The sequence below is a fragment of the Apus apus genome, assembly GCF_020740795.1.
Source record: "Apus apus isolate bApuApu2 chromosome W unlocalized genomic scaffold, bApuApu2.pri.cur SUPER_W_unloc_1, whole genome shotgun sequence".
NCBI classification, from domain to species: domain Eukaryota; kingdom Metazoa; phylum Chordata; class Aves; order Apodiformes; family Apodidae; genus Apus; species Apus apus.
The window spans coordinates 96368-341176 of NW_026248896.1; the positions used below are offsets into that span (position 1 = coordinate 96368).

Here is a 244809-nt window from a genome sequence, read left to right on the forward strand (position 1 = left end):
ATTCCCAGCTAACGAACTAAAACATATTCGCTTCTCAAGGACAACTGAACCCAAAACAACAGCTGTGGTCCGGGACAGAAAGGATGGACGACAAGCCATCCTGTGCCCCTGGCAGTCACCGCCTTAAAGTGGGGCTCATGGACGCTCATTGGCTCTGGACAGTGACACTGACTGGACCGGTGGGTCAGGGGGTATAAAAGGTGGCGAGGGCAGCAGGTGGGCCCTTCCCTCCTCCCTGAGGCCCGTTCGGACGCTTTCTGCGTGGGACACCCCCTGCTGCGGACACTGCTGCTGGGACCCTGCCTGCCTGCCTGCCCTGGGTCCAGCCTGAGCCTCAGCGCCGAGCGTGCCGGGGTCCCGAGCCCTGGGGTCGGGGCCGGAGCCCCCTCCCCGCGTTGCTGCCGCTGGAGAGGAAACCAACGGGTGCTGCACCCGCTGCCGAGAGGCTGCCCCTCCGACACCACGGACCTGCCGTCCTGCCTTCCGGCCACCGACCGACGCTGGACAAGTCGCCGGAGGGTAACATCACCTCACACACACACACACACACACACACACACAATCCTTTCATCATACTTGCACACACAGCGCGACCTCTTAAGGAGGACCGGCGTGGGTTTCCTTCCCTCCTCCCCTCCTCCCGTTGGTCCTTAATCCTCTCCCTTAAAAGCACCTTTGCATTGCCTCCCTAAAGGACACTTTCTCACCACATACATATTGATATCCCTGGTAGCCATTCACACCTGCATTGTCCCTAAACATCATCCCCTCAGTTTGTGTTAACCCTTAATAAACCTATTAGTTTGTGGAGTAAATCTTGGCTTCAGAGGCAATTTCTGAGCGTGGTGGGGGGGGGGGGGGGGGGGTGCTTTCTAGCTACCACCCTGAAATACGGTTCCAGGGTGGCCGTTCCTCCGTGAGAGGCAGCGCCGCGTGTGACCCTCGGGCTCATTCACAAGCCCCTCCACATTGAGGGGGGGAGTCGCAAAAGCACCTGACAGCCGGTAGCCCCCCGGTACCGGCTTGCGACAGTGACATTCCTTACAATTTATTAGGAATGGATGTTCTCATGGACTGAGTGTGGAAAGATGAAAACAGCCATTATTGGAATTTCAGCATGCCCACACTAAAGGTTAGATTGTTACATTATGCTCCCCACCTGCCACAAAGCAGAATCACAAATGTGCAACAATATTCCATTCCTTTTGCTGCTAAGGAAGGCATTAAAGAAGTAATTTTTTACTTTAAAAAAAGGGCATTATTGTGCCCTGTCACTCTCCATTTAACTCCCCAATCTGGCCTGTAAGAAAACCAAATGGTAAATGGAGGATGACTGTTGATTACAGGAAATTGAATGCCAATACAGATGCACTCACAGCTGCTGTACCTAACATTGCTGATTTGGTGCTAGGAATCCAGGAGGCAGCACACCCAGTGCTGGCCTCATTGGATGTAAAGGATATGTTCTTCCAAATCCCTATTGATCCTGAGGACCAGAAGTATTTTGCCTTCACTTGGGATGGGGTGCAGTACACTTTCACAAGGTTGCCCCAGGGATATAAACACTCCCCCACACTGGCCCTCCACGCGCTTGCGTGTGAACTGGAAAACATTCCAGAAATCAAGAATAACACCAACGTTAAAGTCTATCAGTACATAGACGATGTTCTGATAGGGGGCCAGAGTGAGAAGGAGGTAAAAGAATTTTTTGATGCTATAATCAAGCATCTAACCGACATGCATGTAGAAATCCCTGAGGAAAAGAGGCAACCACCTTCCCAAGAGGCAAAATTTCTGGGAATAAAGTGGAAAGGGGGAACCTGGAATATTCCTTTTGATACTTTGTCCCACCTGAAGGGGATAAAAGTACCCTCTAATAAAAAAGAATTGCAGGAAATACTAGGAACCCTTCAGTACTGGAGGAAGCACATCCCAGATTTATCTATCATAGCACGTCCTCTTTTTGATTTACTGAAAAAGAATCGTCACTGGGAATGGGATAAATCTCATGAGGAGGCCCTTGAATTATTATTATTGGAGGCACAGACCTTCCAAACTCTGGGACCTCTCCACCCAGAAGATCCAATAATCATAGAATGGGGATTCTCAACCAGTGCCTTATCCTATCACTTTTGGCAACGAGGGCCTAATGGGAGTACCAATTGGCTTCTACTCTCAATCATTTAAGGATTCAGAAAAGCGATATTCCATTCTGGAGAAGGGATTGCTAACAGTGTGTACAGCACTGAAAGAAGTCAGCAAAATCATTAAAAAACAAAGGGTAATTCTTCAAGGCCCTTTCAAGGTAGTTAACCAAGTACTGTCTGGAAAGGCCCCTCCAGAAGGAATATCCCAAAAGGGGACAATCAGGAAGTGGTATAGCCAAATTGAGTACTATTCCAGCCTTTTCAAGCTTGAAGAAGGCCCAGATAAACAATTAAAAATTCAGGAACAAATTGGATGTACAGATGAGAAGGATTTGATAATGAAAAACCCCAGTCCAATTAAAGAGGCCCCGGAATACAAGAGTGAAATGGTTAATGCTTGGTTTACAGATGCTTCATCCCAAAGAGAAGGGAAAATCTGGTTGTTTAAATCTGCTGCAATTAAACCCTCCACAGGCAAACAAATAATAAAGCATGATAAGGGCAGCACCCAAGTGGGAGACCTGGACACTGTTCTTAATGTTTTTGTAAAAGAAAAAGCCTCTAAGGATGCTGTGTACATTTACACAAATTCCTTTGCAGTCTTCAAGGGCTGTGTGGAGTGGATAACTTTCTGGGAACAGAATAACTGGGAAATTAACAGGGTGCCTGTATGGCATAAGGAGAAATGGAAGTGAATGCTGAAGATTGCTAAAGAAAACCCTAACTTATATGTAGGGTGGATACCTTCTCACCAAACTTAAAAGATGAGGTTAGTAAGCGGAATAACTATGTTGATGAACTAGTTAGAATCAATGTGAGGGAAATCCGATCATCTATCACAGAAGGGGAAAATCAGGAATGGAAAAGATTGCTCGAATGGCTCCACTGTAAAAGAGATCATTCAGGAATCTGATTTATACAAAGAGGCACAAGCCCGAGGGTGGCCTGTCACCCGTGAGCAGTGCAAAACAGTCATTTCTTCATGTGATCTTTAAAAAATCAGACTTGGGGAACATCCCCAAACAGTTGACCATTTGCATATTAGGGAAGAAAAACCCTTGTGGTCCAGATGGCAGGTGGACTACACTGGTCCCTTCCGCAAATCAGGAAGCAAACAATACATCATTGTGATTGCGGAAGTGGTATCAGGATTAACCTGTGCTGAAGCTGTTTCTAAGGCAAATGGGGAAAACAGTTCGCTTTTTGGAATTTGGGGTTCTGCCTTAAACCCACAAATACTCAATCTGACAACGGAACCCACTTCACCTCACATCTTTTACAACAATGGGATAAAAAGGAAGGTGTTAAATGGACACTTCATGTCCCATACTACCCACAATCTAATGGGATAGTAGAGCGCACTAATGGATTAATTAAAAGTCTAATTCGCCCACAGGACTCAAAATTGAATGAAAGGTTGAGGTATGCAGTCACTACCATAAAGTATAGGTGGGGGGTAAATGGGTGCCCTCGCCTAAATGCTTTTTTCCCTGAGTCACCTACTCAAGATAACAGAGAGGATAAAAGATCTTATAGAAAATCCAAAACTCCTCTCCAGCTGGGACAAACTGTTCTGGCAAGCTTGCCAAATAATGGTAAGGTCAAGTTTACCTTACAAACACCAATGAATACAAATACATGGGTTGCATCTGATTTAAATTACAAACAACATAAAATCAGTACAAAATGGATAATTCATGTTGAGTAAATTAGTGTTTTCTTTTGGAAAAATCAGTTATTTCTGTGTACTCGTGTCTAGTGATGTTAGTTAATATATTGCAGGTCGTGACAACTTAAGGAGCCAGAGACATCCTGGCTGCTGTATCAAACCTGATCAACCTGATACTGAACTCCAGAGGAGTTACCTTGTGCCAGCTATGGGACTGATCACCCCTTAGCCTAAACAGGGTACTCTATAACATCATGTCTCCTGTGCTTGCGTTTAAGTTGTCTGCAATGTATTGCATTGGTGGTATTGTGTATTGTGTTGTATCCAGTGGTAAATTATGAAGACCTAAGGGCTATTATCCAGGTCAAGGAATAATACACGAAAGTTTGTTGTAAATAAAAGAAGTTTAATCATTGTCAAGAAGTAGTGGGATTTCAATAGATTAGATTGAATGGTTTATGATTTTGGTGCTTTCCAAAGTTTTATTACTGTTTCTGTATTATTTGCTTGTTGAAATGAAGATAACAGTCATGAAACTTTAATGATGCATTGAATTGTTGGGAATGTTACTGCATATACTGTTTGGGAATTGTTCCCTTGTTTGTTGTTATTAATAATTAAACAAAAAGTTTTATTAATGTTTCTACATTTGTTTCAACACCTGAGGAGGGGAAGGATTCAATGTTGAGGAAAAGGGTTTAGACAGGAGCCCGAATAAAACATGTATCAATGAACATAAAACACTCCAAATTACAACTTGCTGCCTTAAAAGCCATGGGGTGAGATGTGGTGAACGGCCCATCTTCTCCCCCTACATAAGACTAAATAAAATGGCCTTTAAGCCAGCAGAGGCGCCTTTTTGCTGATTACACAAGGACGGACAAGAACAGGCCTGCCTATTCTACTGATAAATCCAAAGGCAAGAAAAAAGACTACAAAGGTTGTCATACATAGGCAGCAAAATGGACAAAAGGTTATGGACTGCCTCTAATTGTTAACGCCCTGGCTCTGGACCCATGAATGCTAATTGGCTCTGGGCCTTATTAATATGTTAATAAGGAGAATGCATTGCGGCACTAACTTGAACAGTGACACTAAATTAAACGGGGGCCCCTGGAATATAAAAGGCAACAACTGGTACTGGTCTGGTGCAGCCTACTCTGGATGCCGCCCGCGAGGGCCTGCCGGCTGACAGAAGGGGGGACCACCCGCTGCCGAACCGCCGCTGCAGCCCGCGAAGACCTGCCTACCGCAGGGAGGGGGGCCACCCGCTGCTGGGATCACCGCTGCTGCCGGGAGGCGCCGCAGCCGGGGAAGGAGCCGCCGGGGACTGCATCGGGGAAGCAGCCGCTGCCGGCAGGGGGCTGTTCGCTGTCGAAGGAGCGCCCCCAACGAGCCTGCTCGCCAGGGACTGCATATTGCCAAGCCGCCGCCGGGAAAGCGGGAAGCTGCGCCGGAGAGGCTAGACGCTGATGCCTCAGGGAAGCAGCCCCCCACAAGCCTGCTCGCTGGAATAGGAGCCGTTTCACGGTCCGACGGCGTTAGTAACGGATCGGCAGAGGTAAGGATGCCTCCGTGACTGTCCTCCCTTATTGAGATTGAGAGGGCTTTTAAAAGGACCGAGGGTATACGCGGCCTTCGCCTCTCACATAGGATCGATCGCTGCTGGACCGAATCTTAGAACGGAGACTAGAAATACCGCCCTCACCACCGCCACAAATTGTTACTGAGACCAATGTTTAGTTTACGAATTAACCGGTTTATTAAGGGTTAACACAAACTGAGAGACCCAGGTTCAGGAGAGGTAGGCTAATATATATATATATATATCGGAAATAATTCAAAAGTAATATGCCCTTATTAAATGTACACTCCGAGGAAGAGGTGTAGAATCAATGGAGTGAAAGGGTAGGCGTTGAGCCCGGCAGGGAATTTAAGGGAGAGAGTGTGCGGCTTTGTTTACCCTTCTGTGGCGCGTGGCTCCTGGGATGCGGCTTCTTTTCCGGCTGGCAGGGCTTGGTAGCAGGTTCGTGGGGATGCCGGCTTCCCGTCAGCAGGGGCGACACCCCAGCAGCGTCCCGGTAGGCAGGCAGGCGGTCCGATCCTGGCGCGGCAGGCAGACGCGGCTCCTTCGTGAGCCGCGACGGGCTCCGGTACGAGGGCAGAGTAGGCGGGCAGACCGGGCAGGCAGGTGCGGGCTCCAGTCCGGCTTGGCTCCGGTGGTAAGCTCGGGCAGGCTTGAGCCAGGCAGGCACCGGCGAGCGGCGATCCCTCGGCCCGCCCTCCGCTTCTACGGGCAGCGGTTGTGGGGTAGCCTCACTTCCCCTCTCGGCTTCGGGCAGCGGTTGTGGAATTCCAGGCGGCTTTTGGTACTGCAGCAGGGTCCCCTCCAGGTTCCAGGCAGAGCGTGCAACAGCCTGCAAAACTTGCCCTCTTTTTAGAGATCAGAGATCGCCGTTCAAATTAGGTATCACTGTTCAAATTAGCCAGTTAGCATTGGCCAGGTACGTACTCTTTCAGAGGCAGTCTTTAACCTTTTGTCCATTTTGCTGCCGGTTATCATAACCCTTATGCTCTTTTCTTGTTTCGGATTTATCTGGTAGAACAGGGGGGCCTGTTTCAGTCCGTCCGTGGCTAAATCAGCAAAAAGACACCACTCTTGTTTTGCTGGCTTGAAAGACATTTTATTTAGTCTTATGTGGGGGGAGAGAAGATGGATCATTCCCCACAAGCTGCTACCTGGGGAACTGCGCGCCACAGCTCTCTATCACACCGAGACCTCACAGGAGGGTAATAAAACTGCTCATCCTAAATTCCTTAAATTCCTTGCTTCACCGTGATTCCGGTCCCCATACTTGCGACCTCTGAAAGAGGATTTTTTTTGTCGGGCTCGACCTCCTCCCTTTTACTCCTTTGATCCTTGCACCCCTCCCTTGGAGTGTAAATTTAATAAGGGCATATTACTTTTGAATTATTTCCCTGATATATCCCTTAGCCTACCTTTCCTGAACCCTGGTCCCTTAGTTTGGCTTTTTCCTTAATAAACCAGTTAATTCGTAAATTAAATATTGGTGTCAGTAACAATTTGTGAGTGTGGTGAGGGTGGCATTTTAGTTTCCACTCTAAGATACGGTCCCGAAGTGGCCCTTCCTGCGCACAACCCTTGGTCCCTTTTAAAAAACCCTCTCAATAAGAGAGGAAGTTGCAGAAGCATCCTGACTTCCAGTCGCCCGTTAGTGACGCTGTTGGACCGTGACAGCATAATATAACCTGAAGTCTGGCAATGCTTTTCAAGTTAACTTGAGCATAGAGCACCAGTTTTTGTGGCCAGCAGACCAGCATCTCATCGCCTTTTCTTGCCCAAGGACATATCCACAGGTGGATCAAATGGAGGCTACCTCCAGAAGTTCAAACTTGCATCCTGGGCACAAAATAAAAGGCCTAAACTGCTTTTTTGCATTGTCTAGGATTTTCGCTGTGTAAACTCATAGTTAACCTCTGAACATGGTGCTGAATCTTAACAGTTGGAAAGACCTTCATACAGAAGTGCAGTTTTAAGGGCAGCCATTAATTCCCAAACATTGCAGATGGTGTGTTAGTGGTTGGAGATCATTTGAACAGCCCTAAATGACTCTCTGGCTCTCAGAAACATCCCTGTTGCCTAGAGTGCAAACTGCTTTGATAGCTTAGGGGGTTTATGAGTGGCAGGACAAGGGCAAATGGACTAGTGACCCCAGGGTCATCCAGTTATCCTCTGGAGAACACCATACATATGCCCTTACTTGTGCCAGTCGAGGAGCGGGTATCTCCCATTTTCCTTAGGATTGGGTACATATAGGCAGAACTACTTCAGAGTGGGTGAAATGCCAAAAATGTACACTGTTGCTTAGTTTGTGGTGCTGTGTTCTTCTGCCTTAGTCTACAGTGACTTTGGGGTTGATTGAGAGTTAATGGTTATGGTGTTCATGGGGTTAATGGTTTGGTTAATGTTTGCAGGGGGAGGGCTGCTCCTCAGGCTTCCCATGTGTTAGCTACAACGGCAGCTCCTCTTGCAAGCCTGACTAGCAGGATTTGCAGCTGTGCAGTCCTCAAGCCTGTGAATGGTGCAGCTCCAGGTCAAAAGGACACAGCGAGGAAGACTTCAAGCCTTCCTCCAAAAGACTCCTGCCCACGACCACCAGAAGGCAGTGTGCATGTGGAAGTGGGAGGAACCATATGATAATGATTTCCAAGAAATACTTAGCATAGTCCTGCCCATATAATGCATATATATGACTTGGCTGTATAAAATTGTCACCATTTTAATCACTGTGCACACGTGTATGGAAAGAGCTATCCCCTACGTGCCCGGCGCTGCAATAAAATATACCTGCTTTATAGCTTCACGGGACTATAGAGTTTTCTTTCTGTGCATCAGGGTCATGACAAATAGAAGCTTCTGCAATGCTAACCTTACAAGGAATTTGCCTTCTTTTCTATTTAAAAACTTCCCTGTAATGTATGGCTCTGGAAATATGCACATCTTCTTTTATATGAAATATATTGATTTGGTATCCCAGATTGTGTGGCTTTTCTGCTGATGATCCAGGGAAGTACCCCTTGGCTTTCTCATTCTGGCGAGTTCACGAGCGGTGGAGGAAGGGGAGAAAGGTCTTGTGAAAGAATCAAATCTGATCTAGAAATGGTTGAGACCTGTTAAGCACAGAGCATTGCAAAGTAATTTTTAGATCTCTGCTTTTTAAATATAGTCCTTGCCACCAGCACATGCTCTACCAATAAAGTGTCATCTTCAACTCACTGTAACATACAGAAACAGGCCAAGCATTTGTCGAGCTGATTGTGTTCTCTAGAGGGAGGAGTACAGTTGTGGATTATATGACCTGGATAACATTTGACAGGATTATGCCTTCATACATGTTTGCTCAGCACCTTATGCGCTGAAGGTCCCCTGGTCTGGAGCCACAGGACATTACTGTAACCCAAGTATTATTTATGTTGGCAACTGAGAGATAGATTATGGGTGAGTGTCCTGGTTTGAGCCAGGATGAAGCCAATTTTCCTTTTACTGATTTTTTTTTTCCCTCAGTAAGCTTTCTTTTAACTAGCACCAGAGTGTTCCAACTAAGATTGATAAGAGTGGAATGTTTTTCTAACTGCTGGGTCTTCAAGGTTGCACCTTCACTCTGCCGGCTCAGACACTACGGGGAGATCTATGACCCCCCCGTAGGAGGCTGAATTAGACAGACAGCAAAACTGGCCAGATATTCCATTCCATATATCTACATAAGCTCAGAGGAAGGTCAGAGATCACAGAAGACAACTTCCTTCCTTCTTCTTCCCTTCTCTTCCGTCCATGGCCAGCGTCTGGGGAGGACTCTGTTCATCCATCACTGTCGACCCCTAGGCTCGCACTTTCTCTATGGAACTGGTAAGCTGCACGTTTGGAGACATCCTGGCTGGGATTTCTAATAACATGAGGATCTGAATGTCCCCTAGAACTGACAAGTTGCATATTTGATACCCAAACCTTTGAGTGTGGCCATGCTAGTTCAGGTGGTGAGCGGCTCGGCAGGTAGTGTGTGTCAGAGCACTGTGAGCAGCCATCAGTGCTGGACCGTCCTCGCGGCAGTTTGGCAGAACGGCAGAGCTCAGCATTTAGGGTTGTTTTCTTCCTGAATCCAGGATACACGTGGTGAGTGGAGCAACCCCCCTCACCAAGCCTGCCCATCTTGCAAGAGAGGCAGGCGAGGTGAGGGCAGAGCCGCATCCTCAGTGGGCTATTTAAATGCCCCATCAAGGTCAAAGAAAGGGGGTGTGGTGAGTTATCTGGGTGTGTCCCAGCAGTTTGCACAGTTAGTCACTCGCAGGTCCAGCTATGGTCTCAACCTGGCCAAAGGCTGTTGTCAAAAGAAATGTGGGGACCCAGACAGAGGTCCCATACAAATATGTAGGTATCCAGGCCCTCAGCTGCAGAGAGTGCCAGAGCCTGGCACTTGTAATGGAGCATATAGGAGACAACACCTATGTTAGATGCGAATGGGTGAATGATCTGCTCAGCATGGTGGCTGAATTGAAGGAGGAAGTTGAAAGACTAAGGACTATAAGAGAGTGTGAAAGGGAGATAGACCCTACCATCCCTGAGGGAAAGACAGCAGGTGCAGGCTCCATGAGAAGCAGAGGATCCCCTACCCTCTTGCCACCTGGAAAAAGAAGGGGACCTAAGAGACAGGGGGAAGGGAAACAGGTCCCTCTCCAGAGAGGCAGGCAAGTCCCCTCCCTACCTCTATCATCGTCCCACTTGCCCATACACAACAGGTATGGGGCTCTGGAAACTGAGGGCCAGGCAAATGAGGATAAAAATGAAGGTCCAATCTGGAATGGATATGAGGCCCTGCTGGAAGATGGCCAACCTGTCGTGGTTTGGGCCCAACATGACAACAAAGGAACAGCCACATGGCCACTCACTCAACTCCCCCCCACACACACACACTCTGGGATGAGGAAGACAAAGCTCATGGGTTGAGACAAAGGACAAGGAGGGTTCTTCACCAATTAAGGTCCTGGGCAAAACAAACTCAACTTGGGGAAAAAAAAATAAATTAATTTCACACTAATCAAACACACATAGGACACAGACAACACAAAAAGCAGTGCTTACATATGTTACCCCCACCCCTCCCTTCTTCCTCAGGCCCAAATTACTTTGTTCCTGGTTTCTCCTTCCCCCCAGCAGCACAGGGGGACAGGGGATGGGGTTTAGAGTCAGTTCACAGGCTGGTGGTTCTTGCTACACCATCCTTCTCAGGAAGAAGGATTCCTCACAGTCTTTCCCTGCTTTCCCATGGGAGAGAGTCCTCCACGAACCTCCCCTTCATGAGTCCTTCCCACGAGGGCTGGAGCAAGCTGCTCCAGTGTGGGCTTCCCACAGTGTCATGGGTTCCTTTGGGAACAGCCAACTCCCTTTGTGCCAGGGTCTTCCAAAGCTGCATAATAAGAGTCCACAGGCAGCAAATCCTCTGGCCACAAAATCCAAGTCCACTCGCTAAGTTCACCCCTCCTGGTGCCTCCAAGGAATGTTCCACCATGTTCCTCCACGAGTGCAGGGGGACAGCTGCCATCTCACCATGGGTTGCAGGGAAACATCTGCTAGGGCACCTTCTTCCCCTTCTTCCTCACCAACCACCAGCACTGCTCTCCCTCTCCACAACAGCTCTTCTCCCCTAGCACAGCTCTTCTCCCAAACCATAACACTGTTGTATTTTGTCCACACTATGATGGACCATTATCGAAGTTTTCAGTCCATTGTTCTTGGTCTCTTCTAGTATCCGTATCAAATCTTGATGATGTAATAATTTCTTTGTTAAAGTTAGGTTCATCCCAATGGGTACAGGTAACAACTTGTGGATTAATGTATAATTAGATTTTAAAATCTGATGGGCTGTAACTGGAGCTGAATAATTAAAGTCGCATCCAGTGATTTTAGTAAAAATACAAACACAAAGGTTTGAGTGATTCCTAGTGTCTACTTCTATGTCCTCTACATATACAAAATCACAAACAGTTCTCAAGCATACACAACCTTTGCCAATGTATATTAACACGGTTTTAGGGTCAAGGTCAGGATGAACTTCGAAATGACTAGTCTCACAAATGAACCCTTGTTCTTGCACAATGCAGGATTCTAGGTCTACTGTTTGCCATTCATCTTTCACTTTTCAGGCCCATGTCCTATGCTCAAAAGGATAGAGTATATTCCCGTTGTGGTTTCATCCTAATGCCAAAAGGGGATAAATCAAGTATACTGAAGCTTTATGAATGGTTAACACAAATGTTGTGGCTTTGTTTGTAGTAAGATCATAAGTAAAGTTTACCAAATTCCACCAGGATTGGAGTTTCTTTTCAAAGTCTGTAGCACTATCCCAGATTCTGTAGCACTATTCCCAGGATTTCAGTGGGAAAAATCCCTTCTTCACCTTCCCTTATGATTGAAGCTGTCACTGATTGCATCCATAACTGAGCCTGGATACAACTGAGAGCCAAAGAAATGTTACTTTGGATCCCACCAAGTGTGTTTATAATCAATTCGTGATCTTTTATGTTTACTTTTTCCCAACCTGGTAACACATTTGACAATAGCCACTGATTAGTTCCCAAAGCCAATAGGGAAGATCGCAAAGGCTGTTGCAATTTTGCCAAATTGGTAGTTGTGGTAGCCAATTTGTTCATTAGTACCTCTGAGTCAATGCTATTCAGAACCCCCAATCCTGTTCCTAAAATACCGATCAGGTTTCTTGGTATTTGTCTCTGGAAAGTTGTCCTTTTATGTAACCAGGTGGTCCATCCCTCATAAGAAGTTCGTAAGAAAGAACAGGCTGGTTGAATTTCTGAGACATTATTTTGCATCAACAACTCAACCTGTTTGAGAGGCCATTCTGGATTAAACAGCATTTGCTGTTGGCCTGTATTCCTTATTACATACGGACCAATTCCATAAATTTTGGGTTTGAGTTCTGGCGTAGGTTGTGTGGTGGACATAAGAGTATCTCTTTTGTGGTGTGTGACTGTTGTAACAGGCCTAGCTACAGCCTTTATTTTGAATTTGAATGGGAGTCCAATAAGATCACAGGCCCAGAGACAAACCACCTCAGTGGACTGTACTAATGTAAAATTATGCCGACAATTTAATTCCATGGTGGTACAGTCCTTTTTGTTCTTACTTGTAGGAGTTGAGATAGAAATTAGTGATGCCTTTTTATGGGCGGTTCCATTAACCATTTGGCATCCTACTTTGATTTTTTCTCCTACAGGCCCCTGAAGTTGATAGATTCTCTCGTTTATATCCCAGCTACATTCTTCTCTTATATACACTTGTTTTTTGTGCATAACCACGGTGGATAGATTTAAACCTTTTTGAGCAGAATATTTCCCCATGGATCCAGTATACCAAATATAAGCTTGAGACCAAGGCCACTCAGTATTATTTTGGCTAGAAGTGCTCTCCCATTCCTGAATTCTAATTATGATAGTGAGAAAAATAATTTTCCTGGTTGAACTTGTGTGACCTTCCATGGAGATTTGTGTGCCTTTTTCACTCTGGAGTGGTGGATCCAAGTGTTCTGCTCCTTAATTTTGATAGCTGTGAAGGAAGTCAACAGCACTTGAAATGGTCCCACTGTGGCTCTAGGGTTTTATCTACAAGAGACTTTACATATACATAATCTCCAGGTGATATATTATGTACTGGTCCATCAAGTCCCTTGCTTCTTGTGCTATACACGTGCTTCTAAAGTTTTCTGAGTTGTTTACTTAGCTCTATGAGATAATAATTTAATTGTTCTTCACCAATTTGTGATGATATTCCCAATCTTGTTACATATAGTCTTCCATAAAGAATTTCAAAGGGACTTAACCTCTCCTTAGCTCTGGGTCTAGTTCTGATTTGCAAGAGAGCCAGAGGTAAGGATTGTGGCCAGGCCAAATTTGTCTCCTGCCCCAATTTTATTATTTGTTGCTTAATTAAATGATTAATTTTCTCCACCTGACCACTTGACTGTGGTCTGTAAGGTGTATGCAGTTGCAAATCAACCCCCAATTGTGAACTCACTTGTTGTACTACTTTAGATATAAAATGTGGTCCCCTGGCTGAGGACATTACTGATGGTACACCAAACCTTGGAATAATTTCTTGGGGAAAGACTTTAGTGACTTCTCAAGCTTTTGCCATCCTACAGGGGAATACTTCTGGCCATCCTGAAAAGGTATCGGTTAATACCAACTGTCCTGGTTTGAGCCAGGATAAAGCCAGTTTTTCTTTTGCTGATTCCTTTTTTTCTTTTCAGTGAGCTTTCTTCAACTAGCAACTGCGTGTTCTGCTAGGTTGATAAGACACTGGAATGTTTTTATAATTGCTGGGCCCTCAAGGTCGTGCCTTTGCTCTGCCGGCTCAGACACTGCGGGGGGATTTGTGGCCCCCCGTGGGAGGCTGGGTTAGACGAACAGCAAAACTGGCCAGAGATATTCCATTCCATATATCTATGTAGGCTCGGGGGAAGGTCGGAGATGACAGAAGAAAACTAACTAACTTCCTTCCTGCTTCGCTCTCTCGCCGCTTCGCTTCGCCTCTCTGTCTGCCTTCCTTCTTCACTCTTTCTCTTTCTTTTGTTCGTGGCCGGTGTCTGGGAAAACACCATCTGCCCATCATCGTCGACCCATCGACCCCAAGCCCTCCTGACCCTCGTAACTCTCTGCCTTTCTCCAGGAGCAGCTTCGGGGTTCCTTGAAATTGTCTCGTCTGAGGGAAGTGCTGTGGGAGTTGCTGGGGGTGGGGGGAGGCGAGAGGCTTCTACCCACACCTTTGTATAATCACATATATATATATATATATATATATATATCCTCTCATATCATACATTAGTATTCTAATTAAAGCTGCACGGTTCAGTTTTCAATCTAGCCAAGTCTCTCTCTCTTTTTTTCTCTCTCTCCTTCCCTACCTGGGTGGGAGGGGGAAGGGATCGAGAGCATTGTTGTCAGAGTCAAACGTTGACAACAATTAATTGGCGCCCAACGTGGGGCACGATTTTAAGCCCAGATTACAAATTCCATCTCTGATGGGAGAAATCCCTCACATAGCAATGGCAGGCAATTTTGCTGAATTTCCTGATGGATTGAAAACTGAACAGACATTTGCTGCAATGAATCTACTGGATTTTCTTTCAAGCCTGCAGCTGTACATGTGGTATGCAGCCGAGAGCATTCTGCTTTTTGTGGCTGCTCTTGTGATCGTTTTATGGTTTATTGATAGAACTGTAGCCATTATCAACCATATAATCACTGGCTTGGTGATTTTAGGGATTATGATACTGTTCTTTATGGGGGCACTGTATGTGTACAGCCACAGTACAAGTCCTAGCTGGCTCAACTTTAAACCTCTATTTTCTTTCAAGCTGAATCTCCCAACTTTTGACTTGAATAGCATTGTCACAGTAGGGATGTTTTTGCTGAATGTTTATAATGTAATGTGGATGTGTAGGGCCAGATGCTGTTCTACTCACTGCCACTCCCCCACAGGCAATGTTGCTGCCACTGCTGCTGCCAACACCACTGCTGCCAATACCACCACTCCTACTGCTACAAAAACAACTGCTCCTACAGAGATAGAGTCCGATCCATCGCAAATCAGGCTAGTTGATCCTGTGACCAGGAGCAAGGCAAAGGCAAAACGCTCCACCCTTTTCACCCACTCCTGTCTGAGATATCCAGAGTTCCTTAAAGCAGCAGAAGGTGAGGGTGAGGAAGAAGAGGATTCTAATACAGTTGATGGAGCGGGTGCCTCTCAGACAGATAAAAAAACAGACCACTCTCAAACAGATAAAGAGACAGCAGGCCCTCCTCAATCAGATGACGACAACAATGACCTTTTCCATCCTTACTCTATGAAAGAACTGCGCCTCATGAGAAAGGACTTTACCCGCACTGAGGGCGAGGGAATTCTTCCATGGTTGCTCCGATGCTTTGATAGTGGTGCTGAAACCCACAACGTGGATGAGAGAGAAGCCAAGCAGTTGGGATCCCTGGCCAGAGATGCTGGTATTGACAGGGCACTTAGTAATAAGGTGGGAATTACCACCCTGTGGGACTGACTTCTTTCAGCTGTGAGAGAGAGATACCCCCACAAGGGTGACATCGAATGGCGCCGGAGCAAAACACCCACTCTTGAGAGAGCCATCACATACTTGAGAGAGATAGCTGTGCGAGAAGTTATCTATGATAAAGATGGACTTACAAATCCTGATGATGTTGAGTGTGACACACAGATGTTCTGGAGATTTGCTCAGGCTGTACCAGCAGCACATGCCCATATATTCTCCTTCATGGGATGCTTTGATGACGGTGTAAGACCAACTGTGCGTGAGGTGGTGTCGCAAGCCGGTACTGGGGGGCTACCGGCTGTCAGGTGCTTTTGCGACTCCCCCTCTCAATGTGGAGGGGTTTGTGAATGAGCCCGAGGGTCACACGCGGCGCTGCCTCTCACAGAGGAACGGCCACCGCGGGACCGTATTTCAGGGTGGTAGCTAGAAAGCACCCCCCCCCACCACCACGCTCAGAAATTGCCTCTGAAGCCAAGATTTACTCCACAAACTAATAGGTTTATTAAGGGTTAACACAAACCGAGGAGCACGCGGCAGCGCAGAGCAGAGAGCGGCAGCGGCATCGGCAGCGGTGGGAGCTGTTCCTTTAAATTGCTGAGGATTTGAGAAGGAGCCGGGCTTCCCGGAGACGGTGAAGCCGGGGCAGAGCCAGGAGACCCGAGTCTGAGCGGGAAGCCTGCGAGGAACAGGAAGGCTGACGTGGCGGGGGGTGTGGCTGTGAACGGCGGCAAGGTTTAAAAAGCGGCCATTTGGCAGCCTCCTCTGAGCACGCGGCAGCGCAGAGCAGAGAGCGGCAGCGACCTCCAGAGGGCAGGCAGTGAGCAGTGGTTGCTTTCTCATAGCAGGACAGGTAAACTAGCTAGATAGATAGATAGATCATGGTCACAACGCGCCCAAAAACCATAGTGAAAAAGAATGTGGGAACTCAGACGGAGCTTCCAAGCAGGCACGCAGCCGTGCAGGTCTCTGGCTGCAGTGAATGCCTGAGCCTGGCACTGGTACCAGAGGGAGTCAGTGACACCACATGTGTGCGGTGTGAGCAAGTAAATGATCTCCTCAGGCAGGTGGTTGAACTGACAGAGGAGGTTGAAAGATTAAGTACCATTAGAGAATGTGAGAGTGAAATAGATTGGTGGAGTCATACCCTGAGGCAGGGGCAGATGGAAGAGGTTGAGAAAGTGATGGATCCCCTCCCCTCCTGTCACCAGACAGAAGAAGAGGACTTAAGTGACATGAAGGAATGGAGGGAGGTCCAACCTCGGAGAGGCAAGAAAAAACCCTCCCAACCCCCTCCACCCTCCCAATTGCCCTTGAAGAATAGATATGAGGCCTTGGAAATTCAGGGAGAGGAAAATGAAGTAGGAGGGGTAGACTTACCTAGCGAAGCACCTAGGACTCGTCAGTCACCCCGAGTCCTTAGGACTTCTTCAATCAGGAAGAATAGGAAGGTAATTGTGGTGGGTGACTCCCTTCTGAGGGGAACAGAAGGGCCCATCTGTCGACCAGACCCATCCCACAGGGAGGTCTGTTGCCTCCCTGGGGCTCGGATTCGAGATGTTAAAACTCCCTAATCTAGTAGATTCCTCTGATTACTACCCGCTGCTGATTTTTCAGGTTGGCAGTGATGAAATCATTACACGAAACGTAAGGGCAATGAAGAGAGACTTCAGGGCCCTGGGACGGCTAGTTAGGGGGTCTGGAGCACAAGTAGTGTTTGCCTCCATACCTCCTGCAAGAATGGGTGGGGAGGTAAATAGGAAGAGTTTACAGGTCAACGAATGGCTAAGAGACTGGTGCCAAAGGCAGGGCTTTGGTTTTTTCAATCATGGGCTGCTGTATGAGACACCTGGCCTGATGGTAGCAGGTGAGATGCACCTGTCCCAGAGGGGGAAGAGGCTTTTGGGGCAGGATTTAGCAGGGCTCATTGAGAGAGCTTTAAACTAGATGTGAAGGGGGAAGGGGAGAAAACTGGGTCTGTTAGGGACAAGCCCAAGAGGAACACACCAGGGCCCGAAGGCAGGTGGTCTAAGGAGGTTTTGGTCCCACCAGTGTGCTCTGTTTGCTTCCTGAAATGCCTGTATGCTAATGCACGCAGTATGGGGAATAAGCAGGAAGAGTTAGAGGTCTGTGTACGGGCTAAGGGTTATGATCTGGTAGCAATAACAGAGACATGGTGGGACAGCTCACATGACTGGAATGTGGCCATGGATGGTTATGTGCTTTTTAGGAAAGATAGGGCGGGGAAGCGAGGTGGTGGAGTTGCTCTTTATGTGAGAGAGCAACTAGAATGTATTGAGTTTTGTGCAGGGGCTGATGAGGGGCAAGTTGAAAGTCTGTGGGTAAGAATTAAGGGGCAGGCTGGCATGGGTGATACAGTTGTGGGGGTCTACTACAGACCTCCAGATCAAGATGAGGAAGTTGATGAGGCTTTCTACAGGCAGCTGAAAGCAGCCTCACAACTACAGTCCCTAGTCCTTATGGGAGATTTTAACTACCCTGATATCTGCTGGAAGACTTACACAGCCAGCCTTTCACAGTCTAGGAGGTTCCTCCAGTGCATTGATGATAACTTCTTAATGCAAATGGTGGACAGGCCGACTAGAAGAGGAGCGCTGCTGGATCTTGTACTTACCAACAAGGAGGGCCTTGTTGAAGCAGTGGTGATCAATGGCAGCCTTGGCTGCAGTGATCATGAGATGGTGGAGTTCAGGATCCTGTGTGGAAGGAACAGAATACCCAGCAGGACCAGAACCCTGGACTTCCGAAGGGCAAACTTTGGCCTCCTCAATCAATTGTTAAGGGAAATCCCATGGGACAAGGTGGTAGAAGGTAAAGGGGCTCAAGATAGCTGGTCAACATTCAGGGACCACTTCTTGCAAGCACAGGATCAGAGCGTCCCAATGGTTAGGAAATCTAGTAAGGGAGCCAGGAGACCTGCATGGTTAAAAAAGGAACTGCTGGGCAAACTTAAGTAGAAAAAGAAAGTCTACAGATCATGGAAGGAGGGGCTGGTCACTTGGGAGGAATATAGGACTGTTGTCAGAGAATGTAGGGAGGCAATTAGGAAAGCTAAGGCCTCCTTGGAACTTAACCTTGCAAGCCAGGTTAAGGATAATAGAAAGAGCTTTTTCAAATACATAGCTAACAAAACTAACACTAGAGGCAATATTGGCCCACTGTTGAATGAGGTGGGAGCCCTGGTGACAGAGGATATAAAGAAGGCAGAGGTGCTGAATGCCTTCTTTGCCTCTGTCTTTACTCCTGCAGGATTTCCCCATGAGCCCCAGATTCATATAGCCCCAGAAGAAGTCAAGATATAGGAGGAGTTTGACATGGTAGATGAGGATTGGGTTAGGGATCAGTTGAGTAATCTGGACATACATAAATCGATGGGTCCGGATGGAATGCACCCAAGGGTGCTGAGGGAGCTGGCGGAGGTCATTGCTAGTCCACTCTCCATCATCTTTGGTAAGTCATGGGTAACAGGAGAGGTGCCTGAGGACTGGAGGATAGCAAATGTCACTCCAGTCTACAAGAAGGGCAAGAAGGAGGACCCGGGTAACTATAGACCGGTCAGCCTCACCTCCATCCCTGGAAAGGTGATGGAACAACTTGTTCTTGTCGCTATCTCCAGGCATATCAAGGACATGGGGGTCATCAGGAGCAGTCAGCATGGTTTTATTAAGGGTAAATCATGTTTGACTAACCTCATAGCCTTCTATGAGGAAATTACTAGGTGGATGGATGATGGTAGAGCGGTAGATGTGGTTTATCTTGATTTCAGTAAAGCATTTGACACCGTCTCCCACAGCATCCTTGTAGATAAGTTGATCAAGAATGGGTTTGGTGATCAGGTAGTGAGGTGGATCAAGAACTGGTTGAAAGGAAGGAGGCAGAGAGTTGTAGTCAATGGGGCGGAATCTGGTTGGAGGTGTGTGACTAGTGGAGTCCCTCAGGGGTCGGTACTGGGACTGGTGTTGTTCAACATCTTCATCAATGACCTGGATGAGGGTACAGAATGTACTCTCAGCAAGTTTGCTGATGACACAAAGCTGGGAGCAGTGGCTGACACACTGGAGGGCTGTGCTGCCATTCAGAGGGACTTGGACAGGCTGGAGAGTTGGGCGGGGAGAAATCTGATGAAGTTCAACAAGGGCAAGTGTAGAGTTTTGCATTTGGGGAAGAGAAACCCTATGTACCAGTACAGGTTGGGGGCTGACCTGCTGGAGAGCAGTGTAGGTGAAAGGCGCCGGCGGCGAGGGAAGCAAGCAGTCCAGAATCAATGTGATTGATAAAGCAAGCTTCGATTTATTGAATACACAGTGTTACTTTTATGCCCTTTTCCAAACCTACATGTAGTGAATTCATTGGATAGTAACCGGGCATAGTGAATTCATTGGATAGTAAGTACTTGTAGTGATTTCACTGGACGGCAACTACTTGCAATGATTTTACTGGATAGTAACACACATCTGAGTTCCAGGGTTCTTCCTTGTTTTCTATTATTCTACTTCTCTACCTTGTCCTTGAGTTAGTTTAAGCTAACAGAGATTGTTTATACTTGTGTTAGGCTAAAAAAAGAGATTGCTTGTACAGCTGCTATTTGTGTTACACTCTCAAGGCCTCTCGAGGAGATAGCAGGGGCCCATGGCCCTGCTGCTCAAGCCATTCTGCAACAATTCCCCCTTTTTCTTTTTGTACAAGCAATATCTTATCAGACAATCTTGTTACATTTTTCATAATACAATGGTAAGCTATCTTGATTACAAGCACAATAAGCAATAGCATAGTGACCCAACGCAATCCCTCTTTCATGATTGATACCAGCCAAGGAGAAATTCCTCCAAATATGGATGTCAGGCAGGAGTCAAATGGACTGTTACTGTATTCCTTAAACTGACTCCAGTCATAAGAGGGCATCCCTATTAAGCATGTACGAAATGGGTCAGCAGCTGATGCAAGAGATAAAAAAAAGCTGATTGTCCAGATGGTAATATGGACATATTTCAGTCGTCCAAACTCAAATGCGTGACATCCATCTGCCATACTCCATCCGGGCCTAGGCCCCAAGGGTTCACCCCAACGCCGAGACCTGGAGCATGATGGCTGCAGGTAGGACACGCCTTCACGATTCCTCTTGCTCCTTCCATCGTGATGTTGAACTGCTTGTGTAGACCTCGAGCATTTTGATGAAATGTTGCATGGGCCTCTCGAGCCTTGGTCAATTCATTAGTGAGCACCATCACTGACACTAACTGATCCGCCCATGCATTGCCTTCATGATCAACCGCTGATGGAAGGCCTGGAGGTGGAGGAGGACCAGGAGGGGGTGGAGGAGGAGGAGGTGGTGGAGGAACAGATGATCCACTTGCTGGTGGTGGCGGTGGGGGAGGTGGAGGCACCGTGGCACCAGGAAGTACAAATAGTCCTTTTAATCCCCTGGACGAACGTCCTAACAATAGTGCCCCATGTGTCTGTCTCTTAATCATCACCGGTCCTTTAACTCCAGTAGGAACCTTTTGAGGTTTGTTATCAATGAGAGTCACATCTATTGCGGTTGCCAAGTCCAAGCCGAGGCTTCTGGATGTTGCAGGCTGTAATGTGTCGGTAGTTTGCAATTGTCGTCGCAAGATAGAGCTGTTGCTACATGAACTGCTGTTGGTGTCCGCGCGCCGCAGTTCCTGGCGGTCTGCCTGAAGACCGATTTTGCGGAAGAGACGCAAGGGCTGCTAAGACTTGGCTCTGGGCTTGCACTAAATTGTTCCCTAAATCTTTCACTGCTTCTACCAACATTGCTTGCGGTCCGACCGGCACCTTACTCATCCGCTCTAACATTTCCTCTATAGAAGCATCCCCAGGCAGCGTCACAATAATAGCCCTAGTAGCGGCATTACAGTTCTCCATAATACACTGCCGTAGTAATGCTCCCTTCATCCACTCCTGCGCATCTGAACGATCAATTGCATCGGTAACTCTGTCCACAAAGCTAGCAAACGACTCTTCCCTGCCCTGTTTAATAGACATATAGGACGGGGTGGGTGGTGCTGTCTTAACCATTGTTATAACTACACGGGCTAACCGCATTGATTCCCTTAATACTGCCGGACCTAGCTGTACCTGCATATCTACAGTAGCAAAAGGACCTACACCCATCAAATGTTCCACCGTAACACCATGCAATGGGTCCTGCTGATCGCGGGGGATGTTAACTACCCTGTCACAAAGTCTATTCCAATGCGCTTGCCACAACATTAATTGCGACTGCATCATAATCATTCTCACAAGTGTCTTTACATCTTCTGGACAAAGAATTCCACTGCCCCAAATATAATTCAACATTTGCCTGGTAGGTTCACTGTGTAACCCAGATTCATTAACCGTAGCACGTAACTGTGACAACAGCTTCCAATCAAGAGGACTATACTCTCCTCTCGCCCCTTGATCTGTAACTTCAAAGAACACCGGAAAGGCACGAGATTCCTGCATAACACTTAACAAGTCATGATCACCCTTCTCAATAGCTGTTCGCGAGATCTCCTGCCAGTTGAAACGCAACACTCCCGCGGAACTTTTTCTGAGCTTCTCTTCCCGATTACTATCACTTTTTACTACCAGCTCGTTCTTATGAGTTTCTGCAGTCTCTCGTTTCAACTCCTCCTCGGCATTCTCTGGCAGTCTGCCTTCTCCATTATGTTCTTCTAACCGCGGAGCCGATGGCCCCCCTCCCCCAGAAGCACTAGCAATCAAAGGCTTCACTGACACTGGACACCCTGTGGGGATGTGGGCACGTAATCAACCCCTAACTGAAGCTTGCCTGCCCCTTTCTCCGTACCTACTCCTCTCAAGTGACTGGAAGCAACTGCTGCTACTTTTTCTACTGCCTGATACTGTTTAAGACAATTTATCACTGCCCGCCACGGCTTCATTAACTTTTTTGCACGCTTATCACCGTCTATTACCTTATTCCATAGCAAATCACCGCACTCTCGCCACGCCTCAACCTGAAACAACTCACCTGGATCCTTAAAACAACCTTGATCTTTCCCAAAAGCTACCAAGCCCGTTAACTCCTTTTTAAGGTCAATATCCTTTACTGCCCGCTTTTCTAAAAAGCGTAGTAATAAATCAAGGGCTACCTCACTTTCCATTTTCGGCCAGTATATCTATATATCCCTGACCCTCAATAATTTAGTGCAGCCTTTTACCTTATCTTAGAGCGCTCTCTTCATCAATCGTCATGAGTAGCCCAATAATCTGGACGGCGAACCTCTGCTATCAGGTCAGCTCAAGCACGGGCCAGTCTATAAATGCCTGCGTTCCGCGGCTGGCCTTCTGCTCCCCGGTCGCTGCTACCGGTGCTTCTCCAGGGCTCCCGCCGACTTCGGTGACAACAAGGAATGGGTGTCCCTGTTCGGGCGCCACTTGCCGGCGGCGAGGGAAGCAAGCAGTCCAGAATCAATGTGATTGATAAAGCAAGCTCCGATTTATTGAATACACAGTGTTACTTTTATACCCTTTTCCAAACCTACATGTAGTGAATTCATTGGATAGTAACCACGCATAGTGAATTCATTGGATAGTAAGTACTTGTAGTGATTTCACTGGACGGCAACTACTTGCAGTGATTTTACTGGATAGTAACACACATCTGAGTTCCAGGGTTCTTCCTTGTTTTCTATCATTCTACTTCTCTACCTTGTCCTTGAGTTAGTTTAAGCTAACAGAGATTTTTTATACTTGTGTTAGGCTAAAAAGAGAGATTGCTTGTACAGCTGCTATTTGTGCTACACTCTCAAGGCCTCTCGAGGAGATAGCAGGGGCCCATGGCCCTGCTGCTCAAGCCATTCTTCAACAGTTACTTCCTCATAGAAGGCTATAAGGTTGGTCAAACATGACTTCCCCTTGGTAAAACCATGTTGACTGCTCTTAATGACCCCCTCATCCTTGATATGCCTAGAGATAGTGCCAAGAACAAGTTGTTCCATCACCTTTCCAGGGATGGAGGTGATGCTGACTGGTCTATAGTTACCCGGGTCCTCCTTCTTGCCCTTCTTGTAGACTGGAGTGACATTTGCTTTCCTCCAGTCCTTAGGCACCTCTACTGTTGCCCATGACTTACCAAAGATGATGGTGAGCAACCTAGCAATGACCTCTGCCAGTTCCCTCAGCACCTGCCGGTGTATTCCATCCAGACCCATCAATTTCTGGATGTCCAGATTGCTTAATTGATCCCTAACCCAATCCTCATCTACCACAGCAAACTCCTCCTTCATCCTGACTTCTTCTGGGGCTTTAGGGATCTGGGGCTCCTGGGGAGAGTCTGCAGCAATAAAGACAGAGGCAAAGAAGACATTCAGTACCTCTGCCTTCTTTATATCTGTTGTGGGCTGCTATTGGGGCTACCGGCTGTCAGGATGCTTCCACGACTTCCCCCCCAATGTGGAGAGGTTTGTGAATAAGACCGAGGGTCACATGTGGCGTTCGCCTCTCACAGAGGAACGGCCACTGCAGGACCGTATCTTAGAGGGTAGATTAGAATACCCTCTCACCATACTCACAAATTGTTACTGAGACCAATGTTTAGTTTACGAATTAATCAGTTTATTAAGGGTCAACACAAACTAAGGGATCAAGGTTCAGGAGAGGTTGTCTAGGTGTATATCAGAAAGGTACTTCAAAGCTACTATGGTCTTATTAAATGCACACTCCGAGGGAGAGGTGTAGAATCAATGGAGTAAAAGGGTAGGAGTTGAGCCTGGCAGGAAAGTTAGAGTGTGTGTGCGCGCGCGCGTTTACCCTCCTTCCGTAGCGCGTGGTTCCCGGGATGCGGCTGGCAGGCTCAGCAGGAGGCCCGTGGGGGGGCCGGCTTCCCGGTAACCTGGGCGACCCCTCCCAGCAGCAGCAGATGCGGCAAACACAGCTCTAATCCTGAGGCAGGTGGCGAGCGCAGGCTGGGCAAGCTCCTACTCCGGTCCGGTTTGGTTTAGGCTCGGGCAGGCAGCAATCCCTCGGGAGAGGGCAGTCCTTGGCGGAATGGGCACAGGCGGCCCCCCCCCCCACTTTCCTCTCGGGCAGCGGTTGTCTGGCTGCGGTGTTGGCGTTGCAGGCAGTTTCGGGTACTGCAGCAAGGGTCTGGTAGATGAAGAGCCCCAGGCTTGCAGAGCTTGCTTTCTTTTATAGATGGGAATCACTTTTCGAGAAAGTACCACTGTTCAAATTAGCCAATTAGCACTGGCCAGGTACGTACTCTGTCAGAGGCAGTCTTTTAGCCTGTTGTCCATTTTTCTGCCAGTTATCATAACCCTTATGCTCTTTTCTTGTTGTGGACTTATCTGGGTCTGTTCCAGTCCATCCTTGGCTAAATCAGCAAAAAGGTGCCACTCTTGTTTTGCTGGCTTGAAAGGCATTTTGTTTAGTCTTATGTGGGGGGGAGAGAAAATGGACCATTCCCCACAATATCCTCTGTCACCAGGGCACCCACCTCATTCAGCAGTGGGCCTATATTGCCTCTAGTGTTAGTTCTATCTGCAATGTATTTGAAGAAACCCTTTCTATTGTCTTTGACCTCACTTGCAAGGTTTAGTTCCAAGGAGGTCTTAGTTTTCCTTATTGCCTCCCTACATCCTCTGACAACAGTCCTATATTCCTCCCAAGTGGCCAGCCCCTCCTTCCATGATCCATAGATTCTCTTTTTCCACTTGAGTTTGCCCAGCAGTTCCTTGTTTAACCATATGGGTCTCCTGGCTCCCTTACTTGATTTCCTACCCATTGGGACGCTCTGATCCTGAGCTTGCAAGAAGTGGTCCTTGAATGTTGACCAACTATCTTGAGCCCCTTTACCATCTAGTACCCTGTCCCATGGGACTTCTCTTAATAATTGATTGAAGAGGCCAAAGTTGGCCCTGCAGAAGTCCAGGGTTCTGGTCCTGCTAGGTATTCTGTTCCTCCCATACAGGATCCTGCACTCCACCATTTCATGATCACTGCAGCCAAGGCAGACATTGACCATCACCACTTCAACCAGACCCTCCTTATTGGTGAGCACAAGATCCAGCAGCACTCCTCTCCTAGTTGGTTTGTCCACCATTTGTATCAAGAAGTTATCGTCAATGCACTGGAGGAACCTCCTAGACTGTGAAAGGCTGGCTGTGTAGGCCTTCCAGCAAATATCTGAGTAGTTAAAATCCCCCATGAGGACCAAGGCCTGTAGTTGCAAGGCTGCTTTCAGCTGCCTGTAGAAAGCCTCATCAACTCCCTCATCCTTATCAGGAGGTCTGTAATAGACCCCCACAACTGTATCACCCATGCCAGCCTGCCCCTTAATTCGTACCCACAGACTTTCAACTTGCTCCTCATCAGCCCCTGGACAGAACTCAATACATTCTAGTTGCTCTCTCACATAAAGAGCAACTCCACCACCTTGCCTTGTTGACCTGTCTTTCCTAAAAAGGACATAGCCATCCATGACCACATTCCAGTCATGTGACCTGTCCCACCATGTCTCTGTAATTGCCACCAGATCATAACCCTTAGAGCACACACAGACTTCTAACTCCTCCTGTTTATTCCCCATGCTGCCTGCATTGATGTGCAGGCATTTCAGGGAGCGAGCTGAGCAGGCTGGTGGCACCCTTGGGAGGTGGGATGCCTTCTAGTCTTCATTAATACTAGAGCAATGCCCCACTAGTTCAAACCTAGCTACAACCAGAATCTATTTCAGAATACCCCTCCTCACCATTGTTACTGAGACCAATGTTTAGTTTACAAATCAACCGGTTTATTAAGGGTTAATACAAAACTAAGGGACAAAGGTTTAGGAGAGGTAGACTAGGTATATATAAGGAAAATAATTCAAAGTTACTATGGTCTTATTAAATGTACACTCCGAGGGAGAGGTGTGGAATCAATGGAGTAAAAGGGTAGGAGTTAAGCCCGGCAGGAAAGTTAATGTGTGTGTGTGCGTTTACCCTTCCGCAGCATGTGGTTCCTAGGATGCGACTGGCAGGGCTCGGCAGGAGGTCCGAAGGGGGCCGGCTTCCCAGCTGCAGGCAGGCAGGAAGGCAGGCAGGCAGGAAGGCAGGCAGGCAAACGCAGCTCCCCTGTGAGTTGCAGCGAGCTCCAATCATAGAATCATAGAATCATAGAATCATAGAATCATAGAATCATAGGGGTTGGAAGGGACCTTGAAAGATCATCTAGTCCAACCCCCCCGCCAGAGCAGGGTCACCTAGAGTACATCACACAAAAAGGCGTCCAGGCGGGTTTTGAATGTCTCCAGAGAAGGAGACTCCACAACCTCTCTGGGCAGCCTGTTCCAGTGCTCTGTCACTCTCACAGTAAAAAAATTTTTTCTGATATTGACCTTAAACCTCCTATGCTCCAATTTGTATCCATTACTCCTTGTCCTATCACTGGTCATCACTGAAAAAAGCTTAACTCCATCTTCTTGACACTCATCCCGGGGCAGAGGGCAGGCGCGGACCAGGCAGGCAGCTGCGGGTCCCGGTCCGGTTTGGCTCTGGTGTTAGGCTCGGGAAGGCTCCAGCCGGGCAGGCTCCGGCGGGCAACAGTCCCTCGGGAGCAGGCTGGCTCCCAGCGGAGCGGATACAGGTGCCCCCCCCCCCCTTTTCGGTTTCTCTGGGCAGCGGTTGCCGGGCAGCCCCCCTTCCCTCTCGGCTTCTCTGGACAGCGATGCTGGCGTTCCAGGCAGCTTCTGGCACTACAGCAGGGTCTCTTCCCAGGCAGGCAGAGAGCTCTGGGCCTGCAGAACTTGCTCTCTTTTATAGATCAGAAATCACTGTTCAAGTAAAGTGCCATTATTCAAATTAGCCAATTAGCATTGGCCAGGTACGTACTCTGTCAGAGGCAATCTTTAACTTATTGTCCATTTTTTCTGTCAGTTATCATAACCCTTTGTCCTGGTTTGAGCCAGGATAAAGCCATTTTTCCTTTTACTGATTTTTTTTTCCTTCAGTGAGCTTTCTTTTAACTAGCAGCAGAGCGTTCCAACTAAGACTGATAACAGTGGAATGTTTTTCTAACTGCTGGGTCTTCAAGGTCCCACCTTTACTCTGCCAGCTCAGACACTACAGGGAGATCTATGACCCCCCTGTAGGAGGCTGAGTTAGACAGCAAAATTGGCCAGAGATATTCCATTCCATATATCTACATAAGCTCAGAGGAAGGTCAGAGATCACAGAAGACAACTTCCTTCCGACTTCTTCTCCCCTTCCGTCCATGGCCAGCGTCCGGGGAGGTCCATCCATCACCGTTAACCCCCAGGCTCGAGCTCTCCTGACTCTCATAACTCTGCAATTTCTCCGGCAGCAGTCCGGGATTTTTCAAGACTGTTCGCAGCTAAGGAGAGTGCTGTGGGAGTTGCTGGGGCTGAGGGGAGGTGAGAGGCTTTTACACATATCTGAAGACATTTGTATATAATTGTATATATTTTCTTATATCATTGGTGTTTAATTAAAGCTGTGTAGTTTAGATTTCAATCCAGTAAATTTCTCTCCTAATTCTCTCTCTCCTTCCCTACCTGGGTGGGAGGGGGAGGGGATCGAGAGCATTGTTGTTGGACCTGAGTCAAATGGTGACAACAATCCATTGGCGCCCAACGTGGGGCTCGATTTTAAGCCCAGATTATAAATTTTCATTAATTGGGAGTGTTCCAAATTTCATCTCTGATGGGAGGAATCCCTCAGATAGCAATGGGCAATAGTTCTGCTGAATTTCATGATGGATTGAAAACTGAACAGACACTTTCTGCAATGTATCTGCTGGATCTTTTTCCCAATGTGCAATCGTACATGTGGTATGCAGCCAAGAGCATTCTGCTCTGTGTGAAGGAATTCTTCCTTGGTTGCTCTGATGCTTTGATAGTGGTGCTGAAACCTACAACATGGATGATAGAGAAGCCAAGCAGTTGGGATCTCTGGCCAGAGATGCTGGTATTGACAGAGCACTTAGTAGCAAGATGGGAACTACCACCCTGTGGGACCGACTTCTTTCAGCTGTGAGGGAGAGATACACCCACAAGGGTGACATCGAATGGCACAGCAGAACACACACTTGAGAAAGCCATCACATATTTGAGAAAATAGCTGTGCGAGAGGTGATCTATGATAGCAATGGACTTACAAATCCTGATGATGTTCTGTGTGACACGCAAATGTTCCGGAGGTTTGCTCAGGCTGTACCAGCAGCACATGCCCATATATTCTCCTTCATGGGATGCTTTGATGATGACGCAAGACCAGTTGTGCATGAGGTGGCTTTCAAAGCACAACAGTATGGAGACATAATCTCTGATTCCCATCAGTTCCACACCACAGCCATTGAACAAATGACTGACAGAAAGAATAAAATATTAAACAGATGGGGAGGTAAACCCCAGAATCTCCCTAGAGACAATTGGTCTTGTGTTGCAGCCATTAAGAAGAGACGTCCTGCTACAAGACAGCAGCGAGGAAGACAGGACTCACTGCGACGCCACCTGTGGTCTCTCTTGAAAAATTATTTTAAAGAGGACATGAGAGTCTGGGACAAGAAACCCACTGATATTCTCCAGTTGCGTGTGCAAGACCTACTAAACAGAACAAAACCAGGAGATGGTTCTTCCAAGAGGAAGGTTGCATCGGTCAATAATCAGGATGGTTCATCGAGTTCTAATGCTCAGCCCTAGAGATGCCCTGCCTCCAGCCAGGAGGAGGAGAGGGATAACCGAGTTTATTGGACTGTGTGGATTTGATGGCCTGGCACATCAGAACCACAAAGATATAAAGCTTTGGTGGACACAGGTGCACAGTGCACACTGGTGCCGTCAAATCATAAGGGAACAGACTCTGTCACTGTTTCTGGAGTGACAGGACAGAAGTGAGAGAGACAGGACCCACTGCGATGCCACCTGTGGGGTCTCTTGAAAAATTATTTTAAAGAGGACATGAGAATCTGGGACAAGAAAACCACTGATAAACTGCAAGAGCAGAGCAGAGCTACTAAACAGATCAAAGGCAGGAGATGGTTCTTCCAAGAAAAAGGCTGCACCAATCACCACCCAGGATGGTGCATCGATCTCTAATGCTCAATATTAGTGGTGCCCTGCCTTTAGCCAGGGGGAGGAGAGAGACAACCGAGTTTACTGGACTGTGTGGATTCAGTGGCCTGGCGCATTTGAACCACAAAGGTATAAAGCCCTGGTGGACACTGGTGCACAGTGCACCTTAATGCCATCAAATCATAAAGGGACAGACTCTGTCACTCTTTCTGGAGTGACAGGAGGTTCTCAACAACTGACTGTTGTGGAGGCCGATGTGAGCCTCACTGGTAAGGAGTGGCAAATGCACCCTATAGTGACTGGCCCAGATGTTCCGTGCATCTTTGGCATAGACTATCTCAAAAAAGGATATTTCCGCAACCCAAAAGGGTACCAGTGGGGCTTTGGTATAGCAGCTGTAGAGACTGAGGACACTGAACAGCTGCGTACTTTGTCTGGCCTTTTAGATGACCCTCCTCTAGTTGGGTTCCTGAAGGCTGAAGACCAACAGGTACCAATTGCCACTTCAACGGTTCATAGATGACAATATCACACCAACAGAGACTCTGATCCCCATTCACAAGGTGATCTGGCAACTAGAGAGCCAGGGAGTGATCAGCAGGACTCACTCACCCTTCAACAGTCCTATCTGGCCAGTGTGAAAGCCTGATGGCGAGTGGAGGCTGACAGTGGACTATCGTGGCCTGAATGAGGTGACACCACCGCTCAGTGCTGCTGTGCCGTACATGCTAGAACTTCAGTATGAGTTGGAGTCAAAAGCAGCCAGGTGGTGTGCCACTATGGACATTGCTCATGTCTTCTTCTCTATTTCTCTAGCACCAGAGTGCAGGCCACAGTTTGCTTTCACCTGGAGGAGAGTCCAGTACACCTGGAATCGACTGCCCCAGGGGTGGAAACACAGCTTAGCCATTTGTCATGGACTGATCCACACTGCACTGGAGAAGGGTGGAGCTCCAGAACACCTGCAGTACATCAATAACATCCTTGTGTGGGGTGACACACCAGAAGAAGTCTTTGAGAAAGGTAAAAAGATCATCTAAATTCTGGATGCTGGTTTTGCTGTAAAAATAAGCAAGGTCAAGGGACCTTCACGAGAGATCCAATTCCTCGGAATCAAGTGTCAAGATGGACATCACCAGATCCCAATGGACATGATTAACAAAATAACAGCTATGGCCCCACCATCTACTAAAAAGGACACTCACAACTTTTTAAGGACTCTTGGTTTCTGGAGAATGCATATTCCATGTTACAGTGAAATTGTGAAACCCCTCTATGAGGTGACCCGAAAGAAGAGTGACTTTAAATGGGGTCCTGACCAACAGAAAGCTTTTGAACAGATTAAAAAGGAGATTGTGCAGGCAATGACCCTTGGACCAGTTCCAACAGGACCAGACATCAAATATGTGCTCTACACTGCAGCCAGACACAACGGTCCTAACTGGAGCCTCTGGCAGAAAGCACCAGGGGAGACTCAAGGTTGACCCTTGGGATTCTGGAGCTGGAGCTACAGAGGTTCCGAGGCCAACTACATGACAACTGAGGAGGAGATAATTGCAGCATATGAAGGAGTTAGGGCCACTACGGAAGTGATCGGCACTGAAGTGCAGCTCCTCCTGTCCCCCAGATTACCAGTGCTGAGATTCATGTTCCAGAGTAACCTTTCTCCTATCCATCATGCCACCGATGTGACTTGGAGTAAATGGACTGCTTTAATTACCCAGCAAGCTCTAATAGGAAGCCCTAATCATCCAGCTATCGTAGAAGCAATTACAGACTGGCCAGAAGGAACACACTTTGGAATGTCACCACAAGAAGTGGTGAGACAGGCTCAAGAAGCTCCACCATATGATCATCTACCAGAAACTGAGAAACAATTTGCTCTTTTCTGCGGCGGACACACAGCTGACACACCATGATGGTCACAAGCATCAGCATCTGCAGTTTATTATGGGTTACATTGCATTTATACTTTTTTCTCCTGTCCACGCACCTTATGCTTCCTTCCCATCGGTCAACAACTTCTGTTCATGTGTTCTATCTTATTCTATGATAGGCTACAAGCTTCTTACATTTTCTTACAGGAATGTCAACACACATCCGTATCTCACATACCTCCTCTCCCTCAAACTTGTTTATCTCTAACCGTCAAGGGCAGAGCTGTGGTTTGTTGAGATCAAGGCTGCCTATGCCCATAGCTGATCGCCCACAATTCCCCCTTTTTGTTTTTCAACAACAAAGGCTGTGTTTACCATCCTCTGCAGAGCCCTTTGCAGAGAAGACAGCAAACACAGCACTACCAACAAAATGACAGCAATGATACACAATATTGACAATCCTATTTGCAACAAGCTCTTTACCCATCTCAATATATTCCATCATTCCAACCATTTATTCAGTCCAAAGAATTCATTATCTTCTGTGATCTTCTTGGTGGTGTCCATCAGTTCTTGGATGCATCTGTGGGCTGGTTTTGAGTTGTCTTTCAAGTCCATACAACACATTCCATCAAAGTCTTCACATCCATGTCCATAAGCCAACAATAGGAAATCAATAGCAGCACAATTCTGCAAAACAGCACGGTGAACACTATCCACATCAGTTGCTAAGGCACTCAATATTTTGGAAGTCTCATTGGTTCTTTTTTGCTACAAAGCATGCTAATTTATTCAATTCTATCAAAGCTTTTGCGGCTGCAAGCTGAAGCAAAAATAAACAGCAAAGTGCTCCCCAGCACTCCACAATTCTACTGTGTCAATAAATTCGACGTTATCTGTTGCAATCCTCTTTTTTGCCTGTGGTGATGGGTATGGTTAAATATCGTTTTCATGCTGGGGGTTAACATAGTTTCCCTAATGTATGTGGACCTACATAATGACACCATGCAGAGCTGCTCTGATATATTGGGATACCAGGAGTAACATTTTTGAACTTCAATGCCATTCCTGTCCCATTGATCATGGCCTGGTCTATAGCTTATATAGACACATCCTTCCCCTGACAAAGTTCCCAAAATATCTAATTCTTGTGGTTCCAGTGCCTGAACAGGTAGCCAATCGTCCCACATATCCCAACAATCAAGGCAGCTTCATGCAGTTTTACAATTTACCTGGGAGCTAAGCTTTCCTCTAGTTACATTCTGGATTATCAGAGTGCTTTCTGTGCCATTCAGAGGCACCCCTACCAAACATGTATGAAAAGGACGCTCAATCTGGACCATTGAAGTACAGAATTTTGTTTGATTCAGGGCATGTAACAATGATACCCATATATTTTTATTGTTCCATGGCATCAGGTGAGGTGCTGTTAGTTCTGCCATCCCTATGGTCAGTGTCCAGGACAGGGCGTACACACCAGGCAGGTGCCCAGCGTATCCCAGTATCTGTGGAAACACAAGCATAACCTCACCCCCAAGTGACAAGGTCCCAGGGGCCTTCCCAAACTCGAGTCTGAAGGTTGCGAATCCAAACAGGGTCACGCGATCGCACTAGGTCCCTGTCAGAATGCAAAGAAGAAAAATGAGTTATGAGAATAGGTACTGTGCTAGAAGGAGGAATATTTAAATGATTCATTGTATATACTGCTTTCCACACTTGCGCTTGTGGATTTTCACTCATCATTCCCCCTTTGTGTTTTTCAAGCAATGCCTTGAGGGACTGATGTGTGCGCTCAACAATAGCTTGACCTGTGGGAGAATGAGGAATGTCTGTAATATGCTGGACACCCCATAATTGCAAAAACTGTTGGGTCCGGTTAGCAGTGTAGCTGGGGCCATTGTCTATTTTTATGGTGGCCGGGATGCCTAGGGCAGCAAAAGTGCCATGCCAATGTGCTACAACATCCCTGGTTCTTTCTCCACTATGGGCAGAAGCCCAACAGGCTTTACAAAATGTATCTACAGAAACATGGACATACTTTAGGCAGCCAAATTCAGCAAGATGGGTCATGTCTGATTGCCAAATTTGCAAAGCTTGTAAACCACGGGGATTAACACCTTCAGTTGGGAGTATGATATGCTGCTGACAGTCTGAACAGGAGGCCACAATATCTCGTGTGGAAGAAATATTAAACTGATGTTGAAGGGCATGCGCACCTTGGTGAAAAAAGCTGTGTGATTGTACGGCTTGTTTCACGGTATCTGGTACAGGAGCTGCCCATGCTGGAGCAGTTAACATATCTGCTCAGATGTTTCCTTCCCAATGAATCCCGGTAAGTTAGTGTGGCTGCGAACATGCAAGATATAAAAGGGTGCAGTTCTGCACTGTAAAGCATACCATAAAGCTTTCAAAAGATGAAACAATGTTCTGTTATTTACTTCCTTCAGAACAGCACGGTCAAGCCATTGGACAATTTTGCACACATACTGAGAATCTGATACCACATTGAGATTTTCATGTGGCCAGGCTTCAAATGCCATGATAACTGCATGCAACTCCACTAGTTGTGGAGATCCATCTTGATGCCCTGAAATGTCATGACGTTGGCCATCCTCTTTCCAAGTAACAACTGCTTTCCCTGTTTTCCCTGATCCATCTGTAAATACAGTGTACCCTTTGAGGGGTGTTGGAGAATATAAGGACGGTTCTGATAAGGTCAACTCTAAGCTTATCTGGAGAAATTTATGTGCAGGAAGGTGCAACAAAACCTGACCAGGAAAATTTAACATGGCCATTTGCAACACAGCGCTATTGGCTAAACACCATTCTAAGTATTCAGAAGTGAGATGCAAAGTGAGAATTGCAGGATCTCGTCCAGACAGTTGGACGCAGCGTTGCCTGGCCTTACAAATTACCTGTGCAATTAGTTCAATCTGAGTGGTTACAGTTTTCTTTCTCTGATATGGTAAAAAAAACCCACTCCAAAAAGTGTAATGGATCTGCCCACTCTTCATGCCATTGAGCAATAAGCCCAACCGGATGATCATGAGACAACAATACATACAAACTAAGAGGAATATCAGTAACGACTCTCCATGCCTTCTTTTCTGAGATGACAATTTCCACTTGCTTAAGTGCTGTTTCAGCTTCTGGTGTGAGGCTCCGAGGAGATAATAGGTCAGTATCTCCTTTTAACAGTTCAAATAATGGAGCTAGCAAGGTGTTAGATAGCCCTAACAAAGGCCTTAGCCAGTTGATAGCTCCCAACAATTTCTGTAACTCATTCAAGGTTCGTATTGGCTGCTAGATGGCTACAGTTTGTGGCTGCACAGTTTGATCTAATATTTTCAAGTCGAGGTATTTCCATGGGGCCTGTTGCTGCACCTTTTCTGGTGCGATTTGCAACCCATATTTCTTCAGAGCCTCAATTACACCAGGCATTACAGTTGTCAACTTGTCAACAGTGGGTGTAGCAACCAAAATATCATCCATGTAATGGTAACAATATATGTTCTGAAATCGGTCTTGCACACCAGACGATGCCTGTGCCACATACGACTGACAAATAGTGGGACTATTTTTCATGCCCTGAGGTAGAACAGTCCAATGATATCTCTTCCCTGGCTCACTGTAATTAACTGCTGGCACTGTAAAGGCAAATTCTGGAGCATCATCAGGGTGCAATGGAATAGTAAAAAAGCAGTCTTTAAGATCTATTATACAGATGTCCCATTCTGCTGGAATCATAGAGGGGGAAGGCATTCCTGGTTGCGAAGACCCCATACTTTCTATAGCATCACTGACTTGCCTCAAATCATGTAAAAGTCGCCATTTCCCAGATTTCTTTTTAATTACAAATACAGGGGTATTCCAGGGGCTCTGTGATGGTTCAATATAGCCTTGGGCCAACTGTTCTGCTACCAAGTCTTTAAGCGCGTTTAGTTTTTCTTGCGTCAAGGGCCACTGGTCAACCCACACAGGCTGGGATGTCGACCATCTCAATGGGATGGTAGGCCTCCATTGGCCACTCTCCTCAATGGCCTGTAAGAAAAACCCTGATGATCTGTCCCAATAGTAACACCCCACTGACTTAAATAATCTCGGCCCCACAAATTGAGGGGGACTGTAACCACATAAGGGCAAATGGTTGCTGTTTGACCTTCTGGATTGACAATCTGGATTGGAAGTAGGCTCTGTTGACTGATGGTTGCTCCTCCCACTCCTGCTACTGCAGCGGAGGAGACCATGGGCCAGTTTGATGGCCATCGTTTTTCAGATATTATAGCAATGTCAGCTCCAGTATCAATCATTCCAATGATAGTTATTTTATGAAGAGGCCCGTGTGACAACTGGACACTACACTTCATGTTAGTCCTGGAGGCCGTAACAGCTTGTGTCCAAAAAACCTGGGCTTCACCTGTGGAGCCAAAACCTCCTGTCCCTCTTTCCACTTGATCTGCATTGCGCACTTGGGCTACAAACGGCACCAATTGAGCAATGCGGCTTTGGGCAGGTATGGTAATCGGTGGAGACGGAGTCTGTACCATGGCCTCAATTTGTCCTGTAAAATCCACATCAATAACCTCAGGTAACACAAACAATCCCTGCAAAGTGACACTAGACCGTCCTAACAATAAGGTGCTCAATCCATGTCCTAAAGACCCAAATGCCTCTAATGGTACCTTATGTACTTTATTGTCCTTTATGGTGACTGAGACGGCTGTGGTGACATCCACTCCGGTGCTTCCCTTTGTCCAGGCTCGTAGTTTACCGCATAGGCTTGGAAGGGACTGCGTGGATGTATTTGTGTCTGCGTGCACATCCCTGGCACGCTCCGCTTCCCATTTCCCGGAGATCCTCTAGGTAGAAGAGCTCGGCCCTGCTTGTTAAACTTAGATCAGCATAGTTTAGCAAAATGCCCTACTTTCCCACACCATGTACAAGAACCATTTGGCACTAATTTACCATTTTTTCTGGCTGTAAATGGACATGGCTTTTTAATGTGACCTGGTTGCCCACATTGAAAACAATTTTTCGCTACTCTTACTGCAGCAGCAAATGTCTTTGCCAATTCTGACATTTGATGTGCTATGGTACCAACTTTACTACAAGCTTCTATCATGTCTACCAGATTTGGATTTTGTAATGGTAACAGTACTTGTTTGCAATCTGCATTAGCATTATCTTTAGCCAGCTGCAGCAACAAGGCCTCTTGAGCTGGAACATTATTCACCTGCTTTTCAATTGCATCTCTAAGGCTGTCAATAAATCTTACATAAGATTCATCCGACCTCTGTTTTATAGAGGTCCATGGCTGTTGAAGGGTCCCTGTATCAGGGACGCGTTGCATAGCCAAGAGAGCCAAATTTTTTCCTTGTAAAATAGATGGATGCAGGCGGGCTTGCAGTTGTGGGGTATTTAAAGGAGGATCACCCATCAACTGCGTTGGCCCGGCCCCGAAGCGTGGATCGTCTTGAGAACGATTCAAATTGGCCAGAGCTGGTTCATTCACTAGTCGGCGCCATTGTGCTTCAAATAAAAGTAACTGCGTTGGTGTGAAGCAAATCTGTGCTATGTTATGACAGTCAAAGGGAGTTCGTTCATTAGAAAAAATCATTCGTAATAATGATTGAGCACACAGCGAGGTAAACCCATATTGCATAACCGTAGTTCTTAAATCACGTATAACACTCCAATGAAACGGATCCCAGTCATCTGGTTCCTCCCCAGTACCACGAATAACAGGGCAAGCCAAAATATCACTGGCCAGTTCCACTTCCCCTGCCTCTCCAGCTTGCTCATACAATTTCTTCCAAAATTTACCTAGGTCTGCGCCTTTAATTGCTACAGAAACAGGCTGTATAGTTAGCAAATTCTGAAGGGGGGGTGGAGGGCCGACACTGCACTCCGTCATCCCTCTGGGGCCTGAAATCACAGGCTGCAGAATTAGGGAATTCTGAAGGGGAGGGGCGGAGGGCAAACACTTCACTCCCCCATTCTCTCCGAGGACTGATAGATCTATTAAACACGAACTCACAGGTTCCCTTACTGCTACTTCCTTAAACTCATCGTCTGTCTCGGGGGTAACGGGGGTAACGAGCACACTTCAGGAAGTGGAGGGGGTGGGAGTGGCACGTCCATGCATGCAGGGGCCGTGGGAGCCGATTTAGAAGTCACTTGCACCGGGGCAGGCAATGCTGGTGCCGTGGCTGCAGCTGCCGCGGTTGCAGCTTCCCGATCCGCCTTAAGCTGTTTTAACGACTCCAGCACAAACCGCCAAGTTGTTAACGACTTTGTGGCCATTTCATTCCCCTTTGTAGCTGCATCCCAAAGCGTACGCCCCGCCTCCTCCCATGTCTATAAAAAAGGCTGTTTGCGCATCAGCCTGCACACCTTCTTGCACCAGACAAGCAAAGTACGTAGTGCATGCTCATCATATTTTATGCCCCTCTTTTCCAGTACTCGTAGCAGAATGGTTAATATAGACCTCTCTTCTGCTTACATCTGCGGCCCCATATTTCTGTTCCCAGCCACTCACCTTTTCTCCCCAAAGGTGTCTATTTCTTCTGTGTCTGGACTAGGCTCTCGATCCGCCTTTTTTTGCTTAGCTGGGCTCCGCCACCTACTGCTCTCAGGTCTGCAGCCACCGATCCCTATCACGTCGGGGTTACCATTTGCGGAGGACACACCAAGATGGTCACAAGCATCAGCATCTGCAGTTTATTATGGGTTACATTGCATTTATACTTTTTTCTCCTGTCCACGCGCCTTATGCTTCCTTCCCATCGGTCAACAACTTCTGTTCATGTGTTCTATCTTATTCTATGATAGGCTACAAGCTTCTTATATTTTCTTACAAGAATGTCAACACACATCCGTATCTCACATACCTTCTCTCCCTCAAACTTGTTTATCTCTAACGGTCAAGAGCACAGCTGTAGTTTGTTGAGATCAAGGCCGCCTGTGGCCCATAGCTGATCGCCCACACTTCATCGATGGCTCCTGTAGTCTTGTAGGGAACTACGAGAAGTGGAAAGATGCCGTGTGGAGTCCTACGTGACTAGTTGCACAAGTAGCTGAAGGAGAGGGTGAATCCAGTCAGTTTGCAGAGGTAAAAGCCATCTAGCTGGCTTTGGACATTGCTGAACGAGAGGGGTGGCTGAGACTCTATCTCTACACTGACTCGTGGATGGCAGCAAATGCCTTGTGGGGTTGGCTGAAGCAGTGGCAGCAGAACAACTGGCAGAGAAAGGGTAAACCTATTTGGGTTGCTGACCTCTGGAAGGACATTGCAGCTCGAATAGAGAAATTGGTGGTAAAAGTACGTCATGTAGATGCACACGTACCTCTGAGTCGAGCCACTGAGGAACATCGACACAACCAATTAGCAGATGAGGCTGCTCAAGTGTTCCAAGTAGACTTAGACTGGGAACATAAGGGTGAGCTCTTTCTGGCTTGATGGGCCCATGACACTTCAGGTCATCAGAGCAGAGATGCAACCTACAGATGGGCTCGTGACCGAGGGGTGGACTTAACCATGGACACTATTGCACAGGTGATCCACGATTGTGAGACGTGCAGGCAAAACAGTTGAAACCTTTGTGGTATGAGGGGAGGTGGTCAAAGTACAGGTATGGGGAGGCCTGGCAAATTGACTATATCACACTGCCTCAGAACCGCCAGGGTAAGCTCTATGTGCTTCCAATGGTGGAAAGAAGTACAGGATGGCTGGAAAAATATCCTGTGCCTCATGCCACAACCAGGAATACTATCCTGGGCCTCGAGAAGCAAATCTTGTGGAGACACGGTACTCCAGAAAGAACTGAGTCAAACAATGGGACTCATTTCCAAAACAGTCTTGTGACTGACTGGGCCAAAGAACATGGTATCCAATGGATATACCATACTATGCACAAGCCTCAGGGAAAGTTGAAAGATATAATAGTCTGTTAACAGCTACCCTGAAGGCGATGGGTGGTGGAACTTTCAAAAACTGGGACAAAGATTTGGCAAAGGCCACCTGGTTAGTAAATACCAGGGGATCTATCATTCGGTCTGTGTTGAAGAATGGCTTGAGCAGCAGGGCCATGGGCCCCTGCTATCTCCTCGAGAGGCCTTGAGAGTGTAGCACAAATAGCAGCTGTACAAGCAATCTCTCTTTTTAGCCTAACACAAGTATAAAAAATCTCTGTTAGCTTAAACTAACTCAAGGACAAGGTAGAGAAGTAGAATGATAGAAAACAAGGAAGAACCCTGGAACTCAGATGTGTGTTACTATCCAGTAAAATCACTGCAAGTAGTTGCCGTCCAGTGAAATCACTACAAGTACTTACTATCCAATGAATTCACTATGCGTGGTTACTATCCAATGAATTCACTACATGTAGGTTTGGAAAAGGGTATAAAAGTAACACTGTGTATTCAATAAATCGGAGCTTGCTTTATCAATCACATTGATTCTGGACTGCTTGCTTCCCTCGCCGCCGGCAAGTGGCGCCCGAACAGGGACACCCATTCCTTGTTGTCACCGAAGTCGGCGGGAGCCCCGGAGAAGCACCGGTAGCAGCGACCGGGGAGCAGAAGGCCAGCCGCGGAACGCAGGCATTTATAGACTGGCCCGTGCTTGAGCTGACCTGATAGCAGAGGTTCGCCGTCCAGATTATTGGGCTACTCATGACGATTGATGAAGAGAGCGCTCTAAGATAAGGTAAAAGGCTGCACTAAATTATTGAGGGTCAGGGATATATAGATATACTGGCCGAAAATGGAAAGTGAGGTAGCCCTTGATTTATTACTACGCTTTTTAGAAAAGCGGGCAGTAAAGGATATTGACCTTAAAAAGGAGTTAACGGGCTTGGTAGCTTTTGGGAAAGATCAAGGTTGTTTTAAGGATCCAGGTGAGTTGTTTCAGGTTGAGGCGTGGCGAGAGTGCGGTGATTTGCTATGGAATAAGGTAATAGACGGTGATAAGCGTGCAAAAAAGTTAATGAAGCCGTGGCGGGCAGTGATAAATTGTCTTAAACAGTATCAGGCAGTAGAAAAAGTAGCAGCAGTTGCTTCCAGTCACTTGAGAGGAGTAGGTACGGAGAAAGGGGCAGGCAAGCTTCAGTTAGGGGTTGATTACGTGCCCACATCCCCACAGGGTGTCCAGTGTCAGTGAAGCCTTTGATTGCTAGTGCTTCTGGGGGAGGGGGGCCATCGGCTCCGCGGTTAGAAGAACATAATGGAGAAGGCAGACTGCCAGAGAATGCCGAGGAGGAGTTGAAACGAGAGACTGCAGAAACTCATAAGAACGAGCTGGTAGTAAAAAGTGATAGTAATCGGGAAGAGAAGCTCAGAAAAAGTTCCGCGGGAGTGTTGCGTTTCAACTGGCAGGAGATCTCGCGAACAGCTATTGAGAAGGGTGATCATGACTTGTTAAGTGTTATGCAGGAATCTCGTGCCTTTCCGGTGTTCTTTGAAGTTACAGATCAAGGGGCGAGAGGAGAGTATAGTCCTCTTGATTGGAAGCTGTTGTCACAGTTACGTGCTACGGTTAATGAATCTGGGTTACACAGTGAACCTACCAGGCAAATGTTGAATTATATTTGGGGCAGTGGAATTCTTTGTCCAGAAGATGTAAAGACACTTGTGAGAATGATTATGATGCAGTCGCAATTAATGTTGTGGCAAGCGCATTGGAATAGACTTTGTGACAGGGTAGTTAACATCCCCCGCGATCAGCAGGACCCATTGCATGGTGTTACGGTGGAACATTTGATGGGTGTAGGTCCTTTTGCTACTGTAGATATGCAGGTACAACTAGGTCCGGCAGTATTAAGGGAATCAATGCGGTTAGCCCGTGTAGTTATAACAATGGTTAAGACAGCACCACCCACCCCGTCCTATATGTCTATTAAACAGGGCAGGGAAGAGTCGTTTGCTAGCTTTGTGGACAGAGTTACCGATGCAATTGATCGTTCAGATGCGCAGGAGTGGATGAAGGGAGCGTTACTACGGCAGTGTATTATGGAGAACTGTAATGCCGCTACTAGGGCTATTATTGTGACGCTGCCTGGGGATGCTTCTATAGAGGAAATGTTAGAGCGGATGAGTAAGGTGCCGGTCGGACCGCAAGCAATGTTGGTAGAAGCAGTGAAAGATTTAGGGAACAATTTAGTGCAAGCCCAGAGCCAAGTCTTAGCAGCCCTTGCGCCTCTTCCCAAACTCGGTCTTCAGGCAGACTTCCAAAAAATAAGGACTTAAAATGTTTCCGGTGTGGGCGCAGAGGACATTTGCCACGTCAATGCCAGGTGCAGCGGGTTTGGTGTGAAAACTGTGGAATGGATAACCATAATACAGAAGCCTGTCGCAGAGGATCGGGAAACGGGAGACGGAGCGCGAAGAACTGCGGCGCGCGGACACCAACAGCAGTTCATGTAGCAACATCGCCATCTTGCGACGACAACTGCGAACTACCGACGAATTACAGCCCGCAACATCCGGAAGCCTCGGCTTGGACTTGGCAACCGCAATAGATGTGACTCTCATTGATAACAAGCCTCAAAAGATTCCTACTGGAGTTAAAGGACCGGTGATGATTAATGGACAGACACACGGAGCACTATTGTTAGGACGTTCGTCCAGTGGACTAAAAGGACTGTTTATACTTCCTGGTATCATCGATCGAGACTATCATGGAGAAATTGAAGTAGTTATCCAGACACACTTTCCTCCTATGTTTATTCCAAAAGGAAGCAGGATTGCTCAACTCGTCCCTATGCAACAACTAACGGATGCAGTACAGACCCCTCAAGTTCCGGAGCGAGGTCGTGGAGGATTTGGTTCAACTGGGGGACTTACTTTGCTTACTATGCACATGGATCATCGCCCTCTAGTCCGCACAGTGTTAAAGCATGACAACGAATCATTACAGCTTATGGTTCTTTTGGACACAGGAGCTGACCTGACTATTGTTTCCAGCTCAGTTTGGCCCTCTCATTGGCCACTGCAGGGTGTGATGGACAGTGTACAGGGTGTGGGAGGAGCTGCTTCAGTGCAACGGAGCCAGAAGAGAATTCAAATCATCATAGATGGAAGAGCTGTATTTACACCAGTAACAGTAATGCCACTACCCTACAAGGTGAATGCCTTGATTGGTCGGGATGTTTTAAATCAGCTTGGGATTGTTTTGACCACTGATAGGCCTTTTTGATAGCGGTCACTGTGAGGACTTTCCCGATTCCATTACAGTGGTTGACTAGTGAACCTGTCTGGATCGAGCAGTGGCCGCTGAAGAAGGAAAGTCTACAGCAAATGCATGAGCTAGTGAATGAGCAGCTACAGCAAGGACATCTAATACCCTCTACTAGTCCCTGGAATACACCTATATTTATGCATAAAAAGAAATCTGGCAGATATCATCTATTACATGATTTATGTGCTGTTAATCAACAGATGCAATCTATGGGGGCTTTACAACCTGGCCTACCCAATCCAGCAATGCTGCCTGAACATTGGAACCTCTTGATTATAGACCTGAAGGACTGTTTTTTCACAATCAGACTTCATCCTGAGGATACACAATGTTTTGCCTTTACAGTACCTGCTATAAACCGGGAGGCCCCGGCCAACCGGTATGAATGGGTAGTGTTGCCTCAAGGAATGAAGAACAGTCCCACATTGTGCCAACTATTTGTTGATGCAGCGTTACAACCCGTTCGAGCAGCTTGGCCAGAGGCCTTGATTTTTCACTATATGGATGACATCCTGATCGCTCGAGAACCTCCATTTTCTCGAGACCACGAGATATTCTTGACTCAACAGCTTGAACAGCAGGGATTAATTATAGCTACTGACAAGATTCAACGGGAGGCTCCATGGAAATACCTGGGGTGGACTATTACAGAATCACATATTCAGCCGCAAAAACTGTCCATTCAGATAGAGATCAAAACCTTACATGATGCCCAAAGATTCATGGGAGATTTGCAGTGGCTACGTCCTGTGGTTGGAATTACCAACGATGAGTTAGAAATTTTACGGCCATTATTGAAAGGAACTGATCCTGCACAACCAGTGACACTCACAGCTGCACAACGCGACAGGATCAAGCAGATCACTACAACTGTAGCAGATCGTACAGTTGACCGCCTTGACCCGCTATTGGATATAGACTTGACTATTCTGTTAGGGGCATCACACTTTGTTGGTGCACTGACACAGTGCAAAAAGAAAAAGGGGGAGAAGGAGCCCAAGGTCCTGGAATGGTTATTCACTGGTGTACGGCCTAAGACAACAATTCAACAACAGGTGGATGATCTTGCTGAATTGATCAAAAAGGGCCGTACCCGAGTATTACAGATATCGGGGAAAGAACCAGGAACAATATATCTTCCTATAAAAAGAGCCAACTTGGAATGGTACTTGCAACACTCACAAGCATTACAATGTAGCATCCTAGGTGTTGCCCAAGAGATTAACATCAGCTCTCTAAAAATACCAGTGTTAAAGTGGATGAGCCAACATAAATGGCTTCCGCTACCAAAGCGAAGTGAGCAGCCCCTGAAAGAAGCCATTACAGTCTTTACGGATGCTGGGAAACGATCACGACGAGCAGCGGCAACGTGGTTTAAGGAAGACCAGTGGCGCCACATTATTCTGGAAGCAGAACCTGGTGATACACTGCAAACGCTGGAATTAACTGCCGTGGTCTGGGCATTCAAGCATTGGCCACAAGATCCATTGAACGTGATAACTGACTCACTATATGTGGCTGGAGTTGCCCAACGGATAGAGAGTGCTAGGATCAAAGATATCCAGAACCTTCGTCTGTTTGATCTTATGAGACAGTTACAAGCTGCTATACTCCAAAGGACAGAGCCATACGCAGTTCTGCATATTAGGAGTCATCAGTGGAGTGAAGGACTAGGTGAAGGCAATGCACGGGCGGATCAGTTAGTGTCAGTGACGGTGCCCATTAATGAATTCACCAAGGCTCGAGAGGCCCATGCGACGTTTCATCAAAATGCTCGAGGTCTACACAAGCAGTTCAACATCACGATGGAAGAAGCAAGAGGTATCGTGAAGGCGTGTCCTACCTGCAGCCACCATGGTCCAGGTCTCGGCGTTGGGGTGAATCCTTGGGGTCTAGGCCCGGATGAGGTATGGCAGATGGATGTCATGCATGTTCCTGAGTTTGGGCGACTGAAATATGTCCATGTTACCATCGACACCTTTAGCAGATTTGTGTGGGCTTCAGCCCAGACGGGTGAAAAAGCCTCTCATGTCATCCGTCACTTGACTAACTGTTTTACTGTGATGGGAGTTACAAGGCAGCTTAAGACAGATAATGGCCCGGCATATTCTAGTAAGCGAATGCGAAAGTTTTGCCAGCAATGGGGAGTACAACATATTACAGGGGTGCCTCACTCTCCTACAGGACAGGCCATAGTGGAGAGAGCTAATCAAACTCTGAAAATGTATATAGCAAAGTTTAGTGATATTTTAGATGTTCAGGAGAAGCTTTTTAAGGTGTTATTTGTCGTGATCTATCTTTGTATTTTTGCTGATCAGGAGGTCTCACCCACATATATTCACAGTGGGCTCGAGAAAAACCGACAACACAGGGGACAACCATTGTATGTGATGTACAGAGATCCTGCTACAGGTATTTGGAAGGGCCCTGCTGAGGTTCGGTATCTGGGTAGAGGTTATATGTGTGTTATTACTCTTACAGGACCGCTGTGGGTACCCAGTAAGTGGACACGTCCAGCAAAAAGAGAAGATACAGTGACTGTTGATTCGCACGGTGTCAACCACAACCCATAGAAGAGAAGCTGCCTAAAGGCCCTGAGATCATGGGACTGAGCGGTTGGACTGTTCTAAATTGTCTAGTGTTGGTAACTTGGGTAGCTAATGGAGGAAAGGCCATCCTCCTTGACTTTAGTCCTCGACAGAATCTGTGGGTTACCTGGGCGAATCAAACTGGTCAATCAGCTTTCTGTTTATCTCTTGCATCAGCTGCTGACCCATTTTGTACATGCTTAATAGGGGTGCCCTCCTATGACCGGAGTCAGTTTAAGAAATATAGTAATGGGAGCTGTGAGAATGAAACAACGGTTAGTGGCTGTAGTGCTAAGTTAACAAATGGGTTGAATGTTAGCCTACCTTGGGATCCTCAGGAGGTAGACTTATTGGGGTCCATGACAATAGGTAACACCTTAGAAAATTGGACCCAGACTTGTATAATGTTGGCAGGATCCCAAAGGGGGACAAACGTGACCACACCTACTGCTGGGTATGACTATCAGTCACAGGGAAGTTTCTGTGGAACTAACTCTTCAGCGAGTCAAGGGTTGGGAGCCCTGGGTGCAGAAACATCTAAAGGGAGCCAGTCAATTTGGGTGAATAATACTGCCAAGGCCTTACCACCGGGAATATTCTTAATTTGTGGTGATCGTGCCTGGCAGGGGATCCCCAAGAACGCCTTTGGTGGACCCTGTTATTTGGGAAAGTTAACGCTGCTCCACCTAGACCATACACAAATACGCAACATACTGACCAATGGCGGTAGGCGCACAAGAAGGTCCCTAAATACCTTGACTCCACACTGTAATGACAAAGTGGCATTATGGTCAACCACAGCATGAGTGTTTGCCTCAATGATACCTAGTATAGGTACTGCACACACATTGGCATCCCTTGGAAAACTGGCATGTTGGGCCGTTAAACAAGATAACGTAACCTCGGCCATCTTAAGTGCCATGGCCAAAGACATGAACAACCTACGGCATGCTGTCCTACAAAATAGAGCGGCCATTGATTTTTTACTCTTGGCCCAAGGACGTGGATGTGCAGAGTTTGAAGGGATGTGTTGCTTCAATCTATCAGATTATAGTGCCTCCATTCATAAGCAGCTCCAGTGGTTAAGGGAACACACTCAGCAAATCACAATTAACAACAATCCATTTGACTCCTGGTTGACATCCATATTTGGAGGGCTTTCTCCTTGGCTGGTATCAATCATTAAAGAGGGATTGCGTTGGGTCGCTATAGTATTGCTTATTGTGATTGTGATCAAGATAGCTTACCATCGTATTATGAAAAATGTAACAAGATTGTCTGATAAGATATTGCTTGTACAAAAAGAAAAAGGGGGAATTGTTGAAGAATGGCTTGAGCAGCAGGGCCATGGGCCCCTGCTATCTCCTCGAGAGGCCTTGAGAGTGTAACACAAATAGCAGCTGTACAAGCAATCTCTCTTTTTAGCCTAACACAAGTATAAACAATCTGTTAGCTTAAACTAACTCAAGGACAAGGTAGAGAAGTAGAATAATAGAAAACAAGGAAGAACCCTGGAACTCAGATGTGTGTTACTATCCAGTAAAATCATTGCAAGTAGTTGCCGTCCAGTGAAATCACTACAAGTAGTTACTATCCAATGAATTCACTACATGTAGGTTTGGAAAAGGGTATAAAAGTAACACTGTGTATTCAATAAATCGGAGCTTGCTTTATCAATCACATTGATTCTGGACTGCTTGCTTCCCTCGCCGCCGGCAAGTAACTAGGTGGATAGATGATGGTAGGGTGGTAGATGTGTTTTATCTTGATTTCAGTAAAGCATTTAACACTGTCTTCCACAGCATCCTTGTAGATAAACTGAGGAAGTGTGGTCTTGATGGTCAGGTAGTGAGGTGGATTGTGAACTGGTTGAAAGGAAGAAATCAGAGAGTTGTGGTCAATGGGGCAAAATCTAGTTGGAGGTCAGTGACTAGTGGAGTCCCTCAGGGGTCGGTACTGGGACCGGTACTATTAAATATTTTCATCAACGACCTGGATGAGGGAACAGAGTGTGTCCTCAGCAAGTTTGCTGATGACACTAAACTGGGAGGAGTGGCTGACACACCAGAAGGCTGTGCTGCCATTCAGTGAGACCTGGACAGGCTGGAGAGTTGGGCGGGGAGAAACTTGATGAAATTCAACAAGAGCAAGTGTAGAGTCTTGCATCTGGGGAAGAACAAGCCCGTGTACCAGTACAGGTTGGGGGCTGACCTGCTGGAGAGCAGTGTAGGGGAAAGGGACCTGGGGGTCCTGGTGGACAGGAGGATGACCATGAGCCAGCAATGTGCCCTTGTGGCCAAGAAGGCCAATGGCATCCTGGGGTGTATTAGAAAGGGGGTGGTTAGTAGGGCAAGGGAGGTTCTCCTCCCCCTCTATTCTGCCTTGGTGAGGCCGCATCTGGAATATTGTGTCCAGTTCTGGGCCCCTCAGTTCCAGAAGGACAAGGAACTGCTGGAAAGAGTCCAGGGCAGAGCCACAGAGATAATGAAGGGAGTGGAACATCTCCCTGATGAGGAAAGGCTGAGGGAGCTGGGTCTCTTGAGCTCGGAAGAGACTGGGGCGACCTCATCCATGTTTACAAATACGTTAAGGGCGAGTGTCAGGAGGACAGAGCCAGGCTTTTTTCAGTGATGTCTAATGATAGGACTAGGGGCAATGGGTACAAACTGGAACACAGGAGGTTCCATGTAAACATCAGAAAAACTTATTTACTGTGATAGTGACAGAGCACTGGAACAGGCTGCCCAGAGAGGTTGTGGAGTCTCCTTCTCTGGAGACATTCAAAACCCACCTGGACGTGTTCCTGTGTGATGCACTCTAGGTGATCCTGCTCTGGCAGGGGGGTTGGACTAGATGATCTTCCAAGGTCCCTCCCATCCCCTAAGATTCTGTGATTCTGTGAAATACTCTAAAATATGGTCCCGCAGCAGCCGTTCCTCTGTGAGAGGTGAATGTCACGTGTGAGCCCTTGGTTTCATTCACAAATCCCTCCACATTGGGGGGGGACATCGCAGAAGCATCCTGACAGCCGGTAGCCCCCCTGGCATCGGGTTGCAACATATGGTGTCAGAAGTGGGATACTGAGGGTCTTCTAGAGACCACCACACCATGCTCTCTATTGCTAAATTGCTAAATTAATATTTGAGGGGAAAAAACAAACAAAATAAAACCACAAACAAACAAACAAACCAAACAAGAAAAAAACCACAAAAAACCAAACCAAACAAAACAAAACAATCGGTATCAAAATGAGTACCAATGCTGAAACTGCTTGTGCAGAAGATACCACTTGTGTAGAAAATGCTACTCATCCAGCAAGTGCCACTTGTGCAGAAAATGCCAAGGTTTAGGAAAGGCTATCTTTATCATCCACTCAGATTGAGGAGACACTGCGTGATTCCAGGTTTGTGCGGCCCTTCTGGGAACACCTTAAAAATCATAAGTACACTCCAGCCAGTGATCAATATGTGTGGATTTACGATGCCTATAAGAAGGGTGACCTCTATAGCATTGCAGACAACCTCATGGCCTTGGATAAAGGTACCTTTTTAATTAAAGATGCTAAGAGCCAGATTAAAAAATATGGAGTTGATCATATTAATGCCTGCTGTTTCTTTATCCTGGCCACTGTTGCATGGCAGGATGGGGAAGAGCTGCAGTGAGAGAATAAAGGGCTGCAGCGAGAGAGTAAAGGGCTGCAGCAAGAAAATAAAAAGCTGCAAAAGCAGTTAAAACAGAAAAATACACCCCCTTTGAGGGAGGAGGAATCTGAGGATTCCTCGGACTCCTCAAATTCCTCAGATTCCAGTAGCCCTGACAATGAGCTCCAAGACTACCCTAAAACAAGAAAAAACGCAAGCCCACAAGCTCGAAGCAGGTGCCCTTCCCCAAGCAGTCAGTTAAGAAGCATGTCTTTTAATGACAAAATAGAAAAACTCCATCCTTCTATGTCAAAAACAAAGCAGCGGCCATCAGAGCAGAAAGCCCCCACGCAGCCGCTCTCTCTCCCCTCTCCAGCCGATAGTGAGCCGGAGGGCACAGCAGCTGTGATAAGGGTGCTGTGTGAGTTAGATCACTCAACAAGGGACCAATTTAACATTCTGGAAAAGAAATTAAACCAGCTTTCAACATGACAACCATGGATGTTGGTGCAAATACAAGTATGGAGAAGCCTGGCAGGTTGATTACATCACCCTCCCTCAGACTCGGAATGGCAAGCGATACGTGCTTACAATGGTAGAAGCAAGCAATGGGTGGCTGGAAATGTATCCTGTCCCTCATGCCACTGCTTGTAACACTATTTTGGGCCTCGAAAGACAGGTCTTATGGAGACATGGTACCCCTGAGAGGATTGAGTTGGACAATGGAAGTCGTTTCAGGAACAACTTAAGAGACAACTGGGCCAAAGAGCATGGTCTTGAATGGATATACCACATCCCTTACCGTGCATCAGCAGCTGGCAAAATTGAACGCTACAATGGCCTGCTGAAAACCACCCTGAAAGCAATGGGGGGTGGGTGCGGGAGATCATTATGGACAGACACACAGGGATCAATATGATCAGGTGAATGCCGTTTATTTTACGCGCCAACCTTTCTTATATAGCCCCTTGCTATGTACACGCACCCCAACCACTCTTGTCATTGGTCAATTGTCATAAACCCCACCACGACCTAAACAGTGATTGGTTCCTAGCCTTATAGCACGCGAATGCACAGTCATGATGCTCCGCCTTCACTTCCTGCTTTGGCACATCCGGAAGTTGTTTACTTCGCTGCTCACTTTCTCAGTTGGTGTCCTTGGAAACGTCCTTGCTTGGGGGCCCAGATGTTTTCAGTAAAGGCTGGATTGCTCACATGTCCATTGCTCGCTAAAAAACCCTCTACAGGTGGGATTTTTACAAATTGGGATAAACATTTGGCAGAAGCTACTTGGCTAGTTAACACTAGGGGATCTGTCAACCAAGCCAGGCCTGCCCAGTCAAACTTTTTACATACAGTGGACAAGGAGAAAGTCCCTGTTGTGTGTGAAAGGAATCTACTGGGAAAAACTGTTTGGGTGTACCCTGCTTTGGGCAGAAGCCAACCCATCTGCGGGGTTGTCTCTGCTCAAGGTCCTGGACATACTTGGTGGGTAGTGCAGGAGAATGGGGAAGTTCAGTGTGTACCACAGGGGAGCTTAACCCTGGCTGAGAGTATTTAGTTTGGGTTGTATAGTTTTAATTACTGAATGATAGTGATAAGTTGTTTTCAGTGTTTTGTCTCTAGGATAATGCAGTGGCTCCCAAAAAGAACCTACAGAACAAGCATGAACTCCAATGAACCCTGTGATACCTCCTCTGCCCTGAGAGACTGCCACGGTGGATGAAAATCCAGAGTCCAGACCCAATGAACTATATTGCATAAGGACAGTTCACAACCCAGTGAATTATTATGACAGGAAGTGGTTTGGAATAAGGGGTGGAATGTTATGGTTTGGGAGTTTCCACCTTTAAATCAGTGTATTTTCTGGCAGCTTCCTTTAATCTTTCCAGAAACGCTGCCACCGTTTGACTCGGGTTCGACAACAATGCTCTCGATCCCCTCCCCCTCCCACCCAGGTAGGGAAAGAGAGAGAGAAAAAGAGAGAGACTTGGCTGGATTGAAAACTAAACTACACAGCTTTAATTAAACACCAATGATATAAGAAAATATATATACAATTATATACAAATATGTTCAGGTATGTGCAAAAGCCTCTCGGCCCCCCCCCCCCCACCCCCAGCAACTCCCCCAGCACTCCCCTCAGCTGGAACAGTCCCGAGAAATCCCAGAACTGCTGCTGGAGAAAGCAGAGAGTGATGAGGGTCAGGAGAACTCGAGCCTAAGGGTCGACGGTGATGGATGGACAGAGTCCTCCCCGGACGCCGGCCATGGACGGGAGAGAAGGGAAGAAGAAGCAGGAAGGAAGTTGTCTTCTGTGATCTCTGACCTTCCTCTGAGCTTACGTAGCTCTATGGAATGGAATATCTCTGGCCAGTTTTGCTGTCTGTCTAACTCAGCCTCCTACGGGGGGGTCACAGATCTCCCCGTAGTGTCTGAGCCGGCAGAGTGAATGTGCGACCTTGAAGCCCCAGCAGTTACAAAAACATTCCACTGTCTTATCAGCTTTAGTTAGAACACACTGTTGCTAGTTAAAAGAAAGCTTACTGAAGGAAAAAAAAAAAATCAGTAAAAGGAAAATTGGCTTCATCCTGGCTCAAACCAGGACAAACGCAGAAGGAGATTAATTCTTATCCTGTCTCATTTCATACAGCTTTGACCAGTTTACAACTTTAGATATTGCATTTCTTGCTCCATACAAAATCCGCTTCTGATACCAATTTAGTCTCTGTCTATGCTCCACACTTTTTGGATCCCACTCAGGATCTCCAGAAGGAAAATTTTGCTCTAAAATTCCATCCACCATCACTGCTGGAGAGGAGAAGGTCCATCATATCTCCTGGGAAAGTGTACAGGAAGTCCGCTGATCAAAGATGGGACCAGGCTTATTGACACCAATGTGATGCAGATAAGCAGACACTTATTTATTAAAGTGCTGAGGATATGGGGGATAACTCCACCTAGCGTATCCTGCATTGCATTAAAATCAGCAGTTTTTTATGTGTCCAATTTCTTTTGTATCAATTATTTAGCGTAAAAATGCATATAGTGCTCACTTTTAATCACTCATTAAATGTAACCTTTGCATTGATTGGCCTCTTATGATCTTTTGAGTTACATAACTTCATGCATATTAATTTCTAACAAAAATAATTGGTCATCTATAGTCACCCTATTGATTGTCGTCCCTGATATTCAAACCAGAATGGGATGGGCAAGGGGATCTCCAAATAGCATAACTGGTTACTGTGACCCTGGCCACCGTGTGATAGTTTCAAGATTGTATTATTCTTTCCATGATAGCTGCTTAAACATAATATCCTATTCTTCATGACTTTACGGTTCCCAGTGAAATATAATACTTGACCTTAGCTACTTGTACCACTTGCTTATTTCGAGTGGTTTCTGTGACTACGGAAGTAAAAAAATGATCACAACCTCCCCCCCATATGATTCCTATGAGACCAATTTCTCCTAAAAGTTTTGTCTTGCCTAATCTAACCCAACCAGGCCTTATCACCCCCCCCCAAAATAATAAAAATCTAGTCAAATCCGTAATAGTAGGACAAGTGGAAATCGCCTCAAGTTGTGCCAGGGGAGGTTTAGATTGGATATTAGGCAAAATTTCTTCACTAAAAGGGTTGTCGAGCGTTGGAACAGGCTTCCCACATTCCTGGAGGTCTTTAAAAGATGTGTAGATATGGTGCTTAGGGACATGGTTTAGTGGTGGATTTGGCAGTATGCTATGTTAACAATTGAACTCAATGATCTTAAAGGTCTTTTCCAACGAAAACAATTCTATGATTTAAAACTTCACTTTTTGTTTATGAAAATTCCTGACACACAGAATTGCATGAGAAAACATATCTATAAACTGTTGTGTTCTTTTACATGCATTTCTTAAATTAAAAATCAAGTTAAAATATTTAGTCATTTTAATTTCTAGGTGTTGCTATTTACTATTTTTACTTTTTATTTGTTAACATTTTATTTGACCACATACAATTCTTAACATGACTCAGGGTTAACAAGTTGATTGTCATTGGTTGTATAAATAATTTGTTCCATTAACAAATGCCATGAGTCTTTCTGTGTGTGGTATATTTAATGCACTTTTAGTCATAAATCAGGCAAAAGAGAATGAGGATAGAGTTTCAGTATAAAGTATGCAAATACATGTCAAAGTCATGCTTGTAAAGTTTTCTCTTCAGTTTAATTATTTCCTTTTGCATTAAGATAATGTAACTTTTTTTTTAATATCCTTTACTGTACAGGAAATGCTAAGGAACAGATTTAAATTTTGGGCATTACCTTTAGCTTTCCTTTTTTTTTACTTCAGACCTAAAAGCTGCATCTACTTTTTGGTTTTCTTCTTTCCAAAATGGAAAAAACTCCAGCAAAGTTGATAGAAAATTTTCTATGTCATGCTGTTACTTCTTACAGCTAGAGAAATGGCAGGTGTGGAATCCTGCATTGCTGCAGAAGGTCCTGTAATGATACTGGGAAGGTGAACATCTGTTGAATAACTATTACTTAGGATAAGTATTTCAGCAAGGTGTCTCCCTCTTCCTCCCCATAGATGTCTTAATAAAAGGGTTACTTTTGATGCAATTACAGATATGAAGTGCCTTTTTCCAATGCATTTCACACATGGACAGGTTCTCCCCTAACAGCATAAACATCCTGAGAGAAGGTACTAATTTACAGTAGTACCTCAACATGAAACACAAACAATATAACTGTGTAGGGTAGAGCTTTCTCCGTTAAAGCACCATGAAGTTTGTCTGGTGTTTGGGGTTTTTTTGTTTTTTTCTTTAGAAGAGAGGACTGTGGTTGGTTATCCTTGGCTGGTTGCCAGGTGCCCACCAAGCTGCTCTCACTCCCCTCCCTCAGCAAGACAGGGTTGGAAAAAATTATGAAAAAGCTTGTGGGTTGATATAAGGACAGGGAGATCACTGATCATCATGGCAAGACAGACTGGGGGAAGATCAATTAAATGTATTGCCAATTAAAATTAGAGGATAGTGAGAAACACAAACAAAACTAAAAACACCTTCCCCCCACCCCCTTCTTCCTAGGCTCAACTTGACTCCCAACTCTTTTGCCTCCTCCCCCAACTCTGAGCAGCACAGGGGAGATGAGGACTTGTGGGCAGTTCATGTGTTGTCCTGCTGTTCCTTCCTCCTCATGCTTTCCCCCTGCTCCAGTATGGGGTTCCTCCCATGGAATACAGTCCTTCACAACATTTTCCAATGTGGGTCCTTTCCACAAGCTGCTGTACCTGCTAGGAACCTGCTCCTGTGTGGGGTCCTCTGGGCTGCAGGGTGGCTGCAGGGTGGCTGCAGGGCACCTGGAACATTTCCTCTCCTTCCTTCTTCGCTGACCTTGATGTGTGCATAGTTACTTGTCACATTTTTTCTCACTCTTCTCCCTCACAGCTACTGCATCATGGTTTTTACCCTTTCTTAAATATATTACAGAGGCACTACCTCAAATGGTTCAAAGCTGTGTCAGGGGATATTCAGACTTGACATTAGGCAGCATCTCTTTACCAAGAGGGTGGTTAAACACTGGAACAGGCTTTTGTTGCATAAAAGGGTATGAGTCTGCAAGGTGGCTGAAGAAGACCCTCCCATTGAGTCACGAGGTTCAGAAAGGACCCCTCTGCTTTCTAAACTTCTCAGAGAGGAGTCTAGGTACAACTTGATCTAGTCATAGTCCCAGACTTGGTCAGAGGTTTATGTCTAAAGGATTATATGTGTAACCACCAATTAGAGTCAATGTTTGCCTGTTTCAGAGCCGCACTAAGGACTTTGACTGAGACAGTTTCACAAAGTTGCAAAGATAGGTCATTTATTAAGGCTACACATATAACAAATTAGTATTTTCAACATTCATCCATGTTAGATCTTGTGTGAGTGTGTAATTTGTTTTCCATAACATAGATAATGCTTCCCCTAAATCAAGAGGGATTACCATAAAGGGAAGTCCCACTGATGGTGGTGTTGGCATCATTAAACAGGCAGTACCCTGACTCCAGTTCATAATTCTAAAAAATCCTTGTAATTGCTTGAAAGCTGTATTTTTCCCACAACATTTCTGTGGCTCTCTTCCACTGATAATCTCTATAGGTCACATAACTACTAACCCTAATACATATACACATATCAAACTTATGCATATCATCTTAAAACAACTCACACACAATAATAGACTCATATTAGTACTTCTTATCCTGGTTTGAGTCAGGATGAAGCCAATTTTCCTTTTACTGATTTTTTTTCTTCAGTGAGGCCTCTTTTAACTAGCAACAAGTTTTCCAGCTAGTGAACTGATAATGCTGGAATGTTTATGTTACTGCTGAGATGTCAAGGATGCTTTGCTCTGCTTCTTGAATCCGTGGCCTCAGATGCTAAAGGAGCAGAAGAGTTATATATGTAACTCCCCTGTAGAGAGAAGTGGACTAGATGGACAGCAAAATTGACCAAAGCATTCCATTCCATATATCTACTTAAGCTCGGTATAATGTCAGGGATCATGGAAGTCAACTTCCTTCCTGCCTCTTCTTCCTTCTCTTCCGTCCATGGCCAGCATCCAGGGAGGACTCAGTCTATCCATCACCATTGATCCCCAGGCTCGTGCATTCCTGACCCTCATAACTCTTCCCCTCAGCTCCTGTCTGCTCTGCCACTCTCTCTGGCAGCTCTGGGACATTTCAGAACTGCTCACAGACAAGGAAATGCCATAGGAGTTGCTGGGGGTTGGGGGAGGCAATAGGGGTTTGCATATTCCTGCACATACTTGTATATATTTGTACATATTATCTTTTATCATTAGTATTTAAAGCTGTCTAGTTTAGTTTTCAACCCGTAAAGTCTCTCTCTCTTTATTCTCTCTCCTTTCCCTACCCGGGTGGGAGGGGGAGGGGATTGAGAGCCTTGTTGCTGGTTTAATTGCCGATCCTGAGTCAAACCGTGACACTTGTATAACTACATACTTTTCTCAAAACTTCAATTGCCACTTAACAATCAATAGTACAAACAAAACCACTATAATGATAAACAGAACTACTCTTGGAGCACATTCCAAATCAACATAATTTTCCTAATCACTCCAGGTCTGGTTGGTACAATGACTTATCATCTTATTTCTGATAATCCATTTTGTGTTTTATCAAACAGTCTTTTTGGGTATTCTCAATCGGAATAGAGGAGTCTGTGATTTTTAGGTGCAATGGTCCGTTTTTCAAAGTGCCTGTACATGGAAAAGGAAACAGGTGCTCTGTCATTATTCAACCAGCATGTTATAAAAGTTAAGCACTATCCATCTATTACTGATTTGATGGATCTTTCCAGAACTATCTTTCACTTCCAAGTGTAACGATTCTTTGGGGTGGTCAGTATCATTTCCACTGTTCCAATTTTAGGCATTTTAACCATCACTGGTTGGCCTGTGTAAAATCCCATAGGATATTCCTCCAGGTTGGTATGCACTTTGGGGGTTATTATGCGGGCTGACACACAAAAAGCTTTCATCTTTGGGCAGCTATCACCACTCAACCAGTTGTTTAGCTGATAGGGGGCAGTAGGCAATTGTAGATGCTAATCTGGGCCATGGGTTTTTGCAAACCATTTGACTAACCTGTTAGTTTGCTATTAGTTCGGGGATAATATGGGGTGTGAAATACCCACCTGATTCCTTCTTTATAAGCCAGATCTTGTACTACTACAGCTGGGAAGTGTGATCCATTATATCACTATGGATTTCTTCAGAGATGGGGAACAGCCTAAACCATTCCTTTAAACGATGGACTGTATTTTATCCAGTGGCATCTGTAATGTCTGTAGCCATGGTTATTCCTGAAATTACTTCCACCCCCACCAATATGTATTTCTTACCCCCTGAGAGTTGCAGTGGGCCTATGTAGCTGTTGAAAGCCTCCTGTCACTCCAGAGATAGTGACGGAGTCTGTTCCCTTATGATTTGACGGCACCAGTGTGCACTGTGCACCTGTGTCCACCAAAGCTTTATATCTTTGTGGTTCTGATGTGCCAGGCCATCAAATCCACACAGTCCAATAAACTCGGTTGTCCCTCTCCTCCTCCTGGCTGGAGGCAGGGCATCTCTAGGGCTGAGCATTAGAACTCGATGAACCATCCTGATTATTGACCGATGCAACCTTCCTCTTGGAAGAACCATCTCCTGGTTTTGTTCTGGTTAGTAGCTCTTGCACACGCAACTGGAGAATATCAGTGGGTTTCTTGTCCCAGACTCTCATGTCCTCTTTAAAATGATTTTTCAAGACAGACCACAGGTGGCGTCGCAGTGAGTCCTGTCTTCCTCGCTGCTGTCTCGTAGCAGGACGTCTCTTATTAATGACTGCAACACGTGGCCCGTCGTCTCTAGGGAGAATCTGGGGTTTACTTCCCCATCCATTTGGCATCCTATTGTTTCTGTCAGTCACATTTTCAATGGCTGAGGTTTGCAACTGAAGGGAATCAGAGATGATGTCTCCATACTGTCGTGCTTTGAAAGCCACCTCACGCACAGTTGGTCTTGCGCCGTCATCAAAGCATCCCATGAAGGAGAATATATGGGCATGTGCTGCTGGTACAGCCTGAGCAAATCTCCGGAACATCGGTGTGTCACACTCAACATCATCAGGATTTGTAAGTCCATCTTTATCATAGATAACTTCTCGCACAGCTATCTCTCTCAAGTATGTGATGGCTTTCTCAAGAGTGGGTGTTCTGCTTCAGTGCCATTCGATGTCACCCTTGTGGGGGTATCTCTCTCTCACAGCTGAAAGGAGTCGGTCCCACAGGGTGGTAGTTCCCACCTTATTACTAAGTGCCCTGTCAATACCAGCATCTCTGGACAGGGATCCCAACTGCTTGGCTTCTCTCTCATCCACGTTGTGGGTTTCAGCCCCACTATCAAAGCATCGGAGCAACCACGGAAGAATTCCCTCACCCTCAATGCGGGTAAAGTCCTTTCTCATGAGGCGCAGTTCTTTCATAGAGTAAGGATGGAAAAGGTCATCGTCGTCGTCATCATTGTCATCTGATTGAGGAGGGCCTGCTGTCTCTTTATCTGTTTGAGAGTGGTCTTTATCTGTCTGAGAGGCACCCGCTCCATCAACTAATTTAGAATCCTCTTCTTCCTCACCCTCACCTTCTGCTGCTTTAAGGAACTCTGGATATCTCAGACAGGAGCGGGTGAAAAGGGTGGAGCGTTTTGCCTTTGCCTTGCTCTTGGTCACAGGATCAACTAGCCTGATTTGCGATCGGACTCTATCTCTGTAGGAGCACTTGATTTTGTAGCAGTAGGAGTGGTGGTATTGGCAGCAGTGGTGTTGGCAGCAGCAGTGGCAGCAACATTGCCTGTGGGGGAGTGGCAGTGAATAGAACAGCATCTGGCCCTACGCATCCACATTACATTATAAACATTCAGCAAAAACATCCCTACTGTGACAATGCTATTCAGATCAAAAGCTGGGAGATTCAGCTTGAAAGAAAATAGAGGTTTAAAGTTGGACCAGCTAGAACTTGTACTGTGGCTGTACACATACAGTGCCCCCATAAAGAACAGTATCATAATCCCTAAAATGACCAAGCCAGTGATTATACGGTTGATAATGGCTACAGTTCTATCAATAAACCATAAAACGATCACAAGAGCAGCCACAAAAAGCAGAATGCTCTCGGCTGCATACCACATGTACAGCTGCAGGCTTGAAAGAAAATCCAGTAGATTCATTGCAGCAAATGTCTGTTCAGTTTTTAATCCATCAGGAAATTCAGCAAAATTGCTTGCCATTGCTATGTGAGGGATTTCTCCCATCAGAGATGGAATTTGTAATCTTGGCTTAAAATTCGAGCCCCACGTTCGGCGCCAAATAATTGTCACCGTTTGACTCAGTTTGACAACAATGCACTCGATCCCCTCCCCCTCCCACCCAGGTAGGGAAGGAGAGAGAGAAAAAAAAAGAGAGAGACTTGGCTAGATTGAAAACTGAACCATGCAGCTTTAATTAGAATACTAATGTGTGATATGAGAGGATATATATATATATGTGATTATACAAAGGTGTGGGTAGAAGCCTCTCGCCTCCCCCCACCCCCAGCAACTCCCACAGCACTTCCCTCACACGAGACAATTTCGAGGAATCCCGAAGCTGCTCCTGGAGAAAGGCAGAGAGTTACGAGGGTCAGGAGGGCTTGAGGTCGACAGGTCGATGATGATGGGCAGATGGTGTTTTCCTGGACGCCGGCCATGAATGAAAGAAAAAGAGAGAGAGAGAGAAGAAGGAAGGGAGACAGAGAGGCGAAGCAAAGCGGTGAGAGAGCGAAGCAGGAACCAAGGAAGTTTTCTTCTGTCATCTCCGACCTTCCCCCGAGCCTACGTAGATATATGGGATGGAATATCTCTGGCCAGTTTTGCTGTTTGTCTAACCCAGCCTCCCACGGGGGGCCACAGATCCCCCCGCAGTGTCTGAGCCGGCAGAGCAAAGGCACGACCTTGAGGGCCCAGCAATTATAAAAACATTCCAGTGTCTTATCAACCTAGCAGAACACGCAGTTGCTAGTTGAAGAAAGCTCACTGAAAAGAAAAAAAGGAATCAGCAAAAGAAAAACTGGCTTTATCCTGGCTCAAACCAGGACAATCTGCCAGGTGTGCCTTAGTGTGTTCTTTTTTCTTGGATATTCAGGGGAGGAGCCTTACTCGGATGGTCTTTGTTAAGTCATAAATGACACTCTGAACAGGCAGTTACCTCTTGTTCACATAGCTTTCTTGATACAGGCCATCCTCAGGCTATACCTTCCCAATACAAATCAGCTCATATGGTGTGGCCTTGTTTTATGTGCATCCATTCAAGTAAGCATTCCTATTCATGATGTCACAGTTTGACTCAGGATCAGCAATTAAACCAATGAAAGTATGTTGCGTAAAAAGGACGACGTTTGCCTGTCTCAGAGTCCAAAAGAGGACTTTTGCTGAGACAGCTTTGCAAAGTTGCCACTTCAGAGTTCCACCAAAAGGACTTTCACTGAAGTACTTTGACCACCTCAGAGTCCTAACAAGGACTTTAACTGAAGTACTTTGACTACCTCAGCGTCCTAACAAGGACTTTCACTGAGACAGTTTAAAAGCAAAGGTAAGATGATTTATTGATGCGACAGTAATAAGTTCTGGATAGCCGTTATTTACATTTATTTTATTTATTTATAAATATTATTTATTTATATTCATTAGCTGCATAGATTTGAGGTGAAGATAGTAAAGACAAAATAAAAACATCCAACAGAATCAGAGGTGCAAGTCTTACCAAAAGGCATCCACTTTTGGAGGAGAAGAGAGGATTCAGGCCCATCGACCTGTCTGGATAGCTGTTGATCTCTTCCTCCAGAGAAACAGAGGATTCTAAGACTAATTCATACTAATCGACGAGCTTACAATTAATTACAGGAGCTGAGGGTAGAGTTATAAGGGTCAGGAATGCACGAGCCTAGGGGTCAAAGGTGATGGATAGATGGAGTCCTCCCTGGATGCCAGCCATGAAGAAGGGAAGAAGCAGCAGAAAGGGGCTTGACTTCTGTGATCCCTGACCTTACACTGAGCGTATGTAGATATATGGAATGGAATGCTTTGGTCAGTTTTGCTGTCCGTCTAGTCCACTTCTTCCTAAGGGAGGACTGCAAATATGACTCTTCTGCTCCTGTAGCATCTGAGGCTGCAGATTCAACAAGTAGAGCGAAGTGACATACAAGTCCCAGCAGTAACATAAACATTCCAGTGCTATCAGTCCACTAGCTGGAAAACTTGCTGCTAGTTAAAAGAGAGCTCAATGAAGGGAAAAAAAAATCAGTGAAAGGAAAATTGGCTTCATCTTGGCTCAAACCAGGACAGGGTGCACTCAATTCCACTGTCCATATCACCGATGAAGATCTTGCACCTGTCCAAGAACCGACCCTTGGGGAACACCACTCATCACAGATCTCCATCTGGACATCAAGCCATTGATCACCACTCTTTGAGTGCAACCATCCAGCCAGTTCCTTACCCAACGAGTGGTCCATCCATCGAATCTGTACTGTTCCAGTTTTGCGACCAGGATGTTGTGTGGGACAGTGTCGAAGGCTTTGCACAGGTCCAGGTAGATGATGTCACACACACAGAATCACACAGAATGTTAGGGGTTGGAAGGGACCTCCAAAGATCATTGAGTCCAACCCCCCTGCCAGAGCAGGACCAAAAACTAGGGCAGATCACTCAGAAAGGCATCCAGACAGGTCTGGAAAGTCTCCAGAATAGGAGACTCCACAACCTTTCTGGGGAGCCTGTTCCAGTGCTCTGTAACCCTCACAGTAAAGAAGTTCTTCCTCATGTTGAGGTATAACTCCTGTGCTTGAGTTTGAATCCATTGCCCCTCGTCCTATCACAGGGTACAAGTGAAAAGAGATTGTCCCTGCCTTCTTGACGCCCAGCCCTCATGTATTTATAGAGATTAATTAGATACCCCCTCAGTCTTCTCCTCTCTGTCGTGTGCTCTTCCTTTGTCCACCGATGTTGTGACCCCATTGTAGAAGGCCACCAAAATAGTCAGGCAGGATTTGCCCTTGGTGAAGCCATGTTGGCTGTCACCAATCATCCCTTTGTTTCCCATGTGCTTTAGCAGAGCCTTTAGGAGGATCTGCTCCATGATCTTGCTGGGCACAGAGGTGAGACTGACTGGCCTGTAGTTCTCTGGGTCTTCATTCATTCCCTTCTTGAAAATGGGGGTTATATTTCCCCTTTTCCAGTCAGTGGGGTTTTCTCCAGACTGCCAAGACATTTCAAATATGATGGACAGAGGCTTTACAACTTCGTCGGCCAGTTCCTTCAGGAGCTGTGGATGAATCTCATCAGGTCCCATAGACTTGTGCACCTTCAGGTCCTTCAGATGGTCATGAAACTGCTCTTCTCCTACAGTGGGGAGAGCTTCCTTTTTACAGTCCATGCCTTCTCCTTCTCTAACTTAGATGGTGTGACCAGAGCCTGGTCAGGTCCAACTCTATCTGTGCTTTGGCCTTCCTTACCCAATCCTTTGCTTTTCTGACAGCTTGTCCCCCCAGGATACCTGACCCTGCTTCCACTCTCTGTATACCTTGTTTTTGCTCATCCATACAGGCCTCCTGGCATTCTTGCCTGCCTTCCTCTTTGGTGGGACACATAGCTCCTGGGCATAAAGGAAGTGATCCTTGAATATGGACCAGCTTTCCCGGGCTTCCCTTCCCTCCAGGGCTTTTTCCCACAGTACCCTACCAAGCAGCTCCTTGAAGAGACCAAAATCTGCTCTCTTGAAGTCGAGGGTAGTGAGCTTGCTTTGCTCCTTCCTTGCTGCCCTAAGGATCCTGAATTCAACCATGTCATGGTCGCTATAGCCTAGTCTCCCACTAAGTCTTACATCTGTCATAGTTTGACTCAGGATCGGCTTCATCCTGGCTCAAACCAGGACATCATCAATCAGCCCATCTCTGTTGGTGAGAACAAGGTCCAGCAAAGCACCTCTACCATTTGGAGGAGGAAGTTGTCATCAGTGCACTCCAGGAACTTCCTGGATTGCCGGTGCTTTGCTGTGTTGTCCCTCCAGCAGATATCAGGGTGATTGAAATCCCTCATGAGGACCAGGGCCTGTGAGTGCAAGGCTGCTCCTATCTGCCTGTAGAGGGCCTCATTGACCCAGTCATCCTGGTCTGATGGCCTGTAGCAGACCCCCAGATCTCCTGTCCCTGTATTCCCTTTAACCCTGACTCATAAGGTTTCAGCGAACTCCTCCTCCATCCCCAGGTGGAGCTCCATGGACTCCAGCTGGTCATTGATGTAGAGGGCGACACTCCCTCCTTTTCTGCCCTGCCTGTCCTTCCTAAAGAGCTTATACCCAACCATCCTCACACTCCAGTCATAGGAGTAAAGTCCTTTCTCATGAGACACAACTCCTTTAGAGAGAAAGGTGGGACAAGAGCCTCGTCCTCATCTGCTTGATGTGGAGAATGGCCATGGAAAAAGAAAAAGGGCCTCCTCTATCTGTAAAGAAGTAGACAAAACCATATAAGACCAGCTAAGGGCCAGGGCTTGCTGTGAGCAGCACTGTGAATGTTGACAAAAATCAGAGCACTGCTTATCGTGTGCTCGGTGTGTGACTGGCTCCATCCTGGGAACCCGAGGTCTGTGTATGTGCCAAGGAGCAGATGTAAGTGCTGGTTACACTCTCTGTACCCCCGTTGCTTATTCCCAGTTCCCACTGTAAAAGTATATAAGGGAGCATTTTCTCATAATAAATTATTCTATTGCTTCTCACCCTGGAATCTGTGTCTTAACCGTCACAGACTCCTTTGTGAGAGCCCAAGAAGCAGGAGGGGGGCAAGCGGAGCAGTCTCAGGTATGAGCAGGAGGATGCCATGCTCACCATTGGGCTAACAGCAAATTCATTCTGGTAACATGGGGAAAACTGTCTGCCTCCTGTCTTCTCCCTGGGCAAAGGTCTGGAGAAGGAGCTGTGGCTGCCAAGTGTCAGGTAGATACTTCAAGGTCCATCTGCAGCGCAGGCTGCCCCAACCGCATGATTCCCCACTGGTGCAGGGAGTCCTTGCTGTCAGTCCCGTGACTTCGGAGAAAGTCTGTGGCTCTGGAAAAGGCAGAAGGCGAGTCTAACGGTCACCCATTCCCACAGGGCTGTCCTCGGGAAGGGGAAAGCAGTGAGAGGTGATGGAAGCAAAGGAGAGGGTTAAAGCTACATAGGTATGTAGGGATGATGGGATACATCATCCAATGCATTTGTCCAAGGAGTAGGGGCCTCTGCAAGGTGGAATAAGTCCTGCCATGTGCAGAAGGATGAAAAAAAAGCCAAGCAGAAATGGGTCAAGATATTTCAAACACCATGTGTCTGAAGAATCCCATTACTTTCTATGTGGTAATTGTGGTACTCTCTTTATTTTCTAAATAAATGACCTGCCCCTCTGAACATTGCTGAGTTGTTGGATGGAGTACAATCCCACAGCAGTGAGTCCCACAGTCTAATGAAATAAGTATTCCCCATTATTGGTTCCTACTTTCTGGACAGTCCCTGTTGACTCTCCCCTTGTTCTTGGTGTCTTTGACTGCTTTATTCATTTAATTAATCTGAAGTAAATACTCAGTCCCTCTCTGTACAGCAGCATCTCAGGGTCTTTCACCATTTCATCCCTGAACTCCATGTAATCCAATGCCACAGATTTATATTTCTGGATATTTCTCACACAGCTGGGTGGTCCTGTGTGCTGACAGGCAGATGCATGCATTAACATTTCCAGAAGTGAAACCCAGATTTGCACCACCTAGCTTTGTGCTACGCTGTTTGTCCTCCTGAATAACTGCTTTGTTATTTTAATTTACTTTTACAATTAATCATATTATTTGTTAAAGGCCAGTTAAGGAATAGGAGCTTGCGAGTACTGTCTGAGGTGCTTGTTCATGTTCACAGGTTGATGTGCCTTGCCACCTCTGCAAATGTTTTTCTCCCTTAAAAATGGGTCCCTTAAAAGGTCGGGGAATGGGAGGAAGGATCGAAACTGCATTTTCTGCCTATAGCACCTCACACATCTGTGGAGCCACGTGAAAATAACACCCGTGGCGGGGGGGGGAACTGCCTGTTCCTCTTCTGCTGCTTGAGGGTTGCTGCAGGATTTTTAAGGGGATGCTGGGTCATGCGAAGTCGCTCCTCAAAAAACATTCTTTGTACAAAAATGGCTCTTTTTTGACCGCGAGTGTATGTCAGCGTAGCAGCGTGGGCCGGCCGTGCCCCGCCGTACCCACCCGTGACCCTCGCACAACACTGCCTCCTCCATCTCACTCCTACTTGGAGCCCAGCGCCAGGCACCGTAGGTCCGGGCCTCGCCCACGGGGGCTGATGTAGCGCCAGGGACTACTCACACATACACCTAACAGGAAGTGTAGCGGGGAACGCTGCCCCTACAAGCGCGCCGGTAGGGGCGGGGCGTGCGGCGGGGCGCGGCGCGGCGCGCTGAGGTCAGCGGCGAGCGGGCGCCGTCACAAAAGGAAGTGGCGGCCGTAGCGGCCGTTACTGTGGGGGTGGGGCGGGCCCTGGCCCTGGCCCTGGCCTTGGCCTTGGCCTTGTCCTACCCGGCCCGGCCCGGCCCGGCCCGGCCCGCGGGCTAGTGAGGCGTAGTGGGAGCGGAGCGAGCCGCGCCATGGCGCAGCAACAGATGAGCAGTTCGCAGAAGGCGCTGATGCTGGAGCTTAAGTCACTGCAAGAGGAGCCGGTTGAGGGCTTCCGCATTACCTTGGTGGACGAGTCCGACCTCTACAACTGGGAGGTGGCGATCTTCGGGCCCCCCAACACTCTCTACGAGGGCGGGTACTTTAAGGTACGGCCTTCGCCCTGCCGACGGACCGGACCTCCCGCCACCGCAGTGGCCCTGGGGAGCCACCGCTGAGGCCTGCACCATCCCCCTCGCCGCTTGTAGGGCCTCTTTGTTGGGTTTAATGGGATGGCCGGAGCTTCGGTGGGGCAGCGGGCCTGCGGCCGTCGTCAGCCCCTTCGCCCCCCACCCGAGGGGGGGTCGAGGCCCACGGAAGGAGGGAGGGCAGAGAGCCTTGGCTCCCGTAGGTGGTACCTCGCGAACTGTTTTTTTCCTCCCGCTACCCGGTGGCGGGGACACGGGAACGGTCTGTAGGGCAGGCTGGCTGGGGCCTGCAGGACCTCTCCTCCCTTCTCCCTCGGGATTGTGCTCTGGGGAGAGGGGGCTTCGTTACAGCTGCCTCTATTATGTTATTTCTATATTTTAGCCCTAAAGAAAGGCAAGTACCTCATGGCAGGGTGCAAATTCTTTCTTTCCACCCCCACGTTGTCCTCTTGGCTCTGGTCTGTATATTTATTTCAAAGGGGCTTCCTAACCTTCCCTCGATCACTTTGCTTGTCGCTCAGGAGCGTCCTGGGTAGGATGATTAATTCAGGATAAAGGCTGTTTTCCTCAAAATTTAATGGGCTTCAGGGCTATTTTTCATTATTATTTCCCCTCCGTTTTTATTTTCTTCCTCTCTAAACTTGTAGAGGGCAGTCTTCAAAGGGCTATGACAACACATAATTGGTGAAGGTAGATAAATGCTTTCAATCTTCCTGTTAATAATAAAAACTTTTGTGGTTATTTCCCCTCATGTAAGTACAGAAAGCAAGAAATCCGGCACTGCTGTCTCAGAAAGGGAGCAGATTTAAAGTCTCAAAACTAGAGGAGGAATCGCACATTTTTCTTATAAGAAGCGATTAAAAAAAACTTGATGCCTGCAGAAGGCAGGGTTACATTGAGCATACTCCTTTGCACTTGATGTCCGCTAGGTCTCTAGCGAAATATTGCTCTATTCATCTTGCTTCTCCCAGGAGTTATTGTTTTAGTAGTGGCTTCTGCATCTCCCGTTTCATGCCCTTTTAGCTTTTGTCAAACTGAAAAAAATTTTGGATTATCTCTGCTTGGCTAATATGCATCTTCAGTGCGTCATGGTCTCTCTGGGTCAAGGTTTGAGAGCTTTGTTCCACAAAACCACACTAACCTGTAGCTTGGGGAATAATATATTTGAGTAATGTTCAGTTTGGCCTTATTGTTTGGAAGGAAGGGAAGGCTTTGGCACAAGGTTTGTCTTTTGAAACTAGTTGGCTGGCTTACTCATGTAGGTGTAATAGGTATATTCTTAGACTCGCTTCATTATTACTTAGGAAGTTGCTCTAGTCTTGGATTGGTAACTGGGTCATTTTTAGATCTGAATGGTTTGGCAACCTCTTCCTGCACTTAGATTACTCATCCATTTTTTCAAAGAAATCACAATGGCTCAAAATATTTCTGTTTGCTTGGAGACCTCTCTGGACTGTATGTCAGTAATTGTTCCTGGAAAGAAGCTGAAGCAGTCTGAAATAATCCAGGTATGTGCATTAACAAGTGTAGATTTAGGCAAGGTTGTCAGTTGCCTTACCCCTCAGTATTATGGATGTAATTTTTTTGGTGTTTTATGTCCTTGAACTGTTGCACCTTTCTTCTAAACTCTTCTGACTGATCCTGTGATACTTATTTTGAGAGTGGAAGTCTAAGGTGTCATGCAGAGAGGTTGGATCTAGAAGATCTTTAAGTACCCTTCCAACCCAAACCATTCTATGATTCTGTGATGTCCCGATGCTTTCACTCTTCTGCAGCAGAGGGATTCCCTTCAGGTGACATGGCTGGAGCCTGTCAAATGTCATTTTGATCTCATCTTTCCTCCATGAGGAGCTGTGCATTATGGTTTTTTGTTTTGATAGCATTTGATCTTTGGTTATGTATGCTAAGTTCTGAACCACTGAAAAAGGGGTCTTAGACCTTCATTCTGTCCCTTGAGAGGAGTCTTGTTGTCCTGAGAAGTAATGTTCTTAGCTTTCTTTAGGGCTTTTGGGCAAACCTCTAGACAGCTTAGAATTAGTTTACTGGATTGTTTAGAGATACGATTAGTATCCTAAACTTGATTTGGTGGAGTGACTTCTACGGTATATTTATAGTATATGCAAGGTGAGCACTAGTTCAGATCATCTAGCTTCATCTTACTTTGTCTTTGTTTCATAAGATTAGGTAAGCAGGATTAGAAATATGCAATTACAGGATGTAACTTTTTTAAAACGTTGTGATGATGAGAGTTTGGGATTTTTCTTCCACTTGAGGTGTGGCTTGAGGGTAGAACCTGCAAGGAAACTAAAAATGATTCTAGGTAAGCTCAAATAAATATTTTGAGGAAAACCTGTGATTAACATGTCCTTAATAAAGAGTGTTAGTGATGGTTGATTGGGAATACAAACACTTGATTTGTGCTCTTGGAGCTGGTAACATCAGCTTTTGGCACCTTGTTTACACTTGGAGAAATATGACCTTTCTCTCTGGGCTGTTGAACTAGCTGAATAAACTGAAATGAGGAAAGTGCTCTTTTTGCACCTCCTTGACAGGAGCTAATGTTAAAAGCTGATTCAACACTTCAACAGATTCTATTTTCTGTTGCTAATCCTGTAACTCTAGCATTTGATAAATTGAGGCAGAAAGCATGCCCCCTGAATGTATGTTTAAATGGTAGGTTATCAATACCTTAGTGCTGGCTATAATAAAGTCAGGGACTTACTAAAAATTCAAGCACAGCATCTAAGCATATTTTAGCAACCAATATAGCATGCTCGGATTTGCTGCTGTATTTCATAGTTCAGGACCTCCCAGCTAGATGGAAAGGGGAATAGCCTTCTGAGGTAACCACTTTGTGAAGAGCAGCTTGTATCGGCAAGGGATAGGAGCAATCCTGAACCAGAAGCCCCACCTATGCAATGAACTAAAGGTGTACATCAGTGGTGGAGGTTGTCAAGAGTTCAGGTGTTTCTGCATGGCTGACCTTATCCCTGACAATATTTGCCTTATTTAGTGACTTTACATAGCTATTCAGTATGACTGGGAATAATGTTTTGGGCAACCCTTAAGTTTCAGATGATCACCTTCAAGGAAGGAGTTGAGGTATTTCATGTACTGGTTACCTCATTCCTTGCTGGCAAGACAAAGGTAGCTTGGGGTCAGTGATGTTAAGTCCTCCAAAGAGGTCAGTGAGCAAATGTCTGTCCCTCAGCTGCTGTCGGCAAGAAATTGCCAGTTTGACTAAAGTTTCTGGCAGAATTGGTTGTGTTGGGCTACAGGTATCTGATTGCAATAGGTAAACTTGATTTTTGGTCCCTGACTTTTTCAGAGTTTAAGGGTGAAAGGTGGGTAGATCTTGTGTGTATAAAATGTTGGTTCGCTCACAGCTGATTCAGTTAAGTGTTTTTGAGTGACAAAGGGAAGATTTTTCTCAGAATGAAATGTTTCATATCCAGGTCATAGATAGTGCCAGTTGCTTCTTTCTTAGCTCAGCTGGGAAGGACATGGTATGATAAGACAGGTCGTGATCAGAGTTCACTGGGCTATGTGGTAGTTCTGAATTGCTCTGCGTGTTTGGTGCAAATGCACCTTAATATCAAAGCTCTTGATTTTTGTAAGAAAGGAAATTCTTCTCATTTTTATAGTTGAATGGTATTCTTGTGCTGGAAGCCAACCTTTCAGGGAAGGTGCAAGTGAGAAATAATACAAACAGACTTCATTATTAAACAGTGCTGCCCAGAAGCATGGTTTGACCAAGTATGCTGTGTCAAGAATAATGTTTAATGTATAGCAAGAGTCAATATTAAAAGCTCTTTTGATTTAGGCTGAGTAGATGAAAATAAATACACCGAACATGAAAGGAAACAAGAAAAAATAACTGCGATATTAGAGTTGCTATTCGATAGTTCTTAAGACAACTTATTTCTTAAGGTTTTTTTGCTGCTTGAAGGAGCAAGTCTTGACACAAGTTGGAGGGGTGGGGGGGGAAACCCCTGAGCATGATGCTTAGTTTTCTCAAGTAATTTGAGGGCTGAATACTTGTCAAAACATAGCTTTCCTTGCTTTTTGGTATTCATTAACTATGTGCTGTTTAGAGTTCTGTATTGTGGGAACTCAGCTTCTTCCAAGCGATTTGTTTTGATTTCAAAGCAATTTGCAATATGTGGGAATATTTTTTCTTTTTTTTTCAGAGCAGCAAATCAATATGGAAGTTAAAGATAACTGATAGCAAGTATGAGTACCAAGTTGAAAAGTTTGGTATTGTAGGCTACTTTGCAGAAAGCTTAAAATTAAGCAAATAGAAGTTTTTTAAGCACTTAAAATTATGTAACTGGTAGAACACTTAACTCCACAAAAAGATTCCTTGCTGCCAAGGAAAAAATCTGTGGTGTACTAAGCACAAAAGCTGCCTTCTGCAGGCTTCTGTGTTACAAGGTGCTACAGAACTTCTCTCTTAGAACCATAGAAGGGTTAAGGTTGGAAGGGACCTTAAAGATCATCAGGTTCCAACCTTCCTGCTATGAGCCAGGACACCTCCCCCTAGACCAGGCTGCACAAGCCTCATCCAGCCTGGCTTTGAATGCCTCCAGGGAGGGGGCTTCCATAACTTCCCTGGGCAACCTGTTCCAGCACCTTACTACCCTCATGGTGAAGGATTTCTTCCTGATGTCTAACTTAAATCTCCCCTTTTTCAGTTTAAAATCATTCCCTCCTTGTCCTGTCACTGCTGTCTCTGGTGAAAAGCCCCTCCCCAGCTTTCCCGTAGCCCCTTCAGGTACTGGAAGGTGCTCTAAGGTCTCCCCAGAGCCTTCTTTTCTCCAGGCTGAACAGCCCCAACTCCCTCAGCCTGTCTTAATAGCAGAGGTGCTCCAGGCCTTTGATCATCTTGGCAGCCCTTCTCTGGACCCTTTCCAACAGCTCCATGTCTTTCCTGTGCTGAGGGCTCCAGAGCTGTATGTAGTACTCCAGGTGCAGCCTCACCAGAGCAGAGAGGCAGAATCCCCTCCCTCGTCCTGCTGGCAATGCTTCTTTTGACGAAGCCCAGGATGCAGTTGGCCCTCTGGACTCCAGTGCACACTGCCGGCTCATATCAAGCTTCTCATGTATTACCATCTCCAAGTCCTTTTCCTCAGGACTGCTCTCTAGCCATTCTCCCCTCAGCCTTGCACTTGGCCTTGTTGAACTTCATGAGGTTGGCATTGGCCCACCTCCCCAGCCTGTCAAGGTCCCTCTGGATGGTTTCCCTTCCCTCTGGGGTGTCAACTACTCCACACAGCTTGGTATCATCAGCAAACTTGCTGAGGATACACCCAATCCCACTGTCCATGTCTCCAACAAAGATGTAAAACAGCACTGGTCCCAGTACTGACCCCTGAGGAATGCCACTTGTCACTTGCCTCCAATGGGACACTGAACCGTTGACTAGAACTCTGGGTGTAGCCATCCAGCCAATTACTTATCCACCGAGTGGTCCATCTGTCAAATCCATGCCTTGTCAGTTTGGAGACCAGGATGTTGTGTGGGACAGTGTCAAAAGCCTGGCACAAATCCAGGTAGATGACGTCAGTTGCTTTGCCATTATCCACTATCTCTGTAGCCTTGTCATAGAAGGCCACCAAATTGGTCAGGCATGACTTGCCCTTAGTGAAGCTATGTTGGCTGTCACCAATCACCTCCTTATTTTCCATGTGCCTTAGCAGATTTTCCAGGAGGATCTGTTTCATGATCTTGCTGGGCACAGAGGTGAGACTGACTGGCCTGTAGTTCCCTGGGTCTTCCTTTTTCCCCTTTTTAAAAACAGGGGCTATGTTACCTTTTTTCAAATTGGCAGGAACCTCCCCAGACCACCATGACCTCTCAAATATGATGGACAGAGGCTTAGCAACTGCATCTGTCAGCTCCCTCAGGACCTGTGGATGGACCCCATCAGGTCCTATAGACTTGTGCACCTTCAGGTTCTTTAGATGGTCACGAATCTGTTTTCCTACAGTGGGGGGTGCTTTGTACTCCCAGTCAAGGGACCCTCACGAGAGATCCAGTTCCTGGGAAGCAGGTGGCAAGATGGATGATGCCAGATCCCAATGGACATAATGAACAAAATAACAGCTATGGCCCCACCAACTAACAAAAAGGACACTCAAATCATTTTGGGAACTGTGGGTTTCTGAAGAATGCACATTCCTGGTTAGAATCAAATTGTGAAACCTCTCTATGAGGTGACCTGAAAGAAGAGCGACTTTAAATGGGGTCTTGACCCCAACAGAAAGCTTTTGAGCAGATCAAAAAGGGGTTTGTGCAGGGAGTGGGTCTTGGACCAGTTTGAACAGGGCCAGACATCAAAAATGTGTACTACACTGCAGCCAGGTACAGCGGTCCTACTTGGAGCCTCTGGCAGAAAGCACCAGGGGAGACTTGAGGTCAACCTCTAGGATTCTGGAGCTACAGAGGTTCTGAGGCCAACTACATGTTAACAGAAAAGGAGATACTTGCAGCATATGAAGGAGTTAGAGACACTTTGGAAGTGGTCGGCACTGAAGTGCAGCTCCTCCTGTCCCCCAGATTACCAGTACTGAGCTTCATGTTCCAGAGTAGCCTTTCTCCTATCCATCATGCCACCGATGTGACGTGGAGTAAATGGACTGCTTTAATTACCCAGCAAGCTCGAATAGGAAGCTCTAATCGTCCAGGTATCGTAGCAGCAATTACAGACTGGCCAGAAGGAACACACTTTGGAATGTCACCACAAGAATGGTGAATCCTTTGTGGTATGAGGGGAGGTGGTCAAAGTACAGGTATGGGGAGGCCTGGCAAGTTGACTACATCACACTGCCTCAGAGCCGCCAGGGTAAGCGCTATGTGCTTACAATGGTGGAAACAAGTACAGGATGGCTGGAAACATATCCTGTGCCTCATGCCACAGCCAGGAATACTATCCTGGGCCTTGAGAAGCAAATCTTGTGGAGATATGGTACTCCAGTGTCACGGTTTGACTCAGGATTGGCAATTGAACCAGCATCCAGTTCGGGAAGGAGAGAGAGACTTCCTGGATTGAAAGCTAAACCAAACATCTTTAATTAAATAATAATGATAAAAGAAACTATGTACAAATATATAAAAGTATGTGCAGGAATGTGCAAAACCCCTATCACCTCCCCCCACCCCCAGCAACTCCCACAGCACTCTCATGAGCTGTGAGCAGTCCTGAAATGTCCCAGAGCTGCCAGAGAGAGCGGCAGAGCAGACAGGAGCTGAGGGGAAAGTTACAAGGGTCAGGAATGCACGAGCCTGGGGATCAAAGGAGATGGATAGACTGAGTCCTCCCTGGATGCTGGCCATGGATGGAAGAGAAGGAAGAGGACAAATGGCTTGACTCTCTCACGGGTCGGTACTGGGACTGGTACTGTTCAATATTTTCATCAATGACCTGGATGAGGGAACAGAGTGTGCCCTCAGCAAGTTTGCTGATGACACTAAACTGGGAGGAGTGGCTGACACACCAGAAGGCTGTGCTGCCATTCAGTGAGACCTAGACAGGCTGGAGAGTTGGGCGGGGAGAAACTTGATGAAATTCAACAAGGGCAAGTGTAGAGTCTTGCATCTGGGGAAGAACAAGCCCATGTACCAGTACAGGTTGGGGGCTGACCTGCTGGAGAGCAGTGTAGGGGAAAGGGACCTGGGGGTCCTGGTGGACAGGAGGATGACCATGAGCCAGCAATGTGCCCTTGTGGCCAAGAAGGCCAATGGCATCCTGGGGTGTATTAGAAAGGGTGTGGTTAGTAGGGCAAGGGAGGTTCTCCTCCCCCTCTGTTCTGCCTTGGTGAGGCCGCATCTGGTATATTGTGTCCAGTTCTGGGCCCCTCAGTTCCAGAAGGACAGGCAACTGCTGGAAAGAGTCCAGGGCAGAGCCACAAAGATGATGGAGTGGAACATCTCCCTGATGAGGAAAGGCTGAGGGAGCTGGGTCTCCTGAGCTTGGAGCAGAGGAGACTGAGGGGCGACCTCATCCATGGTTACAAACGTGTTCAGGGCGAGTGTCAGGAGGACAGAACCAGGCTTTGTTCAGTGGTGTCCAGTGACAGGACACGGAGCAGTGGGTGCAAACTGGAACATAGGAAGTTCCACGTAAACATCAGAAAAAACTTCTTTACTGTGAGAGAGACAGAGCCCTGGGACAGGCTGCCCAGAGAGGTTGTGGAGTCTCCTTTGCTGGAGACATTCAAAACCCACCTGGACATGTTCCTGTGTGATGTGGTCTAGGTGACCCTGCTCTGGCAGGGGAGTTGGACTAGATGATCTTTTGAGGTCCCTTCCAACCCCTAAGATTCTGTGATTCCATGATCCCTGAATTTATACCTAGATCTACTTAGGTCTATAGATGGAATACTTTGGTTTGCTGATTTTGCTGTCTCTCTAGTCCCCTCCTCCCTATAGGAGGGGTGTAGATATTACTCTTCTGCTCCTTTAGTGTCTAAAGCTGTAGATTCAAGCAGAGCAAAGTGTCCTTGGTCTCTCAGCAGTATCTATAAACACAGTACTATCAGTCCACTAGCTGGAAAAACAGGTGTGCTCCTTAAAAAGAAAGTTCACTGAAGAAAAAAAATATATAACTAACAAGAATATTGGCTTCATCTTGGCTCAAACCAGGACAGTCATCAACCCATACCATTTCTGAAAATGTATGGGAACATTATGATGGTACACTGTTATGGTTTAACTGTGGGCCGCTAATTAAACAAATGACAGGTGCTCTCTATTAACCCCTCTCCCTTCCCAGTAAAGGAAAGGAAAGAGGATAAGGGAGAGAGGCTTCCAAGTTGGAAACTAAACTACACAGCTTTAATGAAACAGTAGGGATGAAAAGGAAAATAATGAAATATGTCCAAATATATAAAAAAAACACTATCATGCCCCCTCCCAGTAATGTTCACGTCACCCCTGAGGCTTCAGGGCAGGCCCTGGAAAAGTCCCAGACTTTGACTCCTGGAGTGAGCAGCAGATGGGACCTGGATGCAGGAATGCACAGATTCAGGAATGAACGGATCAGGATCAAAGGCAGATAAACAGACAGAGTCCTTCCAGGATGCTGGCCACAGACAAAGAGAGCTTGACCCTTGTGATCCCTCAGATTTATACTGAGTATGATGTGTATGGGATACTTTGGTCTACCTGTCTGGTCCTCTCCTCCCCCTAGGAGGTTCACAGGTGTTACCCCTTTACTCCCTTCTGGTTCTTGGGCATGAGATGTTTTTCAGAACCAAGGAGTGGCCTTGGTTCTGCATGCTATTCTCTAGCACTAACTATAAACATGGAGTGTTACCAGTCCTAGAAGCAGACACTGAAAAACATGCTATTAATTTCAGCAAGTGCAGCTACTTAGAAGGGACTTAACTGAAAAGTAAAATTACTAAAATAAAATTGGTTCTGTCCTGCCTCAAACTAGGGCATACACTGCACAAACTTCTGCAACATAGGCATAGGGCATGGTATTTCATCAGGATCTACAATCTGACCATCATCATAAATCATACTTCGCACAGCTGATTTTCTCAAATATTTGATAGCTCTTTTAAGCATGGCTGCTCTTACTGGGGGGTGGTCCATATCATCTTTATAGGGATACCAGTCCCTTACACCCAACAAGAATCAGCTCCATAGGCTTATAGTTCTGGCATTTTTCCCAAGTGCCCTATCAGTGTCTGCATCTCTGGCCAGGGATCCCAACTGCCGGGCTTCTCTCTCATCCAAACTCATGGTATCAGTCCCATCATCCTAGCATGAGAGTAATCAAGTGAGAATTAGTTCACCTTCACGATGGCCAAAGTCTTTTCTCAGAGTACACAAGTCCTTCATAGAGTAGGATTGAACAATTACTTCTGGTTCTGAATTCTCCTCCTCAGATGACTGTCTGAGAAGGACCTGCTCCCTTATCTGCTTGAGAAGGACTGGTCTTCTCTGTCAGAAGGATTCTCTCCCTGGTCTTGGCCCTCTGCTAGTAAAACCTTTGGAGATTTTGCACGGGGATAAGGGCTGGGACCTGACTTCCTCTTTTTCTTTGCTTTGCTCCTAGTCATAGGGTTGACTTATAGTGGTGTGGATTGAGTGGGATTGGCCGCAGTAGCTGCAGCAGTATCAGCGGGGCTCACTTCCTGAATTGGAATAGCAGCAGTGCCTGTTGCAGGGGGTGCAGCGACTGTGGCAGCTGCAGCAGCAGTGCCTGCTGTTCTGAGCCAGGGTCACAGTAGTGCCTATTGTGGGGGGGAAGGGGGGGCAGCAAAGGGGCAGGAGTAGCAGCAGTGCTTGCTGGCTGTGTTGGAGTTGCAGCAGCACCTGTCATGGGGGGTGCAGCAGCCATGGAGGCAGTGGCAGTGCTTGCTCTCAGAGTTGAGGTGATTGTCTTATGTCTCCAAAATACATAAGAAGCATTAATAACATTCAGCAGGACATTCAGAAAAATCCCTAATAACATAATACTATCTTGATCAAAATCTAGTGGAGTCAGCTTGAGAGAAAGCAGCAGTATAATTTCCCAAGGTAAAACCAAAAGTGCGGTTACCAACGAAGCTCACTCTGTTCACATGAAAAAAATCACTGCAGTGTAGATCAGTATTAAAGACCAGATCCCAACTACAGCTTTCAAGCAGCACTTACCATTGATAAGCCACAAAGCAACACTCAGACCAGCTAAACAGCAACATATTGCATACATATCACGTATTGTATATCATATAGAATGATGTGGAGCTGTTGGAGTGAGTCCAGAGGAGGGCCATGAAGATGATCAGAGGACTGGAGCACCTCTGCTCTGGAGACAGGCTGAGAGAGTTGGGGTTGCTCAGCCTGGAGAAAGCTCTGAGGAGACCTTAGAGCACCTTCCAGTACCTGAAGGGACTACAGGGAAGCTGGGGTAGGACTTTTTACAAGGGCATGTAACGATATGACAAGAGGCAACGGCTTTAAACTGGAAGAGGGGAGATTTAGGTTAGACAGTAGGAGGAATTTCTTTAGTGTGAGGGTGGTGAGACACTGGCCCAGGTTGCCCAGGGAAGTTGTGGCTGCCCCATCCCTGGAAGTGTTGAAGGGCAGGTTGGATGGGGCTTGGAGCAACCTGGTCTGGTGGGAGGTGTCCCTGCCCATGCAGGGGGGTTAGAACTAGATAATATTTAAGGTCCATTCCAACCCAGACCAGTCCGTGATTTTATGGTACCTAACATACTGCAGGTACAGCAGCATATCAGTAAATAACTCTAACAATGGCATGATGGGAATTTTCTGTTCAATTTCCAAACCAAAAGAAAATATTTGATACTCTCTCAACTAAGCTACTTGGATCTCCCCCCACCAGAGTCAGAATTCAAACTATTCAGGCAATTAGACAGAATTTGAGTCTGGGCTCAAGCTAATGAGCTGAGCCCCATGTTGGGTGCTAATAAATCTGTCACAATTTAACACTGGGCCAGAAATTAAAAGAATGACAGATGCTTTCTGTTAACCCCTCTCCCTTCCCAGAAATGGAAAGGAAAGAGAATAAGAGAGAGACTTAGCAGTTGGAAACTAAACTACACAGCTTTAATGAAACAATAGTGATGAAAAAAAGGAAATAATTAAATTTATACAAATAATACAAACCCACTATTGTGGTTCCCCCCCCCACTAACATGTTACTCCTGAGGCTGCAGGGCAGGTCCTGGGAAAGTCCTGCACTTGACTCCTGGAGTCAGCAGCAGATGGGAGCTGGATGCAGGAACACTGATCAGGATAAAAGGCAGATGAATGGACAGAATCCTCCCAGGACACTGGCCATGGATGAAGAGAGCGTGACCCTTTACTGCATACAGTTCTGGGCTCCCCAGTTCAAGAGAAATGGGGAACTACTAGAGAGAATCCAGCGGAGGGCAACAAAGATGATTGGGGGATTGGAGCATCTTCCTTATGAGGAAAGGCAGGGAGAGCTGGGACTCTGTAACCTGAAGAAGAAAATCATAGAATAGAATCATAGAATCATCAAGGTTGGAAAAGACCTTCAAGATCATCAAGTCCAACCATCTACCCTATAGCCCCTAACCACTAAACCATCTTATGAAACACCACGTCTACCCCTTTTTTGAACATCTCCAGGGATGGTTCCTCCACCACCTCCCCGGGCAGCCTGTTCCAATGCCTCACCACTATTTCTGTGAAGAATTTTTTTCTAATATCCAGCCTGAACCTCCCCTGGCGCAGCTTGACCCCATTTCCTCTTGTCCTATCGCTGGTTACCAGGGAGAAGAGGCCAACGCACACCTTGCTACAACCTCCTTTCAGGTAATCGTAGAGAGCAATGAGGTCTCCCCTCAGCCTCCTCTTCTCCAGGCTGAACAGCCCCAGCTCCCTCAGCCTCTTCTCCTAAGACCTGTTCTCCAGACCTCTCATCAGCCTCGTTGCCCTTCTCTGCACCCTCTCCAGCACCTCAATGTCTTTCTTATACTGTGGCGCCCAAAACTGCACGTGGTGCTCAAGGTGCAGCCTCATCAAGGCCGAGTAGAGGGGCAGGATCACCTCCCTGGTCCTACTGGTCACGCTATTCCTGATTATGTTGGCCTTCTTGGCCACCTGGGCACACTGCTGACTCATATTCAGTTGCTGTCAATCAGCACCCCCAGGTCCCTCTCTGCTGGGCAACTCTCCAGCCACTCCTCCCCAAGCCTGTAGCGCTGCCAGGGTTTGTTGTGGCCAAAGTGCAGGACCTGACATTCGGCCTTGGCCCAACGATCGAGCCTGCCTATATCCCTCTGCAGAGCCTCCCTGCCCTCAAGCAGATCAACGCTTCCACTCAGCTTGGTGTCATCTGCAAACTTACTGAGGGTGCACTCTATCCAAGTCATCAATAAAGATGTTAAATAGGAGTGGCCCCAGCACTGAGCCCTGGGGAACACCACTCATGACCAGCTGCCAACCAGATTTAACTCCATTCAACACAACTCTTTGGACCCGACCATCCAACCAGTTTTTTTATCTAGCAAAGGATGTGCACATCCAAGCCACGAGCAGCCAGCTTCTCTAGGAGAATGCTGTGGGAAACCTTGTCAAAGGCCTTGCTAAAGTCAAGGTAGACAACATCCACCGCCCTTCCCTCATCCAATAAGTGTGTTACCCTGTCATAGAAGGACATCAGGTTAGTCAAACAGGATCTGCCCTTCATGAACCCATGCTGACTGGGCCTGATCACCTGGTCGTTCTGCATGCACTGCATAATGGTACTCAGGATGATCTGCTCCATCAGTTTCCCTAGTACTGAAGTCAGACTAACAGGTCTGTAGTTTCCCAGATCATCCTTCCATCCCTTCTTGTATATGGGAGTAAAGTTGGCTGATTTCCAATCTGCTGGTACCTCTCCAGTCAGCCAGGACTGCTGGTAAATGATAGAAAGTGTCTTGGTGAGCACCCCTGCCAGCTCTTTCAGCACTCTTGAGTGCACCCCATCCAGCCCCATAGATCTGTGCACATCTATGTGGTGTAGCAAAGAAGACTGAGGAGAGACCTCATTAATGCCTACAAGTATCTAAAGGGTGGGTGCAAGAGGATGGAGCCAGACTCTTTTCAGTAGTTCCTAGTTACAGGACAAGGGGCAACGGGTACAAGCTAGAACATGGGAAGTTCCATTTAAATATGAGAAAATACTTCTTTACTATGAGGGTGAGCACTGGAACAGGCTGCCCAGGGAGGTTGTGGAGTCCCCTTCTCTGGAGATATTCAAAACCCATCTGGATGCAGCCCTGAGTAATGTGCTCTAGGTGATCCTGCTTTAGTGGGAATGTTGGACTAGATGATCTCTAGAGGTCCCTTCCAACTCTGACAATTCTGTGATTCAGTGACCCTTGTGATCCCTCAGATTTATACTGAGTATGATGTGTATGAGATGGAACACTGGTTAGTTTTGGTCACCTTTCTGGTCTGTTCCTCCCTGCAGGAAGATTGCAGGTGTGACCCCTTTACTCCCTTCTGGTTCATGAGCATAAGATGTCTTTCAGAACCAAGCAGTGGCCTTGGTTCTGCATACCATTCTCCAGCAGGTACTATAAATATAGAGTGTTACCAGTCCTAGAAGCAGACACTGACTGAAAAACATGCTGTTAATTTAAATAAGTGCAGTTACTTAGAAGAGACTTAACTGAAAAATAAAATTACTAAAATAAAATTGGTTCTATTCTTTCTCAAACCAGTACAATATGTTTGTGGTGATAATAATGAACTAGAAGTTAATAGACTTTAAATTCCTTCAGCAGCAGTGTGGCCAAGAGATGAGGAGTTTTAGCATCAAGAAATCTGTAGGGTACCCTGTTTGGGAGGGAGAAATCTTTGTTGAGCAACGTTTTTTCACTTCCTACAATTCTAAATCGAACTTGAAACAAAAGCATATATACATCAGTGTGGCTGCTTCATACACAGTTTGCAAGATTGGAGAAACTGCATAATAATACCTGCTCTCAGGCTTGCCAAATGGAGTGCAAACAGGCCTGCTTCCAGTTGATACTGTCAAAATTCATGCTCTGTAAAATATACTGGAAGATACTGCTCTAGCGTCTGTAAAATTGCTCAGAGGATGTTTCTGCAGTGCAGATCTTAAACATCCTTGCTTTCTGTGTACATAGACACTGTTTACTTTAAAATATTGGTCTATCTGTGTCAGCATGGAACTTGGTGCATAAATCAGGTACAAACACTGCTCCATGTTCTAGGAAGCTTTCAAAACTCTATTTGGTTTATGTGCTAAATGTTATCTACAAGCTTAAGAGGACAAGAAGCAAGCTGGTTCCCTTATTTGAGTCAAGGTAAGGTAAAAATTGTAGGTAGAGCACTATTTAAATAAACCTACTTGGTACTTTGGTACCTACTTGGTGTTTGTATGGCTTTCAGATGCTGATCACTGGTAACCTAACTAGGAGTAGTGTATCTGTAGGCTAGTGTGAATACCAGCAAGGCTGTTAGTTTATACTTGAACGTTCGGTCATAATCATATCTCCTTTATCACCACTAGAGGCTTCTCCAAGTCATGCTTTGGATATGTTTCTGTGTCAAAAAGTAGCTCATGCTTTAAGTAGCATGCAGATGTCTGAATCTGTCAGTGTAACACTGATACCCATGATACACATGAAGACCTATTGGAAGGTTATTTTCTTATTATCTGTTTCTCTAGCATTCAGTTAGTGTTCTTAAACTTCAAGACCTTAAAAAGGAGGGGTGAAGCTGAAAAATAAGTTATCCAAAATTCACCAGAAGATAGATACCAGAAGGATCTAAGTAGGAAGTGATGTCTCTCAGTAGAAAAACTGCTCTATCTTGAAGTTCTCTACTTTTTAAACTTTTTTTTTTCTTGAGGTATCTTCATTCACACTCCAGTTCTCACTAAAAGCAGACTGTTGATTTACCATAGATCTTGTCTTCTCTTCCCTGGTATGCCACTTAGGGGTAGTCTCTTATCTGTCACACAAATTTCTTCTTAAGTCAGATCTGCCTTTTCAAATCAAGAATAATATCTATGTTGTGTTTAAATACAGGAAGAAAAATTAAATTAGTTTTAATTCTCCCCACCAGTTCCTTTCTTGGTACTGGTAGGCAATACTACATAGTATTAGAGCCCTTTGGATGGTTGCACTCAAAGAGTTGTGGTCAATGGCTCAATGTCCAAGTGGAGATCAGCAATGAGTGGTGTTCCCCAAGGGTGGGTACTGAGACCAGTGCTGTTTAACATCTTTGTTGGTGACATGGACAGGGACTGAATGCAAATGCACCCTCAGCAAGTTTACTGACAGCACCAAACTGTGAGGTGAGGTCAACACACTTGTAGGAAGGGCTGCCATTCTAAGGGATCTTGACAGGGTGGAGAGGTGGGCCTGTGCAGACTGCATCAAGTTCAACAAGGCCAAGTGCAAGGACCTGCACCTGGGTTGGGGCAACCCCAAGCACAAATACAGGCTGGGGGGAGAATGGATTGAGAAAAGCCCTGAGAAGAAGGACTTGGGGATGTTGGTTGATGAGAAGCTCAACATGATCCAGCAATGTGCAATTGCAGCCCAGAAAGCCAACTGTGTCCTCGGCTGCATCACCAGCAGCGTGGCCAGCAGGTCAAGGGAGGTGATTCTCTACTCCATTCTGGTGAGGTGCCACCTGGATTACTGTGTCCAGTTCTGAAGCCCCCAACACAAGAAGGATATGGAGGTCTTGGAGCAAGTCCGGAAGAAGCCACGGGGATGATGAGAGCGCTGGAGCAGCTCTGCTCTGGAGACAGGCTGAGAGAGTTGGGGTTGTTCAGCCTGGAGAAGAGAATCACAGAATGTCTTTGGTTGGAAGAGACCTCCAAGATCATCTAGTCCAACCTTAGACCTAACACCGCAAGCTCACCACTAAACCATGTCCCTAAGTACCAGGTCCACATGCCATTTAAATGCCTCCAGAGATGGTGACTCCACCACTGCCCTGGGCAAACTATTCCAATGCCTGACAACCCTTTCGGTGAAGAAATGCTTCCTAATATCTAACCAAAACCTCCCCTGGCACATCTTGCATCCATTCCCTCTGGTCCCGTCACACATCACCAGGGAGAAGAGGCTGTCCCCCTCATCACTCCAGCCTCCTTTCAGGTACTTGTAAAGAGCAATGAGGTCTCCCTTCAGCTTCCTCCAGACTAAACAACCCCAGTTCCCTCAGCCGCTCCTCATAGGGCTTATGCTCTAGGCCCTTCACAATCCTCATTGCCCTTTTCTGGACATGCTCCAGCACTTCTATGTCCTTCTTATAGTGAGGGGCCCAGAACTGAACACAATATTCAAGGTGTGGCCTCACAAGTGCCGAGTACAGGGGGACGATCACCTCCCTATTCCTACTGGTCACAGTGTTCCTAATACAAGCCAGGATGCCACTGGCCTTCTTAGCCACCTGCACACACTGCTGACTCATATCTAGTTGACTGTCAATCAACACCCCCAGGTCCCTTTCCAACCACATATCACCAAGTCTGTAGCTTACCATGGGGTTGTTATGACCCAAGTGCAGGACCTGGCACTTGGCCTTGTTGAACCCCATACAATTAACCTTGGCTCACTGATCTAACCTGTCTAGGTCCCACTGTAGAGCTTCACTACCCTCTAGCAGATCAGCACACCCACCTAGCTTGGTGTCATCTGCAAACTTACTGAGGGTGCACTCAGTCCCCTCATCCAGATTGTTAACAAAGATATTAAAGAGAACAGACCACAGTATTGAACCCTGGGGAACACCACTTGTGACCGGACACTAGCCAGATTTAACTCTGTTAACTACCACTCTTTGAGCCTGGCCATCCAGCCAGGTTTTATCCAGCGCACAGTGTATTTATCCAAGCCCAATGCCACAAGTTTCTGAAGGAGAATGCTGTGGGAGACAATGTCAAAGGCTTTGCTCAAGTCCAAATAGACAATGTCCACAGCTTTTCCCTCATCCACTAGGTTGATCACCTTGTTGTAGGAGATCAGGCTCCTGGGAGACCTTAGAGCACCTTCCAGTACCTGAAGGGGCTACAGAAAACTTGGAGAGGGACTTTTTACAAGGGCATGGAGTGATAAGATGAGGGGTAATGGCTTCAAACTGGAAGAGAGGAGATTGGATGTTAGGAATAAATTATTTAGTGTAAGGGTGGTGAAACACTGGCCCAGGTTTCCTAGAGGAGTTGTGGCTGCCCCATCCCTGGAAGTGTTGAAGGGCAGGTTGGATGGGGCTTGGAGCAACCTGCTCTAGTTGGAGATGTCCCTGATCATGACAGAGAGGTTGGAACTAGATGATATTTAAGGTCCCTTCCAACCCAAACCATTCTATGATTCTATTTAAGGGTTACTTTTAGTCACACAATTGTACAAGTTTCCTCTGACTTTCCTACAAGATCCAACTTTCTCTGTTCAAATGATCAGGTCCCTTGCTTGTATTCTCATCTTATATTTGTTTCATTAAACTTCTCTCTTTACCTGCAGTAGTCTGAAGTGGTTCTTCCTGATGGCTACTCTTACCCTATATGCCTTTAAACTTAACATAAATGGTTACAATTAAGTAGATACAAGCTTGAATTTCAAGGATATACCAAGCTTAGCTCGATTGGACTGGTTCTGCTTTTATCAGAAGTATAAAGGGTATCTTAAATATCTGTGCTACACTGCAGAGGAATCAACCTGTTTTGAACCCTTTTGATGGCTCTTTCAGGAGATATTTCAGCAAACTGAGGATTCTGGTTTTATCTAGATGTCATATTAGTCATTGACATGGCAACTAATCGGAACAGGTGTCCCAAACAGGATGGGATGGCAGACAAGATGTATATGCACAGGTCAAAATTTATTGCATATAACACTGGGGTCTTAACTCCTTAAAGTAGAAGGCACAAGCACAGTCAAATTGTAGGGAAATTGGGAGATTGGAACAGAAGTTGAAGTTTGAATGCAAAAGGTATCTTAACAATAAAATTTACTACTTGTAGTTAGATCAAACAATAAAGGTTAACCATTTAAATAATAGCAACTTACTTATTATCAAGTTTTATACTAGGCCTAGAACATTAATTATCAATCTTAAAGGATTCTATAATCTTCAAACCTAATGATGAAAATTACTTATATTAAGTTTACTAATAAAGACAATAAAGGAGTTAATATATCTCACCCTTGCCTGGCTGCAGCTGGGTGTCTGGGTGGATCGTAATTCTTTAGAATTAGTCTCTCTGGCAGGCATCCTCACTGGAGAGGAGAAGGTCTAGCAACCTTCTGGGAAAGTGTACGGGAAGTCTGCTGATCAAAGATGGGACCAGCCAGGCTTTTATAGAATAAAGTGGATTGAATGCTGTCATTTAACTATTTAGCCGTACCTCAAAAATCTCTCATTGGAGAATAAAAGGAAAACATTAGAAAAACCACAAAGGTTCTGTTCTCACCAAGCAAACTCTTTTGTTTATCTGTTCGTTCTTACTTTGTTTCAGGCCTAGTTGTGGCTGGGCTGGGCTCTGTGTTCTTTAACACTGGAGAGGAGCTTATGTCAACTTGGCCTCTGTTTGTACCTTTCAAGGTTGTTACCAGCTCAGAGTTTGCTAGGCCTTTCCCTTTCTCATGGGAATCTTTCCACTCCAGGCCTGGGCCTGCAAAATTGAAAGACAGAAAGCAGTTGACTCATAGAGGGAAACTGAGGCAGGCATATTGAGAGATGGAGCATCCTGCTACAACAGGTAGAAATATCACTGCTAACTTTCATTTTGGTGTTATATTTTCTCTTGTATATCCATCTGGCCTGAAAGATGTCTTTTTAAGCATTTGTGTGTTAACAATGATCAAGAATAACCATTTTGTGTATTGTTCTTGTCTAGCCATGTGTAATTAGCTTTTTAAGTTGTTATAGCAGGGAGGTGACTTCATGTTGATCTGCAGGAGACGAGGACTCTATGTGAAGGGTTTTTTTCTTCAGTAGCTGTTGCCTTAGGTCCACGTTGGAAGCATAAGGTCTATATGGTACCTAATGCAAGGAAACCTGAGATGTGGTTCAAACAACCATAGTACTTTAGAGCCACTAAAAGCCAAAGCAGTTGAATATCTTGTCTTTGTAACTACAGCAGCAGTGCTGTCTTATCTGCTTTTTTTTAAGCAGATGTTTAGTGTTAGAGCTGGTCTTCTGCCTGGTTTAATGCAGCTGTTAAACATATATTTGCAGGAGCTGGTACTGTGGCAGATTTGGGCTGGCAGCTGCTGCTTTTGCCCCCCAGCCCAGTCAAGAGTGATGTAACCCTTGGGATATAAACATGGTAATGCTGGTACACTACTGACAGTATTTTTTTTGGTTGACTAGAAACTACCTGTGTAGAAGGCACATGTTCTGCTAAGAAATCTTGTAGCTAGCTCAGTCCTGAGTTTTGTTGCCTCTTGCATTTTTTATTTCAGTTCTTGGGCTGTTTTATGACTTAGATCTCACAAAACTACATGTAAGTACAGGAATGGACTTCCTTGGTAAAACCCCAGTGGTCCAGAGGAGTCTGCAGCAACATGATACAAGCACTTGAGCTGAAGTGAATCTGCTCTGCCCTGGGTAAATATCTCTTCTGCTCCCAGTGCAGGGTGGCATGTTGTAGAGCCAGGCATTTCCTTGCTGCAGCAGCCACTCTCCTTTGCGGTGGTGTGGTGACAAGAGGCATTTGCTTGCTCTTGAAGCAATGCCATTTGTGTAACTGACTTTAAATCGTGGGCTAGGATTATTTAAGTGGATCATAAATATTTTGGTTGTGAGTGTGCTGTGGCAAATGACTTCGAGGTGAGGACTTGGTGCAGCTGTAACATCCCCACATATAGTCAGTATTGCAAGAGGGCATGTGCAAAATGTAAAGCCATGTGAGCTGCTGAATTTGTTTCATAAAGGTGAACAGAAAACCTTATTTTCCTAGCTACCTGGCACTCTGGCCTCATAAAATTCGGGTTACAGGGCAAAAGCACATGCCAATCTAAGTAAAACTGTAGTCAGATACTTAATGGTTGTCTGTTCATGTTTCTGGAAATAAAACTTCCTGTAGCTTGTCCTGTTGAACAAGGTCAGCACCCTGCATCCAAGTGGCATGGTTAGATGCTTAAGTAGAAGAGGGTGACCCAGGATTCTGCTCTTGCTGTATGTGACCTGCTTTTCGGATCTCTTCTTGCATTCTCAGTTGCATGTGAGCCTTGCTGTGGTGCAGGTGCCAGGAGATGCTTCTCTGGAGATGCCATGCTAGACTGGTGGAGCTTTTTTGGTGGGTTGAGCAGTGCCAAGGGAAAGGTCTGTGCTCCACAGTGCAGAAAGTGGTGTGCAAGTCCTCCTTTCAGAGGGGAGCATTTTTGGCACTTAATCAGTCCAGATTCAGCCCTCTTTCCTACTGGCTGGCTTTTCTGACTGCTGTGAATGGCGGGACAGCACAAAGAAGTTGATATCCAGTGCTGGGATCTCTGCAGTCTTCCCACAACTGAGTGTCTCACCCCACAGCTGGCTGCTGACCTTACAGGCGCTGGAAGGTAATGTTTGCTGTCATCGCCCATCAATATTTAGTTCATCAAGTTGCACTGAATTATTAAACAGACACAGATGATATTCAGACTTGGGAAATGCTTGTGGTAGCAAGAAATGTAGTATTAGGAACACAGATGGATCAGTTTAACTCTCAAACAAGAAAGGCAAAAAAACCTTTGGATCTTAATTGAGCAAGTATTTAAATCCCCTCCTCCCCCCGCACAGAAAGAGTAATTAAAAATCTTTGCACTGGCAAATGCAAAACAGGTCTTTTCACCTTAGCAAATGTTTTCAGCCTGTATCTGACCTAGCAAGACAGCACAATATCTTAAGTTCTAGCTTTTCAAATCTATTATGCCCTGTTGAACAACAGTTGTTGGATAGTGCTGCTTGAATTAGGACTTGGTAAATGCCTTTTGGCTTGTTTTCTGATCATTACCAGCCCAGGTAAGGCCCGGTGTTTAGATTTTTCTTGCTCAGTGTCACCGTTTGACTCAGGTCCGACAACAATGCTCTCGATCCCCTCCCCCCCCCACCCAGTCAGGGAAGGAGAGAGAGAAAAGGAGAGAGACTTGGCTGGATTGAAAACTAAACTACACAGCTTTAATTAAAACACTAATGAATCACACAAGAAAATATATACAATTATATTCAGATATATTCAGATATGGGCAAAAGCCTCTCGCCTCCCCCCACCCCCAGCAACTCCCACAGCACTCCCCTGAACTGGGAAGAGTCCCGAGAAATCCCGGAGCCGCTGCTGGAGAAAGCGGAGAGTTATGAGGGTCAGGAGAGCTCGAGCCTAAGGGTCGGCGGTGATGGATGAGCAGAGTCCTCCCCGGATGCCGGCCATAGACGGAAGAGAGTGGCGAGAAGAAGGAGGAAGCTGTCTTCTAAGATCTCTGTCCTTCCTCTGAGCTTACGTAGATATATGGAATGGAATATCTTTGGCCAGTTTTGCTGTCTGTCTAACTCAGCCTCCCACGGGGGGGTCAGAGATCTACCCATAGTGTCTGAGCCGGCAGAGTGAAGGTGTAACCTTGAAACCTCAGTAGTTAGAAAAACATTCCACTGTCTTATCAGCCTAGCAGAACACACAGTTGCTAGCTAAAAGAAAGCTTACTGAAGGAAGAAAAAAATCAGTGAAAAGAAAAATTGGCTTAATCCTGGCTCAAACCAGGACATTCCACCCCTTATTCCGTACCATATATTACATACAGGCTCTATACTTTATCAGCTGTCAAATTAAGGATTCTCTCCCAAAGTCAGATTACCTTGAGGTACAAAGTGTACTTCACCATTCTCCATCATCACACACCAGGTATGTCCAGGCCCCTGAGCAAAAGCAATACCCCTGACAGGTTTACCTTTGCCTGAAGCAGGATAGACCCAAACACTCTTACCCAGCAGGTTTCTTTCACATACCACAGGGACTTTATCCCCATCTGTAGTATGCAAAAGGTCTGACTGGGCAGGACCAGCCCGATTGATGGATCCCCTGGTATTAACTAACCAGGTGGCCTTTGCCAAATTTTTATCCCAGTTTTTGAAAGTTCCACCACCCATTGCCTTTAGGGTAGCCTTCAACAGACCATTGTACCTTTCAACTTTCCCTGAGGCCTGTGCATAGTATGGGATATGGTAGATCCATTCAATGCCATGCTCTTTAGCCCAATCAGTAACAAGACTGTTTTTGAAATGAGTCCCATTGTCTGACTCAATTCTCTCTGGAGTACCGTGTCTCCACAAAATTTTCTTTTCAAGACCCAGAATAGTATTCCTTTCTGTGGCATGAGGCACAGGATATGTCTCCAACCATCCTGTACTTGTTTCCACCATTGTAAGTACATAGCGCTTACCCTGGCGGCTCTGAGGAAGTGTGATGTAGTCAATTTGCCAGGCCTCTCCAAATCTGTACTTTGACCACCTCCCCTCATACCACAAAGGTTTCAACCGTTTTGCCTGCTTAATTGCAGCACATGTCTCACAGTCATGGATCACCTGTGCAATAGTGTCCATGGTTACGTCCACCCCTCGGTCACGAGCCCATTTGTATGTTGCATCTCTGCCCTGATGACCTGAAGCATCATGGGCCCACCGAGCCAGAAAAAGCTCACCCTTGTGTTCCCAGTCTAAGTCTACTTGGAACACTTGGGCAGCCTCATCTGCTCGTTGGTTGTGTCGATGTTCCTCAGTGGCTCGACTCAGAGGCACGTGTGCATCCACATGACGCACTTTTACCTCCAGTTTCTCTATCCGAGCTGCAATGTCTTTCCACAGGTCAGCAACCCAAATAGGTTTACCCTTTCGCTGCCAGTTGTTCTGCTGCCACTGTTTTAGCCAACCCCACAAGGCATTTGCTGCCATCCACGAGTCAGTGTAGAGGTAGAGTCTCGGCCACCCCTCTCGCTCAGCAATGTCCAAAGCCAGCTGGATGGCTTTTACCTCTGCAAACTGACTTGATTCACCTTCTCCTTCAGCTGCTTGTGCAACCAGTCGTGTAGGACTCCACACGGCAGCTTTCCACTTCCGTCGGTTCCCTACAAGACGACAGGAGCCATCAGTGAAAAGAGCAAATTGTTTCTCAGTCTCTGGTAGATGATCATATGGTGGAGCTTCTTGAGCTCGTCTCACCATTTCTTGTGGTGGCATTCCATAGTGGATGCCTTCTGGCCAGTTTGTAATTGCTTCCACAATACCTGGACGATTAGGTTTCCCTATCCGGGCTCTTTGGGTGATCAAAGCAGTCCATTTACTCCAAGTCACATCGGTGGCATGATGGACAGGAGAAAGGTTATTCTGGAACATGAATCTCAGCACCGGTAGCCTGGGCGCCAGAAAGAGCTGTGCTTCAGTGCCAATCACTTCTGAAGCGGCTCTAACTCCTTCATATGCTGCAAGTATCTCCTTCTCAGTTGTTGTGTAGTTGGCCTCGGAACCTCTGTAGCTCCGGCTCCAGAATCCCAGGGGTCGACCTCGAGTCTCCCCTGGTGCTTTCTGCCAGAGGCTCCAGTTGGGACCATTGTGTCCGGCTGCAGTGTAGAGCACGTTCTTGATGTCTGGCCCTGTTCTAACTGGTCCAAGGGCCATTGCCTGCGCAATCTCCTTCTTGATCTGCTCAAAAGCTTTCTGTTGGTCAGGACCCCATTTGAAATCATTCTTCTTTCTGGTCACCTCATAGAGAGGTTTCACAATTTCACTGTAACATGGAATATGCATTCTCCAGAAACCAACAGTCCCTAAAAAGGTTTGAGTGTCCTTTTTAGTTGATGGTGGGGCCATAGCTGTTACTTTGTTAATCACATCCATTGGGATCTGGCGACGACCATCTTGCCACTTGATTCCCAGGAACTGGATCTCTCGCGAAGGTCCCTTGACCTTGCCTCTTTTTACAGCAAAACCAGCATCCAGAAGAATTTGGATGATCTTTTTACCTTTCTCAAAAACTTCTTCTGATGTGTCACCCCACACAATGATGTCATCAATATACTGCAGGTGTTCTGGAGCTCCACCCTTCTCCAGTGCAGCATGGATCAGTCCATGGCAAATGGTTGAGCTGTGTTTCCACCCCTGGGGCAGTCGATTCCAGGTGTACTGGACTCCCCTCCAGGTGAAAGCAAACTGTGGCCTGCACTCTGCTGCTATGGGAATAGAGAAGAATGCATGAGCAATGTCAATAGTGGCATACCACCTGGCTGCTTTTGACTCCAACTCATACTGAAGCTCTAGCATGTCCGGTACAGCAGCGCTAAGTGGTGGTGTCACCTCATTCAGGCCACGATAGTCCACTGTCAGCCTCCACTCGCCATCAGGCTTTCGCACTGGCCAGATAGGACTATTGAAGGGTGAATGAGTCCTGCTAATCACACCTTGGCTTTCCAATTGCCGAATCAGCTTATGAATGGGGATCACAGAGTCTCTGTTGGTGCGATACTGTCGTCTATGCACTGTTGAAGTGGCAATTGGCACCTGTTGGTCTTCAACCTCCAGCAACCCTACTACAGAAGGGTCATCTGAAAGGCCAGACAAAGTACGCAGCTGTTCAGTGTCCTCAGTCTCTACAGCTGCTATACCAAAGGCCCACCGGTACCCTTTCGGGTCACGGAAGTATCCTTTCCTGAGATAGTCTATGCCAAGGATGCACGGAGCACCTGGGCCAGTCACTATAGGGTGCATTTGCCACTCCTTACCAGTGAGGCTCACACCGGCCTCCACAACAGTCAGTTGTTGAGAACCTCCTGTCACTCCAGAGATAGTGACAGAGTCTGTTCCCTTATGATTTGACGGCACCAGTGTGCACTGTGCACCTGTGTCCACCAAAGCTTTATATCTTTGTGGTTCTGATGTGCCAGGCCACCGAATCCACACAGTCCAATAAACTCGGTTGTCCCTCTCCTCCTCCTGGCTGGAGGCAGGGCATCCCTAGGGTTGAGCACTAGAGCTCGATGAACCATCCTGGTTGTTGACTGGTGCAACCTTCTTCTTGGAAGAACCATCTCCTGGCTTTGTTCTGTTTAGAAGATCTTGCACACGCAACTGGAGCATATCAGTGGGTTTCTTGTCCCAGACTCTCATGTCCTCTCTAAAATGATTTTTCAAGAGAGACCACAGGTGGCGTCGCAGTGAGTCCTGTCTTCCTCGCTGCTGTCTCGTAGCAGGACGTCTCTTCTTAATGGCTGCAACACGTGACCAGTTGTCTCTAGGAAGAGTCTGGAGTTTACTTCCCCATCCATTTGGCATCTTATACTTCCTGTCAACCATTTTCTTAACGGCTGAGGTTTGGAAGTAAAGGGAATCAGAGAGGATGTCTCCATACTGTCGTGCTTTAACAGTTACCTCACGTACAGTTGGTCTTTCGTAACCTTCAAAACATCCCATGAAGGAGAATATATGGGCATGCGCTGCTGGTACAGCTTGAACAAACTTCCGGAACATTTGTGTGTCACACTCAACATCATCAGGATCTGTGATTCCATCGTTATTATAGATCACTTCTCGCACAGCAATCTCTCTCAAGTAGGTGATGGCTTTCTCGAGAGTGGGTGTTCTGCTTCGGCGCCATCCGATGTCACCCTTGTGGGGGTATCTCTCTCTCACAGCTGAAAGAAGTCGGTCCCACAGGGTAGTAGTTCCTGTCTTACTACTAAGTGCTCTGTCAATACCAGCATCTCTGGCCAGGGATCCCAACTGCTTGGCTTCTCTCTCATCCACATTGTAGGTCTCAGCACCACTATCAAAGCATCGGAGCAGCCAAGGAAGGATTCCCTCACCATCAATGCGGGTCAAGTCCTTTCTCATGAGGCGCAGTTCTTTCATAGAGAAAGGGTGGGCAAGGTCATCGTCGTCATCTGATTGAGGAGGACCTGCTGTTCTTTTATTTGCTTGAGAGTGGCTTGGTTTTTTATCTGTCTGAGAGTGGCCTGGTTTTTTATCTGTCTGAGAGGTACCTGCTCCATCATCTGATTTAGAATCCTTCCCTTCCTCACCATCAGCCTCTGTCTGAGAGGTACCTGCTCCATCAACTGTATTAGGATCCTCTTCTTCCTCACCCTCACTTTCTGCTGCTTTTGTCTTTGCCTTGCTCCTAGTCACAGGGTTAACTAGCTTGGTTCGCGATGGATCAGGCTTTTTCTTTGTAGAAGCAGTTGTTTTTGTAGCAGCAGGAGTGGTGGTATTGGCAGCAGTGGTGTTGGCAGCAGCAGTGGCAGCAACATTGCCTGTGGGGGAATGGCAGTGAGCAGAACAACATCTGGCCCTACGCATCCACAATATATTATAAACATTCAGCAAAAACATCCCCACTGCAACCATGCTATTCACGTCAAGAGCTGGGAGATTCAGCTTGAGAGAATATGGAGAGGTAAAATTGAACCAGCTATTGCTGTTACCAACATGGACCGTTCTATTCACTTTAGGAGTTGTACCAGTAGGACTAGCAGTGTAACTGTACATATACAGTGACCCCATAGAGAACAGTATCATCATCCCTAGGATCACTAGGCTGGTAATGATACGGTTGACTATGGCTACAGTTCTGTCAATAAACCACAAAAGAATCACAAGAGCAGCTACAAAGCGCAGAATGCCCTCAGCTACATACCACATGTACAATTGCAGGTTTGGAAAAAGATCCAATAGATTCATTGCAGCAAGTGTCTGTTCAGTTTTCAATCCGTCAGGACACTCAGCAGAATTATTGCTCATTGCTATCTGAGGGATTCCTCCCCTCAGAGATGGAATTTTGGACACTCCCAATTGATGAAAATGTGTAATCTGGGCTTAAAATCAAGCCCCACGTTGGGCGCCAATTAAATTGTTGTCATCGTTTGACTCAGGTCCGACAACAATGCTCTCGATCCCCTCCCCCCCCAACCAATCAGGGAAGGAGAGAGAGAAAAGGAGAGAGACTTGGCCGGATTGAAAACTAAACTACACAGCTTTAATTAAAACACTAATGAATCACACAAGAAAATATATACAATTATATACAGATATATTCAGATATGGGCAAAAGCCTCTCGCCTCCCCCCACCCCCAGCAACTCCCACAGCACTCCCCTGAACTGGGAAGAGTCCCGAGAAATCCCGGAGCCGCTGCTGGAGAAAGCGGAGAGTTATGAGGGTCAGGAGAGCTCGAGCCTAAGGGTCGGCGGTGATGGATGAGCAGAGTCCTCCCCGGACGCCGGCCATGGACGGAAGAGAGCGGCGAGAAGAAGGAGGAAGCTGTCTTCTAAGATCTCTGTCCTTCCTCTGAGCTTACATAGATATATGGAATGGAATATCTTTGGCCAGTTTTGCTGTCTGTCTAACTCAGCCTCCCACGGGGGGGTCAGAGATCTCCCCATAGTGTCTGAGCCGGCAGAGTGAAGGTGTAACCTTGAAACCTCAGTAGTTAGAAAAACATTCCACTGTCTTATCAGCCTAGCAGAACACACAGTTGCTAGCTAAAAGAAAGCTTACTGAAGGAAGAAAAAATCAGTGAAAAGAAAAATTGGCTTAATCCTGGCTCAAACCAGGACACTCAGTTAGTGTTTTGCTCATAAGAAATTTTGTAGAGTTATACTGTGTGTCCACATGGGCACTGATATATAAAATAAATTATTTAATGGAATTAATGGCAATTGTTTTTTCCAGGCTTTCACCATAATGGTTGCTTATTGATCTCTTTGTTTTGTTTCATTACTAAAATATTTTGCTTTTTTCCAGGCTCACATTAAATTTCCTATTGACTATCCGTATTCACCACCTACCTTCAGATTCCTGACCAAAATGTGGCACCCCAACATTTATGAGGTAAGGTGTTTTTTAAACTAATTCATATTTTTTTTCTCAAGCATGTGAGGTTTTCTATGTCCTTAAACTTCTGGAAGTATTGAAGGTACTAAATGTCTCTAGCCATAATTAAAGTTATGTCAATGTTTGACTCAGTTTGACAACAATGCTCTCGATCCCCTCCCCCTCCCACCCAGGTAGGGAAGGAGAGAGAGAAAAAAGAGAGAGAGACTTGGCTGGATTGAAAACTGAACCGTGCAACTTTATTTGTAATACTAATACGTGATATAAGAGTGTATATATATATATATATAGTGATTATACAAAGGTGTGGTAGAAGCCTCTTGCCTCCCCCCACCCCCAGCAACTCCCACAGCACTTCCCTCAGACGAGACAATTCCGAGGAATCCCGAAGCTGCTCCTGGAGAAAGGCAGAGAGTTACGAGGGTCAGGAGGGCTTGAGGTCGATGGGTCGACGATGATGGGCAGATGGTGTTTTCCCAGACGCCAGCCACGAACGGAAGAGGGAGAGAGAGAGAAGAAGGAAGGCAGACAGAGAGGCGAAGCGAAGCGGCGAGAGAGCGAAGCAGGAAGGAAGGAAGTTTTCTTCTGTCATCTCCGACCTTCCCCTGAGCCTACGTAGATATATGGAATGGAATATCTCTGGCCAGTTTTGCTGTTCCTCTAACCCAGCCTCCCACGGGGGGGGCCACAAATCCCCCTGTAGTGTCTGAGCCGGCAGAGCAAAGGCACAACCTTGAGAGCCCAGCAATTACAAAAACATTCCAGTGTCTTATCAACCTAGCAGAACACGCAGTTGCTAGTTGAAGAAAGCTCACTGAAATAAAAAAAAAGATCAGCAAAAGAAAAACTGGCTTCATCCTGGCTCAAACCAGGACAAGTTATTAGTTGTTTGTGTTTAAATATCAGCTTCATGGTTGCAGAGTTAAATCTAAATGTTGTAGGAAATGCTGTTCCTGTAGGTGGGGATGAAGCCTTTCTCTTACCTGCAAGTGTGGCAGGCAGCCCCAGCCAAAGCACTGTGCCATGAGCAATGGCAATTTTAGGGCTGGTGTGTGGGGTCTTGCCCTACTGTGATACTTAGGCAACTAATTGTTGTTTGTACACCTTTCAAGTAAATTTTTAGTTTGAGTATATCTTACAAAATTGTATGATAAGACAAGAAATAGTGGGAAACTGTCTTTCCCAGCAGTCAGCCTATGATGAAGGGGTTTGGACTTGGGGTGCTCTGACTGCAGAAAGAACCAGAGCTAGAGACCAGCTTCTGGGGGAGTCATGGGCAGCCCAGTCACCCTGGGATCAGAGCAAACAGTTGCCTTTGAGCTTAATGTCTGCTAGGCAATTTGAAATGGCCGTTAGTTCAGTGCATGTATGAGTCATATTCCGAGCATAACACTGCGCTATCAAGTCAATGATTGGATCGTGGTATAACTACATAGCATGTCCAGAAGGGGAATGATTTTATATCAATGCTTTTTAGAAAGCAGTACTCCCTAGTTTGAAAGCATTGTCTTAATGATGCTGAGCACAGGCTGTTTGGAGAGATTTAAGGTAAAGTCATCATGGATCAAAGTACAGGGGGAAGTGCATCTCAGCATGGTGTGGTGCTCTGCTGATGGACTAGTTCGGGGGTGACAGTGGCCCAGCTTTGTTAATATGGCAGTGCTCAGGCTAACCTCTGCTGTTGCTGGGGCATAGCGTATGTTGTCCTGCATCTGGTGTGAATGGACTATGTTGTGTTTCTTGCTGGGCTTTCATCTGTCAAGTGACCTTTAAGGTTTATCCTGGAGCCTGGTTGAGTTGAACTGTTGTGTTAGAGCTCATGGGAGCAGCAGCTTGAGACAGAGTTTAATAGTGCTCCTGCAAAGACTGTGAGAAGCAGCATTTAATTTCATACAATTGGTTCAAAATTTCTAAATTTCATAGAGCTGTATTTGAAAGTTGAAGGCCTGTTTTGGCTCAAAACTTGACTTAAGCTTTTAGTGGGGGACGGTCAAATCCTTGCTAAACTTTTGGATATCCTAGCTAAGTGTCAGCCTGCTAGGACTACTACTGGTTGAATGAATAGTTTGTGAGGAGCTGAAGGCCTTTAAAAAATGTTCCTGTTGGTGCAGCTCTGTCACCTTATCACAGGTCTTCCTATGAGAGGTTCTGCAGGCTTCCTTTGGGGCCTCTTCAAAACAGGACTGTCACTTCTCTTCCTTACTACAAACGATGGCTTCAGTTGATGCCTTGAGCTTGGAAGGCCCTTTTCTAACAAGTTGCTGCTGCTTAAATGCCCAACCTGAATGAGTGTGCTTCAAATGTCATGGTGAAAATGGCACTGATGGATTAATAATAATAATAATAATAATAATAATAATAATAACAATAATAACTATTATTATTACTACTACTTGATGCTAAGGAGGATTGCCCTAAGCCCAGGAACATCCTCAAATCAGTTATCTGACAGTCTTCTGACTTGAATTTTGGACTTGGCATTGAATCTTACATGTAGCCAAGGATTATTTTTCTCTTTAAGGCTCTGTTTCAGTTACATGGGTGTTTGATCTATAAATAAAGACAACTTTGAGACCTGCAGATTACTGCACATCCATACTGTGGATGTTGATTCTCAATCCAGAAATTCTCATGCGAGGTGAGTGGGAAATAGTTATTAAAATGGCACGTACAAAATCAATCTTGGAAAGGACCTCTCCCAATCCTGGTGGGAAAGATGAAAAAATTTGCTCTAGAAATAACTGAAGGTGGGAGGAGAAACTAATCCAAAACTTGATGGGTGTATTTTGGGGTTACTCTTCAAATACGCTCTCAGCTTTGTACTTTGTGTTTATAGTAGTATTTCTTGGAGCTGAGGGAATCTTAAGTAGCTTGAAAGATGTTTTGGAAACAATATTTAAGCAATGAAGATGAGGCACTAGGATAGCTCCAAATGAAACAAAGGACTTGAGGTTTGAGTGTTTGTCAGGAGAAGGGGAAAAATATTATTTCAGTGTAAGGAAGATAAAACAAAGTAGCAGTTTACAGAATCTGCTGGTGGGACCAGATGGAGAGGTTGGGGCTGACATTCCAGTTTTGAGCAATGAGACTTGAGTAACTTGTGTGTTTTTTCCATCTCCATTTTACTTGGGTCATCTAGTTGAATTCTGGTAAAACTGCATTCAAGACTTGGTTTTTATTTTTATGACATAAGTTCTCAGTCCTAATAGAAGTATAGGCTATTTCCCATTGTCAGATGTACATCCCATCCTCCTTGTTTATATACATATATATATGTATATATATACAAAAATGTATATATGGAAAGTCTCTCCCATTGACTGTAGTGATCCCTAAAACCTTGCACTGATTTAATCAGGCCCCATGACACTTTCCAGGCTATATAATTGTCACCGTTTGACTCAGGTCCGACAACAATGCTCTCGATCCCCTCCCCCCCCAACCAATCAGGGAAGGAGAGAGAGAAAAGGAGAGAGACTTGGCCGGATTGAAAACTAAACTACACAGCTTTAATTAAAACACTAATGAATCACACAAGAAAATATATACAATTATATACAGATATATTCAGATATGGGCAAAAGCCTCTCGCCTCCCCCCACCCCCAGCAACTCCCACAGCACTCCCCTGAACTGGGAAGAGTCCCGAGAAATCCCGGAGCCGCTGCTGGAGAAAGCGGAGAGTTATGAGGGTCAGGAGAGCTCGAGCCTAAGGGTCGGTGGTGACGAATGAGCAGAGTCCTCCCCGGACGCCGGCCATGGACGGAAGAGAGCAACGAGAAGAAGAAGGAAGCTGTCTTCTAAGATCTCTGTCCTTCCTCTGAGCTTACGTAGATATATGGAATGGAATATCTTTGGCCAATTTTGCTGTCTGTCTAACTCAGCCTCCCACGGGGGGGGTCAGAGATCTCCCCATAGTGTCTGAGCCGGTGGAGTGAAGGTGTAACCTTGAAGCCTCAGTAGTTAGAAAAACATTCCACTGTCTTATCAGCCTAGCAGAACACACAGTTGCTAGTTACAAGAAAGCTTACTGAGGGAAAAAAAAAATCAGTGAAAAGAAAAATTGGCTTAATCCTGGCTCAAGCCAGGACATTCCACCCCTTATTCCATACCATATATTACATACAGGCTCTATACATTACCAGCTGTCAAATTAAGGATTCTCTCCCAAAGTCAGATTACCTTGAGGTACATATTGTACTTCACCATCCTCCATCATCACACACCAGGTATGTCCAGGTCCCTGAGCAAAAGCAATACCCCTGACAGGTTTACCTTTGCCTGAAGCAGGATAGACCCAAACACTTTTACCCAGCAGGTTTCTTTCACATACCACAGGGACTTTATCCCCATCTGTAGTATGCAAAAGGTCTGACTGGGCAGGACCAGCCCGATTGATGGATCCCCTGGTATTAACCAACCAGGTGGCCTTTGCCAAATTTTTATCCCAGTTTTTGAAGGTTCCACCACCCATTGCCTTTAGGGTAGCCTTCAACAGACCATTGTACCTTTCAACTTTCCCTGAGGCCTGTGCATAGTATGGGATATGGTAGATCCATTCAATACCATGCTCTTTAGCCCAGTCAGTGACAAGACTGTTTTTGAAATGAGTCCCATTGTCTGACTCAATTCTCTCTGGAGTACCATGTCTCCACAAAATTTTCTTCTCAAGACCCAGAATAGTATTCCTGGCTGTGGCATGAGGCACAGGATATGTCTCCAACCATCCTGTACTTGTTTCCACCATTGTAAGCACATAGCGCTTACCCTGGCGGCTCTGAGGCAGTGTGATGTAGTCAATTTGCCAGGCCTCTCCAAATCTGTACTTTGACCACCTCCCCTCATACCACAAAGGTTTCAACCGTTTTGCCTGCTTAATTGCAGCACATGTCTCACAGTCATGGATCACCTGTGCAATAGTGTCCATGGTTACGTCCACCCCTCGGTCACGAGCCCATTTGTATGTTGCATCTCTGCCCTGATGACCTGAAGCATCATGGGCCCACCGAGCCAGAAAAAGCTCACCCTTGTGTTCCCAGTCTAAGTCTACTTGGAACACTTGAGCAGCCTCATCTGCTCGTTGGTTGTGTCGATGTTCCTCAGTGGCTCGACTCAGAGGCACGTGTGCATCCACATGACGCACTTTTACCTCCAGTTTCTCTATCCGAGCTGCAATGTCTTTCCACAGGTCAGCAACCCAAATAGGTTTACCCTTTCGCTGCCAGTTATTCTGCTGCCACTGTTTTAGCCAACCCCACAAGGCATTTGCTGCCATCCATGAGTCAGTGTAGAGGTAGAGTCTCGGCCACCCCTCTCGCTCAGCAATGTCCAAAGCCAGCTGGATGGCTTTTACCTCTGCAAACTGACTTGATTCACCTTCTCCTTCAGCTGCTTGTGCAACCAGTCGTGTAGGACTCCACACGGCAGCTTTCCACTTCCGGCGGTTCCCTACAAGACAACAGGAGCCATCGGTGAAAAGAGCAAATTGTTTCTCAGTCTCTGGTAGATGATCATATGGTGGAGCTTCTTGAGCTCGTCTCACCATTTCTTGTGGTGGCATTCCAAAGTGGGTGCCTTCTGGCCAGTTTGTAATTGCTTCCACAATACCTGGACGATTAGGTTTCCCTATCCGGGCTCTTTGGGTGATCAAAGCAGTCCATTTACTCCAAGTCACATCGGTGGCATGATGGACAGGAGAAAGGTTATTCTGGAACATGAATCTCAGCACTGGTAGCCTGGGCGCCAGAAAGAGCTGTGCTTCAGTGCCAATCACTTCTGAAGCGGCTCTAACTCCTTCATATGCTGCAAGTATCTCCTTCTCAGTTGTTGTGTAGTTGGCCTCGGAACCTCTGTAGCTCCGGCTCCAGAATCCCAGGGGTCGACCTCGAGTCTCCCCTGGTGCTTTCTGCCAGAGGCTCCAGTTGGGACCATTGTGTCCGGCTGCAGTGTAGAGCACGTTCTTGATGTCTGGCCCTGTTCTAACTGGTCCAAGGGCCATTGCCTGCGCAATCTCCTTCTTGATCTGCTCAAAAGCTTTCTGTTGGTCAGGACCCCATTTGAAATCATTCTTCTTTCTGGTCACCTCATAGAGAGGTTTCACAATTTCACTGTAACATGGAATATGCATTCTCCAGAAACCAACAGTCCCTAAAAAGGTTTGAGTGTCCTTTTTAGTTGATGGTGGGGCCATAGCTGTTACTTTGTTAATCACATCCATTGGGATCTGGCGACGACCATCTTGCCACTTGATTCCCAGGAACTGGATCTCTCGCGAAGGTCCCTTGACCTTGCTTCTTTTTACAGCAAAACCAGCATCCAGAAGAATTTGGATGATCTTTTTACCTTTCTCAAAAACTTCTTCTGATGTGTCACCCCACACAATGATGTCATCAATATACTGCAGGTGTTCTGGAGCTCCACCCTTCTCCAGTGCAGCATGGATCAGTCCATGGCAAATGGTTGAGCTGTGTTTCCACCCCTGGGGCAGTCGATTCCAGGTGTACTGGACTCCCCTCCAGGTGAAAGCAAACTGTGGCCTGCACTCTGGTGCTATGGGAATAGAGAAGAATGCATGAGCAATGTCAATAGTGGCATACCACCTGGCTGCTTTTGACTCCAACTCATACTGAAGCTCTAGCATGTCCGGTACAGCAGCGCTAAGTGGTGGTGTCACCTCATTCAGGCCACGATAGTCCACTGTCAGCCTCCACTCGCCATCAGGCTTTCGCACTGGCCAGATAGGACTATTGAAGGGTGAATGAGTCCTGCTAATCACACCTTGGCTTTCCAATTGCCGAATCAGCTTATGAATGGGGATCACAGAGTCTCTGTTGGTGCGATACTGTCGTCTATGCACTGTTGAAGTGGCAATTGGCACCTGTTGGTCTTCAACCTTCAGCAACCCTACTACAGAAGGGTCATCTGAAAGGCCAGACAAAGTACGCAGCTGTTCAGTGTCCTCAGTCTCTACAGCTGCTATACCAAAGGCCCACCGGTACCCTTTCGGGTCACGGAAGTATCCTTTCCTGAGATAGTCTATGCCAAGGATGCACGGAGCACCTGGGCCAGTCACTATAGGGTGCGTTTGCCACTCCTTACCAGTGAGGCTTACACCGGCCTCCACAACAGTCAGTTGTTGAGAACCTCCTGTCACTCCAGAGATAGTGACAGGGTTTGTCCCTTTATGATTCGATGGCATTAGAGTGCACTGTGCACCAGTGTCCACCAAAGCTTTATATCTTTGTGGTTCTAATGTGCCAGGCCACCGAATCCACACAGTCCAATAAACTCGGTTGTCCCTCTCCTCCTCCTGGCTGGAGGCAGGGCATCCCTAGGGTTGAGCACTAGAGCTCGATGAACCATCCTGGTTGTTGACTGGTGCAACCTTCCTCTTGGAAGAACCATCTCCTGGCTTTGTTCTGTTTAGAAGCTCTTGCACACGTAACTGGAGCATATCAGTGGGTTTCTTGTCCCAGACTCTCATGTCCTCTCTAAAATGATTTTTCAAGAGAGACCACAGGTGGCGTCGCAGTGAGTCCTGTCTTCCTTGCTGCTGTCTCGTAGCAGGACGTCTCTTCTTAATAGCTGCAACACGTGACCAGTTGTCTCTAGGAAGAGTCTGGGGTTTACTTCCCCATCCATTTGGCATCTTATACTTCCTGTCAACCATTTTCTTAACGGCTGAGGTTTGGAAGTAAAGGGAATCAGAGAGGATATCTCCGTACTGTCGTGCTTTAACAGTTACCTCACGTACAGTTGGTCTTTCGTAACCTTCAAAACATCCCATAAAGGAGAATATATGGGCATGCGCTGCTGGTACAGCCTGAACAAACTTCCGGAACATTTGTGTGTCACACTCAACATCATCAGGATCTGTGATTCCATCGTTATTATAGATCACCTCTCGCACAGCAATCTCTCTCAAGTAGGTGATGGCTTTCTCGAGAGTGGGTGTTCTGCTTCGGCGCCATCCAATGTCACCCTTGTGGGGATATCTCTCTCTCACAGCTGAAAGAAGTCGGTCCCACAGGGTAGTAGTTCCTGTCTTACTACTAAGTGCTCTGTCAATACCAGCATCTCTGGCCAGGGATCCCAACTGCTTGGCTTCTCTCTCATCCACATTGTAGGTCTCAGCACCACTATCAAAGCATCGGAGCAGCCAAGGAAGGATTCCCTCACCATCAATGCGGGTGAAGTCCTTTCTCATGAGGCGCAGTTCTTTCATAGAGAAAGGGTGGGCAAGGTCATCGTCGTCATCTGATTGAGGAGGACCTGCTGTTCTTTTATTTGCTTGAGAGTGGCTTGGTTTTTTATCTGTCTGAGAGTGGTCTGGTTTTTTATCTGTCTGAGAGGTACCTGCTCCATCATCTGTATTAGGATCCTCTTCTTCCTCACCCTCACTTTCTGCTGCTTTTGTCTTTGCCTTGCTCCTAGTCACAGGGTTAACTAGCTTGGTTCGCGATGGATCAGGCTTTTTCTTTGTAGAAGCAGTTGCTTTTGTAGCAGCAGGAGTGGTGGTATTGGCAGCAGTGGTGTTGGCAGCAGCAGTGGCAGCAACATTGCCTGTGGGGGAGTGGCAGTGAGCAGAACAACATCTGGTCCTACGCATCCACAATATATTATAAACATTCAGCAAAAACATCCCCACTGCAACCATGCTATTCACATCAAGAGCTGGGAGATTCAGCTTGAGAGAATATGGAGAGGTAAAATTGAACCAGCTATTGCTGTTATCAACATGGACCGTTCTATTCACTTTAGGAGTTGTACCAGTAGGACTAGCAGTGTAACTGTACACATACAGTGACCCCATAGAGAACAGTATCATCATCCCTAGGATCACTAGGCTGGTAATGATACGGTTGACTATGGCTACAGTTCTGTCAATAAACCACAAATGAATCACAAGAGCAGCTACAAAGTGCAGAATGCCCTCGGCTACATACCACATGTACAATTGCAGGTTTGGAAAAAGATCCAATAGATTCATTGCAGCAAGTGTCTGTTCAGTTTTCAATCCGTCAGAACACTCAGCAGAATTATTGCTCATTGCTCTCTGAGGGATTCCTCCCTTCAGAGATGGAATTTTGGACACTCCCAATTGAGGAAAATGTGTAATCTGGGCTTAAAATCAAGCCCCACGTTGGGCGCCAATTAAATTGTTGTCACCGTTTGACTCAGGTCCGACAACAATGCTCTCGATCCCCTCCCCCCCACACCCAGTCAGGGAAGGAGAGAGAGAAAAGGAGAGAGACTTGGCCGGATTGAAAACTAAACTACACAGCTTTAATTAAAACACTAATGAATCACACAAGAAAATATATACAATTATATACAGATATATTCAGATATGGGCAAAAGCCTCTCGCCTCCCCCCACCCCCAGCAACTCCCACAGCACTCCCCTGAACTGGGAAGAGTCCCGAGAAATCCCGGAGCCGCTGCTGGAGAAAGCGGAGAGTTATGAGGGTCAGGAGAGTTCGAGCCTAAGGGTCGGCGGTGACGAATGAGCAGAGTCCTCCCCGGACGCCGGCCATGGACGGAAGAGAGCAACGAGAAGAAGAAGGAAGCTGTCTTCTAAGATCTCTGTCCTTCCTCTGAGCTTACGTAGATATATGGAATGGAATATCTTTGGCCAATTTTGCTGTCTGTCTAACTCAGCCTCCCACGGGGGGGGTCAGAGATCTCCCCATAGTGTCTGAGCCGGCGGAGTGAAGGTGTAACCTTGAAGCCTCAGTAGTTAGAAAAACATTCCACTGTCTTATCAGCCTAGCAGAACACACAGTTGCTAGTTACAAGAAAGCTTACTGAGGGAAAAAAAAAATCAGTGAAAAGAAAAATTGGCTTAATCCTGGCTCAAGCCAGGACAATAATGCAGTGTGGCCTTGCTTGAATTCCTAAGCATGTAACATTGATTGTTGCAAGAAACTTCTCACATTCTTGCTTCCCTCTATATTTTCATATTGCCAAATATCTACTTGTCCACATGCTGCTTACTTGATCACATGAGGAACTTCCCCTGAGTGCAGTGATGTCTTCTCCTGGCCACCAACACTGTATTCTCCCAGGAGATGGTTAAAGGAGGTAAACTCCAGAATAGACTGTGAATATAATCTAACTTCGCCTTAAAATGATATTAAAAATATTTTCTAGATTGCACAAGCCTGTTGTAGTCCTAAAAAGGAAACTGCCTTTTAATGGCAAACTGTTCCAGCGATATAAGTGGGTGCTTAGGTATTCAGCAGCTCCAGGTGCTATGTTGCTGTTTTTCATTGTGTTCTTGGAAAAAAAAAATCTGTTTCAAAATGACAGGGGCTTGCTAAATTAGCATACCTGGCAGGTTTAGTGAGCTGCTGAAATCTGGATACTAATCACAAGCCTCCAACATTGAAGCAGGATCTCATTTGGTTATAAAATAGATGTCATTGTTAATCAAGGAGAGTTGAAATGTTTGAGAGGCCCTTCAGGTGAGCTGTAGCTCTGATCACTGGCTTGCGCTCTGTAACGGTTCAACTCAGGATTAGCAATTAAACCAATGACAACAATGCTCTCTATCCCCTCCTCCTCCCACCCATGTAGGGAAAGGAGCAAGAGAATAAGGAGAGAGGCTTCCAGATTGAAAACTAAACTAGACAGCTTTAATTAAATACTAATTATAAAAGAAATTATGTACAATTATATACAAATATGTATAAGAATGTACAAACCCCCTATCACCTCCCCCCACCCCCAGCATCTCCCAGTATACTCCCCTTAGCCAGGGCAGTCCCAAGAAGATCCCAGACCACTTCCAGACATAGTGGCAGAGCAGACATGAGCTGAGGGTAGAGATATGAGGGTCAGGAACACATGGGTGTAGGGATCAAAAGAGATGGATAGACAGAGTCCTCCCTGGATGCTGGCCTTGAATGAAAGAGAGTGAAGAAGAAGAAGGGCTTGACTTCTGTGATCCCTGAATTTATACCGGGATTTACATATATATGGGATGGAATGATTTGTTTGGCCAATTTTGCCATCTGTCTAGTCCGCTCCTCCCTATGGGAGGGTTGTAGATACGACCCTTCCACTCCTTTAGTGTCCAAAGCAGCAGATTCAACAAGCAGAGCAAAGTGTCCTTGGTCTCTCAGCAGTATTCGGGCCTTATCAGTCCACTAGCTGGAAAACTTGCTGTGCTACTTTCAGCAAGTGTACTGCTTAAAAGAGAGTTCACTGAAGAAAAAAATCAGTAAAAAGAATATTGGCTTCATCCTGGCTCAAACCAGGACATTCCACCCCTTATTCAGACCATATACATTAAACATAGGCTCTGTGATCTACCAACTGTCAAATTATGGATTTTCCCCCAGAGTTAGATTTCCTTGAGGTACATAAGGTACTTCACCATCCTCCATCATCACACACCAGGTATGTCCAGGTCCCTGAACAAAAGCAACACCCCAGACAGGTTTGCCTTTGCCTGAAGCAGGATAGACCCAAACACTTTTACCCAACAGATTCCTTTCACATACCACAGGGACTTTATCCCCATCTGCAGCATGTAGAAGGTCAGACTGAGCAGGATCAGCCTGATTGATGGATCCCCTGGTGTTAACTAACCAGGTGGCTTTTGCCAAATTTTTTCCCAATTGTTGAAAGTTCCACCACCCATTGCCTTCAGGGTAGCTTTTAACAGACCATTGAACCTTTCAACTTTCCCTGAGACTTGTGCATAGTACGGGATATGGTAGATCCACTCAATACCATGTTCTTTGGTCCAGTCAGTCGCAAGACTGTTTTGGAAATGAGTCCCATTGTCTGACTCAGTTCTTTCTGGAGTACTGTGTCTCCACAAGATTTGCTTCTCAAGGCCCAGGATAGTATTCCTGGTTGTGGCATGAGGCACAGGATATGTTTCCAGCCATCCTGTACTTGTTTCCACCATTGGAAGCACATAGCGCTTACCCTGGCGGCTCTGAGGCAGTGTGATGTAGTCAATTTGCCAGGCCTCCCCATACCTGTACTTTGACCACCTCCCCTCATACCACAAAGGTTTCAACCGTTTTGCCTGCTTAATTGCAGCACACGTCTCACAGTCGTGGATCACCTGTGCAATAGCGTCCATGGTTAAGTCCACCCCTCAGTCAAGAGCCCAATGGTATGTTGCATCTCTGCCCTCACAGAATCACAGAATGGTAGGGGTTGGAAGGGATCTGTGCAGATCATAGAATCAGAATAATTTAGGTTGGAAAAGACAGGAGCCATCAGTGAAAATATCAAATTGTTTCTCAGTCTCTGGTAGGTGATCATATGGTGGGGCTTCTTGAGCCCTTCTCACCACTTCTTGTGGTGGCATTCCAAAGTGGGTGCCTTCTGACCACTTTGTAAGTGCTTCTACGATACCTGGATGAATAGGGCTTCCTATTCGAGCTTGCTGGGTAATTAAAGCAGTCCATTTACTCCACGTCACATCGGTGGCATGATGGATAGGAGAAAGGCTACTCTGGAACATGAAGCTCAGTACTGGTAATCTGGGGGACAGGAGGAGCTGCGCTTCAGTGCCAATCACTTCCAAAGCAGCTCTAACTCCTTCATATGCTGCAAGTATCTCCTTTTCAGTTGATGTATAGTTGGCCTTGGAGCCTTTGTAGCTTTTACCCTAGAATCCTAGAGTCAACCTTGAGTCCTTCTAGTGCTTTCTACTGTTGGCTGTGGTGTAGGGCACATTTTTGATGTCTGGCCCTGTTCAAACTGGTCCAAAGCCCATTCCCTGCACAGTCTCCTTTTTGATCTGCTCAAAAGCTTTCTGTTGGAGTCAGGACCCCATTTAAAGTCACTCTTCTTTCGGGTCACCTCATAGAGAAGTTTCACAATTTCACTGTAACATGGAATATGCATTCTTCAGAAACCAACAGTTCCTAAAAGGGTTTGAGTGTTCTTTTTGTTAGTTGTTGGGGCCATAGCTGTTATTTTGTTCATCATGTCTGTTGGGATCTGGCAACGTCCATCTTGCCACTTGATTCCCAGGAACTGGATCTCTCGTGAAGGTCCCTTGACCTTGCTTCTTTTCACAGCAAAACCAGCATCCGGAAGATTTTGGATTATCTTTTTACCTTTCTTGAAGACTCCTTCTGATGTGTCACCCCACGCAATGATGTCGATGTACTGCAGGTGTTCTGGAGCTCCACCCTTCTCCAGTGCAGTGTGGATCAGTACATGGCAAATGGTTGAGCTGTGTTTCCACTCCTGGGGCAGTCGATTCCAGGTGTACTGGACTCCCCTCCAGGTGAAAGCAAACTGTTGCCTGCACTCTGGTGCTAGAGGAATAGAGAAGAAGGCATGAGCAATGTCCATAGTGGCACACCACCTGGCTGCTTTCAACTGCAGCTCATATTGAAGTTCTAGCATGTACGGCACAGCAGCACCGAGCGGTGGTGTCACCTCATTCAGGCCACGATAGTCCACTGTCAGCCTCCACTCGCCATCAAGCTTTCACACCGGCCATAATGGGATTGTTGAAGGGTGAGTGAGTCCTGCTGATCACTCCTCCAGAGTCTCTGTTGGTGCTATATTGTTGTCTATGCACTGTTGAAGTGGCAGTTGGCACCTGCTGGTCTTCAAACTTCAGCAACCCCACTAGAGAAGGGTCATCTGAAAGGCCAGGCAAGGTATGCAGCTATTCAGTGTCCTCAGTCTTTACAGCTGCTGTACCAAAGGCCCACCGGAACCCTTTCAGGTACTGGAATTATCCTCTCTTGATGCAGTCTATGCCAAAGATGCTGTCCTGGTTTGAGCCAGGATGAAGCCAATTTTCCTTTTTACTGATTTTTTTTTTCTTCAGTGAGCTTTCTTTTAACTAGCAACATTCTGTTCTAGCTAGGCTGGTAAGACTTTGAAATGTTTTTCTAACTGCTGGGTCTTCAAGGTCGCACCTTCACTCTGCCGGCTCAGACACTACGGGGAGATCTGTGACCCCCCCATAGGAGGCTGAGTTAGACAGACAGCAAAACTGGCCGGAGATGTTCCATTCCATAGAGCTACGTAAGCTCAGAGATCACAGAAGACAACTTCCTTCCTGCTTCTTCTTCCCTTCTCTCCCCTCCATGGCCGGCGTCCGGGGAAGACTCCGTCCATCCAGCACCGTTGACCCTTAGGCTCGAGCTCTCCTGACCCTCATCACTCTCCACTTCCTCCAGCAGCAGCTCCGGGATTTCTCGGGACTGTTCCAGCTGAGGGGAGTGTGGTGGGAGTTGCTGGGGGTGGGGGGAGATGAGAGGCTCTTGCACATACCTGAACATATTTGTATATAATTGTATATATGTTCTTATATCATTAGTGTTTAATTAAAGCTGTGTAGTTGAGTTTTCAATCCAGCCAAGTCTCTCTCTTTTTCTCTCTCTCCTTCCCTACCTGGGTGGGAGGGGGAGGGGATCGAGAGCATCGTTGTTGGACCTGAGTCAAACGGTGACAGATGCACGGAGCATCTGAGCCAGTCACAGTAGGGCGCATTTGCCACTTTTTACCAGTGAGGACAGATTCTGTCCCTTGATGATTTGATGGCATTAGGGTGCACTGTTGTCCTGGTTTAAATATTAAAGGTGAATCCCAAAAAAACAGAGGAGAGAATTGCTCTCTATTACCTCCCTCCCCTTCCACCCTCCCAAGGGAAGATAGAAGGGGAATAAGGAAGAGAGACTTAAACTTTGGAAATTGAAACTAGAAACAAATTTACTATAACACAAGGGAAAAGGGTAAAACGTGGGGAAAGAACAGATAAGTATTTATATACAAAACCGATCTCGATGATGGCAGGGATATGGGAAAGGCAGGGTCGCTCCAGGGGAGAGGTCCACGGCTCCTCACAGCACCCGATGCAGTTGGATTCTGGAGCAAGCACATGGGAAGCCGAAGGAACCAGCAGCAGCCCCAGCAGGGAAAAAGGAGCAGGAAGGGAGAAGGGACTGGCTTGCAGCTCTCCTGGCTTTTATAGATTGTGACAGGAAGTTGGCGGGAATACTGACCCCTTCCAGTCTTTCAGGGTCCTAAGGACCCTCTCTATAGGTATCCAACACCGTGCTGGGGTCTCCTAAACCATAACAACTGTGCATCAGTGTCCACCAAGGTTTTATACTTTTGTGGTTCTAATGTGCCAAGCCACCGAATCCACACAGTCTAATAAACTCGGTTGTTCCTCTCCTCCACCTGGCTGGAGGCAGAGCACCTCTAATTTTGGGCATTTGAGGTCGATGCACTGAGATCTAGAGTCCATCCATTCTGGTTGGAGGACTGGTCGCTGGAGATTGGAGCAGCCTTCTTCCTGGAAGGTCTGTCTCCTGCATTTTTTCTACCTAGCAGCTCACGTATGCAAATCTGGAGAATAGCAGTGGGTTTATTGTCCCAGATTCTCATGTCCTCTTCATAATGATCATGCAAGAGACCCCACAGGTGGTGTCCAAGTGGGTCCCATCTCTCTCACTGCTGTCTCGTAGCAGGGCATCTCTTCCTAATGGCTGCAACATGAGCCCAGTTCTCTCTAGGGAGATAATGGGGTTTACCTTCCCATCTGTTTGGCATCTTATTCTTTCTGTCAGTCATTTTTTTGAATGGCTGAGGTGTGGAACTGATGGGGATCAGAGATCATGTCTCCGTGCTGTCGTGTTTTCAAAGCCAATTCTCACACAGTTGGTTTTTTGTAGTCATCAATGCATCCCATGAAGGAGAATATATGGGCACGTGCTGCTGGTACAACCTGTGCAAACCTCTGGAACATGGGCATGTCGCACAGGACGTCGTCAGGATTTGTAATCCCATGGTTATCATAGATCACCTCTCGCACAGCTCATTCTCTCAAATATGTGATGGCTCTCTCAAGAGTGGATGTTCTGCTTTGGCACCATTCGATGTCACCCTTGTGGGGGTATCTCTCCCTCACAGCTGAAAGAAGTCGGTCCCATAGGGTGGTAGTTCCTGGACTTCTTCAATCGTTCTATCAATACCAGCATCTCTGGCCAGGGATCCCAACTGCCTGGCTTCACTTTCATCCACATCATAGGTATCAGGCCCACCATCAAAGCATTGGAGCAACCAACAAAGAAGTGGCACACCTTCATTGCAGGTAAAGTCCTTTCTCAGGAGATGCAAATCCTTTAGAGAGAAAGGTTGGACAAAATCCTCGTCCTCATCTGCTTGAGGGGGGCCTGCTCCTCCATCTGCTTGAGAAGGGCCTGGTCCTCCGATTAAGTCTTTTAACATTGCTTTTACGAGAGGGTCCTCTGCTGCTAAATGCAGATCTAGAAGAGGTCTTGCTCTTCTGGTTTTTGGTGGCTGTTTCTTTGCTTTACCCCTAGCCACAAGATTAACTTTTGTCCATTTGGATTAAGTGGGAGTGGCCGTAGTCTTTGCAGCAGCAGCATTGGTGGCAGCAACCTTGCCTGTGGAGCAGCAGATTATGATCACTCTATGCATCCACAGTACATGATAAACATTCAGCAGAAGCATCCCTGCTGAAACAATGCTATTTAGATCAAAAGCTGGGAGATTCAGCCTGAGAGAAAATGGAGAGGTAAGTGACCCTGCCATTACCTACATAAATGTTTCTATTCACATAAAAATCCTTACTATACAGTGCCACCCTATAGATCAGTATCAACCCCCCCCGTGATCACTAACCAGCTTATCACATCATAGAGTATGGCTTTGGCTATAGTCTTGTTGATAAACCATAAAACAGTAACAAGAGCAGCTCCACAGAGCAGTATTATCCCAGCTGCATATCACATGTACAATTGCTTGTTGGGAAAAAGGTCCCCCAGAAACATTGCAGAAAGTGTCTGTTCAGTTTTCAACCCATCAAAGTGTTGCCCATAGCTATCTGAGGGATTCCTCCCATCAGAGGTGGAATTCTGAACATTCAGCCAATTAGTCAGAATTTATAACCTGGGCTTTAAGATATTGCCTCACATTTGGGCGTTTGACTCAGGATCAGCAATTAAATGAGTGACAGCAGTGCTTTCAATCCCCTCCCCCACCCATCCAGGTAGGGAAAGGAGAGAGAATCAAGAGGGAGAGACTTTCTGGATTGAAAACTAAACTAGACACCTTTAATGAAATACTAATTATAAAAGAAATTATGTACAAAAATATACAAATATGTGCAGAACCGTATTGCCTCCCCCCACCCCCAGCAATTGCCAATATACTCCCCTTAGTCAGGGCAATCCCTAGAAGGTCCCAGGGTGCTGCTGGAGAGAGCAGCAGAGCAGACAGGAGCTGAGGGGAGAGTTATGAGGGTCAGGAATGCATGGGCCTAGGGATCAAAGGAGATGGATAAATGGAGTTCCAGCCTTGGACAGAAGAGAGAGAAGAGAAGGAGGGCTTGACTTATGTGATCCTTGAATTTATTCTGAGTTACATATATAGGGATGGAATAATTTGTTTGGCCAATTTTGCCATCTGTCTAGTCCACTCCTCCCTACAGGAGGCATCAGATTCAACAGGCAGAGCAAAGTGTCCATGGTCTCTCAGCAGTAACTATAAACATCCAGGCTTTATTAGTCCACTAGCTGGAAAACTTGCTGCTACTTTCAAGCAAGTGTGCTGCTTAAGAGTGTTCACTGAAGAAAAAAAAAATCAGTAAAAAGAATATTGGCTTCATCCTGGCTTAAACCAGGACAGGCTCAAAGGCACAGATCCTTTTGCTGTCAGCAGTGCTACTTTGTGCTTTGGCTCCTATGCATTGAGCAGTACTGGAGGGTCTTCAGGACATAGCTGAGGTGTGTGGGGAATTAGCAGCTTGCGATCTTGAACAGAACTCATCTGCAGCTTCTCTCTGGTTCTTATAATCAACCTGTATCTTGTGTCAGTGTGACAAGTGTGAGTGCTGCCCATCAGCTGAGGCTGTGCCACCTGAGGGTGTGGAGCTGGCTCTGGCAACTTGTCATTCCAGCAGCCATCGGCAAGAGGCAGTAAGCTAGCAGGGCCTGGAGAGGACATCTGCTGGCCACACTCAGGCCTCATCTACACCATCACCTCATTCTGCAGTAAGGCATTGGAACCTCACGAGCCCCTGGAGTTAACTTCAGTAGAGAATATCAGCTATGGTGAATACTGCTACAGCACTTCTACAAAATAATCATGTCAGAGTACTGTTGCTGATGGAGAACTGGTTTTACAGGTTTCTTAAACTGTTTATAAATGGTAGACATTACGGAGCTTTAAATCTATATTCAGGCTATAACACTGGTGACTAGAACACAGACTGAGGATTATGTGGCTGTATGGTTTCCATCTGCTGCCAAAATATTCTTCCATTTGCACGCTGGAAGGGATTTTCAGTGAAACTTTCAGAAAGCATCTCCTGCTTTTCCACCTGATATTTCAAACAGCTATGTCCTAGGGTAGCAATTTAAGCCTGCCACGCACCATCTGTTCAAACTCCTCGTGTCAGAGGAGAAGTGTTGTTTTGATACCTGAGCTACTAGAGAGTGCTGAACCCTTCAATTAAAAAATTTCCATAGTGAACTCAACTACCACTGAGAACAAAACTTTTTTTTTTAACCCTACTTTGGGTCTCCTGTGACTAAAGCTCATTTCTGTCACTGTGACAGTACTTGATATCTGGAGACTTCATCTAGTTTTATATTGCTTTATTTTTACTTGCTTTGCTATATTCTTAAAATCTCTTGACTTGAGATAGTTTTGTACCAATTTGCTGACTAATCCTGTTTAGCAAGGGAGACTTTTGAACATATAAATACAGTAGACCCAGGAAGAAATGAGAAATGTTTCCAGTTCTTGCATGTATTTTTATTGGTTCTTCAGGTGTTTGTATCAACAAGGTTAAACTGCTCAGAAGATAGCCAGTGTTGGAGACCTCTGCCTCAAGCCAGGCTATTCTCAATTTTTGTTTCTGTCTTGCAGAATGGAGATGTATGTATTTCAATTCTTCACCCACCTGTAGATGACCCACAAAGTGGAGAACTGCCATCTGAGAGGTGGAACCCTACCCAAAACGTCAGGTAACAGTGTGAATCTGTGATGTACAGTAATGACCTCAAAGGCCTGTTGTCTCTCTCCAAGACTAAGGCCTGTGTTTACAGGCTTGATCAATGGGCCAAGGCCAATTGTATGAGGTTCAATAAGGCCAAACGTCAAGCCCTGCACTTAGGCCACAACAACCCCCAGAAGCACTACAGGCTTGGAGAGGAGTGGCTGGAGAGCTGCCCAGCAGAGAGGGACCTGGGGGTGCTGATTGACAGCTGGCTGAACATGAGCCAACAGTGTGCGCAGCTGTGCAGTTCTGGGCCCCTCACTACAGAAAGGACATTGAGCTACTAGAGCATGTCCAGAGAAGGGCAACAAAGCTGATGAAGGGTCTGGAGCACAAGTCTTACAAAGAGCAGCTGAGGGAACTGGGATTCTTTAGCCTGGAGAAAAGGAGGCTGAGGGGAGACCACCTCGCTCTCTACAACTACCTTAAAGGATGTTGTAATGAGGTGGGGATCAATCAGTTCAATGAAATTACAACTGATAGGACAAGAGGAAATGGCCTCAAGTTGTGCCAGGGGAGGTTTAGATTGGATCTTAAGAAGAATTTCTTCACCAAAAGGGTTATCAGGCATTGGAACAGCCTTCCCAGGGCAGTGGTGGAGTCCCCATCTCTGGAGGGATTTAAGAGTCATATAGACAAAGTACTGAGGCATATGGTTTCGTTAAGGACTTGTCAGTGTTAGGTTAACGGTTGGACTCAATGATCTTGAAGGTCTTTTCCAACCAAGGTAATTCTGTGAGAAAGGAATGAAAGGGAATTTAAGATTTTGGGGGCTTTAGTTCTTGAATTGGGTGGGAACCAGACTTATCAAGTTGTCTGAAGTGCTGTGTCCTGATGCTGGGCTAACAATGTGGAGACTTCTGTCCTGTTCACAGGGTTTAATGCTCTTAAAGCAAATTATTGCAAATGTTCTAGCCTTTCCCAGTCCATGTTATCCTACACTTAGGGTTTTCAAACTCCTCCAAGATACCTGTAGTGGAAAAGAACATTTTTGAGTATTCAGGTCTAGTAGGAGAATACTACCTACTGTAGGTACTGCATAATCCTACCTACTGTTTGCCTTACAGCATTTATCTCCTGTTCTGCAGTGTGGTATCTCGAGCAGTTAGTCGGGTGGTTTTCTTCCTGCCAAAAAAAGGAAGGATCACTAAATACCAGAGGCATTCAAGGGTAATCTCTGTCCATTTTTTTTAAACACCAGCTGAATTTCATTCTCATTACAAGACACTGCCAAGAAAGAATGATAAGACTCATATCAAGAAGCAGCTGGAGTAGTGACTATTAAACTTTTTTTTCATCCATCTGATATGGTTCGGACTAGATGACAAGCCTCTACTCATAGTTAGGAAACAGCTTTGGGCATTAATTACTCATATCACACATACATTTTGAGTATTTCATTATATACAACCCTAAAGATTGACATGAAACCTCTCACAGTGCTAGTTCTCTGATTTCTGTTCTTCTTTACCATGGTGCAGTTTTGGTGCTTACTTTCTTGGAACATGTTGGGCTTAAGGGTGACATTTGGGGAGAAAACATTCCTCAGCTGTATCAGCAAGTGAAAATAAAATTTGTCCATAATTCGTAGCCTCTTGCCAGCATCATCTCCTGGGCTAAGTGCTGATAGAAATGCATCCTTCTGGGGTCTCATCTGGCTTTGCAAGGGCTGAAGGTGTGGGAGAGAAGCATGCTTGTTGTAATGAGCTGCTTCTCTTCAGCTGCTGAATTTTGTAAATCTTGCCGAGTATTGACTGTTTACTACAGATGACTGGCTGAAGTGTCTGTCCTTCTTCAACTTTGAGATCACCTGTGCTTCCACCTCTAAGTGTGTCACGGTTTGGCTCCAAGTTGGCAGTCAAACCAATAACAATAATGCTCTCGATCCCCCCTCCCCCCCAAGGTAGGGAAAGAGGGAGAAAAAAAAAGAGAGGCTTTCTGGGTTGAAAAGTGAAACAAATTGATTTTAATTATTAGTGATAGGGGAATATATATATATATATATATCAAGGGATGTGCAACACCCGATCCCCTCCCTCCTCCCCCAGCAACTCTCACAGCAACTCTTCTTTCTGGTGACTCCTGGCTGAAGGGGGGAGTGTCTGAGCGCATGGACGGGGTCCTCGGATGTCAGCTGTGAAGAAAAATGGAGAAAGAAATAGAGCCAAAGAGAGGGCGATAGAAGTGACAGTAAGCAGAAAAAGAGAGAGAAAAAGGAAACCAAAGGCTTGATTTCCGTGGTGTCTTAACCTATACCAAAAGCCAAATAGAGAAAATATTATGAGAAGGGAATATTCTGATTTGCTGATCCTGCCTTCAGTCTAGTCTGCTCCCCCATGGCGGGGGGGGAAACTGCAGACATGAGCTTCAGAAGTGTCTTTGGTTGTTATCAGTCCACTGGTGCTGCTAAAAAAAGTTCACTGAAAGGGAAAAAAAAAATCAGCAAAGAGAACATTTGCTCCACCCTGGCTCAAACCAGGACACAGTGTAAAGCATGCTCATTAATTTTTTTAAACAGTCAATCTGGACTTTCCCATCACCAAGAGCTAGATGAGACAGGCATAAGTAAATATGGCAAGCATCTAGCAAGATGTGAAGGAATGCACCTCTGATCTGTGTGGCAGAGAATACTGCTTTTCTTCTTGTGTCCCATAAAGCTGAGGAAATGGTGGCAGGGCTTAGGGGTTAAGGCTCTTTGATCACTTTAGTTGCTCTTCTCCATATCTCCCCCGGTCTTATTGTCCTTTTGAGGTGCACAGACTAGAACTGAGCACAGTATTCAAGATGTTGGTACATCTGTATTTGTGAAGATAGGCGATGCCCTGTCTTACTATTGATTTGTTTCCTGAGAATGCCCACTTTTGTTGGCTTTTTTGGCTGCTTTAATGCATTGAGCTGTTTGCAGAAACTGTCCAGATATAACATTGCTGTCACAAAAAAAAAAATCCTTTTCAACAAGGTATATAACAGGATGTGCTGGTTGGGAGACCTAGCCACTCTACATAATGTCTGTTTTAGTTTAGATTAAATTAATCCATGTCTGAGCCTTCTTTTAATACATGGAGAGAAAAAGGCACTTAACAGGCCTGATTCCTTGAGCCTCTACTGGCTTCTCTCCTCTGCTGATAAAGGGATATAGAGGGTCTCACTCTGAATGCAGCAGCCCAGTAAACACTTAAAATTAAATGGCATAGCAGCTGACAAGCACACTGTTTCCCAAAATGGGCTGGGGGGATGTAAGAAAGCATAAGGTGGGCTTGAAATCCCCACTCTTTGTGCAAACAACTTGCATGAAACAACATGCTAGAACAACCTTGCCTGAGGGAGAAACAGATCTGTGACAATACTGGAGAGGCTCAGTCTATATCCAGTCTAGTGCAGTTTGTATTTGATGCCAAGGATGTTTTCAGTCACATGTGGCTAAACTTTTTTGTGGTTTTGGTCCTGTCAGATCCCATGTGCTGGGATCCCTTCCTGTTCACCTTGCTTACTCGCAGCAGCAGGGTTTGAGTTGGAGGAGGCTGTCCAGCTCTTAAGGTATCAGCAGTGATGGAGCTGATCTAACACACTGGTCAGGAGTGCAGAGGGCCTCATCTTTAACAGACAGTTGCCTTGGTGTATTTAAGTAGTTTTGCACTGACTTTAGGGTCTGGGGCACCACAGTGGAAACTGGCTTCTCACTTTGTTGATGGAAGTGTGGTAGAGCAGATGCTAAATCCAGACATAAATTCCTGTCCTTAGCTTTCCCTAGACTTTGCTTGCTCTACAGTAAAACTGCTGCAGTGATGCTGGAGCTGACATACTGGCTTTACAGCCTGTTTGCTGAGAATCAAAGGCTTGAAAGGAAGTAGAAGATGGTCTCTCTTCTGCTTATCATTCCAGTCTGAACAGACAGTTTTTTCCAGAGCTGCAGTTCTTTTTCTTGCTGAATTCTATCACTTGGAAAGTAAATTGTGTAAGACTCTCCTGATAGCTGTGCTGAACAGTCTGGCCAGACACAAGTGTTTACTTTCAAAACCTTCTAAGAAATTTTGTATCCAAATGATCAAGCATTTCTTGGAATTGTATCCGAGATATATGATCTGGTAGATGTGCTCAGCACATGCTGCTCTGAATGTGCCCCTAAATCAATGGAAGTACAGCTGGGGTTGTAGTCTCCTTTAATCAAGTTCTGCAAAGCAGTTGCTACGTATTGCTGTATTTCAAGACTTATTCATTTTATCTTGTTCTTCCCTTCCATTTAAATTGAAAGCTGTGGCCAGCAGGACCACCTAGGACATAGAATCACAGAATGGTTTGGGTTGAAAGGGACCTTAAGGATCATCTAGTTCCAACCCCCCTCCCATGGGCAGGGACATCTCCCACCAGACCAGGTTGCTCCAAGCCCCATCCAACCTGCCCTTCAACACTGCCAGGGATGGGGCAGCCACAGCTGTCCTGGGCAACCTGTCTCACCACCCTCACAGGAAATAATTTATTCCTAATGTCTAATCTAAATGTCCCCTCTTTCATAGAATCATAGGGGTTGGAAGGAACCTCTGAAGATCATTGAGTTGGTTTGAAACTGTTCTCTCCACATCCTATCACTCCATGCCCTTGTCAGAAGTCCCTCCCTAGCTTTCCTGTAGCTCCTTCAAGTACTAGAAAGCTGCTCTAAGGTCTCCCTGGAGCCTTCTCTTCTCCAGGCTGAACACCCCCAACTCTCTCAGCCTATCTCCAGAGCAGAGCTGCTCCAGCCCTCGGATCACCTCCATGGCCTCCTCTGGACTTGCTCCAAGAGCTCCATGTTCTTCCTGTGTTGGGGGCTCCAGAACTGGGCACAGTACTCCATGTGGGGGTCTCATGAGAGCGGAGTAGGGGGAAGAACCACCTCCATTGACCTGCTGGCCCCTCTGCTGGAGATGCAGCCCAGGACACGGTTGGTTTCTGGGCTCCAATGCACATTGCTGGATCATGTTGAGCTTCTCATCAACCACTCCCAAGTTCTTCTCCTCAGGGCTGCTCTCAATCCATTCTCTGCCCAAACTGTATTTGTCCTTGGGATTGCCCTCACCCATGTGCAGGACCTTGCACATGGCCTTGCTAAACTTCATTAGGTTGGCATGGGCCCACCTCTCCAGCCTGTCAAGGTCCCTCTGGATGGCATCCCTTCCCTCCAACATGTCAACCACACCACACAGCTTGGTCGTGTGAAGCTATTGAGATGGTAGCTACAGCCAGGTGGCTGGGTGTGTAGAGCTGCCTGATGGGACTTGCTGTTGAGTTTTGTGCTGGTTGTGGCACTGTGTGAGCAGTGAAAGGCTGAATCTCTGAATCTCTGAAGTTGCAAAGGGTTGTAGGAAACGCAGGAGAAAGGTCTGGGTGATGGAGGTAGTGTTTGCCCCTGGTAAATCCTAGCAGAGTGGGGCAGCTAGCAGCTCTGTGCTGCTGCTAGAAATCCAGGAAGGCTGTCTGCCAGGGGTTACATAACCTGCTCATGCTGACTTTGCTGAGTGCCAGCAGCTGAATCCTGCTGGGCCCTTGGCAGCTTGCCTGGGTATTGGAAATCATCTGCACTGTCTTCCCCTTGCTTTGCTCACTTGCTGCTACAGCAGCCTTAGTGGTGCATGGGCTGAGGAGAGACCTGGCCACAGCTCTTAACGTGCTGTGGAGCAGGGAAGGCAGTGCATCCTCATCTGATGGCCTTGGGTCATAGTGGTCCTCCCTATACAGAGTTGGCAAAGAGCCTGGCTTTCTGCTGGGAGACTGAATGTCATCAGGAACAGGCTCACTAAGCGAGTTTCCAACCCTGCAACATCCATGGGTGGTGTGGACAAGCTGAATTCTGGTCTAATGTGAGCTTTGCTTGCTGCCCCATCACAAGCACATGCACAGATGTGATAGTCTGTTGTCAGGTTGTTGAGGTTTCTATTTTGTCACCTTCCCTATGCTGATGGCCAGGGTCTGAAGTTCATAAATAGCTGCTCTCACTTCAGTTATTATCCTTAGCTATCCTTAATTATCCTTAAGTTTTTACTTTAAACAACTTTCTGATGCATCACCTAAAAAAGTCATTGGAATCCAGAATCCATGAATGTGTTAGCTCTGACTCTGCTGTTGTGGTTACCTTTTTCAGGACTATCTTACTGAGTGTAATCTCTTTGCTTAATGAGCCCAACACATTCTCTCCTGCCAATGTGGATGCATCAGTCATGTTCAGGAAATGGAGGGACAGTAAAGGAAAAGACAAGGAGTATGCTGAAATCATAAGGTAAGCTTTGCCATATGTGATGCTGTGCTACCAGCCTCCTGCTTTGAATCCTATGGAATAGGTTGCTTGCAGAATTTGCTGAAACCAGCTTCTCACTGTGGTTGCTCCTTTGGAAAGGAATTTTACAGTCTTATTTCAAGTCCATGCTTCTGGTCCCTCTAGGATTTTCAGCACACAAGTAGTGCAAAATTCTGGAGCAGGAGAACCAGGCTGATCTGTCTTTGAATTGTTCTTTTTTAGACTAATCTGTCATGATACTCTGCAAAACCTATTGGCTGCTAGTAAATATCAAAGTCCCTGCTTGCCTTTGAGTGCTGCTGCATTGCTTGGGATTCAAACTGACTTAGTCCTACTGATTCTGTGCTTAATGCACTCATGAATCATAATCTTGTCCCTCCAATTCAAAGGAATATCAGTAGGATTTGGCAAATGCTTGCAAAGCTGGGTTTGATTAGCTGGAAGTACTGTTTGGTCTTGACTGTCATTTGAGAAGTTCATGGTTCATCAGGTGTTGTAGGGAGATGATGTAAACTTGAGCCAGGGTTGCTGTGGAGTGGCAGATGGGCAGCCCATACTGCAGTGGGACCACTGTCATGCTTGCCTGGAGCAAGACCACATCTGCATGGACTCCACTAGCTGGGTGTGCAGGATGTACCCCTGGTTGGAGCTATGTAGGGCAGTCAATCACTGGCCTGAGCAGTGTAAAGAGCCTTGCATTATCTTAGGTTAGCTTCAGTGGAGCTGGATGTACTCCATAAACAGAGTATGGCAGACTGATAAGCAGGTGGGTGGGGGTGAAGGGAAAGGCTCCTCTCCCTGCTGGCAGGCAACACAGGCCAGCAACAATTCACAGCCTGAGTGCTGCCAGGAGGCAGCAGCTAGAGCCTGTCCTGGGGTGATGGGAAACACTTGTTTCCTGCCATCCCCAGGCAGTGCCAGAGTTACAGCTGCATCTTTGGGTGCAGGCATGTGCTCAGACTGCTCTTACTCTCCAGTGGGAGCTCAGAGCTTGTGGGAATTGCAGTTTTGAGCATACTGGGATAGAGTCATCAGTGGTGGAGGGTGGCTGTGGATGGCATCTCTGAACCCATCTCAAGAAGTAATTTTGGGAAATTCCTGAACATCCCTTCTGTAACAAATGTAATGGAATTTACACTGAGCTCTGGCAGATCTTTAACGTGGAGTCCTGTAGAATAACCAAGTTCATATGTTGCTGAGTGTGTGTGTGCTGCAGCCCAGGGCTGTGGGAACTAAATCTGTTTCTAGTGCTGCTTGTGGTGCTTCAGCCAAACATCAGCTATCCTGAGCTGCCAGGAGGGCTGGTCTGGGGCTGGCTGGGAGGTGGGGAGTTGAGCCCTGCTCACGTTGGGTCTTCCTCCCTGCAGGAAACAGGTTTTGGCTACCAAAGCTGAGGCAGAGAAGGATGGTGTGAAGGTTCCTACTACACTGGCAGAGTACTGCATCAAAACTAAAGTGCCTTCCAATGACAACAGTTCAGATTTACTTTATGACGACTTGTATGATGATGACATTGATGACGAAGATGAAGAGGAGGAGGATGCTGACTGTTACGATGACGATGATTCTGGCAATGAGGAGTCCTGACCTGTTCCCTCTATGCCCGTGTACTGCCCTGCCGACTCAGGCCAGAAGGGAGCAGCTGTAACCTAGCAGCAGTCCAGAAAAAAAATGGGGGGGGGAACAAAAAAACTTTTTCTCCTGTTTGCTCCTTTTTAATGGACCTCTTAGAGACCCTCCATGGAATGTCTGAATTCTTGCATTCTTAACCCTTTCATCACTGTATTATGATTTATTTTTAAAAAAGAAACTCCTCTTTTCACTTCTCTACAAAATGTTCACAGCAAAACAGGTTTTCTCATGTTTAGATTCTTGAATTAAATACAATCTTGCATTGAGATGTTTAATGTATTTAAAGCTGGAACAAAACCATTGGAAGCTGGGTTTTTGGGAGCTCAAGTGCTGTGTTTTACAATGAGGGTGGTAAAACACCAGCACAGGTTGCCCAGAGAGGTGGGAGAAGCCCCATCCCTGGAAACATTCCAGGCCAGGTTGAACTGGGCTCTGAGCAACCTGATCTAGTTGCAGATGTCCCTGCTCACTGCAGGGGGGTGGGACTAGATGACCTTTAAAGGTTCATTCCAACCCAAACTATTCTGTGATTATAAAAAAATAGCCAACATTTAGCTGCTCCATTGACAATAATAGTGTGTGTACATTCTTTTAGCCTTGTGATGGTGGCTTTTCCTTTATAAGGTGTGGGGCGGAGGGTGTAAAGCTACTGTGTGTTGAGCTTGATGGGATGTTACTGAAAGGTACAGTATTCCTTTTCAGCCTGCTCAAGTTAGGAAATGGCTGGCCCCTGGAGCCTCCAGAGGTTACAGTCAGTTTTGTCTCTGAAAGATTTGCTATATGAACCCTAAAATAAACACTTAACACTTCATGTCTGTACATCTGAGCCCTGGGTTGCTTTTTTTTTTTTTTTTTCAGACTAGGTTGGGGTTGAAAAAGTTCAGTTTAGCTGTGCTGCTGAGATCTGCTGCTAGCTGTCCCTCTCTGGAGGAAAACAGATGTGCATCCCACTGCCCAGCAAGCCAGCATTAATTTGACAGTGGATAGACCAATAGCCTCCTCCCCCAGTGCTCGCTAGCAGCCCTTGCTTCCTGCAGCCCAAGTCCAGTGCTGGTCTGAGCCTTCTGTTTCTTATGTAGGTCATGTGTCGGTAAATGCAGCCCTGCTGCAGTTCTGCTGGGTTGGCAGAAGTCAGAGTTGCCTCTGGTGCCTACTTGGGGTGGCCAGGCTGTCCCTGTGCCTGCAGCAGCTGCTGTGGCTGGGGCATGGGGCAGAGGGGATGCTTGTGTGCTGGGCTCTCCTCTCTCTGTCTGGCTGCAGAGTGGGTGAGCATGTGTGGCCCCACAGGTGAGGGGGCTGCAGTGCTTTCAGGCTGGAAGAGGAGGCCAGCAGCAGGGTTTGACAGGTATTTAGCAGCATGCTTCAAGCTGGTGCACTGAGCTTGGCCTCCTGCATGTTTTTGGAAGCTCTTGGAAGAGCTTAGGGCCCTTTTGGGCAAGGGGCATCCTGCATGCTGGTCTCTGCAGAACCCTCTTCCTTGGTCCCTCAACACCCACATCCCGTTGCAGCATGCTCTTGTTGAGCTGTGGTGCAGTGGACTGAATTGACTTTTTGCATGATCAGCAGCCAGGTCTGCTTTCCTGTGCTGAGCCCTGGCACCTCCAGGAGCAGATCCGAGGTGCTGACCCTGCTTGGGTGAGACCCTCTGTTCCCCACAGGTACAGAGGCAGTTATCCTGATAAGAGCTATGGGTTTGGACGTGTTTACTCATCCCTTTCATATATCTCAGGGTTTTCAATGGTGTGGTCCATCGAGGGGTGCTTTGGTGGGAGTAAGCTTTGTTCTGTGACCAGCTGGGGGGGCGCTGTGTCCTGGGGTGAAGAGCAGGATGAGAGTGACCAAGCTCAAAGTGTGTTGCCTGGAGGGAGAGAAGGCGAAGGAAGGGAGGTGAGCAAGGCTAATGGGGCTCTGATGTGAACAAGGCAGATATGTCTCCCCGATTCTCTCCCCCAGAGTGTGCTGGTGATGCATCCCTCTGCCCCCTGCAGAGTAAAAGCAGCCCAAGTGATGATACCCTGTAATGGTCTGCCTTCCTGTTTGCATGTTACTTGGGGAGGCAGCTGGATACCCCCCCCGCCCCCGAACTGCTTCAGCTCAGCCTTCCAGCAAGGACTGATTCAGCCCTTGGTGCTTTTTTGGAGCCAGCAGTGGGGCTCCATTGTGTCTAGTGATAGTGTGGGACACCAACCCGCCCCGCCCCCCCACCCTCCAGCCCCCCCCCCCCCCCCCCCCCGACAGCTCTTGACTCACAACGCCAGTGTTGGCAAATGGACACCTGGCTGCAGGACTGGTCTTGGGGCCACACCAGGGACACCAACCTCCAGCTTCTGGGGGGCTGTTAGGGAGTGAAGGAGTATGGCAACACTGGCTGTGCTGATGACTTGGTTTGAAATGATACTGCATCTTTCAGGATTTCCCTTGTATTTTTTACCATCTTTACTATAACTTGTATTTTCAAGCTTGGTGTATTATCATGACTACTCTGTTACTTTTTTTTTTTTTTTTTTAAGATAAAGAGCACCCTTTTTGAGAGCTACTACATTAACCAGATGAATTTCTCTTTCCTACTGTCTTGTGCAGCTTGTTGACTTGCTGATTTCCTTTTTTGCAATACAAACTGAAGTATGAGGTTTTTTTTGAAACTATTTAAGAAATCACTAAAAATGTTTACCTGACCTGTGTGTTGTTTTTTTTTCCTTAACCTTTTTCTCCTGTGTCAGTCAATATTAGCACTTACATTTGCTACTGCAGTTTTCAACCATTCTGAAACCAGCAGGGTTCATGATATTCCGTAGTAGTTTTCTTAGCTGAAATCCCAGGTATTTTCCTTTTTTTTAAAGTATAATTTACCAGAAAGGATTCACCAATGCAATTTTGTGTTGACTTCCCCTTCAGAAGTTATATTTTTGTCTTTTCTGCACATCTGTCAACTAATAAAAAAAATTAAATTAAAATATCCTTGTACCATTACTTCCTTGTTAATTGAGCTGGTTTATTTGCATGGGTTTATTTAAAGCTTTGACTAACAGCTGTTCACACATTCAGTGCTGTTCCTGTCCAATGCCTATCCATAAATATAAGGTTACTGGAAAATAAAACTGCTGGTTGACAGCTGCCAGCCTGAATGGAAGACTAAAGAATGAACTGACTTAGAGAAGTACTTTGGCAAAAGGCCATGGGCTTTGCTGTTATATTTAGTTTTCCTAAGTCAGCAAAGGGGACACCAGTGAGAAGATGGTTCACTGTCTCATGTGACTGCAGACATGCAGGACTCAGGGCAAAGCTGCTGCTACCATGGGGCTGGAGTGCTGCTGGTTCCCTAGCAAGGCAGGAGCATAGCACTCCTGAAATGGTCATACAAGGCAGAGGAATTGAGTTCATCACTGTACCCTTCAGCGTGCTTGCCCTCTTTGGTCCATTCACTGCAAGATCAAGAGTGGAGAATGTTTTTGCAATGCCTTGCTGCTGCATTCAAGCAGGACTTAGCAGGACCAGTGTACAGGAGTTGCACTTGCTGCACTTGGCATTGCTTGAAGCACAGCAACTGCAGAGTCAAATGTAGCTGGCTTGAGTGCTTTGGCTTCACAGCTGTGCTGGAGGAATGGTGATGGCATTTCAGCACTGCATTCTCGGAGGAGTCTCCATATTGGAGAATGGGAGTGAGAGGGTGTGGAGAACATAGTCTGAATGTCTCTCATTGACTTAGTTGATTATACCTAAGAAGACATAAAGAGACTGTGTCCCGTTCTCAAGGACATCCTCAATGACATTACAGCTCGGTGATTGACAGTGTCTAGACATGAAAGTTGCAACTTTGTTGCTGGGGATGGTCTGAGGAGCAGTGATTGGACCATAACCGCGCAGAGACAGAAAATGATTGGTTAATAATAACCAATCACTGAGTGGATTGAAAATAGACCAATCCCGGAATAAGGTTCAGTCCTAAAATAATTATAAAAGACTGCAGGAACAGTCTTAGGCGTGGTTCGTCGGGGCAGCACGGCTAGGGAATGGAGCAGGGTTTTTGAAAAAGCTGATATCACGAAAGGAACTGAACTAAAATCACTTTTAAGTCCCTCCGTGTCTTGCTTGCTTGTTGCCTGCCGTCAGTTCACCACAGTCGGCTACCGCCCCGGCTGCCCGCCGCCCCAAGCTGGCTTGCTGAAGCCTGCTGCTTGCCTGCCTGCTGTGTGTCGCTTCCCGCCGGTGCTGCTTGCCTGCCCGCCTGACATGCGTCATCACCGCTAACCGTCGCAGCGTACTGCGTCACTACCCGCAGCCGGAGAACCTGGAACTAAGCTCTCGTCAGTCGCTGGATCTCGCGGACGTGTAAACGCGGCTAATCTCCCGGTTTCATACTTGCTTTCTGCGATATTCTATCCCCGGAGGAAAAAACGCGGTCCTCTCACAAACACGCACAGCGGCAATCCTTACTGAGGGTGCGTCGGGCATCAATTCCTCATCTCCTAAGTCGGTTCTTCGCTTTCTAACTTAAACCCTCTTCTATTCCGGGTAGCACCTCCGCCGGGAGTGTGCCGGTATAAACTAGATGTTTTCACAGATGCATTCTCAATTCCCCTCTTGTTTTAAACCCTTTATTTTGAGAATTTTTCCTTGTGTATTTTATTCCAAAATAAACCGTGTTCATTTGTTAAAATATATCACGGTATCTAGGCTTTGATTTCAGCGTTTGGTGTAATTAGAGTTGTCCCACAGTAATACCCAACACATCCACGTTAGCTCAAATTTGGAGTGGATCCACGTGAACGATTTGGTCGAATTGCTTTGTTTGTGTTACTGGGAGGCCAGTAATCACAACCAGGGCTGGTGTCAGAAATCCTGATAATTAAAGGGGCTTACGGCCACCCATTTTAGCTCCACCATGGCATGGTCTGGATAATTGGCTCTGCCCAGATCGTGACTGAGGCTTGGTGCAGCCTGGGCCGATTTGGATCAGGCTTGCGTGTATATTCTGTCTGATTCCTATAGTACCTGGGCTTCCCAGAGCTGCCAATAACTTTTTCATCCAGTAGGTGTGGTACAAAAGGCAGGACAAAATCTTCAGCCTGCCTTGTACTAGACAAACCTGGCTGCTATTTGGGCAGGAGGAAATTACTGTGACAGAGCCCTGCTAGAGCCAACAGCGTAGGGAAATGGAAAAAAAAAAAAACAAACCAACAAGCCCAAACAGAACATCCTCTTTAGTCTTGCCTGAAGAGGAGGACAGACAGTATGCGGCAGCATCCCAGAGCAGTTGGGAAGGTGCTAGAGCTGCCTTATGCTGGGGAAGAGGAGGGTGCTGGAGGACAGCACAGCCCAGGTGTGGAAGCACTGCCCTTATGTGCTGTGAGGATGAGCCTGGGGCACTAGCCCTCACCACTGACCTTCCTCCTGGTGGAGGCCATGGACCTCATCAGCAAAGCAAGGGAAGGCAGCGCTGCAGCTACGCTCCCTCTTTATGTATATCCCAGCTGCTCCACAGGGACTTGGAGCACAATGCCAGAGGACACCAAAAGCAGAGATGTAATGCTTATATCAGGAGTCAGAGTGCTGCCCAAGATCCTATCCCTGCTGTGGCTGCCTGTGAGCTCTCCACACTGAGGTGCACTCACCTTTGTCATGGTATTGAGCTTCCCCTGCTGGTCTTACCCTCCCAGCTCAGCTTTTGCTGCAGGAGCAGGTGGAAAGGGACAGGCTGTAAAAGCAAAACTGCTCCTGCAGCCTCTGAAAATGCAGACACACACCAGCGATACGTTTAGATCTTTATTAGGTGGAGGAAGGGCTAAAAAGAAACTAAAAGTCATAAAACATTCACTGCACTGGTGCAGGACAAGAAGGACCAGGAGTTGTCTCCAGGGTCTTTGTTTTTTAAAAAAACAGGGAGGAATAGGTGAAGTTTCCATCCAGTAGCTCTGGCTTTCCTGGTCAGGGTGGCTCAGGGCAAAAAGAGGTAAAAGACACAGCTCATACTTTTATTAAAAAAAAAAACAAACCTACATAATTTTTGCCTCTAATGATGCAAAAGAGGTGTTCCAGGACACATTCAGCCATCCAAAGTCTCTTGCTAGAGAAACAAAAAGAAAACCAAACAAAAAAAAAATCCCTTTATTATTATTATTATTATTATTATTATTATTATTATTATTATCATAAAATTGAAAAATAAAAAGGTGAGGCTGCAGCTCAGGGCCACAGTGACCAAACTGCCCACAAGAGTTCATCTTCCAGAGCAGGAAGGAAGGAAGAGATGAAAAAAAGGGGAAGGCACACAATACCTTTTTTTCTTCCTTTTTTTTTTTTTTTCCCTCTGTTTAAAGTAACTGCTATATTGGGGGCCAGGCAGAAATCAAACCAACAGGACACATCTTGATTCTTTTGGGGGAGGAAGGGCAAGGCTCCTTATTTGCCTGAATTTAGAACTGCATTAAATAAATGGGCTCCAAAAAAAAAAGTCACAGTCTTTGACAGAGTTACAAAGCTTAAAAAACCAAGGATGCCCTGATACAGATAGGAAACAAATATTTTTTTTTCCTACAAAGAAAATAAAACAGGCTGCAAGATGCAGAAAACCACATTTAGGCTCTGTTACATTTACAAATACATACATAAATATATTACATATAACAGCAAATCAAAGAGGAAGTGGGTGAGTCAGAGGATGTCTGGCTAGCTGCAGTTCTTCCTGCACAAATGTTTGGATGAGCAGTTACTTCCTCTCCTAATAAATCCAGAAATGGGCTTCGGGTTTTTTTTCTTTTTCTCTCTCTCTCTTTTTTTTCTGTTTCCTGCCCCCCCCCCCCCCCCCCCCCCCCCCCCCCCCCCCCCTCCTTTCATTTTCTCCTCCCTCCCTGGTTTTGGCTTTAGTTTGTCCAGTATGGAGAAGTGCCATAGGTGGTTTTGGTAGTCTGAGACTTTTGCTGCATGGTGCTGGGTTGGTTGCGTTGGCCAGATCCACCCTAGAAGTTGGAAAGGAAGGAGACATGGGCATCAGCTCCTATAGCACCAGCACTCCCAGGACGACAAGCCTGTCCGTACATCACCAGAAGAGCTGCCACCCCCAGGGACAGCCCTGGCATCTGCCAACACAGCAATGCTCCCCCCCAAACAGATCCGTTTCTGCTTTGCAACATCTCTGCATCTCACAATCCAGGACAAATGGCCACAGAGATATCAAGCAGGAGCACAGGGACACACCATCCCACCACATCTCACCCAAAACGGTCAAGGAAGGAGGAGCAGGACTGGGGATAGCAAAGGAGCTCTCAAGGTGAATGAAGGTGGTGCACCAGCCAAGCATGTCACGCATTTGGAGAGAGAAGTCATTTCCTGTTTCTGGACTCTTAAGGCAGAACACTGTTTTTTCAGGGAACATTTGTAGTAAGGAAAGTAAATGCATGGGCTGGTGAAACCAAATCAGAAATCAGAGCAGCACCTGACTTGGCTTCACACCTCACAGCCCATCTCTCCACTCCCCACATCAGGATGGCCTCTTCACAGAATCACAGGCTGGTTGAGGCTGACAGGGATCTTGAGGTATCTTGTCCAATCCCTCTGCTCAAGCAGGGTCACCTGAAGCCAGTTGCCCAGGACCGTATCCAGACAGTTCCAATGATGGAGACTCCACAACTTCCCTGGGCAACCTGTACCAGTGCTTGGTCACCATCTGTCGTGAACCGATGCCATCACAGAGGCTACTGGCTTGCAACACCATCCCAGTAAGAAAAGTGATTCCGGACGTTCAGAGGGAACCTCCTGTGTTTCAGTCTATGCCCATTGCCTCTGGTTCTGTCACTGGGCACCACTGAGGCTCCATTCCCCTTACACTCTCCCTTCAGGTATATTCATTGATGAGATTTCCCTGTACCCTTTTCTCCAGACCGAACAGTCCCAGATCTCTCAGCCTTTCCTCATAGGAGAGGTGATCCAGTCCCTTCATCATCCTTGTGGCCCTTTGTTGGACTCTCCACTACATCCATATCTCTCTTATACTGGGGAGCCCAGAACTGGACGTGTCCTGGTTTGAGCCAGGATTAAGCCAGTTTTTCTTTTGCTGATTTTTTTTTTCCTTTTTTTTTCCTTCAGTGGGCTTTCTTTTAACTAGCAACTGCATGTTCTGCTAGGTTGATAAGACACTGGAATGTTTTTGTAATTGCTGGGCCTTCAAGGCCGTGCCTTCGCTCTGCCGGCTCAGACACTGCGGGGAGATCTGTGGCCCCCCCATGGGAGGCTGAGTTAGACAGACAGCAAAATGGGCCAGAGATATTCCATTCCATATATCTACGTAGCCTCGGGGGAAGGTCAGAGATCACAGAAGACAACTTCCTTCCTTCTTCCCTTCCCTTCTCTTCCGTCCATGGCCGGCGTCCGGGGAGGACTCCGTCCATCCATCATTGTCGACCCCCGACCTCGAGCTCTCCTGACCCTCATCACTCTCCACTTCCTCCAGCAGCAGCTCCGGGATTTCTCGGGACTGTTCCAGCTGAGGGGACTGCGGTGGGAGTTGCTGGGGGTGGGGGGAGGCGAGAGGCTTTTGCACATACCTGAACATATTTGTATATCATTGTATATATTTTCTTATATCATTAGTGTTTAATTAAAGCTGTGTAGTTGAGTTTTCAATCCAGCCAAGTCTCTCTCTTTTTCTCTCTCTCCTTCCCTATCTGGGTGGGAGGGGGAGGGGATTGAGAGCATTGTTGTCGGACCTGAGTCAAATGGTGACTACAATTTATTGGCGCCCAACGTGGGGCTTGATTTTAAGCCCAGATTACACATTTTCTTCAATTGGGAGTGTCCAAAATTCCATCTCTGATGGGAGAAATCCCTCAGATAGCAATGGCAAGCAATTCTGCTGAATTTCCTGATGGATTGAAAACTGAACAGACATTTGCTGCAATGAATCTACTGGATTTTCTTTCAAGCCTGCAGCTGTACATGTGGTATGCAGCTGAGAGCATTCTGCTTTTTGTGGCTGCTCTTGTGATCGTTTTATGGTTTATTGCTAGAACTGTAGCCATTATCAACTGTATAATCACTGGCCTGGTGATCCTAGGGATTATCATACTGTTCTTTATGGGGGCACTGTATGTGTACAGTTAAAGTACAAGTCCTAGCTGGTTCAACTTTAAATCTCTATTTTCTTTCAAGCTGAATCTCCCAGCTTTTGATCTGAATAGCATTGTCACAGTAGGGATGTTTTTGCTGAATGTTTATAATGTAATGTGGATGCGTAGGGCCAGATGCTGTTCTACTCACTGCCACTCCCCCACAGGCAATGTTGCTGCCACTGCTGCTGCCAACACCACTGCTGCCAATACCACCACTCCTACTGCTACAAAAACAACTGCTCCTACAGAGATAGAGTCCGATCCATCGCAAATCAGGCTAGTTGATCCTGTGACCAGGAGCAAGGCAAAGGCAAAACGCTCCACCCTTTTCACCAGCTCCTGTCTGAAATATCCAGAGTTCCTTAAAGCAACAGGAGAGTGAGGAAGGAGAGGATTCTAAATCAGTTGATGGAGCAGGTACCTCTCAAACAGATAACAAATCAGGCCACTCTCAAGCAGATAAAGGGACAGCAGGCCCTCCTCAATCAGATGACGACGATGACCTTGTCCAGCCTTTCTCTATGAAAGAACTGTGCCTCATTAGAAAGGACTTCACCTGCATTGAGGGTGAGGGAATTCTTCCATGGTTGCTCTGATGCTTTGATAGTGGTGCTGAAACCTACAACGTGGATGAGAGAGAAGCCAAGCAGTTGGGATCCCTGGCCAGAGATGCTGGTATTGACAGGGCACTTAGTAATAAGGTGGGAATTACCACCCTGTGGGACCGACTCCTTTCAGCTGTGAGAGAGAGATACCCCCACAAGGGTGACATCGAATGGTGCCGGAGCAGAACACCCACTCTTGAGAGAGCCATCACATACTTGAGAGAGATAGCTGTGCGAGAAGTTATCTATGATAAAGATGGACTTACAAATCCTGATGATGTTGAGTGTGACACACAGATGTTCTGGAGATTTGCTCAGGCTGTACCAGCAGCACATGCCCATATATTCTCCTTCATGGGATGCTTTGATGACGGCGCAAGACCAACTGTGCGTGAGGTGGCTTTCAAAGCACGACAGTATGGAGACATCATCTCTGATTCCCTTCAGTTGCAAACCTCAGCCATTGAAAAAATGACTGACAGAAAGAATAAGATGCCAAATGGATGGGGAGGTAAACCCCAGATTCTCCCTAGAGACGACGGGCCACATGTTGCAGTCATTAATAAAACATGTCCTGCTACAAGACAGCAGCGAGGAAGACAGGACTCACTGCGACGCCACCTGTGGTCTCTCTTGAAAAATTATTTTAAAGAGGACATGAGAGTCTGGGACAAGAAACCCACTGATATTCTCCAGTTGCGTGTGCAAGAGCTACTAACCAGAACAAAGCCAGGAGATGGTTCTTCCAAGAGGAAGGTTGCATCTGTCAATAATCAGGATGGTTCATCGAGTTCTAATGCTCAGCCCTAGAGATGCCCTGCCTCCAGCCAGGAGGAGGAGAGGGATAACCGAGTTTATTGGACTGTGTGGATTCGGTGGCCTGGCACATCAGAACCACAAAGATATAGAGCTTTGGTGGACACGGGTGCACAGTGCACACTGGTGCCGTCGAATCATGAGGGAACAGACTCCGTCACTATCTCTGGAGTGACAGGAGGTTCTCAACAACTCACTGTTGTGGAGGCTGATGTGAGCCTCACTGGTAATGAGTGGCAAATGCACCCTATAGTGACTGGCCCAGATGCTCCGTTGTCCTGGTTTGAGCCAGGATGAAGCCAAATTTCCTTTTTACTGATTTTTTTTTTCCTTCAGTAAGCTTAAGTAGCAACATTCTGTTCTAGCTAGGTTGATAAGACATTGGAATGTTTTTCTAACTGCTGGGGCTTCAAGGTCGCACCTTCACTCTGCCGGCCCAGACACTACGGGGAGATCTGTGACCCCCCCATAGGAGGCTGAGTTAGACAGACAGCAAAACTGGCCAGAGATATTCCATTCCATAGATCTACGTAAGCTCAGAGGAAGGTCAGAGATCACAGAAGACACCTTCCTTCCTGCTTCTTCTTCCCTTCTCTCCCGTCCATGGCCGGCGTCCCGGGAGGACTCCGTCCATCCAGCACCACCAACCCTTAGGCTCGAGCTCTCCTGACCCTCATCACTCTGCGCTTTCTCCAGCAGCAGCTTTGGGATTTCTCAGGACTGTTCCAGCTCAGGGGAGTGTGGTGGGAGTTGCTGGGGGTGGGGGGAGGCGAGAGGCTCTTGCACATACCTGAACATATCTGTATACAATTGTATATATGTTCTTATATCATTAGTGTTTAATTAAAGCTGTGTAGTTGAGTTTTCAATCCAGCCAAGTCTCTCTCTTTTTCTCCCTCTCCTTCCCTATCTGGGTGGGAGGGGGAGGGAATCAAGAGCATTGTTGTCGGACCTGAGTCAAACTGTGACATCCGTGCATCCTTGGCATAGATTATCTTAAGAAAGGATACTTCCGTGACCCGAAAGGGTACCGGTGGGCCTTTGGTATAGCAGCTGTAGAGACTGAGGACACTGAACAGCTGCGTACTTTGTCTGGCCTTTCAGATGACCCTTCTGTAGTGGGGTTGCTGAAAGTTGAGGATCAACAGGTGCCAATTGTCACTTCAACAGTGCATAGACGACAATATCGCACCAACAGAGACTTGGTGATGCCCATTCACAAGCTGATCCGGCAATTGGAAAGCCAAGGTGTGATCAGCAGGACCCATTCACCCTTCAACAGTCCCATCTGGCCAGTGCGAAAGTCTGATGGCGAGTGGAGGCTGACAGTGGACTATCGTGGCCTGAATGAAGTGACACCACCGCTCAGTGCTGCTGTACCAGACATGCTAGAACTTCAGTACGAGCTGGAGTCGAAAGCAGCCAGGTGGTGTGCCACTATGGACATTGCACATGCATTCTTCTCTATTCCTATAGTACCAGAGTGCAGGCCACAGTTTGCTTTCACCTGGAGGGGAGTCCAGTACACCTGGAATCGACTGCCCCAGGGGTGGAAACACAGCTCAACCATTTGCCATGGACTGATTCATGCTGCACTGGAGAAGGGTGGAGCTCCAGAACACCTACAGTACATTGATGACATCATTGTGTGGGGTGACACACCAGAAGAAGTTTTTGCGAAAGGGAAAAAGATCATCCAAATTCTTCTGGATGCTGGTTTTGCTGTGAAAAGAAGTAAGGTCAAGGGACGTTCACGAGAGATCCAGTTCCTGGGAATCAAGTGGCAAGATGGTCGTCGCCAGATCCTAATGGATGTGTTTAATAAAATAACAGCTATGGCCTTGCCATCAACTAGAAAGGACACTCAAACCTTTCTAGGGACTGTTGGTTTCTGGAGAATGCATATTCCATGTTACAGGGAAATTGTGAAACCCCTCTATGAGGTGACCCAAAAGAAGAATGATTTTAAATGAGGTCCTGACCAACAGAAAGCTTTTGAGCAGATTAAAAAAGAGATTGTGCAGGCAATGGCCCTTGGACCGGTTCAAACGGGGCCAGACATCAAAAACGTGCTCTACACTGCAGCCGGACACAATGGTCCCAACTGGAGCCTCTGGCAGAAAGCACCAGGGGAAACTCGAGGTCGACCCCTGGGATTCTGGAGCCGGAGCTACAGAGGTTCCGAGGCCAACTACACAACAACTGAGAAGGAGATACTTGCAGCATATGAAGGAGTTAAAGCTGCTTCAGAAGTGATCGGCACTGAAGCGCAGCTTCTCCTGGCGCCCAGACTACCGGTGCTGAGATTCATGTTCCAGAATAACATCTCTCCTATCCATCATGCCACCGATGTGACTTGGAGTAAATGGACTGCTTTGATCACCCAGCGAGCTCGAATAGGGAAACCTAACCATCCAGGTATTGTGGAAGCAATTACAAACTGGCCAGAAGGCACCCACTTTGGAATGCCACCACAAGAAGTGGTGAGACGGGCTCAAGAAGCTCCACCATATGATCATCTACCAGAGACTGAGAAACAGTTTGCCCTTTTCACCGATGGCTCCTGTCGTCTTGTAGGGAACCGCCGGAAGTGGAAAGCTGCCCTGTGGAGTCCTACATGACTGGTTGCACAAGCAGCTGAAGGAGAAGGTGAATCAAGTCAGTTTGCAGAGGTCAAAGCCATCCAGCTGGCTTTGGATATTGCTGAGCAAGAGGGGTGGCCGAGACTTTATCTCTACACTGACTCATGGATGGCAGCAAATGCCTTGTGGGGTTGGCTGAAGCAGTGGCAGTAGAACAACTGGCAGAGAAAGGGTAAACCTATTTGGGTTGCTGACCTGTGGAAGGACATTGCAGCTCGAATAGAGAAACTGATGGTAAAAGTGCATCATGTAGATGCACACGTGCCTCTGAGTCGAGCCACTGAGGAACATCGACACAACCAACGAGCAGATGAGGCTGCTCAAGTGTTCCAAATAGACTTAGACTGGGGACATAAGGGTGAGCTCTTTCTGGCTTGATGGGCCCGTGATGCTTCAGGTCATCAGGGCAGAGACGCAACATATAAATGGGCTCGTGATCGAGGGGTGGACTTAACCATGAACACTATTGCACAGGTGATCCACGATTGTGAGACGTGTGCTGCAATTAAGCAGGCAAGACGGTTGAAACCTTTGTGGTATGAAGGGAGGTGGTCAAAGTACAGGTTTGGAGAGGCCTGGCAAATTGACTACATCACACTTCCTCAGAGCCGCCAGGGTAAGCGCTATGTGCTTACAATGGTGGAGACAAGTACAGGATGGTTGGAGGCATCTCCTGTGCCTCATGCCACAGCCAGGAATACTATCTTGGGTCTTGAAAGGCAAATTTTGTGGAGACATGGTACTCCAGAGAGAATTGAGTCAGACAATGGGACTCATTTCAAAAATAGTCTTGTTACTGATTGGGCTAAAGAGCATGGTATTGAATGGATCTACCATATCCCGTAATATGCACAAGCTTCAGGGAAAGTTGAAAGACATAATGGTTTGTTGAAAGCGATGGGTGGTTGAACTTTCAAAAATTGGGACAAAAATTTGGCAAAGGCCACCTGGTTAGTTAATACCAGGGGATCCACCAATCAGGCTGGGCCTGCTCAGTCAGACCTTCTACATACTACAGATGGGGATAAAGTCCCTGTGGTATGGGAAAGAAACCTGCTGTGTAAAAGTGTCTGGGTCTATCCTGCTTCAGGCAAAGGTAAACCTGTCCGGGGTATTGCTTTTGCTCAGGGACCTGGACATACTTGGTGTGTAATGATGGAGGATGGTGAAGTACAATGTGTACCTCAAGGTAATCTGACTTTGGGAGGGAATCCTTAATTTGACAGTTGGTAAGGTACAGAGTCTATATGTAATATATGGTATGGAATAAGGGGTGGAATGTCCTGGTTTGAGCCAGGATTAAGCCAGTTTTTCTTTTGCTCATTTTTTTTTTCTTTTTTTTCCTTCAGTGGACTTTCTTTTAACTAGCAACTGCGTGTTCTGCTAGGTTGATAAGACACTGGAATGTTTTTGTAATTGCTGGGCCTTCAAGGCCGCGCCTTCGCTCTGCTGGCTCAGACACTGCGGGGAGATCTGTGGCCCCCCCGTGGGAGGCTGGGTTAGACAGACAGCAAAATGGGCCAGAGGTATTCCATTCCATAGAGCTACGTAGCCTCGGGGGAAGGTCAGAGATCACAGAAGACAACTTCCTTCCTTCTTCCCTTCCCTTCTCTCCCGTCCATGGCCGGCATCCGGGGAGGACTCCGTCCATCCATCATCGTCGACCCCCGACCTCGAGCTCTCCTGACCCTCATCACTCTGCGCTTTCTCCAGCAGCAGCTCTGGGATTTCTCGGGACTGTTCCAGCTGAGGGGAGTGCTGGGGGAGTTGCTGGGGGTGGGGGGAGGCGAGAGGCTTTTGCCCACACCTGTATATAATTGTATATATTCTCTTATATCATTCATTAGTGTCTTAATTAAAGCTGTGTAGTTTAGTTTTCAATCCAGCCAAATCTCTCTCTTTTTCTCTCTCTCCTTCCCTACCTGGGTGGGAGGGGGAGGGGATTGAGAGCATTGTTGTCGGACCTGAGTCAAACGGTGACAACATGGTACTCCAGGTGTGGCCTCACCAGTGCTGAGTAGAAGGGAAGGATGCCCTCCCTCAACCTGCTGGCAATACTTTGCCTAATGCATCCCAGGATACCATTTGCCTTATTTGTGGCAAAGGCACATTGCTGGCTCATGTTCAACATGGTGACCACCAGGATGCCTAGGGCCTTTTCTACCAAGCTGCTTTGGCCCCCAACATATACTGGTACATAGGGTTGTTCCTCCCCAGGGGCAGGACTTTGCACTTCCCCTTGCTGAACTTCATGAGGTTCCCTCCCCAAGCTGGTCAATGGCATTGAGTCTGTCACTCAGCAATCATTGTCAAGGCCCTTTCCCAATGAATAAATAAAAAACCAGAAGGAAGGAAAAACCCCCAAGACCCTGCTGGGATGTGGGTGGGAGCAATCTGCTCTCAGGCATGTTGTAGATGTGGAAGGGGCCAACTCACCTGTCCATCTTGCTGAAGATGGTGATGTAGCATCTGGGAATGAGGCTGCTGATGTGCAGGCAGGATATGGAGAAATGGGGCTGGAGCGTAACCTGGGGCAGCACCAGGGTTCAGGGGCCCAGTCGATCCAAGAGCAGAGGGCAGGCTGAAAGGAGGTGGTGTGCCAGGATGGAATCCCTGCTTGTCAAATGTCTGCATGGGAGGCAAGGTGGACAGCATCAGACACTGGTGTGAGCAGCCCCACAGTGATCAGACAAGAACAAGAGTGGCCCAAACACACATCTCCTGAACCTTTCACCAACCCCACGAGAAAGCTAAGTCACACCTGTGAGCACTTCAGCAGATTTCGAGTTTCAGCTCCTGTTCTCACCCATACTTCTGCACTAATGCCTCCAACATTTTAATTCCAGTTACTGTACTCCTTTTTTCCCTGACCTCTTTTTACTCAGTGAGACATGGGATGGCAGCAGCTACCTGAAATCAGTCCTTCACACATTGTGGGGGCTGAGGCTCAAACTACCCAGGGAGGTAGAAGAACAAGAATAACTTGCAATAAGATTTTCCTCCCCTGGCCAAAGCTTGACCCCTAACGCTAAGGGTGTAGCTGAGAGCTCAAGATCTTCCTACCTGTAAGCATGGATTACAGCCAGATACCAATTTCCCCAGCTGAGGGTGCAAAGATGGAAAAACAAGAGCTGGGCATAAGCCCAACTGCACACCACAGCTTGTCAAAGCACTTTCTGCTTTCCCTGGGAAGTTGTATGCTGAGCAACAGCCACAGGAGAGCGTGGGATAGGGACCCACAGGTGTTCGGGATGGGCACTACTGACTGGTCTCACCAGTGAAAAGCAAAGGGCCTCTTGACTCACCTGCTTTGGGGACTATTTTGACTAAAAACATTAGTGCCATCACATTTCATTTGCACCCAGGATACAGCATGTGTGTGGCAACAGAGAGCACTGCACCTATACCAGCAGCTGCCATCAGGAGCTGACACGACAGAAGTGGTGGGATAGAGGACAAGACTCCTCTTCAACAGCAAACAGAGTCAACATTAGAAATGTCACAGCCTGCTGACACTGAAACCAACTGACCTGGGAATGGCCCCAGCCACCAGTGCTCCGCATGTGGAGCCATCAGCCTGGCCTCAGGCCACAGGAGAGTCTAGCATTGCTCACCTGAGTCTTGTTATAGACTGAGCCACTGATATCAGGTACACCTGTGTTACTTGAGGTCACAGAAACTCCTGGAAAACAAAACAAATGGAAAAAAGCCATAAACAATGAGAAAGTCAAACATCACCCAGCATGAGCTGTGTGTGCCTTGCTCTCAGCACCTCCTGTGGCCTCAGTGGATGCACCTTTGTCTGAAGCTGCTGCTGCCAGCTAGCCTGATGGGGTTCTCCATGCTGTCAGACCCACAGCATCCAACATGGGAACAGAATAAAGGGCTTGATTCCTTACCCCTGCTGCAAAGTAGGAAACTAGTCCATGTCCACGACCCAGCTTGGATTCAAAGGCACTTCACCAGGCAGCAGCTGGATGCATTGAAAACTCATTTAAGCTCATGGAAACCCAGCTTTCCCCTAGGGTTAAGAATGCATTTGGCTCTACTGCAGCAGTCAAGAGCTTTCCAGCAGTGCACTGAGCAATGAGACTCAGTAGCTGCTGCACATTTGAGCTCTTGTCCTTTTACATCCTGTCGAAGGGTGAGGTCTGCAATGCTCCTCTGCCCTAAGAGAATTAATATCACTGATTCAGACTGCCTTCCACCTGGACCAGCCAGTGGCACAACAGGCTCAGAAATACTTAGCAGCAAGGTGACTCTCAAACCAGCCACTTATTCACAGTCTTATAAAGACTGGCTCTAATAATTTCACTTGCATAAAACCAGTGGTTCCTTTGGCCAGTGAATCAGAGGACTGGACTCAGAGGGTGTGCACTGCTCTAAGGTTGTACCTTTCCTAGGACATTGCTCTTTTTTTAATTGCTCCTCCACAGAGGAGAGTGGAGCTCAGCTCTTGTCTGAAGACAGTCCAGCTGGTGTTTCAAATGCACAGCAAATGCTTGGTATTGGCTTAAGCCCAAGGATGAAATAGTTAGCGCTAAGCAATTCAGTATACATTTCTCAGGTCTAACCAGCATGTGCAGAATAAAGTTTTCATATAAACTATAAATTATTCAGCCTTTACAGTCACAAAGGAAACATTTCTAGGCATGAAACAATGTGATGAGGGTACAGGCAAGCAGCTGAAACAACAGCCCAGAGATGTGTGAACTGTCCTGCTCACTCCTAACACATGGCTTTTTCAGGTGCCTACCAAGAAACTCAAAATCTAGTCTTCATTTGGCAGAGGAGCATTTCAGGAGCAGCATCAAATTGCTTAGGCTTCAAAAACACAGCACTGCTGCAGGACCACTATTCTTCAGCAAAGAAAACTTTGACAGAGGAAACAGCTCACCATTTCTCCCATGTATAATTGTGAACAAAGCTGCATATCAGCCACACAATTTCTTATGCAAAGTTCAGCCATGAGATTTAGAAGGAACATTTGGGCCATTAAAAAAGCTTTTGGTATATGGGAGATAGAGAAACAGCTTGGATTGTGACTGTTTAGAGCTGACTGTCATGTTGGACTGCACAGCACTGGGAGTTTGCCCTACTAAATCCCACTCAAGAGCAACCTCAGGTCTCACATGTTACCTTTCCCAGGTCCAGTGCTAGCAGATTTGTTTTGTGCTTGAGATGACCCACTGTAGCCTCCTTTGCTGTAATCTCCAGCTGCTGTCCCCTGCGTTAAGTCATCATAGCCTGCCAGTGTGTACAAGACAAGGTGTTACAGTGTGCAAGCAGCTCTGCAGACACTCAGGTGAAAAGCGCAGTGGTAAGCATACCTGCTCCATAGCCGTGCTGCCCGTAGCTGCTTGCTTGCTGGAAAGGAGTCGAGACTGTGTTCAGGTTGACTCCATGCTGTTTAGCAGATGCTGGAGGTACCTGGAAAAAGGAAACAAAAGGCACTGTTAAGTGGGGAACGGCAGGCAAAACACAAGCTCACTCTGCCATCTAGTGGGGAAGGCACCTCCACCTCGTGGGAAATTTAATTTGGAGTTGAGAGCACTGGGATGGTATGGGACATGGCACTCACTTCAACCAGTAACTTGCTGTTAGTGGCTTTGTACAAGCCCCATGTTTTCTGCTAGAGCCACCCCTCTGACTGTAGTGCAACCTTGTCTCAGAATAGGCTGTGTATTTCTTTCATACATTGACTGTAAAAAGCAAATTCTTACCCACAAACCCAAGAAGGAGCAACCAGTGCTCTCCCTCCAGAAACAAATGAAACACCAACTCCTGCCTGGGACTGTTTCATAAAACACAGTCCTACAGGGCCCTAAAATAGACTCATATACACTTCTGCCTGGAGTATCACCTCTTCCCAAATAACATTCTCCCTCCTGAGACTACCAGTGTTGCTTTATGACTTAATGGGGGTCTCTTCCATCCCTCAAAAGGATTTCTTAGACACCCTCGGCTTGCTGACACAGCTTTGGGTCTCCCTTTGACTCTCCAGATGCTGCTACAGGCTTTGAGGAACACTGAGTCCATGAGCTGTAACTTTCTGCTATTTACAGTAACCTGCACAGGAGTTAATGAGTTCTGGCCTTTTAAATTTCCTGTTTTATTGGGAAAGAAACTACAGCTATTTTCTCATGCTTTCATGTTTTTGGAGATTCCTTGCAGACTGGGGAAGAGGCCTCTACTCTGCTATCATGAGACCCCACCTGGAGTATCATATCCAGTTCTGGGGCCCGGAGCACAAGAAGGACATGGAGCTGTTGGAGTGGGTCCAGAGGAGGCCACAGAGATGATGAGAGGGCTGGAGCAGCTCTGCTCTGGAGACAGGCTGGGAGAGTTGGGGTGTTCAGCCTGGAGAAGAGAAGGCTCCAGGGAGACCTTATTGCGGCCTTTCAATACTTAAAGGGGGCTCATAAGAAAGAGACTTTTTACTAGGGCCTGTAGTGATAGGACAACAGTTTTAAATGGATAGAGGGTAGTTTTAGATTGGACATATGGAATTTTTTACAATGAGGGTGGTTTGACACTGGCTTGGGTTGCCCAGAGAAGCTGTGGCTGCCCCATCCCTGGAAGTGTTGAAGGGCAGGTTGGATGGGGCTTGGAGCAACCTGGTCTAGTGGGAGGTGCCCCTGCCCATGGCAAGGGGGTTGGATCTGGATGATATTTAAAGGTCCCTTCCAACCCAAACCATTCTGTGATTCCAAGAAGTAAAAGGTTTGGGCTGGAGAAAGCAAAACCAGAGAGGCACAAAGGGAGGGTTACAGTTTAGGCTGTTACACTTACAAACATGGTTGGCCCATACTGGAATGCACTGGGTACACCGGGCACACCAGCATAATAAGGTAACCCAGTGTAGCTATATCCTGGGGGCAGAGTTGGGTTGAGGAAGGGCTGCTGAGTTGTATGATGAGTCTGTGTCTGGTTCTGCTGTGGCTGGGCGAGTGTGGTAGCAGGAGCAGGAGAGGCAGAATCTCCACGGCCAAATTTTGTTACGTCACCTGTGAAAGAAAAAACTTATTAGAAAAGCTATCAAAGCCACTCCAAAAGTGGAGGATTCAAAGGATTCAAATCCTCTGAATACAAGTAGACAACTACAGAAGAGAGCACATTCTACACTTGAAAGGCTGCAGTTGTTCATGGGAAGATCTCTCCCGGTCTCTGTTCCTGATGGCCACAGGGATATTGCCTGTTCATGGCACAGAACTCTGTGCCCTGGTTAATCCATTGATAAAATGGAGATACCAATACTTATCTGTCTCGCACAGTCTGAATAGATTCATCACTATCAGATCATTGCAATAAAACATGCTAAAAGCAGAATTAGGTAAATAGCCAGAGCAAATGGTTGTTGGGTTAAAGTGTGATTCTCCTGGAGGTTAAACTGATTAGCCAAGCTTCATGGGCTGAAAGCAAGTTAGGATTTACAGGCACTGATGGGCATATTTTTGTCAATGTCTGTTTATTGGTCAAGCATGACTAGTTAGATGTCTGGTTCCTCACACCACCAAAGTTCTGGAGACAGTAGCTGAAGGCCAGGAAAGCAAGGCTTGCATCATGGGCCACCTTATTAAAGAAGTAGGAAGGGAAATCTGATTATTAACCCAAAAGCAGCCTCCTGAGAGAAGTAATTACAAAGCAAACTCCTGAACACTTGCATTTTCTGGCAGCCTACAGAGCAGCATGTTCACGTGTTTTTAGGGAGGTAACATACATCAGTCACATCTATCTCGTTCCCAATTAGTATTCCTTTATGTTGGTTACCAAAAAGTATGACAACACTTAATACTGGCATTTCAGGAATTATAACACCTATGGCTACAGTTTTAAGCTGTAATCAGATGGCAGTGAAAGAAAACCATGGGCTGAAAATCCTGGATGGCATTAATGTCATCTTTGCACGCTGATAACTGAAGAGCAAGAGCAAGAATAAAGAAGGGCTTCTTAGACCACACAAAATTCATAACAATTTTGCACTTATTCTCAAAGACTATCTAACTTACTGCCAGAAGTCACATATGAATTACTGACCAATATCATGAAGAAAAAAAAAAATAAAAAAAATCAATGTCAGGGTTGAGAAGGAGAAGGAGGAGATGCTTGCTTTTGTTTTACTAGTTTGGACTGATGGGTTTGCTTACAGAAGGGAAAAATTACTGCTCTCACAGCAATGACAGGATGACCTGCATTTAGAAACCAGCACATCTTGCCATATTTGTCTTTAAATAGCACTCACCTGAGTACAGGTTGTTAGCAAGGCTCCCATCTCTGCCTGTCAAGGTTGCAGGAGCAGGGAATGTAATTCCATAGTAATCCTTAGAAAGAGATGACATCCTCTATTAATAGTTGAGACAGTAACAGAGCTGGACATCTCTTATGAACACCATATTATACACATTAAAAAAAAATTAAAAAGCAAGAACTAAAGGAAGATTGGGCAGAAGCTGACCTTATTGCTTACAGCAGAGCTGAAGATTTACCTGGGTCCTGAACTTCAAAATAAACCTATTTTATAGACATTTTTAATATCATACACAAATAATCTCTTAATGGAAAGTTAAAGGCAACAACTAAATGCTTTCCCATCATATCCCATGTCGTATTCCAGCAAGACTGCACCTGGAAGAGCAACAGACCATCAGGGGCCAAAGACCTGGGGTCAGGCTAGTGCCATAATCACAATGTGCATGTAGTCTAAAGGTTTTACCCTTGAACCATGCCCTCTTTTCAAAAAGTAAAAACATCAGCTAGGAAAACAGCACAAACATTAAAAAAACCTGAAGAAAAAGAGTTACCACCTGATGACTGGATGTCACAGTTTAATACTAGGCCAGCAATAAAAAGCATGACAGATGCTTTCTATTAACCTTTCTCCATTCCCAGAAAGGGAAAGGAAAGAGGATAAGGGAGAGAGACTTAGGGGTTGGAAACTAAACTACACAGCTTTAATGAAACAGTTGGGATGAAAAGGAAAATAATGAAATATATACAAATATATACAAAATTGATAAAGTTCCCCTGCAATAATGCTCATGTCAACCCCAAGGCTGCAGGGCAGGCCCTGCAAAAGTCCCAGACTCAACTCCTGGAGTCTGCAGCAGACAGGAGCTGGATTCAGGAACACACGGATCAGAATCAAAGGCAGTTGAACGGACAGTCCTCCCAGGACACCAGCCATAGACAAAGAGAGCTTGACCCTTGTGATCCCTCAGATTTATACCGAGTATGATGTGTATGGGATGGAATGCTTTGTTTGGTCAGTTTTGGTCACTTTTCTGGTCAGGTCCTCTCCAAAGGAGGGTCACAGGTGTGACCCCTTTACTCCCTTTTGTTTCCAGAGCGTAAGAAGTTTAGCAGAACCAAGCAGTGACCCTGGTTTCTATAGGAATAAGTATAAGCAAGAGAATTTCTGCCTACCATTCTCCAGTACTAACTATAAACATCAAGCCTAGAAGCAGACACTGACTGAGAAACATGCTGTTAATTTCAGCAAGTGCAGCTACTTAGAAGAGACTGAACTGAAAAGTGAAATAACTAGAAAGAAAATTGGTTCTGTCCTGGCTCAATCCATAACACTAGAAAATTTATTTAAGCTATATTTTAAGCTCTGAAAGACACAGCTGTCAAGGTCTCTGGCTGCACAGAATGCCTGAGCCTGTCACTCATATCAGAGGATAGCAGAGAGAACACCTGCATGTGCTGTGACTTTGAGCTGAAAGAGGAGGTGGAAAGATTAAGGAGTACCTGGGAATGTGAAAGAGAGAGATTGGTGGAGTAACACCCTACCATCCTTGAGACAAAGCCTCAAGGTGGAGGCTCCATGAGAAGTAGAGGATCCTCTGCCCTCTCGTCACCAGACAGAGGTAGGGGACCTGAGAGAAGCAGGGAACTGGAAGCGGGTCTCTGATTGGGGTACGTGAACCCCCTCTCAGCCTCCCTCACCTTCACAGGTGCCCTTACAGAACAGGTATATGGCCCTGGATCAGGAAAATCAGGTAACTGAGGTTACTGACAAAGGTCTGTCCAGGGAGTTGCCGAGGCAGCGTGCCCCATGCATTAGGACTGCCTCTGTTAGGAATAAAAGGAAGGTCATTGTTGTAGGAGATTCTCTTTTGAAGGGAATCGAGGGCCCCATATGCCGGCCAGACCCATCCCACAGGGAGGTCTGCTGCCTCCCTGGGGCCCGGGTTAGCAATGTCACCAAGAAACTCCCAGGCCTGGTGCAGCCCTCTGATCCCTACCCACTAGTGGTCATGCAGGTGGGCACTGATGAGGTTGCCAAGGCAAGTCCTAGGGCGATGAAAAGGGTTTTCAGAGAACTGGGCCAAATGCTTGTGGGATCAGGAGCACAGGTGGTCTTTTCCTCAGTTGCTTCAGTGGCAGGAAAAGCTGAAAGGATGTCCTGGTTTGAGCCAGGATGAAGCCAATTTTCCTTTTTACTGATTTTTTTTCCTTCAGTGAGCTTTCTTTTAACTAGTCACAGTATGTTCTAACTAAGGGTGATAAGACAGTGGAATGTTTTTCTAACTGCTGGGGCTTCAAGGTCACACCTTCACTTTGCTGGCTCAGACACTATGGGGAGATCTATGACCCCCCCGTAGGAGGCTGAGTTAGACAGACAGCAAAACTGGCCAGAGATATTCCATTCCATAGATCTACGTAAGCTCAGAGGAAGGTCAGAGATCACAGAAGACACCTTCCTTCCTGCTTCTTCTTCCCTTCTCTCCTGTCCATGGCCGGCATCCGGGGAGGACTCCGTCCATCCAGCACCACCGACCTTTAGGCTCGAGCTCTCCTGACCCTCATCACTCTGTGCTTTCTCCAGCAGCAGCTCTGGGATTTCTCAGGACTGTTCCAGCTGAGGGGAGTGCTGGGGGAGTTGCTGGGGGTGGGGGGAGGCGAGGGGCTTTTGCCCACACCTGTATATAATTGTATATATTCTCTTATATCATTCATTAGTGTTTAATTAAAGCTGTGTAGTTTAGTTTTCAATCCAGCCAAGTCTCTCTCTCTCTCTCTCTCTCTCCTTCCCTACCTGGGTGGGAGGGGGAGGGGATCGAGAGCATTGTTGTCGGACCTGAGTCAAACGGTGCCAGGAGGCGTCAAGGATGATGAAGGGACTGGAACATCTGTCTGATGAGGAAAGGCTAAGAGACCTGGGGTTGTTTAGTCTGGAGAAGACTGAGAGAGGACCTATTAATGCCTATAAATATCTGAAGGGGTGATGTCAAGAATGGGCCAGTCTCTTTTCAGGAAGAAACATGAGGAGAAACATCTTTCCTGTGAGGGTGACAGAGCCCTGGGACAGGCTGCCCAGAGAGGTTGTGGAGTCTCCTTCTCTGCAGACTTTCAGGGCCCATCTGGATACGTTCCTGTGTGTTCCTGCTGTAGCAGGGGGGTTGGATTCAATGATCTTCAGAGGTCCCTTCCAACCTGTATGATTCTATGATACGTTATAGGAGATCTCAGATCAGTAGTCTCCAAAGTGATGGTGGTGTCCCGAAAGCAAGGTCTGTTACCTGCTGTGCAAGAAGCCAATCCGCACACACAGAGTCGAGATACCTGCTTTAATATGCAGGTCTGCACAGAAAAGGGAGCAGGGCGGTACTCCACAAAGCAAGCTCAGTTTCCCGAAATGCAAGTGCTACTTTTACACCCAAAAACATGAGAAAGAACTTTAACATTATTCTGTCACTGGCACACACGATTGGTCACTAACCCCTCGCTTCCATTTAAAGTGGCAATGCTCAGGAATTTCACTGTGCCTGCTCAAAGAGTAAGGGGCTTGTTGTTAGTAGGGGTCCCTCTAGACTGTGGCTGTGAATTTTAGTATGCTAATGGATCATTAATATATTAATACAGTGATTTTACTTATTCATTGTGGTTTCCCCCAATGCTCAAGGCTGTAACCAAAATAAGCTGTGGGCAATGCTCCTTTCCTTCCCTTCCATCTCTCTAGCAGGTGTCCTGCAGGCCTGTCCCCAGGCCAGGCTGTTGACTGCTTGGGGAGTGTTTTTCTCTAATTGGAATCTGGTTGTGTCTAATTCTTACTGTTTCACTGTTATCTAGGCCCTGCTTTTATTCTGTGCGTCCCTTATGTTCTCTTTTATGTGATTTTTTTTTTCCCCTCAATGTGATTTTTTTCCACAAATATTACTTAATTAATAACTGACATCAGTTTGCACAAGACAATTAATTTTGGTTCATGAAGAAAATGTTTTTGGTACCATTAATAAATAAAATATTAAAACATTTTAAAATAATGTTTGTTTAACCTTTCATCCTTTTTAAATTTTTTGTGGATGTTTTATACATATTAGTAAAGTAGTATATGTATATAATCTACAAATAAAAATATATTGGGAGCAAGTGCTCACAAATTTTTTATGGATGGGGTGTGATAACAAAAAAAGGTGGAGACCACTGCCTTATATCATTCTTCTAGGTTCTCTACAGGAATTTAAGACAGTCCTCACCCTAAAAAGTTCACACTTCAAGATGACAGGACATGCCAGCAAAACCAAAGCAACATTTTATCTTCAGTTTGGGAGAAAAAGATTAAAACTTTCTTTCCCTCCCTGGGTGCACTCCACTTGTGGGGCTAGTACTGTACTAAGTGATTATCCTCCTATTTCTCACCTCAAATCCATCAAGAGTTAATGCTTTAACCACTCATGTGTCGATTTCCATACAATCTCCAACACTGGAAATGCATCCTCCTTCTTCATCCCTGCCTTTGCAAATTCCCCAGCATTTCAAATGCTTTCTCAGAATTGACAGCATCTTCCACCTTGCTGCATTTCTATGCATCACCCCCCTATCTCCTACACCCATTCCTCCATCACTGAACATGAAATAATCTGGCAAAGATTTTGTATTGCAGGTGTTTTCTGTAACTTGAAATGGTGCCATATTTCATCATCCTTTCCTTCCCAGGTAATTCCACTTCATCAACTCCCGTATAAATCACTTAACAAAACACAATCAAATTCCTATTAAAAGTATTTGCAGGCTACTCAAAAGCAGCACTCCTATCTCCTTCTGAAGAAAATGACACAAAAAAGCAGATTTGGAGAAGAGATCTGAACAGGACTCAGTGGATATAAACTGGAACTGACATACTAGCATTTTCCCCTATATAAACCAGACAAAAATAACTAAATCCACATAAGAACAGGGTCTAAGTATTGCAATTATTCATAGAATCATAGAATCATAGAATGGTTTGGGTTGGAAGGGACCTTGAAGATCATCTAATTCCAACCCCCCTGCATGGGCAGGGACACCTCCCACTAGACCGGGTTGCTCCAAGCCCCATCCAGCCTGGTGTTGAACACTTCCAGGGATGGGGCAGCCACAGCTTCTCTGGACAACCTGGGTCAGTGTCTCACCACCTTCACAGTGAAGAATTTCCTCCTCATGTCTAACCTAAATCTCCTGTCTTCCAGTTAAAAACCATTACCTCTTCTCCTCTCACTACAAGCCCTTGTCCAAAGTCTCTCCCCAGCTTTCCTGTAGCCCCTTCAGGTACTGGAAGGTGCTCTAAGGTCCCCCCACAGCCTTCTCTTCTCCAGGCTGAACAACCCCAACTCTCTCAGCCTGTCTTCATAGGAGAGGTGCTCCAGCCCTCAGATCATCTCCATGGCCTCCTCTGAACTTGCTCCAAGAGCTCTATGTCCCTCCTGTGTTGAGGGCTCCAGAACTGGACACAGCAGAAGGTGCCTAAAGTCAAAACTAAAATATCAGGAATAGACTCAAAAGGTGAGAGAGAAAAGGACTGAAAAATTATGATTGATCTGTGATTCTGTGATTCTCTGACGTAATAGATTTAAGCTCCACCAACCGGTTCATTAAATAATACACACACCAGCTGAGACATTTGTAAGATCTCTACTACACAGGCAGCCTGCAGCAGACTAACAGAAAAGGTATCATATCCCAATGTAATACACACAAAAAAAAACCCAACCCAAATAACCAAAACTAACAAAAAAACATCACAGAGAGAATTTATAGCACCAACATACACATTAAGAAACTGAATTAAATTAAAAAAGAAACCTTAGGGGAAACTCCCATTCTCACAGTATCAGTAACCACTGGTACTTCTCACTGCTGGAAGCTTCCCAGGAAGCAGTGAAGACTTGCATTTGGGACTCTACCCACTTTCACTTTCTAGATGTAAATGGACCAGCACATCAAAGACAAATATTCCCACCAACTACTGCCTCCCACACACCTAATGTTGCCTAATTTCTACAAGTTCAAAACACAATTAAAAAATAAATAAATCTAGAAATCACAATCATTGCATGAATAGTTGACCAGAAATCCTTTTCAACATTTACACATTTGTTTATAAATATCAACACACTGAGGACAAATAACTCCCCCTTTACTCTGCTCTCATGAGACCCCCCCCCTGCAGTGCTGTGTCCAGTTCTGGAGTCCCCAGCACAAGAAGGAGATGGAGCCATTGGAGCGAGTCCCAGCCCACCGCAGCTCTGCCACCACCAGCATATGTCTTTTCCCCTTTCCCCAACACCCTCCTCCACACCAGCCACCCACACCAAGCCACTGCCCTCTGCATCCTCCAGCACCTCTACGCCACCCTCAGCAGCCCAAGCACCCCCCACCACTGGGATGCCCATGCATGGCACCACCTCCTTAACAACCTCCAGCATTACATCCACCACCTGGAGCAATGTGCATCAGCCAGCGACATGCTATTCAAAGGCCAAGGGCCCCACAACCTGCTGCTCAGCATCAACCAATACTTCGGGCATATCCAGGACTGCCTCCACACCCAGCACCATAGCCCCTGTGCCTGGGACCACATCCACCTCAAAGCTCACACCTCTTTCCAAGATCTCCACAACCTCACCCGAACCATGTGCAATTAGCCCAACAACCCCAAACAACCCACACAGCCCCACCCATGCTGCCATCACCACTTCTGGACCACCACCCCATCCCTAACTCTGTGCTCCCACCTCCCATGACTGATGGCAAGAGCTGCTGCAAGAACGGCCCTGAACCCTGAGCCTCCACTGACTGCTCATCTATTTACATAACTTATTTATTTTGACAAGGGTTTTTATTTTTTCACCTATTTATTTGACAGAAAATAAAGACCTGTTGCAAAAAGTTTGCCAGTGCCTCTTGTCTCAGAAACACAGGAATGAGTCTTTGGGATGGGGGGGGAAAGAGACCTCCACTCAACACACTCCAAGTCCTGCTCCAAACAGGACTCTGCAGATCCTGTGCCCACTCTTCTCTTTGGCACCTCTCCAAGGATGCACTTTCCTCAACCTCTTTGAAAAACCTTTGCCAGGGTTTAGCCACTGTCATCAGAATCACCTCTTTGGCCTGTATCTCAACATTTTCCACCTTTCTTCCCAGTTTAGACAAAGGAGCGGCATGGCAGAGATAATTTTCATTAGGCTGAGTTCGGCTACTCTTGCCACTTAAGGCATTTTTCACAACTCTCTTGTTGCGCTGCTTGAAAACACCTTGCAGCATGAACTATTCCAGGGCAACACAGACAAGGTATGAATTGTTAACTTTTTATCTTGTTCAGTCTTACTCTGGGACTGAATGGACAGGTTACTATTTCTTTTTTCTCCGTGTGCTTTACTGTATTTATTTTAGATTAAGTATTACCCATTCATTTTTTCTCTCAATTTGCTGTCACCATATGTAAATAATGTCAATAATTCTCAGCTCCTAGCCCCTCAGAACCAAGCCTCCCCATCAAGAGGCATGCTCTGCTCCAGCCCCTGCATGGCCCTATCATATGGCTACATGGAAAAAGCATTCCTGCCCAGAGGGCAACCAAAAATTGAGCAAAAAGATGGGAAGTGCGGGCTGATAAAAGTTGAACAGCACTCCTAGAAAACATTTTGTCTCCTGCCAATGTAACAATGTCTTTCCTGGCCCCAGAAATGCAAATATTTTGTCATTTTGCTGCTCTGAAAATAAACCCATTCATTTCAGTCAACAGTTCTTCCAAGGATCATGCCTTCATTGGGTAGTTAAAATCTTCATTAATGCACTAAATTTTATTTAATTTAGGATGTGCAGCTGAACGGGGTTTTGTTCTGGGACATCCCTGTACTCACCTTTGACTATCTGACTCTGGCTATCCCCAGACTCCACATGTAAAACCTGATACTGGCTTGGACCTTTAACTATGTCATTAATTCAGTGATACGTATTTTCCAGATCACTGCTCATTGCTCCATTTCTGCCTCTATGGATACACTGCATAACTTAATCCTGTGACTTTTCTCAGTTACATACTACCAGACTTTCTCTCCAAGTTGGATATCCTAGTATCCTGGTTTGACCCAGGATGAAGTCAATTTTCCTTTTACTGATTTTTTTTTCCTTCAGTGAGCTCTCTTTTAACTAGCAGCAAGTTTTCCAGCTAGTGGACTGATAACGCTGGAATGTTTATGTTACTGCTGAGATGCCAAGGTCGTGTCTTTGCTCTGCCGCCTCAGATGCTATGGAGAAGAGTCATATCTACAGCCCTCCAGTAGGGAGGAGTGGACTAGATGGACAGCAACATTGACCAAAGTATTCAATTCCATATATCTACAAGAGCTCGGGGTAAGGTCAGGGATTACAGAAGACAATTTCCTTTCTGCTTCTTCTTCCCTCCTCTTCCATCCATGGCCAGCATCCGGAGAGGACTCTGACTGTCCATCACCCCTGATCCCCAGGCTTGTGCATTCCTGACCCTCATAACTCTCCCCTCAGCTCCTGTCTGCTCTACCACTCTCTCTGGCAGCTCTGGGACATTTTGGAGCTGCTCACAGCTCAGGAGATGCCGTGGGAGTTGCTGGGGGTGGGGGGAAGCAACAGGGGTTTGCACATTCCTGCACATACTTGTATATAATTGTACATATGTTCTTTTGTCATTAGTGTGTAATTAAAGCTGTCTAGCTTAGTTTTCAAGCCAGAAAATCTCCTTCATTATCTCTCTCCTTCCCTACCTGAGTGGGAAGGGATCAAGAGCATTATTGTCTCTGGTTTAATTGCCGATCCTTAGTCAAACCTTGACACCTAGTTCTCTGAAAACAAAATTACTTACCTTTCCACAATCTAGGCTGAGGCTCTGTTATGGATGCACTCACCCCTCCCTTAACCAAACCAGCAGCAGTTTGTTACAGACTCCAAAGGAGGTAAAGGCCTGAGCTATAGCCGGGATAAGAACTCATCTAGGAAACCCACAAAGGAACAGAGCAACACAATGAACACCAATACGTTGTGGGTACAAGGAGTCTTGTGCATACCTCTCCCATTATATGAAATTTGACTATGAGCCAACCACTTTATCCCATAAATATGATAGCCTAAGCAAGCCACTTTTGAACTCTTCCTGTTAGGCAGTGTGGCTGCACGGCGATGAACTCCCCCTTGAGCTGGGATGCCTCTCAAGGGTGCTCCTCAAAGCAACGAGATCTTTTAACAACAACAGATGGCTGGATAAGCCCAATTTGAATTCTCCCTGGACAACAACTGGACTGCATGCCACACAACTCTCCCCTTTAGCAGAGACGCCTCTCAATGTTAAAAGAAATAACTATGCTTAGCTGAAATAAGTAAGTTTTAAATAGAATTAATCTCTTAGAGTTATAATATTGTGATTCAGTATGCTGTTTGCTTAGCTTTACTTACTTAGCATGAGTAGCTAGATTTGCTGAAGCCTTAGGCCGCAAGCTGTAAATTTCATGCACCTACTTATTCAAAACGGGGCCTCCAGAGCCAGCATAAATCAGAAGATACAGAGGCCACAACCATCAACAGCAGCTTCCAATGCCTGAGAGTCTGCTTCAGGGAAACCAAGGGTTCAAACTTTGGAGGGAACTAACACCAGATGCCCAGATGGAAGGTAAGTGAAGTGGGAATAATCATGGTGAAACTTTGAAATCTTAGCTAAGTGATATAGAGAATCAGGTGTGCACATATAATCCTTTAGCTATAAAAACACATAATACCTTAGCCATAAACTGTTGACAAAGTCTGGGACTAAGTTTGGATCCAGCCGCACCCAGACTTCTCTCTGGGAAGGAGTTTAGAAAGCAAGGGGTTCCACTCTGAACCTCATGTCTCAACAGGTTTTCCTTTTTGCATCTCCAGTCCCTGTGTAAATCATTCTAAATTGATTCTAACCTGATTTTCCCTCTGTATGTTTCCTCCACATAGTATACAACATTCACACTCAGATTTCAACTAGACAAGATGTCATACTGTTGCTACAACAATTAAAAATTTCTCCACTAAAAAACACAGAGCACGCTTGCTTCTATTTACAGAATTTGCAGATGGATGAATGCATGATGCAACAGTTGCTCTATATCAATTTACACCACCTAGAGAAACCGTGAATATTAAAAATAAACAGAATACAAAACATAAGGATAAGCTCTTAATCACCATCAAATGAACCAATTTGTGTTGCACAAATGATCAACACTGAATATAACTTGTTTAAAATTAAATAAACCAAGCCAAAAAAAACAAAAACAAACTTACCATTGGCAGCCTGGATTGAAGCATCTGGAGATCATCATAACCATATATCTGCTTAAAGACAGATAAAAATAAAAAATCATTATAACACTTTTCTCTGACACTGAACAATTTGGAGGTTTAAATAGAGTTTGAACTCAGCCCAGTCTATTTTAAAGGTGTACAGTTAGGTTCTAGGACAACTCTGTCGCCAACTCTTCGCAGTACATTTCACCATGGACAACTCACCACCAGGACAACTCTCCGCTGGACAGCTTGCTGCCAGGACAACTCTACACTGGAACACCTCTATGCCAGGACAGCCCTCCACGGGGACAACTCTCTGCAGATCGGCAGATGCCACAGGGCAAGTTGGCTTTGGCAGTGAATTGTCCTGTGGAGAGCTGCCAATGGAGAGTTGTCCCTTCCTGGTACAAGCTTTACATCTCATTGTGCTATCATGGTGCACTGTAGCATTTTAAAGCTAGTAGAACTAAGCTTAAAATGGATTGTCACTCATGTTTCTTGGTGATAGCAGTCCTCTGTGGAGAGTATGACTGTCTCATCTTCAATACTGTTTTTACAGATGCATCATTCATCAACTTGTGAAAAATCTACAGGGATTCAGATTTTGGAGCAGGAGCAAAAGCCTTCTTTGCTTCAGTCATTGCTTCTGAGAATAGCAGGATTTAAGATTTAATGACTAGACCACAAAGCAACCTATGGTATGCCCTCACATTCAGTGTGATACAGAAAAATTATTAGAATAAAGTTTCTGATTAAAAAAAAAAAGATAACCAAAAATATGTTGACTCTGGTCAGGCATCAAAAAACTATGTGCAGTCTTTCAAAGTATGACTGACAGGACACTGGCACATTTCAACCAGTAACACAAACCTGAACGAGTCTAATTTTACTCAAAGGGCCTAAAACCTGATACCACTGAAAACCATAGCGATACGCATGTTTAGTTAGCTACGCAGCAGCCAAATCAGGCCTGTACCTACAGTTCTGCAGTTTTCTATCAACAGTAAACCCTCACTGAATACATTCTACATATTCTTCAGCATTTGGAACAAGAATTCTAGGTGCAACATTCCAATAGAAATGCCTTGGCATAGACAGCAGCAGGTCTGGAGGGCCCACTTGCACCAAGGGTTAAGCAAGCAAGGACAGGAACAATTAAACTGCTTACTGGGTAGGCAGGCAGAAGTCCTCCAGGTCCCACAATATACTGGTTATGCAACAAGGGAGGTACACCTTGGGGCAGGTTTGGGGGAGCTTTCCCTGTAGAATCAAAATACAGACACTTTAACAAGCCTTTAGAAAAGAAAAGGCTTCAGCTTTGAGACAAGATAGCTCACAAGCCCTGGTGGCTGCACTGTCATAGCTTGTAAAGAATAGAACTACGCAGAAGAATTTTGTGCTGGTTGATGAAAAGGCTCAAAATAGCCTAAAGAGTTTAACCATGCCTCAAGGAAGGGAAAGTAAAGGCTACTTGACACTGAAAACAGTCCCATCAGAGAACAGTCTGATTTTGTAATTTACTTTGTCCAAGAGGATTAGAAGAATCACAAGAACTTCTCCTTTTCTCAGTTGTCTCCTGAAGGCAAAATTTAGGCATTGTTTACAATCTAAGAGAGCAAATTATATAATTTTATGCTCTGTCAACACATTCCCCCTTATCACCAGCAATAGACTGGAAAACACTAAATGTTGCCAGTGTACTTTTTGTGGGTGACTTACTGCAGCTGGGAATAGCAAAGAGAAAAAGATCGAAACAGTTTCAGTTGCCTCCATGAAGCAGTGCTAGGAAGCAGAAGAGTAAAAAAATGCATTTTGGCCAGTCATCAGACACTTAATTTACAAGGTATTGGAATGAGAAAACGTTCTGTAACCAGTTTGATCTTAATATTTAAATCATTCACTTCTCTCCATAGGATTTCCTTTTAGCAGTTCAGGTTGATTAGAGAAACAAGAGAGAATTTAGCATCGCTTCCACTTCAGTACAAGAAGCCTCCCCCACCTTCTCTCTCTGTGGACCCTTTTTCTGAAGTGCTGTTTGCTGTGGAATGACCCAGACATCAAATACTTTTTTCCCTTTCTGTAGATGTGGCAGTAGGGATGTGGCATATGATAATGAGGATGCTGCAGTATATTTTGATACTACCAAATTAATTAAAGTCACAGAGAAGACTGAAATTAAAGCTAATGTGAACTCAGTCAAGAGCTGACCAAAATCTGGAATACAAACTGGGCAAATCTCCTAGCCCAAAACTTCCAAAGACAGAACTGCTCTGGTGTCTATTTATAAAAGTCTTTGGGGATGGAATATGCAATATAAATGTCACATAATACCTTAAGAAATATTTCAAATACACAAAAACAAGCAATTTTATTTTATAAGCCAGCAAATAAAGCATGCTCAAGATGCTAGTGTGAATTTCTTAGGACAGCTATGGCTGGTGAGATGCTCAACTGACAGCCCTGCTGACTGAAGTCCTCTGTCTATTCATGTGATCTGTTATTATTGCAAACCTGAAGACACTAAAGGAGTTGCCCGTGTGGTAGCAGCTGGTATAGACACACTGGTAACGCTCAGGCCAAGGCTGTTTGTAGTGTTCATACTGCTTGTCATGCTGACAACGGAAGAGGTGGTGCTAGTGGCTGAGGTTGAAACGGTTGAAAAGGTTGTTGAGGGCTGGAGCGAAGTTGTGTTCTCAACACTAGTGTGCTGGAAAGGAGACAAAAAGAATGAGGATCATAGAGCAAATCAACCACAGTGGAAGATGCTGGGAAAAAAACAACCCACAAAACCAAAACCAACAATCTTTTAAGTAACAGCAATTCATGCAAAATAAAAATATATGCATTATCTATGTACCAAGCAAGCAACTACAATGCATGCTTGTGATTTTTAAGTATTCAAAGAAAATTATTACATGAGACTTAAATTCAACCCACTATATCATCATAAAATTATACCACAGTAACTCAAATGTCATTATTTCTTGCCCTTTGCTTGTATACTCCTTTAAGCCAGTATTCATTATGTTAAATAAATTTCTATATTCTTAAAAAAAAGTTAACTGGAACACAGAAAGTTCCACCTCAACATGAGGAAAAACTTCATTACTATAAGGGTGATGGAGCCCTGGAACAAACTGCCCAGAGAGGTTGTGAAGTCACCTTCTCTGGAGACTTTCAAGACCCATCTGGATGCGTTTCTGTGTGACCTACCCTGGGTGTTCCTGCTGCAGCAGAGGGGTTGGACTCGATGATCTTCAGAGGTCCCTTCTAGCCCCTACCATTCTATGATTCTACGATTCTATGATTCTATTTGCTTTCAAAATACAGCATGCTGCTATCTTGATTTCCTCAATGCATTTGTAGAATTTAAAAGATTAAAACTGTAGTGCCCCACAACAGAGTCAATGTGGTAAACTGAAACACAGACAAGATGCATTACAGGAGTTCCTGGTTTGAATCCAGCACAATACAGTGTCTTAGCTGTAAGCTGATCACACTTGCAAAAAAGTGTCATCAACACAGAGAAGCCAAAACAACTCTGACAACAGAAAGGGACATTTGGATAAGTGTGAATTTTAAAGTTACATATTCAGTAGAGCTGGAGCATTACAAACCAAAATACAGGCATAAAAAAAAGCAGTAACCTATCTGCTCACCCCAACTGGGATTTTACAGAAGTACTTCATCACAGAACAAGGAAATGTCTCTCTGACTTTCATTTGTGCAAGCTCATCTAGAGCACTGTGTTCAATACCATTTGCCTTGTTTTCTTAAATACATTAAATACATAAGTGACAACAAAGCAACATGGTAAACTCTAAAATCATCTGTCATGAGGCATTTGTCATGACATGTATCATTCCATCACCTGCATTTTGCAAGATAACCTCTCCGGTGGAGATTGCTAACAGTTCACATTTTTTAGCAGTTTCAGACAGCCACTTCTAAAGTTGCTGTTTGGTTAATTTTAATACATTTGTTACAAGAAATTCTTTCTTTATTCCATCCCCCTTGCTGTCATGAAAATTTCCTCTACAATTGTGTGACTGGCAAGTCCTTGTAATAGCTATTCTTGATCTAGTACAATTGACAAGTAGTAAAGACATTTTTTACCACTAGAGGGCTGATAGTCCTTTTTCCCAGATATAAGACTCTTGTTTCAGTTCTTAGCATACTGGGACACAATGAGCTTTAAGAGACGGTCTTAATCATCAGATGAACTGACTATATGCCAGAACATTTGTTGAAATGCAAATAGGACTTACTGCATGTGATGTGCTTGAAGACAACACTGAGGCAGGGGAGAGGCTGCCCTGATGATTGGAAAGGGAGCTAGAAAGAAATTGCAAATAATTAATACAAATATTTTTTCCTATAACATTTTTTAATATACATATGTATGTGTATATACACACATATGTATATGTACATACAGAGAGTAGGTAGTAGGATATTAGAATAAAAATTGTAGGTATGTGCATACACATATACACACAGAATACAATATTAAAGACAAAATTGTCTGTAGGGGTGTGTCCTGGTTTGAGCCAGGATGAAGCCAATTTTCTTTTTACTGATTCTTTTTTTCTTCAGTGAACTCTCTTTTAATCAGCACACTTGCTGAAACTAGCAGCAAGTTTACCAGCCAGTGGACTGATAATGCCCGAATGTTTATAGTTACTGCTGAGAGACCACGGACACCTTGCTCCCCTTGTTAGATTTGCTGCTTCGGACACTAAAGAAGCAGAAGAGTCGTATCTACAACCCTCCCATAGAGAGCAGCAGACTAGACAGATGGCAAACCTGGCCAAAGAGTGTATTCCATCCCATAAGATACTTGGCATAATATACTCGGTATAAATTCAGGGATCACAGAAGTCAAGCCCTTTTTTTCCTTACATCCATGGCTGGTGTCTGGGGAGGACTCCGTCCATCCATCACCATCGACCCCCAGGCTTGTGCATTCCTGACCCTCATAACTCTCCCCTCAGCTCCTGTCTGCTCTGCCACTCTCTCCAGCAGCTCTGGGACATTTCAGAACTGCTCACAGCTCAGAAGATGCCTTGGGAGTTGCTGGGGGTGGGGGGAGGCAATAGGGGTTTGCACATTCCTGCACATTCTTGTATATAATTGTACATGTTTTCTTTTATCATTAGTATTTCACTAAAGCTGTCTAGTGTAGTTTTCAATTGGGAAAGTCTCTCTCCTTTCCCCACCTGGGTGGGAGGGGGAGGGGATTGAGAGCATTGTTGTCACTGGTTCAATCGCCGATCCCGAGTCAAACCGTGACAGCCCAAAAATTAGACATACTACTACAGAATCTGGCAATTTAATCTAGGCTGGTTCATGCCACTACACTCCACCAAAAGCCATTTCCTCTTTGAAAAGATTAATCACAACTTTCAATTTTAAATTTTATACATACAATGTAAAATATGAAAATAAATAATCCCCTGATGAAAAACATCTGCAGATAACTTCATTTTAGGAAGCAACTCTGTTTTAGCACCATCTTTTTTCCCTAGCTGACCAGGCCTGTGAAATTTTGGCAGTAACAGCAGCACAATCATATCAGACATGCTTGGAATTGAGGAATCATCTTTTTAGTGTCAATCAGTAATACTGATGCTGGAGTACATCATCAATCCTCCAACTAAAATTTCTACCAATGTACACAGCTTTTCAACAAACAAATGCTGGGAGAATATGTTTCTAATGTGAGTGGAGTAATTCTTGTTATTTGACACATTTACCATTTTATTTAACAGAAATCACTAGTGTGTTAAAAGAGAACCAACCATGTCCCAGCTGTGAAACAGAAAAAAAACCCCCATGATAGTCCATCAAATTAGTTTCATATATTAACAAATACAGTACAAAGGTGAGTATTAAAATATAACTCAGCCAGTATAGCCTCAGATGTCACGTACCTGAGGATGAAGCTCAAGTAACAGGCATTGAAAAATCCTACAGATAGAGCTACGTTGTGCTAAATGTAATTCCCGGAACATCCAATTACTTAAGACACTTTCAAAGTGTCTTAAGGAAATGTCTTAGAAAAATAATAAACACATACTGTCCCTTGTGGAATTATTTCTGGTTTTAAATTTTAATAAATATAAATATAAATGAAACTACAATATTTCAAAACTAGCCAGGAAGTAAACTGTTAAGGAATTCTTTCAAACATACAACACTAAACAAACAGCAAACATTGTGTAAAAAGCAGGAAAAACAAAGTGGGGGAATCAATCTAGCTAATTTAGCTGGTATTATTGAAGCAAGAGGATAGGGATGATTTGTTGCTGCCATCATCAGGTCGTCACCGTCACAGCCTATCCTTGGCAGATAACAATGCTGCTTCCCCCCTGCCGTGATTACATTAGGTAGAAGAGGAGGGAGGTAGAGGAGGAGGGAGGTAGAGGAGGAGGAAGCAGCTGAGGAAGCAGCTCTGGGCATGGGGGGGAAGCAGCCACCTGAGCACAGCCTGGTGGGAGAGCCTGCCCTTTTATCGGCCTGAGCTTGGGCTTTTCCTGTGCTATTTTTTTTTTCTCCTTTATTAATATATTAATGATCCATTAGCATACTAAAATTCACAGCCACAGTCTAGAGGGACCCCTACTAACAACAAGCCCCTTACTCTTTGAGCAGGCACAGTGAAATTCCTGAGCATTGCCACTTTAAATGGAAGCGAGGGGTTAGTGACCAATCGTGTGTGCCAGTGACAGAATAATGTTAAAGTTCTTTCTCATGTTTTTGGGTGTAAAAGTAGCACTTGCATTTCGGGAAACTGAGCTTGCTTTGTGGAGTACCGCCCTGCTCCCTTTTCTGTGCAGACCTGCATATTAAAGCAGGTATCTCGACTCTGTGTGTGCAGATTGGCTTCTTGCACACTGGGTGATGGACCCTGCATTCAGGACAACACTGCCAGAAGCTGGGCTGGAAGCACTTTGGTGACTGCCACTCGTGTCCTGTGTGTATTTATGGCCACAACTCTCCCGACTTGTATTTATCAGTGTAATGCAATGAAAGGGCTTACTACTAGAAATAGAAACTGGGAGCAATAGATAGCAGGCACGGGCTTTATATAATTCGAAACGACTTTTTAATGAAAGAATTAAAAGGAGGGAGTTCCCACCGGCTCGTGGGTGCCCGCCGTGCCTCCCCACCGGCCCCGGCCCCGGCCCCGGCCCTATTGTGCTGCCCGGCTGCTTCGCGCTGGGCTCGCCCAGGGACTCTACAAGCTAAGAGAGGATAGGCGGAGGCGGGGCAAGTGGCTGCGCGTTGCCGCGCGGGGGTGCTGAACGAGCGCCATCTACCGATCGGATGTTAGAAGCGGCGGCGAGGAAACTGCCGGCGGGAAGGCGGCGGCGGGATCGCCAAATTGTCCTAGTCCCTTGCAACCAGAAACATCTCGGTCTCTTCTGAATCTCTCTCCTAATTCTAGTTAATGTCAGAAAAGGGGACCCTGGTGTCTGACAGCCTCATACACAATCACCCTCGAACCCCTTTCAGTTTATCACAACTCCTACTGTACCTGCTTAACTGAGAAAGTGAGCTGCTGGCCAAATCACTGGGCTGAGGCAAGCTGGGCAACGTTGCTGGGTGCTGTGATGCTGAAGGCAGAAGTGAAGCAGTGGTGGATACCATGCTAGGCAGAGAACCAGCAGAAGGTAGTGAAGGAGAAGGCTCTGTCTTAGGCGCTGGAACTGATGAAGTAGCTGCAATGAGTTAAAAAGAGGCATTCAAGGACAAATTCTAGCATATCTGACATCCCAGAATGTGTTCCTGGATCCAGGAACACAACTGTATCCTCCCCTCAGTTTAAAAAAACCTGACCATTAAGAGCCAGTAATAGTATCAAACAATCTGGCTATTAATGAAAATTCAAACAGCAACAGAACTATCATTTTTTCCCTTTAAGGTCTTAATCTACAATAGATTTATAATTTTCACTACAGTCTTCTGCACTTAACCTCCCACTATCTGGATTACTAACTTTTGCTCACAAGTCAATCCTCATTTTAAAATTCCTTGCATCTGGTTCCTCAAACAAAAGTAATTTGTGCTTTTCTAGGCACTGTACAAATCTGCTTTTCTTTTTTTCTGCTTCTTTTTTTTCAAATCTCTATAGCTCTGCTTCTTCATTCCAACCTACACAGCACCTTTGATGTTTGAGACTTAGATCACTGGAATACAAGGGCACATACAATTTACCAGTTTGGAGAACAGAGTCAAATGTGTAATGCAGTAAAATAAAGGAAGCAACAATAAAAGGTCAGAATTGAGCACAGCATTAAGCACTTTTAAGAAAAATTGTTAAAAATTGTCTTACTTTATTTGACCTAGATAACAAACAGCGTTCAGCATTAATATTACTTTTTTAGGCTATACAGAGTAGAACTTGGTTACCACAGATGTGCCTTTCCAAAGAATCACTATACTGTAATAAGACACTGAACAACTCTACTGCCCAACATAATTCTCTGCTGTTTCTACACTTATCTCTTGTCCTCCAAAGATAATACACAGAATTAGAGGCACTCACCCACCAATAAAACTCAAGAGAGTTGAGCCCTGCCTTCTGCTGGGCCATGCTTCCATACCACATCAGAGACCACTACCCACTACCACTACTAATTTGCAATGCACGTGAAGACAGTCTTAGAATAGTCACCTAATAAAAGTGAGATATGTGCTTGGAAGTTACACATCACAGTTTGTTCACATTATTGGTTTAGTTTCCTTGCTAAATGACCCAGGTCAGGTTGCTCAATTGGGTGCTATGCAAAGAGAAATTAAGAGGTCTTGGCCTTAGCAATAAGTATGAGGGTAACTGACAACAGAGAAGGTAATTCAAGTGACAAACAGAAACATAGTTATGAAGAAGGCAACTATATCACCTGATATCTCCTGGCAAGATAAATATAAAAATAAGTACATAACATTTACAACTCTCAATACAATTAGAACAGGGTTCCCTTCTTGAAGTAAAAGTAGATATCCTCAGTACAAGGGACAGAATCACCATCTTCATTAAGACCCCTTACAAGATGCCGGAACATGATGTGCAAGACAAAGTGTTGCAAATTAAGTTTAACTGTATTATTTTAATGTATCTTTTATCTTTATGTATCTTTTAACTGTATCATTTTGTCTGAATAGTCTAGCTTAGAATCAGTAGCTAAAGTTACTGAAGCCTTAAGCAACAAGCTGTGAACTTTCACCTAGAGAAGTTGAACTTATCTTAAACTGTTGCTTAATTAAGTGAAAGAAGGTCCTGAGACCAGTGCAAACTGGAAGATAAGAAGGCTACAACTGTCAGCAGAAGCTGCAACCCATCCAGATAAGAACAGCTAATGGCCTGCCTTAAGACAGAGAAAGAATCCAATAAGGAACAAGACGGCCCCAAACCAGAAAATTACCATTGGACCAAGAGATATGTGCAAGGCACATGAACAGTGTGTGAAGAACAGGTGTATAGATTGTAAGGGTATAAATGCCTAGTGATTTCTTTGTTCTAGGTCCCTCTCTGGAGGCACCCAGCTCGAGCTGCTCTTATGGCTGCCCATTCAATTAAATTATTTATTTTCCTGTAATCTGATGGCTGAGACCGTGTTGCAGGAAACCTGTGGCAAAGAAATTTATTTAACAACAGAAAACCAAGAGACAAGTAGGATGGTCAGAATTATAAATCACCAGTCATGCTTTGAACTAAGGGTTTAGGAAGCATGAGATCTGGATATTAAAGGACAACAGCAGCAAAGATGATGTCACCGTTTAACTCAGGTCCAACAACAATGCTCTCGATCCCCTCCCCCTCCCACCCAGGTAGGGAAAGAAAGAGAGAAAAAGAGAGAGACTTGGCTGGATTGAAAACTCAACTACACAGCTTTAATGAAACACTAACGATATAAGAAAATATATACAATTATATACAGATATGTTCAGGTATGAGCAAGAGCCTCTCACCTCCCCCCACCCCCAGCAACTCCCCCAGCACTCCCCTCAGCTGGAACAGTCCTGAGAAATCCCGGAGCTCCTGCTGAAGAAAGCAGAGAGTGATGAGGGTCAGGAGAGCTCGAGCCTAAGGGTCGGTGGTGCTGGATGGACGGAGTCCTCCCTGGACGCCGGCCATGGAGGGGAGAGAAGGGAAGAAGAAGCAGGAAGGAAGTTGTCTTCTGTGATCTCTGACCTTCCTCTGAGCTTACGTAGCTCTATGGAATGGAACATCTCTGGCCAGTTTTGCTGTCTGTCTAACTCAGCCTCCCTCGGGGGGGTCACAGATCTCCCCGTAGTGTCTGAGCCGGCAGAGTGAAGGTGCCACCTTGAAGCCCCAGCAGTTACAAAAACATTCCAAAGTCTTACCAGCCTAGCTAGAACAGAATGTTGCTAGTTAAAAGAAAGCTTACTGAAGGAAAAAAAAAAATCAGGAAAAAGGAAAATTGGCTTCATCCTGGCTCAAACCAGGACAGATGAGATGAACAAGAATATTATCAGCACATAGAGAAGGGAAAAGGTCAGTACTTTCACATGTTAAGAAGAGAGAATTTAAAAATAGTTTGGATGCATGACATAGATACATGGAAGAAGACTGATTCCAGTTTATGTGCTGGAGATATAGAAAAAACCCAAAGTGTTCTCAAAAGAAACTGGCATGGAAAAAGGGACTAATAAAGCCATTAAAGAATAATTATAAAAATATTAAGAATAATCAAATCTTTGTTTTCCATAGCAAAAAGGCAAGTCCTGTAGTGAATTTCATAAATTGTTTATTAATTCTGTACAAGAGAGTAAGAAAGTTTTCCACTGAAAAATTGTATTTATATATAACAATCTTTTAAGTGGTAACTCTTTGGGTATATAAACTCCTGCTCATTTAAATTGAACTTGGCGCTAACAAAACACTGTTTACAGGTCTGAGTACTCAACTTCTTTCTACTCAGAAGTATAAAATAAAAAGGCTGTCCCACTAATGAACTCTTTCCTCTGTTTAAGAGGAGAATAGACCTAAAATTGAAGTGTTGGAATTCCAAAAGATGTTAATTCACATATCTGCCTTTGAAAACTTCCACAGAGCAGCACATAAAGATCAAAAGAGTGAATATTAGTTATCTTAACTCCAGGAAGAGTGCTATAGGGGTGCTACAAGTAAAATAGCACTTCAAAAACAGGCCAAAATGAAGATAACAGCAATGCCTGTATCAGAGCCAGTACTGTGTTATTGTTACTCCACTGAAAGGTAGCAAGCCACCCGGCAAAAGGAGCATGTTTGTCACATTGATTCCCCAGAGGCTTGTCACAGGACATAAGTAGCAGTATACCCAGTGAGAGGTGCATTCGAAAAACATGACTGTTTCATTATAGCTAAATGGATAGGAAGAATTGCTAAGAAACTTTATATTAAGTTTTATTTTCTATTTTATTTTATTTTTTTTTATATTGATTTTTGACAGATAAATTCAGAAGAAAAAACAGCAGCACAGCAACTTCTCTAATTCTGTCTGTAGATTTAATAGGGCTGCTTTCATACTTCCATTTTAGTCAAGAAGCAAGCCTGTATTCTGGGCTGTATCAAAAGAAGCACGGCCAGCAGGTCAAGGGAGGGGATTCTCCCCCTTTGCTCTGGGGAGACCCCACCTGCCGTGTTGTGTCCAGTTCTGAAGCCCCCAACACAAGAAGGACATGGAGCTGCTGCAGTGAGTCCAGAGGCGGGAAGGGACAACTCTCCACTGCCAACTCTCTGCCGGGACCCCAGCACAGTCGTGTCATCTGCTGATCCGCAGAGAGTTGTCCCAGCATAGAGATGTTCCAGTGGAGAGTTGGCAGCAGAGAATTGTCCTAGGCCCATCCAGAGGAGGCCACAAAGATGATCTGAGCACTGGAGCAGCTCTGCTCTGGAGACAGGCTGAGAGAGTTGGGGTGTTCAGCCTGGAGAAGAGAAGGCTCCAGGGAGACCTTAGAGCACCTTCCAGTGCCTGAAGGGGCTCCAGGAAAGCTGGGGAGGGGCTTGGGACAAGGGCAGGGAGTGATGGGATGTGACGGAACAGTTTCAAACTGGAAGAGGAAAGATTTAGGTTAGACATTAGGAAGAAATTCTTTCCTGTGAGGGTGGTGAGACACTGGCCCAGGTTGTCCAGAGAAGTTGTGAATGCCCCTCTCTGCCAGGTTGGATGGCTTGGAGCAATTTGGTCTACTGGGAGGTGTCCCTGCCCATGGCAGGGGGGTGGATCTAGATGATCTTTAATGTCCCTTTCAACCAAAACCATTCTGTGATTCTATGATTCTTTATCCTATGCAAGTACAAAATAAACTCAAATGACTCAGCCAAAAAATCACCAGTGAAAACAATATAAAACTTTAAACCACATGTCAGTGCTACACTTGTGTACACAGCAAATAGTAAGAAAAGACCAGAAAATCCTGTGCACAACCCAAGCTTTATAAACTTACTGTCAAGAGTTGCCTGTGTTCTAACGCTGCTGTGCCCGTTCTGTAAACAAAGGAGAAATTAATGAATAAATCATCTTAGAAGTATATATAATTTTCAGACTGAATCACACACTGATTATGTTTTATGCAAAATTCTATATTCATTCTATATTGAAAGACAAAAAAAGGCCAAAAATAACTTTTTACTGCCTTTAACAAAACTACATAATAAATTGTCACAAATGCAAGGTATCCTGAACATACAGAATCCCATACACTGCCCATACTACACCCATCAGCAGGAGAGCTTCCCATATACTGTAATTAACATAAACTTCAGATTCACACCGATATGAAAGAAAGAATTGCATTATCATATAGGAAATGGTTGTGCTTTTGATCTAATGCAACTCACAATTTTAACTATACAAGTTACACAAAGATGCCATTTTTTTTCCTATTGAAAGATAAGACTTAAGAAGCACCAGTTGTTTTTTGGATAATGCTGGAGTACAGAAGTGGATAGTCTATGCTTGATCCTCACCAGTACATATGAACTAGTGCAGAAGTGTGACTGAGCCATTACATAACAAAGGCCAGAAGTAAATAAACTTACAAATTCTCACAAGTTCCTTAAACATTTAATTAAGTTCTCTTAAAAAAAAACTACATTCCATACACAAAGAAAGTAGGTACTTCTGAATATTTCAAGAGAGAGATCCTCTCTGTCCTAGATTAGACCTCTCCCTATGTTTTTTTAAAATAAAACATGAAACTAATTTCCATTGCTGTTTAAATCCAACAAAAGAGTAATGTTGGAGGGGCACAAACAGTTTGGGATCCATTTGCTAGGTGCCATATAAATTTAATAAATAATATACCTTTGGATAAAAACTGTCATGTTATTGCAAAATACCATGACTAATATTTACACGCAAAAATAGTTCATTTTTAAAAGCTAAGCTTCAGGGAAGGAAATTCAACTAGAATGTTAAGTGTTACTAAGAAAAAAGGTTAAACAGCAGTTTAAGATGTCAAATCCCATAAAATTAGAGGCTCTCATATCCCAAATACAAAAATGGCTACACAGTAGGAAAATAAAAAACATAACAGGGTGGATTTGGGAATCAAAAATACCACTTGGCTTTGTTAAAATATTAACATAGCAGACTAATACAAGTCTAACATGGATAAGAATATTTCACCTTTTTCATGGTCTTATTTCTGAAGTTCACTCACCATAACTGCAACAGGGGTTGATTCAGACGGAGCCATGGAGCTTTGGTATGCTATCCTGCTATGCACAGAAGTCTGATCATAGGAAGAAGTTGTTACTGGGCTAGTGCTCTGAGATAAGCAGGTCAGACTTGAAGAGGTGATGGCAGAGGTTGTGTAGGTGGACTCCTGTACCTTATTGGATATTGGCAAAGAGGTATTCAAAGGATCACTGAAAAGAGTAAAAATTATTTATCAAATTGGTAAATGACATCTCAAAAACCATAAAAAAATCAGCTCCTATACAGTTACCTAGAATTACCTTAAACATGTAGTCAAATCTACATTATTTATACTATATTATGAGAAACACCCAGTCTTTGTTTACAATAGAATTCTAATGTTAGAGTAGTAGTCTAAAAGAATTAACTATGCAAAGAGGAAAAAAAAAAACATGCAGGAAGCTTTTTACTGAAGCCATTTTTTGAATGAATAAGGAAGAAAAAATGGGTTACTGGTACATTGGCATTTATCACTGGCTACTTTAGCATTTCAGTAAGAGCTTCTGCATACTGAAAGCCTGGCTTCTTTGCTCATTCCATAAGAGCATAAAATCTAGAATCTGGTGCCAATCTACTGCCACACATATATGGTACAAGGGTCATCTATTCTGGATCAAAATCAGAAAAATTCAGATTGCGAGGTACAAACCCTCAAACAAATTTGAAAATCAGGACAATTAAACATGATAAAGCAATTCTATAAAAGGTTATTTACATTCATGTCATCTCCAGCTTCACATCAACCCATCAAGGGAGATTTTGATTGTCATTAGAAAACAAATTTCTCCTTTAAGATGCCATCCACAGAAAACACTTAGCCTTACAAGTCATCATATTTCCCCCTCCACAGGTGCCTTGATGTTTTTGGCACAAACTTGACCCCTTAAAGAAGATGTAAGAATGCACAAGGGGAACTCACACATACTTTACAGATTTTGAGTACAAGCTATTGTTGGTTGCCTGGCTGGTATTCTCACTGCTTGAAGTTGATCCAAACTCTGGGAGTGCAGGCTCTGATCCAAACTCCAGAGCTCCAAATTGAACATTTAACCCTGTCACATCTGCTGATCCAGGCATCTCCACTGCAGAGGCAGGAATCTTAAAGGAGGGAAAAAAATATTCCATAAGTCCTTTGAGTTCACTATCTGCATTAAAGATATCAGTAACTGACAACCTCTACTCCCTTAACTACAGGCTTCTTCAGTTACTGCCTCAGCCTTCACTGCTAACTAGATCCACAACAACCCCCCAGTTTACATCACATAAGTTAACTACATTCTTGTAACCTGAAATTGATTTGTCGATTCTGTGTCCTGATCTGGAGCAGAAAGAGTAAGCCTCTACAAATAAGTATTCTACAATATCAAAGTGTCATTCGTGTCCATCCCCTTTCAGTCAACATTCATCTTGTGGCTACTAAGTCAGTCCAAAATCACTCAACAACAGTAATCTTCCACATAGAGCAATCAGATACGTGCTTGGAAAATCACTGTATTTTGGACCTAAAAACCACCAAGCTTAAAATTTCCTGCCTTATAAACAAGAAAAAGACCATGGTCTTAGCTATCCTTCTCCCTAACAACTTATATATAGAATAGAAACATAGAATCATAGCGTCATTTCAGTTGGAAAAGACCCTTAAGATTATTTGAGTACAACCCTTAACCTAGCACACTGCCACTAAACTATGTCCCTCAGCACCACATCTATATGTCTTTTAAACACCTCCAGGGATGTTGATTTGACCACCTCCCTGGGCAGCCTATTCCAGTGTTTAATTACCCTTTCATCGAAGAAATTGTTCCCAAGATCCAATCTAAACCTCCCCTGGCACAACTTGAGACCATTTCCTCTTATCCTATCCCTTGTTCCTTGGGAGAAGAGATCGACCCCCCTGGCTCCAACCTCCTTACAGGGAGTTGTAAAAAGCAAGGTCTCCCCTCAGCCTCCTTTTCTCCAGGCTGAACGGCCCCAGGTCCCTCAGCTGTTCCTCCTAATACTTGTTCTCTAGATCCTTCATCAGCTTGGTAGCTCTCCTCTGGACACACTCCAGCCTCTCAATGTCCTTCTTGTTGTAAGGTGCCCAAAATTGAACACAGTCCTTGAGGTGCGGCCTCACCAGTGCCGAGTACAGGGGGACGATCACTTCCCTAGTCCTGCTGGCCACACTAGTGCTGATACAAGCTTTTATATGTTTATTTCTTTATTAAGGACAAGCCACTACTCAATTACCCACCTTGGATGCTGGAGTTATCCTCCGTTTTGGTGGTTTTATCTGTTTCTGCTGGGTTTGATGGGCAGTCGCTGTCTGGTTATCCACAGATATAGTTGGGAGCTGTAACATTTTGGTAACAGCTGTAGAGGTGACAACTGGTGATGGCTCATGGAGTTTTACCTGGGAGGAGAAAGACTCCAGCCCAGGAGGAGGAAGAGGGACTGCCTCTGTTTGTTGTTGCTGTCGCTGGGTCAGCTGGCTCAGAACTGGGGATGGCTCAGGCTGGGATTTAAAGTCTGGTCAGAGTTGGGAAAAAGAAATATCAAAATTAAAGCAATAAACTCTGCTATTCATGCTTCTACTCTTTATGAAAGAACCCAAATGACCAGAAAGACTTGACTGTTATGATGTTATAGAGTGTGCAAGTCTTTCAGACATCATGAGTTTCACATTGAACATTACCACTGCACTAATAAGGCCAACATTTGATATTCTCTATTTTTGTCAGCGTTTGACTCGGGTCCAACAACAATGCTCTCGATCCCCTCCCCCTCCCACCCAGGTAGGGAAGGAGAGAGAGAAAAAGAGAGAGACTTGGCTGGATTGAAAACTCAATTACACAGCTTTAATTAAACACTGATGATAAAAGAAAATATGTACAATTATATACAAATATGTTCAGGTATGTGCAAGAGCCTCTCGCCTCCCCCCACCCCCAGCAACTCCCCCAGCACTCCCCTGAGCTGGGAAAAGTCCCGAGAAATCCCAGAGTTGCTGCTGGAGAAAACACAGTGATGAGGGTCAGGAGAGCTAGACGTGATGGATGGACAGAGTCCTCCCCGGATGCCGGCCATGGATGGAAGAGAAGGGAAGGAGGAAGGAAGTTATCTTCTGTGATCTCTGACCTTCCTCTGAGCTTACGTAGATATATGGAATGGAATATCTCTGGCCAGTTTTGCTATCTGTCTAATTCAGCCTCCTATGGGGGGATCATAGATCTCCCCATAGTGTCTGAGCTGGCAGAGTGAAGGTGTGACCTTGAAGACCTTGCAGTTAGAAAAACATTCCACTGTTATCAGCCTTAGTTGGAACACTATGCTACTAGTTAAAAGAAAGCTCACTGAAGGAAAAAAACAAAGTAAAAGGAAACCTGGCTTCATCCTGGCTCAAACAAAATCCACTTACAAATACTGATGATGTTCTGTGTGACACACAAATGTTCCGGAGGTTTGCTCAGGCTGTACCAGCAGCACATGCCCATATATTCTCCTTCATGGGATGCTTTGATGATGACGCAAGACCAACTGTGCGTGAGGTGGCTTTCAAAGCACGACGGTATGGAGACATCATCTCTGATCCCCTTCAGTTCCAAACCTCAGCCATTGAACAAATGACTGACAGAAATAATAAGATGCCAAACAGATGGGGAGGTAAACCCCAGAATCTCCCCAGAGACAACTGGTCACGTGTTGCAGCCATTAATAAGAGACGTCCTGCTACAAGACAGAAGTGAGAGAGACAGGACCCACTGTGATGCCACCTGTGTGGTCTCTTGCAAAATTATTTTAAAGAGGACATGAGAGTCTGGGACAAGAAACCCACTGATATTCTCCAGTTATGTGTGCAAGAGCTACTAAGCAGAACAAAGGCAGGAGATGGTTCTTCCAAGAAGTAGGCTGCACCAATCACCACCCAGGATGGCGCATCGTCCTCTAATGCTCAATATTAGAGGTGCTCTGCCTCAAGCCAGGGGGAGGAGAGGGACAACCGAGATTACTGGACTGTGTGGATAAAAAAATATAAATCCTTTGTGGACAATGGAGCACAGTGCACTCTAATGCCATCGAATCATAAAGGGACAGATGCCGTCACTACTGCTGGAGTGACAGGAGGATCTCAACAACCGACTGTTGTGGAGGCCGATGTGAGCCTCACTGGTAAGGAGTGGCAAATGCACCCTATAGTGAATGGCCCAGATGCTCCATGCATCCTTGGCATAGACTCCTAAAGGGAGGATATTTCTGTGACCCAAAAGGGTACCAGTGGGCCTTTGGTATAGCAGCTGTAGAGACTGAGGACACTGAACAGCTGCGTACTTTGTCTGGCCTTTCAGATGACCCTTCTCTAGCAGAGTTGCTGAAGGCTGAAAACCAACCGGTGCTAATTGCCACTTCAACAGTGCATAGACGCCAATATCGCACCAACAGAGACTCTGATCCCCATTCACAAGGTGATCTGGCAACTAGAGAGCCAGGGAGTGATCAGCAGGACTCACTCACCCTTCAATAGTCCTATCTGGCCAGTGCGAAAGCCTGATGGCGAGTGGAGGCTGACAGTGGACTATCGTGGCCTGAATGAAGTGACACCACCGCTCAGTGCTGTTGTGCCAGACATGCTAGAACTTCAGTACGAGCTGGAGTCGAAAGCAGCCAGGTGGTGTGTCACTATGGACATTGTTCATGCCTTCTTCTCTATTCCTCTAGCACCAGAGTGCAGGCAACAGTTTGCTTTCACCTGGAGGGGAGTCCAGTACACCTGGAATCGACTGCCCCAGGGGTGGAAACACAGCTCAACCATTTGCCATGGACTGATTCATGCTGCACTGGAGAAGGGTGGAGCTCCAGAACACCTGCAGTATATTGATGACATCGCTGTGTGGGGTGACACACCAGAAGTCTTTGAGAAAGGTAAAAAGATCATCTAAATTCTTCTGGATGCTAGTTTTGCTGTAAAAAGAAGCAAGGTCAAGGGACCTTCGCGAGAGATCCAGTTCCTGGGAATCAAGTGGCAAGATGGTCGTCGCCAGATCCCAATGGATGTGATTAACAAAATAACAGCTATGGCCTCGCCATCTACTAGAAAGGACACTCAAACCTTTCTAGGGACTGTTGGTTTCTGGAGAATGCATATTCCATGTTACAGTGAAATTGTGAAACCCCTCTATGAGGTGACCCGAAAGAAGAGTGACTTCAAATGGGGTCCTGACCCCAACAGAAAGCTTCTGAGCAGATTAAAAAAGAGATTGTGCAGACAATGGCCCTTGGACCAGTTCAAATGGGGCCAGACATCAAAAACGTGCTCTACACTGCAGCTGGACACAATGGTCCCAACTGGAGCCTCTGGCAGAAAGCACCAGGGAAGACTCGAGGTCGACCCTTGGGATTCTGGAGCCGGAGCTACAGAGGTTCCGAGGCCAACTACACAACAACTGAGAAGGAGATACTTGCAGCATATGAAGGAGTTAGAGCTGCTTCAGAAGTGATCGGCACTGAAGCGCAGCTTCTCCTGGCGCCCAGATTACCAGTGCTAAGATTCATGTTCCAGAATAATATCTCTCCTATTCATCATGCCACCGATGTGACTTGGAGTAAATGGACTGCTTGAATCACCCAGCGAGCTCGAATAGGGAAACCTAACCATCCAGGTATTGTGGAAGCAATTACAAACTGGCCAGAAGGCACCCACTTTGGAATGCCACCACAAGAAGTGGTGAGACGAGCTCAAGAAGCTCCACCATATGATCATCTACCAGAGACTGAGAAACAATTTGCCCTTTTCACCGATGGCTCCTGTCGTCTTGTAGGGAACCGCCGGAAGTGGAAAGCTGCCCTGTGGAGTCCTACATGACTGGTTGCTCAAGTAGCTGAAGGAGAAGGTGAATCAAGTCAGTTTGCAGAGGTCAAAGCCATCCAGCTGGCTTTGGATATTGCTGAGCGAGAGGGGTGGCCGAGACTCTACCTCTACACTGACTTGTGGATGGCAGCAAATGCCTTGTGGGGTTGGCTGAAGCAGTGGCAGCAAAACAACTGGCAGAGAAAGGGTAAACCTATTTGGGTTGCTGACCTCTGGAAGGACATTGCAGCTCGAATAGAGAAATTGGTGGTAAAAGTGCGTCATGTGGATGCACACGTGCCTCTGAGTCGAGCCACTGAGGAACATCGACACAACCAACGAGCAGATGAGGCTGCTCAAGTGTTCCAAATAGACTTAGACTGGGAACACAAGGGTGAGCTCTTTCTGGCTCGATGGGCCCATGATGCTTCAGGTCATCAGGGCAGAGATGCAACATATAAATGGGCTCGTGATCGAGGGGTGGACTTAACCATGGACACTATTGCACAGGTGATCCATGACTGTGAGACGTGCGCTGCAATTAAGCAGGCAAAGCGGTTGAAACCTTTGTGGTATGAAGGGAGGTGGTCCAAGTACAGGTTTGGAGAGGCCTGGCAAATTGACTACATCACACTGCCTCAGAGCCGCCAGGGTAAGCGCTATGTGCTTACAATGGTGGAGACAAGTACAGGATGGTTGGAGGCATATCCTGTGCCTCATGCCACAGCCAGGAATACTATCCTGGGCCTTGAGAAGCAAATCTTGTGGAGACACAGTACTCCAGAAAGAATTGAGTCAGACAATGGGACTCATTTCCAAAACAGTCTTGCGACTGACTGGACCAAAGAACATGGTATTGAATGGATCTACCATATCCCGTACTATGCACAGGCCTCAGGGAAAGTTGAAAGTTACAATGGTCTGTTGAAAGCTACCCTGAAGGCAATGGGGGGTGGAACTTTCAAAAACTGGGATAAAAATTTGGCAAAGGCCACCTGGTTAGTTAATACCAGGGGATCCATCAATCGGGCTGGTCCTGCTCAGTCAGACCTTTTACATACTGCAGATGGGGATAAAGTCCCTGTGGTGTGTGAAAGGAACCTGCTGGGTAAAAATGTTTGGATTGATCCTGTTTCAGGCAAAAGTAAACCTGTCCGGGGTATTGCTTTTGCTCAGCGACCTGGACATACCTGGTGTGTGATGATGGAGGATGGTGAGGTACAATATGTACCTCAAGGGAATCTGACTCTGGGGGAGAATCCTTAATTTGACAGCTGGTAAAGTACAGAGCCTATATGTAATATATGGTATGGAATAAGGTGTGAGGTGTTGCTCCACTCACTGCCAATCCCCCACAGGCAATGCTGCTGCCACCCATGATGCTGCCAACACCAATGCTGCTGAGACCACCACTGGTACTACTACAAAAACAAACAGCTGTGGGCAAGCATTATTTAGCTGTCGTCAAAAATTTGAAAAGAAACCTATCTATAATAGGTTACATAATATTATCACACATTAGTCCTCAAAAAATGTTACCGATTAGTTTGATCAAACACTGCAAGTTTCACTGTAACTACAGGCCCTGGTTCTCATGGGAGACTTCAACCACTCTGATATTTGCTGGAAAGGCTACACAACCAGGCGTGCACAGTCCAGGAGGTTCTTGCAGAGCATCGATGATAACTTTTTGACACAGGTGGTCAAAGAGCCAATGAGGAGTGGGGTGCTGCTGGACCTTGTACCAACAAAGGAGGACTGGTTGGGGATGTGAAGGTTGGGGGCAACCTTAGCTGCAGTGAGCATGAGATGGTGGAGTTCAGGATCCTGCATGGAAGAAGCAGAGCAATAAGGATTGCAACCCTGGACTATCTTTGGCCTCTTCAAGGAACTACTTGGAAAAATCCCATGGGTTAGGGCTCTAGAAGGTAGGGGGGTCCAAGAGAGCTGGTTAATATTCAAGCATCACTTCTTGCTAGCTCAAGATCAGTCCATCCCAATGAGTAAGAAATCAAGCAAAGGAGGAGGCAGCAGACCTGCATAGATGAGCAAGGAGCTTCTGGAAAAACTCAAATGGAAGAAGGAAGCTTATGTAGAAAAAGGGACTGTGGTCACTTGGAAGGAATATAGGAACAGTCAGAGTATACAGGGATGCAATGAGAAAAGCTAAGGCCTGCCTGGAACTAAAACTGGCAAGGGGTGTCAAGGATAACAAGAAGGGCTTCTTCAACTACATCAGTAGCAAAAGGAGGACTAGGGAAAATGCGGGCCTGCTGCTGAATGAGGAGGGTGCCCTGGTGACAGAGGATACAGAGAAGGCAGAGTTACTGAATGTCTTCTTTGCTTCAGTCTTTACTGCTAAGGCTGGCCCCTAGGTATCCCAGACCCTGGAGGCAAAAGAGAAATTCTGGAGAAAGGAAGACTTTCTCTTGGTTGAGGAGGATTGCATTAGAGATCATTTTGGTAAAATAAATGCCCACAAATTCGTGGGCCCCAATGGGATGCATCCATGAATGCTGAGGGAGCTCACAGATGTTATTGCTGAGCCACTCTTGATCATCTTTGAAAGGTCATGGAGAACAGGAGGGGTGCCTGAGGACTGGAGAAAAAACAGTGTCACTCCAGTCTTTAAAAAAGGCAAGGAGAACCCAGGAAACTACAGGCCAGTCAGCCTCACCTCCATCCCTGGTAAAGTGATGGAACAACTCATCTGGATGTCATCTCTAAGCACGTGGAGGAATAGAAGGTTATCAGTAGTCAGCATGGATTCACCAAGGGTTGACCAATCTGATAGCCTTCTATCCTGGCATGACTGGCTGGGTAGATGAGAGTAGAGCAGTGGATGTTGTCCACCTTGATTTCGGCAAGGCTTTTGACACAGTCTCCCATAACATCCTCATAGGTAAGCTTAGGAAGTGTGGGTTAGATGAGGGGACAGTGAGGTGGATTGAGAACTGGCTGAACAGCAGAGCTCAGAGAGTTGTTATCTGTGGTGCAGAGTCCAGTTGGAGGCCTGTAGCCAGCAGTGTTCCCCAGGGGTCAGTACTGGATCCTGTCCCATTGAATATATTCATCAATGACCTGGATGAAGGGACAGAGTGCATCCTCAGCAAGTTCACTGATGACAAAAACTGGGAAGAGTGGCTGATCCACCAGAGGACTGTGCATCCATCCAGCATGACCTGGACAGGATGGACAGTTGGGCAGAGAGGAACCTCATTAAGTTCAACAAGGGCAAGTGTAGGGTCCTGCACCTGAGGAGGAATAACCCAAGCACCAGTACAGATATCATGGTTTGAGTCCAACATGAAAACAAAGGAACAGCCACATGGCCGTTCACTCAACTCCCCCACACACACACACACTGGGATGAGGACAAAGCTCCTGGGTTGAGACAAAGGACAAGGAGGGTTCTTCACCAATTAAGGTCCCAGGCAAAACAGACTCAACTTGGGGAAAAAAATAAGAATTTAATGTCACACTAATCAAACACACACAGGACACAGACAACACAAAGAGCAGAGCTTACATCCATTACCCCACCCCTCCCTTCTTCCCAGGCCCAAATCCCTTTGTTCCCGGGTTCTCTCCCTCCTTCCCCCCAGCAGCACAGGGGATGGGGATGGGGTTTAGAGTCAGTTCACAGGCTGGTGGTTCCTGCCGCTCCTTTCTCCTCAGAGAGAAGGATTCCTTACACTCTTTCCCTGCTTCCCCATGGGGTCCCTCCTACGGGAAAGAGTCCTCCACGAACCTCTCCTTCATGAGTCCTTCCAAGATCCTAAGAAAGCTGCTCCAGCCTGGGCTTCCCACAGAGTCATGGGCTTCTTCAGGAACAGCCACCTCCCCTGGCTCCGGGGTCTTCCAAAGCTGTGTAATCAGAGTCCACAGGCAGCAAATCCTCTGGACAGGACATTGAGCAACCTGGTCTAGTGGGAGGTGTCAGCCCTCAGATTACTATCTATTACTGTTATTCCAAGTAGGCAGTGATGAGGCAGCTACCAGAAGTCTAGGGGCAACGAAGAGAGATTTCAGGGCCCTGGGACAGCTGGTTAGGGGATCAGGAGCACAGGTGGTGTGCTCCTCTATCCCACCAGTAGCAGGGATTGATGAGGGGATAAACAGGAAGAGCCAGAAGATTAACTCCTGGCTCTGGGACTGATGCAGCCAACAGGACTTTGGCTTTTTCGATCATGGATGGACCTACAGGACACCAGGCATGGCAACAGGTGGGGGAAGCTTAACCCGAAAGGGGAGAAGGATCCTGGGGCACAAGTTAGCAGGGCTCATCAAAAGGACTTTAAACTAGGTCTGAAGGGGAATGGGGACAAAACCAGGCTCACCAGAGATGAGTCTAAGGACAGCTGCCAGTCTGCCGTCCCACTTGAGGTGGAAAATGGGGATAAATGCAGCAACAAAAAACACAGGGCTCACTAATAGGTTAGTAACAACACAAGTGGTCAGGATATCTGTACAGCAACTCAAGTGTATATATGCCAACGCCCATAGCATGGGAAATAAACAAGAGTTAGAAGCTATTGTGCACCAGGGAGACCATGATATAATTGCCATCACGGAAATGTAATGGGATGACTCGCATGGTTGGAGTGCTGCAATGGATGGCTACAGGCTCTTTAGAAGGGACAGGCAAGGCAAGAGAGGTGGTGGGGTGGCGTTAATATGTTAAGCAGCGCTTTGACTGCCTAGAATTCAATGTTAGACATACCAAGGCAGAATGTTTATGGGTAAGGATAAAGGGGAAGGCCAATGAGGCTGATATCCTAGTGGGAGTCTGCTACAGACCACCCGACCAGGATAAAGAGACTGACGAGACATTCTTTCAACAACTTGGAGATGTCTTGTGTTCACTAGCCCTTGTTCTCGTGGGGGACTTCAACTTACCAGATGTCTGCTGGAAGTACAACACAGCAGAAAGGGGGCAATCCAGGAGGTTTCTGGAATGTATGGATGATAACTTCCTGCTACAGCAGGTAAGTGAGCCTACCAGGTGTAGTGCCACGCTGGACCTACTGTTTACAAACAGGGAAGGGCTGGTGGAAGATGCAGTGGTAGGAGGTCGTCTTGGGCACAGCGACCATGGTATGATAGAATTTTCAATATGTGGTGAAGTTAGGAGGGTTGTCAGCAAAACCTCTACCTTGGACTTCTGGAGGGCTGTCTCTTCAGGACACTGGTTCAGAGAGTCCCTTGAGAAGCAGCCCTCAAAAACAAAGGGCCCCAGGAAGGCTGGGGTTACTTTAAGAATGAAATGATGAAGGCACAGGGGCAGGCTGTCCCTATGTGCCGAAAAAGGAGCCGGCAGGGAAGAAGACCGGCCTGGTTGAGTGAGGAACTATTACAAGAACTCATAAATAAAAAAAGAGTGTATCAACTTCGGAAAAAGGGGCAGGTGAATCAGAAAGTATTTAAGGATATTGTAAGGGCATGTAGAAAGAGAATTAGAGATGCAAAAGCTCAGCTAGAACTTAATCTAGCCATCTCTGTAAAGGATAATAAAAAAAGCTTTTATAAATACATTAACAACAAAAGGAAGGTCTTCATTCCTTATTGGATGAGGGGAGAACTTAATAATGGAGGACAAGGAAAAGCCTGAGGTATTTATCACCTTCTTTGCCTCAGTCTTTAACAAAAAGACTAGCTACCCTCAGGACAACTGGGCTCCTGAGTTGGTAGACAGGGATGGGGAGCAGAATCCCCCTCCTGTAATACAGGAGGAAGTAGTTAGGGACCTGCTGTGCCACTTAGATCCCAACAAGTCCACAGGTCTGGATGGGATTCATCCCAGGGTGCTGAGGGAGCTGGTGGAAGAATTGGCTAAGCCACTCTCAATCATTTATCACCAGTCCTGGCTGACTGGGGAGGTCCCATATGACTGGAGGTTGGCCAGCGTGATGCCCATCCACAAGAAGGGCTGGAAGGAGGATCCGGGGAACTACAGGCCTGTCAGCCTGACCTCGGTGCCTGGCAAGGTTATGGAACAGATCATCCTGAGTGCCATCAAGTGGCATGTAGAAGACAACCAGGGGATCAGGTCCAGCCAACATGGGTTTAGGAAAGGAAGGTCCTGCCTGACCAATCTCATGTCCTTCTATGACTGGGTGACCCACATAGTGGATGAGGGGAAGGCTGTGGATGTGGTCTACCTAGACTTCAGCAAGGCCTTTGACACAGTCTCCCACAGCATCCTCCTGGAAAAGCTAGCAATCCACAGCTTGGACAGGTGCACCCTTTGCTGGGTTAAAAACTGGTTGGATGACTGGGCCCAGAGTGATGGTGAATGGTGCTGCATCCAGTTGGTGTCTGGTGACCAGCAGTGTCCCCCAGGGATCAGAACTGGGCCCAGTCCTATTCAACATCTTTATTGACGACCTGAATGTGGGGATTGAGTCCACCCTTAGTAAATTCGCAAGTGACACCAAGCTGGGGGGGAGTGTTGATCTGCCAGAGGGTAGGAAGAAGCTGCAGAGGGACCTGGACAAGCTGGGTTGATGGGCCGAGGCCAATGGCATGAAATTCAACAAGACCAAGTGCAGGGTCCTGCACTTTGGCCACAATAACCCCAGGCAGCACTACAGACTGGGGGAAGAGTGGCTGGAGAGCAGCCCAGCAGAGAGGGACCTGGGAGTACTGGCTGACAGCCCGTTGAATATGAGCCAGCAGTGTGCCCAGGTGGCCCGGAAGGCCAATGGCATCCTGGCTTGTATCAGGCTGAGGGAGCTGGGGTTATTTAGCCTGGAGAAGAGGAGCCTCACAGGGGACCTTCTCACTCTCTACAACTACCTGAAGGGAGGTTGGAGTCAGGAGAGGTTGGGCTCTTCTCCCAGGCAACCAGCAACAAGACAAGAGGGCATGGCCTGAAGCTGCACCAGGGGAGGGTTAGGTTGGATATTAGGAAGCACTTCCTCACGGTGAGGGTCATTAGACATTGGAATGGACTTCCCAGGGAAGTGGTGGAGGCACCATTCCTGGATGTGTTCAAGGAAAGGCTGGATGTGGCACTTAGTGCCATGGTCTAGCCGATGTGGTGGTGTTGGTCATAGGCTGGACTTGATGGTCTTAAAGGTCTTTTCCAGCCTCGGTGATTCTGTGATTTTGTATCCCTGCAGGGGGGTTGGAGCTAGATGATCTTTAAGGTCCCTTTCAATTTAAAGCCAAACCACCTTATGATTCTATGATTCCACTTAGATATTTGAGCACATTAAATCAAATATATGATTACATGAAGGCTCAACAACTTCTAAAGATGCAATGACATTTATGGATAGCCTTAAGCCTATCAAAATTTAGTTTGTGATATACTCATAATGTCTATTTACCAGCAAGTGTAACTCTTACAATCACAGTATCACAGAATAGTCATGGTTGGAAAGGACCTCTGACATCGAGTCCAACCATTGAAACAAAATCAAAACAAACAAACAAACAAAAAATCCCCCACAAACACACAACCTACAACCTTGGCCACTAGAGCATGCCCTGAAGTTCCTCATCTACACATTTCTTGAATACATCCAAGGATGGTGACTCAACCATCTCCCTGGGCAGGCTGTTCCAGTGCCTGACCACTCTTTCAGTAAAGAGTACAGGAGTGATGATCACTTCCCTACTCCTGTTGTCCATGTTATTCCTGATGCAGGCCAGGATGCTGTTGGCCTTCTTGGCCACCTGGGCACATAATGTTATGACCAATTGTATTGTTAGGATTACATTTTTTAGAAAAAGCTTTTAAGGCCATTTAAAACTGTCACTGGGATTAAGAAAACTTACAGAGAGAGAAAGAGAGAGAAAACTATGCCAAAGCACTTACCAAACTGACTAAGGACTGAGGACTGAGCAATGGGCAGATTTAGATCCCAGGATGATGTAGTAGTTGTGGTAGTGGTGGTAGAGCTACTATTGTTTTGTTGAGAAGTAAACTGACCCAAACCTGGAGATTTCAATTGGTCCAAGATTTGGGATCCAGTAGAGTTTTCCAATTTAGAGGATCCAAGTTCTCCAAAGCCAGAACAAAGAGCCGCAGACTACCAAAAGACAAAAAAGAAGAGGGGAAGGAGTGGAGTGAAATATTTAATGAATCATTTGAACATAACCATAGGGTCAATGCCTACAGCTGTTATTTGGCAGCAACCAAAACCTCTTCAGTCCTAGACTACTAAGAAATGACCAATGAAAAAAATTCAGCAGTTGTAGCATATGGCCAGATCCTCTCTGGTTATCACTGATGAAACTTCCACCACTGATTACAACAATACTGATGTATTTACTAAAAGTTGAACTGATTTTCAGATAATAAATACAAGTGCCTAATTTTAAGCCCTCAAAATTGACTCATAAATAATCAGGTTTCCTGAAGAAGCAGTCAGATATGTTCTTGGAAATAACAAAACTTAGTTTTCTGGCATAGAACTCTTCACTATAAACAAATTATTTCATTCTAAATCAGCATGCAGTAAACACATCTGCTCTCTACTAAAAAATTAATACAAGCATTTCATGTAAACCGAGAAACAACTACATAGTAAACCCCCCAAAAAAGTAATCCTTTTTGTGTGTGTGTGTGTATGAACATTTGCTATCTGAATTTTACAAATACTGAAACACCTAATGAAATGACCAGTACTGGAAAACTCATTTAACCTGAAATATTCACTCATTAAGAATATTTTTAAAGTATAAGATAATTTTACCAGACTTTGAGGAGAATAAGAGCTTGCAGCACTGGAGCTGCCAGTTCCTGATGCCATCTGGGTGCTGTGCTGAGAATTTGTGAAGACTAGGGCTTGGCCAAAGGTCTGCTGCTGAGGAGCCTCAAATGAATTACCTTCTGTCTCTTGGGTAGAAGTCACAGGCTTTTGAAGCAATGTTACCAAATCAATGCTGTAAGAAAAAGCAAAGTTTGGCTGGAATAAGCATGATGCATTGAAACTGAAGGAAGCGTTAACAATACTAAAGCTGCCATACTGGCAACAGAATTATTAGTGATGAACAGTCTTTTCAAATATTGCTTGTCTGCCATATAAAGAGGTAGAATAGAGGTTTTTGCTAGAAAGTAATATTCTGCTAGCTGAAACCTTCCACTACAGTTAGAATATAAATGATCTTTGCACTCTTTTCAAACATTATCGAATTTATAACATCATGTATCACATAAGTAACCTATAGGATTAATATAACCAAGTAACTAGAGACAAGTCATAAAAGATACACAATGTTTGAAAGGATCCTGCCTGCAAGCTCATTATATCTATTGATAATCCACATTCTCTGTATATCACACTATCCCTTTAAAAAGAACAAGGGATCAAAGTCCTACCTCTGTATAGGGTGGGTATGAGGGTAGTAAAGAATAAAGTCACACATGCAGCAATTGAGTGAATATGTGATGACATGGAAGTCAGAAGAGTGGCAGAAATAAGAGCTAAGTTTCTCAAATAGGAGGCACATATCCAAAATTACTCTACCACATATACCTGAACAGGATGAAAACCATGAATTTTCTTATATTTAGCATGGATTACTAACCCCTACCACATGTTTAGCACAGGTTTATCCAAGGACATTCAGACAATAAATCTACTCCAAAAATTTGGACTTAAGTTTATCCCAAATATACCACAGGATTGGGCTGAATTTCTGCTTCCAGCACTTTCATTAGCATAGATTTCTTAATGCTCAAACTTTTTTTATGGCAAGTAAAAAAAACTCCACCCAAATCACCCCCCAAAAAAACAAACCACCAGAATTTGAGTCAAAAAACTAAAATATTTACTAACATAATTTGAGGGACATCCACTGGAAGAATATTTGCATTAGAACAATGAACATATAAGCATATCACCTTTAAGAAGGAAAGGAATATAAACTGTAGACCAACTGTCACCATTCCTCTTCCAGGTCACATCCATGTTATATGAAAAATTTTGCTGCAGTCTGGAGTACAGCAGTATCTGGATGTTTGGGACCATTAGGCCATCTAGTTTTTTAATCTCATGCTATCCAACTACCAAAGTCTTGAATCACACAACTTTAACCTGATCTCCCAGGACCTGAGGCTAATGCTGGCAACTGATTCCACATCATCATTGGCCAGGCATTTGGTGAAGACAAAGGCAAGCAAAGGAAGGCAGCAACTGCCATATTTTTGGTTCTCTATCTGAACTCTAGATCATCAGTTAAGGCAAGTAATTGTGATGCTTACTGGGAAATTCATGTTGCCAATGCAAGCTTTTCTGTTAACATTTGTCAAAGCACTAAGTTCTGAACACTTTCTGCATCTACAGGTGCAGGCTTTCCATTTTCTGGACAGCAAAACCAGTGATTCCTTTTCACCACAGCAAACTTTTATTCCCATACTTCCCAAACTTTTCCTATCACAGGAACTTCTATTCCTGCCTGTAAGTAGTCTTTGTGCAGAAGACAGGGTCTTCTCAGTATTATGAACGTGGATTTAGTAAGTTTGGTTCCACTTCCATAGCCAATAATTGGTAACACAGGAACCCACAAAACCAACAAATTGCAAACAAGGCTCTGACCAGAGCCCTGTGTTTTATTTAACATTTTATATGTGCAAGCTAAAGTTGCTTCACCAAGCAGGTTTTTAAGGTATAGGGAAACCATGTGTGGGGAACAGTCCATCTTCTCTCCCCCCACATAAGACTAAACAAAATGCCTTTCAAGCCAGCAAAGCAAGAGTGGTGTCTTTTTGCTGATTTAGCCAAGGACAGACTGGAACAGGCCCCTTGCTCTACCAGATAACTCCACAGCAAGAAAAACAGCATAAGGGTTATGATAACTGGCAGAAAAATGGACAAAGGATTAAAGATGCCTCTGACAGAGCATGTACCTGGCCAGTGCTAATTGGCTAATTTGAACAGTAATACCTAATTTGAACTGTGATCTAAAAAAAAGAGGGCAAGTTTTGCAGGCTGCTACGCTCTGCCTGGAACCAGTACCAGAAGCCGCCTGGAACGCCACCATCGCTGCCCGGAGAAGCTGAGAGGGGAGGGGGGGCTGCCCCCAACCACTGTCCGGAGAAGCCGAGTGAGGGGCTGCCCGTAACCGCTCCACGGGGAGCCAGCCTGGTCTCGAGGGATCGCCGGAACCTGCCTGGCTCGAGCCTGCCACAGCTCACGAAGGAGCCGCGTCTGCCTGCCGCGCCAGGATCGGACCGCCTGCCTGCCTACCGGGACGCTGCTGGGGTGTCGCCCCTGCTGACGGGAAGCCGGCATCCCCACGAACCTGCTACCAAGCCCTGCCAGCCGGAAAAGAAGCCGCATCGCAGGAGGCGCGCGCCGCAGGAGGGTAAACAAAGCCACATACACACACCCCCTCTCCCTTAAATTCCCTGTCAGACTCAACTCCTACCCTTTTACTCCACTGATTACACACCTCTCCCTCGGAGTGTACATTTAATAAGACCATAGTACTTTTGAATTGTTTCCCTGACATATCCCTAGCCTGACTCTCCTGAACCTTGGTCCCTCAGTTTGTGTTAACCCTTAATAAACCGCTTAATCTGTAAACTAAACATTGGTCTCAGTAACAATTTGTGGCGGTGGTGAGGGCGGTATTTCTAGTCTCCGCTCTAAGATTCGGTCCAGCAGCGATCGATCCTCTCTGTGTGCGGCAAGCGCCGCGTGTGCCCTCGGTCCCTTTAAAAAGCCCTCTCTATAAGAGAGGAACGGAGGAACGTCATGGAAGCATCTTGACCTCCAGCAGTCCGTTACTAACACCATCGGACTGTGACACTGTAGAAGAATAACTTACCTTTGCCCAGGAGTCACACGATTTTCAGCTGGAACAGAGGAAGCAATGAAGACTTTTGTTTCAGAAAGCTGAAAAAGAGAGTATGGGGGGAAGATATTTTAATCATACACATTCACACTGTGCTGCAAAATCTGCAGAAATTCCATCTTGGTCATGTACTTTCAGATAAAAGTAAAATCAAAATACCATTACAACCAGTTATGCTGCAGTTCTGCTTAAAAAGACAAAAAATGTAGTCAAACTACAGCAAAGTCTTCTCCACAGAATCAAGGACCAATTTAATTAAAGTGTTAGGAAATTTAACCTACTGATTTTATTTTTTATTTCCCACACATTTTATTCAGGAGTGATTTAATTTTACTTCCAAATCATTGATAAAGACACTAGATGGCATCTGGCCTGGGACTGGACTCCTTAGCCCTCTTAGAAATGCCCACACTCAGTAAAGGTCCTCCTGCAAAAGATTTACTGGCAGAAATTTGCAAGGAAGATTTTAATCCACAATGTATTTTGTGATAGAATGTAATTATTTTTAGAACAAAATATGTAAATCAAATCTCTTACAAGGACATACTCTGTCTTTACTCTATCTTGACTGGACAAGGGGTAATGGTTTCAAGCTAGAGAAGGGTAGATTTAGGTTGGACATTAGGAAAAAGTTCCTTAATATGAGGGTGGTGGAGCACTGGAACAGGTTGCCTAGAGAGATGGAGTAGAACATCTCCCTTATGAGGAGAGGCTGAGGGAGCTGGGTCTCTTTAGCTTGGAGAAAAGGAGATTGAGGGGTGACCTCATTAATGTTTACAAATACGTAAGGGGTGAGTGTCAGGGAGATGGAGTTAGGCTTTTCTCAGTGATGACCAGTGATAGGACAAGGGGTAATGGGTGGAAATTGGAGCATAGGAGGTTCAAGGTGAATATACGAAAAAATTTTTTTACTGTGAGAGTGACAGAGCACTGGAACAGGCTGCCCAGGGAGGTTGTGGAGTCTCCTTCAACTGGAGTCATTCAAAACCCACCTGGATGCGTTCTTGTGTGATGTGCTCTAGGTGACCCTGCTCTAGCAGGGGGGGTTGGACTAGATGATCTTTCGAGGTCCCTTCCAACCCCTAAGATTCTATGATTCTATGATTCTATGGTGGAGGCCCCATCCCTGGAGACATTCAAGGTCAGGCTTGATGGGGCTCTGAGCAATCTAGTCTAGTTGGAGATGTCCCTGCTTATTGTAGGGGGGTTGGACTAGATGACCTTTAGAGATCCCTTCCAACCCAAGACATTCTGTGATTCTATGATTCACAGTTAATTTGTAATTTACTTAAAGACCAAGATCAGGTTTATTTGAAGTGGATCTATTTTCCATAAAACTACACTGAAAAGCACAACCTGTATTCTTAAGCATCTATTTTTTAAAAAAAATCAGATTAATTCATTTTTCCTTTATTTTTTCCCCAGGATTGTTTTGGGCTAATTTGTCTGCAGCCCACCATTTCATTCACTCTTTCTGAACATCAGCACATGAACAACTTTCTCCTAGGTTACAGGGATTTTTCCAGCACTCAAAAATTAATAAAATTTAACAACAGGACAGAGGTTTTATCTGCTGCACTTTCAAGCCTCATGTGCAAATTATTCAGGTTTAATAATTAATTTTTTAAAAAAAATCTATCCCTAGTCAGCATTGCTCAACATCCCTCCATACTACAAATTCTGTATTATACCAGCATCAAATAGGGGTGATAACAAGGCCATAAATTTTCACTGTCCTTAGCCTTTAAGTCCACCTCTAGCATATACTTCAGAAATAGAGGACAGGTTTAAAAAAGATGTCAGCTTTTGATGACAGTAAGTGATACAGAAAACCTAGGAATTTTAGAGTTTCTTTTAATTTTCATAGGCCTTTCAGTAAGGAAAGAGTTTTCATATCTGTTATTTGACACATTCACACATTTCTAGGGATAACACTGACATGCTACCCTACAGAAGGAAGCAAAAGGGATGACTTCTGAGACAATCTCTTACTCTTCTGAAAATAAACATGAAATAATGGATGTTCCTATAAAAGATGAAAAATTTCTTAAAAGCTAAGTTTTCCTTTCCATATTTCTTGCTACCTAGTTTGTTTTCTGAACTGCTTAAGCTTTAGTACTATAACTGAAAACTTAAAATCACAAATGCAATTTTCACACATGATGATCACAAATGCCAAATATTTTGCAGACATGAAGACATCTCTTGCCTGATAAAGCATGAGAACCAAAATTTTTTTAGTACTTCAGACAACACATCGTGATGCAACAACAGGAATGAAGCAATTAAGTGCTAACTTCAGCATACTAATAGATCCTTTTTAAAATATTATGAACATAAAGTAAACAAAGTGGAACAATTATGCAGATTTCAAACAAGAAGCATCAAATGAGAAATCTACAGTTGATAGTAAGCTTCAGAACTTAATTACATAAAGGTCTTGTGATAATATGACATTAAATCCCTACACAGTAGAAGGGGGAAGCATGAGGTTAACACCCATCAGCACTGAGCAGTGGAGAAATACAATTCACAAATACTTATTCTGGGATAAAACTTAAAATTATATTATCTATGTATTGTCCACTCAGCAAAATAAATATTTCCTGATTCAATTTTATTTAAAAATAAGCTTATCTAAATATATATATTTTAAACAGGAATTACAGCAAGAAATACAGTAAGAAATATCATTGCATGCATACACCAAAGTATTACTTCAAACATTTAGTTTTTGAAGAAGACACAGAAACTCTGAAAAGGGTAATTAATCAATCAGTCTATCCAACAAGGTACACTTACATCTTCATTCCAGTCTTCTGCTGTCCATTCTTCTACTGAGTTTTTCCATGCTCCTATTATAATTTGGGGAAGGAAAAAAAAAATAAATTACAAGCTAAAAGCACAATGTTGCATTTCAGCCCTTCTACTTTATAAACAATCCTGTTTTCATTATTAGTGGAACAAAAAGTGAGGAGATGGTGGTTGAAGACATGGAAAGCTCTAGAAAACTGTTCTGCAGATTTAAAATTTTAGGAGAGTTGTTTTTTCCCCCTTTAATTTCTGACACAGAGCTGTCAGAGTGAATCCAGAGGAAGCTACGAAGGTGATCCAAGGGCTGGAGCAGCTCTGCTCTGGAGACAGGCTGGGAGAGTTGGGGTGTTCAGCCTGGAGAAGAGAAGGCTCCAGGGAGACCTTAGAGCACCTTCCAGTGCCTGAAGGGGCTCCAGGAAAGCTGGGGAGGGGCTTTTGACAAGGGCAGGGAGTGAGAGGACAAGGGGTAATGGTTTCAAATGGAAAGAGGGTTGATTGAGATTAGACATTAGGAAGAAATTATTTCCTGTGAGGGTGGTGAGACCCTGGCCCAGGTTGCCCAGAGAAGCTGTGGCTGCCCCATCCTTGCAAGTGTTCAAGGTCAGGTTGGATGGGGCTTGGAGCAACCTGGTCTAGTGGGAGATGTCCCTGCCCACGGTAGGGGGATTGGACTAGGTGATCTTTAAGGCCACTTCCAACCCAAACCGTTCTGTGAGCCTATAATTTCAGGAATTTCTTAGCCACTACAGTACCAGACATAATTTGCATGACTGCATGTCTGCAACCAGTGATTAATCTGAAATATTGGGAGAACTTCCTCCTATGCCCCCAATGACAGTGAGAGGTTATTCAACCCTCCCATGGGATCTCCCAGTTTCAACCACAAATTCATATAAAGCCTGAACAAAACACAACCACAATACCTGCTCTGACATCCATAATCCTACTTTCAACATACTCAAATTCAAGACCTAAGCTATGCCTCTGGAGGCTCCTTTCCAACCTGGTAACTCTTTTCTCAGGGCAGAACCACCCAAATCCCTTACCCTAATAGAGCAATTTTATTTTAAAATGTAAAATTCATATAAAAGCATCAGAAGAGCCAATAAGCTTCCACTGTAGCTGCAAAATAATTCTTCCCATAACTTGTGGCAGTTTATTTGGTGAACACTGGAGCACAGTGTGCAGTCCACAGCATGCAGCGATGAGAAAACTACAGGAAGCAATCCTACAGATGCAAAAAAACGATCCCTTCCATAGGAAGCAGTAGGCACAGACATACAAGAGCAATACATGGACTGAAGGTCTTGCCCACCAGCATAAGTATAGGGAAGGTTATCCCAGCAACAACCAGAGCTTTCATTTAAACTACATAACCATGAGTGAAGAAAATACCAGCAGTAAAGTTCCTGCTACCATCCCCTTTGATCAAGTACAGAAGCAAAAGAGCTTTAACCATCTCTTTTTACTTAACCAGGAACCCTCTGAGACACATTAATCCAGAAAAAGGCTCCCTGAAGACAGCATCAAATCCAGTTCATACTAAATACCATCACTACATTAGTGCATTTGTTTGTACACCTTTACAAAGCAGCGTCTTGGGCAGAGGAGGGTCATATAGCACTAAACCAGTGAGGTGAACAGGCCTACCACTAAGATATACACACAGTGGGAAGAAGAGAGGGGGTTTATACCTTGGAATCCAAAATTATTTGGCAGGTCCTGAGCACGGTAACATCTGCTCTGTGGGCCTGAAACATCTTGTGCTCACATTTTACCAAACAGCCCCTAACCAGGAGGTTTCTACATGCTGCAAAATATCGAGACACTTGAAAAATAACTAATCATCATATCCAAGCACAGCAAAATTACTACAATGCCTCAAATTTCTAGACTAATCTACATATTCCCACAGAAATTTTGGAAAGGAGGAAAAGCCAAATGAGCAGCAGTTTTTAGAGAAACAGTTTATTTACTTTCCCTTCTCCTGACCAGCACAAAATCCCTTCTTCTAAGAAATACAATCTGGTATTTGCCCTGCTTATATTTATCTCCCATCAGTCAGAGCAAGGCCTGCCTCTGTAGAAGACAAACCTCCTGTTGGTATCAGAACTTGGAGTTGGCTAAAACAAACACAAAAAGAGCTCAGACAAATCAAGCCCAACACTTGAGTATCCCCATCACCTTCAGGAGACCAAACCTGCTTAGAATAATACTTGGGATATTTTCCTGACATTAATTTTAAACATTTACCTGTTGCTCCCATTTATGACCATGGTTCTGTGCATTTACTCTTTTTAAATACTGAACACAAGCCTTCACCCTTGTATTAGTTTACCCAAGCTGCTAAGTTTATTATTGTTGCTTATTAACACTCTACCTTCCCAAGTCAATCCTTCTAGCCTCAGTTATTTCACTGCTCTTCTCTGCATTAAATCCAGTTTGCTAACATCTTCCTCCTATTAACGGGATTCTAAGTCTGATCTTGCCACAAGTTTATCAATTTCCTTTTAGTCAAAAATCTACCTTGGCATTACTGCAACTCCTATATCCTCTTCCCAACTGTAGTGGTTTGGGTCCAACACAACAACAAAGAACCCGTCCGTGGCTGCTCACTCAACTCCTCCCCCCGCCACATACACACAACTCCCAGATGAGGAGGACAAAGCTCCTGGGTTGAGACAAAGGACAAGGAGGGTTCTTCACCAATTAAGGTCCCAGGCAAAACAGACTCAACTTGGGGAAAAAAATAAGAATTTAATGTCACACTAATCAAACACACACAGGACACAGACAACACAAAGAGCAGGGCTTACATCCATTACCCCACCCCTCCCTTCTTCCCAGGCCCAAATCCCTTTGTTCCCGGGTTCTCTCCCTCCTTCCCCCCAGCAGCACAGGGGATGGGGATGGGGTTTAGAGTCAGTTCACAGGCTGGTGGTTCCTGCCGCTCCTTTCTCCTCAGAGAGAAGGATTCCTTACACTCTTCCCCTGCTTCCCCATGGGGTCCCTCCTACGGGAAAGAGTCCTCCACGAACCTCTCCTTCATGAGTCCTTCCCACAAGATCCTAAGAAAGCTGCTCCAGCCTGGGCTTCCCACAGAGTCACGGCTGCTTCGGGAACAAACTCCCCTGGCCCCGGAGTCTTCCAAAGCTGAGTAATCAGAGTCCACAGGCAGCAAATCCTCTGGCCACAAAATCCAAGTCCACTGGTCAAACCCACCCCTCCTGGCGCCTTCAGGGAATGTTCCATCACGTTCCTCCACGAGTGCAGGAGACAGCTGCCATCTCGCCATGGGTTGCAGGGAAACTTCTGCTAGGGCACCTTCTTCCCCACCAACCACCAGCACCGCTCTGCCTCTCCAGCACCGCTCTTCACCTCCTCCAGCACAGCTCTTCTTTCCCTTCCAAGTGCTTCTCCGCTCAGGTGTTATCTCAGTTCTTTCATATGTTAATCACAGAGGCACATCTATTGTCCCTCTAATGGCTGGTTTTGGAGCAGGGGGAGCTTCTCAGCTTCTTACCGGAGCCACTCCTCTGGGCCCTTCCCCCGTTACCAAAAAAACCACCAAACCAAACCAGAACACCAACTTTTTTCTTTTCTTAATAATAAGCCATAGATATTACCCCCCAAAGAATTTTATTTTTGTTTATCTCAAACTTATGTACTAATTCTTTCCTTCTGGATTACATTCACATTCTGGAATGACCTGAAGGTTTCACCAAAATGTTCCTTCTGACTTTTATAGCAGTCCTAAAAAAAACAAACAACTTCCTTGTAACTTCCAAGCTGCACAATTAGTTTCTTCTCCCTTGACTGTTACACTGTAATTTATTTTTTCTTTCTTGTCATTCTTCAGTTTCAGAGTAATTTAAGGCTGCTCATAATGAAGATAATAATAAATGAAGTTTTTCTGTGAAATTTATGAAACTCTATCAAAGTAGATGTATCAGGAAATTACCAGAACACAATACCATTTTTATAACCTATTTTGATAAGTGACAACCTCCAACATAACTTATAAATAAGAACTGCCGTGACTTGATGTTCAGGATCTCCCACTGACTTGTACATTACAAAAAAGGTAAGAGACTGGATACTCAACATGCCTGTAAGAAAATATCAATCACACCGTTCAAGTGTATTCCCTTTTGGATTAGGGTTGGTTGTTTTGTTTCCCCCCACCTTGTTCCTTCTTTTTGCCTTTCAGTTGTACTTCTATAAAAATTATGATGGAGAAAACCCAATGCTGAATTACTTGAAATACAATTACTTTTAACTATTACAAACCATTAAAGATTTGCCCCTTACTCTCTTTTTTATTTCAACCAACAACACAAAATTTTACCTCCACAGAATCAGCTAGCCTTTCTATAGGATTACATGACGGTGCACTTAGAAACACCTTTCATTCGGCTACTGCATTTCCTCTGGCATCTGCAAAAATTCAGGACAAGAGGTTCTAAAGCACTTTCAGAGCATGTATAGAGGCAACAACATTTTTGAAACAGTGTATTCCTTTTTAATTGAAACTGTTTATGCTGATCCTTTCCCAGCACTGACTTAAGGAGGAAAAATTTAGTAAATACTCAGAACTCCACAGAGAGTTTATATTTGCATGATGTTTTCAGAAAACATTTTGATATGCAAAATTGGTTTTGTTTCTCCAGTAGCAGCCCAGTTATCTCATTTTTAATGTAATTGCAGATGAAATACACTAATTTTCCAAGTACCTAGTATGAGCCAATTTTATTTTTCTTTAAATGAAAGAAGAAATGGGACTGGATAATGAGGAATAAATAGAAGGATTTCCATCCTGCCCTTCCTTTGTGTATTCTCTTATCTGACATCCTTCACTAGCTCATTGCAGGCTTTATGGATTTCCATACATATATATCCCCCTCATTCACATCTTCAGTAACTCCACATTGGTAACTTATTTATTACTGGGACTGTTGATTTGGAACTAGCATAACAGCACTGTAAATTAAGGAAAATAACAAAACCATTGAAAAATAATATATTGAAAAATAATATATTTTATTAACAAGCCAAATCAACAGCTCAACTTTGTTCAACCTGCTTCCAGCTCCACGCTTTGTCTGCCACTCCTTCCCACTACCCCTGCTTCCATCTTCTTTCCCAGCACTCTCTCTTCTGCTTTAAAACTAGCATAGTCAGAAAAACAGATCCAAATTGGCCAATATCACACAACATCATGCTCTGTATATAGATGAGAGTTGGCCAATAAGCTCTCTTCCAGGATTGCAGTTTCAGAATTTATCTCCTCTGGGATCACTAGCCTGGGACAGGCTGAGCATTGGTCAGCAGGTGGTGAGCAATTGCACTGTACAGAACTTGTTTGTATATTTTTATTAGTATTATCATCATAATAATAATTATAATTATTTTCATAATTATTGCATTTCAATTCTTAAATTGTTTTTATTTCAACCCATGGAGACTCTTTACCTTTACATTTCCATTTCTCTCCCCATCCTGCAGGGCAGGAAGGGACAACTCTCCACCACCAACTCTCCACGGGACAACTCACCCCTGAAGCCAACTCACTGCCGGGACAAGTCTCTGCTGGACAACTTGCCACCGGGACATCTCAATGCCAGGACACCTCTATGCTGGGACATCCCTATGCAGGGATAACTCTCCATGGATCAGCAGATGACACAGGGCTGTGCTACTCCTCATCTGCCAATCTGCGGAGAGTTGCTCCCAGGGAGGGCTCTCAGCATAGAGGTGTCCACAGCAAAATGTCCCATGGAGAGTCGGTGGCAGAGAGTTTTCCTAGACCTCCTGTGGGGGGGGGGGGGCCGGGAAGAGTGAGCAATCAACTGCATGGTATTTAGCTGCCTGCCAGGTTAAAACCACAACAGAAGGCTACCCAGAGTTAGTAGGGACATTCAACATTCAAGCACACTTGGAAAGTGGAGCTCAAGTCAAAGTCGTTTGTAAGCCATAGCCTTACAGATGCATTCATTAATAAATAATCTGTGAATTTTCTACCTCTGGTCCAGTCTCCTCAAGATTTTCTTGTATGCCTTCTTTCCTTAGTTAACCTTATTGCTTCTGCAATACTTGTGACAACATACTCTGCCCTTTGCTACCATATAACAAACAACAATAAAAAGTTTTTTCAAATACATTAATGGCAAAAGGCAGTGTAGAAACAACATGGGTCCTTTACAGGATAAGGATGGTCACCTCACCAACAGGGATATAGACAAAGCAGAGGTATTTAATGCATTCTTTGCCTCTGTCTTCAACACTGATGATGGACCAAGGGGGCCTCAACACCCAGAACTGCAAGACCATGACTGCAACAAGGATCAACTCTTAGCTGACCCTGAACCTGTGCGGGATCTGCTGCTACAGTTAGATCCCTACAAGTCCATGGGTCTTGATGGGATCCATCCGTGAATCCTCAAAGAGCTGGCTGATGTCATCGCTAGGCCTCTCTCGATGATTTTTGGGAGGTCCTGGGAATCTAGAGAAAGCCCAGTTGACTGGAAACTGACTAATATTGTTCCAATATTCAAGAAGGGCAAGAAGGAGGACCCTGGAAACTACAGGCCAGTCAGTCTAACTTCAGTGCCTGGTAAAATTATGGAAAAGATTATTCTGGGAGGTATTGGAAAACACCTGTAGGACAACACAGTCATCAATCATAGCCAGCACAGCTTCATGAAGGCAAAGTCCTGCTTGTCAAACTTAATTTATTTTTATGACAAGGTAACCCACCTAGTTGATCAAGGGAAGCCAGTGGATGTAATATTTCTGGACTTCAGCAAGGCTTTTGATACTGTCTCTCACAGTATTCTCTTGGGCAAAATGTCCAGCACACAGCTGGACAAGCAAACCATACAATAGGTGAACAACTGGCTCACAGGTTAAGCAAAAAGAGTGACAGTGAATGGAGTAACATCAGGCTGGCAATCAGTCACTAGTGGGGTGCCTCGGCTCCATCCTAGGCCCAGTCCTCTTCAGCATCTTCATCAATGACTTGGACACAGGACTTGAAGGAATTCTAAGTAAGTTTGCTGATGATATAAAACTGGGAGGATCTGTCGACTCCCTCGAGGGCAGGCAGGCCCTGCAGAGACCTCGACAAGTTAGAGAGATGGGCAGTCACCAACCACATGAAGTGGTGGATTCTGCACCTGGGACGGGGCAACCCTGGTGGTAAGTACAGACTAGGGAATGAGTGGTCAGAGAGCAGTGTGGTGGAGAGGGATCTAGGGGTTCTGCTTGATGGCAAACTGAAGATGAGCCAGCAGTGTGCCCTGGCAGCCAGGAGGGCCAACCGTGTCCTGGAGTGCATCAAGCAGAGTGTTGCCAGCCAGTCAAGGGAGGCGATTGTCCCACTCTACTCTGCACTGGTGCAGCCTCACCTTGAGTACTGCATGCAATTTTGGGCACCACAAGATAAAAAAAAAGACATCAAGCTATTGGATGGTGAAGGGTCTGGAAGGGATGACTTATGAGGAGTGGCTAAGGTCACTTGGATTATTTAGCTTAGAGGAGAGGAAGCTGAGGGGTGACCTCATTGCAGTCTGTGGCTTCCTCATGATTGGAAGAGATGAGGCAGGTCCTGATCTCTTCACATCTGTGATCAGTGACAAGACTGGGTGAAATGGCAGGAAGCTGAATCAGGGGAGGTTTAGGTTGGATATCAGGAAAAGATTTTTCACCCAGAGGGTGGTTGAGCACTGGAACAAGCTCCACAAGGAAGTGGTCACAGCTTCAAGCCTGTTCAAGAAGAGTTTGGATGATGCTCTCAGGCACATGGTGTGATTCTTGGGGCGTCCTACACAGGGACAGGAGTTGGACTCGAAGATCCTGATGGGTCCCTTCCAGCTCAGCATATTCTATGTGTCCTGGTTTGAGCCAGGATTAAGCCAATTTTTCTTTTCACTGATTTTTTCTTCCTTCAGTAAGCTTTCTTTTAGCTAGCAACTGTGTGTTCTGCTAGGCTGATAAGACAGTGGAATGTTTTTCTAACTACTGAGGTTTCAAGGTTACACCTTCACTCTGCCGGCTCAGACACTATGGGGAGATCTCTGACCCCCCCGTGGGAGGCAGAGTTAGACAGACAGCAAAATTGGCCAAAGATATTCCATTCCATATATCTACGTAAGCTAAAAGGAAGGACAGAGATCTTGGAAGACAGCTTCCTCCTTCTTCTTCGCTTCTCTTCCGTCCATGGCCGGCGTCCGGGGAGGACTCTGCTTGTCCATCACCGCCGACCCTTAGGCTCGAGCTCTCCTGACCCTCATAACTCTCTGCTTTCTCCAGCAGCGGCTCCGGGATTCCTCGGGACTCTTGCCAGTTCAGGGGAGTGCTGTGGGAGTTGCTGGGGGTGGGGGGAGGCGAGAGGCTTTTGCCCATATCTGAATATATCTGTATATAATTGTATATATTTTTCTTGTGTGATTCATTAGTGTTTTAATTAAAGCTGTGTAGTTTAGTTTTCAATCCAGCCAAGTCTCTCTCCTTTTCTCTCTCTCCTTCCCTGACTGGGTGGGGGGGGGAGGGGATCGAGAGCATTGTTGTCGGACCTGAGTCAAACGGTGACACTATGATTCTATGATACTATGTACAGTATTAGTATTCCTAGGGGAATTTTCAAGTCATTAGGTGTCATTCTAATTCATTATCTGATAAACATTTAAAAACAACTACCATGAGTGAAATTAAAAGGTGCATTTCTGTTTGCACTATAGCACCAAGTCATTTCAAAAGAAATTCATTGGAAAGATTCCATAACTTGGCAAAAGAGCTCCGTTTCAATAACCATTAATATACATGGTGCCACTCTCCCACACTGGACTAGAAGACACTCAGAGTAACAAGACAGCTGCCTAATAAGCACTCCTAAACTCTGAGCCTGTTCTTGACTTTTCCGGTTAAGTGGAAAATGTTTAGAAAGCTGAATCTTAAGAGGTTCACAGCAGAGTTCAACAGAGCACACACTGGCCTCTAATGTCTTTTCCTTCCACCCTTAACATAGAGGTTGATGATCTAAGTAGGCTTCAGCAATAAAGAGATCAGAAAAGTTACCCTTTGCTGGGGTTAAAAAAAAAACTCTCCTATCACTTGGTGGTTCCCAAACACGTAAAATAACATATATTAATTTCTCCATCCTGACACAGGGTATCCCTTGCTCTTAATCTTGTCACAGTATATGGAAAGCAGCAAGGTATCCTGTTTTCCCAATATCAGACAAACAGGTCACATTCTTAATTTCTGAATCACCATGAGACCACTGTTAAGCAGTTCCTTTCAAATTATGTCTGTCTCTTGCTTTAGCTGGGAATCAAAGAATGGTTTAAGTTGGAGGGGACATTAAAGATCATCTAGCTCCAACCCCCCTGCATGGGCAGGGACACCTCCCACCAGACCAGGTTGCTTCAAGCCCCATCCAACCTGGCCTTCAACACTTCCAAGGATGGGGCTTCTGCAACTTCCCTGGGCAAACTTCCATTGTCTCGCTGCCCTCATGCTAAAGAATTTCCTCCTAATGTCTAACCTAAATCTCCCCTCTTCCGGTTTAATCTATTACTTCTTGTCCTCTCACTACAAGACCTAGTCAAAAGTCTCTCCCCGGCTTTCCTATAGGCCCTTCAGGTACTGGAAGGCCACTATGAGGTTTCCCTGGAGCATACCCCTCCACATTGGGGGGGGAAGTTGCAGAAGCATCCTGACAGCCAGTACCTCTGTGACAGCATCAGCTCACAACAGCCATCCCAGTGTCACTGTGTGGATTCATATTTGCAAACTGTTTTTCTTTTCTTTTTCTACTTAGATATTCACACCCTACTGCCCAATGCCTGTGGACCAATCACTTTTAGTAGGACTTACACTCCTTAACTACATTAGGTGATCTCTTAAGCAGTATTTAAGACATCTAAACAGTTCTTCACATACAAGATTCTTCCAATAGCTCTTCAAATCCCTTTGTCTCTCAAGAGATTGTTTCTACTAAAACAAATACATACATATATGTTTCAAATTGAATTCCCTTAATTCTAACTAGTCATTCAAGCCACAGTGTGTACTCTGCACGTTAGTTGCAGTGAAGCTATAAAAATGAACTAACATCTGAGTCATGCGTGATGTATTCACATTTTCAGAAGTTAACTGAACACTAACAGAATGGTTATTTTAACTGCAATTTGCTACAAGTCTTCATTCCAATCCTTCCACTTCTTGAAGCATCTTACCAGTTCCATCATCTGCATGATTCTGACCAGTCTCCCAAATCTCTGATTTTGTCCCAAAGCCATCAGTGGCAGAAGACTCCATATAGTCTGCAGGGTTAAATGTCCTGGAGTTTTAAAAATTAAGAAATGGAGGAGAATGCATGGATCATTCAATGAACACAAGTGTAATCATTTTTAGCTGGAGTTGTATTAGATTTAACATCTTGATTTCCACAGAATTTATCTTGATAGTTTTGGTTTCAAAAGAAATTTTTCCTCTATGAGCAGACATCGATTAAAAAGTAAGAGAAGAAAAAACTGAGGAGATTAAAAAAAAAAAATACTGTAAAGAAACTGAACCAAAACAACAATTCCTGAAAAAGCAGTTAACAGAATACCTACTCCTCCCAGTCTTATAAAGCATTAGTTTATATGCACAATGATAAGTCCCTCTCAGCTGATAGTTTCTCAATAGGTGGCTGACTGATGAGAAACCAGTATTATAACCTTTCAGAGCATCAGACTTGTGCAAGACAGGGGTCAGATCATCAGTAATATTATTTCAGAATGCACTTCTGACACCAATGCCAAAATACACAGAAGTAGCTAAAAGGTGAAAAAGGATTATGGAAGAAAAACCTCTTTTCAGTTTATCATCTACAAGTATGAACAAGAAGGATTATTAGAGAATTAGAATGAGCCTTTTGTTATAACATCACTGATTGTCCTGGTTTGAGCCAGGATGAAGCCAATTTTCTTTCTATTGATTTTTTTTTTCTTCAGTGAACTCTCTTTTAAGCAGCACACTTGCTGCAATTAACAGCAAGTTTTCCAGCTGATAATGCTCAAATGTTTATAGTTACTGCTGAGAGACCAAGGACACTTCGCTCTGCTTGTTGAATCTGCTGCTTTAGACACTAAAGGAGCAGAAGAGTCAAATTGACAACCCTCCTGTAGGGGGGAGCAGACTAGACAGATGGCAAAATTGGCCAAACAGATTATTCCATCCCATACATATCCCTCTCAGTATAAAGTCAGGGATCACAGAAGTCAAGACCACCTTCTTCCTTCTCTTCCATCCATGGCAGGCATCCAGGGAGGACTCTGTCTATCCATTTCCTTTGATACCTATGCCTGTGCGTTCCTACCCCTTGTATCTCCACCCTCGTCTTCTGTTTGCTCTGCTGCTATCTTCAGAAGTGGTCTAGGACCTTCTTGGGACTGCCCCAGCCAAGGGAAGCATACTGGGAGTTGCTGGGGGTGGGGGGAGGCAATAGGGTTTTGCACATTCCTGCACATACTTGTATGTATTTGTACAGAGTTTCTTTTATCATTTGTATTTAATTAAAGATGTCTAGTTTAGTTTTCAATCTGAAAGCCTCTCTCCTTATTCTCTCTCTCCTTATTCTCTCTCTCCTTTCCCTACCTGGGTGGGAGGGGATAGAGAACATTATTGTTGTTGCTTTAATAATTGATCCTAAGTCAAACCGTTACACTAATATTACATGAAATGTCATTAAAGGCAAACACTGAGTGAAAAGAGTGGAGGCCACACTTCTCTGAAGCAAGTTTTTCCAAGAAAACTGAGCTTTAGAGCTCCTGAGTAACTTCTTTTAATTCTGTTTTATGGTCAATGTATATCCAAACAGCTAAAGCATGAAACCTCAAAAACAGGAAGAATGTTTATAATCGCTAGTCTCTGGTTTTATATAGAACTTGCATATTCTACATTACACTGAAACGATCTTTTTTTGTTAAACTGACCTAGCACCACACAGAACTTTCAGCCTCCTAGGCAGTATGTGGCTGCTACTGGTACAAATGGGTTCTCCAAGTTTGAGATATTAACATTGAGTGAACTTATATTAGGTTTATATTGGTGTGTCTAGTTGGAAATACTGGTTTAAGACAAAAATAATCCATTAATCATCTAACAGATCTGTGAATTTTTGCATCCATATTGGTTTATCAAGCATACAGCAACATACAGTACATACAGTGGCAACATTAATTGACAATATTAATATTGCCACTGAGTTTGATCCTTGCCAATATCTGTGCTCTGCATGTTTCTTACCCCATGCCTTGGGCTGAAAACCTCCCCGCTCCTCTCCCTCTGCCACGTCCAAACCCTAGGAGAGAAAACACCATTTAACAGCAACAGCAGAGGAGCTGTCAATCACTAGACTATCACATCAGGAAATACTATGGTTGAAGAAGAAAACTACCATAGTTAAAGTTTTCATATCATTTACTTCTCAAATTTCCTCACAGGATAATTTTTTTCACCTAACATATGCAAATAAGCCACAGTACATCTAAGACTATATGTTTCAATAGGACCTGCAATTCTTTGCTATCTTTTCTGTATCTAGTGAAGTAGCTCCAAATTCCAAGAGAACTTACCTAAAGACCCATCCCACATGAGACTGCTATTGCCAAAGCATTAGACATTGTTCAGAATTTTGTCTCTCATTTTTCACTCTTGCCTAAGATGCTCTAGAATACCAGCCCTCTATGTACCCTGATTGCTCAAGAAATTCCCTGTCACTCCTTGTCTGTAAGGAGAAAAATTAAATACCCCATTTGTTTCCTTCTCTGACTCAGCCCACCTGTCCACCCCTACCCTCCTGTACTTTTGCCAACCTGCAATCCCACATTCCTTCTGCTTCCCCCTTAATCAGTTACTGACATAAAAATTACCCAATTCAAATCACTCAAATAACTTCCTTATTATCACCCACAATAAAACAATATTAATTTATTTTAACAACAAGAAATATTTGTTGCCTTCATTTTGGTTACCATACTCAGTTAACAAGCTTCTTGATACAGTGAATGGCTTCAATTTTGCATGTTGCATAGTGCCAACAAGGCATGAAAATTTCTGTATTACTTAAGCATCCATAAAGCACACATCTACGTAAGCTGTTAGAAACTATTTCTTACATGCAGCATATTTCTACATAGATTCCCCTCCTTCCCTTTTTAGGACCTCAATTTCTGAGGCTTTTTCAAGTTGTTGGCTTTTTTGAGGAAGACTAGCAATATTATTTTGTATTACAAGAACAATAGAAGTTCAAGAGCTGCAGATTGAGAACAAAGCAATGTTTATATAATGACAAAATTATGTGGCAATTATAAGTCACCATGCAACTACAAGTTTACCAGAGCACAAAAGTTATAATCCTAAGTCACCAATACACTGGTTGTCCAAACATCAGAATTACCTATGATAGGCTGTTCAAATTTGGATCAAAATTTTCCCTTACTTTCAGGGGACCACCTAAACTGAATAAGAGCAGCAGCTCCAAAATATGGTAAAACCAGTTTAGGAAGTTCTATATTAATGTCTTTCCTGTCCCTCCACTCACCACTGGTTCTTCACCTCACTCTAGTTCACTGTCCAAATTTTAAAAGACATTTCTGGACCTCTAAAATGTCTACTACCTACATTTTCAATGACTTCGTAGAAGCATCAAAATAGCAGGATAATTTACATTTTGATAAAAGAGTTTACCCACATCTTATACAAGATGACAACTGCTAGCTACAGAGGAACCATAGAAACCTGCAGAGGAAGGATTCCTCATTCAGCAACACAGAACAAGAACACAGAACTGAAGTCTGACACTAGGCCAAGCCTGCTATCTCTATGTTTTCCCCTCTTTGCTCTCTTTTCACAATTCGCTGAAGAGAAGACAGGCAGAAGTCAGGAAAGAGGTAACAACAGCTGCAACCTGGCAATCACCACCCCTCTTTGTCAAGCCCACGTGTGAAGCTGTACTCTGCTCTGCCATAAACAACAGTGCTCCAGACCCTGCTGAACCCAACCCATTGTAACTGGGCTTCTGAACCTCCTCGTTCAGCCTACCTATTCTACTGCTCTTCTCTACTTCAACCACCTAAAATCCCCAATCTGGGAAGCTGATCCATGGTATAATGGGGTTGCAGTTCTCAGATGCACAGAAGTCAGTGCACTCCAGATTATCTTTCTGCCCAGTAATTTTTTTTAACGGTAGAACCAGCTAAACAAGTTTATTTGGGGACACTGTAAGGGCCATCTATGTAATAAATTTATTTTCTACAGCTATCAATACATCATTAAACACCGAGGGACCTTATAGCAGTCTTCCAGTGCCTGAAGGGCCTACAGGAAAGCTGGGGAGGGATTTTTTACTAGGGCTTGTAGTGAGAGGACAAGAAGTAATGGATTAAACTGGAAGAGGGGAGATTGAGGTGAGACATGAGGAGGAAATTCTTTGCTGTGAGGGTGGGGAGACCCTGGCCCAGGTTGCCCAGGGAAGCTGTGGCTGCCCCATCCCTGGCAGTGTTGAAGGGCAGGTTGGATGGGGCTTGGAGCAACCTGGGCTGGTGGGAGGTGTCCCTGCCCATGCAGGGGGGTTGGAACCAGATGATCTTTAAGGTCTCTTCCAACTCAAACCATTCTACAATTCTATGATTTACTAATGATGCACAGAAGAGAGATCAACAGTTTTTTTACAAGCTCAGCTACGAGATTGATTGGGAGCTATGAATCACAGAAACAGTCAAGCAGAAATATTTTTGAGTGAGGCAGACATTAAGTAGAGAGAAAATAACTGAAATAGCTAGCATGTAAGTACAAAGAGATTTCAGAAGAGGAAATAATTCTCCCCAGCCTCCCACTTACAAAAGACTGAAAGAGTAACCCTAGCATATTAAACAAAAGAAGTTTTAGTAAGATGTTGTATCAGCATGGGCACAATAAAATACTGGTTAAAAACAGCAACAAGAACCTCTAACAGTTTTAGAAATTGCTAGAAAGAAAACATGTTGTTTCTGAAGTTTCATGCACAGTCTTAGACTACTAGCCAGCCAAGGCTTTTTTATATCTGTCATGGTTTGGGCCTAGCAAACAACAAAGAACCAGGCGATCCTCCCCCTCTATGGGATGGGGAGGAGAATATCCAATTCGAAGCTCAGGTATCAAGACGAGGATAAGGAGGGTTCACTCACCAGTTATGGTCACGGGCAAAACAGACAACTTGGGGAAAAAACCAATTTCGTTTAGCACTAATCAGATGTAAACAGGACAAAGACCAAAAAAAAAAACCCAGATCTTAAATATCTCACCCCACCCTTCCCTTCTTCCCAGGCCCAAATCCCTTTGTTCCCGGTTTCTCTCCCTCCTTCCCCCAGCAGCACAGGGGGATGGGGTTTAGAGTCAGTTCACAGGCTGGTGGTTCCTGCTGCTCCTTCCTCCTCAGGAAGAAGGATTCCTTACACTCTTTCCCTGCTTCCCCACAGGGTCCCTCCCATGGGAGAGAGTCCTCCACGAACCCCTCTGACATGAGTCCTTCCCACAAGGTGCAGTCCCTGAGGAGCTGCTCCAGCACGGGCTGCCCAGAGTCACAGGCTGCTTTGGGAACAGTCACCTCCCCTGGTGCAGGGTCCTCCAAGGCTGCAGGTCTACATCTGCTCCACCATGGCCCTTCACAGGCTGCTCCACTGTGCTCCTCCATGGGTTGCAGGGGCACAGCTGTCATCTCACCACAGGCTGCAGGGGAACCTCTGCTTGAGCACCTCCACCTCCTCCCCCTACTTCCTCATCAACCTTGGTATCTCTGCTCCAGCACAGCTCTCACCTCTGCTCTCACCTCCCCTTTTCTTCTGCCCTGAGGTCTTTCCCTTCTTTAATATGTTAATTGCAGAAGCACATCCATTGTCTCTTATAGCTCAGCCTTGGCCAGAGGTGTGCCAGAATTGGAGCCAGGGGAGCTTTCAGCAGCTTCTTATTGGAGTCACTCCTGGGGCCGCTCCCCCACTACCAGAACTATGCCACAATCAAACCAGCACAATACCAGATCACTTTGAAAGTTAATCCTGAACTTAAATTTCAAGTGGATTCCCTTAGCTTAATAAAGCTGTGTCTATGTTTTCTGTTGTGGGGAACAGTCCATCTTCTCTCCCCCCACAAAAGACTAAACAAAATGCCTTTCAAGCCAGCAAAGCAAGAGCGGCGCCTTTTTACTGATTTAGCCAAGGACAGACTGGAACAGGCCCCTTGCTCTACCAGATAACTCCACAGCAAGAAAAACAGCATAAGGGTTATGATAACTGGCAGAAAAATGGACAACAGGTTAAAGATGCCTCTAACAGAGCACGTACCTGGCCAGTGCTAATTGGCTAATTTGAACAGTGATACTTTCTCGAACAGTGATTTCTGATCTATAAAAGAGGGCAAGATCCGCAGGCCGGGGCTCTCTGCCTGACCGGAACGAGACCCTGCTGCAGTACCTGGACCTGCCTGGAACGCCAGCCCCGCTGTCCGGAGGAGCCGAGAGGGAAGGGGGGGCTGCCCCGCAACCGCTGCCCGGAGAAGCGGAAAGGGGGGCATCTGTGCCCGCTCCCCGGGGGACCCTGCCTGCCCAGCCTAAACCAAACCGGACCAAAGTAGGAGCTTGCCCAGCCTGCATTCGCCCCCTGCTTCGGGACTAAAGCCGTGCTTGCCGCAGCTGCTGCTGCTGGGAGGGGTCGCCCCGGTTACCGGGAAGCCGGCCCCCCCACGGATCTCCTGCCGAGCCTGCGCGCACGCACACACACACACACACACACACACAGACACACACACTCACTCTAACTTTCCTGCCGGGCTCAACTCCTGCCCTTTCACTCCATTGATTTTACACTCCTCCTCGGAGTGTGCATTTGATAAGACCATAGCACCTTTGAATCCCTTTTCCGATATACACCTAGACAACCTCTCCTGAACCTTGATCCCTTAATTTGTGTTGACCCTTAATAAACCGATTAATTCGTAAACTAAACATTGGTCTCAGTAGCAATTTGTGAGCGTGGTGGGAGGGTGTTCCAATCTCCCCTCTAAGACACGGCCCCGCAGTGGCCGTTCCTCTGTGAGAGGCGAACGCCACGTGTGACCCTCGGGCTCATTCCCAAACCTCTCCACATTGGGGGGGGAAGTCGCGGGAACATCCTGACAGCCGGGAGCCCCCCAACACCGGCCCACGACATCTGTAAAAACTGAAATTAAGTTTAATCAACAAATGCAACTAAAAAAAAAATTCTAATGAAGACAAAAGTGAGGTATCAAACCAGTGGGGTTACAGAAAGCACTAAATTAAAAGCCAGAAAAGACGCTTACAAAGAACTAATTCAAGATATGGAACAATAAGTACTCACCACTGAAAGACCACCCTAACTCAGACACAGAATCTCATAAATCATGGTCATTAATGCAAGATGCCAGTGGGAAGGGCTGATATTCTCTTTGACACGAGATCACTAATATATTCTTAAATTTTCATGCTAAGAAAGTTACTTCTCTAAGCTGCTGAAATTAAAATATGGCCTTAAATCAAGAAGGCAGTCTTCTAACATAGAGAAGTTAGCCATGAAGCAACTATGAATGCACATCCGATATTCACAAACTCTTGATGCTTTTTAAGTGACTAAAAGGTCTGTGAGCAAATGGGACTTCATACCACAATTCAGAGCACAGACTCAAATTCTGACCATGCAATCCTACAGTAGCTTAAACCCATTGAAATCAGAACTACTACAACTGAGATCTTTTTCAACAGTGATCACAAACTCTGCTCCCTTTCCTGCACCGACAGCTTTGCACATACACAAAACCACCATCAGAAAACTAAATTATTCATTCACTGCTAGATCAGCTCTCCAAACCAGTTCTCTACTTGCTAAATGCCAGAAAACCAGTCACCCTTACACCAGGATAAGCCACCAAAAACCCTGTTTTCCCCAGCTACCATGATGCCTTTTTTTTTTTTTTTTTTGGCTTTGGTTAGTTTTTAACTTAGATAAATCCTCTGATGAAGGTCAAATGCACCAGGAGACAGACAGGACCAATTCCTTCCAGCAGTAACACCAGTTTATGCTTGTAATATAAAGAGTATAGCTTTAACACTACTCTAAAAATACATGTATGTATGGTTTAAATTGCAATGATCAGTGTTTCTTTTTTTTTCCTTGTGGTAACTCACAATCAGCAATTCTTCTATCAATATTTCTATCTATCCACAAAAATATAACAAGTGACTTGGCAGTGGCTCATTACATTTTCTAGTGAGTCTAAAGGAATAGACTTTCTTACAATCAATCAGCATATTGAGCACAAAAACAAATTATGGACATCGGGCAAAGAATAAAATTGCTGCCCTGCCTCATATAAACCCTAACATTTCTTCATATTCCTTTACACTTGGATCTACAAACAACAGCCTAAACTATCAAGGCAGCATTTCTTACTCATTTCTGTTCCAGGAAACCATGTTTTAAGTTTATTCTGATCAACATTCCTGTTATTACCCCTTATCCAGCTATCTTGGTTTGAGAATACCAGGATAAAAATTTCCTATAGTCATATTAACCTGAGACCTTCTGGGACCCCACCAGCTGCTGCCAGCCTATCTGTGTGGCCACTACAGTGGGGGGAGAGGATGGGCCAGGTGCCTCAAATGGACTAAACATAGTATTGCTTCCCATGGTACTCAGTATAAAATGGCTCCTCAGAGAACCTTCTGGCCCCTCTAGTGCTAGCTGGATTGGGGCTTGCTTGTTTGCTATCCTTCCCTGTGTTGCTCCTGTATCCTGCTTTCTTGCTGGAGAAGAAAACTGTTCATTGAGATAGGTTGTCTTCCCCTACCTCCCTGAGTAGGACCAGCTTGGCTACTCCAAGGCTTTTTGCAAAGTGTCACTGGGACCCTGGACTCAGGCATCCCCATCTGCTGCCAAGTCCAGTTTGGGACTTGTCTGGTAGGGAAGTAATTGCCAACTGAGGAGTGTGGGTTATGTATTTGCATATTCATTTATATCTTTGAATATATTTACATATTTGTGGATATTTTGATATAATTCACCATTTTTATTATTTAATTATACCTATTCTAGTTTCTTTTTTCCCAACCTTAAGGTTTCTCTTCCTTATTCCCCTTGTTATCTTCCCCTGGGATAGTAGTGGGGGCATAATGGAGAATCTGTCACCCAGGTATTGGCTAAAACATGGCACCAACATAATTTTAAATTATGAACTATTTAAAATATGGTTTTGTTTCCTTTAATATTGTATCTCTGTTCAACTGTATTGTTGGGTTTTTTCATGCTCTCCAGCATATCTCCCTTAGTTGACTAGATTCACCTTAGCTATCGCTTATTCCATTTACATTTTTCTTTTCTGGAATGAATTGTAGAGAAATCAGTATTTATACCCAGGCAGGGGACAAGATTTCTCTTTCTGCTAAAACCCACAGAGTTCACTACACTTATAATCACACAATCAAGTCTTCATGCTGTAGCAGGGTGCTCTATCTCAGTGTGCCTGCCTCAGTTTCCCTTTGTGATTCAATTGCTCTGTCTCTCAGTTTCACTGCCCCTGGCCTGGAGTGGAAAGATTCCCATGGGAAAGGAAAGGGCCTAGCAAGCTCTGAACTGGTAACAACCTTGAAAGTACAAATAGAAGGCCAAGTTGATGTCTGTAATGCCAGCTGCTCTCCTGTGTTGAGGAACACAGCTCAGCCTAGCCTCAGCTAGGACAAATGGGACAAAACAAGAATGAAAAGTTAAACAGGATTTGCTTGGCAAGAAAAAAGGCTTTCTTGGTTTTTTCCTCTGTTTCCCTTTTGTTCTTCAATAGAGGATTTTTTGAGGTATGGCTAAGTAGTTAAATGACAGCAGCCAATTATTTTATAAAAGACTGGTCCCATCTTTGGGGAGACTCCTCTACGCTTTCCATAGGAGGTTGTGCTGGACCTCCACTCCAGAAGGGATGCCTGCTTGACTGGTTACTCCTCAAAAGGTTCAGAGAAAGGGACACCTGGACATAGCCAAATAAAGGGTAAAAAATATCAAATCCCTATATATTTATTCATATCTTCATTAGCTAGCTTTAAATCTTAAGAAAAGCTTTAACTTTTAAGCTTTGGAACCTGAAGACTTTAGGATGCTTTTAAAAGATTGCAATTGTTGTGTTATCACATTGCCTAAGTATTTTTAATAATGTTTTAGATCCAGTATAAGGCCTATTATTAATAAGTTGCTAGTATTCAAATGGTTAACCGTTATGTAATACTTGCCAACTAACTGAATATTGTGTATTTTACTGTTAAGATACCTTCTTGTTTTATTACCCTAATACCCTGTTTTGCCACCCTGATATCCTAACACTCATATAATCTGATTTATGCCTTTTTTAGTTTTAAACCCTTAAGACTTTTTACAATGAATCTTGTTTTGTGCATATACATCTCATCTACTATCTTGTCCTGTTTGGGACACATGCATGGTGTATCAGAGTGGAAATAAATTGTTAATCTCATTCACAATGTTTCCTCCCCCAAAACAACCACACTATCATATCATCATAGAATGGTTTGAGTTGGAAGGGACCTTAAAGATCATCTAGATCCAACCCCCCTGCATGGGCAGGGACACCTCCCACCAGCCCAGGTTGCTCCAAGCCCCATCCAACCTGCCCTTCAACACTGCCAGGGATGGGGCAGCCACAGCTTCCCTGGGCAACCTGGGCCAGGGTCTCCCCACCCTCACAGCAAAGAATTTCTTCCTCATGTCTCACCTCAATCTCCCCTCTTCCAGTTTTAATCCATTGCCCCTCATCCCATCCCTCCCTGCCCTTGTCCCAAGTCCCTCCCCAGCTTTCCTGGAGCCCCTTCAGGCACTGGAAGACTGCTATAAGGTCCCCCCACAGCCTTCTCTTCTCCAGGCTGAACAGCCCCAACTCTCTCAGCCTGACCTTGTAGGAGAGGTGCTCCAGCCCTCAGATCATCTTTGTGCCCCTTCTCTGGACTCTCTCCATGAGCTCCACACCCTTATCTTGGGGCTCCAGAACTGGACACAGTACTCCAGGTGGGGTCTCACCAGAGTAGAGAGGAAGAATCACCTCCCTGGCCCAGCTGGTGATGCAGCCTGGGTCACAGTTGGCTTTCTGGGCTGCCAGCACACATTGCTGGATCATGTTAAGCTTCTCGTTCACCATCACTCCCAAGACCTCCAAACTGTTTTCGATCCTTCTCCACCCAGCTTAGGATTCCCCCAACCCAGGTGCAGGACTTTGCACTTGGCTTTGTTGAACTTCATGCAGCTTGCATGAGCCCACCTCTCAATCCTGTCAAGGTCCCTCTGAATGGCATCCCTTCCCTCCAGCATGACAACCACACCAGTTTGGTGTTGTCAGCAAACTTGCTGAGGGTGCACTCAATGCCACTGTCCATGTTGCTGACAAAGATGTTAAAGAGCACCAGTCCCAGTATCCACCCTTGGGGAACACCACTCATCACAGGTCTCCATCTGGACATCGAGCTGTTGATCACAACTTATTGAGTGTGACTGTCCAGCCAGTTCCTTACCCACCGAGTGGTCCATCCATCAAATCTGTACTGTTCCAGTTTTGATACCAGGATGTTATGCAGGACAGTGTCGAAGGCTTTGCACAGGTCCAGGTAGATGACGTCAGTTCCTTTGTCCACCGATGCCGTGACCTCATTGTAGAAGGCCACTGTCACAGTTTGACACCATATTAGTCAGGCAGGATTTGCTCTTGGTGAAGCTGTGTTGGCTGTCACCAATCACCCCTTTATTTTTTGTGTACCTTAGCAGAGCCTTCAAGAGGATCTGCTCCATGATCTTGCCGGGCACAGAGGTGAGACTGACTGGCCTATAGTTCCCCAGGTCTTCTTTTCTTCCCTTTTTGAAAATGGGAGTTATGTTTCCCCTTTTCCAGTCAGCGGGAACTTCACCAGACTGCCATGACTTCTCAAATATGATGGAAAGCAGCATTGCAACTTCATCTGCCAGTTCCCTTAGGAGCTGCGGATGGATCTTGTCAGGTCCCATGGACTTGTGCACATTCAGGTTCTTTAGATGGTCTTGAAGCTGCTCTTCTCCTACAGTGGGGAGATGTTCCTTTTCCCAGTCTCTGCCTCTGTCTTTTGTGACCTGGACGGTGTAGTCAGAGCCCTTACCAGTGAAGACTGAGGCAAAAAAGTCATTCAGTACCTCAGCCTTCTCCATATCCTGTGTGACGAGGTCTCCTGTTTCCTTCTGCAGAGGGCACACATTTTCCCTTTTCTTCCTCTTATCACTGATGTACCTGTAGAAACCCTTCTTCTTACCCTTGATGTCCCTGGCCAGGTTTAAATCTATCTGGGCTTTAGCTCTCCTAACCTGATCCCTGGCTGCTCAGACAACTTTCTATTTGTCCCAGGCTACGTGTCCCTGCTTCCACCCACTGAAGACTTTTTTTTTTGGTGTAAGAGTGTCCAGGATCTCTTTGTTCATCCATGCAGGCCTCCTGACATTCTTTGCCTGCCTTCCTCTTTGTTGGGATGCATTACTCCTGGGCTTAGAGGAGGTAATCTTCAAACATTGACCAACTTTCTTGGGCACCTCTCCCCTCTGAGATTTTATGCCATGAGATCCTACCAAGCAGATCCCTGAAGAGGCTGAAATCTGCTCTCCTGAAGTCCAGGGTAGTGAGCTTGCTGTGCACCCTCCTTGTTGCCCTACAGATCCTGAATTCCATGATTTCATGGTCACTGCAGCCAAGGCTGCCCTTAAGCTTCACGTTGTCCATCAGCCTGTCCTTGTTGCCAAGAACAAGGTCCAGCATAGCACCTTTTCTAGTTGGCTCCTCTATCACTTGGAAAAGGAAGTTGTCATCAATGGAACTTTCTGGATTGCTGGTGCCTTGCTGTGTTGTCCCTCCAGCAGATGTCAGGGTGGTTGAAATCCCCCATGAGGATCATGGTCTGTGAATGGGAAGCTGCACTTATCAGCCTCATCTGCTTGGTCATCCTGGTCAGGTGGCCTAAAGCAGACTCCCACTGTAATATCACCACCCCCTGTCTTCCCTTTAACCCTGACCCATAAGCTCTCTGTCAGCTCCTCATCCATCCCTAGGTGGAGCTCCATGGACTCCAGCTGGTCATTGATGTAGAGGGCAACACTTCCTCCTCTTCTCCTCTGCCTGTCCTTCCTAAAGAGCTTATACCGATCCATTGCCATGCTCCAGTGACAGGAATTGTCCCACCACATCTCAGTGATGCCAATAAGATCATAGCCCTGGACGTTTGTACACATTTGCAACTCTTCCTGCTTATTTCCCATGCTGTGTGCATTTGCATAGAGGCATTTAAGTTGGGCCCCCATTGATGCTGCCTCATTGCCTGGGATTCCACTATCCTTCATTTCAGGTATTCTCCTGCTGGCCTGTGTTCCCTCTTCAGGCTCAGGGCATCTCTTACTCAAATTGGCTTTTAAGAGGTGGCAGTGGGATGGATTGACGATCCCCTCCCCTGGCAACTCTAGTTTAAAGCCCTCCGTACCAGATTGGCAAGCCTATGGCCAAAGATACCCCCTTCCCTGAAAGATCAATCCCATCAGACCCCTAGGAGACCAGGGAAGAGTACTAGAATACAAGAACTGTGCAGCTTCTCTGGACACTTTCCTGGTCTTTAACTGTTTGTGGCTCAGACTTCCTCAGCCAAAGATAATTTACATACATCAAAAATCTCAAGTGTTTTTTCTTTTTATTGCTGTGATTCATTTTTAGGATGAAATTGTCACATCTCTGTGTAATTTTTCAGCACCCACAACTTATTGAAAGGAGTTCCTCATGTTAACTATGTGTATGAAGAACCACTTCCATAAGTTCATTTTGAACCTGTAACCAACTGATTTCATTTAATATTCCCTTATTTCCATACTTGCTTAATCACTTGATTTCCCCACAGAATCTTCTCTGCTGAAATTTTACAGATCTCTACCATAAACCTACTCAGCCTTTTGCGGGTGGAGAAGTTCTATTCTGTTTGTTCCTCACACCCCAGAAATGCAGTCTTCCCAGTACCTTAAAAAGCCTTTTCTAGCTCTACTGCATTCTTTTCAACATGGGGTGGAGAACAGTGGACCTGCACTTATAATTGAAGATCTGAGAACAGTACAAAATAGCAGCATAAAAATAAAAAGTGCCTGTAAAGTTTGTCAATTTGTATATAACGCTGCAGCTCATTAAAACACAAATGAGGAAATGTTTCTAGAGCTGACAATCCTAAAGAAATAACCAACTTCCTTCATAATTCCTTCATGAGATTCCATTCCAAACAGTTACAAATCCTTGCAATACTGACACATAAATATAATCACTTTGATGCAATTACTATCCATCAACATCATAGTATTTTTTACATCTAAATTAAGCTCATTCAAGAAATGCAGTTCTGAAAAGAAAGATGGATGGGAAGGTTGTCTTAAAAAAAGAAATTCCTTGACTCAACTGGAACACAGGAGGCTCCATGTAAATATCAGAAAAAACTTCTTCACTGTGAGTGACAGAGCACTGGAACAGGCTGCCCAGGGAGGCTGTGGAGTCTCCTTGGCTGGAGACATTCAAACCCTGCCTGGACACGTTCCTGTGTGATGTGCTCTGTGTGATCCTGCTCTGGCAGGGGGGTTGGACTGGATGGTCTTTCCAGGTCCCTTCCAACCCCTAGGATTCTGTGAGTCTGTGACTCCTTTCCAAGCCAAAGTTTACACCCTCAGTTTAGCAATCAAAGATTAAAGGCAGAGCAATTCCTGTTGGGATGTGTCCTGAAACACATCTTATGATGCATTTTTGCTTTCTGTTAATCAGTTAATAAAGCATATCTACTTCAAATCCCTTATCTCCTGCATACCAGTAAACAGTGGTGTTTGTATACTGTATACCTGCTACCCTCTAAAGTTGCAAGAAATGCCACACAGTCATTAATGGAAGATCTACTGCACAATGAAGCTAGTGCCTACAGCAAGTAGGCTGAAATACTCAGTATTAGGGTTTTTCCCCTCACTAAAGAGCGGATTATCCTGGTTTGAGCCAGGATGAAGCCAATTTTCTTTCTACTGATTTTTTTTTTCTTCAGTGAACTCTCTTTTAAGCAGCACACTTGCTGCAATTAACAGCAAGTTTTCCAGCTAGTGGACTGATAATGCTCAAATGTTTATAGTTACTGCTGAGAGACCAAGGACACTTTGCTTGTTGAATCTGCTGCTTCAGACACTAAAGGAGCAGAAGGGCTGTATCTACAACCCTCCTGTAGGGTGGAGTGGACTAGACAGATGGCAAAATTGGCCAAATGGAGTATTCCATCCCATATGTATGTCCCTCTCTGTATAAATTCAGGGATCACAAAAGTCAAGCCCTTCTTCTTCCGTTCATGGCCAGCATCCAGGGAGGACTCCGTCTATCATTCTAAGCCCATGCATTCCTGACCCCTGTATCTCTACCCTCAGCTCCTGTCTGCTCTGCCACTAGCTCCAGAAGCAGTCTGAGACTTCTTGGGACTGCCTGGCTCAGGGGAGTACACCGCTGGGAGTTGCTGGGGGTGGGGGGAGGCAATAGGGGTTTTGTACATTCCTGCACATACTTGTATATATTTGTACATATTTTCTTTTATCATTAGTATTTAATTAAAGCTGTCTAGTTTAGTTTTCAGTCTGGGAAGCCTCTCTCATTTCCCTACCTGGGTGGGAGGGGGAGGGGATTGAGAGCCTTGTTGTAATTAGTTTAATTGCTGATCCTGAGTTAAATTGTGACATTATCACAGTGTCAATCCCATTTCTGCTGTAATTTCTTAATACAGTGCATATAATTTCTTAAAATTAGGTTATTCTACAGAGAAGCAACAATACAATGGCCTAGTGAATCTTCCCCTAGAAAGCAGCCATATTTGACTCTTCTGTGTAACAGAAAAGATAGACTACTGAATGAAATGGTAGGAAGCTTTTTTTTATTTCTAGTAATATCCAAAGAAAGCAGGTCATGCATCCCAGAACCACTGAGAAGTGAATTACACAGCTTTATACAACTCCCTGCAGATTTCAACAGCTTGCATTATAAAATTAAATTAGGTATTTCCTGCCACAGAATAAACACACTTGTGATATAATGACCCTGAAGTAATTCAACAAATTTATCACAGTTAAGAACACTTCATTAAGATACTTTGCTCACATGAATGTACAGTCTAAAATATTTAATAGAAATAGAGTAATACTATGTATACTAAGCCAGTGAACAGAAATTGGTTGAAATTGTTCCTATTTCTTCAGATATGTCAGTTTGATCTGATGGTTTAGTGCATTGGCTTGAGATATATGATATTAATCTAGAGAGCTACAGTGTTGACAACAAAAGCAGTGTCATATGGTTACAAAACAAAAAATGGACTGCATTTGAAATTAACCTCAAAGTTTCACACAGCAATTTAAAAAAAAAAACAAACCCTACCTTTATATTTATAAAATAATCCTTTATACTAAAATTATAAACCAACTGACTCACATTCCATCTATTAAGTGTTAACATACAAAAAAATGTAGCTGTGAACTATACCACACCTTCCTCTGCAAATCTACCTCTTTGCACACACCCTTTAGTATTTGCTGATTCACAGGCACAATCAAGTTATTCCTGAAACCCTCTGGAAGCTACATGTATTTCATCTTTCTACTCCTTCAAGATGTAGATCTAGAGAAAATGAATGTGGATGTGCCTGTCTTTGAATACCTCTTGCTGAATATTCCAAAGAGAAGAGAATCCTTTGAAGACGGAATTACTTATTAAGTACATTAGCTCTGTTGTGCACTTTATCAATTTAACTCATTTAATACCCAGTTACCCTCACAATCTGCGTTGTATCAAGGTTACTCATTTTCATTCCTCCTTCTTTAAGAAAAAATAAGCCTCTTTCCACTCCAACTCATGAAAATCCAAACCAACTACACATCCCTTGATTCCACATCAAATCTGTTATCAACATCTTTCCTATCTCTTCTACAGGACAGGATCAGAATTATACCCAAGACTCCACAGTATTATTTTTCCACAGTTCTCATTGACTCTTCCATGCCAATTTTTTTCTCTTACCAAAAAGCCTCTAAGGTGTCTTGTACTTTCTCTGATTGGGTACCGAAAACAGAAGACAAGCCTGACAACTAGATCCACCTACCCCAAAGAAACAGCACAAGTACACATGAAATCCCTCCTTGAGAGCCCTACAGATGGAATCTTGTACTCTCCTGCTGCCAAGGTACATCCCGAGGAGCCCAGTGCACTCCCTCTCACAGGAGGCTGGCATGAGTCGATCTGGGAAAACCTGAGAAAACAGCTCACCACAGCCATAACACATCAGCCGGCTACACAGGAAATTACCATACATTTGTATGGTGATTTGTGTCAATTCTTTTAAGTTTTTCTGAGACCAAGACATGACAAGGGGTAAGGGAGGGGGATGTACCTAAATTAAAGGTGGCTGAAGTGCTTATGGAATCAAAGGATAACCAACAAACGCGTAAAAAGAAGCATTTAAAGAAATAAATTGGAGAGTTCCATTTCAGGACATTAAATTGGTGCCAGTCCCACACCAATGCCACCATCTCACCTCTCCCACGTCCACGTTTCCCACGGTCTGAAGGCTTGTCTCCTTGATTGTTGTCCACTCCATTCTCTTCAACTCTAACTGTGGAGAGAGGACAGCTTAAAATAAGCTTTAGAGACTCATACATGAGACAATATAGCCAAACCTGAACCCCAAAACAAAGGGCAAGATTTTAAAGTGGGCTGGTCAACAGATCTCAGTCACCCCTTTTCTTTGGGGGCTTCATTACAAGGAAGTTATGTTTATTTTGCACTGGAGAATTAGAAAGCAAAATATCTAATTAGAGGGAAATGTCCCTCAGCAGACACACTTTATTTTTTTTTTTTTCTTTTCAAAAAACAGAATAAAAAGAGTGCAGTGCTTTGCAGCCTACACTATTCAATTAATTATGGCCTCACCTCTTTAACAAAGTAGGAAATAAAGCTGCCTCATACTATGCTTCCTTGATAACACGCTGGGTGGCAACAGTGAAAGAATAAGGGATAACCAAGAACACAAATTCTTCTCCTGTCTGCCCATACCACATTCCCTACAGCCAGAAAAGCTTAAAAGACCTCTCATCTGTATTTAAATCAGAGGGATGATAACAGGGTGTGAGGGACCAGCCCTCAGGACCTATACTTGCTGGAATTGGTGTTGAAACCCCATTGTAGCCCCTAAACAAAGTTTCATTTGCATCCCAAAAGGCCTGCCTGAGAGGATGGAGACAATGCTGATAGCTGCATATGGCCTGGCCTGCATGCACAATAATTGAGATAAGGATGGAGGGGCAGAGGGGGCAGGTCAACTCCAGCTGCTCAGTCTTATGACTCAAACATGCTTGGAAACAAGGAAACTAGGCCTATAAAACAGGGCTGCAATGGTGGGCTTTGGGAGCCTCACTGACACCAACTCTTCCCCCCATTGGCTGGCCGGTTGACTGGTGATTTTCTATTATCTATTTCTCTAAAATTTCCTTCTACTCTCTCTCTCTTCCTCCCTAACATCATTAAGTAACACAAGGCCTAACCACAATTTTTTTTCTCAGGTTGTGCAGCTTAAACAAATGTATTGTACTCTTGTGATCTAAATGTCAGCCTTTATGATTGTGCAGCCTAAGATAATAATTGAAGTATCCATGTTCCTTCTATAGTTTTAATTAAACCTAATATTCAAATACAGACCTTGAGTGTTGTTTCACCTTAATCTGATCAAGGGGTATTGGACAGTCAAGCATTTCCTCGGACCATGACATTTTAATCACTTTCCCTGGAAGTGCCAGGTCTGAGACAAAGGTTGGATCCAGCCACACCTGGGGTCCTCTCTGAGAAGGAGTTTAGAAAGCAAGGGGGTCCAATCTGAATCTCCCTGGGTTACCCTACCCAGATCGTGACATTGGGTGAAGGTGAGGCATTAGAAAAGCACTGCAACTCCTGAGTAGGTACTCTGCAAGATGGATAGCTCCTTGAAGAAAAAAAAAAAAAAAGACTGGCCACTTAAAATACTTCTGAGATTTTGTACTGCACAACTGTTTTTAATGGCAGCAAACAAACCATTAATGATTAGACTGGGAAGAGAATATCAAATTTTGTAACCATCTGAAAAAATCTTTAATTCCAGTTTACTAAAAGAGACAAGCAGCATCTGGCTCTGGCAAAAAATTTGCCCTTCAATTTAATTTTGATGGATCCATTTTCAATTTGTTCTAAGCATAGATGCAAGTTTTATTAATATTTTTTCCTATCTTGACATAAGTCTATTCTACAAAGATTCACAATGCCTTCACTGGCACAATATTTTAATATATTCCAATAATGAATTAGAAGAGTTGGCTAATATTGTAAGCATTTTTCCTGCTTTTAAGTGAAAAGCTAACCTTTTTTCTTATTCTTGTTTCTCTGCTCATCTATCAGTGTTGTGTATGGCCCTTACAGGTAATGTAAGCTTTGATACTGCTGATAAAACTGTCCTGGTTTGAGCCAGGATTAAGCCAGTTTTTCTTTTCACTGATTTTTTTCCTTCAGTGAGCTTTCTTTTAACTAGCAACTGTGTGTTCTGCTAGGCTGATAAGACAGTGGAATGTTTTTCTAACTACTAAGGTTTCAAGGTTACACCTTCACTCCGCCGGCTCAGACACTATGGAGAGATCTCTGACCCCCCCGTGGGAGGCTGAGTTAGACAGACAGCAAAATTGGCCAAAGATATTCCATTCCATATATCTACGTAAGCTCAAAGGAAGGTCAGAGATCATAGAAGACAGCTTCCTCCTTCTTCTCGCTTCTCTTCCGTCCATGGCCGGCGTCCGGGGAGGACTCTGTTCATCCATCACTGTCGACCCTTAGGCTCGAGCTCTCCTGACCCTCATAACTCTCTGCTTTCTCCAGCAGCGGCTCCGGGATTCCTCGGGACTCTTCCCAGTTCAGGGGAGTGCTGTGGGAGTTGCTGGGGGTGGGGGGAGGCGAGAGGTTTTTGCCCATATCTGAATATATCTGTATATAATTGTATATATTTTCTTGTGTGATTCATTAGTGTTTTAATTAAAGCTGTGTAGTTGAGTTTTCAATCCAGCCAAGTCTCTCTTTTTCTCTCTCTCCTTCCCTACCTGGGTGGGGGGGGGGAGGGGATCGAGAGCATTGTTGTCGGACCTGAGTCAAACGGTGACAAAAACTTAAGAGGAAAAAAGCCACATGTAGCCAATGGTGATCTAATGTGATGCTACTAAACTTGGAAACATCAGTTTGCTTTTGTAGTGACATACTTGCTCTCAAGCAGTCTTACAAAGACTCAATTCTAAAACTTACATAAAGAACAGCAATTTTTACAAGATCAATTAATCAAAAAATGACAAATTTAAATTAAATGGAGTGTTTCTGAACAAGCACAGACCATCCCAAAACCAAGTCCTATAGCCAGATCAAGCATACCTGTCAACCAAACAAGTTATGATCCCTTCAGAGCTGAGCTATAGCTTGGACAGACTTTACTCCATTAAGCATTTGCTCTCAACTCAGGCAGTTTCAGCTGCAAGAAAAGTGTCTGAATCTTTAAAAATGAACCCCTATACATACACTCTCGGCCACGGCTGCCTCCTCTTCCTCGTCTGTTGGAACTTCCCCGTCCACGACTCACTTCTCTGTCCCCTTTGTTTTCTGAACTTTCCTTTCCAAGGCTTTTCTTCTTTCCCCCTACAGTCTCCCAAGAAGTCTATTTGGGTAGAACAGAATTAGATACAAAAGTCAAAAAGGAAAAGAGAGCTCTCAATGCATGCTTCCACCTCACGTCCCTCTAGTTCATGGAAAAAAAAACAGGTATTTGCAAAACGTCACATAGGTAATACCTTGCAAGCTACACTAATATAAATGGAAACACAGGCTGTATTTTTGTGAAGACATGAGAAAGAAATAAGTTTTACAAGTTGGATTTTCTTGGGGAATGTGAGAATCCCAAATATCTCTGGTTATAATAGACTTTTACCAGTTCAAGGAAGCCTAGATATGACCACAACACAGAAAATCTGTAAAGCAAGCAAAAGTTTACCTCTCAACTACCTCCATAAATCTAGCAAGGGAGCATGCACAGACCTGTCTTTTTCTCCCAAGAAAATGAAAAAATGCTTATAAGCATCAATGAACAAGAAACTGCTGAGAATAGGTATGTGGCCTAAGGGGGGGGGGAGAGAAAAAATGAAAAACCATTATCCAGGCATACTAAAATTCAAGAACCAAGAGACAAAATGGCAGAACAACAACTTGGGAAAACTGGGGCCGTGATAAGCCAGACCCCCACTCTTGACAGCTACTGCTCATCACACATAGCGAAATACAGGAAAAACTATGTCTAAACAAGACAAGGGACCAAGGTCCAAGCATCAGGTTTCAGCTTTAATATTAAAATCCATCTTTAAAATAAATTCAGGGATTGTAATGGCTCCATAGGAGTTGAAAATAAAATTAGTAAAACAGTTGCTAAGAATAGCACAGCAACTCATATATTATGCAATTGCATGGTTAGTCTATCAAGCCATAGCTGCAAAGCAAAGAAGAAAGGTATTATTTGCAAACCATTAAGATGGCAGATAAGTTTATACATATGTCCCCATCTCTAGGAGCTTATGGTCTAGTGTGAAATTTGCATTTGTAAATAAGGTGCCATCATCTGTGAAGCACTACATAAAATCATGACCTCTGACAGGTACTTGCATCAAACAAAAAAGGTTAGCTATCAGTACTTTTAGGTCCTGTCCTATTGCTTCTTCATTCACACAACGGCAACTCAGAAGCCCTCACGAGGTAGGCAATAAGCTAGTCCAAGCTGCCTAGAATTGAGAAAACTAATGCTATTGAGAAAGCAGGTAACAAAGCAGTTTACAAGTATAAACTCAATGTTTCAGAGTCTCATTTGAGAGAATAAGTACTAAGAGAATGGTTACCCTCTCATTTTTTTAATGATATAGGTGAGAAAGAAGGCTGAAATCACTTTTCAACTTCATCTCCAGTATAGAAGACTACACCCCCTGTAAGCCAACTTAGGTGAAGTGCAGACATTATGGATTAGAAGTACAAAACTACATTTGAGTTACACCATGTTATTTGTATGACAGAAAACTCTGTTTCTTCCAGTAACTATCACATGGCTTCACCTGCCATAGCCTCTGTAACTGCATTACACACTAAAACACTCTTAGAGCTTTAGAGACACTTCATGAAAGAAAAAAAAATTACTGCATTGACAACTGAAGAACCAAGCCTATATAGTTCAGAATGCACTATTTCACTGATGGACATGGTGACAAATGTTCTTAGACCACTTTAAGAAATACCAAAACTGGATGATCCTGCAAAGCTTAAGAGGAAGTATGGAATAATTGCTGGAGGTGTCTTAGAAATTAAACTTATGTTCACATTTTAAGGAAAGGTACAGCACTGAAGCACGGTGGAATGCAGCTAACATGCAAGGAATTTGTACCATGGCAATTCCCTAGGCAACCCTAGATGTTGGCAACATCAGGGAAACTTAGTATGCTAACTCTAAGAGAAATCGCATGGAGGGTGGAGCAGAGTAGAGACACTGCAGCCACACTGCAGCAACAAGGGGATTCAAAGGTACTGTGGAACAAATCAGCTGCATGTCTGATACCCTGGGCCAACAACCTGTCACCTTTTGACAAAATACTGTCCTTTAGGTGAACTTTGCTCATTATAATATAATTATAATACCAAAACACACCTCCATCCCAAAAGCTACCCACCTCCCAAGGTGCAATCCCTCCTCTCACTGAGCTTGCGCTCTGAATTTTCTCTAGTCTATATCATTAAATGCAAACCCAGAGAATTTTGCACCATTCATGACAAAGGTCTGTATGACTAGAGTCACTCTAGCTCCACCTGTAAGATAAAATGCTATAAAATAGTTTGAGAGAGAAAGGATGCTAGGGAAGATCCCATTGCAGGGATGACTACATTCCCCTGACCTTGGGACCAGTGGATGGGCTGAGCCTCTCTTCTCCCCATAGGGATGCCTCTGGATAAGATCTGAACACTGGGCTATCCCGAGTGCATCCCTGGGAAACTCAGGAATCTCTACAGAGTCACTAGCTCCAAGTGTGTGTAACCCAGCCATATGGATCAATGTGCACATGCTTTGCAGGCAGGGAATTTATCACTGGCAATCTACAAGAATTTGTGCATCTGTTGCTTTAATAAATTATGCTGTTCATTAATCTAGCCGTGAGAGTTCTTGAACGTGACCAAATGCCTGAGTGTGGCCATGATAGTTCACAGAACACCACTAGACAGATAGTTAGTAGTGCATCTGGAATCATATGTATTGGGCGCAACCAGACTATTAACGCTGAATTGGGCATCACTCAGAACCTAAGCCCATCTGCCCCCAGCCCCTCTGATATCTGAGGACAAGCCAGAATGCAAGGGGTTTTTTTTTCTGCCAAATTACTTTGTCTCCTAACCCAACAGGAAGCAGCCTCTCCTTAGTAAGGTTTTACATGACTTGGGAGGGATCAGTAAAAGGCAAATGGCAAAATGGCAAATATGAGAAGTACAAGAGAACACAAAACCAGCAAGTTACCAAGACAGATTTATTCAAGGTGAGATGCTCTCTGTCTCGGTTTAGTGGTCAGAGAGAACCAAAAAACCCAGAGAACATAATTGCTCTCTATTACTTCCCCCCACCCTCCCAGGGGATGATAAAAGAGGAATAAGGAAAAGAAACTTCAAGGTTGGAAGTTAAAACTAGAACAAGTGTATTAGAACAGGGAAGGGAGAGTAACATGTAGAATAATAATGAATATACAAATATATACAAAATCTGATTTCAATGGTCACTGATATAAATGGCAGAGCCAACTCGGGAAAATGTGCCCCTTCAAACCAAAACACTCTCTTCTGCTCCCAACTTACCAGCTTGCTCAATATTGTATAATTCTGTGCTTTATATTACCTCAACTCTTATAAATGAAAAGGGGATAGAAAACAAAGTCCCCTCAGTCAGAATGGTATGTGTCTATTCTGGTTTAAATATTAAAGGTGAATCCAAAAAAAACAGAGAACAGAATTGCTCCCTATTACCCCCTTCTCCACCCTCCCAAGGGAAGATAGAAGGGGAATAAGGAAGAGACTTAAACTTTGGAAATTGAAACAAGAAACAAATTTACTATAACACTAAAACGTGGGGGAAGAACAGATAAATATCTTATATAACCGATCTCAATGATCGCAGGGATATGGGAAAAGCAAGGCAGATTCAGAGAAGAGGTCCACAGCTCCTCACAGCACCCGATGCAGTTGGATTCTGGAGCAAGCACATGGGAAGCCGAAGGAACCAGCAGCAGCCCCAGCAGGGAGAAAGAAGCAGGAAGGGAGAAGTAACCAGCTTCCAGCTCTCCTGGCTTTTATAGATTGTGACAGGAAATGGGCAGGAATACTGACCCCTTCCAGTCTTTCAGGGTCCTAAGGACCCTCTCTATAGGTACCCAACATCGTGCTGGGGTCTCCCAAACCATAACAGTGTCCTAGATTTAGAGTGTGTGGAGGATGAGTTTCCTCATTAACAATAAGCCAAACTACACATCCTGACAAATCACAGGAAATACTGAATGTTCAGCATTAAGACAGGAAGTCCAGGTTTCTTTCCAGTTGAGATGAGATGGAATCTAGTTTATTGCCTTGTATAAACTGTAAGAAGTCCCTCCAGCAAAAACTTCAACCACAGCAATACATATTTTCATTATATCTCGGGATAAAAAAATTGCTCTATGGAACATTATAAGCGATATTATTTGCCAATATATACACATTGTTTAGTCTCTCTGTTTTTCAATAAAGTCATGCAAATGTGCAACACAATGAAAGGAGCAATTACTTGCTGTATCCTCTTCAGTCATTAGTAGTGTTGTCAATGCAACTTTCAGATGTGGAAACCTCCTCCAACTTCAATACTGGAAATGCACACCTACAGAAGTTGCACAACTTAAAATATCAGCCTGCATTTAGGTTTATAAAGATTGCCCTTTGTGGCAAACACTTAGACTCAGGTCTCAGGGTTGTGGAGGCGTGTCCTGGTTTGAGCCAGGATTAAGCCAATTTTCTTTCTATTGATTCTTTTTTTCTTTTCAGTGAACTCTCTTTTAAGCAGCACACTTGCTGAAATTAACAGCAAGTTTTCCAGCTAGTGGACTGATAATGCTCAAATGTTCATAGTTACTGCTGAGAGACCAAGGACACTTTGCTCCACTTGTTGAATCTGCTGCTTTGGACACTAAAGAAGCAGAAGAGTCATATCTACAACCCTCCTGTAGGGAGGAGCGGGCTAGACAGGTGACCAAAATTGGCCAAATGGAGTATTCCATACCACACATGTCATATTTGGTATAAGATGAGGGATAATGGAAGTCAAGCTCTCTTTCATCCATGGCCAGCGTCCAAGAAGGACTCCGTTTTTCTATCTCCCTTGATCCCTAGGCCCATGTGTTCCTGACCCTTGTATCTCTACCCTCAGCTCCTGTCTGCCTTGCCACTAGCTCTGGAAATGGTCCGGAACTTTTTCAGGACTGGCCATGGCTCAGGGGAGAGCCATGAGAGTTGCTGGGGGTGGGGGGAGGCAATAGGGGTTTTGTACATTCCTGCACACACTTGTATATAATTGTACATATTTTCTGTTATGATTACTATTTAATTAAAGCTGTCTAGTTTAGTTTTCAATCTGGAAAGCCTCTCTCCTTATTCTCCTTTCTTTGCCCTATCTGGGTGGGAGAGGGAGGGGATAGAGAGCATTACTGTCATTAGTTTAATTGCTGGCCCAGGTGCTACAGAGTAACTACAAACATTGCAGCAAAAAGCAGGTCTGTGTCTGACAGAGCACCAAGTTCTGCTGCAGAGTTAAAATTGCTGCATGTTAATGAAAGATGGAGGACACTGCAAGAGACCAGCTGAACACCCACAACATTTTCAAGATTCAGTCTACTCTAAGGAATGCATGCAGTAGAGAAACAGCCCTGGTCTCTATTTCCTTCCAAAGAATTTGAATGGAGACATGGAAATCCGAAGCTCCCAAAATATGACTTTCCCAATAACTTCTTACAAGTAGAAAGGTGCAAACAGAAATAATAGTTTAATATGAAAGTAAAACCTTACCGTGTCTGAACTTCCTTCCAGCAGTATGTTGATTGCTCTGTTCACATCCCCATTACAATCATGTAGTGCTACTATGCACTCATCCTGGTTTTTCCCCGTCACTTCCATAAGCTGGCAGTAAGAGTCAGACATGTTAAAATATCTATATCATCATCATAAGAAAATAAATGTTAGTACCACCACAAATCCCAATAAAGTACATAGCTACTGCATCAGAGCAAACTAAAATCCTAAATAAAGGTATCTGCATTTTACAGATCTGCTTGGGATCCAGATGAGACAGGAAACGTAAATTAAATGGTAATCAAGAAAGCACTCTTTCACACTTTTCACACTTTTTTCCCCCCTTTAACTTTATACTTGCAGCAAATGCTGTCACCCCAGAGACAGCAGTATATGAGGGTGAAGATGTAAAAGACCATAATAGCTCCAGTATCATCCTCTCTTCCTCCCCACCAAACACCCCCCTCTTTATCCCATTATGTGAGGACAGACATAAGGTAAGCCATGACAGAGAACAGATCTGTCTGGAAAAACATCCAGATGAAGAAAAGGTTATTTTTCAGCCAGATCAGCTCCCTTGATCCATTTCAGCATAAAGCCACACAAAAGGCATAAGCAATGGCTGCTTAAGGAGACCTAGTACCGAATTATGCTCACTAGACCTGCAGTACATATCCTGAGTGTGAGATGGAAATAATCACAGTCTGTCATGGGACATTCAGCAACTTCACCCAAAGAAAAAACCTACATGAGCTAGAAATATATATGCACAATGTAAAATATTGGAGATTTCCTATACAGAACTTAATTCTTATCCTTCCCACTAGCAGAGCTACAGGCACTATTGATGAGAGTCCTTTGGCTTCAAGAAGTACAAGAATTCACTTCTGGCACAGCAACAGAACAAGTTTATAATAAGAACAACATAAAGCACTTAATGCTTCAAAAGAGGTTTTACAATGGAAAAGAAAAAAAAATCTGCTCCTCTGCAGCATTAATGTATCCACACTAATTCTTCTCTCCTTCTGGGTGTACTCCTAGGTTCTTTGTGAGCTGTGATGTGTTCACTGGGACAAAATCACTGATACCCACAGAACATGGACCTGGATTCTCAGTACTACTTAAATTAATGTTCTCAGCTGGAATTCGGTAATGGAAGCTCAAGCATCTACACCCAAAACTCAGCATAGTAGAGGAAATGGTGTGAGATTTTCACAGTATAATTCTATCATTTTAATGCATACACAGATCTGGAAGGCAGGATTAGTGTGGTTTTTTTAAATAACACTTCAATTCACCTTTAAGCTATGATTAGATTTTTACTTTTCCTGAAAAACAGCCAAACATCAGGACTGTACTAGAAATACTGTCTGGAAGAGACATCAGCACAGATGAGTTTTGGCTTAAAGGCTTGTCTACAAAGGAAACTACACCGATATAACTATACAGCCAAAGTTATATTACCACACAATTTCTTGTAAACAGACTTTACAGTGCAATAAGAGCACCTTTTCCTAGTTAAACTTACAACCTTCTGAAAAAGGTTTCATCTAAATCAGAAACAGATGCTCTAGCTCCAAAATGTAAGCCAGCTTTGGAGCACCTTATTGCAGGGCATAAAAACTCTGTACCATAAGAAACATACTTGTTTCACTTTATCTTCAAAATCTGCGTCGTTCTTATCGTAGATCATCTGAGCAAGGCGAATCTGCTCTGCTGTTGCCTGAAAAATGCAAACATTCAATGAAGTACACAAAAGGCAATAACATATTTTTTAAAAGTATCTCCTAGTGTCAATATATTTTTTTCTTCAGATTCTCAAAAAGAACATACACAAGCACAGAAAAGCTATGGGGAAAGAATTAAAATCTTCTCTATACCCATTTTAAAACTAAAAAGTTAACTGGGACAGAAGCAATTCCAACATGTTCAAACCACAGTTACAGGTCACCACACAGACAAGACTATCATATAATAAAATAGAATTTACCACAGAAGCCTATGCTTTGATATTATTACTTTTATTTAGCATCTGTCACTCCAGAGTTAGAGTTTTATCATAGCAAACTGGCAACGGTATTTCTAAATCAACATCTCTGATGATTCCTGCTCACATCACCTTCTACAACTCTCCCAACAACAACGTGACTGTAGTTTTATGAGCACTTAAAAAGAGACTGAGTCATGCCTCAAGATTTTGTCTGTGAACAGTTGCACTTATTTTCTTTATAAACCAATACTGATCTCTGAAGACTGCTAAAGGATCTTGCTATTGATGAAGTATTTGGTGTTTCTGTAACATTTCTAGAAAACAAATCCATGCTGGCAACTTCTCCAAAAGCTGAAAGACTAAAATGGATGGATGCTGTAAAATGCCATAAATCAAAATAGGCTATGGCTGCCCCAGAGAGAAAGCAACTCAAGAACAGTAATGTAAGTTTATGTGCTGCAGAAAAATTCATCATTGAGAAGGGTACCACCTCATTCACTGAAATTCTTGACAGAAAGGATTCATCCTGGCAGCTGGTTGAATCTCACCTTTTGAAGTCTCCTTTCACAGGATACCCACATACAATTCTGTGCCTCATGAGTTCAGACTTAATCAGCCTCAAAATGCTTAACTTTTGGAGTTTATCACAAATACAAGCTCTAGAGGAGGTCACCAAGTGTAAATCCTGAGAAGAGTCTAAAAATTACTCCACTGTACACCACCAGCTGCTTATTTGCTGAGAAGTTACTGCAGCTGTTCCTTGAGGGAAGCAACATCTGCACAAGTCTTATGCAGTGGGGTTCGGTCTCTTCTCCCATGTAACAGGTGATAGGATGAGAGGAAATGGCCTCAAGTTGCACCAGGGGGGGGGTTCAGACTGGATATTAGAAAACATTTCTTTACTGAAAGAGTGGTCAGGCACTGGAACAGGCTGTCCAGAGCAGTGGTGGAGTCACCATCCCTGGAGCTGTTCAAAAAAAGTGTGGATGTAGCACTTCAGGATATGGTTTAGTTGGCATGGTGGTGTTTGTTGGGTTGACGGTTGGACTTGATGATCTTAGAGGTCTTTTCCAGCCTTAATGATTCTATGAGACAGCAGGTTGTCCCCCTGCAGCCCATGGAGGAGCATGGTGGAGCAGATGTGGACCTGCAGCCTGTGGAGGACCCCACACCAGGGGAGGTGACTGTTCCTGAAGCAGCCCATGACTCTGTGGGCAACCTGCTCTGGAACAGCTCCTAAGGGACTACACCTTGTGGAAGAGACTCACATCTGAGGGGTTCATGAAGGACTCACTCCTGTGGGAGGCACCCCACGCTAGATCAGGGGAAGAGTGTGAGGAGTTCTCCCCCCTGAGGAAGGAGGAGCAGCAGAAACAAGGTGCGATGAACTGACCATAACCTCCATTCCCTGTCCCCCTGTGCCACTGGGGGAAAGGAGGTAGAGAAATTGGGAGTGAAGTAATTTGGGCCCGGGAAGAAAGGAGGGGGGGGGAAGGTGTTTTTAAGATCTGGTTTTCTTTCTCACTGCTGTGATTTGATTGGTGACAAGTTAAATTAATTGGTTTTTTCCCCCAAGTTGAGTCTGTTTTGCCCATGACCATAACTGATGAGTGAACCCCCATCCTTGTCTCGACCCACAAGCTTGTAATTGGATTTTCTCCTCCCCATCCCACAGTGAAGGGAGGGGTGAGCGAGCAGCCACATGGTGCATAATTGCCAGCTGGGCCTAAACCATAACAAAAACTAAAACAAATTAAACTCCATCTGTTGAAATTTGCTTTCTAAGACCACACATTAGCATGAATCACCACTGTGCAAAATGCTATAACGCAAAAAGATGATAAAGGCTTGAACTCACATAATTAATAACTGCACAAAACAGAACAAGAGCCCCTCCACATTAAAGATCAGTCTAGAAAACAGTAAGACTAAATTTCCCAGGGGAACACCTATAGATTGATGTACTCTCTTCCAGCAGAGAACTGTGAGGCAATTCTTGAATTGAGCCAAATTCTGAGAAGTATCTGTCAAGAGAGTAATGAATTGCCAGGAGCAGAGACATTTTGCAATCTCAGTAACCTAGACAAGCCCACAACTTAACTACTCTGCTGCCAGAATCAAGACAACAGGGTAAGAGCTTAATTTCAGTCTCACAGAGATTCATAGTAATTTCAGTCTGCTGGTGGATGACCATCATCATTTCACTTTGTGAAGACACTGCACAAGAAGTTTAGAATTTTGTGACTTGCAGATATGCTGAATCATGCTGTAGGACACAGCATGCATCTAACAAAGCTTTTCCCACACACCCAAATTACTCTATTGACCAGAAATCATCTAGCATCATGAGGCTGGCATATTCAAGAGCTGAAATCTGAAGACACTGATGTCACAGGACAGAAATCTTGAGACAGGCACAGGTATAGAATTCCTCACTGATAGGAAATGTTGCTGAAGAACACAAAGCTGCTTTAGAGACAAGAATACTGGAACAACTTAATGCTGTGCTAGATTACTGACCAATTAAAGCAAGATATCAAACATACTCTTCCAAAATAGACTGTGATTTCCCCCCCCATCTTTTCTTGCTTTTTACTGATTCAGAGTCCCTGTTTGAGCCAGGACAGAACCAATTTTCTTTCTAGTTATTTCACTTTTCAGTTCAGTCTCTTCTAAGTAGCTGCACTTGCTGAAATTAACAGCATGTTTCTCAGTCAGTGTCTGCTTCTAGGCTTGATGTTTATAGTTAGTACTGGAGAATGGTAGGCAGAAATTCTCTTGCTTATACTTATTCCTATAGAAACCAGGGTCACTGCTTGGTTCTGCTAAACTTCTTACGCTCTGGAAACAAAAGGGAGTAAAGGGGTCACACCTGTGACCCTCCTTTGGAGAGGACCTGACCAGAAAAGTGACCAAAACTGACCAAACAAAGCATTCCATCCCATACACATCATACTCGGTATAAATCTGAGGGATCACAAGGGTCAAGCTCTCTTTGTCTATGGCTGGTGTCCTGGGAGGACTGTCCGTTCAACTGCCTTTGATTCTGATCCGTGTGTTCCTGAATCCAGCTCCTGTCTGCTGCTGACTCCAGGAGTTGAGTCTGGGACTTTTGCAGGGCCTGCCCTGCAGCCTTGGGGGGTGATGTGAAAATTAATGGGGGGAGCATGATAGTGGTTTTGTATATGTTTGTATATAGTTGTCTATATTTCCTTTTGTTTTTTCATCCCAACTGTTTCATTAAAGCTGTGTAGTTTGGTTTCCAACCCTAAGCCTCTCTCCCTTATTCTCTTTCCTTTCCCTTTCTGGGAAGGGAGAGGGGTTAATAGAGAGCATCTGTCATTTGTTTCATTGCCAGCCTATCATTAAATCTTGACACTCAAGGAAGAAATTAATAACATTATATGCTCACTTTCAACTCAAAGAAGATTATATAGTAGCACGTACCTGTACTACTTGTTTCTGTGGTTGTGTTGGCTGTGTGGTTGAAATTTGCATTTTGTCCCGAGTGCCCCGAATACGTTCACTGCCCACCGAAGTCATCATATACAGTATATACAAAACAATGTATGTACAAAATAGAAAATCTGAAAGAAAAATATAAGAGTATGAGTTAAGGCAGTGTACTGATTCAATACCCAGATAATATATTGCCTTTACCACAAACTCTATACATACTCCTGAGAAAACTGCTTTAATACACTATTATTGGATATATCACAGTAAAGGGGGAAATGCAGTAGATAAAAAACATTTTTGTCCGCTGATTGGGATGTCTAGATATGTACTTCGAGACGACATCTAAATCTCACAGCTTTTCCTAGTTATTTAACATATAGACTTTTCTATCTGTTACTCTGTTGAAATTCCCCAGCAACCCCCACAGCACTCTCCTTAGCTGTGAACAGAGAGAGTGGCAGAGCAGACAGGAACTGAACGGAGAGTTATGAGGGTCAGGAGAGCTCGAGCCTAAGGGTCAATGGTGTTGGATGGATGGAGTCCTCCCCAGACGCCGGCCATGGATGGGAGAGAAGGGAAGGAGAAGCAGGAAGGAAGGTGTCTTCTGTGATCTCTGACCTTCCTCTGAGCTTACATAGATATATGGAATGGAATATCTCTGGCCAATTTTGCTATCTGTCTAGTCCAGCCTCCTATGGGGGGAGTGGGGGGAGGCTGCAGGGCAAAGACAGGACCTTGGAATCTCCGCAATAACAAACATTCCAGTGTTATCAGTCCACTAGCTGGAACACTTGCTGCTAGTTAAAAGAGAGGTCACTGAAAGAAAAAAAAAAAAAATAGCTCAAACCAGGACAATCTAATACAAGGTTAATTGATGAGTATGGTTTATAGTAGCTATGGTAACTGGAAACAGATCTCTCAACTGGTCAAAACAGTCACAGTCAACTGCCTGGTTTCTGTCCAGAAGGGAAGGAGATGTGGAAACAAGCAACAAAGTGCTTTTACTGCAGTCACAATGTATGAACATGCCTCAGCATGCAACATGTCGGGGCAGCAGCTTTGGTGCAAGCTGGCTATCACCAAGCTGAACATTGAATTTCTTTATGTGCTAGTTAAAGCATTCAATAAAGTCTGATGAGAAAGTATATTTTCATGAACTCTTACATATTTAACAAGAAAAGGCCTGCCTTTACCAGGAACTGACTGTAGTACAAGCTGAACTAGAACACAATCCCCCACAACATCCTCATTAAGAAACTCAGGAAGCGTGGGCTAGATGAGTGGACAGTGAGGTGGATTGAGAGCTGGTTGAATGACAAAGCTCAGAGGGTTGTGATCACTAGAGCAGGGTCGAGTTGGAGGCCTGTAACCAGCGGTGTTCCCCAGGGATCGGTGCTGGGTCTGGTCTCGTTTAACATATTCATCAGTGACCTAGATGACAGGAGTGTGCCCTCAGCAAGTTCACTGATGATACCAAACTGGGAGGAGTGGGTGACACCCCAGAGGGCTGTGCTGCCATCCAGCATAACCTGGACAGGCTGGAGCTGGGCAGAGAAGAACCTAATGAGATTTAACAAGAGCAAATGTAAGGTCCTGCACCTGGGACAGAACCCCATACATCAGTATAGGTTAGGGGCTGACCTGCTGGAAAGCAGCTCTGAGGAGAAGGATCTTGGAGTCCTGGTAGACAATAAGTTAACAATGAGCCAGCACTGTGCCCTTGTGGCCAAGAAGGCCAAGGGTATCTTGGAATGCATAAGGAAGACTGTGTCCAGTAGGTCAAAGGTCATCCTCCTCTATTCTGCCCTGGTGAGGTCACATCTGGAAAATGCTTAACTTTTGGAGTTTACCACAAATACAAGCTCTAGAGGAGGTCACCAAGTGTAAATCCTGAGAAGAGTCTAAAAATTACTCCACTGTACACCACCAGCTGCTTATTTGCTGAGAAGTTATTGCAGCTGTCCCTGTTCCTTGAGGGAAGCAGCATTTGCTAAGAGGTAATGTTCCAAGAAAATTAGCATTTGTAAAAGAGTTCAGTACACTGCGCTACTTCACATTTTCGAAGTGTCATGCCAACAGTTTCATACATCAGTTGGTAACACAGAAGAGTGGGCTCTGGAATTCTCCACACCAGCCCTGGTGCCACCCTTCACAAAAGTCTCCTGGATAGCATGTTGATCTGTGCGAAGAAGCTAGCTTTTGGTGTCTGCTAAGAGCTCAAGCAGAGAGCAAAACCTAAAGGTTTCAGGAATTAAGCCTGTTGATCCATCTTCTCTTGCAGACTTCAGCCTCCTCAGGTTCACTGCAAATTTTAAGCTAGTAAAGAGACTTCCTCTAAAGATATTTAGAGTAAAAACATTCACACAATGTAATTTGTGTAGAGACACGATAGCATGTTTGACCATAAACAGGAAACAATATTTTTCCATAAACCAACTTTTTTCAAGTCCATGTTAGAAGACAAAACAATACCAATTTCATAAGAATATCATGTGTGACAGTATCTTCTCACCAACATGTATCATCTAACCAACAAGGACAGGCTGGTGGACAACGTGAAGCTTAAGGGCAGCCTTGGCTGCAGTGACCATAAAATGGTGGAATTCGGGATCCTTAGGGCAACAAGGAGAGCGCACAGCAAGCTCACTACCCTGGACTTCAGGAGAGCAGATTTCAGCCTCTTCAGGGATCTGCTTGGTAAAGTACCGTGGCATAACGCCCTGGAGGGGAGAGGAGCCCAAGAAAGCTGGTCAATATTCAAGGATCACCTTCTCCAAGTCCAGGAGCAATGCATCCCAACAAAGAGGAAGGCAAGCAAGAATGCCAGGAGGCCTGCATGGATGAACAAGGAGCTCCTGGACACTCTTAGATGTAAAAAGAAAGTCTACAGAACACGGAAGCAAGGACAGGCTGCCTGGAAGGAGTACAAGGAAGTTGTCTGAGGAGCCAGGGATTAGGTTAGGAAAGCTAAAGCCCAGAGATAATTAAATCTGGCCAGATACATCAAGGGTAACCAGAAAAGCTGCTACAGGTATGTCAGTAATAAAAGGAAGACTAGGGAAAATGTGGGCCCTCTCAAGAAGGAAACGGGAGACATGGTCATGGGGGTATTGTCCTGGTTTGAGCCAGGATGAAGCCAGTTTTTCTTTTGCTGATTTTTTTTTTTTTCAGTGAGCTTTCTTCAACTAGCAACTGCGTGTTCTGCTAGGTTGATAAGACACTGGAATGTTTTTATAATTGCTGGGCCCTCAAGGTCGTGCCTTTGCTCTGCCGGCTCAGACACTGCGGGGAGATCTGTGGCCCCCCCGTGGGAGGCTGGGTTAGACAGACAGCAAATTGGGCCAGAGGTATTCCATCCCATATATCTACGTAGGCTCGGGGGAAGGTCGGAGATGACAGAAGACAACTTCCTTCCTTCCTTCTTCTCTCTCTCCCTCCTCCGTTCATGGCCGGTGTCCAGGGAGGACACCATCTGTCCGTCATCGTCGACCCATCGACCTCAAGCCCTCCTGACCCTCGTAACTCTCTGCCTTTCTCCAGCAGCAGCTCCGGGATTCCTCAGAATTGTCTCATCTGAGGGGAGTGCTGTGGGAGTTGCTGGGGGTGGGGGGAGGTGAGAGGCTTTTGCCCACACCTCTGTATAATCACATATATATTCTCTCATATCACCCATTAGTATCCTAATTCAAGCTGTGCAGTTCAGTTTTCAATCTAGCCAAGTCTCTCTCTTTTTCTCTCTCTCCTTCCCTACCTGGGTGGGAGGGGGAGGGGATCGAGAGCATTGTTGTCAAACTGAGTCAAACGGTGACAGGTATGGAGAAGGTTGAGGTACTCAATGACTTCTTTGCCTCAGTCTTCACTGGCAAGGGCTCTGGCCACACCACCCAAGTTGCAGAAGGCAAAGACAGGGACTGGGAGAAGGAAGATCTGCCCACTGTAGAACAGGTTCGAGACCATCTGAAGGACCTGAAAGTGCACAAGTCCATGGGACCTGATGAGATACATCCACAGCTCCTGAGGGAAATGGCAGATGAAGTTGCAAAGCCACTTTACATCACTAGAAGCGGCCAGAGTGCCAGCACAAACTTACAAACATATACACTTCTAGTTGCGTTAGCAAAGTGCACTGAATAAATAAGTGAATACTCTTATCCACCTTTCTTAAAAACTGCTCAGTTGTTAGTTGAAATTATTATTCTGCCAACTCAATCTATAATTAGCTAAGAACACACACCAATCTACAGAAATCAATGATTTCTCATCACCAGCAAACAAAAAGAAGTTCACTTCAAGGATTAGTATTCCTAATGAGGAAAAAGTATATGTATAACAAATGTTATACAAAGGAAGACAAAGAAATATACAAATAGGTCTTACAAATAAATAAATATTTTAAAGACATTTTGGACAGTCTTCAGTTGAGTTTGCAGTAGAAATCACTTTTGTTCTTTGTGTTAAAAAAGCTTTATAAGCTTTGCTGACTAGACTGCCAATGTCTGAAAACTAACTTAAGTTTATATACACTAATAACGACCTTTGGGCTGTTTTTTGTTGTTTTGGGGTTTTTTTATCATCAGTCAGCTCATCATGATTTGAACCTAGCACAATAAGCAATGTAAAAAAATCCTGAACAGAGAACATGACAGCACTAACCTCCCTGAAAGGCAAGCTAATAGTTTAAAAAATGATTATCTGAAATAAGTCCACTGTAATTTAAGATACACTGAGAAGTTATAACTCCACTGGGTCTCAATTTGTTTATCATTTCTAAATTAACATCATGTTTACAGAGATTCTGGTACCTAGCACTGAAATGTATGTCTGAATTTCTATTTTCTCTAATTTCACCAAAGCTACTCAAAACATTGCAATCTATGTTTTGGACACAACAGCAGTACGCACATGGTAAAACAAAGAATTTTAAATTTGTTTGTAAAGCACACACTGAACTATAGCCTACACTTCTGATAGTCAGGCAACCTATGGTTCCTGAGGAGAATTGTGTCTTTTCTCCCTCTCCTAACGTATATTTTACAGTGTCTCTGTGTCACAGCCGTTTAAGCCATGTTTGTTTTTCAGGATGAAAGGATACTTGAAGGAAAAAGGCAAGCACACAAACATTTAAAACACTCCTGGGGAATGAAGTGGCACAGCAAGATCAGCCTGCTGGTGGGAACAGAGCCAAACAAGCTGAACAGTATCATGTGATCTTTAAAGAAGATCCTCATCTTGCTGACCCTGCAGCCCACGAGCAGCATGATTTGGTAACAGGTCCAAAGCAGAAAACCAGCGGTGAGAGCCTCTTCCTGGCAGCAGTATGGACTTGCACTTGCTCCAGACAAGCACGGAAACACACCCTCAGTTTGACATTCCCCATCAAGCCAATATGAACACGTTAAAATCCATTTCAGAGACAGTTCATTCTTCTTAAAAGCACAATTGGCAGCTTGGTATAAAGGGAGCTTTAAAAAATAAAGTTATTTTATTTCCCCTTAGTCGGCTCCCACTATCTTCAAGCAGTGTCCAGACACAGTAACCAGCCCAGTCCCAGTATGCACAAGGAGCACCCGAAGGGCCCTGCTCCACCATCAACAGTGCACTAACCAGGAAAACATCACACCTCCCTGGCACGAGCATGTCTGCACCACGCCAGGCTGAGGCTTCACACCCTACCACACCTACTCTTTAGGGTACCAAAGCAACAGGCAGAAAGAAGTTATCCACTGCCTTTGAATTACCTTAGACACTACAATTTTGAGGATTAAGTGGGATATTAATAAGATGGGGGTGAACAAGAACATTTCCTTGCTCAAAAAGCAGCTTCTTATTCTATCCAATCCCTCACACTAAAGTCTGTTTGGCGGGCTGTTGTCATAGCAGCGAGTAGGATATCACAAACTGATTAACTTAAACTGCAGATCAAATGAGGAAAGATTTGAGACTGGGAGGAAGACAACTCTTACTTAAAATCTGTTTAATAAAGATTGTCCTGGTTTGAGCCACGATGAAGCCAATTTTCCTTTTACTGATATTTTTTTTTTCCTTCAGTAAGCTCTCCTTTAACTAGCAGCAAGTGCTCCAGCTGGGACTGATAACACTGGAATGTTTTATTACTGCTAGGACTCCAAGGTCACATTTTGCCCTGCCAGCTCAGACACTACGGGGAGATCTATGACGTCCCCATAGGAGGCTGAGTTAGACAGACAGCAAAACTGGCCAGAGATATTCCATTCCATATATCTACGTAAGCTCAGAGGAAGGTCAGAGATCACAGAAGACAACTTCCTTCCTGCTTCTTCTTCCCTTCTCTTCCATCCATGCCCAGCGTTCACGGAGGACTCCGTCCATCCATCACCATCGACCCAGGCTGTGCATCTTTCAGTCCTCATAACTCAACACTCTATCTGGCAGCAGTCCAGGACTTTGACTGTTCACAGCTCAGGGGAGTGCTGTGGGAGTTGCTGGGGGTGGGGGGAGGCAAGAGGCTTTTGCACATTCCTGGACACGTTTGTATATAATTGTACATATTTTCTTTTATCATTAGTGTTTAATTAAAGCTGTGTAGTTTAGTTTTCAATCCAGAGAGTCTCTCTCTCATTTTCTCTCTCTTTCCCTACCTGGGTGGGAGGGGGAGGGGATCAAAGAAAGTCCAATCCCTTGCAAATCAGGCTAGTTCATCCTGTGACCAGGAGCAAGGCAAAGGCAAAACGCTCCCCCCTTTTTACCCGCTCCTGTCTGAGATATCCAGAGTTCCTTAAAGCAACACAGGCTTAAACTGAGGAAGGAGAGGATTCTAAATCAGTTGATGGAGCAGGTACCTCTCAAACAGATAACAAATCAGGCCACTCTCAAGCAGATAAAGGGACAGCAGGCCCTCCTCAATCAGATGACGACGATGACCTTGTCCAGCCTTTCTCTATGAAAGAACTGTGCCTCATTAGAAAGGACTTTACCCGCACTGATGGTGAGGGAATTCTTCCATGGTTGCTCTGATGCTTTGATAGTGGGGCTGAAACCTACAACGTGGATGAGAGAGAAGCCAAGCAGTTGGGATCCCTGGCCAGAGATGCTGGTATTGACAGGGCACTTAGTAATAAGGTGGGAATTACCACCCTGTGGGACCGACTTCTTTCAGCTGTGAGAGAGAGATACCCCCACAAGGGTGACATCGAATGGTGCCGGAGCAGAACACCCACTCTTGAGAGAGCCATCACATACTTGAGAGAGATAGCTGTGCGAGAAGTTATCTGTGATAAAGATGGACTTACAAATCCTGATGATGTTCTGTGTGACACACAGATGTTCTGGAGGTTTGCACAGGCTGTATCAGCAGCACATGCCCATAACTTCTCCTTCATGGGATGCTTTGAAGATTACGCAAGACCAACTGTATGTGAGGTGGCTTTCAAAGCACAACAGTATGGAGACAATCTCTGATCCCCATCAGTTCCACGCCTCAGCCATTGAACAAATGACTGACAGAAAGAATAAGATGCCAAACAGATGCGGAGGTAAACCCCAGAATCTCCCTAGGGACGATTGGTCACATGTTGCAGCCATTAAGAAGAGACGTCCTGCTACAAGACAGCAGTGAGACACACAGGACCCACTGCGACGCCACCTGCCCACTGTAGAAGAACAGGTTCAAGACCATCTGAAGGACCTTAAAGTGCACAAGTCCATGGGTCCTGGTGAAATCCACCTGCGGCTCCAGAGGCAACTGGTGGACGAAGTTGCAACGCCACTTTCCTTCATATTTGACAAGTCGTGGCAGTCTGGCAAAGTTCCCACTGACCGGAAAAGGGGAAACATCATCCCCATTTTCAAAAAGGGAAGGAAAAACCACCCAGGGAACTACAGGCCATTCAATCTCACCTCTGTGCCTGGCAAGATCATGGAGCAGATCCTCCTGAAGGCTCTGCTAAGTCTCTGCACATGGAGAATGTGGAAAAAATCAACTGAAAAGAGATTATTTCTTGCCCTACATTTTATCATGGTTTTTAATAGGTAGGTCATTTCATAACAAGATAAACACTTAGGATATCTTCTATTGATCAGTTATTTTAATGGATTTGTTTATTAAGAAATATAGAAGTTATACATTTTCGCTTCCCGTTTCCCATGACTGAAGTACTCAAAAGCACTCCCTAGTAATCAACAGAATTAACAAGGGAGATAAATCATAAATATTTGAGGTAGGTTTTCTAGCAGAAAGTAAATCTCAGTGATGTTTCATTTCAGAGGACTATACTAAAAGAGCACTTTTCAGATTCAATATCCCTAAATATGAAGTAAGCTTCATAAAATTAACTGCTCAATATACAGAAGTACGATAAGAACTCAGCCCAACCTCTCCTAAACAATGTACATTAAACAGTCATTTACAACCCACAAAATTCCTAGATAGAACATGCTGACATGGCTGGGAGCATGCCAGGCGAGCTGCAGCAAATTTAAAAGTAGCTGTTGCAGAGGTGCAGTACGAGCTGAGCGCACTGGTGAGCACGAGGGAAGGATCATAGAATCATCAAGGTTGGAAAACACCTTCAAGATCATCAAGTCCAACCATCCACCCTACAACCCCTAACCACTAAACCATCTCCCAAAACACCACATCTACCCATTTTTTTTGAACGCCTCCAGGGATGGTGCCTCCACCACCTCCCCGGGCAGCCTGTTCCAATGCCTCACCACTATTTCTGGGAATAATTTTTTCTTAATATCCAATCTGAACCTCCCCTGGTGCAAATTGACCTCATTTCCTCTGGTCCTATCGCTAGTCACCAGGGAGAAGAGCCCAACACCCACCTTACTACAACCTCCTTTCAGGTAATTGTAGAGAGCAATGAGGTCTCCCCTCAGCCTCCTCTTCTCCAGGCTGAACAGCCCCAGCTCCCTCAGCCTCTCCTCATAAGACCTGTTCTCCAGACCCTTCATCAGCCTCGTTGCCCTTCTCTGCACCCTCTCCAGCACCTCCATGTCCTTCCTATCCTGCAGTGCCCAAACCTGCACCCAGGGCTCGAGGTGCAGCCTCACCAAGGCCAAGTAGAGGGGCAGGATCACCTCCCTGGTCCTGCTGGTCACACTATTCCTGGTGCTGGCCAGGATGGGGTTGGCCTTCTTGGCCACCTCAGAACACTGTTGGCTCATGTTCAGCCAGCTGTCAATCAGCACCCCCAGGTCCCTCTCTGCTGGGCAGCTCTCCAGCCACTCCTCCCCAAGCCTGTAGCGCTGCTGGGGCATTGGCAGCACGCAGGGGCGCATGTGCAGGACGCAGCGAGCAGCGATTTGTCCAGATTTGTCCCCTCCTGGCTGAGGAGACAATCATGGTCACAACATGGGCAAAAGCCACTGCAAGAAAGAATGTGGCAACTCAGACTGAGCTCCCATGCATACCTGCAGCCGTGCAGGTCTCTGGCTGCAGCGACTGCCTGAGCTTGGCACTTGTACTGAAGGGAGCCAGAGACACTGCCTGTGTGTGGTGTGATTAAATAAATTATCTCCTCAGGCAGGTGGTTGAACTGAGGGAGGAGGTAGAAAGGTTAAGAAGCATCAGAGAATGTGAGCGTGAAATAGATTGGTGGAGCCAATCCACTATTAGGTCCCATGGACTTGGGCACCCTCAGGTCCTCCAGATGATCACAAACCTGCTCTTCTCCTACTTTGGGGAGATCTTCCTTTTCACAGTCCATGCCTTTGCCTTCTCTAAATTGGATGGTGTGACCAGAGCCTTTGCCGGTGAAGACTGAAGCAAACTACTCATTGAGTACCTCAGACTTCTCTATGTCCTGCATGGCCAGGTCTCCAGTTTCCTTCTGAAGCGGGCCCACAGTTTCCCTCATCTTCCTCTTATCACTGACATACCTGTAGAAACTTTTCTTGTGCTTAACATCCCTGGCCAGGTCCAACTCTATCTGTGCTCAAGAGAACCTGGATTATAAACAACTCCGTTCAAGGGAATTGTGCAAAGCTGCTCACATAACCTATCTTACAAGTTTTACAATCTAGAGGGAACATAAATAAAACAATATGCTCATCAAAATAGTTATGATGTAATCAAAGTAAGCTGAGCAAGCCATGAGATCTTAGGCATCAGACTGTATCACCCCTAATCTGTCTTTAATCACTGTTTATTCTTTGCAGTATTAAGAAGTATTGGAGGGGAAAAGGCTGAAGATACCACACCTGTGAAATGGACTGCAGGAGTCCCAGGTGGGCAGGGAGTTCTAATAAACTGTCAATTTAGATGACCAAAATTAAAGAGCATGGACTTTCATGTTAGAGCAAAATGGAGAAACCCTTTGTACAATTTTTGTAAAATATGAACTTTTAAGTAATTCCAAATGAGCTACTTTCACAAACTTTCATCCCGGGTCTCACTTTAAGGAGTTTAGGGAAGTTATATGAAAAACAATACAAGTCCAAACTAGGTCTTCACCGCAAAGCAAACAGGAAAAAAAGAGCCAAAAATGAGCAGACTGTATCAGAAAATAAATAAATAAATAAATTCAACAAAAAGCTCCAGCAGAATAACAACACTGAAGTGGATATTACTTGTATTTTCTCTAACACCTTTCATTCAATAGTTTTGAAGTATACAAATACAACAGAGTTTCTTTCATCTGTCATCTTATAAAGGGGACAAGTCACTTAGCTTCTCTTTTAACAAGGTCATATGAGACTGTTACAAACCCGAACGCAGAACAGAGGTCTTCAGAGTCTTGCTCATGTGCTTTAAGCAAATATGAGACAAAAATAAATTGAAATATTAATAAAGATAAAAATTTGTATTCATGTTCTTTCATTAAGAACCTATTCCAAGTACCAGTACTAAATATTACTGAAATGGCAAGCAAGCATTACTATTAATAGTAATACTATCAATATTAATTATTAACAGAGTATTTATAGTCTATGTACTATTAATACCCATATTATTCTGCTATGATCAGTATCACTAGAGGGACACCAGCAACAAATATAAAACATACTAAAAAATAGGGCCTTCTATTAGGAAAGCATCACATAACCCAAAAGTCAATGGAAGAAACGCAAAACATCAAAAATCTGCTTCTATGTTCTAAAAGAGTAACTTAAAAATTGGAAGAACTAAAAAAAAAAAAAAAAAGCTTCTAGCAACAAGATTTTTTTGTTGGCTTTTTCCTTAGCTTCCTTAGATTTTAGTAGTGAGTCTGTAACTCCAAAGTCCCCTAAAATGGTCAAATCCTTTTGCAAACCATGGCACCAGGAGCTTTTTTGACTGGCCAAAATAATGAAAGTCTAAGTTTCTGAATTTCCGTGCTTTCATTTTTATTACTATGAACACTTTTTAAAATCAATACGCTGATAAAAAACTGCAACTAGAACAAAGCAGAACAGAGCTTGCCCAATTCCCACTCCTCCCTCCTTTAAGTTATCAAGACCATTGAGGTTATAAACACAACAGTTGGCTCATTTTCCAGACTACGCATAAACATTAATTTATACCAGCTAATCCAGTTTCCTCGTGTAACCCTCCAGGAGTCACAAACATCATTAATGCTAAAAAGTGATTTAGCCTTGTTTGCTTTCAAGTTACCTAGTATAAGGTTAAAAATAAATTCCTTAAACAAGTTAGGTCAAACCACCACAGAGAGATCAGGCCCAGATATAAATACTAAGTCAGGTAGGAGTCCAAACCCAGATTCCACTAGAGAACATGATAAGACCAAGGGAACTGCTAAAAGGTCCTGAAAAATATTAAAACACCAAAGTCTTAGAAGGTTGAGTTGCTGCCATTTGTTGTGAAGGGCTCCATCTCAATGGCAAGCATGGCTCCTCCAGGCCTGCACATTCTCCCCCTCCCTTCACATACATACAGCTCCAATTTCTCTCCTTAAAAAAAACAGCTGCTCTCATGCCAGGACAGCCTCTCCATTTCACCAGCCACCACAGCCCCAGAGGCTAACGCCTTGATCTGCTGCTGTATTATAAGCATTCAGCATTTACTCAAATTGAGATGACTAGGAACAGATTGCTGCTTGGTACCCAAGACAAAGTGGGCTGGCCCTCATAAGCTTCCCTACATGGCTCCACACCGAGCCTGAAGTTTCAGTTCCGCAAGACTGCATGTTCCTTTGAACATAACAAAGAGGGCTGTGCATGTACATGCTCTTGTTGTTAACACACTTTAGAGAGAAGCTTCAAATCAGGTCCACCCTGAGCAACTTCCAGGTGGCACTGCAGACATTTCAGCACATATTTTTAAATTTTACATCACAGAGTTCAGATCCTTGCTATAAGGCTCAAAGGTGCACCAGGTCCCTTTCTATATCCAGTTTCTTGCAGGAGGGTTTCTAACAGTTCACTTTCCTGCTGTAATTTTCTTCAGCAGCAGCAACAAGCAAACACAGAAAAGCTTTCTTTTTTTTATTTTTAAATGCAACATAAGCCAGTCCAATAGCAAAATCCCGCCTTCCAATTCTCAGCAAGCACGCATAACCAGGGGTGAGGAAAGACTAGGTAGAGAAAGTTCACAGAGAGAACGGATTCATTCGTTACCACGTCCTCAAGTAACCTGTTGTTGCCAAGATGTTATCGTCAGTGATTTCTGTAGCTGTGACACCATGACACAGCTGCCCTACCCCACCCCACCAGCGAGGGAGCACCCGGGAAGGAGATGAAGACAGATAACGTTGAAGCAAAGTCCTACACAAGGCACAAATCAAGTTATTCACCCACTTGTTCCCTTCCCGTGTTGCCAGCCCTCCTTTAGCCTGAGTCGAGATTAGGAAGGGGCCCAAAGGCACACCCCTCTCCACCAGCCCCACTGCTCCTCTGAGGAATCCAGCTGCATCCCCCTTTCTTCACACCCCCAAACCCATGGAGCCAGGAAAAGCACAAACTCGTCAGGAGAGAAACCCCTAGCTGTAACGAGATGAGAAACAAGGGGAACGGGGTGCATGACCCCCTCCACAGAAGAGGGGGCGGAAAATCAACCCACCTCTCCCAGCACCCATCGAGAGTCAAGTCGGCTCCCCCTCCCCACATGAACCCAGGCTGGAGCAGGTCGGGAGGTGCCCGCAACCGCGGCCTACTCAGCAGCCTCTACCTGCGCCCCTGAGGAGAAAGGATGGGGGAGAAGCGCAGCAATCTAGGGCAGGGCGAAGCTTCCCCCAGGCGGCCGCCAGGAAAAATAAGGCAGAACCGCCTCCCCTCAGGTCACCCTCACCCGCCTCCGACGCCAGGAAGGGACAGCAGGCCCGACGGGGAGGGGAGGCCCTGGCACCTGCTGCCGGACAAAAGCTCCCACCAGGACGAGGAAGCGGGCCCGTCCCGGAACCTCAGGCCGCTGAAGGAGCAACGGCCACCAGCGGACCGTTGAGCGGGGGAGGGGCACTAGGCCTCCCGTGGGCGCGCGGGTCTACTACCCCCCCGCCGCCGCGCGTGCAAGACAAGCGGTAAAAGGACGCGCAACCCCCCTCACCAGGCGGGCAGGCGCACGCAGCCCCAACCCCCCCACATGGTACCTGCCCAATGTGCTCACAAAGCAGCAGCAACAGCGGCGGCGGCGCCCACCACCGTCACGTGACCGCCTGCCTGCCTCGCTGCCTCCCCCTCCACACGCGCGTGAAGCCACTCCCCCACCACGTAACGTTACGTACTCGCCTGACGTGCTCCGCCCCCCCTCCCCCACGCGCGCGCACAGCAGAAGGGAATGGTTAGTCTTGCCTGTAACTGCGCTGGGGGAAGATGGCACGGGGAGCATCTCCGTGAGAGGTTATGGGATCTCTGCGTCTTCGGGGGTGTCAGCTCTAGCTTGTCTCCGCTGGCCGCTCTGCGGGAGGCCCTGAAGGAAGGCCGTATTCGCTCTTTGGTGTCACTCGGTTGATACGCCAGCGGAACCTGACCGGGAAGGGCGTCTGCGGGGATAGGCGGTCCCGCCTCTGCTCTGTCAGGCCGCGGGGAGACAGAGGCTCAGCACCCACGGGCGCAGCTTGGACTCATGAATGGTTTATGTTACAGATTATAGCCTGGTTGCCAGGTTATGTTCATTACATTTGGTGCCTCAGTCTCTAGTTATTTTTCTCCTGGAGGCTTCATCTCAGACCTCTTTGGTATCCCAAGCAATCTACGTGACTAGAGAATCAAAAGGCATTCTCGCTCCACAATTGCTGAGACCAATGCCTGAGTGGTCAGGAAATTTGAACCAATTCTATGCTTGCATCAGTTTCTTTTAAATATTACACTCTTTTGCCAGGCTGGATACAAGGAGACACCCCATTGACCTGGAGGAATCCCAGGACAAAGGATAGCTGCACTACAGGAGGAAAACGGCAAGGAGAGTATACTGGGGATGTCACAGCAGAAGTATGTCAGCATTTGCTGCAGCTTCTGGCAACCTAAACTGAACGGTGACAGGACAGGTGGCAAAAAAGGAAGGTTGTTTGACTCTCCAAGAAGAGGAGTTTCAGGTTGTGAGACAGGAAAAAAAAATAACTTTTTCCCTTTAGATTTTTCTTGCTGTGCATTTTTCCCATTCTGTACAACATCTCTGGTTGTCCAAAATGTAGCAGATTTACACTTCTGGCATCCCTTCTTTGTAAGGCCTGGTATTTTAAGGCAGGGCTTGCTTAGCCTATGTGGAAATTGGTCCCTGCTTTGGCACTCTGCTGAGCAGGCAGGGTTGGTAAAGGTGATGGAGGCAGCCCCTGGTGCCTCCAGTGATACATCTCGTGTTTTTTGACTTTTTCTGTGGCGCTATTTCCTTTACTGCTGTTTGGTAATCCTCTGTTTCTTGACCCTATACTCTCCACGTAAGTAGAGAGGGCATCAAATCTCATTTTACCCTAAGCAACATTTGAAAATTAATCAGTGTTGTTCACGCTTCTGCCTTCTCTGCTTAGACAGAGTAGACAGATGTAAGTGGTCTGCATCCTGGACTGACCTTGATATTTATTAGATAGATGGGCAGGAGCTATGACAGTTCCTACTGCTTGGAAACAGCAAGAACGTCCTATTCCCATATTTTCCAAATAAGATAGAGGATCTTTTAGAGCTAAATTGAAATTCAGACCAAACAGTGCACAGGTAGTGTTGATTTTCATGAGGCAGCTGTTGATATTTTGTTTTATTACTATTGGGGGTGGGAATTAATTATAGCTCTAAACAAAGTTTCACAATCTTTGTGACAAACATATTTGCAGCTCCATAATCTGTGCAGATTTAATCAGTATTATTAGCATTCTTTCATCACGACTTGGCAGTCCTTTGCTAATCAAGATGGATATTTGATGTACAGCATGCAGCAGCAAAGGCTGAGAGCTCTTGGGATGCTGTAGTCAGATGTTGTGGTGCCAGCTGGAGTGTATCTCCAAATATCACACAGAATCCAGCCCAGGAATAGGAGAAAACTAAACAAGGATACCAGGACAAAAGCATTGTAGACTCCTCTCTGCTGTACATGGAGTAAATATAAATGAGAAAATTGCATATTTCACTGCCAAAGCTTCCAGGGGAGAGCTAAAGGAATAAATTAATGGAGGCTTGGGGCTTGGAGAGGAGACCCTGCACTTAAACACAGTGAAGATTTGACCAGGCCTGGCAAGTAAATTCTATCTACTGCCTGTGTCAGGATTGTGTGGAACGGTCCATCTTCTCTCCCCCCACATAAGACTAAACAAAATGCCTTTCAAGCCAGCAAAGCAAGAGTGGCACCTTTTTGCTGATTTAGCCAAGGACAGACTGGAACAGGCCCCTTGCTCTACCAGATAACTCCACAGCAAGAAAAACAGCATAAGGGTTATGATAACTGGCAGAAAAATGGACAACAGACTAAAAGACTGCCTCTAACAGAGCACGTACCTGGCCAGTGCTAATTGGCTAATTTGAACAGTGATACTTTCTCGAACAGTGATTTCTGATCTATAAAAGAGGGCAAGATCCGCAGGCCGGGGCTCTCTGCCTGACCGGAACGAGACCCTGCTGCAGTACCTGGACCTGCCTGGAACGCCAGCCCCGCTGTCCGGAGGAGCCGAGAGGGAAGGGGGGGCTGCCCCGCAACCGCTGCCCGGAGAAGCGGAAAGGGGGGGGAGCCGCCTGCGCTCGCTCCGCGGGGATCGTGCCCGCTCCCCGGGGACCCTGCCTGCTCCGTGGGGATTCAAGCCCGCTCGCGGAGCCCTGTCCGCTCCAGAGGGATTGCTGCCTGCCCAGCCTAAACCAAACCGGACCAAAGTAGGAGCTTGCCCAGCCTGCGCTCGCCACCTGCCTCAGAACTAGAGCCGTGCTTGCCGCAGCTGCTGCTGCTGGGAGGGGTCGCCCCGGTTACCGGGAAGCCGGCCCCCCCACGGATCTCCTGCCGAGCCTGCCAGCCGCATCCCGGGAACCACGCGCTACGGAAGGAGGGTAAATACACACACATACACACACACTCTAACTTTCCTGCCAGGCTCAACTCCTACCCTTTCACTCCATTGATTTTACACTCCTCCTCGGAGTGTGTCTTTAATAAGACCATAGTACCTTTGAATCCCTTTTCCGATATACACCTAGACAACCTCTCCTGAACCTTGTTCCCTTAATTAGTGTTGACCCTTAATAAACCGATTAATTCGTAAACTAAACATTGGTCTCAGTAACAATTTGTGAGCGTGGTGGGAG

The 244809-nt window shown here is 45.2% G+C and overlaps 3 protein-coding genes and 1 non-coding gene across 11 annotated transcripts; 1 reads left to right on the top strand and 3 right to left on the bottom strand.

Annotated features, from left to right (window-relative positions):
* Positions 1-64930: 64930 nt before the first annotated feature.
* LOC127396386 (ubiquitin-conjugating enzyme E2 R2) lies at positions 64931-121358 on the top strand. Its single transcript, XM_051644009.1, has 5 exons — positions 64931-65271; positions 93528-93614; positions 112510-112607; positions 118755-118889; positions 120275-121358. Exons 1-5 carry the CDS (start codon positions 65095-65097, stop codon positions 120492-120494), a joined length of 717 nt encoding a protein of 238 aa, XP_051499969.1. The 5' UTR covers positions 64931-65094; the 3' UTR covers positions 120495-121358.
* LOC127396381 (uncharacterized) lies at positions 90062-102784 on the bottom strand. Its single transcript, XM_051643994.1, has 2 exons — positions 100760-102784; positions 90062-90557 (listed from the first exon to the last, which is right to left on the bottom strand). The coding sequence occupies exon 1, from the start codon at positions 102663-102665 to the stop codon at positions 100947-100949; it is 1719 nt and encodes a 572-aa protein (XP_051499954.1). The 5' UTR covers positions 102666-102784; the 3' UTR covers positions 90062-90557; positions 100760-100946.
* Positions 121359-127352: 5994 nt separating the features above from the next.
* LOC127396380 (ubiquitin-associated protein 2-like) lies at positions 127353-241766 on the bottom strand. Of its 8 annotated transcripts, none has more exons than XM_051643993.1 (29): positions 241680-241766; positions 231923-232137; positions 228160-228299; positions 224368-224445; positions 222720-222830; positions 217140-217275; positions 214096-214173; positions 198717-198771; positions 196661-196764; positions 186411-186463; positions 183582-183649; positions 180503-180692; positions 179623-179836; positions 168207-168481; positions 166896-167068; positions 165933-166140; positions 164715-164754; positions 159799-159982; positions 156527-156593; positions 154770-154965; positions 153427-153518; positions 152256-152303; positions 141949-142027; positions 140499-140713; positions 139037-139136; positions 138846-138953; positions 137321-137388; positions 136143-136334; positions 127353-127495 (listed from the first exon to the last, which is right to left on the bottom strand). In XM_051643993.1, the coding sequence occupies exons 2-29, from the start codon at positions 231951-231953 to the stop codon at positions 127400-127402; spliced, it is 3399 nt and encodes a 1132-aa protein (XP_051499953.1). In that variant the 5' UTR covers positions 231954-232137; positions 241680-241766; the 3' UTR covers positions 127353-127399. The 8 variants fall into 8 exon arrangements, with proteins under 8 accessions (XP_051499953.1, XP_051499952.1, XP_051499951.1 ...); XM_051643992.1 differs by having other exon boundaries at positions 152256-152306; XM_051643991.1 differs by having other exon boundaries at positions 166890-167068.
* LOC127396389 (small nucleolar RNA SNORD121A) lies at positions 167395-167472 on the bottom strand. Its single transcript, XR_007891992.1, has one exon. It is a non-coding gene; the product is annotated as a small nucleolar RNA SNORD121A (small nucleolar RNA).
* Positions 241767-244809: the final 3043 nt, after the last annotated feature.

Excerpts from the sequence above, each read along its gene's own strand:
- LOC127396386 (XM_051644009.1), top strand. The coding sequence starts at position 65,095 with ATGGCGCAGCAACAGATGAGCAGTTCGCAGAAGGCGCTGATGCTGGAG. Across the intron at positions 112,608-118,754 it reads AACCCTACCCAAAACGTCAG|GACTATCTTACTGAGTGTAA; the intron begins GTAACAGTGTGA and ends TACCTTTTTCAG. Across the intron at positions 118,890-120,274 it reads GAGTATGCTGAAATCATAAG|GAAACAGGTTTTGGCTACCA; the intron begins GTAAGCTTTGCC and ends TCCTCCCTGCAG.
- LOC127396381 (XM_051643994.1), bottom strand. The coding sequence starts at position 102,665 with ATGAGCAATAATTCTGCTGAGTGTTCTGACGGATTGAAAACTGAACAG.
- LOC127396380 (XM_051643985.1), bottom strand. The coding sequence starts at position 231,953 with ATGCTCTCGATCCCCTCCCCCTCCCACCCAG. Across the intron at positions 140,714-141,948 it reads TGCTAACAACCTGTACTCAG|GTGACGTAACAAAATTTGGC; the intron begins GTGAGTGCTATT and ends TTTCTTTCACAG. Across the intron at positions 129,043-136,142 it reads ATCTTCAGCAAGATGGACAG|CAACTCCCACCGCAGTCCCC; the intron begins GTGAGTTGGCCC and ends CCCCACCCCCAG.